The 288,358-nt window shown below is 42.5% G+C and overlaps 1 protein-coding gene and 1 long non-coding RNA gene across 18 annotated transcripts; one reads left to right on the plus strand and one right to left on the minus strand.

Annotated features, from left to right (window-relative positions):
* Window positions 1–2,202: 2,202 nt before the first annotated feature.
* On the minus strand, window positions 2,203–15,592 carry LOC140916766 (uncharacterized). Its single transcript, XR_012160640.1, has 3 exons — window positions 14,830–15,592; window positions 13,651–13,733; window positions 2,203–5,503 (listed from the first exon to the last, which is right to left on the minus strand). It is a non-coding gene; the product is annotated as an uncharacterized lncRNA (long non-coding RNA).
* A 1,941-nt stretch (window positions 15,593–17,533) lies between these two features.
* On the plus strand, window positions 17,534–138,326 carry KLHL13 (kelch like family member 13). 17 transcript variants are annotated; one of them, XM_073358545.1, is made up of 12 exons: window positions 17,535–17,780; window positions 30,771–30,867; window positions 32,674–32,715; window positions 32,844–32,902; window positions 49,452–49,483; window positions 50,525–50,596; window positions 96,558–96,699; window positions 102,357–102,489; window positions 102,776–102,972; window positions 118,191–118,986; window positions 130,587–130,700; window positions 136,722–138,326. In XM_073358545.1, the coding sequence occupies exons 6-12, from the start codon at window positions 50,547–50,549 to the stop codon at window positions 137,207–137,209; spliced, it is 1,920 nt and encodes a 639-aa protein (XP_073214646.1). In that variant the 5' UTR covers window positions 17,535–17,780; window positions 30,771–30,867; window positions 32,674–32,715; window positions 32,844–32,902; window positions 49,452–49,483; window positions 50,525–50,546; the 3' UTR covers window positions 137,210–138,326. The 17 variants fall into 17 exon arrangements, with proteins under 17 accessions (XP_073214645.1, XP_073214652.1, XP_073214655.1 ...); XM_073358542.1 differs by lacking the exon at window positions 49,452–49,483; XM_073358544.1 differs by lacking the exons at window positions 32,674–32,715; window positions 49,452–49,483 and having other exon boundaries at window positions 17,534–17,780; window positions 30,771–30,871.
* The last annotated feature ends 150,032 nt before the right edge of the window (window positions 138,327–288,358 follow it).

Consider the following 288,358-nt stretch of genomic DNA (forward strand, 5'->3'; position numbering starts at 1 on the left):
CTCTTCACACATTCAGAGTGTAGGTGTTTTCCTCTTCTAGCGGAGAGTAACTTTACCAAGGTCAGGCTCAAAGACTAGTGAAAGGTCAGCTTGCAGACAAACAAACCAATATCTCACCCCAGTAGATTAAAGTGGCCACTGCCACCTTGAACTCACTTAAAGTATCGCTGCTATTGATCACAGTTTCTCCTAAACCAAGGTCAGTGTCTGTCTAACACTAACAGTGCATTATTCTTCAGCCACCTTGCTAATGCTGCATTATGGGTCTGCTGCCAAGTACAACAAATTACATGAATAATTTCCAAATACTATGGTACAGCTTCAACCATTTGTACCAAACCAATTTCCATCACGCCATTCTGACCTAGCCAGAGCAAAGGGCTTTGCTCCTTGGCAATGCTCTCCCCCAGTTCAGAAGTGGACTGGATGCCAGTTGTCTGCCTGGAAACTACTGCTACTTCCTCTCCCCCACACAATTTCCTAGAGGCCACTGCACTTCCATGTTATTATTATTGTTTGTATTACAGTTGCACCTAGCGAACCCAACCAAAACCAGGGGCTTTCAGGCTAGGTGATGTATGAACTGATAGTGAGATTCAGGCCTTCCCATACAGAGCTTACAGTCTAAAAAGATACGAGAGACAGCAGATGGGAGGAGAAAGAGTCACAGAGAGGTGGAGTGATTTGCCCAAGGTCATGCAGCAGGTCAGTAGCAGAGCCAGGAATAGAACTGGTCCATTTCACTGCTTTTATGCGGTGGGGGCAGCAGTGAAACAGACAAAAATCACATCCGTTTGAGCTGTCAGGGATCCTGGGGAGCACACATCATTTTGGAAACACCATGTTTCGGTGTTTCCTAACCAAAATATCTTGGGATTTCGATTCTGCAAAAAGTTGCGGTTTTATCTTCATCCCTATTCAGAACAATCCTCCCCTCCTCCTGCCCAAAACTCGAAAGTATTCTCAGAATGGAAATTCAGTTTCCCAGAACCCTAAATAGAACCCAGGTCTCCTGACCACCACTCCAGTGACCAATCTGCTAGACCATGCTGCTTGCATGAAGAGGGGGGTGGGAATTCCTTTGTGCATATGGAGCCCAATCATGTGAGATTCTGAGCACCCTCAACTCCTGCTGATGTCAATGGAAGTTGAGAATGCTCCGCACCTTTCAGGATTGAGCCTATTGTGTACAAAGCCCTTTGAGATGAAAAGTGCTATATAATCAATTAATACAAATGCCATCACTTTGACATGTGGTTTGACTGATGTCCAGGCTATGAGCCCTGTGCGTTTGTTAACCATTTATATTTAATGTAATAGCATTTTTAAAACTATTGTAAAGTTCAGCATGTTTCACCTCTTTCATTTAGGCTCTTTTATGCACAGAAAACAGTCTCTAGTTAATTTAAAATCAGCTGCATATCACTGACTGAGGAGCTGGAAACCAGCAAGAGGAGAGAATCTGTCAGTTCACATCAGAATCCCAGTGTATACGAACGGGCATAGCCATTGATCTCCACTCAAGAGAAAGGTTCTAGGGAAATATTAGCTCTTCATCTCCCAGATGAACAGAAACTTAGGTTTGATTTCCTGCCTTTTATTCTCTTTAGAAATTTTTCTATCACTTTTGGAGACCTCCTGTTCCCAGCTTCCCCAAGCAATGAAGTAGTTTCTGTGCACAGGGCAGCTGTGCTGTCAAGATCACTTCTGAATTCAAATCCTGTATTGGGTCATTCACAGCACACCTCATGAATACAGCCAGCACTGGAGAATGGGAGGAAGAGGGGCATTTGTAATAGAGGGGGAAATGCCATAGCGAGATGTGGAGTAATTTTTTCCTATACAACTGACCTTAAGTGGAAGCATGGTTTAAATCGCTTCTCACCCCTACAGGGATCAGATTTCTGGGTCACAATGGACTCGCTTGTTAGCTAGCTGGTCTAACTGCTGCGAAATGGTCATTAACTTCTAAACCATGGTTGATTTAGATATGTATACATATTTATATTCTAAAACAAGGACACCTCAAGAAACTGGCCTATGAAGTTTTATCAGTTCATATATTCCATGAAGATTAAATTAGTCATGAAATATTATTTTATTTTAATTGGTTATTGCAGAAAGGTGCCGGACTGGCAACCCTGGAGGCTAGGCTGAAGTCTGTTCAAGCTAAGGTGACTCTGGGATACCAAGAAAGATATGTTCTTTAATCTTAGATTGCCTTTACTGCAGTGAATATCAGAAGACCAACACAGTCATGCTCTACCAAAAGGTAGGAATATAGCACACACAAAGACACGTTGCAAATGACCATAAAACAACAGAAATGTTAAATCCCAGATGAATCTCATTCACCTGGCTCCTCCAGCTTATAAATGGAATGACTTCCTCCCTGTATTATAGAATTATCTGCGGGAAGATGGGACAAGTGAAATGAACTGATTGAAAAAATGACCATATGGAAAACTTCTGTAATAGCAATGCAGCAAAAATTGAGCAATTGTTGAACTGCAGGAGTCACTTGTTCAAATAAATGGGATCTGGCCAGGCTCTGACCTTTAATCCTTCTCTTCCCCTTCCTAGCTTGTTGTGTCTGCTCTCCCCTATTGTCTATGTCTGTCCTCCCATCCCTTCTCTGCTCTGTCCACTGCCTTTCCTTTTACTCTCTCACTCCATCCCACAGGGCCTGTGCTCTTCTTTGGTCACTCTGGCTGAAATTTTCAATGCAGCCAGCGTTTCACTCTCTCTTTTCCTATCCACTTTCCCCACCCCCTTCTCTCCCTTTCTCATAGGGCTTGGGGAGATGCCATCCCTTGCCACCTTGCTCCTCCTATCTCTTTTCCACACACACCTCTTCCTCTCCTTCCTAAGGTGTTTGAGAGATCCCAGCCTCCTCCCCCCTGGCAGTGAGTACCTCTCTATCCCCTTTAAAAATAAATGGATAGACACTATTTAAAAGTGAATTGATTTCTCAGGTTTGTATACTCCATTATTTATCAAACCCAAGACACTGGTGGGAAAGGATCAGACATTCATATTTACCGAGTCATGTGCATTTCTATGTGACTAAGATTGTTATATACTTTCCTTGAGTTCAAATTAAAATAGAGTCTTTTCTGCCCCTCTGCCCATCCACCCCTTCTCTCATTCTGATCTTATACACATATTAACTGAGAACAACAGAGCTTGAAGTGAACATGAAATCAAGCATAAACTACTGCTCCATCTCCCAAGTCTTATTAGAGGGCGATAACAGGTGCCGTTGCAATAGCAGTCTGAGTCTGGGTTATGGTTAAATGGTAACTCTGAAGGAGGCAGAAGTCTCCACAAACCACTGGCTTCACAGTGAGCTATTTCAATGTGGTGCAATGCAGAACACATCTGTACCCTTTCCTCCTGTTGTGTACTGACAGGTGTCTAGAGAAGCGCAGAGAATGATGCGTCCTGGCCTCACTGAATCTCTGGGGCGTCTAGGTAATGAAAAATGTTGGGAATGGGGAATATGGCCAATCATCCCTAGAATGTTTTCCTCTCTCTTACATTTCACTTTTATCTTTATAGTTCCTGGAAGGAAAATACATTAGAAAGTGGAAAGATGATGAACTGAGCAGACAAATGCATGTACAGATCAAATATATTTACAGCTGCCACTGGTTTGTCGTTAAGCATTGATTGATTCGCAGTGGTATTAAGAAGGCCCAGGCTCACATGTTGTCATGGTGTAGCCAGCATTATTTAGCTTTCACCCCACGGGACTTGCTTCTAGAAATTGGTTTGAGCCATCTTTGCTAATGGCAATTCCTTCCAAACTGTAGCAGCCACAACAAAGTGCAGACACTGTTTGCCTGTCACTTTATGGTATAGGGGAAGAGTCAGGATTTGCTCTGGGTGGAAGAGAGATGAAGGCATGCAAATATACAGGATGAGATCTACAGGAGTTTGATGAGAGAGATCTAATATCTCGGGGAAAATTCTGTCTTTTGGTTACCCTGTCCTCCCAAACAACCCCCTACCCCCTATTCTATCCACTTGTTGTATCCTATCTGACTGACACCTAGACTGTGAGCTCTCGGGGAGGGGCAGGGGGGAACTACTTTCTTTATTCCATGTCTGTACAGCATCTAGCACAATGGGGCCCTGATCCCTGGCTGCAGTTCTTGGATGTTACTATCATAAATAATAATGACAGGGCAGCGCCTCTCAACTGGGTGAGGTGGACAGGGGTCTTTATTTCTTTCTGGGGAGCAATAAAATGTGGGAAGACCACTCCATGCATGGTTCCCTCATTCTTCCTTTACTCTGCAGACACACCCACTGGAATTCCAGGAGGAGGCTCCCAGGGAGGAAATCTCAATGAGGATGGTGCTACAGAGATATTCCCTGATTGGACATGGGGCAAATCCTCAGAGATCTGTACCCAGCCCAAGGGGATCTGCAGAAGGCCAGAGCAGTGTTGCCAACTCTCATGATATCTACTGTTTTTTCTAAGGCTCCAGCTCCTGGAGTCATGTGAACTCAAATTTCATTTTTTAAAAGGTAAATTTCTGGCCCTCCTGGTTGCAGAGAAGAGCTTGAATAGTGACTCCTAGAGGCTCAGAAACCAGGAGGCATATATAAGAACCCCAATGTTGTTATTTAAAAAAACTCAGTATTTTAAAGCCAATTTCATCAGTTTTGGGGGCCTGACTCATGATTTTTGAACACTTGGGGTTGGCTGTTCTACTGGAGCCAACCAGATTGGGCCCTGCACCTTTGAACTGGTTCTAGTCTGAGCCCCACTGAAGACACAACACTGGAGACAGCCCCTCACCACAGCTGCAGCTAGGAGCACCAGGATGGGTATGAGCGGGAGTGAAGTAGAGGCGAGGGCTCAATGGGGGTCCTGGGATGGAATGTCTTTTCTGACCAAGTGCCCCAGGACCAGAGGGGACTGGCATCATACGGCCACATGGCCTGGTGAGGCTTCTCCCCATCCTCCCCAAGCACATTCCCCCTTGGGACTGGAGGATCTTGGGGGACAATACCATGGATCTCAGGGAGGAAGGGGAGAGACAGGGCCCTGTTGCTAAATAGATATTTCATCTCTGTAGGGCACCTTGATCTGTGAGTCTCTCATGATTAACCTGGTGCTTTAGGACTGGCTGTGGATTGCATCTGCTGGAGTATTCTAAGAGGGGGAAGTTGCTTTTCTAGTGTTCTGCTTGTCTTATAACCCTCTGGGAGAGCTATGTTCCTTCAATATTGGCCCCAAGAGTAAATCATATTAAAACATCAATTGAATAGAAAACGAAAGCACTCTGGCAGTATGAGTACTGGGGGAATAGATTGAGATAGGGAGCATTGAAACCTTGTCTAAGTGTATGTTACTGGCCCATTCAAATGTATCACAACGCAACAATGGGCCCTATTGCTTGCAGGTGGAGAAAGTCATATTATTTGGAGCCAAAATGCCAGCAAAACCTTTCACGTTCCCATTGTCTTCAGGAGAGTATTTGCTGATGATCTGAAAGGAAAACAAAACTGTCACCATATTTAGAGCTGTGTAAACCCAATAGATAAATATATACATTTGCCAGTTTGTAATGAGACAAACTAAAGAGACAGAGCAGTCCATTTGGTATAAAGATATTCAGTTATTTCAGCTAAAATTACTTAGGGACAGCAGCACATAAATGAGATACCAACATTTGATTTTAATGACTTTCCACCTTGCTGCAGGCTAAAATTCAGTTAAAATTCAGATTTGCTATGTTAAAGTGCAATTCTCCCCTCCCCATCCCGCAGGAGCTGCATAATAAAGAGAAAATGGCATCCACAACACCTGCCTAGAATTCTGAAAGTCAACAACAACCTCAAAGTGTGGGAGTTGCAGTTGTGCAACAGGAGTAATTTATCTTTTCAGGCCTCCTTGCCAATAATATGGGACATCAACGCAACATTTTTGCAGAGTCAGAAATTTGTGTTTTTAAACCCTAGGCTTCTTGATGAAAAAACATTGGAAATTTCCCAATTATTTTTCTCCCTCCTAAAAGGACAATTGATTATTTTAAACGTGAGCTGTGAACCACCAAGTGCGGTGGGTCGAAACAGGCTCAGCAATCCTTTGCATTCATAGAACACAGAGGGGTGTGAAAACGACAACAAAAATGGATAATGATAGATACATGTTTGACAAGCTGCAGCCAAGTCTAACAATTCTGTTGCCAGCAGGATCATCATGTCATGTAAAAATCAACACCCAAAACCACAGCTTGCTTACCCCTATAGATTTTACTAGTTTAATTTATGAAGTCACGAGTTACAGCAATTGCATCTGAATTTAGTAATACACAGTACTACCAACCCCAAACATCCAAAAATCATGAGTCAGACCTGCCACCCCCAAATCATGAGATTGGCTCGAATATCATGAGATTAAAAAAACATGGGACTTTTTATTTGCCTTCTGGTTTTTGAGTCTTTAGGTTTCACATTTTCAAACTTTTGTCTGCAACCCTGAGGGCTAGTAACTGATCTTTTCTTTTTAATGAAAGCAGAGATTTTCACAATCATATGATTCCAGGAGTTGGGGCTTTAAGAAAAACACCAAGTATTATGACACTTGTGATAAAATGTCAACAACAGCTGGCAACACTGCATAGCAAACATGGCAAAGAAAAATAAGGTACAATATGCAAGTGATTCCTTAAAATGGTAGCTTTGGTACTACAACTAAGGTGTCTGCCACAGAAATTCAGTGTGTTTGAATGCACTCTGTATAGGTTCAATTCAAATTTGAATACAAACTGCTATAGAAATGACTTGAAAAAATAAGATGAGTCACCCTAACATCAGATCAATAATAACAAGACAAAAATGTAGAGTGCGGTTTGTGCTGGGCAAGCCACAGTTATTAACATGGTGAATTTTTCTTTGCTTTTCTTATAAACAGGTTTATGCTGAGAAGAATAAACGCCGGAGTTCAGATGTCACCATGCATAAGTCTGTGCTGAAAACCCCTCCCCTAGGATTTCCTCCCACCCGTCTGAGCTTTCAGCGCACTTATTACAATGAGAGGGTACCTTCCATCCAGCCTTGTGTGGGCCTATGGGGGAAATGGAGCTAAGAGTTAGGTCAAAGAGGATCCTTCACACTGCTGAGAGCCCCTCTCCTGGGACTAGCTTTCCCGAAGTGGGCAAGAAGGGGACGGGTTCAGGTCCTCTCTGCAGGCTAGAGCAGGTCTAAGGGTCACTCTGACTTGTACCCTGTTGCAAAAGCTACAGAATGGCTGGGGCCTAAGACTGTCCTGGCCACATCTTCCTCCTCTGCCACTGGGCTGCTGTGGAGGTGGCAGAGAGAACACAGCTGCGGGAGGGCTGCATGTGGAGTCTGCAGAGCAGTGCTGCACTGGGCCCAATGTCTTAGTTCCTGCTAGGGCAGTGCATGTGAATGGTTAATTTAAGTCCATGGTAGGACACTGGGCACGGGTCTGGAGAAGGATCTAAGCAGAAGGTGAGCCATGAAGGCCAAGCTCTATGGGTAGAACTGAGTCTCTTTCACTGATAAAGTTCTCCATTTGGTGTTAGCAGAAAGCTGCTCTGTCATGTGACAATCATTTGGAAACACAGAGTAATGTGGGTCTGTAGCTACCTTCAAGGCAATAGGGCTGGGCAAAAAACAGGATGGAATTTCCCTCCAAATGAATTCCTATTTTTTCCCATTGAAATTCAAAAAATGTTACCTACAGCGTCTCTTTTTCTTTCTCTGTCCTACTACTGAGATTAGATTTGTTTCTAAGGTTATATCTACACTATGAGCTAGGGGAGTGATTCCCCTGCTTGTGTACATGTATTTGTGCTATTTCTCATTGAGCTAGTGCTAATATAAATAGCAGTATTGCCATGGTAGCATGGCTAACGGCCGCACAGCTGAGCCACACCAAGTACATTCCCACTACACAACATTGCCTCTGCTAATTCTTATAATTGTGAAGTCTGCTCAGTTCTTTTGAAAAACTAATACAGCTGCAGCACAGCTAGTTGGGCTTTCTCGGCCCCCGTTTCTATTAGTTCTCAAAGGGATTTTAGAAACATTTGTTCCATATTTGAAAACTGCTGTTGTCCAGACAAACTGAAGAACAATCTAATAGGCTCTGGCATACTACCCATTTTACCGCTAATTGCAAATGTCAGGTATTTCTGCATTTCATGTGCCGTAACAACAGGATTTCACTGTGCCACACATCTCATTATTTAAAAACAATATTTTAAAAAGACACCAGGGCACTGCAGCTGCAATCAGTTCTAAGTAATGAGCTTCTAAAGTGATTGACCTGTTCCACCTCAGTGTTTAATGTGTTGTGTATCACTTATAATTACTGTGCTAACAGCGATGGCCAATGCTTTACAACCCTCACCCTGTGCTAATTCATTTTCTCTCTTTCATAGGAGTGTCACAGAGAGCTGGGATTTTCAGCCAAAACTCATAGTATTGTGAATCTTAAAATTCAAGTGTAAATTCATATCTAGAAATGAGACAAGCAAGGATTTTTAGAGGCAAGCTTATACACGGCCATTCCTTGTACCTTCAGACATAGCTAACAAAGTGGTATTCCCAAGAATAACATCTTAATAGTTTTACACATACTGATGCGCATTGGGCACTGCTGTAGTGAAATCCTCAGGGATACAATGCCACCAGCCTTGTCCCCTAAAACTAACATATAGACAAACTGCAAGGCTCACCAGTTTGGGGGCTCCCTGGTAGGTAGGGTATTCAGTGATGGTGTATAGACTTGTCACGTAAGAGTATCTCCCATTTGGAAATTGATCTCCATTACCATATATCCATGTACAGGGCCAGATTGTGATGCCTTTACCTACGTTGAGCAGCATTTTTCCTGACTTCAGTGGAAATGCTTGTGGGGAAAGGTGCTATTCAACATGAGTACAGATTGCACAGCCTAGCCCACAGAAATTTTATATTCAGACATGTTATAATGCAAATCGACATGTCTTATTGGTTTGTGTTACTGTCTTTGTTACAATATATGAACATCTGATGCATTGCTTCAATGACCAGCCATCCCTAACTAAAATATTCCTGGGCTGGTGGGAGCGGGGAGAAAGTAGCATTTTCCTTGCATTGGCTGGTACAACAAGGATGATTTTTTATCATGTTACAGTTTTAAAAATTAGGTGACAGAAGAAAACAAGCACGTAGGATGTCGTGAGAGAGACCATTCAACAAGACACTTGTTTAGAGGGGTGTGTCTTTTTGGTGACTCTTTTATGGTTGCTTCAGTTCACACCATGCTGAGTCTAAGGATTTTAATTATCTTACAAGTGATCACTCTCATTACAGTGTGTATGGTAACACCCATTGTTTCATGTTCTCTGTGTATATAAATCTCCCCACTGTATTTTCCACTGAATGCATCCGATGAAGTGAGCTGTAGCTTATGAAAGCTTATGCTCAAATAAATTTGTTAGTCTCTAAGGTGCCAAAAGTACTCCTTTTCTTTTTTGCAAATACAGACTAACATGGCTGCTACTCTGAAAATTATCTTACTGTAACTTCAGGGAATTTTTGACTGGCTTCCTCATTTTAAAAAAAATCCTTCTTTTAAAAGTTTAGGGGTTTGGTTTTTTTGGTATATCTAATTCTGTCCCTACGGATATTCAATTCAATTCAATTGTTTGTAATTACTGTTACTCAGTGGCTCAAGTATAGTTATTTCTTGAACAAATTCCTGTGTGTTAGGACTATCTCTAGAATATTCCCTCTCCTTTGTGGCTTGGAACAGGGAATCAACATCGAAGGGGTGTATTTCTAATGGGGTCCTGCAGGGATCGGTTCTTGGCCCTATAATATTTAACATTTTTATTAGCAACCTGGAAAAAACATAAAATCATCACTGTTAAAGTTTACAGGGGACACAAAAACTGGAGGAGTGGTACACAGTGAAGAGGACAGGTGACTGATACATAGCAATCTGGTTCACTTGCTAAGCTGGGTGCAAGCAAACAATATGCATTTTAATATTGCTAAATGTAAATGTATACATCTAGGAGCAGAGAATGTAGGCTATGCTTACAGGATGGGGTACTCTATCCTGGGAAGCAGTGATTCTGAACAAGATTTGGGGAGTGTGGGGGGGATCATCAGCTGAACAGGAGATCTCAGTATGGGATCAGCTAATTCTCTGTAACAGGTGCGAATCTGTGAGCTTAATATGTGCTATATTGCTCTTAGGACGATCATGATGAGGTACTGCTTAGTGTCCTGCAGGATGTGCAGATCTTCATACTTTCTGCTAAAGCTTTGCCCTTAGAGCACGCATAATAAATATTCTCATTTTGTCCCCATGATCAGCTGTAAGATTAATTCAATCTAAGGATGCATAAACAGGGGAATCTTGCATAGAAGGAGAGAGATTATTTTACCTCTGTATTTGGCATTAGGGCAATCACTAATGGAATCTATTTAGTTTAACAAAAAGGTTAATGGGCAACTTGATTGCAGTCTGTAAGTACCTATGTGGGGAACAAAAATTTGATAGTGGACTCTTCAATCTAGCAGACAAAGTAATAACAAGATCTAATGGCTGGTAATTGAAGGTAGACAAATTCAGACTGAAAATAAGGTTTAATTTTTTAAGTGAGAATAATTAACCATTGGAATGGCTTAACAAGGGTCTTGATGGATTCTCAATCACTGACAATTTTTAAATCATGATTGGATGTATTTCTAAAAGATTTGCTTTAGGAATTATTTTGGGGGGGGAAGTTCTGTGGCCTGTAGTATACAGGAGGTCAGACTAGATGATCACAGTGGTTCTTTCTGGCCTTGGAATCTATAATGTATTTATAGTCTTATAACTTGGAATTTGTATCCATACAGATTCTACTGTAATGCGCAACTCATTATATTCTACTGATGCAATGTATATATTGCAGTAGCTCAGTGATGACTAAAGCAGGTTTTAGGATAGCTTGTTTATTTATCTCTCAACAAGAAATGACTTACCAAGTAAACACTATACTGATGCTACTGCAATCTAGCCTGACTGTACTCACTGTCTCATTCTCTGTAATGGGTTCCTGCCTCTGACTGTGAGAGAGTCTGTGAGTTTAATATGTGCTATATTGTTCTTAGGATGATCATGATGAAGCACTGCTTAGTATCCTGCAGGAAGTGTGGAACTTCATACCTCCTGCTAAAGCTTTGCCCAGAGCACACATAATGAATATTCTCTTATTGTCCCCATGATCAGGTTTATGAGCGGTATGGGGCATATTAAGGTTCTTCATTATTGGATCAGCCAGAACTGATGGATGGGAAACTCCTAAAGCATTGATATTTACTATATTTGGTTCACTTGGAGCCATCGATCTGTTCTTGTTTGGAGCTGGATTTGGTAACGTATTTCCTGGCAGTAATCAATTATTTTATATTCAGTATGATACTTAATTGTGAGTAAACCAAAAGACAGATTGCTTGGATATAAGAACTATTGATTGCCAGCAGAAGGCACACTTATCAGCTAACTTTCTGAAGAACAGGAATATGAAGCTACTCTTCCGTATTGCTCTGATGACACTGGGAAAATGACAAATAGCTCTTCTACTCAAGCATGAATGGATGGTATTGAAGCAAACTTGCCACATCTTGAGTCAAATTCTACTTGCCTCATTCACATGAGCAGGGACATAGAAATCAATGGGAATACTTGAATAAGGCAAGCAGGGTCTGGTTCTTTATCAGTGCTTTATGATTTTAAAAGTCATAGGTAGCAATATTTTTATCCTGCTTAGATACTATGGTGATAGATGATTTACTAATACTGATAAATAATCTGTTTCCAGTACTCTTAGTGCACAAGGGAAAACAAGAGACCATGCATCACCTCCTTCTGTATGGAAAGAAATGTCCACAAAGAGCTACCAGTGATGCCCAAACTATTCCTGTTACGCCTCCCCACTTACCAGTACTGGAATCTGTCTGTGCCCCCCCTCCATTATGGCACAGTTGGCTCAGCAGAAGAATTTGGGCCGAAGGTGAAGCTGGGGTTGGAACTGGGGATGGAGGAGGAGCTCAGGCTAGAGGTGGAACTGGCCTGGGGGTGGAGAGAGAAGGAGGGCAGAGCTGGGCTGGGGCCAGAGAGAGCTTTGGATGGGGTGGGAGCGGTGTAAGGGCCGGAATGGCGCTGCTACTGGGATCAGAGCTGGACTGGGGGTGGAGTGGAGTGTGGCTGGGAGCAGAGTTGGGAGGTGCTCCCTCCCTGCTCCCCGTGGGGACTGGCTCTGGCTCCCCTCCCCCGAACATTTCTCCATGACACTCTAGGGGGCATGCCCCATAATTTGGGGACCACTGAGCTAGATTGTGGCTTTGCTAAAAGCCCTGAGTAAAGGGCAGTGCAGAACCAGATTTTTGCCTCACTGAGCATTCCTAGTGTCCCCTTACACCAAGGGGAAATTATCTGCACCAGCCCTGTACCTGGCACAGATTCCTCCCTTTCCACTCTAGCTCAGCTGTATTGGTGGGTGCATTGGGGGAGAGGCTCTGCCCTCTTCTTGCCCATCTCTACTCACCTGCACAGAAAGGGCAACAGCAGCCCTATGGAAGGTTCTCCCCCACCCTACACTGCTACTGGCATTATGGATATGCCAAGGAGGTAAGGGATGCACCTTGTGCCCCTGCTCCCCTGAGCAAGTGTCTAGGCAGCATCATGCCTATGCCTATAATACCAGTTTTGTGCTTCAACAGGAAAAAGCCTTTTCAGGCATTTGAGCAACAGGATTAAAAAAAAATTAAATTATATTCCACATTCTCAAAGCTGACCAACAGTGATATGTGAAGGAGGAATATCATTTGTCACAGGGGAACAAAGGCATATAAGCGTGCAAGGCAGCATTGTCTAGCCAGTTGAACACAGAGTTTAGTGAGATGAAAATAGTTTTCTACCAGTGAAAGTAATTTTTTACAGAAGGCATTATAACCAGTCAACTAGAACAATAAGGTCTTCCTCTGAAGATAGCAATTAACTTATTATTTTAGCTGACTATTTGAACTTGTGCTCTGTGATCGAGAATGTGATCAGTTAATGAATCACACAACAGCCAAAACTTTCATTGCCATCAAACCAAAGCTCCGTTCATTCTGAATCTTGCTGTATGGACATTTTAGTAAAAGAGCCATTGATGGGACTGATGTTAAAAGAGCTATTGTAGTAGGATGCATATTTGAAACTGAGTACAGCAGTTAGCTGTTTGCATTGACATTTGTTGGAAGCATTGCCATGCTGTTTGCCATTTGAATAACAAAAACAATTTTTTTGATAATTTTTTTGCCTAAGCGGAAAAAGACAGAGAAGGAGAAAAACATAGGGAAAGGGAGGATGAAGCAGCAAAGTTGACTTATAGTATCACATACAAAAATAAGATTTCCCATCTTCTTAAAATGTTCTTTTGGGAAAGTCTAAGTCTGGATACAAATTGATGCTCTATTAGTTAGTAACATTGCTAATACAGTGTATGGATGGATGCAATAAAGCAGGCTATAACTGAAATTTGTTGTAGGCGGGTAGTGGGGGTGGAGGAAGTGTTTCTAGGATCAGAAATACTTAAAATTAGTAACCTTTTATCAGAAAATATTTTTTTCGGTTTTTACCTGTTGACAAATAAGCAGCTGATTTCTTCCTTTAGAATGGTCTTCCTTTAGTTCAGTTGTTACTATGCCACGAATGTGTCCATCTATTCAACACAGAAGAGGGAGCATTAAGGTCCTGATCTTGTAGGCACTTATTTATATGCTTAACTTTAAACATCTGAGTACTCCCACTGACTGTAGCCATGTCAGTGCTTGTAAGATCAGCAATTTAAATTGTAGTATTCTTAATGAACCCTAAACATAATTATAGGTATCTGAGCTTTAATAAAGCATAGCTTCTCATTTAACAAAGCTTCTCGTTGCGCTTTGTAACAAGTAATATTGTAGTTTGACTTAAATCTGTTAAATTAAACCAGGTTCAGTTTACATCATGTATTGCTTAGGGCCTGGGGTGGTAGCTATGCTTTAATTTTGTTTTCTTGACTAAGTACTTAAATAGGAAATACTGTTATATTGAGAACATCATTGAATGGACCTGGTTCTCTCTCCAGCCCTTTGCATGGTCAATAATACCAGTGCATAGCATGTAATCCATTACCATTCTGATTAGGTCATGTTTTGTGCTCTGTATTCACTTAGCACTGCAGTAAAGGACTACAAAAGCTACAGAGCCACAGAGAATCATGTCCATATGGTAAACAGAGTCTCCTTTGCTGAAAATACACTGATGAGTCTAAAGGTGAAAAAGCAGGTAGAGGGAATGAGCAGTCTTTTGCATCCCTGAGATTGGAATTAAGACATGTAACAAAATGTCTAATTTTGTAGCCATTATGACAGCTGAATTGGTGGGGAAAATGTTAGCATTAAACTAGGTAAGGGACATACAGACTACCTCAGCTGTTATCTTTTCAGATTAATAATCAGGTATACCGGCAATTAAAAGGGGTAGCTCAGAAAGCAGGAGTATATTAGGGTGTGAATATAGTACTAGTGTGGATTCCAGCACATGCTGAAAATATCACATCTTATAATTTACTGGTTTGTGTATTGCAGAAGAACCTTATTGAGGATCCTGGCGTCATTATAATAGGCATTGTATAAACACATGCTTCTTGTAAAGCATCACAGGTATGCATGGCACTTTACAGGACAGTAAAATACAAATGCTTGCACAGACTAGCTTGCACTATAAAGCCTGCCACATGGCCACAAAGAACTTGCTGCAGGATCAAGACTTACAGTTAGAAGTAACATGAGAGATAGAAGATAAGACAGTGAGAGCCTGAGGAGGGTTGCCACAGGTTGAGGTTGTGGTACTCCTTGTAGAATGTGCATCGTAGCGGGCCCTTTTGTGTCACGGAGCGATTTCATTTCCCAACTCTTGGTACCTCACGTGGCTCGGCCCTGCTGCCCCTGGATGTTACTTGGGCACTACGTGCTGCAACAAGCAGATCTGCTGATGCAGACGGTAGGGCAGATGAAAATCCAGGGTGCAGTTAGGCCACATGCATGACCCTACATCCCTCTTCCTCCTTATACAGCCCTCATGTGAGGAAGCAAGTGACTCCCAGACAGGATGAGTCCGTATCACTGTCCCGTTACGAGGTGAACTCTGAGGCCCAGAGTGATCAAGGGCGATTACCTCAACATGGTGACACCAGCATGGGTTTCCCTAGTCTACCAAGGCCTATGTGAGTCATCCCATGGAGTCTGTGACTGAGCTGGGGACCAGCAGTACCAACGCTCTGGGGAGCGGATGCCCCCCCATAGCCCCAAGTCTTGGGAGTCCCACCATGAGGAGACAGAGATGTTGGTACCAGCATGACTGGGGAGGAGGGAGTCGCAAGTGTGACCCCTCTGCCCGGCCAACCCCAGCACTGCACCCATTGTCTCACCATGCATGAGTGCCTAAGGGCCAGCCGGAGGATACATGGCTTTTGGATATTTAGGGTTGGCCAAACAGGTGGGGAATTGCACCTGCCCGCCCCCTCCAGAGCCCCAGGGGCCCCGGCTCAGGCTCGCCCCCCCCACCCCCCGAGCTCCAGCCCAGGGGCCCCGCCTCAGGCTCGCCCCCCCCCCACCCCCCGAGCTCCAGCCCAGGGGCCCCGCCTCAGGCTCGCCCCCCCCCACCCCCCGAGCTCCAGCCCAGGGGCCCCGCCTCAGGCTCGCCCCCCCCCCACCCCCCGAGCTCCAGCCCAGGGGCCCCGCCTCAGGCTCGCCCCCCCGAGCTCCAGCCCAGGGGCCCCGCCTCAGGCTCGCCCCCCCGAGCTCCAGCCCAGGGGCCCCGCCTCAGGCTCGCCCCCCCGAGCTCCAGCCCAGGGGCCCCGCCTCAGGCTCGCCCCCCCGAGCTCCAGCCCAGGGGCCCCGCCTCAGGCTCGCCCCCCCCCCACCCCCCCGAGCTCCAGCCCAGGGGCCCCGCCTCAGGCTCGCCCCCCCGAGCTCCAGCCCAGGGGCCCCGCCTCAGGCTCGCCCCCCCCCCCACCCCCCCGAGCTCCAGCCCAGGGGCCCCGCCTCAGGCTCGCCCCCCCCCCCACCCCCCCGAGCTCCAGCCCAGGGGCCCCGCCTCAGGCTCGCCCCCCCCCCCACCCCCCCGAGCTCCAGCCCAGGGGCCCCGCCTCAGGCTCGCCCCCCCCCCACCCCCCCGAGCTCCAGCCCAGGGGCCCCGCCTCAGGCTCGCCCCCCCCCCCACCCCCCCCGAGCTCCAGCCCAGGGGCCCCGCCTCAGGCTCGCCCCCCCCCCACCCCCCCGAGCTCCAGCCCAGGGGCCCCGCCTCAGGCTCGCCCCCCCCCCCACCCCCCGAGCTCCAGCCCAGGGGCCCCGCCTCAGGCTCGCCCCCCCCCCCCACCCCCCCGAGCTCCAGCCCAGGGGCCCCGCCTCAGGCTCGCCCCCCCCCCCACCCCCCGAGCTCCAGCCCAGGGGCCCCGCCTCAGGCTCGCCCCCCCCCCCCACCCCCCGAGCTCCAGCCCAGGGGCCCCGCCTCAGGCTCGCCCCCCCCCCCCACCCCCCGAGCTCCAGCCCAGGGGCCCCGCCTCAGGCTCGCCCCCCCCCCCACCCCCCGAGCTCCAGCCCAGGGGCCCCGCCTCAGGCTCGCCCCCCCCCCACCCCCCCGAGCTCCAGCCCAGGGGCCCCGCCTCAGGCTCGCCCCCCCCCCACCCCCCGAGCTCCAGCCCAGGGGCCCCGCCTCAGGCTCGCCCCCCCCCCACCCCCCGAGCTCCAGCCCAGGGGCCCCGCCTCAGGCTCGCCCCCCCCCCCACCCCCCGAGCTCCAGCCCAGGGGCCCCGCCTCAGGCTCGCCCCCCCCCCCACCCCCCGAGCTCCAGCCCAGGGGCCCCGCCTCAGGCTCGCCCCCCCCCCACCCCCCGAGCTCCAGCCCAGGGGCCCCGCCTCAGGCTCGCCCCCCCCCCACCCCCCGAGCTCCAGCCCAGGGGCCCCGCCTCAGGCTCGCCCCCCCCCCACCCCCCGAGCTCCAGCCCAGGGGCCCCGCCTCAGACTCGCCCCCCCCCCACCCCCCGAGCTCCAGCCCAGGGGCCCCGCCTCAGGCTCGCCCCCCCCCACCCCCCGAGCTCCAGCCCAGGGGCCCCGCCTCAGGCTCGCCCCCCCCCACCCCCCGAGCTCCAGCCCAGGGGCCCCGCCTCAGGCTCGCCCCCCCCCACCCCCCGAGCTCCAGCCCAGGGGCCCCGCCTCAGGCTCGCCCCCCCCACCCCCCGAGCTCCAGCCCAGGGGCCCCGCCTCAGGCTCGCCCCCCCCCACCCCCCGAGCTCCAGCCCAGGGGCCCCGCCTCAGGCTCGCCCCCCCCCCGAGCTCCAGCCCAGGCTCGCTCCATCCTAGTATCTCTCGCCCCCCCCCTTGCCCGTAACTGAAGCCCGGCGCCACGCGCAGGCGCAATAGCGCGCGCGGCCGCCATCTTGGCGGCGCGCCGTCGGCGGGGGGCGGGGCGAGCGGGTCCGGGCGGGGGGAGCCTCCCAGTCCGGACTCGGGACTTTTGAAAAGCTCCGGAGCCGCGGCGGGGGGGGGGCTGCGGGCTCCGGGGCTGAGCTGCTACCGCCGCCTGCGACCGGGACCGAGCCCGAGCCCACCGGCGCCTGCAGCTCTCCGGCGGCGCGGCTCCGGGGCGTCGGCGTCCAGCGGGTTGGTGCCGGGGGGAGCGGGCGCCCCTCGCCGGGCTTGGGGGCGCTGCGTGCCCCGCCCGCGGTGAGCGGGAGCGGGGGGGGGGCAGGGCCGCTGCGCGCGCGCGGGGGTGTGGAGACGAGGGGCTGCCTGAGGGGGGAAATGGGGGGGGGGTCGCTGCGCGCGCGGGGAGATAGTGGGGGGGTCATTGTGTGTGTGGGGGGGTGCAGAGGGGAGGGGGGACTGGCGGGGTTCAGTTTGAGCGCGCGGGGGGGTGGGGAGAAGAGGGGGTGCCTGAGGGGGGAAATGGGGGGGGGTCGCTGCGCGCGCGGGGAGATAGTGGGGGGGTCATTGTGTGTGGGGGGGGTGCAGAGGGGAGGGGGGACTGGCGGGGTTCAGTTTGAGCGCGCGGGGGGGTGGGGAGAAGAGGGGCTGCCTGAGGGGGGAAATGGGGGGGGGTCGCTGCGCGCGCGGGGAGATAGTGGGGGGGGGTCATTGTGTGTGTGGGGGGGTGCAGAGGGGAGGGGGGACTGGCGGGGTTCAGTTTGAGCGCGCGGGGGGGTGGGGAGAAGAGGGGGTGCCTGAGGGGGGAAATGGGGGGGGGTCGCTGCGCGCGCGGGGAGATAGTGGGGGGGTCATTGTGTGTGTGGGGGGGTGCAGAGGGGAGGGGGGACTGGCGGGGTTCAGTTTGAGCGCGCGGGGGGGTGGGGAGAAGAGGGGGTGCCTGAGGGGGGAAATGGGGGGGGTCGCTGCGCGCGCGGGGAGATAGTGGGGGGGGTCATTGTGTGTGGGGGGGGGTGCAGAGGGGAGGGGGGGACTGGCGGGGTTCAGTTTGAGCGCGCGGGGGGGTGGGGAGAAGAGGGGCTGCCTGAGGGGGGGAATGGGGGGGGGGTCGCTGCGCGCGCGGGGAGATAGTGGGGGGGGTCATTGTGTGTGTGGGGGGGTGCAGAGGGGAGGGGGGACTGGCGGGGTTCAGTTTGAGCGCGCGGGGGGGGTGGGGAGAAGAGGGGGTGCCTGAGGGGGGAAATGGGGGGGTCGCTGCGCGCGCGGGGAGATAGTGGGGGGGGTCATTGTGTGTGTGTGGGGGGGGACTAACGGGGTTCAGTTTGAGCGCGCGGGGGGGTGGAGGGGGTGAATGGGGGGTCGTCACCGGGAGGGGGTGACTGTGGGCGAGGGGGGTCACTGTGTCTCTCCCTTCTCCCTCGGCTCAGGGAGCTGGGTCCCTCTCCCCACTTGGAAGAAGTGCCATGCTGCTCCCCCCCCCCATCCCACCCCACCAGACACTTCAGGGGCCCAGGCCCCCCCGTGGCCCCCCCGCTGCTCTCCGGTCCCGGGTGCTGGGCGCGGGGAGCCTGCCCGGGAGGGACCCGCTGCCGGGGGCGTGGAGGGCAAGAGGTGCCCGCGGCAGGGCTGGGCTTGGCTGCTCTCCCTCGCCGCTCCGCAGTTAGGCCCCGCTCTCTTCCTCCCCGGGCGCTCTTCAGGGCTGTCGATGGCTTTATGAAAATGTGCAGTGCTGACTTGTGGAACCCTCCGAGCTCTTCGCACAGGTCCTTTGCACAACTTCAGAGGCGCACACCTGCGTGTAGTTTACCTTGTTTGCATGGTAAAGGAGAGGGATTTTTTTTTAGAGTAAGCGTGCTGAGTGCTAGCAAGATATTGATACCGGCTTTCTGAGCTGCTGCAGTCCGCCTCGGAAGTATTCGCAAAAAGAAAAGGAGGACTTTTGTGGCACCTTAGAGACTAACCAATTTATTTGAGCATGAGCTTTTGTGAGCTACAGCTCGCTTCTTCGGATGCATGCAGTGAGCTGTAGCTCACCAGAGCTTATGCTCAAATAAATTGGTTAGTCTCTAAGGTGCCACAAGTACTCCTTTTCTTTTTGCGAATACAGACTAACAGGGCTGTTACTCTGAAAACTATCAGAACTATTGTGCTTCAAGTAATCTAGAGGTGTGATTTATGTCTAAATATTGTACAGACTGTTACAGAGAAGTCTCAGTAATTCTCACTTTGTTAGTCTATACATTTAGTAATCCTCATCAGAAACCTTGAGGAACTCTCCCCATTTCTCAACAGAGATTTCATAACAAAGTCAGTTCTGTAATCCTGTTTAATATTACTAAAATGTACTACAGAATATTTTAACACATTAAGTTTGGGTGATAATTAAGACTAATTCACACATTTCAAAATAACTGTCTTTACAAAAAAAAAGTTCTTTTATTCTCTAATATGCAAAATTCAGCAATCTGCAGTGGATCTCTAGCACAAATTAGCACGCTGCTGTGCATTCAAAGCAAGAACACTTACAGGGACGCTGTCAGATTGAACCCACTTTCCAATAATAAGCCCACTGGTTTTTCCTGGAGTTCCAGCCAGTTTTGCTTTTACATTTCCTTATTTAAAAAAGTTTCCCCTACAGTTCTGTAATCAAAGGGGGAAAATAGTAGTGAGTAAGGCCCCAATCATGCAGAAAGATCCATGAATTTGAAACCCTGTACCCTCAAAAAGTGGGTGCAAAGAGCAGCCACTGGAGATCTCCTCTGTAGGAATGAGTGACTACATTGTAGCAACAATGATATTGGTTATACAGGGAGTGCTGTTGCATGTACAAAGTAAAAGTAATTTTCCCATAATCTCTTTAAATAGTAGTAACCAGAGATGTTGCTTGTTACAATAGCAGGTGAAAAAAAAAAAGGTACAAAAGTGATTTAAGTTGGTGGTATCCCATTTGCAAAATCTAAGATTCTCTGCTGTATCTTTCTGAGCGCTTGTACAGCCATCTAAGTCACCTAAGTCAGTATAACATATTTTGCTCAGGGGTGTGAATAAGCCACCGACCTAAGTGCTGGTGTGGACAGCGCTGTCTGCTGGAGAGTCTTCTCCAGATGCGCTATGCCACCACTGTAGTGCTTCTAGTGTAGACTAGCCCTAATGTAACACAAAACCCCTAGGAGGTATTAGGCAGTGGAGGTCAAACCCAGGACCTCTGGTTTTAAAAGCATGAGCCTCTGCTAGCTGAGCTAAAAGTCCCTGTTATGTTACATCAAAGGTTGTATAGATTTGAACCTCTGTGTGGGACAGCCATATTGTTCACGTGTTCTATAAACGAACTGAGAAACTAGAAGTTTTTGTTTTAAGAACTAGCTATGTAAAAGAGGTGATGTCATTAAGTTTTAAGTATCAATGTGTGTCAGTAGTAATATTACATAATTTTTTCACGGCACTTCAATAGCTTAGGGGAATTGACTCAGTTGGGCTCCCTCAGTCTAGGATCCACTGAATAGGTGTCCACTTAATCTCTCATCACCATGTCTGACATCCTCATGAGTCTCAGCAGAGGCACCAAGGATTGAACAGATGTGGTCAATGAGCCCCTTCTACCTCACGATGGCATCTCATCTTGAGAATTTTTAAAAATGATCTCACTGTGCTGTACTGGCGGAAGACTGGTTGCAGATGTTTTTATCATTGAATGTTTTTATTCTAGTATTTGTGACAAAGGATTACTACATCTGAAAGATGGAGTATGGATAAATCTCAGAAGATTTGAGTGTCTCTGCTAAGTATGCTTCTTCTGTCTCTTCATGGGCTATATCTTCACTGAGAAAAGGTGTTTACACTAGCTCTGTCAAACAATTAAATAAATTAATTGTCCTACTATTCACATTGTTAAATATTAGAATACCATTTTGTTAAATATTTTTGGACGTTTTCTACGTCTTCAAATATATTGATTTCAATTACAACACAATACAAATTGTACAGTGCTCACTTCATTTTTTATTACAAATATTTGCACTGTACAAAACAAAAGAAATAGTATTTCAATTCACCTCATACAGGTACTGTAGTACAATCTCTTTATAATGAAAGTTGAACTTACAAATGTAGAATTATGTACAAAAAATAACTGCATTCAAAAATAAAACAATGTAGAACTTTAGAACCTACAAGTCCACTCAGTCCTACTTCTTGTTCAGCCAGTCCCTCAGACAACAAGTTTGTTTACAATTAGCAGGAGATAATGCTGCCCATGTCTTGTTTACAGTGTCACCTGAGTCAGATGCCACCAGCAGAAGGTTTTCTTTTTTGGTTGTTCAGGTTCTGTAGTAATATATTGGAGTGTTGCTCTTTTAAGATATCTGAAAGCATGCTCCACACCCCATCCCTCTCAGATTTTGGAAGGCACTTCAGATTCTTAAACCTTGGGTCGAGTGCTGTATCTATCCTTAAAATCTCACATTTGTACCTTCTTTGCGTTTTGTCAAGTCTGCTGTGAAAGTGTCCTTAAAACGAACATGTGCTGGATCATCCGACACTGCTATAACATGAAATATATGGCAGAATGTGGGTAAAACAGAACTGGAGACATACAATTCTTCCCAAGGAGTTCAGTCACAAATTTAATTAATGCATTAATTTTTAACGAGAGCATCATCAGCATGGAAGCATTTCCTCTGGAATGGTGGCTGAAGCATGAAGGGGCCTATGAATGTTTAGCGTATCTGGCATGTAAATACCTTGCAACGCCGGCTACAAAAGTGCCATGCAAATGCCTGTTCTCACTTTCAGCTGACATTGTAAATAAGCAAAAAGAAAAGGAGTACTTGTGGCACCTTAGAGACTAACCAATTTATTTGAGCATAAGCTTTCGTGAGCTACAGCTCACTTCATCGGATGCGTAACCACTTTTAAACCTGTCATTGTAAATAAGAAGTAGTCAGCAGTATCTCCCGTAAATGTAAACAAACTTGTTTGTCTTAGCGATTGGCTGAACAAGAAGTAGGACTGAGTGGACTTGTAGGCTCTAAAGTTTTGCATTTTTTTTGCGTGCAGTCATGTAGCAAAAAAAACATTTATGTTTGTAAGTTACACTTTCATGATAGAGATTGCACTACAGTACTTGGTATGAGGTGAATTGAAAAATACAATCTTTTGTTATTTTTACAGTGCAAATATTTATAATAAAAATATAAAGTGAGCACTGTACACTTTGTATTATATGTTGTAATAGAAATCAATATATTTGAAAATTGTAGAAAAACATACAAAAATATTTAATAAACTTCAGTTGGTAATCTATTGTTTAACAGTGTGATTAATCACAATTAATTTTTTTGTTAATCGTGTGAGTTAACTGCGATTAGAGCTGTCAATTAGTTTACACATCAAGATAGCTATTTTGATAGAACATCTTAGTGGAGAGAAGGCACAACAGCTTTTACGTATATATAGTTATTCAAGGTGCATGTCAACTGGGATATGTAGATTTGACCATGACTAGCTACAGATAGGTTTAAAAACAACCTGTGCCTTGTCTCATCTAGGACATTGCATTGAGGTACATTGATGTAAAACCACACCTATTTCTTGCAGTGAAGACATAGCTTAAAATACCTTCCTGAAGTTGGACTTGTAGCTGAATTCAGATTTCATGTATCCTGAGGCTATTTACTCCAGTGTGTGAGACTTGATATTGGCAGTGACAAAAGGGCTCTACTGACTTTCAAAGAGCTTTACATAGATGGGCTTATTGGGGAACCATAGAGAGGAAGTAACTGCCCTGTTACTAAGTGGGAGTGTGTTTGGGGTGGTGGGAAGGTCACATTTGAATTTCAGTGGGAAAAGTTTGCAAGATGGACCAAAATTTAGATCTGTGCTATGGTCCAAATTGATTTTCCTATATCTGATGAAAACAAGGTGGAATGGCATCTCAGATAAGGCTTTCCATGCCCATTTCAAGGTGTTGAAATGTCCTACCCTATGGTTATTTATTTGTATTATCTTAGTTCCTAGGAGCCCTAGTCATGGACCAAGGCCCCACTGCGTTAGGCATTCTATGAACAGAACAGAGGCAGTTCTACCCCAAAGAACTTACAATCGAAGTAGAAGACCCGAGACAATAGATGAATACAGATTGGGGAAGTACAAGGAAACCATGAGATAATATTAATCAGCATGATAGGTTGTGATCTAAGCACATCTGCAGCCTCCCTGCCCATTTAGAGAAGCTTACGCCTTTTAAAAAAGCAGATCATGTGCATGAGGTCTCTGGAGGGAGTATAGCAATTGAGTTATGTTCTTAGAGCTTAAGCTTTTTTGCTATAAGCTCAGCTGTAGTTTAGTTTAAACTCAGTTGTAGGAAACAGCACATTTTATTTCCTTTCTCGGAAACAGCAGTGCTTTGTTGTAGATACTAATGACACAGTACAGTCATATGATTTCTTGTGGCTTTTGTTTTAAGTTCTTCTTTGTGAATTATGCAGCAATTATTGGTGTATGCTCTGGTTGTGAAAATCTTTGATGAAAAGTTGAGACTTGTAGGGGAGACTGGATTGGAATTGCATGAGCTGAAATTGTTCAGTTTTGGGCTTTATGGGGAAAGTTGGAACTTTAAAGATACCTAGTCTTTTTTTGGGAAAAGGGGTGAAGAGTCAAAATTAACAGAGTATTTTGTTCTTTCCGTATTCTTGGTGTGAAAAATGAACTGACACTAAAACCAATTTTACCAGCGTACACGATTTAAAGATTGCATCCCAAGGCTAGGACTTGATGATCTGACAGAACAATGAAAAGTTAAAGTTTGGTGAATGCTTCTCCATTTGACCAGCTGCAAATTGGCTTTACAAGAATTGGGGAAAAGTGGATGGGATTTTCTGAATGGTGGGAGGTGGAGGGGAAAGAGTAATATGTAACTTTCACAGACCAGCAAGCCAAGCTGCTATGACTTCAAGCAGGGGTTCTCAAACTTCATTGCACCACGACCCCTTTCTGACGACAAAAATTACTACACAACCCCAAGAGTGGGGACCAAAGCTTGAGCCTGCCTGAGCTCCATTGCCCTCAGTGGAGGGGCCAAAGCCCAAGCCCCACCACCCTGGGGTGGGGGGAGGGGCGGGGGCAGAGCCCAAGGGCTTCAGCCCCAGGCAGGGGGCTTGTAACCTGAGCCCCGCTGCCCTGGGCTGAAGCTCTTGGTCTTCAGCTTCAGCCCTGCTTGGTGGGGCTCAGGCTTCTCAACCAGTTCCTCGTTGTTTGTCAAAATCAAATCTAGAAAAGCCTCTCCCCTAGTAGCTTTCTCCACCTTCTGAAATAAAATATTGTCTCCAATACATTCCAAGAACTTACTGGATAATCTGTGCTCTGCTGTGTTGTTTTCCCAACAGATGTCTGAGTAGCTGAAGTCCCTCGTCACCACCAAGTCCTGTGCTTTGGATGATTTTGTTAGTTTTTTTTTTTTAAAAAAAAACCTCATCCACCTCTTCTTCCTGCTTAGGTGGCCTGCAGTTAGGGTGACCAGAGGTCAAGTGTGAAAAATCGGGATGGGGGTGGGGGGTAATAAGTGCCTATATAAGAAAAAGCCCCCACAATTGGGACTGTCCCTATAAAATTGGGACATCTGGTCACTCTATCTGTAGTAGACCCTACCATGACATCACCCTTGTTTTTTACCCCTTTTATGCTTACCTAGAGACTTTCAACAAGTCTGTCTCCTATTTCCATCTAAACCTCAGTCCAAGTGTATACACTTTTTAATATATAAGGCAACCAACTCCTCGCTTTTTTCCGTGCCTGTCCTTCCTGAGCAAGCTGTACCCTTCTGTACCAAATATTCCAGTCATGTGTATTATCCTACCAAGTCTCTGATACCAATTATGTCATAATTGTGTTTATTTACTAGCATTTTGAGTTCTTCCTGCTTATTCCCCATACTTCTTGCATCAATATACAGACATCTAAGATACTGATTTGATTTCCCCGCCTCCCAGTTCTGTCTTGTCTTTCCTTTATCCCTGCTATAACAGCCAGTGCTCCCCCCAATTCCAACCCTTTTCCCAGGTCTCCATGCCTTTGACTTACTTGCGGACTTTGGTCACCTGCCCCCTTCAAACCTAGTTTAAAGCCCTCCTTACTAGGTTAGCCAGTCTGTATCCAAATATGCTCTTCCCCTTCCTTGATAGGTGCCTCACAGCATTCACCTCCAGGATGCATCTGTTTTTGCCTGGGCCCCTATCCTTGACCATGTCTTGTACCTATTCAGAAAAATGGGAGAGGAGAAGAATGTTTTAAGTAGCAGCAACTGAAGCAAGAACTAGGGAAAATCAGAGCTCACCATGTGTGAATTCAGTGATTTTAACTTTGTATCCGTTTTAGTTCACGAAGACTTTGTATCTGCAGCCTAGCTACCATGGAAAGGTGTGCATTAGAAATGCCTGGAATGAGTGGGACAGTCTTGTCCCACCCTTGCAGCGAGTAAACTGACTTTCCCTCAGGGCTAAGAAGGAGGTTCCACTTTTCCACTCAGAGTGGAGATCAGGCTTAAATAACTGCAGGAGTCCGTAGTTAACTCTGATGGAAACGCTGTACCCTGGAAGTCTTTAAATAACATCTACAGTGAATAATAGCTTACGAGTCTGTGGTGGTATTTTTTTCCTTTCTTCCCTGAGTTTTGTTCTGTGTCAAAATTAACCTGGACTTCTGGGACTGATGAAGCGGAGCTCTGTATCACAGAGGTAGTCCTGGTTGCTGGCATAAGTGCAGCGAGACGGGTGTGAAGTTATGGCCACATACATTTATTTTAGAAAGAGAGTAATGAAGGCACAATGAAATAGTTGATGCTGCATTCTTAACTACTCAGTTTGTTGGCCAGTTACATTAATACAGGTGTACTGTTATCTTTTTACTTAACACTGAGGGATGATGTTGAAAGTTAATAATTCCCAACATGCTTGTTAAGTTAGTGTATGTTAGGAATACTCAAAATGTCTAATGCATTGCACAAGGATTAATTTGTTGGCTGCTAAAGCTATTTTTGTAATCCTCCACAGTTCTCATAAGAAATTTACATGAAGGAGCTAGTGGGCATTTTTAGATGAGGAAATGAAAAATATGCTTATACAGGTGTTTAATTCAGGTAGCATGAGCATGGTGTTCTTATCTTTTTCTGGAATTTATTGACATTTTATACATGACAATTTCTTCCTGGTTTATTGAGTCCGTAGAACTAGCACTTTTGAAGGCATACTGTACTCTTGACAGACTTATGGAACTAAGTGGCAAACTTTCATAAACGGGCTTTGACTATTCTGTTTATGTTGCTGTTGGTGCTGCGATATTCTCAACTTTTGGGCCTTACCGTATGTGTAAAGTATGTAAGAAAATATCTCACCGTGAAATAGAAATTTTTTTCTACAATAGGTATGCACACTGCGTTCCTTGTACATAGTTTTCCTATATATACGGATGTGGAAGTAGGATTCTTCTACTATAGTCATAAACCTCCAATCGCTTAATTTATATTTAAATTAACACTTCCATTTTAGTTTCACCGGCACTGGAAGCAGATATCTCAAGGAATGATTTTTCTTTTTATGATGTATGGGATACTGCATGTGCACCTAGTGATGGACTGAATCTGGGGAAAAAATAAGAATGGAATTTCGGGTTGTTGACACTAAGTGCCAACATTCATGGGGATAGAAGCTAGAATACTTTTTTTTTTTTTTTTTTGTATTCCAGGAAATATTCAGTTGGAAAAAGATAGGTATTGGAAATTTGCATTAGTACACAGATGTTGGAATGATTTGAAAAACGCTTTCTGCCGTGTTACAAAACTGATACATGGTGTTTAAATAACTTCTCCTTCAGGGGTTAAATGCTATTCCTAAAAGGCTTGCCCCATCTACAGCAATTGAGAGAATTGAGTTTGTGTGCAACCTTCAAAAATGTCTTAGTGATTTAGGAGCACAAATCCCACTGAAAGTCAATGGGACTTAGTACTCCTAAATCACTTAACTACTTTTGAAAATTGCACCTTTTCATCTGTAGTTTGTTGCAAAATCTGCTTACTACTCTGAAGTTGTACTGTTAATTGGGAAACGTTGCTTATAGATTGGTTTCTCATGGATTCTTAAATACTTGAGATGAGTTGAAACTTGATGCGGTTAAAGGGGCCTGATTTTCTTCAGAAAGTGCTGAGAACCTGCTTTCTGAAAATCAGATCCTTTAAAGTGTCTTAAATTGGCTAGCCAAAAGTGGAAGCACCCCAATTGCTAATCATGGTCAGTGTGTGGAAATTGTCATGAAAGATCGTTACTTTAGAAGCTATATTAGTGATAGTATCCGTGTGAAAAATGCTAATTCACGGACCAAATGTCTCTCTGGTTAGTAGTGGTGGTGGTCCGCTGTTGGAGTAACAGGGCGGAAAAATAGTTCTTGTACTGTTTCTGTAACTTGTGCCCACATACATATGTGGTGGGGGTGTTAAAGATGTCTCAGTCTCTCTCGTGTATGTATATACAGGTGCGTGCGCGTGCACACACGCAGATTTAGTGTGATTCCCTGAAAAGCATCTCTTAGAAATGAAGTAGTTTAGTAAAATTTAGATTTGCTTTCATAAGGTACAGTAAAAGTAGGCAACCTTTAATCCATTTAACAAAGAGCCTTCAGTTTCTACCACAAGGGAATGTGGAATAATACTTCATAAAGTAACTTAATCTCTAGCCAACTATTTTAAGAAGTTTGCTCTTGTAAGGAGTAGGCCAGGTGAAATGTTTACTTAAGCAGCCTTGTTCCTTTATTCAAGAAAGGTAACTCTACTACTATTTCCAGAAGCACAACCTAGTGTTACTTAACCACTTCAGTTATCCATTTCAGTGCTGGCTAATATACTTGAGATGTTGGACAAACCAACTTTTACCTCTTCTTTATGCTTTTGTAGTGTAGGATTGCAACAGAATGTTGATGAATGTTCCAGGGACATCTTCAGTCTTCTCTTCAGTGAGTTTTAATTTTCATTATTATGGTAAGTACAGCACTGAAAAAGCTCTGACTGGTGGATTTTGATAGGGTATTGATCCAAAAAATGTGTAGTAATCTTCGGTAACTTTCATGTCAGAAAAACTTGGGCTGTGCTATTTCTGTGTTTAGGCAACAAGCATCTAGGTTATCTTGTGGTGTCTCATGGGTCCAGTTCTTACACTGAAATATTTTTGAATAGTATTGAGATAAATCTAATTTTCACCTGTTTACAAATGTATGGGGAATGTAACTCTAGATTCATGGCAAAATATAAATTGGTACACTATAAATAGAAGGTAGCAATGAAATGGCTGATTGTGGTTTCTCTGTGCTTTAGAAAACTGGATCTGTGGTCCTTGAGCCTAGATTTATCAAAGCTAGGGACTTGTTCAGTTGTGCTGCCTTGAGGAAAGTATTCATGCAGTTTAAATGAGGAGCTAAACTCTGGAATCTGGAGTACATACACCTTACTGCTCTTTGTAATCCTCCACTCAAGTGAGCATATCCCACATGATCAATTTTTCTTCAGGTGGACTTGCATTGATAGGCTCTGGCCATTGCCATTATTTAAGCTTGCATATATAGTGAGACTTGTTTTTGATTACTACTGGGTTCCCTTTCTTGACCGTTACAATAACTGTTGGACTACTGTTAACCAAATAACCTTTCAGAGAACAAAAAGAAAAGGAGTACTTGTGGCACCTTAGAGACTAACCAATTTATTAGAGAACAGTCATTAATTTCAAGTCCTGTCCTTTTTTCTTGTGTAGCAGTGAACAAAACCACATTTTTAGGGCATAATTCTCAGCTGTTCCTTGTCCTGAGACTTGGGGTATATCAACACTTAAGATAGTACAGCAGTGCAGCTGTAATGCTCAGTGTAGACACTACCTATGTCAATGGGTGGGGTTCTCCTGTTGGTGTAGGTAATCTACCTCCCTAAGAGGTGGTAGCTAGTTTGATGGAAGAAGTCTTCTGTTGACCTAGAGTTGTCTGCACTGAGGGTTTGGTCGGTATAGCTACTTCTAACAGGGGTGTGGATTTTTCACAAAATCTAACCTGCATATTCAGCATTGATTATTCATTTGCATTTTTCTGATTAAATTCTTCCTCCCAGCTGATTTGGCTCATAATTGTTTTCAGCTTTGTGAAATTGGCTCTTTTTCATATATGTATATATCAACTGTCTGGACTGTATTCTGTTTGCACATTATAAATATGATCAAGTCACGATCACTTGTGTGTAAGCGACCATTAATTTTTAGTTTTGTGATGAGTTCCTTTCTATCTGTGGAAACAAGGTCCAATATAGAATTCCCCTATGTTGGCTGCAGTACTTCTTGAGTTACAAAATTGTTGTCTATAATGTAGAAATTCTATGGCTGTTTTAGTATTAGTAGCATGAGACCTCCAGCATATGTCACTCAATTTTAAGTCACATGTAATCACGCAGCTTTTTCTGCCTAAACGTCATAGATGTGTAAGGAACCAGTCCTACTGTTTCCTAGTGTGATTTATTTGGTGTCTGCTACAGACAATCAACAGCATCTTTTATTTTATCTGTTAAGATATTGATCCATAAGCATTCAAGATGATTTTCTTCCGAGTTTTCAGTTACTTGGAAACAGGTAATGCCAGAGGGCCACACTCCCTTACCTGTTTTGCCCATTCAGTCCTTCCCAAATAGGTTGTAACCATTGATTTTTAGTAGAGCCGCAAACATGGTCTGCAGATATCTGCAGATTTTTAGCATTCCAGTCATAGGAATCTCCATTTGTACCTTGATCCAAAGCTAAGCCAACCTCTGTTTCTCTCCATAATGCCTTGTCAGGCAGCTACTTTTGGGAAGCCTTAGATGTTCAGGTTTAGGAGGGTTCACTATCTCGTTCAGCCACGGATTACAAAACTCAGTCGAGGGTTTTTGCCCTGCCAGATATATTTGGAAACAGCTCTGTGTAGGCCCATAAATGCTACTGGAACAACTAGGGGAATGCATTAGGATGAATAAAGCTGTCAAGCAAAAAACTCCATTCAAATTAGATTAACCTTTCTTGTCCATTATGCAGACAGGACTTCACATCCAGGTTTGTTTTAGGGTTTTAATTGGGAGAGCGGCATTCTGTTGAGTATCTTGCTTTTGGAAAGTGAATTAATGGTTTTGTTTTAGTGGTCAAGATCGATAGAATGTGATCTGTGGCAAGCAACATTTTGCGTGTTCGTTTTTTTTTTTTAAATTTATTTATTTATTTAGTGGACGTCTCCTCTTTGACCTAGGAAACCCTGAAGTTCAGTTAAACTGATAGTATGTCCTGAGGTGCAGAAGCAGAGCACAATTTTGTTCGACTAGCAGCGGCAACAGAAGCGACAGCAGGCAAGTAAGAGGTGGTTAAAGGGTTTCTTTTATATGGTGCCATTTTTGGTAATGCCAGGTTCTAGGTGTTGCTTAGAACACAGTGAATTAGTAAGTAATGCTTTCACTTTATTCATCTGCATGACTTTTAATAAATGTGTATGATTTGACCGTTTCATTTAGCTAAGATTCTGGGTTAGCATTTATCGTGACTTCTCCTCCTGAACAGAAGGGTGCCCCTTAAAGTTTTTCTAGGTGTGTTTTTTAAATTGCTATATGCCAGGGGTGGCCAACCTGTGGCTCCTGGAGCCAAATTCGGCTCTTCCTATACAAGGAGCCGCATGTTAACTTCGGCACTGACTCTGGGGCTGGAGCTCCAGGCGCCAACTTTCCAATGTGCTGGGGGGTGCTCACTGCTCAACCCCTGGCCCTGCACAGACCCTGCACCCACTCCACCCCTTTCCGCCCCCTTCCCTGAGCCTGCAGTGCCCTTGCTCCTCTGCCATCCCCACAGAGCCTCCTGCACACCACGGAACAACTGATCGGGAGGGACAGGGAGGCGCTGATTGGCAGGGCTGCTGGTGGGTGGGAGGTGCTGGGAGCAGGGTGGGGAGCTGATGGGGGGGGTGTGCTGCTGACCTATTACTGTGGTTCTTTGATAATGTACACTAGTAAATTCTGGCTCCTTCTCAGGCTCAGGTTGGTCACCCTGGTATAGGCCCTTATTTGCATGGTGGTATTGATATAGAGAGCTTTATTTGCTGCTGAGGGATTTGCAGAAATTCCTAAATTTATTTATTTATTTTATTTATTTTTTTGTAGGACTGACTTATGAGCTTTGTGGTGTATTTAAAACATTATGCCATTTTATAAACTTTTTATGTGAAATTATTTTCCACTTCCTGCACAGGAATAATACAACTCATTTAACACCTATAAATGCAAACAAGAGAACAACCTGTTCAAAAAGTGTTTTAGGACTATAAAGCTCAGTGTACCATCTTTCATAAAAGTAACCAATATAAAATCCATACAGTAGCTAATATTTGTTGCAATTTCTTTCTTCGTAACACAAAATAGGAAGTTCAGAACTAAAAATAAGAGTAGTTCAACGGTATTACATACTTTGCAGCATGAGTTAGTTCTGTGTTAGTTGCAAATGAAAATAGTGTGCTTTACTAAGTAAAATTGCAGCAGTGTGCCCTTTAGCAAAATCTGTAAATTTTAAATTGAGTTATGATTGAACACTAGAATCAATCTCTAATTATTGTAAAGGTATTTTAAGATTAAACCTTTGAGAATGAAGAATGGGGGGATGGCACTGTAAATATGTGGTAAATGATTGTGGTACATTTAAAAAATATGCCTCATAAAAATTGAGGCCACCTTTTAATGTGCGTATTTTAACACACACTGGTAATTTATGCTGGTTCTCTCCTTCACTCCTAAAATAGAGTCACAGCTTCCATTTTAGTAAACTATTCATGGGATAGATAGGCAGGGTCAGGCACAGCTAGGTTAAACCATGAGATTAATTTGAGAAATCTAGGGCCTGTAGTTTTTCTGCTCACTTGATTAGTTTTCATAATTCATTCTCATTCCCACAGCAGGAGCAGTAGTCCTAGGTGTTGGAAGTAGAGGTGCTAGGGCTGCGGCAGCACTCTCTGGCTTGAAGTGGTTTCTATCATGTACAGGGTTTACAGTTTGGTTCAGTGGCTCTCAGCACCGCCTCCTATACAAATTGTTCCAGCACCCCAGCAATAGTAATGTAATATTTGCCTACAGAAAAACATTTTTTGGTTTCTCTTTCATTCTTTTATCCCTTAGTGTCAGTGGGAACAGTTGGTGGAACGAGGAAGGAGAGAATCAGTTGAGTATGAATGATTTGGACAGATCTTGCCCTGCTTTGCTAAAATCTTTGGGATCTGGGAATCTACATTCTATTTCTTGATGTCAGTCTTACTTTCTGCTCCACTTTTTTTTGTGTTCAACTGCAGGTGCATGAACAGCACAGGAGATAATTTTGCTTTTGAGGGATGATGTGGAGAGACACTTTGTGAGTAATTCTGTGTGTTTAAAAACAAAACTTTACTGTGTAGGAACAGAAATGAAATTGAATGTGAATTTATTTTCCTTATTCCATGTTACATTAAATATGCTTCAAGTCCTCATTAAGCTCAGAAAAAACATGAATTTGGGGTGCATCCCTTGAAAAACAAACAATTTAAGGTGAAGTTTGGATGGTGTCTTAAAATTGTAGAACTGAAAAATAGATTCTCTCTACTGTTTCATACACAGCCATTGATGGCAGCAACCTTTCTATGGTGACTGATGAACTTTAGTGTTAACCATGCAACATAATTTGCTTTATAGATATGAATAATATATAACCTGTGAAGCTTGTTCTGTGGATGATCTTTGGCAGGATTAACAGGATGCTTTTAAGAGTCCCTTCAAATAATCTTCAGTGGCAGTGCTCCACGGTAGAAGGGTTGAATTAGCCACCAAAGGATGAGCTTTCTTCACTTTTGCTAATAGGTCCATGTGAATTTACGAATTAAATCTCCCTAATTCTTGTTGAGGACTGACTTGTACAATGCAAAGCTGGTAGAGTAAAGTTCTATATTACCATTCATTCTGAAAACCAGCTTTTCACCCACCCCCTGAAATGCAGTAGCAGTATGACAGGACACAGACACTACACCACAGTTCAGCACAGGAAGTGAAGCAAAACTGCCAATCTTTTCACCTCTTAGGCAAAAGGAACTAGCCATAAATGTAGCTCCAGTGCTTTGCTCACTTTTCTAAAACATTTATTTTTGTGAAAATTTGATTAATCTTTAATTACCTCATGTGTTCAAAGCCTTGGTCTGGTGCCTTATTTGACACAGTAACTCTCTCAGGATGTTACTTCCTAATGCCACATTGGAATACTGAGTCATCAAGCAACTCTTTCCTTCGAACCAACAATTTCTGCTCGAGACCCTTAGTAGTAATATTACTGTAGCCTAGCGTAATAACTTAAACCTGTATTGTCACGTTACGCTCGGGCTTTGTAGTAGAAGTACTATAAATTTGCTTAATTTTACTTTCAAATAGTATAAACCTAGTGTGTTCCTTAAGGTGGCTTCTGAATATTCCCACTTGGGATGTGAGTTAATCTTTCTTTCTCTCTCCCCCCAACCCCCACTGTGGTGTGGGAAAATGCTGTTGAGTTCTGGGAACGTTCTAGAAAAGCAGTGCCTGTTGAGACTGCTTGAGTGCCCCTTCATGGCACTAAGCATCTAGAGCTGAAGTAATGAGGCCTTGTTAACCCCTGTCACCTCAGTTCCTTCCTTTTTCATGGACTAAGTGCAGTCACAGGAGCCTGGACTTCACACTCAGAATATTACTTTTATCAAAAATTCTTTTGTTATAATTATTCTAAACTTGTATAGCGATTACTGACCCAGTTTTTAATTCGTTTGGATCCCATTTCATGTGATTTTTGAATTCCCATACTGGTTCTGCCTTTTCTAGAATCCAGACTTAAGATTAAAAATAGACTTAAGCAGTGTATTTTGTGCCAAAGTGTTATGGGTCAAGATGCATGAGGGTAAAATAAATGTGGGGCAACTGTGGGTTGGGCTGATTAGACCTGGGAGGTGGGAGCCAGCATATTGGAGCTGTTTTTCCCAATTCTGCTACTGACTTACCAGGTAACCTTGAGTTTAATCTCCGTTGTAGTATCTTTGTAAAATAGTGGTGCTGCTTATGTGGTTTTACAAAGTGCTTGATCTGTGAAAGTGAATGTTATCTGAGTGTTAGTATTACCATTATTTTATTTTGAGAAAATAAAGTTTTTGGTAATATCTAAATTGCAGAAAGCTGGAGACCTCAAAATATTTAGCAGGCATAAGCTTCAAAGACTTACTGAATGTCTGAAGAAATAAAAATGGGTTTATAAATGAATATGTTCACTTTGCAACGTGTACTTGCTACAGTTTGGAATCAATTTTTTAAAAAAATATATAGTTTAAAAATAAAAATCTCGTGGTGATAAATGTCCCATTCAGCAGTCTTATTCAGTTCTTAAATTCACAGCCTTTTTTAATGCTAGATCAAGAGTGAACTAGATGGATGGCGTTGCACAACTTTAGGTTCAAAGAAGACATTTGACATTAAAAAATGCATTAAATTGCATTCTGTTCTTATGGCTCTGGCTCACTCATTGAGCTTGACATCTGAATTAGGGTTCCTCATTCTCCTCCTTAATATCTGCCCATGTCTAATTAGGAGACTCATTTGTGCAATACTATTTGAAGCTTTACTTCAGCTGTGGCTAACAGTAATCAGTAGATAAGGGAGTTTGACAAGTTGGACAGTAAAACTCATAAACTTGTGTTTCTCACAACAGAAGTTGGTCCAATAAAAGATATTATCTCATACTCCTTGTCTCTCCAATATCTCTCTAATTATGCTATGCATAATATAAGCTATTCAATTTGATGACTGGAATAATCGGGTCCTTTGGCTGTTCCTAATATTAGTAACTACCTAAAGAAGAAAAAGTGGGTTTTTTACCCATGAAAGCTTATGCCCAAATAAATCCTAGTCTTTAAAGTGCCCCTGGACTCCTTGTTGCTTTTACCTAAAGATGTATTCTCTTAAAGTAAATTACAGCACCTGGCTCATCAATATTGGTTTGTCTGGCACTCTGGGGAATAAGATAACCCAACTCTGTTACCTTGAATTAGCAGAGATGATTTTTTTTTTCTTTTCTTTTAGCCTTTTACCATTTCTGTGGTTTTGCTGCAGTGTATTTTTTCTAAAAGGGACTATTCAGTTAATCATGTCTTTGTCAGTGGGATCCATTTTAGTGTGGTCTTTGCCTAATATACCTTTATAATTACTTCATCAGATGAAACTACATTCATAAGCATATAGCTGTTGACTTAGATTCATAGATATTAAGGTCAGAAGGGACCATCATGATCATCTAGTCCGACCTCCTGCACAATGCAGGCCACAGAATCTCACCCACCCACTCCTGTGATAAACCTCTCACTGATGTCTGAGCTATTGAAGTCCTCAAATCATTGCTTAAAGACTTCAGGGTGCAGAGAATCCTCCAGCAAGTGACCTGTGGATTCTCTTGCTATAGCTCCTTGACTGATCTAAGCCTATGGTGGGTGAAAAGCAAAGACTCTCTGTAGAGCATTTAAGATGTATGTGTATGTAAGTACCTCATATTCTGTAGCATATTTCCTGTTAAATTTTTTAAAAACATTGTTTCAAATTTATTAGCAGCAGGGCCAACAAAAAAAATCTGCGGGAAAATATTGAGTTTAAGATTTTCATACATCTTGCCACATAAACTTGCTCTACTTTACGAATCAAAAATGTGTAATATTGCTGACCAAAGAATTCATTAATAAGTCATAAGGATCATACTTAATTTTATAAATACACATATGCTCTCGGGAGATTACATCAGATAAAGACAGACAACTAAATATTGACAAATTTTATAAGTACTTGCATACAGATACAAAAAGTTTACATACTAAGGTGGGTGAACTTGAGTGCCTGGTGTTAAATGAGAATATTGATATAATAGGCACCACAGAAACTTGGTGGAATGATGATAATCGGTGAATATGGTAATACCAGGGTACAAAATGTATAGTAGTGACAGAGTAGGTTACACTGATCGGGAAGTGCCACTATATGTGACAGTGTAGAGTCAAATACAGTAAAAATCTTAACTGGATAAAGCAGTACCATAGAGAGACTATGGACAGCAATTCCAATAATAAGAGTATAGGAGTAGGACTGTACTACTGACCACCTGACCAGGATGGTGGTAGTGATTGTGAAATGCTTGGAGCATAGAGAAGATACAAAAACAGAAAACCCAGTAACAGGGGATTACAACTATCTCCATTTTGACTGGGTACATGTCACGTCAGGCTGGGATGCAGACATAAATTTTCTAGGCACCATTAATGACCGCTTCTTAGAAAAGCTAGTCCTGGAACCCACAAGGGAGAGGCACTTCTTAATTTAGGGGGGGAAATGCTGAAGAAACCCCCCAAAGTAGCATTTAAATTAAAAAAGGGAACTAGACAATGAGGAAGCTAGTTCAACAGAAAATAAAATAAACAGTCACAGGAGTGAAATGCCTGCAAGCTGCATGGAAACTTTTAAAAAAAACATCATTAGAGGCTCAAACAATATGTATACTCCCCTTCCCCCAACCAAAAATATGCCACCATGACTAACCTGAATAGAAGAAGCTATTAGAGTCAAAAGGCATCCTTTTAAAAATTGGAAGACAAATCCTTTTGAGGAAAATAGAAAGGAATATAAATTCTGGCCAGTCAGGTATAATTAGGAAGGCCAAAAAGAATTGAAGAGCAACTAGCAAAAGAGACAAAAAAGTAACAGCCAATTTTAAGAACCTCAGAAGCAGAAAGTCTGCCAAAGAATCAGGGCGGCCACTGGAAGATTAAGGTGCTAAAGGAGCACTCAGAGAAGACAAGGCTGTTACGGAGAAGGTAAATGTATTTTTTTGCATCAGCCTTCACTGCAGAGGATGAGGGAGATTCCTGAGCCATTCTTTTTAGGTGACGAATTTGAGGAACTCTCCGAGATTGAGATGTGAATAGAGGAGGCTTTGTAACAAATTGATAAATTACACAGTAGTAAGTCCCCAGGACCAGATGGTATTTACTCAAGAGTTCTGGAGGAACTCATATGAAATTGCAGAACTACTTACTGTGGTATGTAACCTATTCCTTAAATCAGCCTCTCTGGTAGATAATTGGCAGCCCCTGTAATGCTGAGTTAAAAAAAAAAAAAAAAAAAGCACACCTGAAGAGATGATCCTGGCAATTACATGGCCATTAGTCTAACTTCAGTATTAGGTAAATTAGTTAAAACTATAGTGTAAAAAAAAAAAAAAAAGCCAGAATGATCAGACACAGAGATGAACATGATCTGTTGGGGAAGAGTCAACAAGGCTTTTGTAAAGGGAAAGAATGCTTCACCAATATCGGAATTCTTTGAGGGAGTCAACAAACGTGAGCCAAGGTGATCCAGTGGATATTAGTGTACTTGGACTTTCAGAAAGCCTTTGACAGGCTTTTATCCCAAAAGGCTTTTTAGCAGTCCTAGGATAAGGGGGTAGGTCCTCCTATGGATCAGTAATTGGTTAAAAGACAGGAAACAAAGGGTGGGAATAAATGGTCTGTTTTCAGAATGGAGAGAGGTAAATAGTGAGGCCACCAAGGATGTGTATTGGGACTAGTGCTGTTCAATGTATTCTTAAATGATCTGGAAAAAGGGGTAAACAGTGAAGTGGCAAAGTTTGCAGATATACAAAATTACTTAAGGGAGCTAAATCCAAAGCTTACTGTGAAGAGCTACAAAAGAATCTCTCAAAACTGGGTGACTGGGCACCAAAATGGCAGATGAAATTCAGTTTTGATAAATGCAAAGTAATGCACATTGGAAAACATAATCCCAAATATACATATAAAATGATGGGGTCTAAATTAGCAGTTACCACTCAAGAATGAGATCTTGGAGTCCTTGGGGATAGTTATCTAAAAACATCCAGTCAATGTGCAGCAGCAGTCAAAAAGGTGAACAGAATGTTGGAAATCACTAAGAAAGGGACAGCTAATAAGACACAAAATATCGTATTGCCTCTATATAAATCCATGGTACACCCACATCTTGAATACTGTATGCAGATGTGGTTGCCCAATCTCAAAAAATATATATTGGAATTAGAAAAGGTTCAGAAAAGGGCAAGAAAAATTATTTGGGGTATGGAAAGGCTGCCATGTGAGGAGAGATTAATAAGACTGGGACTTTTCAGCTTGGAAAAGAGACGACTAAGGGGGGATATGATAGAGGTCTATAAAATCATGACTGGTGTGGAGAAAAGAAGTGTTGTTTACTCCTTCTCATAATACAAGAACTAGGGGTCACCAAATGAAATTAATAGGCAGCAGGTTTAAAATGAACAATAGGAAGTATTTCTTCACACAATGCACAGTCAACCTGTGGAACTCCTTGCCCAAGGATGTTGTGAAGGCCAAGACTATACCAGGGTTCAAAAAAGAACTAGATAAATTCATGGAGAATAGGTCTGTCAGTAGGAGGCTATTAGCCAAGATGGGAAGGGATGGTGTCCCTAGCCTCTGTTTGCCAGAATTTGGGAATGGGCGACGGGATGGATCCTTGGTGATTACCTGTTCTGTTCATTCCCGCTGGGGCACCTGGCATTGGCCACTGTCAGAGGACAAGATACTGGGCTAGATGTACCTTTGGTCTGACCCAGTATGACTGTCCTTATGTTCAAAGAGTTACAAAGGGATCTCATAAAACTGGGTGATGGCAACAAAATGGTAGATGAAATTCAATTTTGTTAAATGTGAAGTAATGCACATTGGAAAACATAATCCCAACTACATGCAAAATGATGGGATCTAAATTAGTTGTAACCAACCAGAAAGAGATCTTGGAGTTGTTGTGGATATTTTTCTAAAACCATCCACTTAATGGGCAGTGGCAGTCAATAAAGCTAACAATGTTAAGAACCATTGGGAAAGGGACCAGTAATAAGACAAACTATCATGGCCCTATATAAATCCATAGTATGCTCCCACCTTGAAAGTGGGTGCATTTCTGGTCCCCCCCGTGTCAAAAAAGATATATGGGAAATGGAAAAAGTACAGAGAAGGCCAACAATTACTAAGGGTGTGGAACGGGTTCCATGTGAAGAGTGTTTAAAAAGACTCTTCAACTTAGAAGAGAGACAACTACGGGGGATGTGATAGATCTATAAAAACATGAATGATGGGGAGAAAGTGAATGGGGAAGTGTTGTTTACTCCTCATAACATAAGAACTAGAGGTCACTCAATTACATTACTAGGCAGCAGATTTAAAACAAACTGAAGGAATTACTACTTCACACAATGCACAGTCAACCTGTTGAACTTGTTGCCAGGGGACGCTGTGAAGGCCAAACATATCTAATTCTTTTTTTGAACTGATTTAAGCTCATGGAGAGTAGGTTGATCAATGGCTATTAGCTAAGATGGTCAGGGACCCAACACCGTTCTTGGAGTCCCTAAATTGCCAGTTGCCAGAAGCTGGGACTGGATGGATCACTTGATAACTGACCTGTTCCATTCATTCCCTCCAAAGCATCTGGCTCTGGTCACTGTCAGACAGGCTGCGGGGCTAGATGGACCATTGGTCTGACTCAGAATGGCTGTTCTTATGTTCTTACACCACCACACCCAATTGAAAAGTTCATCATACAGTAAAGACTCTGCCTTTTATTACTGCATGGTCCAAGAAGTAGGAGTCCAGGGTTTGTCCCTGCCAGGCAACATATGCAGTAGCTTATAGCAGTAGATATTTCAGTACCATTTCCCCCTATTATAGAAGGGTAGGTGCCAGATTACAAATTTGAAAATTGCCGGGGAGGAAAGGGAGAGGTAAAATGGGATAGGGATGGTCTAGATCAGTGGCTGTGAAACTTTTTACCTGCAAAGGACCCCTTTGGCACCTGATTAAATTTCTCAAACCCCTTTCATTTAATATTTATAAACTTTAATGTTTTTCTTCTATTAGTTAGGTTACTTTATTATTTAAAAAAAAATATAGTTAAAATAAGACTCTCGAACCAAAAGAAAAATGTAGTGCAAAATCATGTTCTGCAAGCGGTAAGTTACAGATTACCATTCTGGTGTGCCCTACTGCAGTACTCCAAACCCCCGCATAACCTTATGAAAACATCCGCTCAGCATGGAGCAGTTGTCGTCAAAGCTAACAGTGTTAGGAATCGTTAGGAAAGGGACAGATAATAGAGTAAATATCACAATGCCACTGTATAGGGTGCAGCCACACCTTGAATATGTGTGCAGTTCTGGTCAGCCCCTCCCCCCAAAAATATATAAGAAATGGAAAAGGTACAGAGAAGGGCAACAAAATTAAGGGAATGAAACGACTTCTGTATGAGGAGAGATTAAAAGGGCTGGGTGTTTTCATCTTAGAAAATAGATGACTAATGGGGGCTGTGATAGAGGTCTTATAAAATCATGAATAGGGAAGTGTTATTTATCCCTTCACATGACACAACAACCAGGGGTCTCAAAGAAATGAATAGGCAGCAGGTATTAAATAAACATGAGGAAGTGCTGCTTCATATAATGCACAGTGAACCTGTGGAACTCATTGCCAGGGGATGTTGTCAAGGCCAAAAATATAATGGGATTAAAAAAAGAACTAGATAAGTTCATGAAGGATAAGTCCATCAATGGGTATTAACCAAGATGGTCAGGGATGCAACCCTGTTCTATGGGTGTACCTAGCCTCTGACTCCCAGAAGCTGGGACTGGATGACAAGGGATGGATAATTGTCCTGTTCGTTCCCTCTGAAACATTTGGCGCTGTCCACTGTTGGAAGACAGGATACCGGGCTAGACGGACCATTGGTCTGACCCAGTATGTCTATTCTTATGTTCATGGTGGACCCCTGGGAGTCTAGGTACCTCACTTTGGGAACCACTAGTTTAGGTATACTTAATCTTGTTCCAGCAGAGGGTGGAAGGACTAGATACCCTCTCAAGTCTCTTCCAGATCCACATTTGTATGATTTTATGACAGCTCAAAGTTTTGTGGCCCAAACAAGGATGACAGAAAAATTGGTGGGCAAAGAAGCTAGGAAAGGGTAAGTTTGTCAGGGATTAATATGGGGTTATGGGTAAATATAAATTCAACTCTAAATCTTGAGAAGCAAGGCCCATATATGTCTTCCAGCGTGTTTCTAGAGGGCCTAGTGCAGCAGTCCCCGCTTTTGATTTGGGCTTCTTGGCAATACTGCTCATAAGGGAAAGCATTACTTAATAAAACCCTTCCTCCGCCCACCCCTTACATCTGCATAAAGTGAATCCGTCTGGTTTGCCTTGGTTTAAAAGGTTAGTAGAATAATGGTCCCAAAAATACTGTCAAGATAATCTCTCCATTTAAAGGGGGATGTTTCATGACTGCTAGTTTTCTGCACTGCCAGTTGAAAACGCTAGTATATTCGGAAAGCAATCTATGTAGTAAAACTGAGTTTAAACTTCACTTCGTACATAAGTACCTGATTTCTTTGCAAGCAATGAGGTATTTTAAAAAAAAGTTGATAAAATCAGGTTCCGAGTATTTCCCACTGGCCCTGATTATATGCCTGAAGCTTATTGATTTATCTGAGTGAAATAGCGCAGTCTGAAACAAAATTCTACTTTTTGTATGGAGTCTGTCTACAGCTCAGTACTTAGTTGTTGTGTGAATAAGCAGGCAGTTTTCATTTTAAATGTCTATTTTGCATAAATCTTTGTTTAAAATTTGTCCAGAGGAGCAGAATTATTTGGTTTGTCTGATGTTTCTTGTTGCCAGACTGTGGCTGTTGTAGAGTTCAAGTTATGCAGTCTGATTCTCAGACACGGTTTGACTTGAAAGCCAAGATCCTTTAGGGTACAGACGCCTACGTACTTAGACAATGAAATAATCCAATTTTTAGCTCGGCAGCCCAGGAGCATGTTGTGTTAGACCAAATGCAAATACTGCATAGCAGCTGGATTTGTCAAGAGCAATATCAAGCTTTTAGTGTTCCATGGCAGCACAAAGTGTGCATTGTTTTTTATTTATTAAACAGTTTTTGAGGCTTATTTTGTTATATGTAAGATGTCTTATTTTGTTTAAATATAAGACTGCTACGTCTACCATGAAATAAAGATTTTTGGGTTACAGAATGTTCATGATACTGTACTGGATGATTTCAAGGCATACAATGAGGAGAGGGGCAGGCAACGGGGGTTACAAAGGTCTGTTATTCACATTGCTATCTTTTGTTTTCAGTGCCAACTTTTGTCCTTGGTATTAATAATTCAACTTTGAACTAAATGAATCGGATGCTTAAATTTGCTTTAACAAAAATGTCTCGCTGTAAAAGCTAGCTTTTAGTGTAATGGCTTATGTAAAACTTTATTTAAAATTATACGTACCATCTAAAAAAAAAGTTTTAGATAACATAGTTCAGTTCAGTGGACTACTCTAGTAGAGTAAAACAAAATTTTAGGTGTTTATTTCCTGAAATATCACTTGTGATCAACAGAATATCTGTTAAGCGTTATATGTTAAGAGGAAATGTGAATTGACTGTACATACGTTGAATGCACTTTAGTGTGGACTGTGAGGTCTGTTGATGATTTTTAGTGAACACCAGACGCTTCCTTAAATTGTAGACCCTGGCTTATCACAGCACAGATGGAAGCGCTCTTCAGTGTTTTGAATCTTGAGGAGAGAAATCCTGAGAAAACGGTTTCAAAAAATCATATCTCTTAATTTCACACACTCCTCTTACTGAAGGAGAAAGTGGTAGTGAAAAACCTCCAAAGATTATAGTAAAATTGGTAAATATAGTAAAACTTGGTAAAATTGTTCTGAAAATGCTTGCTTCTCGTGTCTCCATATTAGTCCTCGATAAGTGACCTGACACAGTAAGTATCATAATACGATGTAGGATTTACATTTGACTTCAGAACAGAATACCCTCTGTAAGAGAAAAGGGTCTAAATCTTTATATACTACTATCATGCTGTCAGAGTGCTCAGCCATCAACTTACAGCTCTTGTCATGTTTTCAATTATTTGTACAGGGTTTTGGAAATATAAAGTGCTGCATTAATAGTTACCAATTGCCCGCGTTTGTGATTCTTGCCTGTGATATGTTAACATGGCTTTCCTGGTTCTGATATAAGAATGAGAAGCTAAAAACAATCTTTTTTGTAAAAGTACTTTGGCTTTACTCTATTTCTGATTTTTAAATCACTGTTACTAATTAAATGACCATTGTAATTGAAGAAGAAAGAGACTTTGAGTTCATCTACTTTTTTAAAGGCAGACTATATAGCAGCTTGAAAAATCTACTAGCTCTGGCAAGTGGGACTCTTGAATCTTCAAACTCTGCAGAATCAAACCTTTCATTAAAAAATAAAAAAATCTAGCCCTTAAATATGAAAAGTGGACGCCAATGCAGCTCAGTATTCTTCAACCTGCAGGGAGCCCCATTGTTCAGTTATTACAGTAGTGTTTGGAGATTTCAGCTGCTGTTTGATCTCACTCTCATGGGCATTGTACAAACAAAATGAAAAGACGGTTTCTGCCTCCAGGAGTTTACAAACCAAGTATAAGATAAGAGAGAACAGGTGGAGGTGGGGGAGGAGGCCATTATAACTATAATAAGCAGCGATAACAGCACACCAGCTGCCAATCCGTTAAGTGTCTTGTAAGCAGGCACCACAGCCTAGGTGACTTATGGTGGGATGTGAAGAAGAATAATGTAATGCATTTATGGAGTTTTAAAGGGAGCTCCTCCCATATATAAGGGGTTGTATGGGTGAAAGCATGACAATGCTTGTTGGACAGTTTGACTAATGGAAAATAAAGGCTGACATCACTGGTGTGGCAGAAGAGGGCGTAGATGACTCCATACCATGTAAGAAATAGGGCAGAGCTAAGCCCTAAGAGACTAAATACAGACTACAAATAGTTCATTCTTCATGTGGTGGAAGAGGAGGCGCCAGTGGAGGGATACACAGAATGAGGCTTATAGTGCATGAGATGACAATCCAGGAAGATGTTTGCACCAGTGTTTAAATGAATTTAAGGGCAGAGCGGCAATGTGACATTTGTCCAGACCAGAAAGGAGTTTTCAGTAGTCAACTGAAATAGATCAAATTTAGCTGTGTGGAAGTCAAAGAAACATGGCTTTTAGGGTTGCCAACTTTCTAATTTCTGAAAACTGGAACCTTGTGCCGCCACTTCCCCCAACACTCCACCGCTGCTTTGCCATCCCCCTCCAAGGCCCTGTCCCTGCTTGCTCCTCTCCCCTCAAGGCCCTGCACTCTGCCCTCTCCTTCCTGGTCACTGCTCTCCCCTATTCTCCTTCCTCATTGCTCAAGAGAGTATGTGACTTAAAAAATGCAAGTTATTTATGATCCAACATGGCTTATGTGAAAGTCGCAATTATTTTTCAGTGACACATGAAGAATTTTGGCATTCGCCAAAACTCAAGAATATCTTAGAGTTGAGAATTAGATACAGGGTTGATATAAGTTTATTTATCTGATTTATCTCATGGTAGCTAAGACACTGATCTTTGAGACTAACTCCTAACAGGTAAGGATGATGGAGAAAATATTCACAGTTCCTTTTGAATACTTTATGGTAAGAAAAGGCTTTGGTGTATTGTTGGCCTCCATTTGAACAGAAGTAGCAGTCTCCTGCGTGCCAGTTGAAATTTTTCTTACAGCCCGAAGGGTATGCCTGCATAGAAGTCCTGGTGTGTAGACCTATCCAAATTAGCTGTATCTAACTAGCTGGGTACCACAATGTGGACTTCAACTCGGGCTGTACAAGTGTGCCTGGACCCCTGGATAATTACATAAGGTAGATGTCTACAGTGCATATTATTGGCAGTGTATAGGGTACATGTAGCTATGTGTTACAGTGAAAAGCAAGTTATGCCCACACTGCGGGGTATAACTACACACATGAATGAAAGGCTTCAGCAGTGAGTAGCTGCTGGAGCCTTTCTTCTGCTAGAGCCTTTCCCTGCATTGGGGAAGGACTGTGGCAGCAGGACGCTACACTGCTAAAAATAGCTGTGTGGACAGAGGAGACATTGCTTGTGCTTGTAGAGAGATGTGTAGGGCACATAACCACAGGGTTCAGGCATGTCTTTACTTGCCTAAACAGTGCCTCACTGTGATGGGTTGGATCACAGAAACCCTCTTGAGAACTGCCAACTGATGTTCCGAGACTACTTCTGCCCCTGCTTTTGCGCCCCGGCAACTTGGGACTTCAGTGCCCTGCCTGGTTTGAGCCAGACCCGCTAGCCTGCTGCAAACCCAGACCCAGGTCTGAACCACATCCCCTTACAGCTGTAGGCTTAATTGAAAGCAGCTTAAGAAGTGTTTCTGTCTTTAACACTCAGATGCCCAACTCCCAATGGGGTCCAAACCCCAAATAAATCCTGTTTATTTTGTGTAAAGCTTATACAGGGTAAACTCATAAACTGTTGGCCCTCTATAACACTGATAGAGAGGTATGCACAGGGTTAATTAATAAGTAAAAAGTGATTTTATTAAGTACAGAAAGTAGGTTTTAAGTGGTTCCAAGTAATAGCAGACAGAACAAAGTGAATTACCAAGTAAAATAAAATAAAACATGCAAGTCTATGCCTAATACAGTAAGAAAACTGAATACAAATAAAACCTCATCCTCAGAGGAGTTCCAGTAAGCTTCCTTTTACAGACTGCTCTCCTTCTATTCTGGGTTCAGCAATCACTCACACCCCCTGTAGTTACTGTCCTTTGTTCCAGTTTCTTTCAGGTATCCTTGGGAGTGGAGAGGCTATCTCTTGAGCCAGCTGAAGACAAAATGGAGGGGTCTCCCATGGCCTTAAATAGACTTTCTCTTGTGGGTGGAGACCCCTCTCTTCCCCTGTGTAGAATTCCAGCTACAAGATGGAGTTTGAGTCACATGGGCAAGTCACATGACTCAGAACTTACAGGTAGCAGCCATGGTTCACATGCTATCTTGAACAGCCACATGTAGACTTCTTATGTGGGTTGGAGCCTTACAAGATCCATTGTCCATTAAGTGCTTCTTGATTGGGCACTTAATTTGCACATTCCTTTCTCAAGAAGCTGATGAAATGCTTTATTAAGGCTACTTAAAAATCAAGCAAGTAAACAGCCAATATTCATAACTTCGAATACAAAAAGGGTACATGCATACAAATAGGATGAATAGATTCAGTAGATCATAACCTTTACAGAGATGTGTTACATGGCATATGTAGCCTCAAACATATTCCAGTTATGTCATATACATTCATTAGCATATTTCCATTAGGCTTTATGGAGTGCACTGTCACGCTCACCATATACACTGCTATTTGTACCTGTGCTAGGCGGACATGGTTTGTATGTAGTCTGCGTGCTGCCGTAAGAGGCTTGCAGTATAGACGTGTAGGCAGCTGGGTTGTGCTGAAGCCCTGGCTTACAACTAGGTGGGATGTGTGTACACGAGCCACAGTCGCATCACGAGGTGCAGGCATACCCTAAGAGTTGGGGAGGGGGAGAAATTAATGCTCTTGTAGTACTAATCACAGAATTGTCCCATCAAGAATTCAGAATAAAGCCTGAACTAATCCCTCCCTCCCCTGCCACCTGGGATTCTCTCATCTCTGCAGCATTTAAGTGTTATCACAAGTTATCTCACTTTAATAAATTGAGCTAACTGGTATTTAAACCTTTCCAAAAATTGAGTTTTTTGCCTCTTGCCAGTAGGGAATTTCACCCAGTTAGCCTTGCACATTAGTAAACATTGATTATTAGTTTAAAGACACAGATTTTTGCCCTATTTATTAGGTCACTTAAATTTTGAGGCATCATTTATTCAATCTAGAGAGTATAAACCATGTTTAATGTTTCACTTACAACATTTTCAACAGAATGCAAAGTGTTTCACAAGCATACATTGAAATATAAGTTTCTCTGAAGTATATAAGCATCTGGATTAAAATTTACAACTTGGGTGTTAGTAAAAGTCAACCATTTATTTAGTTACCTAATTTTCAGAAGTTCTGAGTGTCCAGAATTGCCACTGAAGTTGCAGGGAGGTGACTTTGGGCGCTGACAACCTCTGAACGTTTTTGGTGTTTTACACAATTGCACTCAAGTTTAAAACAAATTTGGCCTATAAACATTTAATATCGGAAAACTGAGGGTACGTTCCTGAAGGCCACACAGTGACTCAATGATAGAGGCAGTTGTAGACCAACTGAGTTGACTTTTAGTCTCCTGCTGTAACCAGTACTATTATTCCTCTGTGGTAAATTGTATTAGGGCTTACTTAGAAAGAAGTTGGTTGTTGGAAAAGTGGCAAAACTAGGTATCTCCATCAATTTTTGGAGGCTTTTTAGCCAGCTGAATTACTTACCTAATGGTATCACATGCATGATTAAATGTAAATTCTGCTGGTTGTTGCAAGAGAGCTAGATACATTTGGGAGGAGAGTGAAGAAAGGCTTTCATTCTGCTGTTTTTACTCATAGCTTGTAGGTTTAAAATGTTATGAATTGAATACTAAAAATCACATTTACATACTAAAATTTTTATTTCCTCTACCCTTAAACCATACAATATCCTGGACTACATGAATTTGTCTAAAAAAAAAAAAAATCCAGTCAACTTTTAATTAGCTGCCAGTTTACTGGCAAATACTTTTTTTTCTAATTTCTGGTCTTCTGCCGTACAGTTGTGCATGCAGTATTTCAAGTTAGTATGGGGAGGTGGTAGATGCTGATTGCATCATACTTCTTATTGCACTGGGAGTAAAGTAACTGGGGGGGAAAATGTGTGGGTTTTTAACAAGTGTATTCAATCTAGGGTATTTTTTAAAAGGTGCAGAGATAAAGGATTTGGCTAAAATCCATACTCTGACACTTTGTTTGGAAATAGACCTCTGCTAACAACCAGATTAAAAATCAGTATTCCTTTTGATATTAAATCTTTAGAAAATTATCTAAACTTTGAGAAATTCTCAATCTTTGATGAAGTGAGCTGTAGCTCACGAAAGCTTATGCTCAAATAAATTTGTTCGTCTCTAAGGTGCCACAAGTATTCCTTTTCTTTCAGTCGTCTACAGTTTATTTGCTTGTCTTGCAAAAAAACAAATCACACAGGTGTCTGATTTATTTGTTAACTTTATATGCTGCTAATTGATTCTGCAAACACCATGTGAGTAGTCCTGGTGAGTTCAGTGGTACTCCTCACATTGTTACTCACATGCATGAGAATCTGTAAGGTCATGGAGTAAGATTAAATTTAGCTCTTCCATTATAAACTTGCATTTCCAAAGTTTAGTTAGTTTTTTGTTTTGAAATAAGCAGTGCAAGATATTAGCTGAAGAGTGATATTTCTTGGCTTGGATAAAAATGTTTGTCCTTTATTGATAAAGTTACCAACTTGTATTCTAAAAAAAGGTATTTAAAATCTACAAGGGGTTGGGTCTTCATTTGTATTCTTGCATTGAAACTTGATGCGGTGAGCTGTATCCCACCCAGGATATTGTACATAATGTGCACGAGAAAGGCACAAATTGTATTGTAAATACAAATAAAGTTAGCACTTGATGATCTGATGTTAAAGTTGCCCAGTAACTTTTTTAGGAACACATTAATATTTAAAGGAGTACTTGTGGCACCTTAGAGACTAACAAATTTATTTGAGCATAAGCTTTCGTGAGCTACAGCTCACTTCATCGGATGCATTCAGTGAATGCATCTGAAAGCTTATGCTCAAATAAATTTGTTAGTCTCTAAGGTGCCACAAGTACTCCTTTTCTTTTTGCGAATACAGACTAACATGGCTGCTACTCTAAAACCTGTCATTAATATTTAAGTATTATGTTCTAGAGATCAGTGTAATTTTAAATACCAAACATATATTTTTGTACATAAAATTCTATACTTTTTTTGTATCCCACAGATCAAGGAAGCTCTAATAATTGAAAAAGTTAGGTAAATATTTAAATGGTACAAAAATAATTGTGGATCTGATTACCAAAACCCTGACTTCAAAGTTACAGCTGACTCACAGCTTAAACTGAAAACATTTTTAAAGTTCCATAACAGTAATAAAGGAGTGACATGGCTCTTTTTTTCTGTTTTGCACAATTTTAATGAAAGCCCTTTCTGCAGCTCAAAGATTCTGTTAGGAGAGAATTCTTAAATGGATATTTAAAAACAATTTCATATAACGTGACTTTGTGCCCCAATTGCAATTTGTACAATGTGGTTTCAATTTTTGTCTTGTTTTTTAAATATTAAGATGAGGCAGTATATCCTTAATGACTTCCAAAAACATTTTTGCTACTTCATAGTTGACAGGGTGGAATGTGACCAAACAGGTTAACTGGTTTCTTAGCAGTCCTTTCTTGTTGCACACACAGGATCTAAATGCAGTACCTTGTAAAAAGTTGTTTGACTTCAGGTTTGCCAGAATGACAGTTATGCAGGCAGAATAGGTGAGGATTTGTGCTAAACTTGCTTAAATATCTTCTATACATTCAAATTTTGTGAATGAGATGAGGAGAACACAGTTCTAAGAAATGTGTCATGGGGGGATGACTATCTCTACTCTGGATTGGCAATTTATTTTTATAGTGTTTAGATATTTATACTTGAGACATTTTAGTTCATGAATAGTAATTTTATAGTTGTTTTGAGATATAGATAAATGGCTTTTTCAACAAGGTACTGAAAATAGTTTGTCAAAGACTGACAATTTCAAAAATATGTTCAAAAATAAAAAGGGAGGGGCAGTATGATGGCAATCAGCAATAAATTAATTATATAATGGACCTATTGTTCAGTCTGTCATTCTATTGTGCTTTTTCTTTCCATTTAAAACAAAAGCCACCTTTTCAAAATAAAACAATAGGTAGGCTTCATGAATTTTCAACAGTGACTGCATTTTTAATTCCCTCATGTTAAATACACTTTAGGGTAGCTGCTCTTTTTTAAAATTGCATGTTATATTTTATCTCATTTGGTCAACAGGGCAGTTACTAACCTTGACGGCATGGATCATTCTGTGCTCAGAGGGGAGATGTCAGCAGTGCTTCATGACAGGTATGTTTTTTATAAGTAGCTAAAATCAGGCAGTGCCTTCAGTGCATATTGTCAGGGTGGCTGCAATTTTTCTTAACCTTGAAAATCTATTCCTTTTTTCTTTCTGGAAAACTTCGAAGAAATCTGAAAAAAAAACCCCAAAACAGAACAACCCCCCCCCACAAAAATCAAATGTTTTGAGAAATAAAACATGCAACACATACTATGCTGCTCACTTCATTAGCTTATTTGTTCTTCAGAAATAGAGCACGTGATTTTTCCAAAATGAAACGCTTGCAGGTCTATAAGTAAAATGCAAGGAAACAGTTTGCCATCCCTCCCCAGTCTATCTAGTTAAGTGTACTGGTCTTTGTGTTCCTGACAAAGAGCAAGAGCAGATCCAAATCAGAATATGCTAAAGACACTTGATTGCTGGGCTGGCTGAAGAGGAATTCTGGTGTTTTTAAACAAAATTCGGGAAGTTAACTGTTACCCAACCTTTCTAGAGAAACCGATTCAGGGTAGGACTTCTGTTTATATACTAGGTTTCAGAGTAGCAGCCGTGTTAGTCTGTATTTGCAAAAAGAAAAGGAGTACTAGTGGCACCTTAGAGACTAACCAATTTATTTGAGCATAAGTTTTCGTGAGCTACAGCTCACTTCATTGGATGCATTCAGTGGAAAATACAGGGAGGAGATGTATATACACACAGAACACGAAAAAATGGGTACACACTGTAAGGAGAGTGATCACTTAAGATGAGCTACCAGCAGGAGAGCGGGGTGCGGAGGGGAAGGAGGAAACCTTTTGTAGTGATAATCAAGGTGGGCCATTTCTAGCAGTTGACAGGAATGTCCGAGAAGCAGTGGGGGGTGGGGGAAATAGTTTTACTTTGTGTAACGACACATCCACTCCCAGTCTCTATTCAAGCCTAAGTTAATTGTATCCAGTTTGCAAATTAATTCCAATTCAGCAGTCTCTCCTTGGATTCTGTTTTTGAAGTTTTTTTATTCTAATATTGCGACCTTCAGGTCTGAAATCGAGTGACCAGAGAGATTGAAGTGTTCTCCGACTGGTTTATGAATGTTACCATAGAATCATAGAATATCAGGGTTGGAAGGGACCCCAGAAGGTCATCTAGTCCAACCCCCTGCTCGAAGCAGGACCAATTCCCAGTTAAATCATCCCAGCCAGGGCTTTGTCAAGCCTGACCTTAAAAACCTCTAAGGAAGGAGATTCTACCACCTCCCTAGGTAACGCATTCCAGTGTTTCACCACCCTCTTAGTGAAAAAGTTTTTCCTAATATCCAATCTAAACCTCCCCCACTGCAACTTGAGACCATTACTCCTCGTTCTGTCATCTGCTACCATTGAGAACAGTCTAGAGCCATCCTCTTTGGAACCCCCTTTCAGGTAGTTGAAAGCAGCTATCAAATCCCCCCTCATTCTTCTCTTCTGCAGGCTAAACAATCCCAGCTCCCTCAGCCTCTCCTCATAACTCATGTGTTCCAGTCCCCTAATCATTTTTGTTGCCCTTCGCTGGACTCTCTCCAATTTATCCACATCCTTCTTGAAGTGTGGGGCCCAAAACTGGACACAGTACTCCAGATGAGGCCTCACCAGTGTCAAATAGAGGGGAACGATCACGTCCCTCGATGTGCAGGCAATGCCCCTACTTATAGATCCCAAAATGCCATTGGCCTTCTTGGCAACAAGGGCACATTGTTGACTCATATCCAGCTTCTCGTCCACTGTAACCCCTAGGTCCTTTTCTGCAGAACTGCTGCCTAGCCATTCGGTCCCTAGTCTACCACTCCTCCCCGTTTAGTATCATCTGCAAATTTTCTGAGAGTGCAATCCACACCATCCTCCAGATCATTTATGAAGATATTGAACAAAACCGGCCCCAGGACCGACCCTTGGGGCACTCCACTTGATACCGGCTGCCAACTAGACATGGAGCCATTGATCACTACCCGTTGAGCCCGACAATCTAGCCAGCTTTCTACCCACCTTATAGTGCATTCATCCAGCCCATACTTCCTTAACTTACTGACAAGAATACTGTGGGAGACCGTGTCAAAAGCTTTGCTAAAGTCAAGAAACAATACATCCACTGCTTTCCCTTCATCCACAGAACCAGTAATCTCATCATAAAAGGCGATTAGATTAGTCAGGCATGACCTTCCCTTGGTGAATCCATGCTGGCTGTTCCTGATCACTTTCCTCTCATGCAAGTGCTTCAGGATTGATTCTTTTGAGGACCTGCTCCATGATTTTTCCAGGGACTGAGGTGAGGCTGACTGGCCTGTAGTTCCCAGGATCCTCCTTCTTCCCTTTTTTAAAGATTGGCACTACATTAGCCTTTTTCCAGTCATCCGGGACTTCCCCGGTTCGCCACGAGTTTTCAAAGATAATGGCCAATGGCTCTGCAATCACAGCCGCCAATTCCTTCAGCACTCTGGGATGCAACTCGTCCGGCCCCATTGGATTGGATGCAATTCATTGGATGCATTGGATTGAATGCATCCAATGAAGTGAGCTGTAGCTCACGAAAGCTTATGCTCAAATAAATTGGTTAGTCTCTAAGGTGCCACTAGTACTCCTTTTCTTTTTGCTTTATATACTAGAAGATGATAAACTCCAGATTGTTTTAGTAGCTGCATTTCAGCCTTTTCTTTCTGTTTTGAACTCTATCATAAACTCTGTTTGGGATCAGTCATGTTTTATATAATTGGAATGGTTCTAGAGTCCCTTATATAAAATCATAGAAATGTAGGCCTGGGAAGGGACTTCGAGAGGTCATCAAGACCATCCTCCTGCACTGAAGCAGAACGAAGTAAACCTTAAAGCATTCCTTAAAAGTGTTTATCCAACCTGTTCTTAATATCTCCAATGATGGGGATTCCACAGCCTCCTTTGGAAGCCTGTTCCAGAACAACTATCCTTGTGATAAGAGTTTTCTCTAATATTTAACCTACATCTCCCTTGGTGCAGATTAAGCACATTACTCCACCTAAGTTCAGTAGACATGGAGAACAACTTTATCATCCTCGTTATAACAGCTCTTAACATATTAAAAGACTTATCAGATTCTACCGCAGTCGTCTTTTCTCAAGACTAAACATACCAAGGTTTTTTTTTTAAAAACCTGATCTACAAGGAAAGGTTTTCTAAACCTTTCATCATTTTTGTTGCTCTCCTCTGGACTCTCTCCAGTTTGTCCACATCTTTCTTAAAGCATGGCACCTGGAATTGGACATAGTGCTCCTGCTTAAGGCCTCACTAGTGCCGAGTAGAGCGGGACAGCTACCTCCTGTGTCTTACATTTGACATTCCTGTTAATACATCACAGAATATTAGCCTTTTTCACAACTGCATCAAATTATTGACTCATATTCAACTTGTGATCCACTATAAACCCCAGATCCTTTTCAGCAGTATTACTGCCTACCAGTTATTCCCCATTTTGTAGTTGTCAGTTTTCCTTCCTAAGTGAAGTACTTCGCACTTGTCTTTATAGAATTTTATCTTGTTGATTTCAGACCAATTCTCAAATTTGCCAAGATAATTTTGAATACTAATCCTGTCCTCCAAAATGCTTGCAACACCTCCCCCAGCATGGTGTCATTCACAGAGTCTTATAAGCATACTCTCTGCTCCATTATCCAAGTCATTAGAAAAAATATTGAATAGTAATGAACCAAGGACAGACATACACCCTCTGAGTTTGACAGCCAGCCATTGATAATTACTCTTTGAGTATGGTCTTTTTACCAGTTGTGTGCCCACCTTATAGTAATTTCATATAGACCACATTTGCCTAATTTGCAGGACTGTGTCAAAGCCCTTACTAAAACCTTACTAAGAGATCTCGCTCCTACTGTTTCCCCCTATCCATTAGGCCAGTAACCCTGTTGGCTATTCCTTATAACCCTGTTATCCTCCATGTGCTTACAAATTGATTGTTTAATAATTTGCTCCAGTATCTTTCCACTTTTGGCTGACTGGTCTGTAATTTTCCAGATTCTCTTTGTTCCCCTTTTTAAAGATAGGTACAATGTTTGCCATTCTCCAGTCCTCTGAAACGTCATTCATCCTCCATGAGTTCTTCAAGATAATTACTAACGGTTTTGATATTGCTTCAGCTAGTTCCTTAAAATGTATGCTGTGTTTTGATCAGTTCTCCACATTGATTAGAAATGTCAATATACTTATTGCAAGTTGGATGCAGTGTAGAGAGAAATCTTCCACTGAGTGTTATTAAGAAGCTAGGACGTGAGTATACCTTTAATTAATCTTACCATGAAGCTGCTGGTAGCTGAAGAAGAAATTTCAAATTTAAGTGTTACTAATTCATCAGCACATTATAAATAGAGTGCAAAATACTCATACGTCAGTGTTCAATTATCAGGTTATGAAACATATACCTGTAAGAAAGGACATGAATAGACTGTTCAGAATGTAATAGTGGCTTCATCCCATTCCAGTATTACTTGGAAATAATCAAATAGATGTTTGTAAGTGACACTTTGTCTGCTTTGTTCTGTCGCTTAATCCTGACTTTTGGACTCTGGAGAAACCACAGTAAGTCAGGAAGTGCAAGCCTGTGCACTAGAGCAGTGCTACTCAAAGTGGTGGTCTGTGGACCGAGCCATCGGCTGCCGGTCTGTGCGCACGTTGGAAAAAAAAAATTGCCGGTCCCCCACATCAGATAGCTTGAGAAGCGCTGCGCTAGAGGGATACTTAACTGAAGAGTGGATGTACCAACCATACAACTGCAACTTTAGACTTGTTGTTAATTTTTTTTCATAACTCATTCTACTTTTTCTAAAAACAACTCATTATGGTGTTTTCAAATATTGACTATTTAGAATTGCATTATCCTTCCTATATTAATGCTTCATTTACCTCACATACTGAACTGTAATTAATCTATGCTTTCAATTTCCTACAGAGATACCTGTGAGGAGTTTTTTTAGTTGTTTCTAAATGTTCCAGTCTTCTTTGTATATCAGCATAACAATATTTCCTTTCAGTTTTCCTAGACTTGAAGTAATTGAGACAACTTGCCAGTCAGAGAGAATTTAGTATGCTTACAGGAATTATAGGTGCACTCTGTTTATATACAAACAAAATTCTCTGTCTTAGAAATATCAGCATGGAGGGATTATTCTAATAGACTGCAACTGTCACCCTTCAAAAAGTGGGATAAGCAGTATTTAAACTAGTTGTGGTTCTGGGAGCCACTACAGGGATCCTCCTATCATTTGTCTTCCATTGGAGGGGAAAAGGATGAGATCTGTTAGATATACTTGGAAAGCTTTACTTTGAAACATCCATTAAAAGGCAATGTATCATATACATGTATGTGGTATTCTAAATGATTTCTAAATGTGGTCTTCCAAGATTTGTAGCTTATAACAGGTACAATCCATTATCAGAAATGCTTAAAATTATTTATATGAGGTACACAACTAGAACAAGGGCATTTATTACATAATAGCCAGGTGAACTGTACCTTCGCGTGTGTGTGTGTGTGTATGTATGTATGTATATGTATAATGTGTGTATGTGTATATATATATAGAGCTGTGTTTTTTTCCTGATATTGGTGTTTCACAACCTGTCTGGAAAGAAAACTTCTATCACAATAACTATTGTGCCTCTTTCCACAGACTTCTTAATAGCAATATGTACAGCTCATTTGTTCAAACTGAAGTCAACTCAAAAAGTAAAGCAAAAAAAAGTCAATATAGTGATCTGATTTTCAATTTGTCGTCTTTTATATTCCAAATTAGGGGGCAAAACTTCTTTAACTAAATTGAAAGAATCAACTCCTTCAGCCAAAAACCTGTCAAAGAGGTGATGTCTTTGTTACAGGTTCCCCCCGGGCTGATGCCTGGAATTGGGGTACCACTGAGCCCTCTGACTCACCAGCCTGGGCTCCCTTTCACACTGTGCTGCTGTGACAAGCTGCAGACACGCTCCCGGTCTTACAGGGCCAACCTTACACTCACTGGGGCCCAGGAAAGAAAGCCGAAGCCCCACTGCATAGGATTGAAGCCCAGGTACCTGCATCCTGCCACCTGGGGCTGAAGCCTGACCAATGTAGCTTCGTGGTGGCCTGTGGCATGGGGCCACAGGCAATTGCCCTACTAATTTATAAAAAGTAGGTGACTGATAAAGGAAGCCAAAGGAATCAACGAAATATCAATGGCCAATAGAGTTAAAGATAAGGCATTTTTAAATAGGAACAAGAAAAATGCCAGATCAGGTATAGGCTCATTGTAAAGAGTGATGTAGGAAAAACAATGTTCAATAAGTGTGTGTTCTGTTGGAACAAAGGAGATTATATCCATCCCATATGAAGTGGATGTAATAAAAAGGTTACCATCTGTAACAAGGGAGGAAGTGGGGCAGCATCTGCTAAAATTAAACCTTTTTAAATGAACAGGCCTGGATAACGAACACCCAAGAGTCCTAAAGAAACTAGGTTAGGAGCCCTCTGATCACTAGTGTTAGTTTGTAACAAATCTTGAGGGAATTCAGAAGGATTGGCAGTCTGCCAGCAGAGTTCCAATAATTAAAAAAAGGTAAAAAATGATGCAGAAGCTACAGACCTGTTAGCTTGAAGTTGGTTGTAGGCAAAGCAATCGAGTGGTTAATCCAGGACTGAACAGAGAATTAGAGGCTAAAATAGATAGGTAATATGAGTCAGTGCAAGTTCATGGAAGGTAGATTTTGTGAAACAAACCTGTTAGTCTTTCTGGACAGAATTACAGATCTGGTAGACAACTACGTTGATTTTAATATACTTAGGTTTCTCCAAGGTATTTGACTCTGTGCTATGTGGCATTTTGATTAGCTAACTTGCATTATAAGGAATTAATAGGGCACAGATTGGATGGATTAAAAACTGTCTCACTGATCTCAAAATATAGTTGTTAATGGGGAGATAGCAATGACTAGGGCTGCTTTGAGCAGTGTCCTCAGTTCTTGGTCTAACACTATTTAAAATTTTTATCTCTGATCTAGGTGGTGAAATGAACTCTGTGCTGGTGAAGTTTGCAGATGACAAAAGATCGGTGGGGTAGTAAATAATGAGGAGGGCAGTAACCTGAAGTACTTGGTTAGATCTCAATCCAACAAAATGTTTTTTTTAAATATAGCCAAACCCAAGAGAGTATATCTGGGAACCAAGAACGCAGTTTAGATCTACAGAATTGGGAAACTGTCTTGGAAAACAGTGACTCAGAAGGATTTCGGGCCATTGTAGATGGCCCATGAACTGTCTGTACAATTCTGTGGCAAAAAAGGCTGATGTGACCCTTGGATGTATAAAAAGGGGAATATCAAATAGCAGAAATAGGGGAGTGATCTTGGCTCTGTACACAGCACTGGTAAGACTGCTACTAAAATTCTGCATCCACTTCTAGTCTCCATGCTTCAAGAAGGATGTGAAAATACCGGGGGGAGTTCAAAGGAGGGCAACAAAAATGATCCCCAGGGCTGGAAAACAAACCTTTATTATGTGAGACTTAAGAAGATCAATTTATTCATAGGCTTGGAAGGATTAGATTTTTATAGTACAACTTGATAAATGTCATTTTCACCATACACAGACAAAAATATTTTCCTGGATGATTTACAGATGGGCAAGGTAAGAAATGCTGCTTGAGAACATAATAGTTTGATTTAAGGTTACTTACTTTGTCAACACCACATGTCAAAATATACAATTTGTGTTTTGTTGGGTTGTAAAACTTTTTTGAATCTCAACAGGTACTGTCATAAAACAATTGTCTGACCCTCTTCTGTAATTTTCTGCAACTGAAAATTTAAATAGATAAAATTGAAAAATGCTTAAACATAAACATCAATATTATTTGTCAAAATTATACAAAAAATTGAAATTTTGCCAAGCCTACTTATTCAGTTTATTGAAGATTGAGAGGTAATTTAACTATTGTGTCTAGATACTTACACATGGAAAAGAGATCTGATAGGGATGTACTCTTGGTGTTGGAGGGGTTCCAACCTTACTGACAAAGGCACGAGAAGACCCAATGGCTGGAAGTGATATAAATTTAGGTTTGAAATAAGATGCAACTTTCCTGCAGTCAGTGTGGTTAAACATTGGAACAGCTTAACCAGGAGTCACTGGGCTCACTGTTGCTTGGAGCGTTAAGAAGAGATTAGATAGCTTTCTGAAATATATGATTTAATTCACTTCCTGGGAAAAATTCTATGGCCTGTGTGTGCAAGGGGTCCTCCCCAGTTGACTGAAAGTATTCTGGGCTTTTTGCCTTCCACTGAAGCTTCAAAGATTGGCTATAGCTGGAGATGGGACACCAGACGCGGTGGACTAGTGCTCTCTGGTGTATAGAGAATCTTTTCTAGATGCCTACTTGGTGTGTCTTGCTCACATTCTCAGAGTCTAGGAATGGGATACCAGATTTGGAGTTGGGAAGGAATTTTGCCCCAGGTCAAATTGGCAGAGATCTTACGGGCTTTTCCCCTTCCTCTGTAGCATGTGTGGTTTGCCTGCTGGGATCATTTCCTTGCCATTGTACAGGCCTTGGGCATTGATGGCACTGTTTTCTGCTATAGCTTGGTTTTGGACTGAAATGTTTTGGTCTGATAAAGTTTTTAGGCTTAATATAGGGGAATCTGGGTGGAATTTAATGGCCTGATATACAAGTATCAGAGGGGTAGCCGTGTTAGTCTGAATCCACAGAAACAAGGAGGAGTCCGGTGGCATCTTAATGATTAACAGATTTATTTGGGCATAAGCTTTCATGGGTAAAAAACTCAGTTTTTCAGATGCATGATATACAGGAGGTCATCCTAGATGATATCATGGTCCCTTCTGGCCTTAAACTCTATGAAACTCTGTTTTTTCAGTGAAGATTAGTGCACATCCTAATTTCTCAAACAATAATTTTGGCCATTTGGAAAGATCCTTCTATTTTGAGGGACTGTATTGTTTTGGTCAGTGTTGCTCATATTTACATATTAGACCCACATTTTCTGTTTCAAAAACAGAAATATGACTGCATGTAATTGAACCTGGAAATTGCTCTAACTGGTTTGGTCCAGTAATGGTATTGTAATCTAATCACATGCAGTTTGTCCTTAGTTTTTCCTTTTGTTCTCCTATCCCGACTATTTTGTCAAACACACATGAATTTGCCTTACCTGTAATTGTTTATATGTGAACTCATATCCATGTATTTACCAGCTAAAATCACTTAATGTTGCAGATAAAAATGTACATTTCAGTTATGTAGACTGTCTCTTCTGCTTGTTCTGGTATCTGCTGAACATACTGCAGCTTTAATCAATATAGTAGTGATCATTTTTAATTTATATTTTAGTCTTTTTATTTATTTATTTATTTATTGCAAAATAAAATCAGTTACCTTTGTTCAAAATGTCAATGCTTTTTGACTGAAAAAACTTCTTGAGATCTGAAATTTAAGTTGAACTTTTTTCACAGAAAACATATACATCTTTAAGTTTGTTTTATCCACATAAATCCCTCAACCCTTATCTCCTAACACTCAATTTGTTCAATAACTAATTTCTCTTAAACCTTATTTTTGAGTACAGGCCGGATTAGTTCTTGTAGAATATAAGCTCAGAAAAATACAGCGCACTCACAATCTTTGTGCCTGCCTTTAAGATGCTTCCTATTATGCCAAAAAAGAATAGTTTTAATGTGCAGCTTAGTCCGCAGTGCATTTAGGCGTTCTCCACATTTTATGAGCTGCAGTTAGAACGCTGCTTTAGCCAGCAGTTGATTTTTCTAAATGAGCACTTCTGAAATACATGCTATTTCTCTTTGACACAGTGTAAAAAGGAAAGGAGGACTTGTGGCACCTTAGAGACTAACAAATTTATTTGAGCATAAGCTTTCGTGAGCTACATGGTATCCTTACTATTCTCAGACAGATTACAGGAAGATTTATCTGTTGATAAATAAGCATTTGTACTCAGGTTTATTATGCCCCCAAAATAGTCTTTTGGTGCTAGCTTTTAATCATGACTTACAGTTCGACATGAAGTTGAGAATGGAACAGTTAAATTGATGCTGATCCATTTGGAATACCCTCTTCTGTAAATGGATCTGTTGCATTTTTTTCCCATTCCTGGCTAGAATCCAATGAACTACTTTTCAAACGCAAGATAACGTTCTGTGTGGTGTTGTTTAAACTACAGACTTTCTCTAAAAGCTAATGAGGGATTTCAATTTAAGTTGCTCCTTTAATAATAATAATAATAATAATAAATAATTTAATAATAATAAAAAAGTACTTGCACCATATGGAATACATTGAGGAATATTTTTCTTCCTGTATGCCTGTATTGTTCTAAGAATATTGAATCCTTTGTTTTTAGACACTTAGGAGATGTCTAGGATTCAGTTTGTAGTTCACTTGAATGCATAGTGCGGCACACTTTAGGATTAGAAGACAACTGTTCAGAGTGGCAGAGACTACAGAATCTAAAATATATGAATCCGTGCTGAAAATGTAGGACAGCGTGTTTCTAAAGTAAGAAATTCTCCTTCGTTGTGCAAATGGACTATTAGGCTTTGCCAATATGGTGTCTATCAGATTAACTCTGACTTGTAGTGAGCTACAGTGCAAACCATAGAGGAAAGGTTTTACATATTTTTGTATTGGTAATTAGTGTAGGTATCTTTCCGGAAGTGTGCTACCCTGGACAGCCTGAACTGTGGCTGTTACAAATAATAATGCTCCGCATTTAGAAACTTAATTTCTTCTTGACTGTAATGTTGCCACCAAAGCATATCTTCAGGTGTTATTTATACTATTCTAATTGTTTTAGTTCCAATCTTTTATGTATTTTTGTCCCTGGCCTGGTGAGACTGCTCCTCAATGGGTATACTGTCAATTTCACTCCATCTTCATATCTAATTTTAAAAGAAAAATTTTAGCTTCCATCTCCATCCCTTTGGACCACTGTTTCCACGTTTCCAAGGCCTACTATTTCATTGTCCTGCTTCAGGATGCCTATTGCAACCTGAGGTCTGTTAGCAGGGGGCCTGGAAAAGAAGTGCATATGAGACGAGTGTATTAAACCTCATATGTTCTCCTTGCCTCTCCTGTATTAACTTTCATCTCAAAGATAGCCTCCTAGAGGTAATATAAAAACAGATTGACAGGTGCCTCAGCACCCCTTTTGGACAAAGATGGCAGAATAGCAACCCTGTTTTAAACCTTATCAATGTCCTCCTTAAATTTGCCAATAAGGACAGAGATGTGGATGGAGTGAAATAGACAACAAGGGAAATGAAGTGGAGAGGAGTTGGGCTGGCTTTATAAAGCTCCACTTCTCTGGCTGTCCTGTCATACTGTGGCTCCTGGCTTGGTTCCTCTTCACCCTCATAGCTTCAGTACATTCATGCCTTGGTTTCCTTCATCTGATAGGACCAGTATAACTGGTCAGCAATAAGACCCAGTCCTGTTGCAGGGCATTAATAAGAACTCGGCCCAGCTAGTAGATTTGGGTAACTTCCTCTGACTTCACTTGGCTTTGCCTTGGTACAGTAGCACAGTCGTTACAGTGTACTGAAAATTCTCTTCAGTGCAACTGTGTTAGGGGCGAGTTCCGAAGTGTGGACTAGTGAGGTTCTCCTGTTCGGTTACTTGCATATGCCATCACCTATATTGGTTTAACTTGAAGCTAGACTAGACCTCCATCTGTTGTGGATGGCTTAGGGGTAATGATATTCATGCTGGATGGAAAAAGCAAAAACCTCATCCTTTCTATCAGTCTAGGAGAACTGTCAGGTTAGATAGAATATGATGGGATGGAGAACTTTGTGAGGGGGAGTTTATTGAACCACTTTGATTTAGTGCTGTTAAAAGAACCAAACATGTAGCTGTGAACATTAAAAAAACAAACAAAAACACCACAAAAACCTAACAAGAAAACCCCCACAATCCTCCCCCCAAAAAACTGGAGAGTAATACTCAGATTTAAAATTACAAATGCACTTTGAAACCTATTCCTGTCCATAGAAGTTCAAGCTGTTTGGGTTCTGTGTTCCTCCTACATTAGATTATATATCGGGGTGGCCAAACCATGCGGCTCTTTTACCGTTAAAGTGTTGCTTGCGGAGTCCCTCCTCATTCTCCACCTACCAGACTGGGGGTAAGAAGAGATTGGGACCTCTGCCTTGCAGCTGGGTGGTGAGGTAGGGGCTTCTGCTCCGTGGAGAGGGAAGTCTCAGGGCTTCTACCTGTGGGGCGCACCCGCCGGGGTTCGGGGCTTCAGCAGGAGCAGGGCTGAAACCCCGAGCCCCGTCAGGTGCCTCCCATGGGACTGAAGCCCAGAGACCGACCTCCCCCCCCTTCCCACAGGGCTGAAGCCCTGAGCCCTGGCAGGCATGCTCTGGCTCTCGATTGTCTGAAGATTGTCGTATGCGGCTTGGAGGGTTTGGCCATCCCTGTTCTATATCATTGTAACCTAAAAGACTATTTGATAAGTTTTTGTGCAGCTTTGTGATGGTGGTGTAGTCTGATATAGAAGAAACAAACTAGAGTAGCTACATTCCAGTTTTTGGAGCTTCTGTTTACTTGATGTTAAAGTATCTGATCTGGTGGTTGTGGTCCTTGAACAATGCATTAATTACTTATGATAGCTAAACAATTATTTTAGCAGTTTGTTTCAGCTCACGTTTAAGTGAGGCTTTGAAGAATTCTTTTTCCTCAGTGAATTAGATTTTTCTGCTTGAATCAGTTACTGCCACTATTCATATATGCAAAAAAGCTCATTCTAGGATCCAGCTTTTTGCCAGCAGTTGTTTTCTATGCCGAATGGTCTTGATAATCTAACTGAATTAGAATATAAACACCTCTCTCTCTCTCTCTCTCTCTGAGCTTTGCCTCCACTCATTATATTCTTTGTATTCCCTCTTGTGCCATGATTCGCTAAACAAACCCACATATATTGATTGTAGAAATGCTGATGTAATGTTAGCTCTTTCTCTAATAATGCTTACGTTTAAACCAGTATAGTCCAGTAACCTATCTTATTTATCTAGTTTAGGAATTCATTTTTTCCCCCCACTCATCTTGCAGTCAGATTCCTGAGACCATACCTACGTCTGATTAAATAAGGATTATAATCTTGGCTAGAAAATAGCTTTAATTTCTACTTCCTTTTGTGTGCTCTCATCTCCACATTCAGTTCCCTAGTGCTCTGTATAGGATTCTATACCTCCTTCTTAATAACTAGTACAAGACATACATTTATCTCAGACTGGTGACTGAATGTTGATGACTAAGTAGTTTCAGAGCCTCTTGCCCTGGGATACAAAGTTGGCTGTTGCTTTATTCTCAAGAGTGGTTCTTCACTGAAAAGTGACTGTAAAGCTGCCATTATTGTTGTATTACATATTTCTCAATTTTTGTATCTGTGATCAGATTACAAGTAAGATTTTTTTTTAAATAAACTGATAGCCCTTCTGATTCAAGCTGACAGTTCCGCTGGACTCTCTTTTTGCCTTGTATCAGTAATAAAAGTTTTGCAGGTCTAATTCTGTCCTCAGTTACACCAGTCCGACTGCACAGGTTCCGGTGGGAGCAGCACAGGTACATCTGTAACAACAAATCTGATGCATAGTGGCAAAGAGCACACTTATGAAGCTTGTGGATGATACCAAGCTGGGAGGGGTTGCAAGTGCTTTGGAGGACAGGATTAAAATTCAGAATGATTTGGACAAACTGGAGAAATGGTCTGAAGTAAACAGGATGAAATTTAAATAAGGACAAATACGAATTACTTCATTTAGGAAGGAACAGTCAGTTGCACACATACAATATGGGAAATGACTGCCTAGGAGGGAGTACTGCGGAGGGATCTGGGGGTCAGAGAGGACCACAAGCTAAATGAGAGTCAACAGTGTAGCGCTGTTGTAAAAAACTGAACATCACTCTGGGCTATGTTAGCAGGAGTGTTGTAAGCAAGACCCAAGAAGTAATTCTTCCACTCTACTCTGTGCTGATTAGGCCTCCTTGTATCATTTGCAAATTTTGCCACCTCACTGTTTACCCTTTTTTCCAGATCATTTATGAATATATTGAATAGGACTGGGCCCAGTACAGATCCCTGGGGGATACCCCTATTTACCTCTCTCCAGTCTGAAATCTGACCATTTATTCCGACCCTTTGTTTTCTATCTTTTAACCAGTTACCAATCCATAAGGACCTTCCCTCTTATCCCATGACAGCTTACTTTGCTTAAGATTAGCCTTCGGTGAGCGACCTTGTCAAAGGCTTTCTGAAAATCTAAGTACACTATATCCACTGGATCCCCTTTGTCCACATGTTTGTTGACCCCCTCAAAGAATTTTAGTATATTGGTGAGGCATGATTTCCCTTTACAAAAAACATATTGACTCTTCCCCAACAAATTATGTTAATCTGTTTGACCATTTTGTTCTTATAGTTTAAAACCAGTTTGCCCGGTACAGAAGCCAGGCTTACAGGCCTGTGATTGCTGGGATCACCTCTGGAGACCTTTTTAAAAATTGGCATCATATTAGCTGTCCTCCAGTCATTTTGGTACAGAAGCTGATTTAAATGATAGGTAACAGACTACAGTTAGTAGTTCTGCAATTTCACATTTGAGTTCCTTGAGAACTCTTGGGTGAAAAGCATCTGGTTCTGATGACTTCTTATTGTTTAGTTTATCAGTTTAACTTCCGCTTTTTAAAGGATGCTTTTTTTGCCTCTCACTGCTTCTCAGGCACACACCATCAAACGTGGACTGATGTGACCAGCCAACTTTAAACTAAAGGCACCCTCTTCTGCATGTTTGTCCTGTTCAGACTGTCTCTCTACTTACTGTGTTTCTTTTTGTACTGGTTTCCCTCCGTTCCTGTCTGCCTTCTTTCCCTGTTTGTTTACATAGACTCTGTTTCTCTCTCTCAGGCTCCCCTCTGCCCCTCAACTGTGTCCCCCCCCACACCCCCCTTTCTCCTCCAGCTGTCAGTCCCCCTCCTTCTGAGGGCAGGGCCATCTCCTCTCACGTTCTCAGAGGGAGGGGCTACCTTCTCTCCATAGAAGAATGACAGCACATTTACTCTGAACACACCCTAAATCATTTATCCCCATACAGGGTAAAATCCCTTTACCATATTTAGATTAGGCAGAAAAGAGTAAATACAGGAGATTTCTTAATGCATTCTAGAAGAACTTCTCAGGTTTGTTTCTTTGCTTACCATTGATGTATATTCACCATAGTTTTGTATTAAATCTATATCTAAAGTTTTAGAGGCCGTGGGCGTGGAGGGTTATATTACCAGTGCTTGCAGTGTCTCAGGGCAAACATTCTTTTATTCTACATCATGAAGGAGTAGGGACTGACCATTTGTTTTCAATGTACAGTACCAAACATATGTTAACAAATGCTGCTTAACAAATGTGTGTGTAACTGGCAATGGCCCTCACAGAGAAGTGTGACGGCTATATCCTGTAGCTTGGAATAGAGTATGTCTGGCTCAGCTGTAAGATTTCATGGATGTCTTCACCACCAACCAGATCCTAGATATAACACCAAATAGCACTTCTGCCATCCTTTCATGCTTACTGTGAATGCCATGTGAAGATGGGCTGGAAGGCTTCAAAGGCTTCAGCCTTCAAGCGATCGCAGAACCTAGACTCATGGAAGTGCTGCATATATCTGAATTTAAGCTTGTCTCTACTGAGTCATTCATTGCCTGAAATTTAGCAGGGCAGTCCCTAATGAATAGCAGATCCTTTGCTAAACTGCAGAAAATCAATTATCAAATCTGAAAACACATAGCTGTACATGCACAATGCAGTGACTTTACAATGGCAACAGATGATTTGTGTCACAAAGCTTGATTATTGTAACACTTTCTAAACAGGATTTACAACAGAACATAGAATCATAGAATATCAGGGTTGGAAGGGACCTCAGGAGGTCATCTAGTCCAACCCCCTGCTCAAAAGCAGGACCCATCCCCAATTAAATCATCCCAGCCAGGGCTTTGTCAAGCCTGACCTTCAAAACTTCTAAGGAAGGAGATTCCACCACCTCCCTAGGTAACGCATTCCAGTGTTTCACCACCCTCCTAGTGAAAAAGTTTTTCCTAATATCCAACTTAAACCTCCCCCACTGCAACTTGAGACCAACATTTCTGCTGACTATAGCTTATTCTGTATGCGACAATGTTTGCTCCCTGATCATGAGTGACAATGGTCATATGATGCCTACCTGTACCTGGCATGGAGCAGGAAAATATATAAACTTGTTCAGATCTACAAAAGAAAAAACTAATTTGGTTACATTAATCTCTTATTTTAAAATCTGATCTGACTTTGTATTGTAGTTTCCCCATTGACATAGGGACTTGTTAAAATGAGTGTTAGGTATGCTGAGACAGGGTGAGAGAGGTAATTTTTATGGGACTAACTTCTTATGCTGGTTAGTTCACATTGTCACCAGAGGGCGGCATAACTGATTTTTGTAAAGACTTTTAAAGAGTGAACAAGAGTTACAGGACAGAAAATACAGTGGATACTAACTAGCATTCAAATATTTGGCATAGCTAAGCATATTCAAATATTTAAAGTTTAGAACTGAAGGAAGTCGTACCAGTTTAGCCTTTATATTTAAGGGACAGATTATAAAGATACATGCCTTCTGCTCAATTCTGAAATGTGATTACTCCATAATAGGACACAGCTTTATTTTTATAACTTATTTGCATTTCTGTTGGAATCTTAAGATGGAAGGAAGGGCATTATTGTCACAAGAACAGGGAATCGGGAGACCTAGATTCTCTCCTGGCTTCTTCTACGTCTTCCCCTCTTACTTTGAGCAAGTCATTTAAACACTTACTATTTTCCAGTCTATAAAATGAAACCAAAATACTTGCCTACAGGCTGTTCTAGTGCCTCTGCTGCTGTCTACGGCTTCCCCAGGAGCTTGTGAAAACCAACCATTTTGTCAGTTTTCAGTGGTGTTCCTGGGAATATGGGAGTGGTGAAATTGATGAAAATTAGGTTAGCTCCACTTTGCTGCAGTTTGGGAACATTACAAGCAATGTAGAGGTTATCACTGGAGCAGCTCACTGAGGAGGGTGAAGCAGAATAGAAGGATAGATTAGTGGATTACCTTCCCATTATTGTCTTCATAGCAAGGAAGAGACTTTTGGGTGGGAGAACAAAATGCTCCTACTTTCTAGCAACCACAGGGACCTGAGGGTTGTGTATGTGCGCGCATGCAGGGATGCCCTCAGGTTTTTCAGATATCAACACACAGACAGAGTTGGAGTGAAGGAGCAATCTGAGATTATATTTGGATTTTCATTCACTTACATCTCACTTTCACACATGTATAATGTTCTTCTTCTCCCTGTCTCCAGACAACTCAGACTACTACTTCAGTTTTGGTAGTAACATTATCTGCTCCTCATCACTATCAGGTGGAGGGGGGTGGTGCCTTTGAACTGGGGCTCCCTGAATGGTATTGTTGGAGGACGGGGTTTGCTTTATTAAACCTGTGTTGATTACCGGGCTTTTCTGGGGACTCGGCAGGATTCCTCTCAGCCTATCTTTGTCAGACATTAAGAGCTGGTTATCCATTCATAAATTGATGACCACGACTGTAGATCTGGTCTGGATTCCTAATAATTTATGCCTAAAATTGGCCCTCAATAGTGTAATGAACATCCTTGTAGACCTCTTAATCCTTCTCAACTGCAAAATCTGTTGGGTACTTAGCAGAAACTATGGATTGGCTACTGCCCTGTTTTGAAGCAGTCTGCCTGTTAGATATCTACAGTGTAACTGTAGCGGTGTCGGTCCCAGAATATTAGCGAGACAAGGTGGGTGAGGTAATACCTTTTATTGGACTAACTTCTGTTGATGAGAGAGACGGGCTCAAGAGCTTGTAAAAGATATTCTCTCATCCACATTGTTTCTCTGTTAAATATTTGTCAATCATAGAATGGACTGCCATAATCCAGGCAGATGCGGCTTCTTCAATCATCTGTAGAAAGTCGCAGAAAGTGCTGTGTGGTGTTATGTTACCATTAGTATCCTAAATGATATAGCCCAGGATGTTATCACATTGGCTGCAGCCACTCTGGCTTGTCTAATTAGACGAGATCAAGATTAGGTTGTGGTTAGTTAATGCATATTTTCCCCAGGATGACCTTGACTAGCTAAATTGAGGTCTTGGGTCTGGTCTGCAGTTAAAACATAGGTTGATATAGCTACAGCACTCAGGGTGAAAAATCCACACCCTTGAGCAATGTAGCTATTCCAAGCTAAGACCTGGTGCAGATTCTTCTGTTGACCTGGCTGCTCTAATTCATATCTAATTTTTGTTTAAGATTGGCCAAAAGCAAATAAGATTTAAGAGGAAAATTTATCATCAATTATAATTTGAGTTCCATTTTAAAAAATAAGGTAAACATAGAAAAGATCCAGAAAAAGAGAATGAAAACTAACAGGTGCAGTACACTATCCCATTTCTAACTGATCAACACTCACCTCTGTCTCCCTCTTAATTATTAAGCTGTTTAATATTTTGGGAATCATTCTGGTATACTGAGTGAATGTGTTTCGGCAAGCTTTAGTTAATACAATTGTTTGGCCAATAGACTATAAAAGCTACAGAGAAGTTGTAACTTTCATAAAATCCTTTGTAGTTCATAGCTAGATCTAATAAAACGAACTGTGCTTTGGACCAATTAGTTGCAGCACTGTCAGTCTGGCTGCCATGCATGTGTATTGAGTGCTCGGAGTTCTTTGGAAACTGTTAAATATATGCATGCTGTTGCTTTGGAAAATGAGCATAGTACTCTGAACATTTAATGCTAATTGAAAGCAAGAGCATTTCTTATTGAGCTGAGGTTCACCAACATATTTGCTAGACTGAGATTAAAAGAGGGTGATTCAAAGAAAGTGATTTATGAAGAAATTATTTTACCTATTGCTCTTCTGTAAGAAGCATTGTGACTAAGTAAAACTGAATTTTGTTTGTACCAGTGATATAAATAGATAAAAATAGCCAGACTGGGTCAAACCAATGGTCCATCTAACCCAGTATCCTGTCTTTTGACAGTGGCTAATGCCAGATGCTTCTGAGGGAATGAATAGAACAGGCAGTCATTGAGTGATCCATCCCCTGTCGCCCATTTCCAGCTTCTGACCCCAAAGTATGGGGTTGCATCCTTGACTGTTGTGGCTAATAGCCACTGATGGATCTATCTTCCATGAACTTACCTAATTCCTTTTTGTGCCCCATTATAGTTTTGCCCTTTACAACATCCCCTGAGTTACACAGGTTGGCTGTGTGTTGTGTGAAGAAGTACTTCCTTTTGTTTATTTAAACCTGCTGCCTATTAATTTCTTTGGGTGACTCCTGGTTTTTGTGTTACTTGAAGGAGTAAATAATGCTTCCTTAATCACTTTGTCCACACCATACGTGTTTTTATAGACGTCGATCATATCCCCCTTTAGTCATCTCTTTTCTAAACTGAAAAGTTCCAGTCTTTTTAATGTGTTCCATTCATGTGCCATTTCCTTAATCATTTTTGTTGGCCTTCTCTGTACCTTTTCTGTTGCCAGGATTGCCTCTGGAGCCTTTTTTTTTTTTTTTTTTTTAATAAAAAGCTGGTGTTGCATTAGCTATCCTCCACTGATCTGGTACAGAGGCTGATTTAAATCTTAAATTACATACCAGTTAGTAGTTCTGCAATTTCATATATGCGTTCCTTCAGAACACTTGGGTGAATATCATCTGGTCCTGGGGACTTACTACTGTGTAACTTATTAATTTGTTCTAAAGCTGCTTCTATTGACACCTCAGTCTGGGACAGTTTTTCAGATTTGTCATCTAAAAAGAATGGCTCAGGTGTGAGAATTTCCCTCACATCCTCTGCATCGGTCTTCACTGCAAAGAATTCATTTAGCTTTTCCACAGTGGCCTTGTCTTCCTTGAGTGCTTTTTTTAACACCTTGATTGTTCAATGGCCCCACTGGTTGTTTGTCAGGCTTCCTGCTTCTGATGGACTTCAAAATTTTTTTTACTGTTAGTTTTTGTGTCTCTTTCTAGCTGTTCAAGTTCTTTTTTGGCCTTCATAATTATACTTTTACACTTGACTTGTCAGAGTTTATGCTCCTTTCAGTTTTCTGCAGTAGGATTTAACGTCCAATTTTTAAAGGATGCCTTTTTGTATCTAAGTGCTTTTTACTTTGTTGTTTAGCTATAGTGGCACTTTTTTAGTCCTCTTATTATGTTTTTAATTTGGGATATACATTTAATTTTAGCCTCTCATCATGTTTTTAAAAAGTTTCCATGTAGCTTGCAGGCATTTCACTTTTGGGACTGTACTTTTTAATATCCATTTAACTAGCTTTCTCATTTTTGTGTAGTTCCCATTTCTGAAGTTAAATGCTTCTGGTGGGCTCTTTGGTATCCCCCCCCCCCCCCCGGAAGGATGTTACAATTAATTATATTATGCTGTTCATCTAGATTGACCAGATCTTATGCTTCACTTAAGACTAAATCAAAAATTGCTTCTCCCCTTGCGAGTTCCAGGACTGGCTGCTCCAAAAAAGTCATTAATGGTGTCTAGAAACTTTACCTTTGTATCCCATTCTCAGGTGACACATAACAAATCAATATAGGGATAGTTGAAATTCCCCCATTATTACTGACTTTTCTATTTTTATAGGGTCTCTAATCTTTTGGCGCATTTCACAATCACCATCCCGGTCAGATGATTGGTAGTCTATCCCTACTGCTATATTCTTATTATTCAAGCATGGAATTGCTATCCATAGAGATTCTATGGTACAGTTTAATTCATTTAAGATTTTTACTATATTTGACTTTGTGTTCTTTCAGATATAGTGCCACTTTCCCACCAGCATGACCTACTCTATCATGCCTATATATTTTGTACCCTATTACTGTGGCCCATTGATTATCATTGTTCCACCAAGTTTCTGAGATGCCTATTATATCCGTATCCTCATTTAATACCAGGCACTCAAGTTCAATCATCTTAGTATTTAGACTTCTAGCATTTGCATACAAGCACTTATGGTATTTATCACTTTTTAGCTGTCATTATGTGATGTAATTGAATAGGACACTTTTTCATTTGACTGTTTCTATTCAATTCCTACCTTTGCTTCTATCCTCTTCTCCTAACTAGAATATAGAAAATCCCTGTTCATAGATTCTTCCCTAAGGGATCATAGAATATCAGGGTTGGAAGGGACCTCAGGAGGTCATCTAGTCCAACCCCCTGCTCAAAGCAGGACCACTCCCCAACTAAATCATCTCTGTCTGAATCGTGTGCTCTCTGTCTCTGTTGGATTTCCCCCAAGTTTAGTTTAAAAACTCCTCTACAGCCTTTTTAATTTTACAAGCCAACCATCTAGTTCTGTTTTGGTTTAGGTGGAGCCCGTCCTTCCTCTATAAGCTCCTTCTTTCCCAAAAGGTTCCCCAGTTCGTAATAAACCTAAAACTGTACCATCGTCTCATCCATTCATTGAGAAGCTGCAATTCTGCCTGTCTAACTGGCCCTGGATGTGGAACTGGAAGCATTTTAGAGAGTGCTGCCATGGAGGTCCTGGACTTCAATCTCTTACCTAGTAACCTAAATTGGGCCTCCAGAACCTTTCTCCTCCACGTACCACAACCACCGGCTCCTCATTTTAGAGAGAAGTGTGTTAAGTTTTTGAAGTTTAAGTTAAAGCTTGCTATAAACTTTCCTTAAAATCTCGGTCATAATTGTGGAAAGATTTTTCTTTTAACCTGATTAAAATTAGATGTGAAAATGGAGAGTCCAAAATCAGATTGTCCTGCTTTTGAACGTTATGTCAAAACAAAACTCAAGTAATAGCAAGAGATTTAAGAAAATAAGGCAGACTTTGACGGTTCAGTAAAATGCTCTCTCAACTGGAAATACTTGTTGGGGGAACATTTACAAAAATAACTTCTCTAATCATTATGCATAGTTATTAAATATCACTGTATTAATACATTTAGAATGCTTGTTCAAATAATTCTTCCAAATGCTGACTGTCTTCTAGAATAACAAACATGCAGTGCTATTTTTTTCACCATTTCTGGTGTCTGGTTACATGACTTGAAAAAATTATTTCGCTTGTTTCTAAAGGTTATATCTCTGACTGTCTTGTATTAAAGGATTTTTACAATCAAGGTGTTGCCGCCTGCAGTGTATTCAGAAATTCCTGGAGCTATCAAAGTGTAAAATGGCCTTATTAACATGCCATTACAATTGAAAGATGTTTTTATTTTGTTTTGTTTTTTGAAAAACACATGTAATCCACATAATACTTACACTGGTAATGCTTCAGCTTATTAGTTAACTTGCAAAAAGAAAAGGAGTACTTGTGGCACCTTAGAGACTAACCAATTTATTTGAGCATAAGCTTTCGTGAGCTACAGCTCACTTCACAGTATGCATCCGATGAATGCTGTAGCTCACGAAAGCTCATGCTCAAATAAATTTAAGAAGTGAGCTGTAGCTCACGAAAGCTCATGCTCAAATAAATTTAACACTTTGGATGGGCTAGCACCAGCAGGAGAGTGAATTTGTGTGGGGGGGTGGAGGGTGAGAAAACCTGGATTTGTGCTGGAAATGGCCCACCTGTTGATCACTTTAGATAAGCTATTACCAGCAGGACAGTGGGGTGGGAGGAGGTATTGTTTCATGATTTCTGTGTGTATATAAAGTCTGCTGCAGTTTCCACGGTAAACATCTGATGAAGTGAGCTGTAGCTCACGAAAGCTCATGCTCAAATAAATTGGTTAGTCTCTAAGGTGCCACAAGTACTCCTTTTCTTTTTGCGAATACAGACTAACACGGCTGTTCCTCTGAAACCTGTCAAATAAATATTCTTTTCCAGTGTGGGGTGTGTTTGTGTTGGGGTGAAGGAGAATGACTTTTTATTCTTTGAAGTAAAATTTCCTTGTCAGATAAAGGGGATCCACTGTATATAAGTGGCTGCAAAGTTGCTTTCTCTAACATGGTGCATTCTAGGCAGGCAAGGTGGGTGAGATAATACCTTCTATTGGATCAACTTCTGTTGGTGAGGGAGACACGGTCCAATGAAAAATATTACCTTACCCACATTGTCTCTCTAATCCTGGGACCAACACGGCCACGACAACAGTGCATAGTGCATCCTAAACTGTTACTGCAGCAAATTCTTCAGCAAGTTTGTAGTTTATGTGGGAAAACTGTTGAAAATGTGGGTGAAATCTGCAGTATTTCATGTTTAAACATGTGATGCATACCCTGAATGGAAGTCTGACTGATACTTCACTTTTAATATTTAAGGATTTGTTTTTTCCTTTTTTTTTTTACCAGTAGCTCTGCTTACATTGCTATAGAGACCGAAGCTTGTCCCATAATAGAATTTTGACAGCACTAAGAGTAGACTACAAATCACTTTTGTATTACTCTCCCCGCTTTCAGCCTACTCTTCTCCACTCTCGATTGTTCTTCATGTTTTTGTTTTTATTTAGGGCAGCCAAGCATATCTGAAAATATTAGTCATCTGTCACAGTAACTTTTGTAGACTTACACTCTTCAGGAAGTGAACAGAAATATGTCATAGTGATCTCTGGACACATTACTGCTTTAATATATTGGCACCTACATTCGGTGTCTTTGAGGGATTATTTATTTATTTTGTAAAAGGTTTTTTTCTGGATAACTTGTGATCTTTTCAGTTCAAAATACAATCAAAATAGCCTTGCTTAATTCTCAGTAATGAACTAAGGCTCCTTTTGCTTTTTATTTCTTCTCTCATTCAGTTTTTAAAACAAAAACACCCTGTTAAATGAAAGATTCTTAGTTCCTAAGGCAGAGCAGAGGCATGTTGATTCACTGACATTTTAAGAGAAGAACTGCCTAGTTCACATACCCACTCTTTCTATAATATTTTAAATGTGTTTTTGCATGTTATTAGCATCATTGCAGTGAAAATACACACATTTCCATTGGCTTCAACAGGACTCGAGTTCATGCTTTAATACCCAGGCAAAACAGTGGGAGTTAATTTGCCTTACTTAGAATTGAACATTATTAACTCTTTCAGCTGTATAGCCTAAAAAAAATGTTTATCAGCTGACCGTAATATAATAAAATATTGTCAAGGTAGTGGGCCAGTTCTTCAAAAAACAAAGATACGTACAGGTAGATGGATTGTAGGAAGGAAGAGGGAGAGGCCTGTGGGAAAGTCTGTGTGTGGGGTGGGGAGATGATGGGTAAGGAAAATGGTATGCTAACTTTTTGTTAAGCTTTTAGGGATCCTGACTAAAAGTGTTATGTAACATTGGTTGGTCTCTTTCAGTGTCTAGGCTTGTGTCTTGAGACCTCAATTTAAAATGCTGGTTGTGAAGTGAAGATCACATTTGAGTTTCATGTCTTTGATGGAAATGCCTTTTGAGCTTTAGTTCTACTTCTTTTTTTTGTTGATTAAAATAGCTTTTCATGATAGTTCATGTCAGTTCAGCATTTTAATAGCTCTAAAACACACAATCCCAATTTTTGTAAAATTTGAAATTGGATTTCTAAATTTAGTTTAAAGCAAAGTGTGTTTTTTTTTCTTCCCATCCTTTTGACTCTGATGGTCTAACGGGTTTAAAATGAAAAATGGGGTTTGAAGTGCACAGTTTTCTTTAGAACAGAGAAAGTGGGTGGAAAAAACAGAAAAACAAGTACAGTAAAAGCTGTTTTATCTGGCACTTCACCAACCTGAAAGCTCTATAAACCGGCATTTCTGATCTTCATTGAAATTCCAGTTTATAGTCTGGTTGGCACAGGGCTGGTTGGGGAGCGGGAAGGGGTGTGGAGTGTGGGCTCTAGGAGGGAGTTTAGGTGTGGGAGGGAGCTTGGGGCAGGGGTTGGGGCGCAGGGTGCTGGATCCAGGGGCTACTCGCCTCAGGCGGCTCCCCACAAGTGGCAACCTGTCCCGGCTGCTCCTAGGTGGAGGCGCGGCAGGCAGCTCTGTGCACGACCCCTACCCTGCCCCGAGCACTGCCTCCGCAGCTCCCATTGGCTGGGAACCGCGGCCAATGGGAGCTGCAAGGGCGGCGCCTGCAGGCAGAGGCAGTGCACAAAGCTGCCTAGAAGCAGCCGGCACAGGTCGCCTCTTCCGGGAAGTTGCCTGAGGTGAGCGCCCACTGGGTCCGGCACCTCCTTCTGCACCCCAGCACACTGCCCCGAGGCTCCCCCCACCCAACTCCCTCCCAGAGCCCATGATCCACATGCCCCAACCCCCAGCCTGCACTCCTCCCCTCGCCCGCACCCACACTCCCTCCCTCTTAATTAACCGGCATTTTTCACTTACCAGCACCCCCATTCCCTCAACATGACTGGATAAAACAGCTTTTATGTAATTCTGGAGTTAGCTTCTCACATGTAATTCTAGCACTGACTGATATTTCCTTGTTCTCATTTGGTTTTTGCTGCAGTACCTGGGACTTTTTATTAGAGATGCATTCTCCTTCTCTCCCCACTTCCCCTTCCCCCCCTTTGAGGAGTAGCTCAATGCTATAGGTCTTTATTTTCATGATTTAAAATATTTAATCTTTGATTGTTATCCAAGTCTCTAGATTATTATAATAGTAGGCATACATCACACAACCAGCATAAAATTAGACACTGATAGTGCCCTGTAGTCAATTGAGGCCCAGGACTAGAATTGCAGGGCTTTTGCAGGTCATGTTGAAAGTGGTTAGGAGAGTTGTTGGGAAGTTCTCAAACTGCATACCTACACTATGCCTATTTCTAGCTAATGCATTGGTAGACTCTTACTGTCTCAAACACGAGATAAGGCACACACGAGCAGGGCGTTAGCACACTTGTTTGAATAGAACAGCAACACCAACTGTGTGGTGAACATTAAGAGAAGATGAGTTCAAATAGAGGATGGAATTGATATGTTTTTAAAAATGCTAATGGCAGTGTATTATAAAACTATTACTAATCGGCACTATTATAATCATATTACCTTTTCATGTACAATAATGGATTAGTCTAAAATACTTCCAAATTAAAGAAACAAAACCCCCCAGTGTAGTTAATCAGGTTCTTAGGTGGTTCTGTTCATTGGCTTACCTTAGGGGTCAGAGCTGATCAGTGACTAATGAATTCTTGCTCTTTGGCAATAGGTTGGTTTCATCACAGAGACTGTAATTTCAAATATTAGTTCAGATACAAGGGACTGGCTGAATTGCTTATGTGTACATTTACACTGGCTGAGCCAGAGTGTGACACAGATGACCTCTTGAGGCCGTTGTTTTTTTAAAATTAGTCTGTTTATTGGCTTTTAGTATGTTCTGTTAATCCATAAACAGAAACTCTTTAGTCCCCTTGCTTTTAGATTTCGCAGGAACAGCCAAACCTTTCTATATTCAGACAGGAAATCCATAATATACATTAAGCGTAAGGTGGGGCTTAAGAAAATTGTATTGTTGTGCTTTAAGCCTGTATACGTTAATTTACATTATTCTTGCTATACAGTTTGTTTTTTTAAAAGTCCCTAGTTTCTTCCATGTGGTTGTGTTAGCAAATATCCAATGACTTTTTTTTTAATTTAAAAGAATGCTAAAACATGGATTCAGGTAGGGCAAGATCTAATCTGTCTAGTTGTATGTATGCAAATCAGTCTTTTCTGTGCATTGCTGGTAAGTGTGTCTGTGTGCATACAAATACATAACTATAGTCTTTAAAAAAAAGTCTTATTTTGACAGACTCCCATCAGCTAAAAATGGATGCTTGCAGTTAGCAAGATTTTAGTTTTTTCCGTAGGATTAAAGAACGTAAATCTCATTCTTCCATATTCAGCAAGTACATCTGGATAACTTTTTTGCCAGTTTCAAACTGTTGCCAGTGTAATTTTTTTCAAAGTACTAAGAGATTAGCCCCTTAATTGCTTGCGGAGTAAGTGCAAACTGTTTTTGAGTAGAATAATGAAATGAACTCCCAAAACCACTTTAGTTTGTCCTGTGTTTATGTTACTGTAACTTTAAACTGCCCAGTGCCATTTTGGGGAAAACTTGTGAAGACATGCAATGCTAAGTTTTAGTTTAGAACAGATTCTTAGAGTAGTTATAAATTTGAAAATAAAGATTTGTAATGGATGTGTTAACAGCCCCCTTATAGTAGTGCTTCCAGACACTGCTAGAATGCGTGTGAAGTGGTGGTGTTGTGTTTTGTGTTTTTAAAGAAATTTACAGAAAAGCCTGTCAGGAATACTAGTGGTAAATGTAAACACTAGCACTGTTTCTGTCTTTTCCCAGTATATCTGAAGAGGCTATTACTGTGCTGGGACAGAATAAAGCCATGCTGGTAACCAGAATAACTAGCTTGGCTTAATAGCATGATGCCACATGTAAAAGAGACTACTTTGAAGTCTGTACTGTCAGTATTCTAAACATATTGGTTTAGCCTACCCTGCCAATATACTAACATTGGTTTAAATAAGGTGTTATGTGGTAGTATCTTTAAAAACAAATATTAAACAATGATTTCAGTGAAATAAGATTTTTTGCTTTTGTGCTTTTTCTAGGTACATAAACTTCTTATGCAAAATAATTTTCATACAGTGCCTAAATGTCTGTTTTTAGCAGCTCACCTTTTAAGCATCCCTGTCAGTCATCAGCCCCTGGAGGGCACCAAACAGACCACAGAGCTGCAGAGTGGTCCCTGATGGACACCTGCATGACCGGCTGCTTCGTCAGTATTTCAGGCAATTTGTGAGCTGTTGGGGGGGGAGGAAGCAAAGGGAGGGGGGCAATGAATTAGACTGTTGATAGCGTCCCTACAAAGACTGCTATTAACAGCATGCTATTCTGTGCTTCTCTACTGCAGAAGACAGAGTGATATTCATGTTCCCACAGCATGTTGTAAAATGCATGAGATTTTGCTCATCCTTCTTGGAAATAAGAATAGAAAAATGAGAGCAACCTGAACCAGAAGCTGTTAGAAGAGCGTGCAGAAATCTGCAGCAATTTATACTTATTCTTACATTTTTGCCTCCCTAACTATGGATTAGAAGGACTGGCATTTTTGCATTGGGCTTTTTCTATAATGGCATTTTTGTATTGTCTGGCCAGAGCTTGCACAAGAGGAAAACAGGCTGCTGAATTTAGTCACTGATCTCTATTAGCCGTGGCCTAAGGCTATGCTGAGGTTCATATCCCATTTGTATTGTTGCAGCTCAAAAGAAGAATGTTCAGAGGATGACAAGTGTATTCTGAGTAGGTAGGTTGTTTCCTTTTCATATGAAACCCATTTTTTTTCCTGCTACCATTGGTCAGAAATCAGGTTAATAGGAACAGAATGAAGCACAGTGCTGCAAGCACAGTACTGCAGTGTCCCTGTTAAGGTAGAACAATAGCATTACAATAGCTTTAAAAAAATCTTCGCTGGTTTAATTAAATAAAGCTGCATTGTGCTGGTTTGCACAGTGCAGTCTTTTCTTTCTTTTTTTTTTTTTTAAAACATATACTGCAGTCAACGCTTCCCTAACGAGGTGGCACTATTGTTGAGTTAGAGCGATAGAATCATCATACTGCTTTAGGGGACAGCAGGATTTAAAAGGAGATGCCTCACAGCCCTATTTTACAGATTGGAAGCATCGGTTTAAGGGCATTGGCAGAATCGCTTGCTTGTTCTTAGCAGCAGCCACTGCTGTGTCAGTAGTGTGTGGAATGGAAGTCCTAGTTGGTAGTCTGTTATGGAAACGCTGTTTACTGTTATTGTAGTACCGTGGTGACAACATGCCATTGAAATGGAAAACGAGCTCTCCTGCTATCTGGAAATTCCCAGTTCCTGTGCTTAAAACATCCAGGTCATCGCCACTTTCTCCAGCATACATGTAAGTGAGAGAAATGAGGATAAATAAGGTGGGATTTCTTTCATGAGACTACCATTTGGCAAAATACCCTGTTATATATTTAATGACATTGGCACTCAGAATTTTACCTTATTTTTTCTTTCTATATATACCGTCTCAAATGTTACCTTCTTATTGTTTTCATGGTAGGTGTTGTCAAGTCTTCCCTTTGTTGAAATGCAGAGAAATTGTGCAGATTTAATCATATTTACAAATATTTTTAACTTTTCATTTGAAAAGTTCAAGTTATCATAGATTTGTAATACAGATCTCGGATCAATAAGTCTAAGCATCTAGGCAGGCTTTTATTTGTGGCATGTATTCTAAAGATAAATAGCTCTCTGATTGTTAGACATTGAATATAGAATCACCTGCTATATTGTGCGCTTTTGTGTGTGTTTAGTTTTGGGATGGTACATCTTGACTTAAGTCTTGCTTTTATCCTTTACAGTCATACTCTTTAAGAATTCAACATCTCACACTTTTAAAAAAATACTTGAAATAAAAGCATGAGGGTTAAAACATTTTTTTATTGTGTGTGATACTTACATGTAAAATGTGTATGCATTTGTTTATGCAGTTTGTTCACTGACAGTAAGTTCTAGATACATGTGCATGCATTTTAATAGATACATAAAATGTATATGCCTGAGTTTCTTGGCAACTCTTAGTAAAGCTTATACTTCAGCTTCTGATTATGGTTGTAAATTTTGTATTGGTGTATACAGGTGGCTTGTTTTGCTTTAGCAATCTGAAATAAAGCTTAATCTTGATTAAGTACACAGTTTTTCCTCTTTAAGTGCTGTTATGGCATTTTTCTTTAAATCAGGAAGATTATTAAAAACAAACAGCTTAAGTACATTTGATATTGCACACAACATATGCTATGAAGAAAATTAATGGAATAAAAAGTTACTTTTAGTAGTATTCCTTAGTATAATAGCTACATTATTAATGCTTTGTGACTTATACTTGTGTAAAATAGGAGATGTCATTACTCAACCTTGTATTACCTAGGTTTTGCTTTCTCTCTTATGAGGACACAGTGTGACATGTAGATGTTTACGGGTTCCATAAATATTTTTCTGTTGAGGGGTCAGTAATTTGTCAGTAAGATTAAAGCAAGATAAGGCACCTCATATGCATAGTCCCTATTTTTGTTGTGAAAAAGCTAATGTTTAAGAAGCTAAAATTCTCAGATCCAATCTACAATATATATGCCCTTCATTTAAATTTAGTTTTCGTAAATGCAATTCAGATCATTTTCTTAGCTAAGCAAGTTCTTAGCTACCAGAAAGTATCAAGGTATTTCTACTAAATGGGAGATATGAACTTATGTAGTAAAATATAAGACAAGGTCAAATATAAAAACAGTAGTATGTCACAGAAGAGTTTGAGGCCTTTGAACCTATTGGGGGAAAAAATGACTAGATATTGTCTGATAAACATTTTTGTGGATTTTAAAAATCACAAGATTTAATGAAGTCAAGATTTAAAAAAAGCTCCATTCCATTCTTGTCTGTCTACAGACATCCCGAGAGATGTAATTTATTTTATGCATCTTCTCTAAATTGTTACCTTTGTTTTCTGTGTGCTCCAGCATCTTTGTTTTGGATGTGGTGTTGACTTATATTGATGTATTCAATGTATGTGGAGCAGTTCAGTGATCACATATTAACTATCTTCTGTTAGGTACGTCTGCAGCATGTGAAATCGTTGAACAGCTGCTTTAATTAAAAAAAAATTAGTGCTACAGTCGGCACTGATTAGTGTCTAAGCAGACATATTTCTTCAGTGATACACACAATCCTGGCATTAGCTGGAATATTATATCTTAAATATCATACTGAAATTATACATGCATTATACATATTAAATGAGAAGAATTACAAAATGGATCCAGTTTTATTAGGCAAAATATATTAAATGCTAAAAATAGCCTTCTGAGCTAGTTTTAAGAGCAAAATAGATGATAGACACTCACTACTTCATTGTTAAGTATGTAATATAGTATATGTTGGTTTTGATCTCCATACATGCATTTTTTTCTTCTACATGAAGTACTTGTGTGTATGTGTTTAATAAAACAAACCACAAATGACCTAAGAACTGACTATTTTTATTGTGTTGCTACAATTTCTTAATACTTTGGAGAATCTGGAATATTTGCACCAGTATCTAGTATTAGAAAATGAATGACAGGAATTAAGGTTAATTCTGACATCTAAATAGTGAATAATAGTAGTTTATACTAACTTCATACATATATTGGCTATACTAGTAAGGTTTTTTTTTTTTTTAATTTCTCTACTTGGTAAAATGCTGTTCCTCATATTTCAGTTGTTCTAATCAGTTAACCTTGACTTTAAATATTGAATCCTGTTTGCTGTTCTAACCACTAGATAGTCATTCAGAAACAAGAGTAGGCGTCAGGATACCTAGGTTTTATTCTTGGCCCATCTACTTACTTGTGGTGTTATGAGAGACACACTGCCTCAGTTTCCATATATGTAAAATGGGTTTACTACACCTTACCCATCTTGTAGCTGAATATTGAGTCTAATGTGTGGGCATTCTGAGCTTCTTTGATGAAAGTTGCCATGTTAAGTGCAAAGTATCATTGTTAAATATTTCTTGCTTCCCAGAATGGACCTGGAAGCTCTTCCGTAAACTGATTCAGTTTACAGAAGATGTTCTTACATAAAGTTTGCTACTAATTGAAAGGCTACAGAAGTATTGTGTAGAGATCAATTTAAAAGAGAGCCCTCTGCTGGAAGAGATCTGTATACATTTGCAAAAAGAAAAGGAGTACTTGTGGCACCTTAGAGACTAACCAATTTATTTGAGCATAAGCTTTTGTGAGCTACGTTCTTGTTAAACCCTGGATTTGTGCTGGAAATGGCCCACCTTGATTATCATACACAATGTAAGGAGAGTTATCATTTTAGATAAGCTATTACCAGCAGGAGAGTGGGGTGGGAGGAGGTATTTTTTCACGCTTTGTGTGTATATAAGATCTTCTAAACTTTCCACAGTATGCATCCGATGAAGTGAGCTGTAGCTCACAAAAGCTTATGCTCAAATAAATTGGTTAGTCTCTAAGGTGCCACAAGTACTCCTTTTCTTTTTGCGAATACAGACTAACACAGCTGTTACTCTGCAACCTGTATACATTTGGTGTGTGAAACAACTTATTTGTTTCACCTGAGCTGATATCATTGTAGACTGTAGAACTCTGGGCTTTTCAGGGAGACTGGTGTTCTAAACTGGCCCTCAGACTGTTTCAGAGGTGAGATTACACTTCCTTGGTAGTGGGAAGGCGAGAGAGCACCATTTTTTCAAACCTCCTACCTGCTGATTAGTGGTAACTGTGACCTTAAAGGAAGCTTCTTGCCCTACTAGTTAAAGCAAAATTGAGTGCAATGATTTACGTAAAAACTTCCAGATCATACTGGAACAGGAAGAGGTAACTGTTTAAAACGGTAGAGAGCAGGGCAAAATTCCCTTGGGTGAAGAGATGAGTGAAACCTATGAACTTTGTTTGAATTGGTCCAAAATAATTTCAGCTTTTTACCTGGTCTGGTGAGAGATCATTTGGCATATCCTAGTTGTGGTTGGGTAAGATGAAAACTGTGGTGTTGGCCCATGAGACATATTTTTTAAGTATCATGCAGCTTTTCTTCATAAATACACAAATTATAAATATATAGGGAATCTGTGTGTGCGCATTTTCAAAAACTATCTTTCACTGCCATCCCTTTAATCTTCCTGTGTTAGCACCAAAGCTGATATTTTAGATTTTTTGTTCTAAAATTTGAGGGTTAGAGCTATTGAAACAAGTAAGTAATCTCACTGGCAAGAATGTACATTCATATTTCAATGATTAGTTGCTGACTGCTGTTGGCAGCACTCATCAGTTAATGTTAGTGTGGCAATGTGTGCCGTTTACCAGTAGGAGTATCCTAGAAAAAGGACAGGCAAAGTTAGACCATTATATGCCTTGCAAAAAGTGCATTTGTTGTAGATATGCATTGAGAAGCACAATAAAAATATTTAAATGAAAGTGGATAAAGGACATCTAAAAATTAATACTTCAGTATGGAAACACCATCCTGGAGGAAGGGTAGGAACAATTCATTTCCAGTTTGGTCATACAAGACACTGCTTTTGGGGTAGTAAGAGGAGATGCACTGTGTCAGTGTTTGCTAACTAAATGGTTTGGTTTGCTGAATGTTTCTTGGGTTCTGCATCATTTATCTGAAGTGGAGAAAAATTCTTCTCTCAGGTCTGTACAGTAGAAACTTGACTTTTATATTCTGCTCTCCCAACATGTGCAGGTCTCCTATTTACATTTATGGATATCTACGCATGTACAATACAAGAGCAAAGTCCTACAATGCCTATCTGAAAGAATGTATTTTTGCATTAAATAAACGCTTTTAGCAGATTTTTTTTTTTTTTTTTTTTTAATGAGAACACCTATATCTTGATTTCTTACTGGAAGAATTTCTCTGAAAATGAACACACTGCTAACTGAATAAATAAGTCTTCAGTATGGCTTTTTTTGAAAAAATTACTAAGATGCAAAATACCCAATTTCTAAATGTTGTGCCGTCTAATTTTTTATGTTGTACAATTATTTGGTTTTATAATTAAAGGAATAAATTTTTAATGACATTGATAGCAGAGTGGCTAATGTTAAGAGAAATAAGCTACTTTAAGTGATTCTACAAATACTTTGTCATCAAATGGTGTATAAAATAGTAGTTATTGTGAGTCACCCTTTTTGTTTGATGGGGTCAAAAAATTGCTGTGTAGTAATGAAAATAATTTACCATGTAGAAAAGTAGAACCAGTGCTAATACCCAAGAGCACTTCAGTGTTAGTTTTCAGCTGGTGATGTGGCATATGTTTTTCTGTTTTCTCCTATTAGGTCTCCTATTGCCCTTTTGTGGACACTGAGGTTAACTGATACTACAAAATATGTGTATATCTTTAGAAGTTATGAGTGGAAATACACTTGTCCTGCTTGCCATTTTGCATGGGTCTGGCATTTCCTTGAAATCAATAAAAGCAGTAATATTCTGTTATGTGGAGTGACTATTTCTTTGCCTCAGCCTTGGAGATCCCACCCAAACAGGTCTGCAGTATTGTCTGTGAAGGAAACGGCACATGCTGTGTTGGACATTCCCTCTTTTGTTGCTACTGCTGAGTCCATGGAAGCTGTTTTTGTGCTGGTTTTGGTCACAGTGTAGAGTGGTCAGATGCTGAAGAACACAAGAGGGAGTGCATGCAGTGTTATGCAGGGACCATCTTGCTCCTCGGTGGCCTCCATCCTCACAAACATTTCTGTTTGAAGCTACAGAAAATCAGATCCTCTTAGTATCCCCCTCCTTTCTCATTTTCTCCATTTCAGCCTAAATCACATGTTGTGCATGACTTCTTGACTACAGATTTTTATACTAGGGCTTTGTTGGTGAGGCCCCACTGGGGATCTAAGCAGACTCAACTTTTCCCCCAGTATGTTAAAGAAACAAATAACCCCTCCCACAATTCTGAATGGCTAGACTCATATTATTTTTAATGGGTTAGTCCCTGAAACTTGTTCCTCTGTTTCTAGGGTAATCTGCCCTGACCCTGACCCTGCTGGCAACAAGGCACCAAACCTGAATCATTCAAATTACTGTCTGAGCATATCATTATTCCTAAACTATCTCTGATTGGTGGGTAGCCTTGAGTATCCCACTGGTAGCCTAGAGATGGTTCCCCAGCTTCCCAAGGCAGCTTGCTTCATTGCTCAACAGTTTCTATTTTGAATCTACTTAAAATATGGCCAAAATGTTGTTAAAATGAGGATAACAATTTTTTTAAAACTACATACGTGTCTTCCCCCAGTGATTCTTCTGTCTTCTAGGGCCAGGTAAATCACTCTTCTCTGAAGAGCTGGCTGTCTCCATTCCTATGTGCCAGCTGTCTTCTCTGTGTGTAGACATTCTCTCTAGCTCCCTCGTCACCTTCTTCCACCATCTGACCTGGCTTGCCGCTGTCAGTTGCTCTCCTACTACCATTTGTGGCAGCAGAGGGGTGTCTGTGTTCAGCTCTGTATAGAGATGCTTGCTGCAAGATGGCTGGGGCAGAGAGGAAGAATGATCTCAAGTTTAATCAATGTTCTTCTTTCTGTACCTGAAACCAGGTTAAGAGAACAGAGTAGTGATCAGTCTACACTATCAGCATTCGATGCTATAATTATTTCTAGGATTTAGGACAGGTAGCGTTTCCTCGCTGGGACAATGGGTTTCATTCTTTCAGTGAGAGAGGGCAGCAAATGCCTGATTAAGCAGATTTTTTTTTAGTCTCTTCAGTATGTCATTTTATATAGATCCATATAAGGTTAGTTTCATAACATTTAGAGTAAAATGCCACCACTGTAACTTAAACCTACTTCTGCTTGTTTTGTCCTCTTTGGGTGAAATAATTGATACAATTCTTCTTTATAGAGACAGCTTTGTCATAAATTTAAAATTATCTTTTTTACTATACTGAATATAGCTATTTTTCTTGAGATTTTCTTGTATAATATAGGCATCAGTTTTTTTTTACCTTTATTGCTTTCCCATGGAAGTGCCAAGAAGAGTGGAATAATTACCTGGTATGTTTTACACAGCGTATGACTATTACTGTAGTTCAATACAGTGTTACCATTGGTATCCCATATTTGGCTTATTCAGTTTAGCATCCACTGTATAAACTAGAGAGCCTTCTCTGTGGTACTAATGCTTAACTACTATTTCTTCTTTGTATATCTCTTCACTTCCTTTCTTTGTAAGCCATTTAAAAAAAAATCTAATTCTGTTTTGTTAAATTATAAAGATTACACTGCACTTATTTTTCCACAATTAGTTGTGGGTTTTCTTAGCATACGAACAATTCAATTATTTGAGTCACTTATGAAAACTTCAGTAAAATTGGATGTCTTCCCTTTTCCTCCCATAAGTATCCTGGGGGTCAGAAAAGAGAAGAGGAACCATGGAAGTGAGCATGCAGCTGAGTTTTTCATGGTGTGAAAAGCAAAGTCTGCATGCACCTACAGTTGGGGCATTTAAAGTTCATTCCAGTTCTACAGTTATTACCCACTTAAAGGGTTCTGTGACATATTTGCTATCTTTAGTGTCTCTATCTCTGTATTAACTGGACAAAACTCAGTGAATTCATAGTTTTATGGAAGTGGTAGCAGTGTTTGGAACAATTCTCTGGTTCTCATTATCTCTAAAAACAAAAAGGCATTATTTTAGTCTAATTGCTGTACCAGTGGTGGATAGCCGGCAGAGGCGAAGTTGGGCCACTTGGGAAGAAAGACTTCTTCCCTGCTTTCTATGGTAGGTTTTGAGAGGTAACCAGAGTTGGCAGCCCGACTGCCAGTGCTGCCTTCATTTCCTTCATCACTCTGTGGCTTGTGGTTGGCCACCCTTCTATGGCAGTTTAGGGATTTTGGAACTCCAGCCCTCTGTTATCTTTCATGTCAGCCTTTTCTATAGCCTTAGGAGAGAGAGAGAGACCCTTTCCCCACAGTAGAATTAGCAGAAAGTGGTACTCCGCTTTTATGCTGCCTGATTACCTCTTTGCTTTTGCTCTGACATCAAAGAGCAATACTCCTTGCCTCTGTTAGGAGGTAGAGTCTGGGAATAGAAAAATTGGTCTCAGTTTAAATTACTTAATTTAACTCACAACTGGATTTTATTTTTGTCCTTTTCCATTTGTGTGGGTTTTTATGTGAACTACACTCAAGGATGCAGTAGTAGCACGCCCAGACAAGTACAGCATTTCTACATTGCTCTTTTGTGACCCTAACACATTCCACAAGCAATTTCTAGTTTAAAAATAAAAATGGGGATCTTCAAAAGTGGTTAAGCACCCAAATCCTATTAAAAAATCAATGGGATTTCTGCACCTAACGCTTCGATAGCTTTGAAAACTCCAGCCAAAGAAGTTAAGCTATAGAGTTCATCTTTTTGTGACTTTGGGATAACTAAAAACTATTCAGAATGCTGCTGATCACTGAGACCCAGCTTAAGAGAACAGCAAGGCTATAATGAGGGAGGAGGTAGAAATTGGACTTCAGTAACTTGGTGAATAAAGGGTCCAGATTATTTCTCCACAAAACTTGCAACTTCTGTTGAAGTCAATGGAACTTGTGTGTGCAGCTGTCAGGATTATTAAGCCCTTATATTTGATAATAGAAGTTAATGTTTCCTTTTAATTTTTCAGCCAGAACTGTGTGTCTGACAAATACAAATGAATAGCTTGTGATTGGACACCTCATCAGAAAAGCATTCCAAGTAGAAATGTATGGTTTAGTTATTTAAAGTGTCAGAGGTCACCTCACTGATCTTTCCTAGTGTGATGCTTTCATGCATCTTGACTCTGGATATTTCATAGCAAAAGAGGACACAGAGCAGAGTACCCTATTATATTGTGAGTCAGCACCTGTGTGCTCTAAGAGAGAAGATGAAAGTTTCAAGTGCTTGTTTGCTAAATATTGCAGTTTAAAGATGAGTTAGACTTGCTGTCAGTGCTCTTCCATGCCATAAAATTAGTTCCCCCCCTCCCCATCTCAGATGAAATCACTCATACATTTGTAGCAGCAAAACTTTTGTTCCTTGTACTAGTGGATAAGAAATTTTCATTATAAATAGGCATTGGCAAATCACACAGCTGACTACTTTACCCTGTAGTTTAAATGCTACAGGAGTTGTTGTTACAAAACTGTAGCTGAGTAATATTAATTAAAGGACAAGACTTCACTATTTAGGAGGAGGACAAGAAGAACAATAACTAATGCATTTAATCTAGTAATTCTTTGCCCAATTAAAGTGTTTCGTTAAATTACACAGATTTACAATGCAGAAGTGTGTATTTAAAAAAAAAAAGTGAAGAACCATGCATTATGTAACTAGATTCATCTGTGTTGCTTATTATAATGTTAAATTCCCTAACAGAATGATAAAATATTCACTTTACAGTGCTGCCCTATCACTGTTCAGCTTACTCAGCTCTTACATGGCCATTTAATTTATTAGAGAATTCCTAAATTCGCTAGTCAAGAAATTAGAACATCTATTCTTAATGAGAAGACATTAAGCGTACTTAATATTTAAAAATAATTTTTGGCAGGCTAAGGACAAGCATTACTGTATTTTCTAATAATACATGAAAGTTTCATTATATTTAAATCAGCCTTTTCGTTAAGTTAATAGTTTAATTAGCTAAACGTATGCTTGGCCACAAACATATATACCAGAGTTTTGGTTAGATCATAGAATAGTAAAAATCTGTCGTGAGATAGGATAATCTTAATATGAAATGGAAATTTAGCTCCTTGCTTGCTGATAAATACCATGGTGCTGGCACATGACAAAGAGTAATTTCAGAAGATGCCACTTACCAGTGACCGGAACACTTGCAGTCATGGTTCATTGGAGAATAATTTGACAAAGAAAATAAGGTTATAATCCTTTAAAAAACAAGCTGCTGAGCTACACAAAGTTATCAATATACTATCTGGACTATGTTGCTTTGGTAGATTTTTAATGTATTCTGTCATGTCATATTTTTAAAAATAACCCATGAAAATATGTACTCTAGTGTGAAGAAAATTATGCTAGAGAAAATTTAGGCCAATTCGGTATTTTGTGTCAAAAGAAGCATACATTATAAAACATTTTAAAACAACTTGGATTTATTTACCTAAATTCATAGATTCACAAAATTATTCATTCTTGTAGCTGTCTTGCTGATATGGGTTTAGAATAAATCCAATTTCATAATGAGAGCAATGCAAAACAAAATAATTGTTTTATTGTTATTTTGACAATAAGTGATAAATATTATAGCCAACAAGACAAAACTCTCAGTACTTCCTACTAAATTTTTAATGGTATACTGTGCGTTGCACGTGCTCACTCAACAGGCCAAGATCTAAAGGGAAGGCAGAGTTTCAGTTCCAAATATTCTACATACTGTTTTTAAAAACTGTTAAAGGAACATTAAAGTTGCAAAGTCAAACACTCAGGTTAAGAAATTCCAGAATTAAGTTTGCTCATGTAACCTTAATTTTGCCCCCTTGTGCATATGCATTATGGTATAGTATTTAATTACATCATCACATACAGTCTTCTCCACCAGAGCCCTACCTCATTCAGGGCATAGGATGGACGATACACTAGGAATAATGAATCAGGATTGGGTAACAAATGAGGCAGTTATCTCTAATACCCCTGATAGTCAGACAGTCTCCAGTCTTCCTGCTTTCAGTTCTGGTGTCCAGCGCCATAGTGGCCATAGGGTCTGCAATTCCAGGAAAGCCTTGCTCAGCCTTGGGATGATCCAGGCTTGGTTGCTCTCCAAAGGTGGTGCATGCACAGTCTGATTGGCAGGTAAGTAGGGCCCTACCAAATTCACAGTCCATTTTGGTCAATTTCATGGTCATAAGATATTAAAAATAGTAAATTTCATTATTTCATCTGTTTAAATATGAAGTTTTACAGTGTTGTAACTGTGGGGGTCCTGACCTAAAAAGGAGTTGTGGGAGGGTCGCAAGGTAATTGTAGAGGGGTTGCGGTACTGCTATCCTTACTTCTGCGCTGCTGCGGGCGCTGGCACTGCCTTCAGAGCTGGGCCGCTGGAGAGCGGCGGCTGCTGGCTGGGAGCCCAGCTCTGAAGGCAGCATCCTGCCAGCAGCAGCGCAGAAGCGCGGGTGGCCCGGTGTGGTGTTGCCACCCTCACTTCTGCGCTGCTGCCTGCAGAGCTGGGCCCTCGGTCAGCAGCCGCCGCTCTCCGGCCGTCCCGCTCTAAAGGCAGCCATGCAGAAATAAGAGTGCAAATACCACAACACTCCTAAAATAACCTTATGACCCCCCTGAAACTCTTTTTGGGTCAGGACATACAATTTGAGAAATGCTGGTCTCACCCGTGAAAACTGTATGATGTAGTATAGGGTAAAAGCACACAAAAGACCGGATTTCACGGCGGGAGACCAGATTTCACAGTCTGTGACATGTTTTTCATGGCCATTAATTTGGTAGGACCCTACACATAAAAGAGCTGTGTGGAATGGACTTTGCTCACTAGAGATGAAATCTTTAGAGCTTTTAGCTTTCAAATTCTAACAAGTCTCTGAGCATGTGCAAACAGATCTTCAGAGGCTTTATAATTTGAACAAATTTGGGCATATGTTCACAGGGATGGCAAGACACAGCCCTAACACTAATCAGCTGTTAAACAACATGCTCTACTCTGGGGCGGGGGAACACATACATTCATCATTGACCATGCACACTTCCATATATATATATATATATATATATACACACATACACACACACACAGTTAGGAATACAGTAGCAAAGAATATCTTTGCTATTTAGGGTGTAGGGTCTGTTGATGATTTTAAGGAAACTGGAGATAGGAAGCTAATTTGCATTTTGATTCTTAAATCTGATGCTCTGATCAGTCAATACACAGGATTAACTAGTTTAGCAGGATGTGCAGCAGGCAATACATAGCTGAGTTGTTTTTTTTCAGACCAGATATTTGGTTGTCATGGATGCCAGACAATGAGATATTTTTAGTCTGATATATTCTGTGTTACCAAAGGAAGGTATGTTGAAACTTCCTGAAGCAATTTAATAAGAATTGTTAGCATTTAGTAAGCATTTCATGAACAATCTGTGTTTGCCTTTGTGTACTCCATGCCTGTAACTAAAACTTCTGCTGTATTTAGCCCTATCAGGTTTGTTCATGAAATGAGGTAAAAATACTGTTGATACACATATATTACCTTGGATATTGAAGTTAGCTGGTTTAGTGCAAGGTTATCCTATATTGTACAAAGTTATTGTACAAAACTTGCAAATCAAAACAATTTGCTTCCTGTTCCAGTCTTAAGTAACTGGTGTATGGAGAAAAGGGTAACATAGTTGTATCAGTTAGACTGTTGTATACTAGTAAAGACAGAGAAAATGCAAGCAGGAAAGAAACATGATGCAAGGATCGGATGATGAGAAATATGAGTAAAAGGCTATATAGTACAGAACAGAGAACTCAGGGAAGGGTGATGGGATACACGATGTATCTACAAACATTTTCTAGGAAACAATATAAACAAAGATTATGTTCAGTCTCAGATGATTGAGATAAGAGCAAGGCCCTGAATATTTTGGGAGGGGGGGGAGCTTAAAATACACATTAGGAGAGTTCTCTACTAGTAAGAGCTGTTGGATAATGGAATTGATAAAGGACAATAGCAAAGATACCTTCACTGCAAATATTCCAGAACAGGTTATGTACAGTGTTAGTGTAAATAATGTAGCTAGCAGTCATGTAAAGCAGTTGGGTCACCCCACTAACTGTTGAGTATTAGGAAGAAATTTCCCTAGTGGGCTGGATAATTTATAGTTGTCCGCTAAATAGCTTTCTGCACCTTTTGCCGAAGCCATGGTACTAACCTCTGAGAGGGATTACTGAAATATGTAGACCATTGGTCTGATCTGGTATGGCAGTTCCTGTGTTCATTTCATGTTTAACTCAGCATTCATTTGACCATAAAGCTATTATAGAAAGCTGGGCTCAGTGTTTCCCCAGACTAACTATTTTTGATTAAAGTAGGGTTAACATTCATGTTTATGTCAACTTGTTGTGAATTCTCATTGTCCATTATAGTCGCTGCTGTAGCTCTTCCTTTGTCAGCCTTTTAAAATTCTGATTAAAAATGCTTGTGCTGCACTTTTTACTTAATGCCTTATTGATCAGAACAATAGAACTAATTAGAAAATGAATTAACTTTCTTCTTTGCAAGTCTGCCTAATTGTGATATACTGTACTTATTATAAAGCACCAATCAATATATTTACATTCATTATTACCCAATTAATTATAGTGCTTGTCAAACCACATTAATAAATGTAAGTAAAATGACTTTGGTAACAGTGCCTATTCTACTTATTTTGTACTACTTTTGTATTCATTAGGAATTAGATATTTGGTTACCTTTTATTCAGTACTGAAAGTCCATTCACCTGCAAAAAACCCCCCAATTAACTAGTACACCCATCCTTTTTTAAAAATGATAAGTTGATAGATGTGCCTGGTCTGTTAAATATGTGTAATGAGAGATTTCACTCCATTTAATAAAATCACTAGAAATGAGATGTCATAAGTGTAAAGGCGTTCGCTCTGTAATATAACCACCTGTTAAATAGAGGGCACTGGCTGTGTTCTGTAATCTCTTTTTAAACAACAGTCAGCTGTTGTAATGATTTTGTTTCTGATCTGTACATGGCAAAGATTTGTAACCCTGTTAATACTTCGTAAAAAAAAACAAAAACAAAAAAAAATTAATCAGATAGAAGATTGAATTAGTCATGTGTTCCCAGAAATGAATAGTAAAGAATCACTTTTATGAAAGTTTGGTTTACAGGCCTAAAAGTGCAAGTTAAATTAAATTTTGAATAAATCTGAATTCTGTTTGCAGGCTTAGGTATTTTTTAAATTAGTCACAAGTATTTCAGGCCTTATATCTGTCTGTTTGCCATTATCTTGCATATTGATAGGGTAACTGAAAATATATAGGGAATACTGCATTTTCCCTTTGTCTTGCAGAGATGAGTTTTTAATGCTATGATAGCATACATGTAGTTTACACAATGTCAGTAACAAAATCAGAACTCTATCATTTTGGGAGGCTCTATCATTTTGTAGTGGCTATGTCAAAAGATTGGGAGTCAGGAGACCAGAACCATACTTCTAGCTCCTACCGCTGACTTGCTATGTGACCTTGGGCAAGTTGCTTAAACTCCTTCTGAACATCACTTTCATTGCCTGAATAATGGAGAGAAAACTTACCCTTTCTAAAGCATTTTGAGATCATGAAAGATGCTGAGTGCCCACTATCTTTTTTTTTCCTTTCTTTTTCTTTTTCTTGTATTGATGGTGATCTTAAATAGAAGTTGAGAGTCCTACTTCTTAAACTTGACTGTCTGGGAGATAGGGCAATCTTGTTATTTTTAATGTGAACATACAAATTGTTGAATGGGTTACAGGTTTGGTACAATGAACTTGACTTGCTTGGCAAGCAGTAAAATCATATCTTATGCTTGCTTGCTTTTGTTTCCTTTAAACTAGATCTAGATATTCAAGAGCTTACTCAGTTACTGCTAGTAGGTCACTAAATTTTATAGTGTAAATGCCAAGGGTACTGTAGCGCTTGCTGAACTATAGTGTAAAGGGTAATACCTATAAATCCATTCTGCACCATACATTTTTAAATGTGCAAATATAGCCAGTTGCAATTAAATGGTTCTAGTTTACAAACGTTGCCATGAGGTGTTATCTTCTAAATACATAAATAGTTCTAATTTTATTGTAAAATGAGAAAACTCTGTACAAACTTACTGTTATTTGTTACATCTGTGTCAGTGACCAGTAAGAACCCATACTTTCCCCCAACTGTTCAGAGATCCATAAGCAGTAACACTCCAGACGAGAATCTTTGCCCCTCTTGGTTGAAGTTACTGGGACAAGATTTGCTTTTCTAATGTCCCAGTGGTACAGCTCCACGAGCAGTGATCGAAGTACTCCTAGAGACATCCACTGGCATTTTAACTACCCTCTTATCAAACCTGCTCAAGAGATCTGGGTGTCCTGGTGCTTAAAATGGTGATGCTCACCAGTAGTCTGACTACAATTGTACTTCCATTATTCTTTCTACCCGATCTAGTGTAGACAAGGCCTTCAGCTTCAGTTCAAATCTTTAAGGCTCATGCTAAGTATATATGAATAGTGTATGGAATTGTCATATATTATGGCTGAAACCTTAAAAGCCCACTGAAAATTTTGGCAAGTAAGTGGGTTTGCCTGTTTTCTAGTTGTTGCATATTAACTATGTGGCAAGTTTTCCTTGGAGTTGAAGAAAGCCTTTTGAAAATTTCTGCTTCGTTGGTTATCTGAGCTGATACTTTTATTAAGTATTCTTTCAGAGAAGTAACCTGTCGATGTAATTTTAAAAGGATCTTTGTAATTCTTTCTCTTGCAACAATACAATTCTTTCCTCCACATCAACACATTTGTTTCAAAAGAAGGACACGTGACATGTAAACGTAAGGAGCAAATATCCCTCAAAATCACATGAGACAATATACTTGATATGAGTACATTCAGATTTTAAAAAAAGAGAGAGCCAGAGCAAACTGACCAAAAACATTCAGGTCATGCACTAGAAACTGCTTTATCTAACCTCTTGTTGAATGTTGTTTTGGCTGTTGTTTTCCAAAGACAAAAGTATGGAGAGTAACTTTCTGATTACAAAATACAGTGTAAAATATTGATTTGTATGTTAAAGAAGAGTTCCAGTGAGATTTAAAACAAACTATTTTAATTGTAAACAAACAGTACCATAGTGCATGCTAAAATATATTCACATTTATTACAGCTTATTCAAATTTGTGTATTAGGTTTTTACATGTGAATTTAAATCTCTGAAGCATACCCTTGTTCCTTTACTGTGTGTTACTGTTATGTCTGTGTACATAAAATCTTACTGTTTCAAACCCATGTGTATTGAGAATTTTTGTTATAGCTGGCATTTAAAAAAAAACAACATGGGTTTGAACATACAAAATATATTAACCCTATCAGAAAAATTCTTAAGTTTCAGAAACTGCTTTTACTAGAAAACTTCAAATGTGTATATTGAGAAAAAATTATTTGTTAAAAGGCAATTCACATTTTAAACTGGGCTTCCTCAATAAAAGAGCAGTGTGAAAAGTTGGAGATCAACGTTGAATTATCTTTTCGCAATTATCTTTAAAGTGATTTCTGAAACTAGTTTGGAGGCCAATGTTTATACCTGCATGTTACAATGTGGATGAGATTTTTTTATTTCTATGTGAGATGTGCAGTAGTTGTATCAACTTGGTTATGTGTTATGAATGCTTTACTCAAATACAGTTTCTCTTATAGATAATTTCAATTCCATATTTGGGTTTATAACATTTGCTAATGCCTTCTATTGAACCATGCCGATATGCATATTGATAACTTACAACATTCAGTAAATCATAAAATACTGTAACTGGTTAATATTGATCATTTTCTGAAGACCTAACACAGATTAAAATCTAATTATTTGTAAAATCTCTATTATTAATTTAATGTTAGCGTACCAAAGCCTAGTATACATGTCTTTTTATTATTTAAATAGACATAAAATAAGTAACATTTACATAAGTATAAGCTCTAGGCATCCCATAAAGTTTAAATGCATTTTACATCACAGGATGAAAGTAGTGAGCCAGCAACATTGTAGCAATTGAAAACATTAGCATTTTGTAAAGTTGCTCTACCATTAGATTTGGGTAATAATTATTTGGAATTAAAAACCCATGTGCAAAGATATCTTTTGTGTTAGCAAACTGTGGCACCTTTTCAGTATTCTTTTCATACTGGAGCAAGACTGCAGTAACCAATACAAATTAAATTATTAAACGTTAAGAACACATTTTGCACTAATAACCTTCAAATGTCACGTGCCAGTCTGAGGTAGTAAGACACTTAATTGTGAAATTAAAAAATGAGAAAATGAAGGCATCTTAAATTGTAAACACAATACAAATATGTTTTAGGGAAGTATCTGTTTTTTTTTAAAAATAAATTTAAAGAAAATGGAATTGACTGACTTTTTTTTTAAGACCACTTATATCAAAACCCTTGCTGGTCTTCTTAATCAAAAATCTAAAATGAAATGATGAATTTTTAAAGTCATGAAATGTTACATGCATAACCTGCATGAACACATAGATGAGCAATAAGGACCCCGTACAACTCCCACTGTTATCAATAAAACAAGCTCACGTTGATGTTGGCTTGGAGCTTAAATCACTATGGGTTGAATGTTTATCAGCAATTAATTTAAACTGTGTGCTTAAGCTTGCTTTTTTTGTTTTTGTTTTCCCCATTTTCTTAGATCTCTAGTGGAAGAGGAAGATCCTCACATGAAAGTATCTCTTGGTAGCAGCGATATGGGCGTGTCTGCCCATCTACAGTCTTCAAAGACAGGGACCACACGATTTTTCACCAGCAACACTCATAGTTCTGTGGTATTACAGGTAATCTAATACAACATATTGTAATATTTATACCAGTCTTTCCTGAAGATTTTCAAGGCTTTGAACTGTATCTGCACCTAAGAAAGTTCTCAAACTTGGAAAAGTGCCTTAGAGACCTTTTATTAAACATTTGTTTGTGTCATGTCAACAATGCCTTTGTTGAATAGGCAGCATGGTTTTGTGTTCTTTATTTTCTCTTTGAGAGCTTATGTTATCTATGAAAATCAGATTTTTTTTTTCAAGTTAAATGTTCAGGTCACATCAACAATTTGAAAAACATGACCTTTCCCTGTAATTATAGACGTGTTCACTATTAACTTCAAATAGGTAAATAAGGCTTGCTAAAGTGAGGGACCGCTGTCTCAGAGAAACTCACCTCTTTAATATAGTCAAGCAACTTTTTCAGGTGAATTTCCTCTTCTCGCCTTTTCTGTGTGAACGCTGTGTTAAAGATGTCATGAGTCTTAACTATTCCTCTTTGTGCCCCTAAAACATGTATCCGTTGGCAATTTCATAATCTGATCTATCCACATACTGTGCTGGAGTCTGAATACTTCCCACAAACAATCTTAGCAGCCATCTGCAGTTTCTACATGGTTTGCGAGCCATAATATGTGACTTACATATGAAATCATTATTAAGAAGCTTGCACTTTCTGCACGTAGAAAAACTGTTACGTTATCCTCTGAAGCTCATAAATATGCCAGCTTTCACTTATTTTTTAATAAACATGCCACCTGTCTTTTACAGACCAACCATGAAATAGCCTTCAGTTTATCTTATCTGTCCCTGTTCAGCTAGGGAAAGATTACCTTTGTTTAATTCATAGCTATCTAATCAAGCAAGTTTCATGTTTTTACAGTGATAGTATACACTATACAAAAAAAAAAGAAAAAAGAGGACGACTTGTGGCACCTTAGAGACTAACAAATTTGTTACACAAACCCCGTCGATAACCTCCTCACCATATATTAGCAGTATGCTTGCCCCTTTGAGTTACTTCTTCCAAACTCAAGAATCAAAATTCAAGTTACATGAAAGTGGGTATACAAACTGAAGAGGAAGAAAATGTTGGAGGGTGGCTCTACTCTGAAAAGTGACTGTAAAAATGACACTTCCATCCCCTATGTTTATTCAGGATCATATCCGTAGACTTCAGTGACAAGAATAAAATTTTAGCACTTCTTACTTCCATGAGCTCTTAAGAGCTAAGGGGAGTTAGACTGTGTTTCATCCTGTACATGCCAGATTTGGTTAGTGTATCTTAACCTATTAATCTGGGCAATCACTTTGAAGGAAATAAGTAAATGTGTAAATGAAGGTGCATAGGGGAGACCGAATATGAAGTACAGAACCTTTATCATTAGTGATGATGCACAAAATGGAGAGAACTCACCTGCGGGGCCTAGCAGGCAGGGGAAAACATATTTTTACTTATAAATTGGGCACATGTGAAATGGAAAGAAATGACAAACTTGGAATTCCATAGTGCTGTTTTTGAAGCATAATTTTTCAAAGCAGAACTGCACTTTAAACATTCACCCATGTGGTTTTCTCATCCTATTGTACTCAGGTGTTAGTCTTATTTTTGATCTGAAACCCTCCACTTGCCCAGCAAAACAGCATCATTGAGCTTTAGCATTCACTTCCAATTTTATTATTTGTCTTTTCCATTTTAATTAAAGTGAACTAAAGTGTGGCCTCACCTTGTCAGTTTCCTATACTTTCTATCTAAAGCAAACAGACTTTGAAAGGTAAGATTATTTTATTGCAAATATTTGTTTGCTTATGTAAACCAATTGGCACATTTACCCTTAAATTTGCTAATTGCTTTATAGAACTATATAAGTACTTGTAATAAGATAACCTCACATCGCTGTTCCAAGACTTTATTTAAAAAATCCCCGAGATTAATAAATCCAAAGAAGAAGAGAGTAGATTAGATATATACTTTATTGGTTTCAAAGGCCTGTTGATAACTATAGCTCAATATGTATAACTTGAAAAATGTTCTTATTACCAGCAGATTTCTGTTTATACCCCTGCAGCACAGAGACATAGCTACAGATAAGAGAATCACACCCCAGTTGTTCCAGCCATTGGAATGGGGGGCCTTGAATACTAGAACCAGCTGGGGTCAGTGAGACTGGGAGTTCCAAGTTTCTGCATGAGAGAGCTAGCAGTGACGGGGTGTGGGGGTGTGTGTGTGTGTGAGTGAATGAGTCAGATGCGATCATTGAGAGAACTGAGGTATTCTAAACCTGACTAAAGAAGGGGTAAAATGTGCTCTGAGTTGCCACTAGCCCCATCTGGGAGATGGTCCTTCCCCTCTGCCCTACCCCACAAAGGTTGATGAAAGACCCATTCCATCCAAAACCCTATTTTTTCCCTTGTTGTTACTATAGCTGTGACATTGCTCACCAGAGAAACTAGGAAGCCTGTAGCTCTCACTTTTTAGGATCTGAGTACGGTGTTTTCATATAGTTCTCTAACAACATTTTGAAACATTTCTTTGTTGTTCAGAATATTAAAAGTTTGTGATATATACCAAACCTGTGCAGATAACTAATTTTTAAGCAGAGGAACATTTTTTAATTTGATCAATTTTTCTCTACAGTCACTATCAGTCCGAAGTAAAGTTTATAGATCTACTAAAAGGTGCAAATGGATTAAACAAAATGTATCTGTTGAGCAACTTCTGGTATATTCTCTGTTGCATCTATTTCTATGAGGGGAAATTGTCTGGTGGGAGCTCTGTATTCTGCTGGTGATAATTTTCTAAAAATGGTCTTCTGGCCCACGCTGAACTAAATTCTCTTTTTCTGTTGGAGCAACCAAACTAAGGCACTGTGGGACGGTGTCACATGGTGTTGCTCTCCTCTGGCAGATAAAAATGTAAGCATCTCGTAGAAGCTTACAAAGCTTTAAAATGTTATAAACTTCAGAAAGTAGTTCCTCTATGTTCTAGTTTCTGCTTGAATTGTGTAGGCATCACTAGAATTCTTCCATATCCTATGGATTCAAGCCTACAACCCATACAATCCCTTGCTTTCTCCAACTAGAACTTTACGCAGAAGTGCTGTGTGTTTCCTTGTATAGGATGAGGATTCCCTAAAGAATTATGACTTATTTTAGGACTTGCTGCCAACATAGCTTAAGTGGATCACAATGGGTTTTCAGACAAAAACAAGCCAGAGCCTTTTCTCTTATTTTAATTTTGGGTTGAAAGCACTAGTAGTGTCTCAGTTTCTAACTCCTGGGCCTCTACTTGGTATTCTTTCATCTTCAAATCTTAGGACAGGTCAAACTTCTCTAATTTTTTCCTACCTCTTACCTTGCTGGGAACTATCACTGAGTCTCTTTTTCTGTATGATTGGAAATGGCCTTTCTCTGGAGCCTTTACAAAGCTGGAGTTAACCTTATGGAAAGATTTACCTCAAGGCCGAACCCAGGTTACTGCATGGGTAAATTGATTACCATCCCACAGGAGAGTATATACTCAAGCTACAAGGATCCCCATGTATATACAGTAGATTCTGTTCTTAAAGGGGCTTTCACAGAAGCAAAAAAATTGGTGGCAGGTTGCTGTTTGTTCAGTTCATAGTTTATTAGAAAGTGACTCCAATCATTAGTACTGCAGCAGAGATATTTTTGCTTCATCTTTCAGTAGAATAGCTAGTCTAGCAACAAATAGCACTGTTTGGAGACCTGGCAACTAGACATATTGAACGCAGCTCATTGCCTTCAGATTCCAATTGTAAAAGAATAATTTTTCTCCAAAGTCTTAATACCTATTCTTGCAATATAAATTGGAGAACTAGTAGGGTGCCTCCTTTTTTGCAAGGACTAGTTTCAGAAGGCCTGGTAAAAATGCGCCAGTTGAGGGTCATTGGATTACTGAAATGCTTCGTTTTGGTACTTGGCTAAAAATTAATAGATGGATTAGTTTATATAATTGTATTAGATCATTGTCAAAATGTTGTTATATCATTGTCAAAAAATTAAACTCCAGTTGGGTGCAAAATATTTTGTGCTGCCCTTAGATCACAGTCTGGTTTGCTTGGATATGATGGGAAGGACAGCAGAGAAGGTGGGAAGACTCTCATATTTCCATGCAGCCCAAAGGCTCAACATAGAGAAATTCACTGCTCTCTTAGGGTCTGTCTACACTACAATTAAAACTCTGTGGCTGGCCGATGCCTGCTGGCACGGGCTGCAGGGCTGTTTAATTGCAGTGTAGACGTCCGGGCTTGGGCTGGAGCCCAAGCTTTAGGGCTGTGCAAGGTGGGATGGTCCCAGAGCTCGGGCTGCAGCCTCAGCCAGAATGTCTACACTGCAATTAAACAGCCCCACAACCAGAGTCCCACGAGCGGAGTCATTTGGCACAGATCAACTGTGGGTGTCTTACAGCAGTGGTCATCAGGTTTGCAGGACACTGACTAGCCACTTTGGTTATGATTGTAGCTGTAAATTTTGGTTCAAAGCAGGAGGTTGTCTTCATATCTTGGGTTATCGTATTGCTGAACTGGGTTCAGAATAGGGCTCTGTCAGTATGTTGAATGTTAGAAGAATGTTATGAAGGATTACACTGAATTTAACTATGCCCATATTTATGCCTTTCCTCTGGTTCTTTTCTGTTTTCCCATTGTGTTCTTTCTTTAGGACAAATCTGAGTTTTCATCTCTGTATTTATGTTCACCACAGCTTTAAAGTCCAGGCTTCTTTTTTAATAAAAATAATAAACAAATTCTGGAATTTGGAGCTGAGACTCTCAAGTGTTATCTGTAAGGCTATTTGCCTCCTTTCCTTCCCCTCACCCCCATCAACCTTATCAATATTGTTGGGTTAGGCGACATATATGACTAAACAAAATTGATCTAAGTCCTTCCCACGTTCTTGTAATGCATGAAAGGGGCCATTATTTCTATTGATCTTTAAGTATTCCCGAAGTAGGTTTTCCCCCTATATGCAAACCTTTCTTTTAAGGTGCCATTGTTATCTGAGACCCAGGTAGTTGTAGTTTGCCCCTCAGACTTGTCTGGAGAAGGAAACAACATGAGAAATACTAATACAACATGAGCCTTCTGGGTGGTTTTACAAAGTTAAAATTGGTAATAAAATTGACAAAAGTTGTAGTTAAGTGACACACTTCCTGTAAGTCCCAATATCATTCAACCTTCCAGGTTGCAGAGTACGTTGAAGGAGTAGTATGGAACATAAATGTATCCTGCACATGTTATATTTTTCTGAGAAGTGATGCTGATCCAAATGGGCAAATGTCAGTTCCTACCTGAAACCATTTACATCTGGAGAATAAGTGGACAAAAACCATGCCCTTTCTGAACAAATCTATCTTTGTTTTATGATTAAGAACACTTACTCAGTCATACTGTACTGTGCACTCCGTAGTCACTCATGGAGACTAATTGAATTGTTCTGTTTGATTTAAGTTTTTGAATGATTTGATTATACTTTAAAGTCTGAGCACATGATGGTTATAGTATGGAAGACCACTAGTCAGACTTCAGTTTCCAGCACTTGTCAAGGAGAGTAGACAATCTTAAAGTAAATAAATAACTTCCCTTAAAGAAATCCAAACAAACTTTTACTTTCCGCTTCAAGATGACTGAATAGTTCAGGTTGTGATCTTGTTTTAGGGTTTTGACCAGCTGCGAGTAGAAGGTTTACTTTGCGATGTGACGCTAGTACCAGGCGATGGTGATGAAGTATTTCCCGTTCACCGAGCTATGATGGCATCAGCTAGTGATTACTTCAAGGCTATGTTCACAGGTAGTGCTTTTGTTTCTGTAATAGATTTGGACTCTGAGCTGTTTTAAACATGTCTTTGGTGTCAGATATTCTAATATGTGTAACATAATACTAGGTCAAACACTTCCTTCCACATAATATTACTATCATAATCATAAAAAAATAAAAATCTTTTCATTTAATTGAAATTAAAGTTCAAATGAATTAAATCAGCTTTTTAATTGTGTAAGAATACGTATATTATTAGAGTGAACTCTTTCAAATGTAATTGAAGAACCCATTTTAATGTATCTAATTTCTTTCTTAGGTGGAATGAAGGAACAAGATTTAATGTGCATAAAGCTTCATGGTGTGAACAAAATAGGTCTAAAGAAGATTATTGATTTCATTTACACTGCAAAACTTTCTCTTAATATGGACAACCTTCAGGACACTCTAGAAGCGGCCAGTTTTTTGCAGATTTTACCTGTTTTGGACTTCTGTAAAGTGTTTCTGATCTCTGGGGTAAGGTATTTTGATTGGACATTAGTTTCAAGTTCTGACTCTTCTTTTTTTTTTTTTTTTTTTTTTTTAAAGCACATTGATTGTGTAATATCCATAGGCGAGGATTTAAGCATGACACTGGATAACTTGGGTTCACATACAGTAAGTTCCTCTAGCTTCAAAGGAACCATAAAATTGAATCTTATTTACTGTACCTAACGCTAATCACACTAAGCTTGTGATTTAAATATCCTGGCACATTAAAAATTGTAAGAACTTGTTGCAATTTCTAATTTTACTGCATGAACTGGAAAATTATATTCCAGTAAACCATAGTCATACTTCATTAGTTGGTTACTGGATTTCTCTCACTGATGCTCATTTTTTATAACATACCATAAGAAAGTAACTTTGTGAATTTATAGTAACGTAGTCATTATTGTACAGTGAATTATTTGTCATATTATCTTTATACGCACGTGTTTTGTATATAACATTTTCTTATGTTGGATATGAAGCACATAATTACAGTGGTTGTCACTGAAATCTTTACGGTGTTATCTTTGAGTTGATGAGGTTACAATAATGTTCTTTAAACAAAGTGCATTGTAGCCGATTACAGGGAATATGTAGGGGATGCTACAGTAATGTTAGTTACGTGAGAAGGTAATTATAAGGATTTTAGTGGTGACCATTGTATATTTCTACAATACACTAAAAGAAAAAACTTTTACCTTGAATATATACTTAAGTGTTTAATCACAGTGACCTCAATAATAGGTTTTGTAAGGGGCAGAACTAGGTGAGTTAATAGTCTCTGTTCTCTCCCCATTAACTAAAGCTTACCTAAAAGAGGAGAGTTTGAATTAGAGGATCATTTGTATAGTTTTTTTAGTATAAAATGTAGATCATATATCTGTATATGCTCTGTAGATGTAGTGCTTAGCAAAGTTATCCCACTGCTCTTATTTGGTTGAACAGTTTTTTAAAATAAAATCACAGCATCGCAAGATGGGGGAGATGTGTGCAAGTATACACAATCATAGATCTGGAGAGACTCAACTTCTGAATCTCTGGAGCTTTTCCCATCACTTAGCTGTGACCTGAAAGAGAGCATAAAAGGGTTTGTCTGCAGTAGGAGTATGGGTGGTGCTTTTACAATCATTGAAAAACTCACGCATTTTACAGCACTACTTAGCACCCAGTGTATGTAGACAAACAATAGCATTTAAAACCCAAGGAGTGGGAAGGATACTAGCATTGACCATGACACGTGACCACAGTTTTAAACACTTTTCTTCTGTGTAGCAATATGTCTACAGGTGGAAAAATGAGGTGTCCTGGAAAATCCATTGGCCATGTCGTCACTAGGAGAAAGTTTGTTTTTAAGCTCACTTGTTAGCTCACACATTAATGTGTGTAAAAACTCCAATGTGGATAAGACAAGTTGTACCTTTTACACACAGCTGGTCAAGGTAGATCCTGTGTTCCCTACTAGGGATTTACCTCAACTAAGGTGTTAAAACTGTAACTTGTCTATGCTAGGATTTTACCGTGTTACCTAACGTGTTAAGAGCAAATTTCTTTTCCTTGTAAATACAAGACTATTGAAAACAAAGGGACTGAAGCTGACATTTCTTTGCGATTAAAGTGATCTCAGCAGACAATCGGCAAGTTCCTCAGGCTGACAACCTTCTGGTTTATAAGAAAGGAGGCTGCAGGAAAAATGTTCTCTGTGAGGGATTCTCACCTCTGGAGCTTACTTCCCCATCCTTACTCAACAGTGTACGGACTTTTTATTTAAATTATTTGTTAAATAATTCTGTCAGAACTCTGAGGACATCGCTTATACAGGAGTTGAGTGAGGGAGTTGGGTTGATAGATTGGGAGTCTTTTTTTTGTACGGTGGACAAGATTTTCTGAGTATATTATTTTGCGTTTTACTACATTTAGATAGGTAATACCTACAAAGCCAAAGGCTGACTTCCACAGGTTCCTTCAGAGTGCTTCTCAATAGTTGCCAACTTCTGAAACGTTAGCTCTTCACAAGACTCTGACAGAAATAGGGTCTAGGGAAATCTAGCTAGAATATTTGATCATATAATTAGATAGTAATAAATTCAGTAAAATAAGCAAGCAATTTAAATGAACATCCTTTTTTTGTGCAGCTGTAGGGTATGGTAGTGCAAATTTTTACTGCATATTAGACAAAGTGGTAATATAGATAAATTCATCAGAATTAGATTTAATTCTCTCTTATAAGGCTTGTGATGGTGTCAGTGTTGCAAATATGATTTTCTCAAGTGACTGGTCACCAAAGGAAAGTGGATGTTTTTGGAGATCAGCAGTCAGTGGATTTGTGAACAAGAGTCCATTATTATTGTTTTACGAAAGGGTTAAGTATGTGCACTTGAGTTTTAACCATATATTTGAGAGTTGTCTGATTAATTTGATTTTTTTCATATTTAAGGAAAGCCCCGAGCAGAACTACCAATATAGGGTTCCGCAAAAGTGTATTGAAATAGTAGAGGCCTCTCATCTATGATGTCTGTTAGTGAGGACTGGGGAAAACATTTTGTTACTCAGGAATCTTGAAAATCTAATGCTCATTTGGAATCCAATCCCCACCTGTTTCATAGATGTTCGTTGCCTATCTTCAGGATTTATAAGCATATACTCTGTATCATGCATCAGATACTGCTTTCAGCTACTTGCTAAGTATTCAATCTTGCTGAAAGACACTAGTATCTCAATCTATCCTTTTGCTTGTGACAACAGACATATTTTTGACACACATTTGCTAGTGGAATTTGTACACGAGAAACTGATTAACTCTGACTTTAGAGTATGTGTTTTCTTCTATATGAATATGAGAACATACATGTTCTGTTAAGGCCCCATCTACCTGGAGCTTGTAAATGTGTTTGAAGCCATTTTCAAGAACTGTTATAGCATAAGTCTTTGTCAGGATTGAATGTGGTACCAATCATGCTACTGATTGCAATATAGCCTATGGTAGTTCATGGTTGTTCCTTAGTGTGGACTGGAAATCAGTTAGTATATGAACCTGGATCTCTGAAGCTGTGGAGGAGATCCGGTGGGGAGAAGGGGTGGGGGTTCGGGTCAGTCCTCCTTTCTGTCCTTTCCCTCTCTCCCAGGGAAGCCAGCCTTGGTAGAGGACTCTCATTTCTGCCTTCAGGCAAGAAGGGAGGACTCACCCATCCCTTCAAATGAAGGAGACATTGCAAAAGCGGGGAGATTTCTTTCACCCTTCCCCTCACCCTGGCTTTGACCGCCTCTTTCTGTCGTAAGGACAGTGACAGCCTGGTGGCCTTTTCCCTTTTCTTCCCGTCCTCCCCTGCTTTGTCTTTAGGAATGGCTGGCTGGCCTGCTCTATCTGTTCAAAAAAAGATTGAACTGTTTTGGCCAAATAAATTGGGGCAACTGATAATTCCTGCAAATACAGTTAAATAAGAAGAATACTGTTCTGTGAAAGGGAGATTTGATGTCTCCTCTGGGAGGACAGGCTACTGCATAATCTACTCTTACTAGGAACCTTTTCTTGCAAAAACTTCCCTTTCTCAGCTTCTTTCCATTGCTTTTGGAATGATTTCTTCTTGAACCATTTACAGCGTTTTTTGATCTCCGTGTGAATTGCCTGTTTGCATTTCTAGAAAGTTATTCTAAAAGTAGTAAGATAGGAGCGTGTTATGTAGGATGTTGAGCACCTTATACTCTTATCTCTGAATTACTAAGATCGGAGGCTGGAGAAATAAAAATCAGATAAAAAGTTGTTTCTTGAGTTGAGGGGTGTAACTATGTATTACACAGAGTCTTACTATGACTTAAGCAAGCAAAAAACTCAGTGTTGTGAGTAATGAAGTATTTATTCTGCAAAGAAAATACTAAAGAAAAGCAGGCAATTAAACAATCTTAGTTCACTTACAATCTTGGCATGTCTTCTAATTTACCAACTTGCTTAAAGAATTTGAGCTAGGCAGATTAATGAAACATCTTAAGTTAAATCCACATAAATTGGTTGAGGTAAATAGATTCTCCTCTCCAAGAATATGCTGTCCAACTCATCATGCTTGAACAAAGAAGCAGTTAATAAACCTTAAGTTGCAATAAGATTTCAATATACAGTTAAATCAATGTCAGAAATAAAGTTAGCCTAATTCTTGGCAATGCTTATGCAGAGTTTCTCTCTAACAGAAACTTGAGTTTTAGTGGTGGCATGTTCTTCCAGTGCAAAGCCAATGAGCTTTTGTACTCATCTGGTCCTTGCTTTGTGTGTGTTTCACTGTGTTCTGTACACTCTCCTTTTGAATACTGCATTGGGCTGTTCATCATACTTTTAGGGAAACAGCTGTTTGTTTATTCTAAATAGGATCAATTTAAAGGAATTTTTTATCCACTTTCTCACAGATTTCATTGAAGGTGGAGATCGCATCTCATAGGTTTGATTAGATGCTGGTATCAGTGTTTCAAGTTTTTCTGTGGGTTCCTCCTGTTTTTGGATGGGCTCAATACTGTGCTAAAGCATTTGTAGTAAAAGTTTAACACTATTGTCTTTTATGGTGTGCTATTCTGGCTGAGAGGGGTCTGAAAAACTTTTGAAGTTTTGCTTTTATTCGCTCCATTTTCAGAAATATTTTTATTCCAAAAATGTCTTGGGGTAGTTTCATAAATTCTAAGGCCAGAAGGGGACCATAGTGATCATCTAGTCTGACCTCCTGTATAGCACAGGGCATAGGATTGCCCCCAAATAATTCCTACAGCATATAGTATCCACCACAACCCTTGATAAATAGTTCCAATGATTAATTACCCTCACTGTAAAAAATATACACCTTATTTTCAGTCTGAATTTTTCTCTCTTTAACTTACAGCCATTGGATCATGTTATGCCTTTCTCTGCTAGATTGAAGAGCTCCTTATCAAATATTTGTTTTTCATGCAGGAGCTTACAGATTGTAATCAAGTGACACCTTAACCGTAGACTCATAAACTTTAAGGCCAGAAGGGACCATCATGATCATCTGGTCTGACCTCCTGCACATCACAGGCCACAGAACCTTACCCACTCATTCCTGTAATAGGCACATAACCTCTGGCTGAGTTATGGAAGTCCTCAAATCTTGTTTTGAAGACTTCAAGTTACAGAGAATCCACCACTTACTCTATTTCAAGCCAGCAAATGACCCAGGCCCCATGCTGCAGAGGAAAGTGAGAACTCCTCAGGGTCCCTGCCAATCTGACCCAGGGAGAAATTCCTGCCTGACCCCAAATAGGCTGATGAGTTAGACCCTGCTCATATGGGCAAGACGCACCAAAAAGACCTGGGAAACAATTCTGTGTAGTAACTCAGAGCCCTCCCCATTTAGTATCTCATCTCTGGCCATTGGGAATATTTGCTAATAGCAGGCATGGATTGGTCATATGTCATTGTAGGCAATCCCATCATAGAATCATAGAATATCAGGGTTGGAAGGGACCTCAGGAGGTCATCTAGTCCAACCCCCTGCTCAAAAGCAGGACCCATCCCCAATTAAATCATCCCAGCCAGGGCTTTGTCAAGCCTGACCTTAAAAACTTCTAAGGAAGGAGATTCCACCACCTCCCTAGGCAATGCATTCCAGTGTTTCACCACCCTCCTAGTGAAAAAGTTTTTCCTAATATCCAACCTAAACCTCCCCCACTGCAACTTGAGACCATTACTCCTTGTCCTGTCCTCTTCCACCACTGAGAATAGTCTAGAACCATTCTCTCTGGAACCACCTCTCAGGTAGTTGAAAGCAGCTATCAAATCCCCCCTCATTCTTCTCTTCCGCAGACTAAACAATCCCAGTTCCCTCAGCCTCTCCTCATAAGTCATGTGTTCCAGACCCCTAATCATTTTTGTTGCCCTTCGCTGGACTCTCTCCAATTTATCCACATCCTTCTTGTAGTGTGGGGCCCAAAACTGGACACAGTACTCCAGATGAGGCCTCACTAATGTCGAATAGAGGGGGACGATCACGTCCCTCGATCTGCTCGCTATGCCCCTACTTATACATCCCAAAATGCCATTGGCCTTCTTGGCAACAAGGGCACACTGCTGACTCATATCCAGCTTTTCATCCACTGTCACCCCTAGGTCCTTTTCCGCAGAACTGCTGCCTAGCCATTCGGTCCCTAGTCTGTAGCTGTGCATTGGGTTCTTCCGTTGTAAGTGCAGGACCCTGCACTTATCTTTATTGAACCTCATCAGATTTCTTTTGGCCCAATCCTCCAATTTGTCTAGGTCCCTCTGTATCCTATCCCTTCCCTCCAGCGTATCTACCACTCCTCCCAGTTTAGTATCATCCGCAAGTTTGCTGAGAGTGCAATCCACACCATCCTCCAGATCATTTATGAAGATATTGAACAAAACTGGCCACAGGACCGACCCCTGACACCGGCTGCCAACTAGACATGGAGCCATTGATCACTACCCGTTGAGCCCGACAATCTAGCCAACTTTCTACCCACCTTATAGTGCATTCATCCAGCCCGTACTTCTTTAACTTGCTGACAAGAATACTTCCATCATACCATCCCCTCCATAAACATATCAAGTTGAGTCTTAAAACAAGTTAGGTTTTTTACTCCCCGTGGAAGGCTGTTCCAGAACTTCACTTCCTCCTGTGGTTAGAAACCTTTATGTAATTTCAAATCTAAACTTATTAATGGCCAGTTTATAGCCATTTGTTCTTGTTCCAACGTTGGCCCTTAATTTAAATAACTCCTCTTCTTCCATGGTGTTTATCCCTCTGATGTATTTATAGAGAGCAATCATATTTCCCCTCAGCCTTCATTGTGTTAGGGTAAACATACCAAGCTTCCCAGGTTAGAGTCCCCCATTGAGTAAATGTGTGGCCTGCTTTCTTTGTAAATGTTTACATTTAGCTATATTAAAATGAATATTGTTTGCTTTCACACAACTTACTTAGCAATCCAGAATGCTTTGTATTAGTGACATATCTTCATTATTTACTACTCCCCCAATTTATTTGTCATATGCAAACTTTATCAGTGATAATTTTATGTTGTCCTTCAAGTGGGTTCTCCCTTTGTATATTACACTGAGCGTATGCATGTGCTCCATGCACCTGGAGCCGGAGAATCCTGGAAGAAGCATCCATTGCTCCACGCATGTGCCCTCACTCTCCTCATGCCTCCAACCAAGGCAGTAAAGAGTGGGGCATTCCAATCACTCTCCAGTTCCTTCTTACTGCCTCATGGCTGGGGTCAGAACCTTCAGTGTCCAAACTTTGTGAGGATTTGCAGGGAGGGGATAAGGAGATTCTCTAGCTTGTGGTTTTCTGTCATGTTAGATTGCGATTCCTACAGAGGACAGCTCATTTACTTACCAGCTCAGTGGTCGTGGGTCACCAGTGTGGTTAGATGTTCAGCTCTGTGTCTGTGTGTTTGTTTCTGGGTGCTGCCTCAGCTCTGTGCCCACAGCAGACCTCGAGCGAACTGCCCAACGACCACAAGATCTGTTAAGGTATGAACACCTGGCCAGGTTTATTGTTAACAAAATATTGTTTATAGCACCTGGTAAACTCTACAAGGATATTAAGACATGTATGCCCCTGACACTGGATGCAGCTCAGTGAGTGGCCAGACTTTCCACTGCTTCCTAGGTTGGCCAAAAATACTCCCTCTGAGATACATCTTTATACCCCAATACAAACACGTTGTTACTGCCCCTTTGACATAGTTAGTTACTGCCCTCTGATGTGCCACAAGTTCTCCTTTTCATTTTGTACATGTTAGTTCAATTAAAACATTTCTATTATGTACTGTCATCCTGACCTTATCTTTTAGGAGGGGTCAATGTGTTCCTGTTATCCTTGGGGAATGTTTTTGTACCATCCTTAATATTGGGATGTTCTGGTACCACTTGATACTGGGATGAATTTGTGTGAGCACTCTGTGACTAGCACTACTTAGGAATGTGTATTTTTGCAGCATTAGCCCTGTTCTGGCCAAATTCTGTATGCAGGTCCTGCCTCATACCAGGCCTTTAATACAAAGGCTTATGTCTCAGGCTCTCTTTCTGCTACAGAGCCCGAGGATGTTGCTGTCAGGGTGATGCTCTACTTCTTCCACGATCAAACCATCTGAATGTATTCCTTCTTTTCCTTACCAGTCCTACCTTGGGTCTTCTGGAAGATTCATTAGAACAGGGCACAAGTTGTCCTCACCGCCCCCATTGGCCCAGACAGTTTTGGTTCCTGAGTAGTCTTCTCATGTTGCCTCAGTCACTGATGACCAGTCAGCCTTTTTCCGATCTCCTGACCCAGGAAAAGGGCAAAATCAAACATTCCAATCACTCCATCTCAGACGGTGGTTTTAGGATGGGTGTTGACTCTAGAATGTTCATACTCTGAAGATGTACAAAACATCCTTACTTACAGTAGAAAGGATTCCACTAGAAAATGCTGCATAGCCAAGAGGAGGCATTTATCTAGGAACAATAAAAATGTATATCCCCTAAGATGTGGATATTCCATTTATTCTGGACTATCTTCTTTCCTTCAGAACAGCAGGTCTTTTTATCAATTCTTTATGGGTCCACTTGGCAGAAGTCAGTGTATACAACCCACCTTCGCAGGGTTACTCAATTTTCACTTACCTACTGGCCAACAGATTCTGGGAAGGTCTAATCAGAACCTTTCCTGCTCTGAGAGAACCTACTTCTCAATGGGATCTGAACCTTGTTCTTTCAGTGCTCACTAAGCCTCCCTTCGAGCGACTGACTTCATGTTACATGTTTCTCCTATCCATGAAGGTTGCATTCCTGGTAGCCATCACCTCATCCAGGAGGCTGGGTGAGTTTGGAGCTCTGATGGTGGATCTGCCTTACACTATATTCCATAGAGACAAGGTCTCATTATGCTTATATCCTAAATTCACCCTCCCAGTAGTTTGAGTTTCATCTGAACTAGTCAATTCACTTACCTGTGTTCTTTCTAAAGCCACGTGCATCTACAGATTAGAGCAGGCTTCATTTCTCGACGTGCAGTGCGCATTAGCCGTATATCTGCAAAGAACAAAAGCATTCAAAAAATCTCCCAGACTGATCATAGCGGAAAGAGTTTGAGGTCAAGCTGTGTCCTTTCAAAGAATGTCCATGTTGTGGATTTTTGTAATGACTTTCAAATGATGGAGGTCTCAGGAAGCTACTTAAGAGCATACCTTCCCATGACAACTAGAAGGCTTGGTGAGGAAGGCCAAAGCTATACAAAGCATGACAAGCATGTTGGGTGGTTTGGTGGGAGTGAGGGATCCAGTTATTGTGCAATTGCTTAAGAAGCTTCACACTAAAAATCCTGGGTTCCTGAGGCTGGTAGCTCAGCGAGAAGTGCCCCTCTAACTTGCCTTCTGGATCTACCCAGCCATAAGTTCTGTGCGGGTGAAGGTGAATCAGTCCAATTCCTGAGCTGGCCTGAACCCCTATTTTGTGAAAAAGGCATTTAAGTTCTGAACTTCTCTATGTGGGAAACCAGGCAAAAAACTGGGAGGAAAAGAGATTTCAAGATTTTGCTCCCAAGTTCAGCAGTGAGGAATTAAGGTTTTCTGTGCAAGTTGCGGCTGCAGAGTCATTATCGTATGATCTCCTCAGAACCCTCAAACTTGTGTTCTGTTGCTCCTTTTCCAATTTCCTATAGTCAGCTAAGTTTTCCATTGGGTTTTGGGGATTGCCATCATCAGTTACTTATTTCTTTGACTCTCTTGTTTTACTTGCAATAATTTTCTCTGGAGCTCTCTACCATCCATTCACTTTCCAAGCCATGAAACTTAGAAAAGAAGAGAGTCCTGTTACTTTAGCGGGGAAAAAGGTGTTTTTTACCACTTTTCTCAATAATACGTTTCAGCTCTCTAGGTCAGGGGTTCTCAACTTTATCTCTGAGGCCCCCCCCAACATACTATAAAAACTCCATGGCCCACCTCTGACACAGCTGTTTTTCTGCATGTAAAACCTAGGGCCGTGATTAAGGGGTGGCAAGCAGGGCAAGTGCCTGGGCCCCATGCCATCAGGGACCCCACAAAGCTCAGTTGCTCAGGCTTCGGCTTCAGTTCCAGGGCCTGCAGCCCCATGCGGTGGCTTCAGCTTTCTGCCTTGGGCCCCAGGAAATCTAATGCTGGCCCTGCTTGGTGGTCCCCCTGAAACCTGCTTGTGGCCCCCCAGGGGACCCCAGACCCGTGGTTGAGAACCACTGCTCTAGCTGGTTGCTCCCTTGATGTGCACCTTCTTAACTAAAAGTTTTAGCTTTTGGGGGTTAGTTTGATGAGCAAATTAACTTGAACTGTTTTGCTATGTAGGCAAAAACATCCAAAGTGTAAAGAATGCTCACTTGGAATGAACTCTCCCTCAGCTCCTTCTGGTAGAGTTATTAGTGTTTGTCCAATTATAGCCCCTCTCTGTCTGTGTATAAAATGTCTTTGCTGTCCAAATATTTCATAATCTTTTTTGTAAGAGAAATCTTACCTTTTGCCTTAGGCTGTTCCTTTAAGTCATTAAGCTTTGCCATTCATTTCATTGGGAGCACTGTTGGGGCCAGTAATAGTGGTTGAGATATTCCAGTGCCTGTTAATGAGCCCTTTTATTCTTGGGTTCCATACAATAGAAGCAGCTTCTGTGTCTACCATTGCTGTTATAAGCCATAAAAGTTAAAAGGAACTTAAATTATCATGTAAATGAAATTCTATAAAGTACGTTGCTCTGTATCTAAGCAGTATTTTGGAGAAGATAGTATCTGCGTACTGTATCTTGTCCAATTTTTCAATATTTCAGTGTGAGTAATTATTAGACACCCTGCTGTTTGTCAGGGTTTTTTCCAGATGAAAACAAAGTATATTTTATATATTGTAAAAAAAGGAATACTGTAAATCAAGCTAGGATTAGTCTATACAATATAATGTAGCCTGGTAGCTGTCAATGCTCGGGGAAAAAAAAATTCTATAAAAAATTACTAATTGGGCTAGTGGAAAGGTAGCTTTCAAGAAAATATTTAACATTTTAATCAAAATTGAAGTTAAAGGAAATTTATTTATTAATCAAGACAAGCACAGAACAGGGCACAACCCCATTAATGCACCTTGGGAATAACTGATCATAATGCTTAAAAGGATTATGCACAATAAAGTTGTAATAGATCAGATTTAGACCAAGTAATCAATTAAACCATTAAAACTATTTAAATTTAAAGAGTAAATATTTTGCAGAATAGATTTGAGATGGTCTGTTTTGAGACCTGCAGATAGTGTTTAGCAGAGTAGCATACAAACAGTAGCAACATACAGAATGGATGATGGAGGAGTCAAACAGGAATTGTAAAGTTCACAACTAAAGGTTACAAGTGCATTATGGATATTAATTAGATCAAACACAAAAACAAGATTTAAATGTTCTAGTTTAAAAACAAATTTATCTTAAAAATCTACATGTTAAAACTTTCTAACAGGTATGCACTCTACTCTGTCTGCATGTTCCAGTGCAACATAAACTTCCAGGATACCTACCTGTACCTCTTTTGCCCTGCATTTGATTTAAAGCAGGGATCTCAAACTCAAATCACCACGAGGGCCACATGAGGGCTAGTACATTGGCCCGAGGGCCACATCACTGAAACCTTTTCAGACAATGATACAAAAGTATAGTCAAAAATGAAAAAAAAAGAATATAGTATGCTATTAAAAGTCAATGTATTCACTTTTTTAAAAACCATAATGCAAAGAGGGATTTTAATAAAATATAAACACTCAGTAGTGCACCTCACTCAAACGACAAAACACGCATGTACTTTTAGAATTATGTCCGTTAAAGCTCCCCCTCTGTCCCCGTCCCTGCCCCCATTCCAACCCCTACCCCAACTCCACCACCTTCCTGCCCCTATTCCAACCCCTTCAACAAATCCCCAGCCCTGCCTCTTCTTCGCCTCCTCCCCTGAGCATGCTGCATCCCCACTCCGATGAAGTGGGCTGTAGCTCACGAAAGCTTATGCTCAAATAAATTGGTTAGTCTCTAAGGTGCCACAAGTACTCCTTTTCTTTTTATATATCAAGGTACATGCTAAAACACAGCTATCCAATGAGAGAACTTGCATGCAAATAGAAAGATGCAGGATTATTTCCAAAGGAGGGCAGGACAGACAGAAAATGGTGTTATGACAGACTGCAGTGCCATTGAGTTGTGGGACACCATGAATTGGCTGCTTTATTAGTATGGTTCTCCCATTTGTTTTTGTTTCATTTTTATTATATAACTTGAAACTTCTCCCAATTACACTAGTGTTAAATTAATGTAGTGTGTTGTGGCAAGGTAGCCAATTTTAGTTTGGTGGGTCCTGCGCTTTTCTTGGTGGGGAGCCAAGATGCTACCTTTTGCTCCTCGCTCTGAGTCCCAGCCCCTCTCAACCCCTGTGGGTTTCTTACCTTCATCCCCCTTAGGTGGGGTTACCCTCAGCCCTTAGATGCTAGGGGGAAGGGAGTCTCCCTGTTCTGCTGGGCAGGGTCCCCCTTATTCCAATTCTCAGGTCTTCCAAATCTCTCAACACACCTCCAAGCTCCAGTCTGTTCTTCTTCCTCCTTCTCCTCTGTCTGCCTGATGCAGGGGGTTTTATTAGGTTCCTAACAGGGCCTTAATTGACTGCAGGTGCTCCAGTTAACCTGCAGCCACCTTCCCTAGTTTACAGGGAACCACACCTTAATAGCCTTGAGCTTATATATCTAGCACTCTCCCACTACTCCCTGGCCCTCCTGTATCACAGTGTATAGTTCCCCTCAATTTGCCACTAATTTAAGTAATTATGAAGCCTATGAGGAAAACGTATAGAAATTGGCTTGATACTGACAAACTTTAAAGGAAAAATAAAATAAAAATGTTTGTCAAGTTTCATAGAATACTCTGTAGGTGATTATTAGTTTATATCAAAAGCTAGATAATGAATTAACAGTTTTGTACTTCTTTCCTAACAACTATAAAGCAAGTTTAATTCAAGTATATAATGTATCAGCATTTTACTGTATAAATCTTGTTAGCCTGCCACCCAGTTAATGTTCTAGTTTAAAAAACAAACAAACCAGAAAACAGTTATAGGGCTTGGTTTTACAGAATATTAACAATGGAATATGGAACCTTTTACCTCTCACTTGTTAGAGGGCATTGCAGGCCATCTGTGAATGAAGATTATCATTTGGTAGCTCTCCAGTGGCCTATGTAAAATGAGTTCTTAGGCCCGGTTTCTGGTGAGGAAAAAACGTCATCACCACTACAGTTTGCTGATTTGTAAATTGGTCAAATGTTGAAGGGGCAGTGCCACACTCAAGAATGACATGCACATGATATTGATAAGATCGTATGTGATGAACCTAAACAAATGGGCCACTTATGTTTCTGACTTCAAACCTTCTGCTATTTCCCTGGACAAAATCTCTGAAAAAACCCAAGTATCCTGGGGTTCTAATGGGCCTTGCAGTACTGCTAATCCCAAGCATTCAACAATCATGAGTCAGGCTCCAAAATATCAAACATGTATGGATTCTTTTTCTGTGTTTTCTGGTCTCTGAGTCTTTAGGCTACGCTCAGGTGATGTTGTCCAGCTTTTTCCCCTGACCATAAAGGTAAAAACTTATTTTAAAAAATACCGACATTCTCATGACTCTGAGCTGGGGCTTTAAGAAAAAAACAAATATAGTGAGATTCCCCTCACCGGGTCCTGGAGCCTGGGCTCCAGCCTGAGCCCAGAAATTTTCACAGCAATGAAACCGCTCCGCAGCCTGTCAGCTGGCATAGTCCAGCCGTAGTCTAATTGCTGTGTAGGTGTATACTAAGTCTTTCAGTACACCACATACTCATTATTGAAACTAAGCTTTAAAATTAACAGTTTTTTATACATTATAATTAGGCTTGGCAGAATTCAATTTTTAGTTTTTGATAATTTTGACAGATATCAGTTTATTTTGAAGAATTTTTTTTTTAGATTTTTATCTTTTTAAATATTCACAGTTGTACAAAATTATGAGGAGTCCTGCAGTGGAGGTCAGACAATTATTTAATGACAGCCGACAGCAGAGATTCAAAAAGCTGAAGCTTTATAACTGTTAAAACACACATTGTCTACATCACGCTTCAAAATATACACAATAAATATCCTTAAATCAAACCCTAATAATTTTTCAAGCAGCATTTTCTTACTTTGCCTCTTTGTAAATTTTGATTGACAAAAATATTTCCCTATACAGTTTTTGTGTGTACGGTAAAATCAACATTTATCAATATGTACCCATAAAAACTGAATCCTTCAGAGCCTGGTTATGGTGCACAAGTAATCTTTTATAAAGAACATACCTAAGGAATTAAAAATTCAGAGTAAAGGCTGACTGAATGAAATGTGTAGCATTGGAGAAACAGGCTGTGTTTCTTTCAAACACTTTCTGGTTTTGTTACTATTAACTTTGATCAGGAGATTTTGAACTGTAGACATTTCTGTGCTTTGGGGCATGTTAACCTGTCTAATCACTAAATTCTTAACTATTATTTTCCTGCTATTGCTTTGTATAGGGTTACCATCGTGTGCAAATGAATGTTTCTTAGGGAACATCTTGCATAGTAAAAATATATGTACTGTGGGTACTGTTTATGGAGGGTGGCTTAGGTGTGGAGGAGAGTAGTCACAAAATAGTACGTCTTATTTTGTGGTAAACAAAAATTAATGAGGGGGGGTGATGGAGTAATTGAATGAGCATGGGCATGTGTTAGGAATTTGAGGCCAAACCCCAGTTCACATGATGATTCACTCTGACAGAGCTATGCATCCCTACTCTTACCACACTTTCCCCATTCCAAACATATAAGGATGTTTGCAGAGCACTTTGAAGATAAAGTGCCTTTATAATTGCTATGTATCATCATTTTATTATATTAGATCTGACGTATAATTAATATATGCCATCTGTTCTCCAGTAGTCTTATTTCTTTCTTCAAAACAACAAATACCTTACTGGATCAATTCTCGCAATCATGAATATACACATCTGACTGAATATTTATTTGCTCATATGCATAAATCACCTTGAGCATTGCAAAATGATGCAAATATTGCTGGCTCCACCGTATTCCTTAAATTGTGTATTATCCTAATATGGCTAAATGAACATCAAATTAGGAAAAAGTGTTTTGATTCCTCTTTCTACTCCCTTAATAGGTTTCTTTGGAAAATTGTGTCGAGGTTGGGCGGATTGCCAATACGTACAATCTTACAGAAGTGGATAAATACGTTAATAATTTCATCCTGAAGAACTTCCCCGCATTATTAAGTACTGGTGAGTTTGTGAAACTCCCCTTTGAACGTCTTGCCTTTGTGCTTTCAAGCAATAGCCTTAAGCACTGCACTGAGCTCGAACTCTTCAAGGCTGCTTGTCGCTGGCTACGGTATGAGGAGCCTCGAATGGAATATGCTGCAAAACTAATGAAGAACATCAGATTTCCACTGATGACACCACAGGATCTTATTAATTATGTACAAACAGTGGATTTCATGAGAACTGACAATACATGTGTGAATTTGCTTTTGGAAGCCAGCAATTACCAAATGATGCCGTACATGCAACCAGTCATGCAGTCAGAGAGAACTGCCATTCGATCAGACAATACTCACTTAGTAACATTGGGGGGAGTGTTAAGGCAGCAACTGGTTGTCAGCAAAGAATTACGGATGTATGATGAAAAGGCACATGAATGGAAATCATTAGCTCCCATGGATGCACCAAGATACCAGCATGGCATTGCTGTGATTGGAAACTTTCTATATGTAGTTGGTGGACAGAGCAATTACGACACAAAAGGAAAAACTGCGGTTGACACGGTCTTCAGATTTGATCCTCGCTATAATAAATGGATGCAAGTTGCATCTTTAAATGAAAAGCGTACCTTCTTCCACCTAAGTGCCCTCAAAGGACATTTGTATGCAGTTGGTGGTCGAAATGCAGCGGGTGAACTAGGTAAGTGTATTTTATCTTGAATGTATGAATTTTTGTCTTTCTTTTCAGGTCTTAAAATTATGCTGTTCTGTGGAAAAGGGAGAGAAAAACAAGTATCCTAATTTGAAAACAAATTAAGTTATTTCTTTCCAGCAGCATCTATAGAGATGCTAATTTGGACACGGTCAGTGAATTTCAGGTACACTTTTGTGAAGGAAGTTCAAAATAAATTTAACTTGTAGAATAAAGTGACATGTTGCTGACTGATTTAGATATGTAATATCCAGTGTTTTCATCTTTAGCATCAAACTATTTAAAAAAAATGCTCACTGCCATTTATTTAAATGTTTGTGTAAGCTTTTACTGAGTTTTGCAAAGTTTCTTTAGAAGGAGCTTTAAATATTTGACTGAAGAAATGTTTGCTTGCAAATAGATTAACCTTTTCTAGTTCTGCCTCTATATAAGTTGCTTTTCAAACACATCATGATTTAGTAACCTCATATATCATGTAAGCCAAAATAATTTAACACATTTTTATTTGGATAAGAATATCTCTTATACTTGAAGGAAATCTGTGCAGTTGCTCTCAAAAGATGTGACTTTTTCTTGCAGTAATTGCAATAGTGATTTTGGAATATCAGTGTTTTAAACATCTTTGTTGCTTAAAGACAAGCCAATAGCTTATCTGTGAGACTAAAAATGTTCTGACACACTCCACTTGTTTGTCACTAAAAATTACTTGTTCTTTTCCATAATCTCTGCACCTCATGGTTAAGTGTCTCACTTCCTATTAATCCTCCTTTCTTCACTCCCTCTTTGCCAAAAATTGTAATTCATTTTACTTGGAGAAAAAAAGGTCTAAATAAAAATTAGAAGGAATAAAAAATGATCAGGCAGTAGCTAGTTACTTTTAATTTAGCATAAACCATCAGAAATGTAAGATTAATCTTTCTCTCCAAAAGCTGGTGGTGTTCAGAGTTGATACATAGATTTGACTATATGTACCCATTTGTAAATTTTGTCTCTGTGCATTAGAAATACAATAATGAGATACAGTATTATACTTCACATTTCTGATTGCATAATAGAATTTCACTTAGTGTGATTTAAGTAAGTGTACACATACAGATGCTTTATTTAAGCTTGCAGTCTCTCTGTCTCATCCCCATTCACAGCAGGTACTTGGCAGCAGACCTGGCTTTGTGGTGAAATCTCCTGTTACAAAAACTTCATTACTTTTATGGATATACTGCAGTGTATTTTATAAATGTACTGTGAAGTATTGTCTTAATTTAAACTAATCAGAAATGTGATGTAGCATCTGATTCTCTCTCCCCTTCCCCCATTTTACTCATCTACAAATCTGCAAAATTCAGATAATCTGCAATGGATTTCCTAGTCATATAATAAACGTCCTGTTTGGGAAGCATGGAGTGCTAAAGTTGTAGACTTGTAATTCTTTCAGCAAAGTTTGAATAGCAGAATTGATTTTTGTGATTTTTTTGGTGTTATAATATGTTAAAAACTGTGTGTTTAACATAACTTGGTTATTTCTTGCAACCATTTCATGATTTATATCTAAATGCATTTCTAGCTAAAATGATCATGATTGGTAACTTTTCACTTCATCTGCCTGGTGGTGCAACATGCAGTAAAAGTTTAGTGTCTTGTGAGTGTACCTATTGTATAATTAATGAATATCTACCATCATTCACTTGTGTGAACTAGTGTCAGAGCACCTGGGCTTCAGTGGAGGACCCATGTTAATGGTTCACCCTAGGAGGATAATCCATTCTGCCTGTTACTTGGCATGGGTGGCACCTTAGTCTCTCCTTTTCTCTGCTTGTGGCGCACAACAGTTAAGTCTCCTGAGAACTGATATGCTTTGGTCTAACTGAAGTGATTGAGCCCAATATAGGGATATCTGGGTGAAACTTAATGGTCTGTGATATACAAGTCAGACTTGATGGTCTCTTCTGGCCTTAAACTCTAATTTTCAGTTCCAGCAGACACTTAAGGAGCTTTAATCAGACTTGCATACATAGATGTTCCTGCAGTACAATATTTTGCTGTCTGCCACCACAGATTAAATAGCTTGTAGATGTCCTTTTCCTTTGGTTTTGTACGATTTGAAAGTTGGTAACCCTAATGCAAACACCTTGCCCCATCCCTTGTCCAAGGCCCCGCCTCCTGTTCACTCCATTCTCCCTCCCTCTATCATTCGCTCACCCCCACCCTCACTCACTTTCACAGGGCTGGGGCAGGAGGTTGAGGTGTGGGAAGGGGTGAGGGCTCTGGCTGTGGGTGCGGACTCTGGTGTGGGGCCGGGGATGAGGGGTTTGGGGTGCAGGAGGGGGCTCCGGGTTGGGGCCAAGGGGTTCAGAGTGTGGGAAAGGGTTCAGGGTTTGGGTGTGGGGGGGTGGGGGGTTACAGGCACTGGCTGGTGGGGTGGGGTGCGGCCGGGGACGAGGGGTTTTGGGTGCAGGAGGGGTCTCAGGGCTGGGGGAGAGGGTTGGGGAGGGGCGGGAAGGTTGTGGGCTCTGGGAGGGAGTTAGGATGCAGGAGGGAGTTCCAACCTGGGGCAGGTGGTTGGAGTGCAGGAGGGGGTTCAGGCTGCGGCTCTGTCTATCCATCGCTTACCTCAAGTTGCTCCCAGAAGCGGACGGCATGTCCAGCTCCTAGGCAGAGGGGCCAGGGACCTCTGCACTCTGCCCACACCCTTAGTGCTGCCCTCACAGTTTCATTGACCACGGTTCCCAGCCAATGGGAGCTGCAGAGTCGGCGCTCAGGGCGGGGGCCACCTAGGAGGCGGACATGATGGCCGCATTGGGAGCCGCACAGAGCTTGGGCAGGCAGAGAGCGTGCCTTTACCCCCACCCCCACCTCCCGTACCATCAACTGGACTTTTAGCAGCCTGGTCAGCGAACCTTGGCGGTGTTGACCAGAGCCACCACGATCCCTTTCAACTGGGAGTTCTGGTCGAAAACCGGACACCTGGCAACCCTAATTTGTATCATCTCCACAGCTCTCTTTGATTTAATTGTGGGTTGTGGGAACTGATGCATTTACAGGTAAGACTTGCGTGCTCGTGGAGAACCCACTTGGAGGCTGATCATCTCCTCATGCATTATGCTAGAAGCCAAAAGTTTTTACCTCTTCCCTGAGCATGTAGGATTTATCCATTGGAACCATTTTGTGTTGGTGATTCCAGCTGACCTCGAGGAGAAATGTTCTTCATTTTTTTTTAAAGTACTTTTTACATGCCCAGGGCCATATCAAGATCTCGCATGTAAAGTGGTTATCTCTACCTAGAGTCTGCTGTATAAATAGCAAAGTCATAAAATCCCAGTCTCATACTTTCCCTGACTCCAATACAGTGGTTTGAGTTGATCTAAGACATTGATTAGATTGATATACATGAGACTGCTCATGTCAGTGTCCATACACAAAGTTGCAGCAATTTAACTAAATCAGTATCAAATCACATCTTCTGTTAAACTGCATGGAGACCAGACTTTGAAGTTATAGAGAGCACTGAACCGATCTCAAGCGATAACATTCTGACCTAAATTTCCTTTGCAGTCTCAGTTTAAGACCGGAAATGAAGAATATTCTGTTTAAACTTTTGTGTAGAAGTACTGTTAAACTGCTGCAGTGATTTACATGTACAGCTGGCAAAGCGATTTTGATCCTTTTGCATGAAAAGCTCTATATAAATGTTAGGTATTCTGGTTGCCTAGGAGTTTGATTTGGGGACTGAAATATTCTGTTTTTCTTCCCATGAATTGCTGTCCAACTCATGTTTCACTTTAATTTTTCCTTCCATAAAAACTGGCAGTCTAAAGATCTGAAATCCAGTTTAGCTCTCTCTTCACCCCAATAAAAAAAAATCCTAACTTTTCATAAATAAGCAGGTTAAATGTGCATTGGAAAACTATTATGGAATTTGCCCTCCTGGATTCAAACTGATTTCAACTTCTTAGTTATTATATGTGATATGAATTTCTGAAAACTTGAATTAAACTTTCCAAGGAGATCAGCTTTAAATATTGGCTCTCTAGATGTTAAACTCTCTCTAGTCAATTCTGTGGTACTGACTAATTTACCGTCCCTTTCAGGCACAGCAGGGTCTAAGGGTCAAAGTTATTAGAATATCTATCCTTTTCAAAAAGTCTCCTTTAATCAATAATAAAAGGGATACATCTATGGGGTCTTTCAGACATGGTACCCAAAACATTTCTCAAATATTTTAAGCTTATTAGAACTGTGTAGTATTACTTTTCACCATAGAAATGTCTGTTTTTCACTAGTAGTAAGATGATGATAATAGTAATTTAACAATGCATACTAGTACCCATTTGAAACCTTCAAAGGGAAGTTACCAGAATTGGAATTTGGCAAAGACCTCAAATACCTAAAATTGTAATGGGTTTCTTTAAGGCCTCATTTTCAAAACAGCAGAAGTGCAGGGCTATGGACAGCTCTACATCTGATTTGAGCATATAATTACCCCAATTGTGCATGGAAATTAGATATGGCTGGTTAAGTGGGGATGTTAATGGATAGAGAAGGGAAGCCAGAATCAAGGGAGAACACTCCAGGAAGTGTATCTGTCGGAACAAACAGAGGAGGTGACCGAGAAAAGGAAGACTCCAAAGGAAAGAAGGTGTGGAAGACAAATTGGGAGGTGTCTTACAGAAAAACCTGAGAGATCAGAGGGTATATAATCTCCAATCATGATAAATGCTGGTAGATTGATAATAGGCTCCCTTTCTTGAAGATAAATAGGGGTAGCCATATCTTGTTGGGAGAAAGAGTGGCTGTATTGTGAGAATCATGTGGCCTGGCTGGGGTGGTGGTACAGGTTTAGATAAGCATCCTGAAGTTTCGATGGTTAATCTCAACATATCCAAAACTCCAGAGATTCTGGGTTCTCCAATAACTAGTTTTATATGCCACCTTGTGAGTGGGATCTAGTGTACTTTCATATGTATTTTTAAGTATACTAATACAAAACATCACCTTGTATTGATATCAAGTCATAATACAATACACAGGGCGCAGAGAATATTGGATTTTCATGAGAGAACATAAAAGAGCAGCATGGAAATTTCAGTTGTGAGGCCTAGTTAATTGAAGAGATACGCAAACAAAACAATTCTCTGGAATGGGAATGGAACACCAGCTATGTGACAGCTGAGAGAGCAGTGGTTTTCAGATTTGTTTATTCAGAGAATTGTCCTTGTAAAATTTATAAATGGTGGTAACAACTGTAAAAACCCTCAGTAGTATCCCAGCTGGGTCACTCTGCGACAGTAACTCGAATCCCAAAGAGAATGCTGTATGAGAGATCCTTTCAGACTGCTAGTAGGAGTATGGTAGTAGGTATGCATCCGATGAAGTGAGCTGTAGCTCACGAAAACTTATGCTCAAATAAATTGGTTAGTCTCTAAGGTGCCACAAGTCCTCCTTTTCTTTTTTCTAGTAGGAGTAGTAACAGTATTTATAAGGGAACCATCACTATGCTATATTTGTGAAAAAGATGCAGCACTTTATAAGAACAGGTCCTACACTCTCCTCTCTGACAGGATGATCAAATGAAAATCCTACAAGTGGGAACAAAGTAGAGTTCAGTTTCCCAGTGCTGGAATACCCATGTACGGGGACAGTAGGCCTCTAAGAGGTATGTCTACAGTGTATCTGGGGGGTGAGCCTCCCAGCCCAGGTCCGCAGACTTGTGCTAGTAGATCAAGTGCTAAAAATGGCCATGTGGGTGTTCTCACTTGGGATGGAGCTTGGAATCTCAGGGTAGGTCTACACTACCCGCTGGATCAGCGGGTAGCAATCGATATATCGGGTCGATTTATCACTTCTAGTCTACACGCGATAAATCGATCCCTGAGCGCTCTCCTGTCGACTCTGGAACTCCAGCACTGCGAGAGGCGCAAGCAGAGTCGACGGGGGAGCTGCGGCAGTCGGCTCACCGCTGTGAAGACGCCACAGTAAATTAATCTAGGTACGTCAACTTCAGCTATGCTATTCTCATAGCTGAAGTTGCGTACCTTACATCGACTCCCTACCCACTAGTGTAGCCCAGGGCTTAGGCTCACCCCAGCCCCCTAGACCTGAGAGTAAGAGCTGTAGCCTGAGCTGCAATGTGTACACTCCCAGATGCTCTGTATACATGCTCTGGGTGCTCCTATAATACAAGTAAACAATGGTAATACATCTCAAGACTCATTAGAGGTTATTGGGACAAAATTGATAAATGTCTGCGTGCTCCACAAACAATAACACAGGTGGCCGTGTGAAAATACAAGCAGAGTTGCATAATTTGGGACTGCTCCAGGTGTGCCTTTCGAAGTATCATGAAAAATAGCTAACTTCTTTTAGTTGTGAGTGTAGCATCCACAAGATTTTCAGTCAGAATTATGATCTTCAGGTTGGTAGTGATCATCTAAAAAAATGAACACTGCAGCTACATAGCTGATGTTCAAAAAGTAAGGATTCTGGAACTGACAATAGTCCGTTCTCAAACGGGCAATTGTTTTATAACTTTGTATGAGCCATAATATTGTACACTAGCTTCTGCATGCTGTATCTGCTGTCCCCTGTCCTAACTTGTCTGTGTCCTCATCTGTAGATCCTCCCTCCAGTTGGTGTGGGATGAACAGCTGTCTGGTGTTTTGGAAATAGTGATGTTGAATTTTTGGTTGCTGCTAAGTCCTCTGTGGCTTTTTTGGGGGGGCTACTTAGTCCATAGTGTGCTTAGTATTTTACTAGAACTGGCTTTGTTTTTTGAAGATTTTTTTTCCCCAGATTCCTAAGAAGTGCCAGAAAAAAACTTTACATATTGTCCATATGTTCACATTGCTGGGCTAATGAAATTGGTGGTGTTGATCCACTACTAGGAAGTAAACAGTCAAACTACCAGGGTGGATTGATTTTAAATCGTTGATTTTAATTACAGTTTTGCATTTGTACTTAGTTATTTTCCTAAAGAAAGATAATTCTCATTGGTTGGTAGCCATTAAAACATGAAGACACGCTATATCTATACACTTTTATTTGAGCCTTTATGTAGCTTAACTCTCATTTAGTCAGATCCTTAATTTTTACATTTTTATTTTGCTAGAAAACCGTGAATAATGCATTTCTTATTTACTAGATGATTAATTTTTTACTTGTGCAATGTGTCAAATCTATTTGGATGGAAATTCGAACAATTTAAAAATGCAAAAAAGCAGCATTTTAAAGTTATTTATTTTTTAATTAGTTAAATAAAACTACCTTAAATGTCCTGGATACATAAGAAAAAAGTTGATCAAAAATTATCAAAACATGTTTTGCATTTAAAACTTATTTATGAAGTAAAGGAACTATTATCTACAGTTAGTGAGTGAATCAACATGATTGTTTCTTGTCATCATGTCCTTCCAGATTTTAGAACTAGTAGAAATCATAGATTGGAAGAAGAAAACAAGCTGTTTTGCTTTTTTCAACTTTAACTTTGAATGAACTAATAATTGAACTGAAATAATTAAATCAACTGAAATGGAAATAGAAAAGGAGTACTTGTGGCACCTTAGAGACTAACCAATTTATTTAGTCTCTAAAGTGCCACAAGTCCTCCTTTTCTTTTTGCGAATACAGACTAACACGGCTGTTACTCTGAAACCTGAAATGGAAATATTCTCCCTGAACCTGCAGACAAGGTTACTGCTCTCAAAAGTGGATTTAGCATATCAGGAAACACTGGATCCATGTGCTTAGCCAGTGGCTTCCACCAGTCCAGTACTTTGATTTTCTTTAAAACTCTGGTTGTAAAAATATACTGTTTTAATTTTTTTTAATGTAAATTAAATTATTTTAATAGGTTTGAGTAAGTTTAGGCCTTAATATATGTTGTCATAACTTCAAATTTAAATTTAAGTAAATCTGTTTTTAAAAATAATCCTGCATTTAATGTAAATAAAATCTGATTTAAATTAAAAAAAAAATTAAAAAAATGATTTTTATCCTCCCTGCAAGATAACTGTTCCTCCATTTGGAGAACAGGCAAAATTGGAACGGAAGGATGTTTATCTAGCAATTGGTAGGGGGTAGAGTTATCTACGTCCGAGCCAAGAAGTTTCAGTATTTCAGTTCCAGACTTGGAACTCCGTAGCAGAAAGTAAATGTAGACATTGAGAACCAAAAATGTTTTGGTTCCAGATATGAACAATTTTTTCACTGACCTCTTTTTAGTGTCATGCATATAAATTTTGTATTGCTGCATCCATTGATAATTGGTAAGTTTTGTTTTTCAAAGACTTGGCTTAACCTACATATTATTTAACCAACCCAAAAGTCACTTAATAATTCTATTGTTTATCACAACTTTAATAAGTTGTGATATGCTAGAGCATAATTGATAATATTTACCTTATTTACCTTAATTTTGTTCCATACTTTTGGTCCATTTAACAGACACAACTGGCAGCATCTACTCAAGAGATTGGTATTAAAACAGCAGATGCATTTCAGGGTCAAGACTATTGGTATTTCCTCAATTTCATAAACACTAAATTAGCTCACAAATTATACCTGTAAATCAAGTGTGCAGCTTGTTGTGAAAGAAATGGGATGGGTTTGGTCTTTTTTATGTCCTGCAGCAATGACTTCTTGTGCTGTGGCCTTGTCTGACCTCACAAAGTATACAGAGCTGACTTGGACAGTACTTGGATGAGAAATGTCCAAGGAAAATCCAGGATGCAACTGGAAACAGGGACTTGTGTGAGTAATTTAGTAGCTGGCACTTTCCTTCTGAGTTCCTGCTGAATCAGTTCAACACACTGTTCAGGGTATTGTCATTGGAAGTATCATTAGTCCTGAGGTAGTGATGAATTTTTGTTTAGGGAGTTACACTCTGTACTGAGCTTACTGGTGGGTAGGTGTATGTGTGTGTGTGTGAGAGATGCCCCTTTTTGCTAGATTCCCCTTGCTAAAGTGCACTTTGGAAGTACTCTCAAATTCAGAATTACTGCCACAGCTATATTTTGTCCTTAGAGATTGTCCCTAAGGATTTTTTCAGACAATTGAAAATATCCTGTGTGCTTGTTTTAAAAATAATAACCAAAAAAATTAAATAGTCCTTTTATAATCCTTGTATCATGGTAATGACGTACCGAGTCACACAATAGATTCCTGCCAGCACTGCAACTGTCATATCTTTAGAATGTCAAGATTCTCAGCCTTTCAATTTTATGTATTTGTGTGTCATGCTGATGGTTTGAGATGACAGACTTTAAAATTAACCCTGGCCCATCACACCAGTTTGGGAGTTTCAGTACTTGTCTAAGACTGAATAAAAGCAAGTCCTATGGTAATATTTAATCTCTGAAAACGGAAGACGTTTATAGTCAGTGTGTATGAAATGTGATTCAGTTCTCTGAAAACAGAGTTTGCTAACCTGACTTGATTATTTAAAATTAAGAGGTTTAATTTGCTTTCAAGACAACAGCAGCTTTAACATTATGGGTTGCTACACCATGCATTGTAGTCAAACTATTATTGCTCCCTCTTAAGTCTCTGGCCACATCTCCTCTTAAGCTACTATTCTGAATACCTCATTCATATCCTTTTCCCAGGACCATGTCTGTGCCTTTCATAAGGCCCCTAAATCTGGAACTCCCTTTCTGACCCCATCCTGTTTCCAAGTACCTCCTCTAACCTCTCCACCAAGGAAACTTAAACTGTGATTTCTTTTTAAATTATTGACTGTTCTCAGTTGCCTGCATTATTTTCACGAGCAACCAAATGTTTGTATTTTCACCCTTGTTCTCTTACAGTTTGACTATTCCCTTAGTCCCCCACAAGGCAGATTGATTTATATCAGTGATTTAATTCAGCAGCAGGAAATCTTGATATCAGTAATCAATTTTAATCTTGTTTTTCATTTGTACTTCTTATTTGTCTAAAGAGAGGTTGATTCTCATTGTTTTTAATTTGGTACTACTTTTTGTTAACCAGGAGGATAAACTATAGCAGTTGTATAACTTGGCATATACTTATTCAGATCCTTAATTTTTGCTCTGTTAGAAAATAGTGAATGATGCATTTCTTATTTCCTAGATGATTAAGTATTTACTTGTGATTTGTGTCAAACTGCATTTGGATGGAAATTAAAATTCAATTAAAATGCACAAAAAGAATAAAGTAGTTTATTAGTTTTAAATAAAATTATCTTAAATATCGTGGATACATAAGGAGAAAAGTGAGTTTATGAAAACATGTTTTGCCTTTAAAACTGATTTATTAAACAAGGAAAGTATTAATAATTAGTGAATTGATGTGATTTGTTTCTGGTCACCATGTCATTAAATATTTTAGATCTAGTAGATCTCATCCTCTCTCACCTCATTTTTATTCATAGATAGTAACAGGAAAATAAGCTTTCATGCTTTTTCAGTTGGTTTCCCAACTCTGAACAAATAATTTAACTGAACTAGTTGAATAAACTGAGATGAGTGAAATATTTTCTCTGCAACTGCGGAAGCTATCAAAAGCTGATTTGTCGCTTCAACAGTCTCTGGTTCCAGGTGTTTGACCATTGACTTCCACCAGTTCAGTGGTTTGAAGTTTCTTTAAAACTTCAGCAGCAAGCATGTACTCCTTGAATATTATTTTTATTTAAATTATCTTACTATATTTTATTAAGTTTAGGCCTTAACACAGGTCATCATTTTAATTACATTTTATTTTTAAAAATAAACCTATTTAAATTTTTAAAAACATCTTAAATCATTGTTTATCTACCTCAGTCCTGCAAACAAAATTGCATGAACAGAGTCCTGTTCCCACACAGAGCTGCCTTTAAGCCAGTACGGCCCTACATAGTTTTCTTTGCAGGCTTGGATCCTGGAAGCAATTTGGGTTAGACCTGTATTCTTTTTTGTGAAGTGTCATGCACTTCTGTGGTGCTGTATAAGTAGTAAATAGCAGTCACTACAAAAGGTGGTATCACATTCCCAAATCAAGAATTCATATGCCAGGTGTCCTTTCAGGCAATCTTTGAGTGAGTGGCATAATGGGATTCTAATGCAGTAGATAGAGCACAAGCTGGGTCTGTATCCATATGTGCCTGGGTGGGACACTTTTAAAGAAATGTGACTAACACAGGTCCTTCTGATTCCCTAATGTTTTCATCCACTTAAACATGTTTAAAGTTTGCTCCATATCAGTTTCACCAGGCACTGGAAAGGTTGTATGAGAAGGAGGATTAGAAAAGCAGAATTACCTAATTTTATTTTCACTTTTTTTGAGCACACCATAGTGTGTGCAGAGCAAGATAAATGAAAGCTGTGGCAGGCTAAGCAGCAACTGTATTGAATGCAAACCAGGGGAAACAATTGGGCAAGAGTTTATTCTTCTGCACCTGTGGGACAAAAAACGTATAGGCTATTCAAGGATATCTTTAACTACACGGAGTAACTGAACATATCTCTGAAACTTTCTTATATTAATAACCTATTTTTCATGGATGTATTGTCTATTTATGAATGTATTAATTTCACTACTACTGCACTCAAAATCAAATTACCATGCTAAATTCAAGCACTCTTTTGTTTGTTTGTTAACAGCCACAGTGGAATGTTACAATCCAAGAATGAATGAATGGAGCTATGTTGCAAAAATGAATGAGCCCCACTATGGTCATGCTGGAACTGTGTATGGGGGATTAATGTATATTTCAGGTAAATCGTTCTTTTAAGTTTATGAACAAAACCCACCACACATGAGGCATATTGGCTACATACTTTTTCTTACTCCAGTGGGTGAAGGAAGAGTAAAAGAATTATTCTTACTTTAGATATAAAACATCTGCATGTTTCAAACAGTGATTCATAGCTTCATACAAAGTTAGTCAAATAACACACACTTACTAAATCTCTAAAAGAACCATTTTAGATAAAAATACCGCTGTTGGTAGATACTTATTTTAAACCTGTCTAATTTGCAATGCTCACTAGTACATCTTAACCTTCGGTGCTGCATTTTTATGAACACAAACACTCATAGTTGTCAAACAGAATTTGTCATTTTGCCCTTAGATAAGTAGTTACCTCACTAAGGATTGGAAAGGTTACATAACACTACAAATACTGAGATAAAAGTATCTACTTATGTAAGACAAAGTTGGAAGGATTTTAAGGTTAACCACAGTATGTGAGTGGTTTCAGAGTAGCAGTCATGTTAGTCTGTATCCGCAAAAAGAACAGGAGTACTTGTGGCACCTTAGAGACTAACAAATTTATTAGAGCATAAGCTTTCGTGAGGTTCAGCTCACTTCATCGGATGCACAGAATGGAACATATGGTAAGATAGATAGATTGTGTATATACACAATCTATATTACTATATGTTCCATTCTATGCATCCAATGAAGTGAGTTGTAGCTCACGAAAGCTTATGCTCTAATAAATTTGTTAGTCTCTAAGGTGCCACAAGTACTCCTGTTCTTTTTTGCAGTATGTGAGTGGTGTCTTTACTTTTCACTGCTTCTGTGTTGCTGTAACTTTTGATTGGTCCTGTGCCTCTGAAAGGCGATAATGTAATGCATGCTGTTCAAATCAGGATCCATAGTTATCCTGAGAAAGAAAGTTCTCTGATCTCCCATATAATTATTCTGCTTTGAGGGGAATTCCATGCCAAGTCAATAAATGGTCCCACCTGATGTACTCTGATTTCACATGCTTTCCCTGGGTAGTGGCATTTAGTAGGCTCCATGCCCACATTTTTGCCTCATGCTTGTTCTAAATAACACTTGGCTCAGAATTTCCACTGACCTCAGACAAGGACACTTCCTTTTTATAGCGATAGTGCAGCTGAAATGAGTGCATTGCACCCAGTGTATATTTTACAACCACTCTAAGAATTCTGTTTGCCCTCCTTTAAGAACTCAAATGCAAATATTCTATGACATTGGTTTATTAGATACAGTTTGAAGCCAGGCATGATAGGGTGGTTTTAGTAGATGGATTTCTCATCAGAAGGGATCTGTATTTTTTTACATGTTACATTTTAGATAAAATCAGGGATTTGTCATGTTGCAAAAGTTGTTTTAAAGTTAGATTCCTCCCTTTCTAATTTATTTTCTATCTACGTATCTTTAAATTATTAGTGAGCTTACAGTCCCTGCTGCAGCTTCTCACCTTGCTCTTTGTATTCCCCACAGGTTTTCTCTGTCTGTCCATATAGACACCCTTACGGGTGCTATTACCTTAGTGATGAAAACAATGTCAATACCTAGACAGTCTCTCAGTAGAATGTTCTCTTGTTCAGGTTTTTATCATCTGACAGACTGCCAAGCACTCATAGTGGTGGCTGCCATTAGGTGGCTTAAGCAGCTCATTAATCCTCTTTTTGTTTCTTTGCTTGCTTCCTTTCCAAAGAGCTCTTAAGGGCTTTTTTAAATGGCTTTTACAGAAGTCAAGGATTCTGCAAATCCTGTGATAATCAAAGCATTACAGTTTTTAGGTCAAATCACTTAGACTTATGCCTGTCTTCTGAAAAAGTCTTGTTTTATAGCGATCTCCTACAGTTAAACAGGTAGTTGTATAATTGTCAGAAACAATGCCATCTTGAACACATCTGTGATGGCTGAAATTAGTGTAGCTGCTTTCTCTAACCTCACCTGAAATCTGCATGCTGTAGGGAGCAACTTGATCTTGGGGTCAGAGTACACTGCTGGGAGACTTGGGCTCTCGTGTCTGCTCTGCCATTTTCTTAATATGGCCTTGGGAAAGCGTGAGAACTGAAGGCCAGTTAGGAGGAGCTGGTCAGGCTTGTAGGTTGACCAACTAGTCGGCACGCAGGCCTCAAAGGTTCTGGGCATATGTTGCTTGTTGAAAGAAATTTGACTTTTTATAAATTTTATTAAAACAAAAATTAAAAAAACCAGATCACCAAAGCTCAACCTACTATTAATATTAAACTTAACTAACAGTAAAGTACTACAACTGTCAAATAAAGGGCAAATCGAACATGTTAGACTCAATATTAAATCATCAAATTAATACGAAAAATAATCAGTCTTTTTACAGATTTTAAGAAGGTGCCTGTCCGTATTGTTATAATTCCCATCTAAGGAATTTTGACCAGAGGGAGTCAAATCTATAATTGCTTAATACTAAAGCCAAATTATTATCTAATGTCTGGACAACCTCAAAGCCAATTATAGAGCTTACTCCTTGGATTTCAGTGTGATGGCTAACCCTTCCTCCCCAGAGATGGTATAATACAGACTGTAACAGGAAGTTCTTGATAAACCATTGTTTAACAACTCTTATTTTCCTGAAAATGTCAGTGACAATCTCAATTCTTTCAGTTCTATTAAACATAGGACACACAACATACCCTAATGAGTGTCTCTGAGACATTTAGAGCTGATTATACCTGGGGAAATTTTCTTTCAGGCTCCGTCCCTGTCTGGCCTTCATGAGTGCAGCCCCGGTTTCACTTCCATGCCCTAAACATAAAAAGGTTAAAAACAAGACAAAAACCCAAAAAGAAAAAATTCTATTTAGAATAGCAAGGGCTATACAGACTCTTCAGCTCTCTGTCTCCTAGAGTTTGGAACTGCAGTCAAGGAGTCAGATGGTGGTGATCTGCTGGCACAGCACTTGTTGCTTGTGGGATTCCTTCAGGTACAGGTGAAGACTAGAGAAGGCTGTAATGGCTTTGTAGTTGATGTGACTTCCTCTCTTCAAGATTATCAATATTGGGGATTTTGGCAGGTCAGTCTTCTCTCAGATGACTTAGTGACCCAAAACGGCAAGGCTTCTTGGCCTTACCCTTGATTCTGAGTCTGTGACCTTAATTCTGAGTCTGTGACCTTAGCTACTCAGCCTTAACTACCTACATGGAGCCATGTAGCTTGGTCCAATCAGGAGCAAATTTGGTCAGGGAAAGCGTCAATATGGAAAAGTCCTACTTAAATCAGCCATTTAAGAACTAGTCAGTGTTTTGCATACCTGAGAAACTGAGTCTGTGATCTCCTCCCCCCACCCTCCAAGTATAAAAAATATCTCGTACATTAAATCTCTTTTTAGGAAGCTGGCATGATCTTATGTGGGTGAAAGGTCTTAAGGTGACATTAAATCCCCAGTTTACAGTAAGTTCAATATGAAATTCTATAAAAATAGCTTATTGGAAAAAATCCTAGTAATAAAACCAGTCCCTCCAAAATCATTCATCAGCAAAATTAAAAATAAATTCAAATTTATTATCAGTTTCATCATCTTTAATTTCTTCTTCCCTCATTCTTTTTGACCTTCCATTCCAGCACTAGGCTATTGGTCAAAGAGCTTACTTTCTGAACTCTTCGTTTTTACATAGAAAAATTACTTTATAGCTTATCAAGAAGAAGCCCATTTGAAATATAAACCCCTATTTTTTATATAAGGGTCTATATTCCCATATAAGCTGTCCCTCATTTAACTCCCTGTTGCTTATTTTCTTTATGGTGCATTTGTTGTTGGAGCCATTGATGGAGATTATCACTAAATAGAGGGAGGAAAAATCTTGCTATCAAGGCATGTTCCTGTAACTCTACAGACATTGATAGCCCTCTCTAATGCCGGTGGTTAAAGAAAAGGTACTATGTTAAAGAGCAGCTATGTCTAAGGAAGCATGAGGTTACGCACTCAGGGTCACTGGCCAACTACTAAAGTTTACAAACTTATGTGACTGTCCCATTTTATGCTTTCGTTTGTAGGAAGCGATCTGAGAAGTAGGTAAGTGGCCTCTGAAATTTGCGCTGTTTGAAGGGATGTCAAAGTTTGCTGTTCAGCATCAGCTGAAGTGGCAGTAGTGACGCGACTTGAAAGTGAGTAAGTGCTGCTTGGAAATGGGTCAAATGGAACAAAAATCCTTCCCCAGGCAGCACTGTTCATTTCACTCAAAGCCACCACTTCTGGTTCCTCAGCTGATGTCAGAGTCCCTCTGATATGCTCTTGACAGAGATGCTCTTCAGAAGTAGCTTACTCACACTTGGACAATTGCCTGTCACTAGAGAGCCGGTAAAAGGGATGCTAAATAGTAGTCTGATTTCATAGTAGCAGCCGTGTTAGTTGGTATCTGCAATAAGAAAAGGAGTTCTTGTGGCACCTTAGAGACTAACAAATTTATTAGAGCATAAGTTTTTGTGGGCTACAGCTCACTTCATCGGATGCATAAAATGGAACATATAATCTCTCTCTCTCTCTCTTACACTCTCTCTCTCTCACTCTCTCTCACACACTCTCTCTCTCTCTCTCTCACACACACACACTTGGAAGTTGCCATACAGACTGTGAGAGGCTAATTAGTTAAGATGAGCTATTATCAGCAGGAGAAAAACATTTGAAGAGGATTAAGAGGAAACTTTTTTTTTTCTCCTGCTGATAATAGCTCATCTTAACTAATTAGCCTCTCAGTTTGTATGGCAACTTCCAACTTATCTGTATGTGTATATATATATATCTTACTATATGTTCCATTCTATGCATCCGATGAGGTGGGCTGTAGCCCACGAAAGCTTATGGTCTAATAAATTTATTAGTCTCTAAGGTGCCACAAGTACCCCTGTTCTTTTTAAACAGTAGTCTGTCAGATTGGGACCATGAGCAGGGACAGTGTGCTCACTTTTCTCAGAACTGTTGCTGGTTCTTTAATTTCAGGCTCTTGAGTTAAATGAAAGTGGGGAAAAGTTTGCCAAATCAGAAAGTTTCAAATGGGAAAGGAGTGCAACTATTTTCTCTTTTTTTAAAAGAGTCATATAAACAATGGAGAATTAGTCAGAGAGCAGAGTTGCCTCTCTCAAATCCACAACTAGAGGGGAACCTTTGCACAAGTATATCTCACCAGTTCAGTTCAGAGGGCGGGCTCAGCTGCTTTCTCAGGAACAGTACTCTCCCCTCTTCAGGACTCAGCAGAATCCTCTTCACATAGTCCAAGTTCTGTGTTGGCAAAGAGGTAGAAACTGGGTAATCTGTAATGAGGAATGGACAGGATGTAGATGGAGCCAAGGGAGATGCACCATCTATGGCTACATGGAGCTTACTCAGAAAAGAGAATACAGCCTGGGACTATGTTATCTTGTTGATTGAGCCATTCCCCAGAATTCCCAGGGGGGGCCACACTCCGAGTTTCCCTACTAATGCAGGTGCCATGGTGTGGAGATGCGTGTGCTCAACACAAACGGTTCTGGTCTCCCGTATCTATATCCTTGAGCAGTGGTTCTCAACCAGGAGTACGTGTACCCCTGGGGGTTCGCAGAGGTCTTCCAGGGGGTACATCAAGTCATCTAGATATTTTTACAACAGGTTACGTAAAAAGCACTAGCTAAGTCAGTACAAACTAAAATTTCATCCAGACAATGACTTGTTTATACTGCTGTATCTAGGATACACTGAAATGTAAGTACAGTATTTATATTCCAATTGATTTATTTTATAAATATATGGTAAAAATGAGAAAGTAAGCAATTTTTCAGTAACTGTGCTGTGACACTTCTGTATTTTTATGTCTGATTTTATAAGCATGTAGTTTGTAAGTGAAGTGAAACTTGGGGTATGCAAGACAAATCAGCCCCCTGAAAGAGGCACAGTAGTGTGGAAAGGTAGAGAGCCACTGTCCTTGGGGATCTTCTAGAATTTGTTGAAATACTGTTACATTTTTGCTATGACTTGTTTATTCCAGGGTCAATATTACTTTGATTTTCTTTCTTTCTATAGGCGGAATTACCCATGATACTTTCCAAAAAGAACTTATGTGCTTTGACCCCGACACAGACAAATGGACTCAGAAAGCTCCAATGACAACAGTTAGAGGTCTGCACTGCATGTGTACTGTTGGAGACAAGCTTTATGTTATTGGCGGAAATCACTTTAGAGGAACAAGTGATTACGATGATGTTCTAAGCTGTGAATATTATTCACCCACCCTAGACCAGTGGACTCCAATTGCTGCTATGTTACGTGGGCAAAGTGATGTTGGGGTTGCTGTCTTTGAAAATAAAATCTACGTTGTTGGAGGGTACTCTTGGAATAATCGTTGTATGGTGGAAATAGTCCAGAAATATGACCCGGAAAAGGATGAGTGGCATAAGGTCTTTGACCTCCCAGAATCACTTGGTGGCATTCGAGCCTGCACTCTTACAGTTTTCCCACCAGAAGACAACACAGGGTCACCTTCTAGAGAGTCACCTCTGTCGGCACCTTAAAAAAATCCTTTGACTTACGGTGTTGTGGTAATACCTTTGCACTGCATCATGGAGTGTCTCATTTTTCTTCAGTAGTATCTGTTAGGCTTAGCCTACAGCAATTGGTACAGTTACTGAGGGAGAAAAAAAAAAGACTTTGACATTACTTGTGCTGTTTGTTTGGCCTAGAATGTTTATCGAGTGGTTAGCAAAGATTATGGAAAAATGTACTCAACAGAGCCAAATCTTTAAAAGTGAGAAACAAGATATTGTCTATAAAATATATGAATTAGGTACGTTTTTAATGTTGTGTATTGGGTGTGAGGTACCTTACAACTTACATTAGGAAGCCCAATAAATCAAATTGGAAGGGGTCATAGTGAACGTGTAATTATGTTCACTAACCTTCATATTTGAAAGTCTTTCTTCCTTTCATCTTTGATTGCAGATTTTAAAGGGAGGCGGCCTGCACCCATGTGAACTATGACAAAAGGTTGCCAGCAGGCCTGAGCTACCTCCCTCTTTTCACAGAGTATTTTTGACACATCTCTTTACCTGCCCAACTGGGTGGGTGCTTTAAGAGCATATGGAGTTTCTTAGGCAGACAGGAGAAATCAAATAATAATTTAAAAAATATTAATATTATGCAACAGGTGGACCCTGTGTAGGCTGGGGTTTTTTTAATAGCATATATTGAGGGGGTTTTCCCTGACTCAATTAAGTGACACTTCAAACAGAAGACTTAAAATGTTTGGGCTTTTTAATTTTTGGTCTCTTTCCCCTCCCCCACACACCCAGTAATCAGCTTCCGTTTGTAAGGGAGCATAAGCTATTAATAAATTGGAATTCAGTACAGTTGTATGACCTGTTGTATGCCTGTATTGAGTTATGTAGATAAGGGCTAGGAATGTTAATTCAAGCCACTAAATTTGTCCAAATTGTTCCTTCAGATCAAATTTAATCTAATTTTTCTCCTTCGCTGTTGAGATAACTTACATATTACATGTCCTTTGTATAGTCTCAGTTAATAAGGTTATTTAGCACAAAGTGCAGCTTCAGCAGGAGAGCTGCTTTTTGCTCAGTGAACTCAGACTACCATGTTTTACCTTCTTTTGTTCAATAAAACTTTTAACTGCAATTATTCAGCCTAAGATACCTCATTAATGTTGCTTTGATTTTCTTCTTCTGCTCACTGTTACCAGGGATACACATTGCATATATATGTGTGGGTAGATTAACTTGCTAGGAAACCAATGCACAAGTGGTCTCAAATGGGTACTTTGACCTACTTTCAAGGCACTATTTTGGCCATACTTGTCTATTGTAATTTTAAGGACTGAAAATGTGGAAATGTCTGAACAGTTGTGCATAGAGTGAGCTAATATGTAAATGTTAAGCAGTACAAATGTACTACACAGTAATCTTTATCGGTTCCAACACAGTAATTTGCTTCTGAATATGTTTTTTTTTTTAAGTTCTGGTTTTAAATCAAATTAAATTTAAAATGCAGGGCAAATAATAACAAATGTTAGTCAGTTTTGATTATCTGAACGCAAAATCCTCATTATTTTTGGCTTTCCATCATAAAAAGCACAAAAATTTGTACTAATTGCTCGCAATCATGGTGGCTTTTGCAGACATCTGGAGATGGGTGTTTACATTATTTGTTATTTTATTATGGTATCTATTACCAGTTACAATATAAATCTTAGTAGCATGCTCTCAGCATAAGTATTCTTTTCCATGTTTTTCCACTATAACAATATTGGGTTTGAACCCCAAATCTTCTAACTGCTGGTGTTTGTTTTTCTCTGATGGAATTTAATTGGTCAAGTGTCCTTCACTCATTTTTCAAATGTACTTTTATCACAGGTTTCATATTTTAACATTATTTTGCTTAAAAGCAAAGTGGTTCTTCCTCAAAACATTTTCTAACTCTGGGCTACTTATGTTGAGTTACCACAAGTTATCCTGTATGGAAATGAAAGATGGAATGTTCTTGGGAAATATTTGACCTATTCAAGATCAAATGAGTATTCTAGGTAAAATATTTTGTTCCACTCATAGGAAACAGAAGATGAGCAAATATTGCTGTCACTAATGCAGGTATTTAACATACACTTTACCTATTTTTAGCTTAAATGCCACCTCTAGTGAACTATTGTGAACATAAAACCCAGAGGCCTGTATCATACTTACTTTATTTTTCAACTAGAAAAGAAATCCTCCTCCTAGAAAGAGAAACAGCAACTCATTTTGGATGATTCAAGTATGGTTTTGGTTTCTGAATCCTTAGGGTCCACTTCTTGAAAGTGGATCTTAGCCCTGATGGTCTGCACTCTGAAGATGCTGATGGTGGAAAGACCCTTTGGAGATACCTTTCTGAAGATTAGAAGAGGAAGTCTAGCAGCTTCCCTGTCGGAGAGCAGGTAACTGGAACATAGCAACTCTTTCAGCTTTAGGGATTCTTTTTAATGACAAACTGTTAGCTATAATCCTTAAATGCAACGTGCTTGTGTTGAATTTCTGCACCAACACTGGATGTATATGGGATAATGGATTAGATTTGTCCTTAAATAAAATGCTTCTCCTTTTGAATTTTTTTCCTGTTATTTTTATGGCTAAAGAATTCTACCACACAATGAAATTATTTCAGATCAGTTCACCAGGACTTAAGAGTAAATCTCAAAGACTCAATAGAGATGGCAAATTGTTTTTCTTTTGTGGTGCGCTGTTGAATAGCTTGACACTGACTGCATCTCTTTTCATGATAGCCTGAGAGAACCTCAGTCTGTGAATCTAGAAGGAATTATGGAAAGCTGCTTCCAGGAGAAGGATATTCACCCTCCACTTTTAACAAGATTGCTTTTGTGGCAAGATTGTGAGCTATCATGGCATTAAATGCTCGCAGTACACAGGTGATGGCCCAAGTCCTTTACATCAATTGTTGATAGTAACATCATCTAGTTGTCGCAGTACCAAAGAGGGAATGGTAATTGAATGCAAAGTTGATGCTTACCCTGAGTTGGATGCAAGGGATGTTAAGGGGACAGCTGGAAGAGCCATGGTAATCTCGAATACCCAAAGGCCAGAGGTGTCCGTCTTCCAACCGTTAAGGCAGTTTGTAATCTCAGGGTTGATCTGGACTCCTGTCTTGGTTCCCAAACAGCATTCCTAGCAGCTGCTGCTTTTGTCCATTTACAGCTGGTCGGGAGACTGTTGCAAGCCTCTCAGAAGCCACATGTTTGAGTTCCAGGCTTGACTGCTTCAATGCAGTATACATTGTCCCAAAGCCATTCCGGATTTCATTTGTTGCTTTGGATAAATTGTGGTGTTGCTGTACTGTCTTTACAGTTTAAAGTTCTTTTTGAAGATGTTTGCTCACTAGTTGTCTTATTGTAGCCCCTCCTTCCCATCTTATTCTAAATAGTCATCCCCTATTCCACTGATGTCTTCTTTGTTCTAGCCTAACGACTGGTTTCATGTGAGAAATGTCCTTTGCTTGGAGAGATTAATCTGTATCCAAACTACTGTCGACCTTGTTTCTGAGTTAAGACTGAACTCACGTATGTTTATAGTTCTCTTAACACTTCTGTTCTCTCGTTTCTGGAAGGTGCACCAAAATTTGTAAAAATGTAATGACTTGCCTAATTTAGGAAGGACTGAAGGGCAAAATGCACCATTACTGATAAGTAACAACTCACTGTTTTCCTAGGAATAAACTTGGAAAGTTAATTAATCTGATCATAGCACAACTTTCAGACACTTGGAAGTTAGCTATGTAAGACAAGTCGTCTTGATTCAACATTGCTGAGAGTGTTTCTGGAAAAGTAGATATATGCTTATCTTACTGCAGGAAAAATACGGAGGCCTGGGCTACACTAGTGGGGGGTTCAAACTAAGATACGCAACTTAGTATCTTAGTTCGACTTACCTGGCCGTCTTCACGGCAGCGAGTCGACCGCAGCGGCTCCCCTGTCGACTCCGCTTATTCCTCCTGCCGAGGTGGAGTCAGGCGTTGATTCAGGGATCGATTTATCGTGTCTATCCCTGATAGATCGAAGACGTACCCTGAGTCTTGTACTCCACTGGCTTGCACCTTGCATAGTCAATCATGCCTATGCAAAGTGAATGTAGTATGCTACCCACTTTGCAGAGGTGTAGCATCCATGCTAGAATCAGACCCGCTGTGTATAGGGCTTTACATTTTCAGAGCACTTTACAGCTGTTCTTTTCTTTTTACTTAAGCACTGTGTAGTTAATCATAGTTTCCACTTAGCCGCAAGAGAATGAAAGTTCTTAAAGTCTACCTGTGGTCAGAAAGTCTATGTAAAAATACAACATTTTTATACTTAAGAGAAAATCTGTGGCGTGAACAGTTATATCCGCTTTGCTTGATGACAAAAATAAGTTTTTGTTTCCTCTTACTCATGTCAGTACTGCAGAACCAGATGGAAAAGTGAGCCTGGTCTGGGAATCAGACCTTTTCTGCTTGGCTGCCACTGACTCATCATGTGACTTTTGGCATTTACCTGGTACATCTTTACCCCTGCTGCAAGTTAGGGATCATGTCAGCCTACTCACTGGGGTCTGGTGAGGCCTAATGGTTGTAAGCTGCCTTGAGTCCTCCAGAGAAGGACACAAAGCAGGTGATTATTTATTGGGGTGATATTTTTGGTTTATTTCATCCATCAACAGGGTGAAGTGAACTTAGTACCTTATTTTGCAGTCCCCATCCTCAGTCTCTTCCCTTTGTCTTCCACTATACTCACTATTTCTGGTGTACCATGGAAAATACCACAGTAGCCTCAAGTTTCCATCTTCAACAAAATGTTTTGCCTAGTTTCTTCTGTTTGTAAAGATGCTCCCTGTTAGATATTAGGAAAGAATTAAGGCAACCAGTGGCACAAGTGCCCTTCTGAAGTGTTTAGATAACTAGGCTGTTTGCATGTTTTCAGGGGATGCAAGTTCATATAGCCTGGGAAAGGTGCTGCTGTAGAGGTTTATCGGTACTTCATCTGGGGGCATGCCTCTCAGCCCTGGAAGACAGACACAGGCTAGCTCTACTTGAGCTAGCATGCTAACAATAACAGTGTGAACTTTTGCAACACTGGGTGGTGACACAGGCTAGCCACCCAAGTATGGACTCTGGTGGGCTTATACTTTTGGATCCTAGCCCAGGCTGCAACATCAACACTGCTGTTTTAGCACGCTAGCTCAAACAGAGCTAGGACATGTCTTTGTACCCGAGCTGAGAGACTCGCTGTCAAACTGCAGTGCAGGTCTGAATGGAATTTGCCCGTTTATTAGAAGTAGGGCTGATCTTGGCTGCTATGGTTCTTGACCATGGGGGGCATATTGAACCTGTTGCTGCCTTTTTGTTTTTTGGATTTCAGCCATGAATTGGGTAATGCCTTTTTTCCATCTGTGGTTGGACTGGAAACTACAACTGGTCCTTCCTGATCCAGAGGTTGCCAGAGCATTCATGTATCTACAAACTCCAAAGACCGGTTTCTGCAGTGTATTCTAGTGATGGTTTCTTTGGTTAAGCACTCTGAAGCACTGAATTTAAACTGTGAAGCCAAGATTGTCTTTGGAAAAGAGTCCTTGCTGAATGTGTATTGTTGATAAAAGGAACGCTTAAGACACTCCAGAAGCATTCCTCTTCAGTTAACAGATGATGATGATGACCATCACGGCCAAGATATTCACAAGCATTAGTGATTTTGGATGCCCAACTTGAGACACCTTAGAGGTGCCTGACATCTCAGAGGGAGGTGTTCCCTTGGGCTTTGTAAACATCAGTCCCTCTTTGAGCTGTCTCAGGTGGGCCACCAAAATCATTAATTACTTCTGAAAAATCTTGGCCAATGAGTGTAGAGTGGGAAAGATGCCTCTTTAAGATGTGGTTATTTAAAATATCCTGTGGGCATGCCATAACCGAGCAGGTTTGATACCGAGTTTGAAGTAATGTTTAGCTAAGTTTAATGCTATGCTGTTTATTACATCAGTTCACATTTTAAAACTGATAACTCATAACTTTTTCTATCTTCAAAATCCCAGTGTGAAAGTTTACTACATATAGAGGCTTACATACATGATCTTATCTATCTAGATCTCTACTAATAGGACTATATTACTGTAGTGATGTATTTTTCCCCATGGCATGGGGAAAGGGAAGTAGTAGTATCCCCATTTGACAGATAGGAAATTCAGACTAGGTGACTTGCCCAAGGTCACCCAGGAAGTCTGTGGCAGAGCAGAGAATTGAACCCAGGTCTCCCAAGTCCCAGCTTGCATTCTTCCTACTTCCTGCTTTACAGTAGAACCTCAGAGTTACGAACATCTCGGGAATGGAGGTTGTTCGTAAATCTGAAAAACAATTACGGTTGTTCTTTCAAAAGTTTACAACTGTACATTGACTTAATATAGCTTTGAAACTTTACTATGCAGAAGAAAAATGCTGCTTTCCCATTTTTTAGTAGTGTCAGTTTAACGCAGTGCTGTATCTGCGTGTGTGTGCGTGCGTGCACGTACTGGTGCCTCCTTATCGTGTACTTCTGGTTCCAAATGAGGTGGGTGGTTGACTGGTCAGTTCATAATTCTGGTGCTCGTAACTCAGAGGTTCTCCTGTATATAGGACTGATAGGTTGTAGTCTGGTTAATAAATCAATGAAATAACTGAGTAACTGCAATGCAAGTCTAGTCAACTTACGTTTTCCATGTGTTATATAATACTAATCCCTCTTAATGGTTTTATTTTTAATTATCCCTCTAGTACACAAATGACACAAGAATCTAGAGCCCAAGACTTCTCTCAGTGTCTGTAACTCTCAAGGCGGTGGGGGGAACAATCTTTGTGGTGTTCTCCATGTGGTATGACATAGTACTGGAAACTGGAGTCCAAGTGGAAATCCAAGTTTTTTTGCATTACACGCACCTGTGGAAGTTTGCCTCTCAAATGTATACTGGCTTTGAAACCTTATCAAACCAGTGTGAGAAAGAAAGATGAGCACACACACACACACTATTTCTTGACCTGTATTTACAGCTGTGTTTCCAGTGGTGCTCAGTGCAGCTGCAGGAAGCTCATGTAACTCTCACTGCCCTCTCATCCTTCACAGTTCTTGCAGGATGGGCTGTGTTTACTGGCAGGGGCCGTTTCCTCTGGGCTCCTGTGAATTTCTACTGAATGAGGTTACACATCTCCTTGTTTCCAGTAATTATTCAAATACTGCATTTCATTTAGTTGTGGTTTTAAAGTGAAATATTTATCTTGTATTCTGCCATTTTAATTTCTATACCTAAGATGCATTTTTTTCTTTCTCGTCTTAGCAACTAGTTACTGTGGCAATGGGCACTATATAAATATCTAAGATTTGTATTTCTGATACAGTACTTTGCTCAGGTTTGGAGTCTGTTGTAGAAGGCGGCACCTTTCCAATTAGCTGTGGAATGTCAGAGGAGGCTGTGTCCCCCTGCTCCCAAATCATCTTGTAGGGAAGGGGCAAATGTTCTAAATCTCTTCAGAAGGCAGCACTTCTCACCTGGTTGCTGCCTCCTGGAATAGCATTGCTTCCTTCTCACAGCTATGCCTGCATGAAAACTTGGAGGAGGAAGCGTTGGTGTTTGGTTTTCCTGCCATTTTGGTTAATCAATCTTGTGTCAAAACATCAGAGGAAAACAAGCTTTTGCACTCTAATCCAGACGTGTGCCGCCTTACCAGATGTAGAGCTGCAGAAATGTTTCATTTATTAAAGCCTTGCTCCAACTTGCTGATCATAGCCATCCTTTTAAAAGCATTTAAAGCCAATCCCACTTCTGGTGCATCATCCCAGATGTAACATACTCGTTATCTGCTGATAAGGTCTTCCATCGTGCCATAGAGATTCCTTAGGCATTTAAACCATTACTAACATTATCCCAGCAAGTATCAAGAAAAAGACATGAAGTGCACTCTCTTCCAACCCCTAAGGTGAAGCCTCCTGTTCCTGAAAAGTCTGTTTCAGGGGCAGGGGGAGCTTAGCTTAACTTGGATGGAAAATCAAAGGGGCACCTTGGTAGCAGCAAAATCAAATCAAATCAACATCTTGATTTGCAGGATTGACCCTATAGAAAGGGTCGGGGGAGTTTGTTTCCCCTACTAGTCTTTGTCTTGAGTGAAGGCTATTCGTAAATTAAATTTGATCATTGCTGTAAATAAAAACATTTTAGCAAATATCTCAGTGCTGGCACAGAGCCTGTAGCTATAAGAGCCAAGGTAGATGACGTCAAGGTCAATACGCCAGACTATTAAATTCCTTGACAAGAATGTAGTCAGAAGCGTCTGACAAGTGCTTGCAGGCAGAAGCAACACCTGTTTTTCCAGTTATATGTTTTGTGTAATTTTATTTGTTCAAGAAGACTCAGCGTAACAAGGCATCATCAGTCAAAGCCATGTGCTCCCTTTGTGATTAAAACTACTGAGAGCCACATTTAAGAATACTTTCTGGACAGTATTTTTAAAGACATGGAGGTTTCTTTCTATTTTTTTCCTTGCCACAGTGAAGTGATGGGGCAGTTTTTAATGTAGCCTTTATCAGTGCATAAATTCTGTCAGCAGTTGGGAAGGTTGGGGCAATTTTATGATGTTTCTACAGCTGTTAAATGTATCTTCTTTAATAACTTAAAGGTCTCTGTTTGGCTGGCAGTAACATAGTGCTGAGAGTGCAAACGCCATCTTTGAATTCCTCCAAGAGCTGTGGCTTGCTGTTGCATGTTTTAGAATAACAGCATTTACCAATGAGGCAGGAAAACTGAAATTCCATCTCCGTACGCCTGCCTCTGGGACAATCTTCCTCTCCATCAGCAAGAAGAACATCCTAATGCCAATGACAGAGTCATGTAACTTTCTATTCCCCAGCTGAGACTCTGGCTGATAGCATCAGGAAGCTGAAGGTCAATGCAGTAAGCGTTTGTGCATTAAACCACACTGCCAGCTGAGGCTGTTTACATTTTCATCTTTGTGTAACTCAGTTCTAAAAGTGGTATGAACAAGGACCATAGTGTAGACACTAAGAAGAGGGAAGAGCTATTAACTTCCTATTACCAGTCAAAATAAAACAAGTTTATTTCATCTACCTGATCTCTCATAGACATAATTTGACTCCTTCCCCAGACAGAGAGTGCCAAATTTGAGCTAGGAATTTTCTTTAAATAAAGAGCAGAAAAGGCGCTTTCCTTGATGGGAGATAAATTCTGAATTTTGACATTTTCCTATCATCAATTTTTGTTTTATTCTTTACCATTCTCTATTACCTCCTTAAACATCTCACTCAAGTAGTTTATATGAATTACTCCAGACACTTCTCTCACACCCTCATTTTTTTTAACCAATTCCAAATTAAGACCAGTTGTTGGTCTTACCCAAGTACTGTATTCGATGAAAGGACATGCAGTCAATACACGTCTTGCATGAGACTACTACAACAGGAAACCCAGCTACCCTTATGGAAATGCATTTGTCTTTTCCCCCAAGTATGCTAGCTATTTGGAGTTTGTCTAACTAGACAAAACTTCCATGAAGCTCCATCACGGATCAGTGATGACACATGCCATATGGCAGCTGAGACAGGCTGCCACTTCATTAACACATGCAATACACCAGTATGGAAGCAGATGAAATGGCAGCTTCAGAGGACTGTAGACAGCCTACTCCATGTTCTCGGAGCCATTCTGCCATACTGACATCACTACCTTCCAACACCTAACCTGGGTGTTGGGGCTTTGCACAGCTGACCCTCATCCAGTGCCTCTTCTCACAGCGTGCTAAACCCAGCAAGGGAGCATCCACACTTAAGGAAAATGGCAATGAAGAGCTTCGATGTTGTTGTTGTAGCCGTGTTGGTTCCAGGATATTAGAGAGACAAAGTGGGTGAAGTAATGTGTTTTATTACTCTAGCCTCCTGCGCACCCACCCCAAAAAGGGCTGAGAGGTGCTATTTTGTACCAAAGGAGCTGAGTTCCTTTTTTCCACACTCAGCACCCAACTCCCTGGTGGAGCAAGCGGGCACTGAAAGGTCTAGATTACAGCATCCCAATGCTACATCGACAGGGAAGGGCTTGAAATGACTTGATCTTCTGGCAAGGAAGGTGTTTACCTCCCCCAAGTCTTCAGTTCTATATCACTAACTACCAAGCTGTGTTAGCAAAATACGATTTCTCTAAGTATTCAAGGATTTTGGGCTTCAAGGACAAACTCTCTTGAGGAAAGAGGCCAATTCCAGGCCCGCACTGAGGAAGGCAAACTAGCGGGCAAAATATTCCTTCAAGCTGTGGTGGATGCAGCTGACACTGCATCTAGATAGTTTGCCACAGGTATAGTCATGAGCTGAGCATCATGGTTGCATTCCTCAGGGTTCCCCAGGAAGATTCAAAATACCACAAGGACTTGCCTTTTGACAAGTCTGATTTATTCAGTGAGAAGAGTATTGAGTGCCTACTCACTGAAAGAAAACCCTCTGCTCCCTGGGAATTTACATCCCGGCCTGAAGAGATAGCAGTATAAACAGATGAATAAGTGAAGGCTGCCTCCTTAACCCTTTTACCACCAGGGCTCATTCGAACTACTGTGCAAATGCCAAAAGGTACAAAGACCCAAATATACAGGTCTTTCTGTATGGCAACTGCTATTACCCAGCCACATACAGGGGCTACTTTTGATGAGATGATCGAGAACCGCCTACCCTGTTGATACCATCCACTACTGCCCCCTACCTTTGGTGGCCTCCTCACCCTCTTCACCCACAATTGGGAGACCATCACAACAGACAAGTGGGTACAAGAAATCATCCATTGTGGCTACTCTATAGAGTTCCTCTCCCTTCCTGGGCACTCTTCCGGGACAACTCGCATGAGGAAATTTTGTCAGGACACAGATCCTCTCTTCCAATGAGGGGCAATAGAAGAAGTGCCATCTCAGTACCAAGGGAAAGGGTTCTACTCCCCGTATTTCATAGTCCTCAAGAAAAAGGGAGATTAGAGACCCATTCTCGACCTTTAATTCCCAAATGATTTTATTCACAAATCAAAATTCTGAATGGTTATGATGACATCAATAATTTCCTCCCTGTGGGAGGAAATATGGCTCGTGATTTTTGACGTGAAAGATGCATATTTTCATGTGAACATTTATCCATCCCACAGAAAGTTTCTAAGGTTTTTGGTAGACTAGGAATACTACTGGTTCAGAGTATTCTGAATTAATCTTTTAAGGATTAATCTCAAAAGAATTGAAGGAGTTTGACATTAAACATTAAAAGTGATTCTTAGGTTTTGGGGGGGTTTTCTACAGAGGCCTTGTTTTTCCTTGATTCTTTGGCAAATACCCAAAAGCATTTATTCTAAAGCTGAAAGTTTATTGATTAAACACCAGAAACAAGACATTACAACAAGCATTTATACTGAAACTGAAAGTGATTGTGCAAAACAAACTTAATCAAAACTTTTAAAGTCTCTCTCAGAGCCTCTTATTTTCAGAACATCTTTTCTTTGATGAAAAGGATGAGTTCTGCTGTGTAAAAGATATTCACTTCTCCTGTTTCTAACAGTCACAAGGCGGAGGAGAGAGAGCATAGAAAAGGCGGGGGAAATACGGCTTGTATTGATGTTTTTGGAACACTGGGTGGCTAGTCAGTCATGAATGGAAGCTTTGGCTGGCAAGTCGATCGTGGCACCTGTTGCTTGAACCCTGGTTCGCATTCCAGTCAGGGATGTGATCTGGTTGGGTCTTTTCACCTTAGACAGGGCAGGCTGTGGTCACCTCATCTCACTGAGCAGATTCCAGGATGTGATGAAAAGCTGAAAGAGTGGGAGACAGGATCTTACATGCCTCTGTGATGCTGGCAATTAGGAATTTCTGCTGAGGGGCTGAGGACTGGCTTTCATGATATGATGATTTTCAGGACTTGCCAATAAAAAACAAAGTTCCTAGGACAAGAGCAAGGCCAAGTGGCATTCCTCTGAGAAAGCAAGTTAGTCTGGTCTGCTCCTTCTATCTGGAGGTCAAGCAGGATGAGACAGGACGAGCCAGGATGCAAAGTGAGACGGGAGATGAAAGCTTTTTTCACTCTCTCTGTTTGAAAAAGAAGGGGCTGGGGGAGTGAGCAGCAAAGTTCATCCCCTCATTTTCCATCCACGAACCAGGCCCACCAGCTGCTACACCAGCCTTGGGGCACTAATCTCCAGTTCCGCATCCTCTGTTTCTACCAACCGTGATTTCCACAGTCCTTGAACCATATCAGTAGCCCCCCGCCTTGTTTGTACCAAACCTTTCATTCTGCCTGCTTCTGTTGCCCTTTTTAATATTTATATATTGAAAACAACTTGACCTGTTTTGGGTTATTTTCCAACTAGACAAAAAGGTACTGTGACATTTTATAAACTTGCACACAGCTTTTACATCAAAGCTCGCTATTAGGATAAGTTTTTAGGTCCAATAATCACAACTCCCCTTCAGGCTATCCACAGCACCAGGGTCTTCACGAAGATCTTTTCAGTGGTGGTGGCCCAAATGAGATGTCCCGGCTGTACAATCTTCTCATACCCGACTGGCTTCTAATAGTGGTTGCAGTCAGGAGGTCCAGTTAGCAACTCTGTTCTTGCTTCATCTTCTGGCAACCGTGAGAATCTGTGTAAATAAAGAAAAGTCCACTTAAATTCCCACAAATACTATAGACTTTATATGAGTGACCCTATATTCGATGGCAGCAAGGCTTGACCTCCTACAGAAAGACTCCAGACCATGAACAATTTGATAAGACAAATAACACTCAGTCCATAAACCCCTGTCAACATCTGCCTTTCCTTACTAGGCCATGTGGACTCATGTAGTTATGTAACACTGTTTGCCAGACTTCCTGTGCACGAAGCCTCGGGTGCAAGGACCCCGCAGGTCCAAGAGGGAGTAGGGGAGCAAGCCACTGGGCCGCCAATAGTTGTGGAGGACCCTACAGCTCCGACATCCTCCTCATCGTCGCCAGTTCCTCTGGATAATGCTAAAGTGCACCAGGAACTACTGAATCATAGAATCATAGAATATCAGGGTTGGAAGGGACCCCAGAAGGTCATCTAGTCCAAACCCCTACTCAAAGCAGGACCAACCCCAGCTAAATCATCCCAGCCAGGGCTTTGTCAAGCCTGACCTTAAAAACTTCTAAGGAAGGAGATTCCACCACCTCCCTAGGTAACGCATTCCAGTGTTTCACCATCCTCCTAGTGAAAAAGTTTTTCCTAATATCCAACTTAAACCTCCCCCACTGCAACTTGAGACCATTACTCCTCGTTGTGTCATCTGCTACCACTGAGAACAGTCTAGATCCATCCTCTTTGGAACCCCCTTTCAGGTAGTTGAAAGCAGCTATCAAATCCCCCCTCATTCTTCTCTTCCTCAGACTAAACAATCCCAGTTCCCTCAGCCTCTCCTCATAAGTCATGTGCTCCAGTCCCCTGATCATTTTTGTTGCCCTCCGCTGGATGCTTTCCAATTTTTCCACATCCTTCTTGTAGTGTGGGGCCCAAAACTAGACACAGTACTCCAGATGAGGCCTCACCAGTGTCAAATAGAGGGGAACGATCACATCCCTCGATGTGCAGGCAATGCCCCTACTTATACATCCCAAAATGCCACTGGCCTTCTTGGCAACAAGGGCACACTGTTGACTCATATCCAGCTTCTCGTCCACTGTAACCCCTAGGTCCTTTTCTGCAGAACTGCTGCCTAGCCATTCGGTCCCTAGTCTGTAGCGGTGCATGGGATTCTTCCTTGCTAAGTGCAGGACTCTGCACTTGTCCTTGTTGAACCTCATCAGATTTCTTTTGGCCCAATCCTCTAATTTGTCTAGGTCCCTCTATATCCTATCCCTACCCTCCAGCGTATCTACCTCTCCTCCCAGTTTAGTGTCATCTGCAAACTTGCTGAGGGTGCAATCCACACCATCCTCCAGATCATTAATGAAGATATTGAACAAAACGAGCCCGAGGATCGACCCTTGGGGCACTCCACTTGATACCAGCTGCCAACTAGACATGGAGCCATTGATCAGTACCCGTTGAGCCCGACAATCTAGCCAGCTTTCTATCCACCTTATAGTCCATTCATCCAGCCCATACTTCTTTAACTTGCTGGCAAGAATACTGTGGGAGACCGTGTCAAAAGCTTTGCTAAAGTCAAGGAAGAACACGTCCATTGCTTTCCCCTCATCCACAGAGCCAGTTATCTCGTCATAGAAGGCAATTAGATTAGTCAGGCATGACTTGCCCTTGGTGAGTCCATGCTGACTGTTCCTGATCACTTTCCTCTCCTCAAAATGCTTCAGAATTGATTCCTTGAGGACCTGCTCCATGATTTTTCCAGGGATTGCGGTGAGGCTGACTGGCCTGTAGTTCCCAGGGTCATCCTCCTTCCCTTTTTTAAAGATGGGCACTACATTAGCCTTTTTCCAGTCGTCCAGGACCTCCCCCGATCACCATGAGTTTTCAAAGATAATGGCCAATGGCTCTGCAATCACATCCGCCAACTCCTTTAGCACTCTCGGATGCAGCGCATCTGGCCCCATGGACTTGTGCTTGTCCAGCTTTTCGAAATAATCCCAAACCACTTCTTTCTCCACCGAGGGCTGGTCACCTCCTCCCCATGCTGTGCTGCCCAGTGCAGCAGTCTGGGAGCTGACCTTGTTCGTGAAGACAGAGGCTAAAAAAGCATTGAGTACATTAGCTTTTTCTACATCCTCTGTCACTAGGTTGCCACCCTCATTCAGTAAGGGGCCCACACGTTCCTTGACTGACTTCTTGTTGCTAACTTACCTGAAGACACCCTTCTTGTTACTCTTAATGTCTCTTGCTAGCTGCACCTCCAGGTGTGATTTGGCCTTCCTGATTTCACTCCTGCATACCCAAGCAATATTTTTATACTCTTCCCTGGTCATTTGTCCAATCTTCCACTTCTTGTAAGCTTCTTTTTTGTGTTTAAGATCAGCAAGGATTTCACTGTTAAGCCAAGCTGATCGCCTGCCATATTTACTATTCTTTCTACACATCAGGATGCTTTGTCCCTGTAACCTCAATAAGGATTTTTTAAAAGCAGGACCAACTGGAGCAGGACTCCTTTCCCCCTCATGTTATTCTCCTAGGGGATCTTGCCCATCAGTTCCCTGAGGTTGTCAAAGTCTGCTTTTCTGAATTCCAGGGTCTGTATTCTGCTGCTCTCCTTTCGTACTTGAAGAGGGTCGACATGGCCAAGTTCGAGGACTCCCTTCCTGAGGCTTCTAGGAAGCAGTTCTGAGCTATTATAGAGGAGGGCACAATTGTGGCCAGGGCGAAGCTTCAAGCGGTGTCAGATATGGCGGACACTGCCGCCCGAACCATGGCCTCAGCCTTCGCCATGCACCGGACATCCTTGCTGCTCCTCTCTGGCTTGTCCACGGAGTCTCAGCAGTCGATGCAAGACCTTCCCTTCGATGGGCAAACCCTGGTTGCGGAACAGACAATCAGCTCCATGGCCTAAAGGACTCCCGCATGACTCTTAAAACGCTGGACTTGTATGTTCACGGCCCTACCTGCAAGCGGTTCAAACCACAGCAGCCTCGGCCAGGGCAGCCCCTTCGCCAGGCACCTCCTCATAAGAAATCCAGAGGCTACCAGTGGCGTCCTGGCCAACAGCCTTTGCAGGCCTCTCAGTCCAGCTCGACCCGCAATAAGCAGGTGGGCAAATGCTCATTTTGAGGGTACGCCTGAGGGTGACCTACCGGACTGTTCCCAGGATCCTTCCTCCCCTATTTTTGCCTACTGCCTTTCTCCTTTCCTCCCTGCGTGGGCATCTGTAACGTTGGGCTGATGGGTCCTCAGTACAGTGGTACGGGGTTACACCCTTCAGTTACTTTCTACCCCTCCTTCCCACCCCCTCCCCGTCCCTCTTCAGGGACCCTTCTCACGAGTCTCCTCGCACAGGAGGTGTAGAGGAGTTACTGCAGCTGGGTGCGGTGGAGATGGTTCCTCCGGAGTACAGGAACAAGAGGTTCTTTCCCCATTACTTTTTAATCCCTAACACCAAGGGCAGTCTGCAACCTATCATAGAATACCAGGGTGGGAAGGGACCCCGGGAGGTCATCTAGTCCAACCCCCTGCTCGAAGCAGGACCCATCCCCAACTAAATCGTCCCAGCCAGGGCTTTGTCAAGCCTGACCTTAAAAACCTCTAAGGAAGGAGATTCCCCCACCTCCCTAGGTAACGCATCCCAGCGTTTCACCACCCTCTTAGTGAAAAAGTTTTTCCTAATATCCAACCTAAACCTCCCCCACTGCAACTTGAGACCATTACTCCTCGTTCTGTCATCTGCTACCACTGAGAACAGTCTAGATCCATCCTCTGTCCTGGACCTGCGAGACTCGAACCCTTTCCTAGCGAAGCTGAAGTTCTGTGTGGTCTCCCTGGGCTCCATCATCCCCTCCCAGGATCTGGGAGACGGGTACGCCGCCCTTAATCTGAAAGATACATACTTCCACATCGCTATCTTTGAGGGACACAGACGCTTCCTCCGGCTTATGGTAGGTCCCAACCGCTATCCGTTTGCGGTCCTCCCATTTGGCCTAGTAACAGCACCACAGGTATTTACCAAGTGCATGTCGGTGGTGTCTGCCTACCTCAGACGTTGGGGTGTCCAGATCCAGCCGTACCTCAACGATCAGGACCCTGTTGCGGTAGGTGCTGTACTCACGCGCTTTTGCTCTTGTCCTGAAGAGCGTGATCTTTGAAAAGGAAAGACTGGTACATCTTGGTCTTCACTCAGTTCATTTCCCCCACGCTATCCTGAATGGTGGGAGGCAGGGGTGGGAAGGTGGAGCATGTCCGCATCTGGGCTGGTAAATGCTGTTGGCACTGCCGGCTATGCACACACTTGCAACACGTGCTGGCTGCCTCCTTTGTGGGTGTGCTGGTGGGTTTGAAAAGGTTTTCTGCCGTCTCTTCTCACTCAGTGTGCAAGAGATGCTGTGTTTGCGCCTTGCACATGAATGTTATAGTCAGTGCAAGTATGGTAATACATGAACGAAGTCCGAGAGCCTCCTACACAATAGTATTTTAAAATCAATGGTGTGAAAATCTAAAATGTCCTGAGTATCCCTGATGGTAAGTCTGTTATCATTTACTACCCTGGTGCAGCACCTAAAGGCCACAACCAGCTTGGGCCCCGTTGTGCGAGGAGTTGCACAGCTGTAATAAATGACCGTTTCTGCCCTAAGGAGCCGTGTATGGACAGTGTAATCTCTTCCCACCTGTAAGCACATTTCAGAGCTGCTGTTGTGATTGCAAAGCTCTGCTAGTGGATTTTGACACCAAGCTCTGCAGCCTTTCTCCCCTTTCCGCACTGGAATGCGGCTAACGTAAATATCGGTGCAACTATCTGATGACTTGATTAATTGGGACCTCCTGGGACAGAGCCTAAAATATAAGGGAATGTAGGTCTCGGAGAGTGCAATCATAATCCATTATGGAGCACGGCAAGAGCAGATTTTGTGATACACACAGCTACTGAGGCTTCTGTGTCTAGCAAAATAGCTCCAGCAGGTGCTGGTTATGCCCGTTGCTGTTCCGCATTCATTGATTGCCGGGAGTTACTATTTTAAACTGTATAAAATCAGTCTGTTTGTTAGGGAACACGTCTAAGATGCAGCTGGTTAATTTAGATTGGCCTATGCTTTTATTCCCCTAACACAGAAATCTGCTGCCGTGCCATTAAAACAATATTCTAGCCCATTTATGGTATCTCTAGGGGGGTCTGTCACATTGGCATTTAAACTCCGGGTTTCATGGGAAGTGGCCAACTGGCCGAGTTTAGACCTGTTCAGTGCAATGGCAGCTGACTGTAGTATCGAGTAGCTGCCGGGGTTTAAACAATAGGATTTGTGTAGGGACAATAGGTAGGCGACAGTGCGGCTACAGAGTGTGTGTTTGCCGCTTACAGAAACGATGCTTGAAACAACACACGTGACCAGGCTGCATACCGGAGTGACTGGATGAAATTCTGGGGTGTCTCTTGCACAGAAGTTCACAGTAATGGATCCTGGTCTAAGTTCCCTGTAAGCTGCGCGGCTGCCTTCTTAGTGGGGCGCAGGTGCTCAGGGAACCTGGCTGGGGGAGGGGCACCCGGACCCCAACCTGCTGCAGCCGGGGAAGCCTGTTCTGGACCTATCTGCAGTCCAGGCGCCCCTCTCCCGGCCCGAACCCAGCCCTGGCCTGGACCTGCTGAGGGAGGGGCTCCTATCCTGTTGCCCCAGCCTAGGTGCTGCTGGGGGGAGCCCGCTCTCCCCGCCATAGCCCTGGAGCACCCTCCTGCACCCCCAACCCATCATCCCCGGGCCCTCCACCCAATCCTCTGCCCCAGCCCTGAGCCCTCTCCCACACTCTGAGCCCCTCGGCCCCACCCCCACCACATGGATTTTATGTGCACCAATATGAAGGTCATGTGTCACACATTGCCTCCATATTGGTGGACATAACAAAATCCATTCCGCACATGGGTGGGCAAAATAGAGGGCATGCTGGTCCTGGCCCAACACTCTATGAATCTGGGTCCCAGTGCAGGGTGAAGGAGGCTGATTGCGTTTCGTGTTAGCACCGTGACTTGTCTGGGCCTTTTGTTTTCTGCTGTGTTTATGCCTCACAGCTGGGTGATGGAGTGACACTGCACGGTGGAGTGATGCATCTTAAGGAGCTGGTGGCATCTCAGCCAGCTGAATTCTCAGCCAAGAGACACTTTTCTTGGCCAGTTTATGCCTCAGCCAAGACTCTGCACATGTCCCTTCTGCATAACATGCACCATCAGCTAGCACGTTGGTCCTATCCAGGACCCTGCACATCTTGTCATTATGGAGTTCTTCGTATCCTCCAACCCCCGTTGCCTGGGGCTGAGGGTTTGCTCTGGAACTGGGGTCTTTGCCAGGTGATCTCATACCCCCCAGCATTTCTAGTGGCTAACGCAGGATGCAGCATTGTCACCTGCGAAGAGCAGGAATGGTTCCTGAGCACAGTGGCTGCTGAGCCCAACCCAAGGGGAGCTGGGATGTCCCTGGCCTCACCCCCAATCCCTGAGGAGCCAACCCGGAGCCTTGCCTGCCAAATCTGCGCCACGCTCACCCCCCACCTTCCAGCCTGGCCTGCCCTGGTGCCGTGTCTCTCCCCATCCCCGAAGTAGCTGCTCTCTCTGGCCCTGCCTCTGCCAGTGATATGCACCATGTGTAACATGCATACAGCTGCAAGAGCCACTGAATGTGGGAAATGTTCTACTTCAATCAGGTGAGGAGGGGCTGGGGGTCAAAGCAGGACAGCCCCATAAAACCTGGGACTGCTGAGGGGGATGGATCTGCCTGGCTTCACGAAGAATAGATAATGGCACTGGTGGCGATACATTCGGGTAGAAACGTTTCAGTGACACCTCCATATATGACCTCGTTTGCCACTGGGCTTGAGGCAAAACATTCAATTGCTTCTTTAAATTCATGTTCGTTTTCACGTATATTAAAATAGCAAACCGTGGGAGCATCCTGCACCAGTGCCAACCCAGTAAAATAACTCTGGCTGCTGCCCCCCACTACGGGCTGTTAAGCTGCTTACCTGGAAATGGTGCTTTGTTTTCCGACTGTTCGATACTGAAGCGACAGGTTTGTAAGTTCTAAATGTCAAGGCCGAGAAGCGACTGCCAGCTAAAGGGAGCACAGGAGCCCTGACCGCGCGATGTCTCGGGAGCATGGAGACCACGCGGGCAATACAAACTCACGGTGAGGTCTCGCCCTTTCCGCAACTTGCTCCTGAATCCTGCCCTTTTGCTAGCAAAGAGATGTGAATTACCACCGAAAAGGTCACATGTCTCCTGCTTGCGTATTCTTCTGAGCCCCTGAGCTCAGTGTGTGAGCACGTCAGCCTGGGTGCCTGCATTGGCTGTAGCCGGGCTTCTGCAGCTAACAGGTAATTGCAGCAACGCTTCGTTGGTACGCAGCAGGCCAAATTTTGATGATATAAATTATTTATCTCCACTACCTGGCTCCTAGGAGCCCCGGTAGTGGGCTAGGTGCTGCTTTGCGTCCGGCAGCTGTCTGTGGACAGAAACCAATTGTTGTCAAGGTGGAGTGGGACATCTGGTAACCAAACCGAACCCCCCCCCCCAAATAACTGAGCAGAATGCGTGTGAAGGGCTAGATGGAAGTGCGTGTCCCGCTCTCGGGGGAGCGCTGGCTCATCCTTCAGGGGAGGGATAATGGGTCAGAGGCCAATATTCCATTTGTAAAACGCGTGTGAAGATGGCAAATATACAATAGCTAGGGCCCTACCAAATTCACGGCCACGAGAAACACCTCACAAACCGTGAAATCTGGTCTCTTGTGCGCTTTTACCCTGTACTACACAGATTTCACAGGGGGAGACCAGAATTTCTCAAACTGCAGGTCCTGACTCCTGACCCAAAAGGGAGTTGCAGGGGGATCACAAGGTTATTTTAGGGGGATAGTGGTATTGCCACCCTTACTTCTGAGCTGCCTTCAGAGCCGGGTGGCTGGAGAGCAACAGCCGGTGGCCGGAACGTGGTGGCTGCTGGCCAGGCACTCGGCTCTGCAGGCAGCATCCCGCCAGCAGTAGCGCCGAAGTGAGCATGACGATACCATGGTCTGACACCCTGACTTCTGCGCCGCTGGCTTCAGAGCCGGGCAGCCGGAGCGCGGCGGCTGCTGCTGGCCGAGGGCCCAGCTCTGCAGGCAGCAGCGCAGAAGTCAGGGTGTCAGACCATGGTATCGTCATGCTCACTTCAGCGCTGCTGCTGGCGGGATGCTGCCTGCAGAGCCGAGTGCCTGGCCAGCAGCCGCCGCTCTCCAGCGGCCCAGCTCTGAAGGCAGAGCCGCGCCGGCAAGCAGTGCGCAAGTCAGGGTAGCAACACCGCAACCCCCCCCCCCGACAATAGCCTTGCGACCCCCTCCCCCTTTTTGGGTCAGGATTTAAATAGCTGAAATCATGAAATGTACGATTTTTAAAATCCTATGACCGTGAAATTGACCAAAATGGACCGTGAATTTGAGAGGGCCTAACTATAGATTTCTGCTCTGACCTCTCCTATTGCTTCTATGACGGGCTTTACCCGGTGTCATGGACACATGTTCCCATCTTTGTTTTCTATCAGCATGATGCCAGAAAGAAGTACAGTGGTTTAACGTGACAAGTAAAATGATGAGTTTTTAGAATGTTGACAATAGCATGTATTCATCCCAGCACTCGAGTCTGCTTTTCCTCTTGAAATTGCCTGACATTTTATTTTATGTGCTTCATTTTCAGGGTTGGTACTGGAGTTCTCCACTGTGCAGTCGGCAATGTTGGCAGGCAACAAGATAGTAGCAAATACATTAAACAGGGAAACAACTTCTCTTAAGCTACCTTATGCTGATCTGTTACCAACCATAACAAGGTCTAGCCCTGTTTAAAATCTAAATGATAGAGGTAATGTACTATGGAAAGCCCCAACCCTGATGGAAATCATATTTCTCAGTTAATCAAAGTTCAGGTCAGATATTCAGATTCCACCCTTGGTGATTCTGTGTTGGGTTTGGTTTGGTTTTTAGCAGGAGGTGGGGAGGAGGGAGACAATATTTCTTTAATATGTGACCTCTCCTATCTTAGGTTGTTTCACACAATTACGGTGGTAAGTCTTCTCATGTCCTACAAACTACTTCAGATAATATGCTGTAGTGCTCTGGACGATCGAGGTCCTAAAGGAGCAGTCAATGTAATTGAGGAGAAGCTAAATGAATTCTTTGCATTGGTCTTCACTGCGGAGGATATGAGCAAGATTCCTACACCCAAGCCATTCTTTTTAGATGAGAAATCTGAGGAACTGTCCTAGACTGAGGAGTCTGTAGAAGAGGTTTTGGAACAAACCGATCATTTAAACAGTAATAAGTCGCCCTTAGCCATCCTCCAGCCAGCGTGTAGATGATGCTTTGGTGGCTTCTGGCATATTTAACACCATGTAATTAAACTGGCTTCAGAGACTAGTTGAGTTGCTGGTAACAATGGGGGAACTTCATTAAAAAGTCCCCGACTGTAGGGAACAGAACCCAGCACCTCTCCTCCATGCTTCTGTAAAGGGGTCTTCTGATACTAGACCCAACAGGCCTATCTGCAAGGATCCTCAATAGCAGTTTTATCTTCTGCTAGTACAGGGGGTGGGTGAGGATGCCTGAGGCTGCTCCATCTAAGGAGCAGATGTGCCACCTGCATGTTGCCTGGTGCCAACCTAGCTCATCTGGAGTGCTTTTCATTAATAGACACATTGCTTGGAAGTGGAAGCTATCCCCTACTTCAGAAAACGTCTCTAAGCCTAGTGGGTGGTGCAGTTACTTTCTGCTCACCCAAAAGCTGTGGCTGAATCATCCGGTCCTCCCTACCCCCAGTCACAACAAGAACTTTGCAGAGTCCGTGGCTCCTTTTTACAATTTCCCTCTTGCCCATGGCTACGCTGGAAAAACTCTCACCTGCCAGTACACTGATTTTTCTTTTACTATGCCAGAGCTAATTAAAAGAGGATGTGGAAGGAAACAAAGGGGAGAAAAAGAAACATGCAGCTATTTTAGACACCACACAAAAGCAAGGCCTAGCCCTGGACAATGAGACCCCCCCAGCAGCCCTCTCTGTGAAAGATGCATTTGGGGGGGTCTAAAAATGCCTAATTGCTGCTCCTAGTTAATACAACAGCTCTTCCGAACTCATGCTTTCCAAGATGAGCCCCTCATGTGGAAAGCTAAGCAAAATTTCAATTTCCACAGGCTACAGTAATTCTACCGGAGTGACACGCAGCTGGAAGAAAAAGAAATGTACAACTTGGAGAAATTCAACTAGCAATTGCTACGTGTTCCTTGAGTTGCATGCATCCAGTGGCCCTAAGGGGACATAGGGGAGGCGCAGGTTAAGAAGCCAAGGAGAACCTGACTGGTAATTAGACCTTAACCTTGGAAGTATCTAGGTTATTTCCAGCTGACACGTAATTGTGCCATCACCAGGCTCCTTAAGAGCTGCTTTGAGGAGTTCCAAGAGGCATTTTAAAGAAAAGGAGGAAATAATTGTCAGTATGATACGTGGTTTGAACATACACAATGCACATTATAATTTATACATGCATATTATTATCACTAGTTTGCAGAGCCAAGATTTTTTGGGGTTTTTTTTGGCTATTACATTGTCAAAGTAAACAATAAAACAGCACATTTTGGCTGTTCCTTCCAATCACTGAGCCATAAACTGATCCTCTAGTTCCTTTCGTTCATTTTCCAGTCACTGCTGCTCTTAGATCAGACTAATCATGATTTTCTAGAGAACTTTACAGTCTTCACAGAGACAAACTAGGAGTATTTAAGCAAGAGCTTAGAGTAACAGGAATGGCCGGACATACACATTTAGGGTACAGACAATGCAAACATAACTGATAGTCATCAATCCAGTAAAAAGAACATGAGTACTTGTGGCACCTTAGAGACTAACCAATTTATTTGAGCATAAGCTTTCGTGAGCTACAGCTCACTTCATTGGATGCATGCAGTGGAAAATACAGTGGGGAGATTTATATATAGAGAGAACATGAAACAATGGGTGTTACCGTACACGCTGTAAGGAGAGTGGTCACTTAAGATGAGCTAATACTAGCAGGAGAGCAGGGGGTGGGGAGGAGAAAACCTTTTGTGGTGATAATCAAGGTGGGCTATTTCCAGCAGTTGACAAGAACATCTGAGGAACAGTGGGGGGAGGGGGGAAATAAACATGGGGAAATAGTTTTACTTTGTGTAATGACCCATCCACTCCCAGTCTCTATTCAAGCCTAAGTTAATTGTATCCAGTTTGCAAATTAATTCCAATTCAGCAGTCTCTCATTGGAGTCTGTTTCTGAAGTTTTTTTGTTGAAGAATTGCCACTTTTAAAGGTCTATAATCGAGTGACCAGAGAGATCACATTGGTAGATGTGCAGGTGAACGAGCCTCTGACAGTGTGGCTGATGCGATTAGGCCCTATGATGGTGTCCCCTGAATAGATATGTGGACACAGTTGGCAATGGGCTTTGTTGCAAGGATAGGTTCCTGGGTTAGTGGTTCTGTTGTGTGGTTACTGATGAGCATTTGCTTCAGGTTGGGGGACTGTCTGTAAGCAAGGACTGGCCTGTCTCCCAAGATCTGTGAGAGTGATGGGTCGTCCTTCAGGATAGGTTGTAGATCCTTGATGGTGCATTGGAGAGGTTTTAGTTGGGGGCTGAAGGTGACGGCTAGTGGCGTTCTGTTATTCTCTTTGTTAGGCCTGTCCTATAGTAGTGACTTCCGGGTACTCTTCTGGCTCTGTCAATCTGTTTCTTCACTTCCGCAGGTGGGTATTGTACTTGTAAGAACGCTTGACAGAGATCTTGTAGGTGTTTGTCTCTGTCTGAGGGGTTGGAGCAAATGCGGTTGTATCTTAGTGCTTGGCTGTAGACAATGGATCGTGTGGTGTGGTCAGGGTGAAAGCTGGAGGCACGTTGCCAACTGTGCCCACATATCTATTCAGGGGACACCATCATAGTGCCTAATCACATCAGCCACACTGTCAGAGGCTCGTTCACCTGCACATCCACCAATGTGATATATGCCATCATGTGCCAGCAATGCCCCTCTGCCATGTACATTGGCCAAACTGGACAGTCTCTACGTAAAAGAATAAATGGACACATCAGATGTCAAGAATTATAACATTCAGAAACCAGTCGGAGAACATTTCAATCTCTCTGGTCACGCGATTACAGACATGAAAGTCGCAATTCTTCAACAAAAAGACTTAAAAAACAGACTCCAAGGAGAGACGAATTGGAATTAATTTGCAAACTGGATACAATTAACTTAGGCTTGAATAGAGACTGGGAGTGGATGAGTCATTACACAAAGTAAAACTATCTCCCCATGTTTATTCCTTCCCCCCCCCCCAGTTCCTCAGACGTTTTTATCAACAGCTGGAAATGGCCCACCTTGATTATCACTACAAAAGGTTTTCTCCCCTGCTCTCCTGCTGGTAATAGCTCATCTTAAGTGATCACTCTCCTTACAGTGTGTATGGTAACACCCATTGTTTCATGTTCTCTGTGTGTATAAATCTCCCCACTGTATTTTCCACTGAATGCATCCGATGAAGTGAGCTGTAGCTCACGAAACCTTATGCTGAAATAAATTGGTTAGTCTCTAAGGTGCCACAAGTACTCCTTTTCTTTTTGTGAATACAGACTAACACGGCTGTTACTCTGAAATTCGCCAATCCAGCGTTCATTTTCCAAGCAGGATAAACAACACTTTCAGATTTTATTTGAGTGGGTGAATATATTTCATGTAATTGCATGTCCTAGACAGTATTAGTAACTGATGGATCATTCATGGAACACATGCTATGATCATACATTCTAGATACAGTATGTTGTCTCTGAGTCTTGGTAAGAGCTGAGAATGACTTTTAGTAAATTCTATTATTTAGTAGGATGAGTTAAGCATAAAGGGAAGTAAATTTACTTTTGCAGCACACATGGGAAAAGCCCATTTTCTGTTCAAATAAACAGACCCGGCTGAAATGTCTAGCAGTGTACACAAATACATTCCCTATTGCATGAGCCCAGCTTCATGTGTAGCTTCCAATGCATGTGAGTAAGCTGGGTTTGCACACCTGCCTAGGACTGTACCTGTGTAACATCAAATGCCGGCATGAGCATTAGAAGTTGGATGCACATGGAAACTGGGCGTGCATGGATGTGGATCGGCAATTTTGAAAATATGGCCTCGTTGCACTGTGGGGGGTGTTTTCTATAAGGAAGAATTGCATCTCCTAAAGCCTGTTAAAATGATTAATCTCTGGTGCCCCATTGACTGTATATTACAATGAAAAGGCCTCTTGCAGCTGATTATTTCATAAGGAGACATTGTGCACGCTCACAACACAAACAGCTAATGAAATAAAAGGACAACATGTAAAATAAAAAATGCACAATGTAATCTGTAACAAGTATGTCCATGCCATTAACTAGTGAATCCCACAGCAAGTGGATACAATTAGTGTTCAAATCTTCCAGCTCTGACTCAGGCAAAACTCCCCTGGAGGGCTTTTGAATGTCTGAGCTAGGTATCAAAAACCTTGTATTCCTTAAAAGCATGGGGGAAGAACCCCTACTTTAACAGGGAGGGGTGAAGTGAGACGGCCACAGATTGTCCGTCTCCTCGGCAGAGACAGTCAAAGCTCTCCAGGCCCTCCCCACGCACTCAGTGGCGATGCGAATGGTAGGACACAGAGAGGGCAGGATAGCTGGAGAGCCATTCTGCAACAGCTCCAGGCAGCTCCCCTGTAGCATGGGACCCAAGCAATGGCCCGCCTCTGTCTTCCTCCCTAACCACTGCGGGTTCTGTGCTGCGCTTCGTCCGGTAAGTGCAGCAAGGGTTTCGGTCCCAGCACGTGCAGCAGCAGGCTCCCGCGTCCCGAGAGGACTTGAGTCAGCCACCGCCGGAAAGTCTTGGGCTGAGCAGACAGGTCCGTCCCGCGGTGTTTCAGCCTCGTCGCTCTGAAGATGCTGGTGTGGACAGGGAGGCGCTACGGCAGACGCTGGGTGGGCGCTCGGTCACATCTGCCCACGCGTCGTCCTCTCCTCCCATCTACGCCCCACGTGCTGATCTCTGTCTCATCCTGCTGCCACCAGAATAGTGCACATCCTGGAACGTCCCCCCTTCCCCAGGGGTGGCGCGGTGGGCTCAGATCTAGACGGAGAGCTTTTAACGAGCTTTTAACGACTCAGAGGGGACAAAAATGTCTTAATTTATGATGCAGCATCTGGCATCTAATGAGCACCAGCTCCTCATTCTTGCTTCTTGTTGTCCAGCTGCTGCTGGGTTTTTTTTGTCCAGCCCAGTCCTATTAAGTGGCTTTCACTGCACAGCCCTACGTGCTAGCAGGGGGATGGAAACCTTTGGTGTCCCTTATTCCCAGCCAGTGAGCTTACTGGGGCCAGTTATAGCTGGGGTGCCCAGCACCAGGTCCTCCCTCCAGAGCTGGCCTTGTGCTAGGCTCTTTGATGAGACTGGATCATTGAGGGAAACTAAGCTATGGCACCTAACTGGATGCCTGAGGAAGAGCTGCCCATGCAGCACCGTAGCAAGAGAGACCGTGGTTAAGTGCCGCCCTTCCTGCAAAGACTCCGTGCGCGCTCCCGTCATACAGTGCCGGCAGAGCTGCCTTTGGCCCTTGCTGGTTTCTGGCATCCCATGTGGCTGCGTGTAGTGGTTCTTGTACGGGCTAACTGCTGAAAAGCACCGACATTTTCCCATCCGCTGACCCTCGTCCACGACCGCCGTCAAGCTGCTGTCGCATTGCTGAAGCCATCACTTGCGGGAGCTAAAAGTGAAATGAGGGGCTCGTGTTCCCTCCGTGTGGGGCGCTCTCTGTGCTGCCACGGGTGGCAAGGCTTCAGTCACAGTCTGGTTCCTGTAATTAGGCTGATGGAGTGAGGAGCTGGGATTGGTGTTCGGTTTTGAGGTAGCTGCTCATGGTTCTCCAGGAGCTTTGATAGACAGCTGCCCGCTCCTGCAGACAGCAAAATACCTCCTCAACACGCAGTTTGTCTGCAATGGGCAACTGTGAAAGAATGATGCAAAGTGCCTCTGAACTGCCTTTTCTTTCAGCCCAGAGCGCTTGGCTCAGTGCAGCGACGGGCGCTGCACCCACGGCTGGTTATGAATGCGGGAGGTGCGCGGTTTGGCTTAGGCTGCGGGGCCTGCATTTCCCAAAGCGCCTTCGTCCGGGGCATGGGCGCGAGGGGGGCTAGGGCTGCCTGACTTGAGACGCTTTGGAAGAACTAGATGACCCTGCGCTCCCAATCAGGCCTTTTTTAAAGCATCTTCAGCAGGACTTGACTGCAGCTCCAATGGGAAGCCAGGGAGCTCCTGGTGCTCTGTACCTCTGGAGAGCGGGCCCCAGATGTCAGCCAGGCTCCAAGCTGAAGCTGTGATAACGGGAGAAACACTTTTCGCCTTTCCCCTTCCCTCTATTCACCAAGTGACCCCTTCTTTTGGGTGCCCCAGCTTTGGGTACAGACCGTGACTCTGGCTGGCGTTGAGGCTGATCAGCACCTTTGCAAAGCAGACATTGGCGGGGCTGGGCCGGGGGTAGGAGGGCTTGATTTGGGCTACCAAAACTAGCTGCCATTTTTGAAAATTGTCACCAAAGCGAATGCCTGTCTCCCCTTGTTGTGTCCCTTGCTCCCAGCCCTGGGGGTCACAAAGTGCTTCCCGCTCTATGGCGGAGCCGCTCTTTCTTTGTCCTGCAGCCCTTGGGTTCAACAGCAACGTCCCTCAGAACTCGAGCCCTCCACCCTGGGGCTGGAACCAGCACAGTGCATGGCCCTGCCTGGGTGCCCCAGGGGGGGAAGGACAAGGCACCGGCTGCCTCAGCCTCGCCCCATGCCAGGGCTTTGTGCTAGGTGAGCTCTTGCAGGAGAGAGACTGCTAGCACCAAGGCCAGTGCCTGCCTCTCCTCGGGGAGCAGAGCAGCCCAGGGGCTGGAGGGTGCGGCTGCTCTCCTATGGCACGCCCCAGAGCTCCGGGAGGTGTTGGCCTGCTGCGGGACTGTTAGTGCCTCTGGAGCCTTGCTGGGGCGGCGCTCCTCTGACCTTCCCCCAGTGCGCTGCTGGGCCTTAACACGGCCACAGAGCCCTGCTATTCAATGGACACCCGGAAACGGCAGCTCGCTTCAAGTGCTCCACTGCTTGCTTCTCCGGCAGGCCTGAAGCTAGGCCACAGGAGGGATCAGAACCTGTATGTCCCCAAGCAGGAGCAGATCGTGCTCCAAATATCCTGAGGTGGAGACAGGTGGTGGTCAGGGATGGGCCTGTTGCTAACTGCGTGCTCAACTTTAACATGCATATTTTGCACTGGTGTGTTTTGTCAGATAAAGAAGACATCCATTCAGAGATCAGGAACTGTACCATCTGACCTATGTAACGAACCCGATGCAAACTGTGAATTTTACAATCCCGTGCAACTTGAAATTTCTGCTCTTTGTGAACAATCAAGGTTTATACTTTCAATGCATTTCCTGTGGGTATTTCCACTAGTAAAACTCAAGCGCTTGAAAGGTCAAGGAAGCAAACATCAAAGGGCTGTGGACAAAGTCGGGTCAAAATTAGCTTCCAAATCTCACAAGCATTCACAAATAGGAAGTTCCACTCAGACACAATGAATGGCTGTTTTTGACTTTCCAGTTTAAGGTCTCACTATCTAATCATCAGGCTGCTAGCTCAAAATGCTAATGCCGAGACAGCGACCGCAGGCTTGCACTTCCTCTCCACAATAGAGAATTTTGGATGCATTCATTATGCATGGAAGCAGAGGTCCTGGAGTCACTTTGGTTGGGGCTTTAAATAACTAATGGTTCCCCGAGGCAAAAGTTTGCTTTTATAATTGCTAATAAATTCCATCACTCAGTGATATTTACTAGCTATGAAAACAAACAGACCATTAGCTGGCATTTGACAGCATGGATTAAATCTGTGGTTTCACTGAAAAAATAACCAGAGAGGCTTTAAAGAACTCAGGACACTGGTGGGCTGGCCTGATACCTGTAAAAGACGTGTTCCCATCAAAGGTGCATCTAAGCAATGGCAGTGGATCATCCAGTGATGGACAACACCTCTCAGAGGTGCAAGTGCCATTCTGGGGCTCAGCCCCACAGACCCATCCTCTCCTGTGCTTATTTGCTGCAGAGCAGAAGGAAACAATCAAACATACAATGCTAGACAGACCTCCAAACCAGATTTCTCCCCTCTTTGTTTCTGAGCCTCTAGGAGAAATACGGTGGGTGCACCTGGGGAGCTAATGCCTGCTGTCACCCTGCTCCTTTTCCAGCCTCTCTCCTGCTTAGGCAAGGGGACTGCATGATGCCATGATCTCATTGGGAGCATTACCTCATGGGTCGGCAGCGCTTCGCACTGAGCTGTCTGAAATATTTTGGCTGGGCAGGGAGGGAAATTTTTCACTCTTAATGAGTGTGTCTGTGATGAGTGAACTTAGAAGGGCTGGTTTGCTAGACTGCGTGTGTAGGAGGCATGGAAGGGAATTATCAGAAGTCTTTTCCCCTTCCCCCAAACCTTTAATACAGCTTTGAAAGGTCACGGTAGGGAGACCGTATGGCCCATGGGACTGGGAGCCAGCTGATCTGGGCTCCCCTCCTGACACCGCTATCACTGTGTACTCTTAGGCAAATCGCTGAGCTATTTTGTGCCTCTGTTTCCCCATCTGCAAAAATGAACTAGTAAAACTTGCCCTCTGTCTGCCGGTGAACAGCCTGCCTAATGAGCCAGGAAAGAGGAAGAGCGGTGAGTTGGCAACACTTGCAGATGACCTCAAATAAAGTAGGTTCGTCAAGATCAGAGAAGACTGAAGAACCTTCAGAGGCTCGTTCACCTGCACATCTACCAGTGTGATATATGCCATCATGTGCCAGCAATGCCCCTCTGCCATGTACATTGGCCAAACCGGACAGTCTCTATGCAAAAGAATAAATGGACACACATCTGACATCAAGAATTATAACATTCAAAAACCAGTCGGAGAACAATTCAGTCTCTTTGGTCACTCGATTACAGACCTAAAAGTTGCAATTCTTCAACAAAAAACCTTCAAAAACAGAAACAGCAGAACTGAAATTAATCTGCAAACTGGACTCCATCAAATTAGACTTGAATAAAGACTGGGAGTGGATGAGTCATTTCACTAACTAAAAACTATTTTCCCATGCTAATTTTTCCCCTACTGTTACTCACACCTTCTTGTCAGCTGTTTGAAATGGGCTGTCCTGATTATCACTACAAACATTTTTTTTTCTCCTGCTGATGATAGCCCACCTTAATTCATTGGTCTCGTTAAGAGTTGGTATGGCAACCCCCATTTTTTCATGGTGTGTGTGTATCTTCCTACTGTATTTTCCACTGAATGCATCCGATGAAGTGAGCTTTAGCCCACAAAAGCTTATGCTCAAATACATTTATTAGCCTCTAAGGTGCCACAAGTACTCCTCATTCTTTCTGTGATTCTTTGGTTCCTGATACAACCTCACTGACATCAATGGACCCTTATAAATCACTTGCAGCTCTACATATGAAAAGTTTTAAGTTTAAATGTTATTTTATAGATAAAATTAGATGTTGGGGGCTTCTAACATTGCTCCATTAGCCCTTTGTGGTCTGAGTCCAGTGCTTGGCACAGGAAGGAAATAGATTATTTATAGTCCCGTTTAAAATATAACCTCTCCTAACAGAGGCCCCTCCTTGTACACCTGGCTCTCATCTGTTTTAGCTGATGCTTTTCTGGCACCACAAAGATGGGCACAGAGTTCCCAGCATTTCTTGGCGGCGCTGGGTCTCAGTCCTTGGATGCTTCCAGTTCTTTAGCATGAATCCAGCTCTGGGGTTCCATTATTCAAAGCTCTGATGGCTCGGACTGTCTACGCTCTGTCTGCGATGTGTGCGCAATGGGCCAAGCAGTGTTCTCCGTCTCACAGGTGTAACTCCATTGGACCAACAAAGCTACTGCACAGCCAGAGTGGTGTAACGGGGAGGAGAGCATAGCCCTGCGTCACGGGATTGTCTCTGCACTGAGCAGCACTTGTGGTCGTTGAGCCTCACAAAACAATTCTGTCATAATTAGCTCATCAGGCAGAGCACAGGGTCACCATTAAAGGAAATTAATGAACTTCCAAATCCATGTCTTAAAAGTGTTTCTCATTATCTTCTCAGAATACAGCACAACACCTGCAGAATTGTAATGTCCAATTTCAGCAAGTGTGACTGGCAGCAAATATGAATTCGTTCAATTATCAAGGCAGGAATTAAGCGTATGTTTAACAAAAATAAAAGGCTACCAAGGAATTGGTAAGAGGGTTACATTAAATGCCATCCTGTACTGGGGGAGAGGGGACACAGCTTCAGCTTGGGAAAACACCCCGCAGTCTAAGTGACTGATAGGTAAAACGCACTTCCACAGTAACTCTTAGAGTCATCAGTTAGCTCTGTTCCCCACCCACCAGTGCAAACAGCCAAGAGGCAAATGCCCCTTTACAGTGTCCTGTCCCCTTTGCCATCTGCTAAACCCCACTCTTGGTTTGGTATCAGTGGGCAGCCCAGCCCCAGAGGCCCAAGGTCACTCAGACAGGCCGGTCTCTTGGGAAGTGCTACCTGGTCATAGCCTGAGACTCCACCACCTAACCCGTGGTTCAAGTTCAGGGCAACTGCATCTGCATTCCCCCTCAGTGGACCAGCCAGGACACCCAACTGCAGCCTTCCTGCTTCCCAGCCATTGCCTTTCTTGGGTGGAGATCCACGTCTCTCTCTCCCTCCTGATGGGGTATTTCCAGCCCGCCCAGTTTTCACTGTTTTTCCCAGCGGAGACGAGCCATCCAAACACACCAGCTTGCTTTCTCTTCAGAGATGGCTAGCACAGGGATTGTCAACCATTAGAAGTCCATGCAGCATTTTCTGTGCAAGATTGCTGTATTCCTGGGGTGAAAAGCATTTCAGAGAAAACATTTAAAAAACAATAGAAGAAGCTACACCCATATGAATAAGCTTATCAGCACTCACCCTAACCCTGACATGGGCTCTGGCAGGAACAGTCCTTCAACACCCCACCCTAGGGGTTTCCTTGTGGTTACGAGTTCAAGCTTCACCTCAGAACAAGGACCCAGCCTTATGAGGCCTCAATAAAATAAGATTCATTTCTTGACTCACTCTGCTCAGGATGGTCGCAGAGAGGGGCTTAGGCCCTAAAGGTCTCAGCAGGATCCTGATAAGGATGCTCTTGTGGTTGGAGGGGGTTCTGGATTGCCTGTTGACTCTGGACCCATCCCGACTCAGAAAGTGTTTTGTAACAACTCCCTGCTCACCTCGCTGTCACTGTGCAACATGGCAGGGCTACCCCAAATGTTAGCATCAGGAGACATGGGACTCAGGTGAGGTCTGTTTGGGGACCTGGCAGCAGGCGGTCAGATCACTAGCTGATGTTCCCGTGAACGAAGGCAATTGGATTACATATACATGCCATATCCCAGTATTCAGACTGGGACAACCAGCCAGGTTTGGAGGGGGCTGGAACAGTGTTACTGGAACCATCATGGGTTGGGTTAGGCTTTACTAATGAGGGAGTCCCATTAGGATGTCCAGTTTCCCCCACAAAGGAAGTGGGACTTGATCCTGCAGGATGCCGACCACTCTGGCCTGGCCCAGCAAAGCGTCTAAGCAAGTACTTAACTGTAAGCACATGAATTAGTCCCATTGAGTTTTATGGGACTGCTTAAAATTAAGCATACGCTTAAGGGCTTTGCTGGATCATGCCCGTGTTCAGCACCTTGCCGCTTTGAGCCCCGGGGGCTGTGGGTGGCTAACAGGAACCACGGGTCAAAGGAATTCATGTTGTTAATAATAGTTGTAGCCAGAGGTCTTAACTCAGAGATGTGGGTGTCGTTGTAGCCTACCGTGGAGTGGCACTCAGGAAACCAACTTCTTGAGGCCCTGTCCCAGGGCTACGTCTGACCCCAATTTGGCTGTGAAAGCCCTAGTTATATCACAGGGAACTGAGTGTTAAGTGTGTGCAGCAAACTGAGAATAAAGCCCTATTCGTAGTAAGGAGATTTTTAAAAGACAATTATTTGAACAAAGCTCATTCCTATAGAGTCTGGTCCATTTCCGTCCATAATTACTGCTTACAATCTGGCAAGCCGTGTCGATAATAAAGGCCTTAAAAAGATGGAAGCAATTGTTATCCGCTGTGTGTGCAAATTCACTCCTTTCTCCAATGTCTTTATAGGGCTGGCATAGAAGACTTCATAGCTCTGGTGTTCAGGAGATAAGGAAGGCAGCAAATTAAAATCTTAGGAATTTCTTCTGGGAGTTTTCTAGGGCAGAAGCAGGTTTTAATTGAATTTTTACCTCCTTCTTTGCTATCATTTGTTGTTATTATTGTCAGTCCATTGTTGTTCTGAACTTCTTTAAACAAATACAAATTTGCCATTTGCTTTTTAGTGTGTGTGGGGGAGAAAATCAAATGACTATTCTGGAGATGCCAAACAACAGAAGGTAAGAAGAGAAGACAAATTGTTAAAAATGAAACCGATTTGATATGCAATATTTTAGTTTGATGGATTAACCACCATATTGTGTCATATATCAAATGAAGTATGAAAGGCTGCTAACTATATTCTTAATTATTAAACACTTCCCCGGTGTTCTGTAGCTGGTCTGGGTTTAAAATTTTCAATTAAAGCCTTTAATTTTTGCTTTAATTCCACATTTAAAAAAATCTTTAGTTCCAAATGTCTTGATTTATATAGATTTGATGTAGCATCAAAAGTTTACTCTGTTAATTGCAGTACATACAGAACTGCAGATGTCTTCCTTATTGATCTCTGAGCCTTTTCTTCTTGTCAGTCAAAGACAGAAGATTGCGTAGGCATGAATCACTCTGCAACCCACTCAGCAACAGGAGTACTGATCTTTAAGTGAACCACATCAAGACAGCAAGGTCTTGTGTGTAATTTAGACAAAAAAATTGGAACAAATCTTCATTTCTTTCAAATGTCACTCTAATTTTCTGCTTAGTGGGTGCACACAATCCACTCGTACGAAAAACCACATTCCAAACTCTTAAGAAGCAAACTAGTAGCTATATATTATTTTTAACAAAAAACATTTGTTTACCCAGCTTCCCCGCGAGAGATGAGATTTTTCAGATCAGCGGTTTCCAGCTTTGTTTCATCAATAACTTCTGCAGTTGATGTACGGGAAAATATGGAGCAATAGACTGGTTCTTTGTTCATTCTCCTTTACTCAGTATTAGTCTTTTCTACCACTTGAAACCAGTGTAGGGACCTGATCTAGACCCGCTGAAGTCAATGGAAAGGCTCCCAGAGGACTTGCATTAAGAATCTCCATGGTGAACTCTGTTTACCTCCACTCATTAGCACTCCAAACACTAGAGCTGTTAAAGCCAGATGGAAAAGTACAGTCAGAGTTGACTTAACAGAGTAACAATCCACTCACGTAAGGGACTAAATTATTTCCTGGACAATTCCTCTGAATTCAGCTGGCATTACACGAAGAATGAATCCAGCCCAATTATACTGAAGCTGATTTGGAAGAAAGAAACCACCAGCTCTCTTCAGGAAAACAACCCAAACCAAAAAATGTCTCGGTAGATATCGGAACACCACCAGAGAGAGTTGTCTGCATTGATTCTCTCTGCTGACTTGCTCTATCGCCAAAGCTGATTTTCTTCCCAAAGTCTGAATTATTTCCAAGCATTCCCATTCTCTCCTGGTGTTCACATTTGAATACTGCTGATGCACGTTGAGGAACAGTGACATGACTCGATAGTTCCCCTCAGCCAAATCGTTGTGAGACTGGGATATTTATTGTGCTGTAACAGAGGTGATTATATGGATAATGACTGTCTAGATTGAATTGCAGGGTACAAATAATCTTTTTATTAGCGTGACCTGCATTGCTACAATATAGCTAAAAAGCCTCATGTCTATGATTCTAGAGTCCGACTGTCCCAGCAGCTGTGGGGCTAAAGAGCTCTGATGGAGCCTCAAGCCAAAATGGAAACACATTTGCCTCAACTCTTTAAGCGTTTGCAGTTAGCATGACCAGGCTGCGCAGGGACCCTGCACTGCAGCTTGGTCCTGACTGGTAGTACGGTACGTGCCCCTCTTGTCTGGCAGACAGGGCCCAATCCTGCCAGGGGCTGAGTGCCCTCCATTCCGACCCCGGTCAGTGCAGGAAGAATGCAGTCCTTATACTGATTGGATTTACTTTGCCAAATGCTGGCAGGGCAGAATATAAAACCCTGTGGCACCAAATCCCCAGCGGGCACGAACTGGTTCCCTCCATTGTAAACAATGCAGCACTGCCAATTTACGCCCCTTGAGGAGCTGGCCCGAGGCTGCCACAAATCTTGTCAGACGTTATACAGAAAACTGTGAATTTACACAGTTAGCCTAAAACCGTGCAGCAGTGACCGGCCGTATATCTGTACAGCCCCAGTGAGATGCACGGCACTTGGCGGACGTGGATGCAGATGAAGCCCTGGGTCCTGAGAGCTTGCAGACTAAGGTCCTGATCCGGCAAATGCTTATGTAAGCACGTGTGTGTGTGTGTGAGTGTGTGAGAGAGAGATTCAGATAACACAAGAACTAGGGATCACACAATAAAATTACTAGGCATCAGATTTAAAACAAACATAAGGAAGTACTACTTCACAATCCATCTACCTGTACGTATCTTTGTTTTTTGAAGAACTGGCCCACTACCTTGACAATATTTTATTATATTACGGTCAGCTGATAAACATATTTTTTTTAGGCTATACAGCTGAAAGAGTTAATAATGGTCAATTCTAAGTAAGGCAAATTAACTCCCACTGTTTTGCCTGGGTATTAAAGCATGAACTCGAGTCCTGTTGACTCCCACTACGACATCACCCTTGTTGCTCACACTTCTAAACTTAATCCAGAGACCCTCAGGTTTTTCTGCAATTTCATACCGGAGCTCTGAGCAGTCATACTGCTCTCTTACATACAATGCAACTCCCCCACCTTTTCTGCCCTGCCTGTCCTTCCTGAACAGTTTATATCCATCCATGACAGTACTCCATTCATGTGAGTTATCCCACCAAGGCTCTGTTATTCCAATCACATCATAATTCCTTGACTGTGCCAGGACTTCCAGTTCTCTCTGCTTGTTTCCCAGCCTTCTTGCATTTGTGTATAGGCACTTGAGATAACTTGCTGTTTGTCCTGCTTTCTTAGTATGAGGCAGGAGCCCTTCCCTTTTGCATTCTCCTGCTCGTGCTTCCTCCCGGTATCCCACGTCCCCACTTACCTCAGGGCTTTGGTCTCCTTCTCCCAGTGAACCTAGTTTAAAGCCCTCCTCACTAGGTGAGCCAGCCTGATTGCGAAGATGCTCTTCCCTCTCTTCGTTAGGTGGAGCCCATCTCTGCCTAGCACTCCTCCTTCATGGAACACCATCCCATGGTCAAAGAATCCAAAGCCTTCTCTCCGACACCACCTGCGTAGCCATTCGCTGACTTCCACGATTCGATGGTCTCTACCCAGGCCTTTTCCTTCCACGGGGAGGATGGACGAGAACACCACTTGCGCCTCAAACTCCTTTATCCTTCTTCCCAGAGCCACGTAGTCCACAGTGATCTGCTCAAGTCATTCTTGGCAGTATCATTGGTGCCCACGTGGAGAAGCAGGAAGGGGTAGCGATCCGAGGGCTTGATGAGTCTCGGCAGTCTCTCCGTCACATCGTGAATCCTAGCCCCTGGCAAGCAGCAGACTTCTCGGTTTTCCCAGTTGGGGCGGCAGATAGATGACTCAGTCCCCCTGAGGAGAGAGTCCCCGACCACCACCACCCACCTCTTTCTGTTGGGAGCGGTGGTCGTGGAACCCCCATCCCTGGGACAGCACATCTCATGCCTTCCAATCGGTGGAGTCTCCTTCTGCTCCCTTCCCTCAGACGTAACATCTGGTCCACTCTCCGCATTGGTACCTGTGGAGAGAACATGAAAATGGTTACTTACCTGTATCTGCGCTGCTGGTACATACACGCTCCCCTTTCTTCTTCTGGAGGTCACATGCTGCCAAATTTCTTCACCGTCCTCCTGTCCCCACGGCGCAGCCTGCTCTGAATCTTCAGAACGTTGTGCCCGTAGAAGCATATCCTGACGTCTGTCCAGGAAATCTTCAGTTTCTCTTTTGCAATGCAGGGTCGATACTTGTTTCTCCAGACCTTGAACCTTCTCTTCCAATATGGAGACCAGCTTGCACTTTGTACAGACAAAGTCGCTTCTGTCCTGTGGAAGAAAGACTAACATGGCACATCCAGTGCAGGTCACAACAGCTGAACGCTCCCCATCCATATTACCTTCCTTCTATGAGCTTCCTCGGGAGTTGTAGTAACTACTCAGAGAAGCTGGCAAGATGTCAGCCTCAGTGGGCTCTCCCCAGGCAAACTCCCTCTGTTAGCCGCTCTGCTGTTCGCAGCTGACTGGCTTTTTATAACAGTCAGGCCCACTCAAGGCTCACCTGGAACTAAGCACTCCCAATTCACACGTTTCAAACAACCAATCAAGCATACAGTCAAACTGTCCCCACAACAGACACTCCGATACTCACCAACACAGCCTCCCTAATGCAGCCCTTAGCCTACCTCCTCTCAGACAGATCCCAGGCAAACTCCCTCTGTTAGCCACTCTGCTGTTTACCGCAGTCAGGGAGCACCCAGCAATGTCAAGTCTTGGTCCTCCTGCATGGGACCTAATATATTTCTATTCCCCAAGAAGCAGGGCTCCGGCAGTGCAAAGCAGGAAGCTAATCCTGACTACAATAAGTCTCTGTTAGTAGAAGGGCTTTATTTCGGGGAAATTCCTCTTGTGGTCAGATCACATTAATTCTGCTAGTTTTTATGCATGAAATAGTTACCAGTAGAATCAACAAGCTTGCTGTAAAAAAGCCTCATTCATATGGAAACATATGCAGCAGTGTCCAGAGTGAGCTCTGCCTCGATGTGGCAGTATGAAAGGGGACAGTTACTGTATATTTAATTAAATACTAGTTGATTATTAAATAGGTAATAGCTGATAACCCTCAATCAACGTAGTAAATAACTGGTGTTTAATCTACTCTCGTGGCTGTGCAGATTTTCCTACTCTCTTTAGCCACTTGCCCCCAGTCCTCCCTGGTGCATTTCCTTTTGACGCCATAGCCTTCTTGAGCAATAGGCGTGGGATGAGGATGCTATATGCATATTAGGAGCCCTGCATGCTCAGCTGGGGATCCGGCAGTAAATGCTGGGTATGAAAATGGACATTACATTTTGTAGGCAAGCTGGATGGAAGAACAAACGCAAACCTGGAACGAGATCTGGCTGGTGCGCAAGGAGGAAAGCTGGACCGTGGCTTTGAATGGTTTTTCGACTTCCTCTGAAGCATCAGGGCATGGCCACAGCTGCAGAAGGGACACCGGATGGAATGGGCCAGCGTGCTGACGAGGTACCAAGAATCTTCTTTCCTAGATGCTTGGCTGGTGAGTTTTGCTCACAGGCTTTGGGTCTAACTGGTTGCCAGATTTGGGATCAGGAAGGAATTTTCCCCGGGTCAGGTGACAGGGACCTTGGGGGTTTTCACCTCCTTCTGCAGCATGGGGTGAGGTTCACCTGCTGGAATCATCTGGGCATCTCAGACCTAATCAATTCCCTGCCATTGCTGGGGCCTCAGGCATGGGTGTCACGTCCATCTCTCCTGTTCTCTGCCAGGGGCACACAACAGCTGAGTCTGAAATGCTTGGGTCTAACTACACTCACTGGGCTCAGCATGGGGGCATCTGGGGGAAATGTAATGGTCTGTGATATACGGGAGCTCAGGCTTAATGACCTAATGGTCCCTTCTGGCTGACCACTCTCTGAAATGTTTGTACAGCACCTGCCACAGTGGGGCTCTGTTCCTGACCAGGGCTTCTGGTCTCCAGGGAGACACAGAACTTCATTAACGAGAAGAGGGAGCAGGAGCGCCCCAATGTCCGTGTTTGTAAGTAGGCGTAGGACTCGTGACAGTGCGTCAGGACTCCCACCGTGCCAAGCTCGGCACAAGGACGGCAAAGTTACAATCCCTGCCCTGAGCCCTGCAGCACCTCCGATGGGACTTTTGATGGAGCTGCCAGGGTCCCTTTTCGACCAGGTGTTCCGGTGGAAAACCGGACACCTGGTCACCCTAGTGTGAGGCTATGTCCTGATCTCCCTTCCTTTTCATATTTAAAACACCAATCAAACCTAACCTAGAAGAGCCGCCAAGACCAGGGTACAGTAAGCAGTGCTCATGATTTTATACCGCTGTTCTTCCTAGCCCCACTCGCTCCTTATCATTTGTCACCCTCTCCCGAGTCACTTCTAAAATGTAGGCCCTGGTCTAATGGGACTACTCATTAGAATAGAATTACTCGGGTTCCTAAGTGTTCATATTAGAGAGAGAAGGTGGGGGAGGTTATATCTTTCATTGGACCAGCTTCTGGCGGTGAGAGAGACAAGCTTTCGAGCCACACACCGCTTGTCTTCAGGTCTGGGAAAGGTACTGCCGGCATCAGAGCAAAGTGTTCAGATGGCCGAGCTCTTAGATTGTAAATTCTTTGGGACAGGTTCTGTTTTCTTTGTGTTCTGTGAAGCACTTAACATGCTTTGGGGTGCCATTAAATAATAATAATAATGACGGAAGGCCTGATGCAATTAAAAAAGAAAGTTGACAGAATCCATCACAGATTGTACCTGGCAAAAGAGCAATGTTTTGTGAAGGAAACGATGACGGTTTATCGAACAACCTTCTCTCCCTTTGTTTGAAGGTGACCTCATTGCACGTCAAAGCCAGCACACCCTAGTAAGGATCTCAGACCACTCACGCTTCAGAGCAGCGTGCTGAATTCACGGTGCTGCCTGCAGCTTGCTTTGTAGCTAGGATAAATTAGTCCCTCTCTCTGGGCTCGAGTTTAGTTTTACAAATCAGGATTTATGGTGGGTGCCGGAACATCTCTGCTTTTAATAAATGCACTGTTTGTCTGAATAAATTTTGTTAGGTAAATGGAGCGAAAAATCATAATGACTCCAACATAAATTGGAGAGCATTACATCAACAAACCACATTCATTTTAATCAGAGGCTAATTAAGGTGAGCGCTCTGCTGGTGCAGCTCACCGCCCTTCCCCCTCACCCCATAACGAGAGTTCACCGGCCCTGCCTGCGCTTTTGAGAGCCAGGCATGGAACCGCCATTGCTGAGTGGAAAGTCAATAGTGCCCCTTTCTCGAAAGGGGAGAGATCTTGCTGCCGGGGAATCCAGTAGGACTTTCCTGTGGGAGCAGGACTGGAACGTAGAGGAACCAGGACTCAGTGCTTTATAGAAACAAGCCTGGAGAAGGACACGATGCGCTGGAGTCTCTCATTCATGAGCCTTCATGCCCCAGAATCCCTGGATGTGATTTCTCAGGTGCCTTTGTTGGGTCGCCCTCAAAGTTATATAAGTACGATAGAATTATTATTATGTAGTAGTAGAAATAAAGATAGACAAAAGAATATATAGGTATTGTAAAAGGGTATGAACATTAGTTCCAGGCTGTTGAATTTCACTCTGTAACAAATGCAAGGCCAAAGTCCTAATTATTTCAGGCCGGTACGGATAAAGAGTCTGTGCTGGAAAGTGATAAGAACTTTGAGAAAACAATGCTGTTCTTTAAAACAACACCCTGATGCTCTTCCCCCGTGGTGGCCCCTTGTCATGCCTATGTAAATCTTTGTATCCAAAGAGGGAAAAATAGATAGTGGGATAAAACTTGTTAAATGAATCAAGAGTCATAGATTGTGTTAAGTAAAAGAATGAATGACGAGTGCATGGAATTGAGAGCCTGAAGCAGGGAAATAATTGGTTAGTAAATGGTGCCAGCCTAATCCCAAGTATTTCAACCTTGGTATCAATGGGCCGAAGAATATGCAAAGTGGAGATAACTGGATGACCCCCCACAAAGGGCGAACCGGAATCCAGCCAAAACGCATCAAGGAAGAACAAGAAGGTAACACCTAGTCATCATGGAGCCATCATGAATGTACCAGCTGCTGATTGATGGTCATCTCAATTGTAAATTCAGCATGATGAAGCAACTTCCATAGACTTGTACTGAACCGGAGACCTATAAAAATTGGATTCAGGGACTGTGTTCTTTGAGTCTGGTTCTACGACCACCCTCCAGGAGCACTGGATGCGCATCTGACAACGACTTGGCTCCACTCTCGTGTCCAGGCCACCTGGCCAGTGACTTGTTACCAGCCTAGACGTTGCTCGTGCCTATAACAACCTTTTTGCAGAACCTGTGTGGATGTCTGTGTGCGTGAATGGATTTCTATAGAAATTGCATATAGTAATATTTTGTTGTATTTACAATAAATGTGGCATTTTGCCTTGTCCCTCTTACAAGATCCTGGTGGTATCATTTTTATTAGTGTAACACCTTGACATGTGCAAAAATCACTGGGCGTGGGGCCTTGGGCAGCGTTTGACTGAGTAGCTATTTCAAACAAGCCGCTTACCCGCAAGTAGTGTTGGAGTCACCGTGCTGTGGTAGGGGAAGGAAGTCTCCACGGCCATCCCTGCACTTAGCTGCTGCTGCTGCTACTTATCTGATTTACAGTCATGCTCTGAGGCCCCGTCCAGACAGGGCTCGACTGAGCACAGTGCAGTCCCCGCCCTGAAAAGCTGGCAATAGAATTCTCTTTCCTGGCTGCGCGGTAGCCTTTGGGGTCTGTGGGAAGACCGACTGTCCACTATGCACTCACGTGGGTCTCCTCCAGCACATCAGGGGTGCATGGGGGGGAAATAGGTGACTTTTGTGACACTCTTCCAAAAAGAACACATGCTTGTCTTTCAGAGAGATCAGCCCATCGGCTTCTGGGGTTTTGAAGTCACTTTTTACTTTTTAATTTAAAAAAAAAATGTAAACACTGGTGTGGGCAGAGAGATGTGATTCCTAGTTTGTTTAGAGATCAGTTTATCACACCCCAGCTGCTCTTACCTCCAGAGTGGTCGGAAGTTCCTCAGGCATACAACAGAATGGCCAAAGAATGGTACCATCCTGAGCAGGGCCTAACCAAAACCAAAACCAAAACACTTTGCCAATCTGTGAATAGCTTGTCAGGCCAATAAGTCTCAGTGAATTGAACTGCTGGGACTAAAGGGATCAGATGAAAAATGGCTTCCAAGAATCCAGTGTGAGATTCCATTGAGGATGACTTAGTCTGGGATGTGTTTAGATTGTCGACATGAACTATCTACTGTCACTTCAGGGCATGACTTAGTAAAGCCTTTTCTGTACTCTGTGGCCACAGTCTAAATCAGTAGTAATGGTTTCACTGTATTGTCTCTAGCTCCTGGCTTTATCATTTCTGCTCTATGCTCTTTAGCTCAGTGGTGCGTGTACAGAGGAATGACTAACTCGATCTATTCTCTTTTTCTAAATATTCAGTTTTCTAGAGTAGCCGGGTCCCAAAGTGCAGTGACATGACACAGCGAAACACAGAACGGCACCAGAGAGGAGGTTTATATAAGTGTGGTGGCTCTTAGAAAAGGCAGCATAGTGCGCTAATGGCAGAATGCACAGACCTCGTCTGGGGAGTGTAGGAACCCAGCCCTGACTATGTAAAGACTGGGTTCTGGAGATGCTTAATCTTGGGTAAGGAGGCCGGGGAATGCATAGCCCTCAGTCCAGGGGTGGGTAGTAAGGGAAGGGTACTGTCGGGACAACTTGGATTCATAGATTCTAAAAAACGGAAGGGACCATTGTAATCATTGACCTCCTGTATAACTCAGGCCATAACTTCCCCCAAATAATTCCTAGAGCAGATCGCTTAGAAAAAAATCTTTTTAAATCTTGACTTTAAAATTGTCAGAAATGGAGAATTCATCACCCTGGGCTAATTACTCACTGTTAAAAATGTATAACTTGTTTCCAGTCTGAATTTGTCAAGCTTCAATTTCCAGCCAGTGGATCCTGTTAGACCTTCCTCTGCTAGACTGAAGAGCCCGTTATTAAATCTTTGTGCTTTGCATAGGTACTTATAGACTGTAATCAAGTCATGCTGTAGCTGTCTCTTCGTTAAGTTGAATAGACAGAGCTCTTTGAATCTATTGCTATAAGGCATGTTTTCTAATCTTTTAATTGTTTTTGTGGCTTCTCTGAACCTGCTCCAGTTTATCAACATCCTTGTTGTATTGTGGGCACCAGAACTGGATACACTATTCCAGCAGTGGTCACACCAGTGTCAAATTTAGAGGTGAAATAACCACTCTACTCCTATTTGAGATTCTCCTGTTTGTGCATCCCAGGATCACATTAGCTTTTTTGGCCACAGCATAATACTACAACTCATGTTTAGCACCAAATCTTTTTCAGAGTCACTGCTTCCCAGGAGAGAGTCCCCCCATCCTGTAAGGATGGCAGACATTCTTCACTCCTAGATTTATACATTTACATTGTATTAAAATGCATATTGTTCCTCATGCCCTAGTCACCAAGTGATCTAGAGAGCACTCTGAATCAGCGACCTGTTCTCTTCTTTATTTACCACTTCCCCAGTGTTGGGGTCATGCTCTTATACACAACTGCACATGAGCATTTGGAAAAGTGTGGGGGAAAAATGACCAAGGAAATTCTGACATCTTCAAATCAGGATGCCTTTCTGGAAAGTATGCATTAGTCATGCCAATTACTGGGCTCAATCCAGCAGTAACTTGGTGAAATGTAATGGCCTGACATATACAGGAGGTCAGACTTGGTGATCTAGTGGTTCCTTCTGGTGTTAAAATCCACAAATAAACAGGAAAGACAAATGTTGGGAGAAAGGAAGCGTTAGCCTCATGTTACATCAGGGGAGCAGAGAGGGGAAGTGACGTGCCTGGGGCATCTTCCATGTGCCTCCCACAGACTGCATCACAAGACCATTCTCCTGCTTTCTTTGGACCATATCATTAAAGGAGCAGCACAAGTCATGACACGGACAGGACAACTTTAACACTGTTCTGCAGCAAAGAAATAGCCACTGTAGAAGTGATCCATGGAAATGCATCCCTCTTCTCTGCTCTGGGACAGAATTCCTGATTAGATCTGGACAAATGCTGCCAAAACCACTTTCTGGAACATTCTTCTGAATTGTTACATGGCACTGCCCTCTAATGATGCAAGGTGGGATTTTTCAAAGCACCTTGGAGGCGGGAATGCCCATGTGAAATCAGTGCTCAGCTCCTCTTAGGAGCTTGGGGGAAATCTCACCCACTGTTCCAGAAGAGGAGCGTGCAAGCTCACGTTGTCCCTCAATGGCTTAAGCTCTCCATACAGGGTGAGGATGAGACGTAACCCACTCCCCAGTGATCACATTGCACTACTCTTACTGTCTCATCAGTGAGGGCTTTATCACAATGGCTCCCCTGGTACGTTACACTCTTAAGTTACACTTCCCTGTATTGGAATTCCTGCCATGACTACAAGTTGTCCTGCATGACATAAATACTTCCCTTGTCTTTAGATTTTGTTAAATTCATGCTCCCATTTAATGCTTCTTATAAAATAACTAGTCCTGTTTTCACAGTCACACGTTCCCCAGTCTTCATATTTTATTAAAATTATAGCCTCTAGTTGTTGTTTCACATAACATGATTGCTTTTCGCTGATTTTCTGTTAGACAGTAAATCTTCTGGGTCTCTTAAATGGCTAGCTGTTAGGTGTGTGTGCGGGCATGTATGTTACTGATTTCCATAAATGAACATTAGCATATATCTAGGGTTGACTTAAAAAAACATCGTGGCTTTTCGCTGAAAACTGAATTTTAAACATGCTTGAAAAGCCATTTTCCTCAAACAAAAATTCCCCCCGCCCCAGCTCTCAGCATACATTTAGAGCGTTACATTTGTGCTGCGGGGAAAATGACAAAGGTTTGGGATTGTCAGGCTTCTCTGCTCTCTGAGTTATTTCTCCTCTTCGGGACTGAGACTGATTCTTCTTCATCTCCCGTCTTCTTGACCCGTCACCAAGAGCAGCTGCAGCTTTTGTTAATGGAGCCTTTATAGCAGAGGCCTTTTAGACATCATCTGGAGCGGACGAGATGCAACTTCTTTTCTCCCACCCTTTGCCGGTCTTGTCTGTTTAGATGCGCTCTTCAGGGAAGTGACTGTTTCTATGTGCTTGTACGGCTCCTAGCACAATGGGGTCCAAATATTGGTTGGAACCTCCAGGTGCTACTGTGAAACAAATATTTATCTCAGTGGGGTGCTGAGCTGGGCTGGTGACGTTAGGCAAATACTTAAGAACAGTCACATATTTTGAGCATTCTTAAATTGCTGTCTTAGAGCAGCTTAAAGAAGGGTTATATTGCTGGCTTAGCTTTTGAATTCGTCCTGGGACATATGCTTTCCTGCCAATGCTCACCCTTCTGACCTGGAATAAAAGTGGTTACACGTGGCACTGTTTCCAAGCAGTAGAATTTAGAAAGTCTAGCTCTAGATCTAAACTTAAAAATGTCTTTTGCCACCTCTTTGATTACATTTTTCTGGTCACTGTTCTAAAGAGATACGAAAGGTGCTTATGTTTTCTTTATCATGGGTCTGCTCCAGTGAGGAGGGTGATTACTGCCAGAGAGGCGGAGGGACACGGGCATTATCAGGTACATTGGATACATGGAAGACTTCAGATAATTTGTCATTAATGTCTCCATCTCTTCATAGGCTCAGATAGTGATCATTTCAAGACAGACAATGCTCCCATCTACAAGCACTCATCCAAGCATGGGCTGGATGCTACATGTTATCAACATAAGGCAGCTGTTTCTTTGAACATAAAAGACTCGCTGTCTTCAGTGTTGCAAAGGATTTTTGTAATCAGCACAGATTTATGACCTGGATATGTCCGAACATTTCTAATCTCTCGTGCAGGAGTGATATCCTCCCTAACATGGTCAGAGCAGAAAGATTAGCTTGTTGTTTTGATACTTGGTTCTATAGGAAACAATAGTGCAAAGAATTATTTGCTCCTAGCAAGTGGAGCAATAAACGTGGCTCATCCCCTGAATCTGTAATGCCTTCCATATTGCTGAACCGCATGGCGGGTAGGTAACAGAGACCACGTTTTTCACTGAGCTCATTTAGAAAGAAATTTACTGTTCTGTTCCACTGCCATCATATGGAGCTGACAGCGTACCCCAGAATAGAGTTAGCAATGATGACATGGAAGAAAACACCCTTAGGTTGCTGTGACTGAAGAAGGGAGAGCATGGCTTTATAATGTGAAAGGAGTAAGTCTTTAACATTTAATGTGTGTGGTGGAAGCGGTCTGGTCTCATACTACATTGGCTACTCTGTTTTAATGATCAGTTAGGCTGACGAATAATATATGCTCCTTGAAGGTTTATGACTGGAAAAGGCTAACGTTAGGTCATGAAAAAGTGTCATTTTGAAACAAACAGCCCCTCTAGATATGTCAGGGGTGCCAAATGGTCAGTTTCGAATTCGGACGTTTCCTCTATTAGAAGTTTAGGATTTGGTTGCAAACTACATGTTAAACCCACTGGAAACAATAGTAATTTCCAGGTAGCCTGCTGCAGTAAAATTACTGCATTTACTCATGGTAACAGGGTAAAGCCTTGACCCTGCCAGGTGCGGAGTGCTCTGTTCCCAGTGCAATGAAGCTCTCCGCACCTGGTTTACTTTTAAGCTGTATAAGCGTGTAAAGTCCCTGGAACTACTCAGTTTAGCACTTGAGTCACCACTTGGTTGGTTCAGGGCCCACGTGCTCCGCACCTGGCGCTGGGTGACGTGGTTCAGCAAAAAAAGGCAGATTCAGTGACTCTGACACGTTTTATAAACTCGTGCCACTTTCTCTGAATTGTTCATGTCAGGGAAAAATCCCCCCAAAAGTCAACGTTTTGGTTTTTCAATTTGAAATGACTCTTCGTTGAGAAATGACCTTCAGTTGCATTTATTTTTTTAAATGCTCAAAATCAAACATTTTTGTTCAACCCAAAACAACTTTTTCCAACTTTTTGATTTGCTGAAAATTTGAAAAAAATTGTGTTCAGGTCAACATGAAACTATCCCCCCTCCACCCCAGAATGACCAGGGAACTGAAAAATCAGTGTGAATGCATGCGCCTCTCCCTACTGGGAATGTGGCCCTGTGTCTGTGGTGTGTTCAGTTCCCTTGCTTTGGTCTGTGTGATTTGTACATACACCTGATAATCAGCATTAAAAGGAATATTGTCGATCAAAAGGTATTTGGATTAGCTAGCCAGCTATGCCCCAAATCAATCAATAGCACAGATGGATGGCTCACCACAGAGACAATTAAGGCACATGCTAGGCAATACATGCACGTACAGGACTCCTTGCTGAATACTAGATCTCTCATTGCCTGGCTGCAGTGGTCCCTCGCCCTCGAGTGCGGAGGGAAGCCACGCTGCCTCACCATGGCAGGCAAAAATAGTCAGGCTGGGGACACTCTGGGGAGGGGGGGTAGAGCAACAAGCAGCCTAAAATTAACAAAAAGAAAAGGAGGACTTGTGGCACCTTAGAGACTAACCAATTTATTTGAGCATAAGCTTTCGTGAGCTACAGCTCACTTCATCGGATGCATGTAGTGGAAAGTACAGAAGATCTTTTATACACACAAAGCATGAAAAAATGGGTGTTTACCACTACAAAAGGTTTTCTCTCCCCCCACCCCACTCTCCTGCTGGTAATAGCTTATCTAAAGTGATCACTCTCCTTACAATAAGAAAAGGAGGACTTGTGGCACCTTAGAGACTAACCAATTTATTTGAGCATAAGCTTTCGTGAGCTACAGCTCACTTCATCGGATGCATACCGTGGAAACTGCAGCAGACTTTATATACACACAGAGAATATGAAACAATACCTCCTCCCACCCCACTGTCCTGCTGGTAATAGCTATTCTCTGTGTGTGGTAATTCATATTCTCTGTGTGTATATAAAGTCTGCTGCAGTTTCCACGGTATGCATCCGATGAAGTGAGCTGTAGCTCACGAAAGCTCATGCTCAAATAAATTGTTTAGTCTCTAAGGTGCCACAAGTACTCCTTTTCTTTTTGCGAGTACAGACTAACACGGCTGTTACTCTGAAACCTCTCCTTACAGTGTGTGTGATAATCAAGGTGGGCCATTTCCAGCACAAATCCAAGGTTTAACAAGAACGTCTGAGAAGGGAGGGGGTAGGAAAAAACAAGGGGAAATAGGTTACCTTGCATAATGACTTAGCCACTCCCAGTCTCTATTCAAGCCTAAGTTAATTGTATCCAGTTTGCAAATTAATTCCAATTCAGCAGTCTCTCGTTGGAGTCTGGTTTTGAAGTTTTTTTGTTGTAATATTGCAACTTTCATATCTGTAATCGCGTGACCAGAGAGATTGAAGTGTTCCTGGGATATTCTATCTACTACCCAAGATCCATAAACCTGGAAATCCTGGGTGCCCCATCATCTCAGGCATTGGCACCCTGACAGCAGGATTGTCTGGCTATGTAGACTCCCTCCTCAGGTCCTACGCCACCAGTACTCCCAGCTACTGACTTCCTGAGGAAACTACAATCCATCAGTGATCTTCCTGATAACACCATCCTGGCCACTATGGATGTAGAAGCCCTCTACACCAACATTCCACACAAAGATGGACTACAAGCCGTCAAGAACACTATCCCCGATAATGTCATGGCTAACCTGGTGGCTGAACTTTGTGACTTTGTCCTTACCCATAACTATTTCACATTTGGGGACAATGTATACCTTCAAGTCAGCGGCACTGCTATGGGTACCCGCATGGCCCCACAGTATGCCAACATTTTTATGGCTGACTTAGAACAACGCTTCCTCAGCTCTCGTCCCCTAACGCCCCTACTCTACTTGCGCTACATCGATGACATCTTCATCATCTGGACCCATGGAAAAGAAGCCCTTGAGGAATTCCACAATGATTTCAACAATTTCCATCCCACCATCAACCTCAGCCTGGTCCAGTCCACACAAGAGATCCACTTCCTGGACACTACAGTGCTAATAAGCGATGGTCACATAAACACCACCCTATACCGGAAACCTACTGACCGCTATTCCTACCTACAAGCCTCCAGCTTTCACCCTGACCACACCACACGATCCATCGTCTACAGCCAAGCTCTGCGATACAACCGCATTTGCTCCAACCCCTCAGACAGAGACAAACACCTACAAGATCTCTATCAAGCATTCTTACAACTACAATACCCACCTGCGGAAGTGAAGAAACAGATTGATAGAGCCAGAAGAGTTCCCAGAAGTCACCTACTACAGGACAGGCCTAACAAAGAAAATAACAGAACGCCACTAGCCATCAGCTTCAGCCCCCAGCTAAAACCTCTCCAACGCATCATCAAGGATCTACAACCTATCCTGAAGGATGACCCAACACTCTCACAAATCTTGGGAGACAGGCCAGTCCTTGCCTACTGACAGCCCCCCAACCTGAAGCAAATACTCACCAGCAACCACATACCACGCAACAGAACCACTAACCCAGGAACCTATCCTTGCAACAAAGCCCGTTGCCAACTGTGTCCACATATCTCTTCAGGGGACACCATCACAGGGCCTAATAACATCAGCCACACTATCAGAGGCTCGTTCACCTGCACATCCACCAATGTGATAGATGCCATCATGTGCCACCAATGCTCCTCTGCCATGTACATTGGTCAAACTGGACAGTCTCTACGTAAAAGAATAAATGGACACAAATCAGATGTCAAGAATTATAACATTCATAAACCAGTCGGAGAACACTTCAATCTCTGGTCACACGATTACAGACATGAAAGTTGTAATATTAGAATAAAAAAACTTCAAATCCAGACTCCCGCGAGAGACTGTTGAATTGGAATTAATTTGCAAACTGGATACAATTAACTTAGGCTTGAATAGAGACTGGGAGTGGCTAAGTCATTATGCAAGGTAACCTATTTCCCCTTGTTTTTTCCTACCCCCCCCACCCCTCAGACGTTCTTGTTAAACCTTGGATTTGTGCTGGAAATGGCCCACCTTGATTATCATACATATTGTAAGGAGGGTGATCACTTTAGATAAGCTATTACCAGCAGGAGAGTGGGGTGGGGGGAGAGAAAACCTTTTGTAGTGGTAAACACCCATTTTTTCATGCTTTGCGTGTATAAAAGATCTTCTATACTTTCCACAGTATGCATCCGATGAAGTGAGCTGTAGCTCACGAAAGCTTATGCTCAAATAAATTGGTTAGTCTCTAAGGTGCCACAAGTCCTCCTTTTCTTTTTGCGAATACAGACTAACATGGCTGTTACTCTGAAACCTAAAATTAACAGTCTGTGGGAAGCTCTGGCCCTCTGGTTGAGCAGAGCAGTCTGGAGTGTTTAGCCCTGAGCCTCCTGGCTGGGGCAGACAGCGATTTAACAGTCTGTGGCAAGGCCTTCTGGTGAGTAGGCAGCCAGCCCACATGTGTGGGGGAGTGGCGGCAGGTAGGGGTAGGGGGGCCCAGGCCCTCCCTACTCCACCGGGTCCCAGCCCAGGGTCCAACGGTGATGGGTGGGCCTGCCTCTGGGTCAGCAGGGAATCCACTGGAACATGCTGCCTCACTTCCCAACAGCACAACCAGATCAAGGACTGGTTCCCTGTGGCTACTTCTTACCCCACTCAGGCGGCGTTGCTCCATTGACACCAAGCTCAGTTTGGCTGCTTCAGAGTCAGGCAGCATCCACTCTGCTGCCTTCTTGTGGCCTTCCACCTCCTTGGTCAGCAGGACGCTGCTCTGCTCAGGGCTGGCCCGGTATCCTGCAGAGGGCTCAGCTCCCTGGAAGAGACGTCCACTCCGTCCCTTGGTCCAGCACCAACTGAGCTCCAGGGCTCTCCTTTTATACTTCTTGTTCTGCCCTGGTACTTCGGTGAGGAGGGGTGGGGCGGGTTTGGCTCCACACACGGGGAGAATGGCGTGGTTCCTCACTCTCGAGCCCGGAGGGAGGCCACTCCGCCTCCCTATGCTGACTCATGATCGGCCCAGTGGAAGTTGGGCAAATACTCCCAGGGTTAGAAACAATTTAGGGATGAAATCCTGACCCACTGAAATCATAAGAGTTTTGCCATTGACTTCAGTGAGTACAAGACTCACACCTCCTCCAGTACCTGTTTTTCTTTACCTTGTAAATCTAAAATGGTCATTGGACTCCCCCTTCCCCCCCCAAGTTTAACCTTATTTGTCCTGAGTTTGCTAGTAATAGACTCTTTATGAATGCGACACCGTAAGGGAGTTTCTATTAGATTAAAGCAACAGTGTATCTTCTTGATGCTTTTTACAATGGGCTATTTTGCTCTGAGAGAACAACATGGCTTCTCTCCTGCAGTGAGATTTACCACAAATGTCCAGTCTCAAGTACTGATGATCAGAAAATGTGTGTTTGAGAAGTTTTTTGCCCAATAAAATAAATTTTAAAAAAAGTAATAGTGATTAACAAAACTGCAACAATTTATGGATAAATCCGAACCTGTCAAATATGGGATTTCTCACAGTAAACAGACTAATGAAATCGGGGTTAGTCTGAGTACAGATTCATGATCATCGTGACAACAAATCACTTTTTACAAGATTGTGCAGCTGAAAACCAAGTCTTTTGCTAGAAGGCTGATATGACCAAATGCCAGGGAGAAATAATTGAACCAAGTATTTAAGAGCCCGCTGCTCTCTCATGGTAGTGCATAATAATTACCTTCAGTGGGGCAGACCTGTCAATACCTGCATACATATTTTGTTTATATTGCCTGGCATTTATCTAATTTTATATGTGCCTCTTTAAAGTGCATTTGTTGGTTCTTTGCACTGTAGTTGGGAACAATAAAAATAGTCTTTATTAGCAGTTTTTATTGATTCTTGCATCAGGCAGTAACCAGGTTGATGGCATGGCATATTCGTCAGCCATTACTATCAATGAGAAGCCAATAAAAGCTTTTACATGAAGAGTTATGGACTAATATTAGAAAAGGAGATGCATTGGGGACAACTAACATAAAGGGATGGGTTAACACTTCTTTTCTGAACACACACAGAATTGGCTTTTTCTGAATACTAGATCCAAAGACCACAACCACTAGGATGTTTCAGAACCAGACCTGGAGTCATGCTTTTGGCTGGTTTTCCCCTCTTCCCTAATGGACTAACCCAGACCCCCAGCTCCAATCATCCCTGAACTTTAAAAAGAAAAAAAAAAAAGTTGGTCTGAGCCCATCTTTAGGTAGAATTTGCTGCTATTATGCATTTCTTCTTCTTAAATGTGTTTGTGGGTCACACCACTGGTCTTCTGATCGCTTAGGGCATTTCAGAGTGAACGATTTCCTCAGTCATTTACTAATATAGTAAGCTTAGAGAATCCATACATGTTGCAAATGTTCTTGTTTGGGCAAAGGCTAAGAAGGTTATTTCTGATTTCAGCTAATCCTTAATAGTTTTTTTTTGCCTTGTTTCATTCTCTAACAGTTGGTAAGAAACTGGGTTATTATTGTTTTAGGCTCATGTTAGAAACTATCAGTTCCATTACTAATTATGTATAAAGCAAGACTGTTTTTTTAAACCACTTTGAAGTTTTTATAACCATGTCTTAGAGTGAGAATAATAATAGCCTAATATTTCCCCTTACTTTGAAGTTATTAAAACCACATCTAATTATGAAACGATTAAGACTATGAGTCACCATTTTGTCTCCCTTCACAATGTATCTTTCAAGCAATATAAATATGTAGAAAATATGTAAATTATAAAGTTAGACATTTGGTGTAGTCTGACCTTTGTGAGGAACTATAGGTTGTTTTTCAGTGAGTGATCCAGTCATGTGAAACATCCGAACCAAATGCTGTGCAATGTAGAGAGCAAAGGTCTGTCTGCTTACAAGGAAAAATCAGTGACGAAAGGGCCTCAGTTTAATTGTTTTTATCTAAAACTTTTCCTTTCCATGTTATTAGTCATTAATTTATATTTTGTAGGCTTAATAGATATGCTGGTTTTAAAATATGCTTCCAGGGACTGACCAAAGTCAATAATTCCATTTTTATTTTCATAATGATTCTTCAGTTATTAAAAGTCATAGCAGTTAATGACTACTCAGAATGATAGATAATGTAATAGATTTAATGAAGACTTGATTTTAAAATGCTTGCTTTGAATGACAATTGCTCATCCTTACCATATAAACATTGATAAATAAACAATAGATGGATTATGTGAAATTAAACATAACTCTAATCTGCTTTATATAATATAAACTACTTTAGTATAATTCTAAAAATGTCTGAGTGTTATAGACCAGGAGCAAATGAAGACCAGTTTGGAGTTTTGTTTCCATCTATTAGAGCTCAGTCTGTGTTCCAGCTAGAGTAGGTGCCACTGTGCAAGGTGAAGTCAAGTCTTCAGTGCCTGATGGTAACTGGAGGGGAGAATGTACTTGTTCTTGCCATCTGGTAATGGCCCCTTACTGCACTAAGGTAGCTCGTAAGAATCTGGATTAACAGACAGCTCTCAGCTTGAGTTGGATTTTAGAGTGTAGCCGAAGCTCTTATATTGCAGCATTTGTGTTTCTTTGTAATGACCACGAAGGAAACTGCTGGGCAAAACTTTTGTAGGAATCCTCGACGTTCCAACCCGCTTGCTGAGGCAGCCCCAGGAGATGGGCTGTTAAGTCCCTGCTGGGGGAGGGGGAGGGCTAGGACCCAGGAGTCGGGTACTTATGGCAAGAGACACCACTCAATAAGCCAGTCACATATGCCGCACCAGCTTCAGTTTCCGTACTGGTTTAAGACACACCCTATGTACAGCACGCGGCAGTAACTGAGTCTTGACGTAGCAACGATGTGGATCACAGCAGCACCCAGAAGGAAGGACCACAGTTTCTAAACCAGGCAAAGATGAGAAAGGCCATCCCGGATAGTACCACTATATTATAATCCAGTAGCATCTGGGGATCCAGCAAAGCCTTGGACTGCAGACTCGATTAACAAATGGTGGGAATTCAGCCCCAACAAGGCTGTGGCTACGCTCGGGAGGGCTGATGGGTGTTCCTATCCCAGCGCACTCTACCAGCTGTAGCCTTTCGGAGGATGGGAGTGACTCCACCACAAAGCGCCCCTCGTGCGGAGGACTCAGCTGAACTGCCGGCTCCGCTAGGTCAGCCACACGTCACGCCTCTTCGGCTGCCTGACCCTGCTGTGGTGGCAGAAGTCTGTGGTGTAGACCTGGCCCAAGGATGACCGATGTAAACCAGGCCACATTTTCTGATGGCTGCCCCCAGTCTAGCAGCTTGGTGTCACCCGAGTCTTGTTCGGAATCCGCTTCAGCCAGCACACCCAATCTCCCCTTGGGGTGGGGTATACGAACCTGCACGAGCTCTGCCCCGCTGCACCTGCGAACCATGTTGGGCTCGGAGGAGGAGTATTAATAGAGAGAAGCCCAGCTCAGTGAGCGCCGGAGCGGAGGGGGGACAGACCTCTCCTTGTCAGCTCCCCGAGAGCCAAGCTGCCTGAGGTTGCCTGGGGACGTGGAGCAGTCGGGTGGATGGCTGAAGGACCCTTGTGTGATAACAGGGCTGGTGCTGCTCTTTATTTCTGGTCGCTTCATTTTCTTTCCTCTGTTCCGGTGGGAACTGGGATGTGGGGTGTGACCCTAGGGCAGACCCCTGCCGACAGTGTGAGTCCCCTGAGGAGAAGGCTGTGTTACAAGACTAAGGGGACCACCAGTGCGTCTATATGGCAGGTCAACAAGGCTATGGAGAGTGAGAATCCGGCAATGCTGCATCCAGCCACAAGACGGCAAATTGGCTGGTGAGATATCTTGTCACACACCCTGTATTAGACCAGGGGTTTGACTGCATTGGCTGTGTCAGATAAGAGTGTGTGTGTGTGTGGGGGGGGGGTGTGTCATCAGCCCGATGAGAGTGCAGCAGGCTGGCTAAGTGTCATGTCTCCATTTTCTGGCAAGTCCAGAGAAAGTGGATCAGAGTCCAGGGTGGGTCTCTGTCGTTGGCATTTCCTGGCTTAGGGCAGTGGTCCAGGGATGATGCAGGAGGCAAGGGAAGCGTTTGACTCCTATTTGGAGGAAAATATCATGTTAATTACAATAGTTAAATGCCATCTCGATACTGAGGTGATGGTGCCCTATAGAGAAATTATCCTTCTTTACGGGAGTTAGGCATAAAACCAGGCTCTCATACTGAACTTCTGACCTCTAGAGTTTTTCCAATCTAGTTGCTGATGCCTCTCTCTCTCGCTCTGTAAATGTGGGTGGCTTCTGGCTGCCAGCACACAGTTGTATGCGGTGTATGTGTAATACAGAGCATATGCCAGATTTATTTATTATACGATTCTTCAAGATGCAGTGTCCTTTTTTTGTTCTTTCTTTTCTTTTTGATGGTCACCTTCCCCCCACCCCCCAAAAAATCTGCAAACTCTAATAGGTCAATTTTGAAGCTTAAATGCTGTTTCAATATTTGCCTTTTCAAAAATCTCTTAATTTCTGGGGAAGGCAAATCCTCCAACCAAGGGAAAACACCCCATTTTCCCCTCTGTTCGGTAGTTTTCCTGTTCAGTAAAACAGGGATGGTCATACATTACTTTCATAGCAAGTGTATTTTTTCTGTTTTTTTCTGATCCCCTTGTTATGAATTCTGTTCAGAGCCATGTTGCTTCTGCACAGAATCATCAAGATCAAGAAAAGAGCTGTTTTCAGCCGCCAGACAGGAATGATAAACAAGTCTCATCAGTTGCTTTTCAGGGTCATGGGTTAATAGGATCATAAATCTAGGAGTTATTTCTCAGAAAGCCACAGCCTTCAGTTTAATATGTCAGCTTTATGGTGAATCTACTGCCTGTCTGAGAAACAGAGTTGTAGGTAATTTGTGAATTGTGCAGAAATGTTAGGTCATGCATAATCGCATGTATTAAGCTTGTGTATGTCTTTTTTGCATAATTACTAAAGCATATGATCCAAGTTATTCTCAGATACAGCTCTGTTTTGGCTGATTGACATTGCTTCAATGACACTGCCAAGAACTATATTGGGTAATGTCTTCTGATAGATTTAGTGCACGATATCTCAGCATGGTAGTAGGATCCTTACATTTATGACAAAAAGATGGAGGCAATCATAAACAGTAATATCTGTTGGAAACTAAGGTTGTGATTCCAACACTGGCATTTACTCAGTGTTATACACATGTAAGTGTCGTCGTCTGTGCCAGTTACATAACGGCTGACACTGAATGATTGATTTTATGACAGCCATTAGGCTGTGTCCTCTAATTCTATGTGTAAACTACATAATTTTATTGAAATTAAATACTGTTGGCTGGACAACCAGTAGCAGTATGCACTCCTAGACTGAATAGTATTAAAATCTTTCATATCCATTTCTGACACTTTCTTACTGAAAAAACAGTTTTATTGGGTTTTTGTTCATTTACTTTGACTTGACTTTACAATATTTAGCTACATTAAAAATAGAAGTAAACCTCATTTAACATCTTGCTATACAATTTATTGTTCCATATAGAAAAGCCAAAATTGTTTATTTAATGCAAATATTACGGCTGATAAAAGGACTTACTAATTAGTAATGGGTGAACGTTGGCATTCTTCAGTTTTCACAGTCTCACAGGCCAGCTGGCGAAGGGATCACTGTTCTGTATCAGCAACGCCTCTCTGGCTTGACAAAGCTCCTACACCTAACCTGCCACTTTCATGGTATTTATCCATAAATAGTGCCTTGCAAGGTATCAAATGAAAGCTGGTGTCATGCTGGTCATAAATATCATTGTAAAATGCATGTGCTGATGGTGTGTAAAATTTGCGTATATACAGAAAATATATCTTGAGAGTCTGTATCAAGTTCTGAGGCACCAGCATAGACCAGCTTTCTCTCAGAGAAGGTATGTGTATTCACCCATCCCAGTCTCTGACGTAAATTAAGTAGCGTAAAGCCAACACAATGGAAGCCCTATTTACATGTGGACCCAGCCCTCCAGGAAGGGAACCGGAGAGTCACCCTGTCTTTGTGGACAAAACAATGCGTTTTGGAAAATATAAGGAGGAACCAAAAGATGCTGTAGCAGCCATGACTGGGGAAGTAAAAAGGATGATGATTTTTATATTCATGAAAGTTGGATCCTGGCCACTGGGGCTAATGACTCTGGGGAGGACGAGGTTGCTTTGGGTGAGATACTCCCAAAGATTTTACCTGTTAAAGTTAAATTTAGACTCTAAGAAGCACATGATAGCTTTTTGTTTTATTTGTAACCGGTTATCAGCCTTGCTCACTATCTCGTAAATCTTAACCTTTGTTAATAAACTTACATTTGTTTTTGCTATAAATAGATTGCAGTGCTGGAGTGCTATTCTGCACCTTATCCTGCGCTGTACAGTCAAGCTGTGTGACACTGGTCCTTTGGGGACAGCTCCCCTGCTAATTACTCTGTGTCCACTGACAGGGGCTGGATACTACAGGGGGACACTTCTGAGGAGTTCAGGGATTGGGGTGCACCAAGAGTCAGCCTGCAAGGCAAAGTGGGGGATGGCAGAGCTCTGCAGATAGTGGCTGAAGGGCTGGCAGGGCCAGGGAGCTGGCAGCCAACGACCACAGGAAAGACTTCCTCTAGCTGGAGGCAGGGGGGTTACAAAGTGATTTACAATCCTGGGCACCCCAAGTCAGCATTACATGCACGCACACCCCAGTAATGATTTCTGCAGATGCACTCATCAATATCGGAGGAATAGTTTGTGAACCGATTTCAGCATATGGATTATTTGTAAACTGTTCATCTCAGCTGTTCTCACTTCATTAATTGTGATGTGTAATTTATCCCCTAATGAGGTTGTTTCTACTCCCTGATTGGATTTATGAAACTTTGAAACAGGAGAATAAGTAGTGTGTGTGGATGGAATGAATAACATGGATGAATAACATACTCTCTGTTATAACTTTTCAGATGAATAATCATTTCTGTTCACAGAGTCCATCTCCCATGATGCATCACATCAGTTCAGCCAGAAGGGAGACCAAAGTGCATCATGAGAGATGGAGCCTGGCCCGTAGAGGAGAATGGGGGCCTGAGGCACCCAAACTTCATCTCCTCTGAGGCACTGTGCTGAACATAGATTAATGCCTCACTGATCTGAAATAAAACATTTCCATTTGGGATGACAAACTGAAATGTTTCTACTCAGAACAACCCAACCCCAAACAAAATCTGTAGTTTCAATTTTCCTGATTGAAATTTTTCAGGGAAAGCTAATTTTCCTTTGGAAAATTGTTGGAAGGAAAATTCGCAACATCCACAGCTAGTGACAAGGGAAAGCGAAGCAGCAAAACTGATTCAAAATGACTAGCCAGTAACAGAGAGATTCAGTGACAATGTGTAATTGCTAGACTAATGCGTCTGATGAAGTGGGTTCTAGCCCATGAAAGCTTATGCCCAAATACTTTTGTTAGTCTCTAAGGTGCCACAAGGAATCCTTGTTTTAACCTGTAATGACATTTCAAAGGAGCACACAAGCATGCTTATGGTCTGCTAGTTCACATTCCCTTTTGTTGTTGATTTAATGTCATGCATTTAAAAACATCAAACCAGCATGATGGATTTCTTTGGGAATGTATCCCTGGCCTGCTTTTCTTATTTAAAATAAGGGGGGAGGGAAAGACCTGGACACCTCTGCTTTTAACTACCCATTATGGTTTGTGGAGGGAGGACATTCCTTCACTCCATACACCTTATTAGCAAGCTGAGGAGCCTGCTTAGACAATGTCTTTGTAGATACACCCCTCTTCCATCCACCTCCTCTCTCTTTGATGCTCTGCACTCACCCTGAGTGAGGGCTGGGTTAACAAGCAGCTGAGAAATATTTCCACCCAGTTAGAGGACTGTGCCTGGTGTTCCACTGTACCAGGGTCAATGCAAAGCTTCCGACCACACTTCCACTGGAGAGCTCACCACAAACAGGCTAGAGGGTCAAGGACAAAATGTAAGCTTGCTTATCGTGTGTGTGGCTGTAGATATGTATTTAGACACAGGTGCGTTAGTATAAAACCTGACTTCATTATGTACATAGAAAATGTTTCCATGAGGCGTCTGAGAATAGTGGAGTAATCTGGTCTAAACGAGCGCACGTATGGAAAACAAACGGAGGCTCACAGAGCCCTGCGGGTCTTTCCCCTTGAAAAACTCCCTGTTGTCTTATCACTACAAATGGAAAGGCATAAAGCAAAAAAGAAAAGAAAAAAAGAAAAGAAAAAAAACCCCTGCTGCTTGCAGTTTTCTCCAGACAGCTAAGTTCATATCTCAGCCTGACAAGAAGACTAGCTCTGCGGATGTGAAAATAATTTTATTTATTTATTTAAGTATATTTTTTCTCCTCCCTTGGAGATGTGTTCCTCCATCATCACTGTAACCTGTGAATCCGACTCTTTTAGCTTTTTTAGCCATAGTTGCTTGTGTTTACGTAGCACACACAAAACACAACAACAAATCGTTGGTTCCTTCATTTTAAGGGACTCTGGTTTTAATCCTTATACATATTGTGTAAGGAGCTCTCCGGTGCCATAGTCTCCTCACGTGTGCTTCTCAGTTCCACTAAGTACCCAATTCTACAGTGGGAATGCTGGCAAAGGGCCCGGGGCATCCTAGATAAAGGCCCAGGCCTGTTCCACCTCCTCTGTATTCCTGCCCTTTCTGTACATTCTTTTTTCCATTTATTCTCTCCCTAGTTGATCTCCCTTAATCTGAAGCTCTAACTTTAAAGCCCATACTGTAATTTAAGGCACAACCTCTATTACTCCTAACTTGGCATCATAGCTATTCTGCAAATCCTTCAAAGTCTCCCAGTTCAGTTACCCATAAATCTCAATTCCTTTCTCTTCTTGCTTATCCCTATGGCCATATAAGGACCCAGATCTGCTTGCCTTAATCACCCCTGTTGTCCCATTGACGTCAATGGAACTGCTTGAATAAGGCGAGTAGGATTTGATCCCAGATCTTGACCTGTTTAGCCCTCCTTCCCTTTATCTTCCCAGGCATGTTTTGTTGGAGTCACAGTGTTCTGACCATCTCCTGTGTGGATAACTTTCTATTTCCGCTATTACCTTCATACTGGTTCTTCATATACTGTTTGACACCTTGATTCTTCCATCTTTACCTTGCTCTACTAAACTGAGCCGTGCCTCCAGCATCTGTTACCTGACCACTCCCTTGAAAGTGAGGTTCTTTAGCACCTGCGTGACGGATGCATTCGTCCTCTTCCTCCTCTTATGCAGCCACCCAGCTCCTACATCCATCCCAACAAAACTCGCCTGCTCTTGTGTCACCTTCATCCTTCTCATTCTTGAACGTTGACGCTTCGCTCAGATGGAAGCCAAAATACTTATTTACCCCCTAAGTAGTCCATGGCTCTGGCTGAGGATCTGAGCTGGGTTTCGGCTCAGTCAGTGGTTGAAGGATAGTTATTTCCCTTGTAATCTCTCCGGGGAGAGGATGAGAGAGAATGAACCGACTTCATGTGACAGGTCTTAGTGGAAGGATCTCAGAGACCATGATGATGAGGAGTAATGGTCTAGGAGTAATGGTCTCAAGTTGCAGTGGGGGAGGTTTAGATTGGATATTAGGAAAAACTTTTTCACTAAGAGGGTGGTGAAACAGTGGAATGGGTTACCTAGGGAGGTGGTAGAATCTCCTTCCTTAGAGGTTTTTAAGGTCAGGCTTGACAAAGCCCTGGCTGGGATGATTTAACTGGGAATTGGTCCTGCTTCGAGCAGGGGGTTGGACTCGATGACCTTCTGGGGTCCCTTCCAACCCTGAGATTCTATGATTCTATGAGGTGGTATTGGAACCTGTATCGATAGAACAAAATTCTCCTCTGCTTGGCATGGGTCACAGCAACTCCAACGGAGTTTAAATAAACCAAACTTTAGTCACTACAGAAAAACAGAGACCCAAAGTAAACTAAAGTAATTTGCCAAGTTTGGTTAAGCGCCATGGGGTTCCCTCACCACTTGCTGGCTGGAAGACAGCAGGTAAAGCTTAAGCAGAAAATCCCAGAGTCAGCCATTTTCCTGATTGTCTATTTTGCTTGTCTACCTAACTCCCAGCTCAGATATTTGCTTGTTATCATCTGTTACATTCTCCTTTTGTTAATGCCAGTCAGACCCCTTTCTTTCTTATTAGGTGCCTTCTAGGCTATCTCAAATTGACCTTTGAATAAAGCAACACCCTCTTTCCAAATTGGAGGGTAACTGTATTTCTCTTCCAATCCCCCTCTCATATGGTTGTATCGTAATTCAATAGTTCTTTGTATATCTGTTCCTTGACACTGCCCTGGCATTTTCAATAATGATTGTTCATTAGCACAGTTGGACTAGTTTTTTATGCTGTAATAAAAAGCCCATTACATAGTTAACAAATGACTTCTGTGCAGACACTGTATCAACTTTAACCAGGCTGTGCGTGTGTTTAAAAAAACCAAAAAAACCCCACAAAACCAAAAGTATCTCAAATACATAAATATGGAGAAATCCTGTCTCTCCAGTAAATATAATTCTTTGCTGGCAGTAACTCAGCCCTTTGCATCTTGGCACATAAATAATTCATAAAGAAGTAGGAACCTTTCACCTCTGCAGTTTTCTGATCCCACTGAATAATATTGGTATCATGATGGAATATCTGCAGAACAAAACCACTCTTGGCCAAATCCTGCAATTATGTTTCATACCGTGCTCTTGCTCAGTGAAGATATATTAAACCCACGATGGACATTCCCTGGCATTTCTGCTTAATCTGTACTGTCAATGTCTTATTAGTTCTATACAATGCTGTGTCTGGTGTTTCAGAAGGATAGTGTTAGAAGCCTGTAACTTCTAAAAGTCTCAGGAAAGTAAGTGTAACAGCAGCTATTTTCAAGATTTCCCTGGATGCTCAAATGGCAAAGCAAAAGAACTGAGGAACAAGCCATTCTTTAAACTGGGAAAATGACAACCTCAGAACCCATACATACTTAATCAGCCGTCAGTCCACAGACGTTTTCCCCTACAGCTGTGCCATTTATCAAGCTAATGAGGTCATAATAGGTAATGGATTATTGTGGATGGCAAATCTTCCTGTACCTTACTTGGCCACAACACGATCCAAATGGGAATTAAGCACCTTGTACCAAATTAATGTCAATGCCAACATAGTCTGTCATTTTCAGAATCTGATTAGCATCTTCTGTATCTTTTTAAAGTGGCTTTACATTATAATATACTCTGTGTATGAGTGTGTATGCACCTTGTATCTGTAGTATATGCTGGGTATTGCCTTGTTTCATTTAATGATTTTATGTTTATTAGATTAAATGTAAATGAACTGGCTAAAACTATTCTATTGTGATAATTTATTATTTTTCCTCTATCAAAAAATGAAACTATTGGGGTTGAGAGAATATTGGGGAGAAAACGTTCCACGCACATTCATTAAAATTCAAAAATCTGCTCTGACTTGACAGTGTTAATGGACCTTTTTGAATTCACTTTCAATCAGCATTTGTGTGTTAGGCTTAGCATGTGTTTGTGTGAGTATTCAGGGTAGCAGAGCCCAAACTGTTTACCAAAAATGACTTTGGAATTGTGTATTTCTTTGTAAAATTGAGTTGTTGAGTTACATAAGACATCCAGAGAACAGAAATAATACCCCGTGACTTCTGTAACATCCAAAGCACAACATGAAAACATTTGTAGTTCACCATATGTGGACGCTCAGAATACCAAGAAATATTTTTCAAAATTTGTTGCTGGGCAATTTAGGGATTTGTAAACAGGAAACATATTAGACAGTAAAAACAGAGAAAATTGTCAAATAATTTCTTTTTGTTGCAAGTTATTTTTCTCAGCTCTTAAAAATACCACTGCCACCAAAGTGCTGAGATATTACCTTGAACAATAGCATTAGGAGGATCATTGTGTCATTCATATTTATACACGAAAGGTAGCTATTCAGTTAGCAACTGGATGGAAGAATGTACCTCATGCAGATGCAGCATGGAGTCTTTGGCTGTTTAACACTCGGGGCAAGATTTTGTCATTAAGATGCAGTTCAATTAGGGATGTTGCATTACTATTGTTCATCGATTGAGAATTGCATTATTTTCTTTATTTACATGTAGTAGGAAGACACAAGATCATGCCCTGAACAATTTACAATCTATATTGTAACTGATCTTCAGATATCTCTGGGAGAAGGTTTTGGAGCAGGGCAGGTTCCTCGTGCACCCCATGAAGAACATGTGTAGCAACAGTTGATCCTTTATTAGTTTCTCATTCTTGTGTACACCTTTGGAACAGACGGGATCTCACTTGGTCACAAAAATTGATCTCTGCTGTTCCTTTTTTTTTAACCGTCACTTTATTCCTTGCAAAATCTGCATTGCTTCTCCGCAGCTCAGTATTTCAGCCAGGAGACACTAAGCCATTCCTTTGTGGCTGTTTATTGCCTCAGATGTTTTTCTTTTATTGCACAATTCAGATTCAATCAAAGAAAAATGAAGGCTATAATACACAACCTTGGCGCACAGCTGTACAAGTTTGGTTGATAAAGAAAGCTGTGTTGACATAACAGACTTCTGAAAGGCATTTAATTTAGTCCCACGTGGCATTCTGATTTAAAAAAAAAAACCCTGCAAAATCAGTGTGACCCATGTTAATTGGATTAAAAACTGATTAATAGATTGCAAAATGAGAAATTGTCATCTAGTAGAGGTGTTTCTAGTGTTCGGTGATGTCCACAGGGATCTGTTCTTGGCCAAATGCTGTTTAATATCTTTACTAATGATATGGAAGAAAATATAAAATCATTACTGGTGAAGTGTGCAGATAACTACAAACCTGATGGAGCTGTGAATAATGGCAAGGATAGGTTATTTATACAGATTTACCTAGTAGGATGAGCTTCTTTGAACAAAATGTGGGTTTTTTAATACAGCCAAATGTTAGGTCCTACATCTACCTGTAGGTCACACGAGAGGGGAGACTGATTTCTACAGTGCAGTGACTCTTGAAAGGCCTTGCAGGTCACGGCACCCAACTGGTTTAGCCACAGCATCACATGGGCTCAGAGGTTGAATGCAATCCTTGAATCTATGGACAGAGAAATACCAAGTCGGAGCAGGGTGGTGGTATTACCTCTGTACACGGCTTTAGTGAAACCATTATGGAAATTCAGTGTTCAGTTCAAAAGGACACATGCTGCGTGGGGCTCAGGATCGGGGTTATAATGAGCATGGTAGTTCCCTCTCCCAGAAGGCTACCCATACAATAATGCTAACACAGGCTTTATGTGAGTAGCTTGGCCACATCCCTTTCCCAAAGGTCAATGTGCCCATGTATTATTTTTTATCAAGCACAGCCCTATATAGCATTAAGCTCCTTCACGGACACATCTCTGTATTGGTGCTTAGAAGGGTCAATGGAGACTTAATTTATCTTTTAACTCGAACAGATCATTGGTGTCCTGGAGCTTCAGGTTTGCCCCAATCCAAATAATAATTAATGTATTCGGTAGATAGAAGGAAAGATAAAATCCTTCAAGCTTATTTTGATCTATCCCTGGAATAGGGAGGTGTCTGCAAATGCTAAAGAATTTTCTGTGTGATAATCTATATAGCAGCCCTCCAGGAAAAAACACATGCAGCTTTCAAGCACATTATGGCCATTCCAGTGTAATATTGCTGTATGAGAACAGTCGATAGAAACAAAGTTTTAGTTCATTAAAAGCTGAGGGTTGCTGTGTAGGAAATATTTATGCAGACCTTGCCTTGTGTATCTGATCTACTGTGTATAAGAAAGACCAGGGCATGGGAGAAGTCATGTCCATTGCTATTCCTGTTCTCCTTTGCTCCACATGGTACCCCCAGCTTGTCTATAGGTTATAGTTTTTTTTCTAAAAGTCAAGGAAAATACGATGTACTGATTTTCAGCTGTGTTTGTCTACAGGAGGTTGCAGCCTCTTGTTGACTTTTTAGTGTTCTGTGAAGTCAGCTAGAAATGGTATTTTTTTTCCAAATCTATATTTTGTTGTGAGGACCAGTGGCATAGGCAGTCCCCATTGCCTGTGTATGGACCCACTGCCTTGTAGAGCCTGTAGGTCAATGATGCGATCGATAATATATCAAAATATATTTGTAGAACACAACTATGCTGTTCACTTCATAAAATGCCCCAGGGAATGGTCTAGAGACTTTAGGGAACTCAAAACACTGCAGGCTCTCTCTCGGATGCACTGTGATGGTTGATGGAGAAATTAAAAGGAATAAGTGAATATTGAGGAATGATAAAACTATGGGAGGTGCAGCTTGCTCTGCTAGCTGCTATATAGAATCACAGAACTGGATGGGACCTCGAGAGGTCGTCTAGTCCAGTCCCCTGCACTCATGGCAGGACTGAGTATTATCTAGACCATCCCTGACAGGCGTTTGTCTAACCTGCTCTTAAAAACCTCCAGTGACAGAGATTCCACAACCTCCCTAGGCAATTTATTCCAGTGCTTAACCACCCTGACAGTTAGGAAGTTTTTCCTAATGTCCAACCTAAACTGCCCTTGCTGCAATTTAAGCCCACTGCTTCTTGTCCTATTCTCAGAGGTAAAGGAGAGAATTTTTTCCTCCCTCTTTCTTGTAACAATCTTTTATGTACTTGAAAACTGTTATCACGTACCCTCTCAGTCTTCTCTTCCCAAAACTAAACAAACTCAATTTTTTCAATCTTCTGTCATGGGTCACGTTTTCTAGACTTTTGTTGCTCTTCTCTGGACTTCCTCTAATTTGTCCACATCTTTCCTGAAATGTGGTGCCCTAAACGGGACACGATACTCCAGTTAAGGCCTAATCAGGGTGGCGTAGAGCAGAAGAATGACTTCTCATGTCTTTCTTACAACACTCCTGCTAATACAGCCCAGAATGACGTTTGCTTCTTTTGCAACAGTGTTACTCTGTTGACTCTTATTTAACTTGTGATCCACTGTGATCCCCAGATTCCTTTCTGCAGTCCTCCTTCATAGGTAGTCATTTCCCATTTTGTAGGTGTGCAACTGATTGTTCCTTCCTAAGTGGAGCACTTTGCATTGGTCCTTATTGAATTTCATCTTATTTTCTTCAGACCATTTCTCCATATCATTTTGAATTCCATGAAAGATATTAAAAGTTGGTGTGACACAATTGTTATCCAATTATGAAGCACCATGTGACCAGGTTTATTTATGAAAGTGCTGAGTAGGTGTATTCAGAGGCCTCTGGCTGCATGCTCCCTGCTGACCACTATGGTCTCCTGAGGGCTGTGGTAGTCATCAGGAAGCCACCAGCCTCCCCTCAGTATAGAAAAATAAAACAATGGGCAGCAAGAGGCTGGTCCTGTGGCTAAAATACACCACTGGGACTCAAGAAATCTGAGTTCTAATCCCAGCTCTGCCACATACTTCCTGTGGGACCTTGGACAAGTCCCTTTTCCTCTCACTTCCGGCATTGTAAAATGGGGACAATACGTCTCCTGCGGTTGGAGATGTGAATTCAGGGGGTAAGCCCCTGAAGGCCAAGTTTCTCACTAGGGGGCCTTAGAACACTGCCCACCCTGGGTCCCTGATGGCAGTTGGGGCCTGTGGGTGCTACTATCATACAGACAATAATAAGAAAGGAAGAAAGGCCAGGTGCTGCCTGGCCCCTGCAGATGTCCTGGCAACATCCTATGGGTTGCAGCAAAGCTGATTTCTACAACTCAAGATGCTTTTATTTCCAAAAATTGAAGAGAATAATTTCTGGAAGAGAGAAGCCATCTAACCCCATGGTCCACACATGTTTCTCCACAATCTTTAATCTTTGATATTTCTCTCAGCTCTTTATTGTTTTATTATTTATTTTTGTGATTTGCTAGAAATCTAATTTCATCCCAACACATCTTGCTGGGTGATTCCAAAATCATTAGATGCTCATTAAAATGGAGTCTGAGTTTACAGGCAAAAAATCAATCTTAATGTCATCCCTCTTGCAACTGATGTGAGGCATAGTAAAATATCTACACACTTTAAATAGAGATTTCCTATTGATGATAAAAGAAGCACTCTCCTAGAGCATCTTTTGAATGCTCAACAACATAAATAAATAAATGAGCATCTACCGTATACAGTGGGAGAAGTTTCAGTTTAGCTTCCTATTGATAGGTCTCATTTGTTTTCCTTTAAACATCTTAAAAATTTAAAACACTTTTTATTACTCCAGTGACCATCACCATCGTACCCAGGTGCTTCATAATGCTTAAGGTGATAGTCATGATCTTAATAAGAAACACCAAATATGCTGCTTTAAGAAAAACAGAAAAAAACCCCAAGGAAACCAAAACTTTAGGAAGACATGTTTTTTAAAAACATGCCATAATGGTTTACTAGTTATGTAATTGGATAAAACTCAGCCTCCGGATCTGAGATCTACCTGAGCTAGACCCAGGAAGAAGGCGTACCCTGGGAGGTTTTAAAGAAACCCCTGGTTTCTGTCCTGATTTCATTAGTCAGTGAAAGCTTGGCTACCGAGTTCAGTAGAAACTGGATCAAGTATCATGACTATGGCAAAACAAGTCTTACTTTGCTCAATTCCTTTTATGATTTAAGTGCCCTTTGTCAGGGAGGTCTGTCAGATCGTAGAGAACGGGATAGCGGCACTGCGATCCTTAGTACTATGGACATACTAAGCCACTTTCCTTTTCCTGCTTTTCAGTGCAGTTTTCCCTCACACCTCTCCATGGTTCATACATTTTTAATGCTTAGTTGTCATGCATTTTCTAATGAGCTGAGTTATGAGACAATCCAGTGGCATGTCATGTGCCATGTCTGTCCTATGGGTTTGCTTCATCTCTGACTTGAGGTGGCAGCCAGGTTCACACGGAAATATTGTGGAGAAACATGTACCCTCAGGGGCTGCCAGGGCTTTTAAAGGCAGCTGAGCATTTTAGTGTGTGGGTGTGTTTGGTCAAAGGTACTTGGATTAAATGGAGGGAGGAGGGGACTGCTCACTTCAGCACAGTCCTTAGAATAGTAACAAATTCTCACATGGGGGCCTTCCACTGCTCCCCCTGACATCAGGGCTAAAACTATCACGGACTTCAATGGGGGCAAGATAGGGTGTCAGTTTGTTTTTAGTGTTTTCCATGAATCAGAATTACAGCCATCCTCCTTTTTTCCCTTCTAGAAAGGTTAATATTTTCTTCTTCTCCTTAACTTAGTGTAGTTCTTGAAGCCACCTACATTCTATACAATTATCTTGAAATTATGCATTTTAAAATGTTGTTCGTTCATTCTGACAAGCTTAAATCTTTTCCAATGGCATTAAGTGCTCCTACATCTTCCTTTCACAGATTGTTTCTTCTCTTTTTCTTTGGCACTGCCCTTATAAAAGTTTCTGATAGGTGATGTTCACCATAAAAGAACCTATTTGTTATGTGTAGGATAGCATGAAACAGAAATATGCATAAATCTTCTGCTCTTACAAGTAACTGCAGCCTAAGGATTTATCTCCAAATCTCTGCTCCTCACTGGCAGTCTATTAATGGACCAAAAAAATGCAAGATTGAAGCCTTGATTGTAAATAATATTGCCACTTCATAAAAAGCATTTGTGTGGTGGTGGTGTGTTTTGTTTTTTTTAAACCACCACCTCCCTCTTTTCTTCTCTCCAGAATGGAGCCTGGCTGCTTCTAAAAGCAGCCAAGCTGCAGTACTATTAAAAAAAAAAAAAGAGGTAATGACTGTTTTGGCACCTTTACTTAGCGGCAACACAGGCTGTGCCCCTCTGTTAATAAACAGTATATTGTCGGCTCAGTGGAAGAGTAATAAAACCCACAGCAAGGCAGAGCTGATACCACAGGCTTCCGCTCAATAGAGGTTGATAGTAAGCTTGATGGAAAGGCAATTCTTTTGTGATTCCTAATGAACCCACCAACTAATGAATAGATATTAAAAATGACACATCTGCATGCAGATTCTGATAGCCCCTTCTGCATCACGTATGTATGAAATACTGTCTATTTAGATGATACTGTCTGTACCTAATGTGGGGGTCCAATACAGGAAATCATTACTACCAGGGGTAGTGCTTTCTAGAGGGAGCACTTCCATTCCTTTCAAGGAGAATTTTTATCTAAGTAAAATGACATGCTTATTTGCAGAATCTTAAACTATACAGTTATTCGCACAATAGTGCATATTCTAATAAGTTTTCGCAGCACCAAACACTATTGATTTTCCATAAATAATTATAATAAAACTAGTCAAATTGTTTTGAACCCCCTCCCCTTTTTTTTAAAGCCAATAATTCACAGAAAATAGGGGACATTATTGAAAGGTTTCATGAAAGTTTTTGGTTGAAATGGTTATTTGAATTATTTGTTTACCAAGAACCCAGTTTTCAGTAAATGACATTTTTTACAACCATTTGGCTAAAAATAGATTTAAAATAATCACGTTGTGAAAAATGAAAGGTTCCATTTTGAACCCTACACAATGAAAACTTCAATTTTTTTCAGAAATTCTCTCTTCATTTTTGACCAATTCTAAATGAAAATCCTCTCTCTGCTCATTTAAAAATACACCATACAGAATAAATTAATTTAAATCAAATTGGGATTGCACAAGAATCTCCGTTCCATAATATGCTGTCAAGAGGAGTCGGATGCTTCCCGCAGTCCCAGTGATCATTCGGAAAGGGTGGTAACAAATTCAACATAGTGATCAGGGTCACATGCTCCCTCACTTCCACCGTGTAATTTCTTGATAACAAGGCCTCTAATACACAGGGGTCCTTTCAGTGTTCCTAGAAGCAGAACTTTGGCTCTTTCCTAGGGCTGACTGAAGAAGCAGCTTGAATACAAGTAGAATGTGTTTGCTCACAATGAAATCATCATACCCCATCTCATCATGTTACAAACTCACTAATGTACATACTGATAAGAATACTTGAGAGCACGGGGCCCCTCCTGAGAGGCCCAAAGACTCCTTGAATAAAATGCTTTACCTTGGATAACTAAGTGCCTTTTGAATGACTGAGTCTCAGAAAACGGATTTCTGGTTGGATTGAAAAGCTCAGTTTTCTACTCAAGCAAAATAGGAGCTCCTTGGAGCTCATTAGTCGTACCACTGACTCCTTGCCCTTCTTATGCAGGTTCAAGCACCAGGTGTTGTAGGCCATGACATGCTCTGGGGTGTTGGGGTCTAGAAGATGGCCCCAGTGCTAACAGCAGGATATCTCACCCAGGCATGGCCTTACTGAGATGGCTGGCCAGGCACCAGTTGCTGCTGCAGCCACCGAGTGCGTCTTTACAATCAGGTCACTGGCGCCTTCTGTTGGTGGTTTTTTGTGGGTTTTGTTACTTTGCTTGTGTGAGTATGGCGGCGGCAGGAGCAGTGAGTCTTGTACCTTCCATCAGGCTCCCGGGTCTTCCCCAGTACACCCGTCCTGTCTGCTTATATAGGTCTGCTGTGAGTCCCAGCTGCTGGGGTTGCTGCCCCCTCCCTTAGCCCCTCAGCTGCAGCTCTGTTCAATTAATTCACACCCTGGGTCAACTCCCTGGCTTCCAATGAGGTACCAAATACTACAGCCTGGTGGGGGTTTGAGTGGCAGGGTGCAAAGTTAGCTCTGGATTCGACACACCCCATTACACAAGCCCAGAGCAGTTTCCATACACACTGGATCTCCATGATGGGGATGCATAGAGCAGCCAAGCAGCCTGCCTGTACACAGCTGGGTCAGGTGCCACCTCATTGGGCTGTCTTGCAGTGAGCTGACTTAACTGAATGATAGTGAATGGCAATGATTGCTGGCTTACTTGGGACAACATTAATGATGGTTCTACCTAACAAGGATTCATTCAGCCAAGGCCAAATCATTAAGGAGTATTTAACCATGTGTTAAATAGGCCTGAAATTCTAAGCTTCCACCACTTAGCACGGATGTTGCTAAACACTGTAAAGATGTCAAGACGGGATAAAGATCAAGGAGAGATGAAATATGGTGAGTATCATTATCAAGGTTCCTTCCCCACTCTGAACTCTAGGGTACAGATGTGGGGACTTGCATGAAAAACCCCCTAAGCTTATTCTTACCAGCTTAGGTTAAAACTTCCCCAAGGTACAAACTATTTTACGTTTTGCCCTTGGACTTTATTGCTGCCACCACCAAGAGCCTAATAAATATATAACAGGGAAAGAGCCTGCTTGGAAATGTCTTTCCCCCCACAAAATCCTCCCAAACCCTACACCCCCTTTCCTGGGGAAGGCTTGATAAAAATCCTCACCAATTTGCATAGGTGACCACAGACCCAAACCCTTGGATCTTAAGAACAATGAAAAAGTAATCAGGTTCTTAAAAGAAGAATTTTAATTGAAGAAAAAAAGTAAAAGAATCACCTCTGTAAAATCAGGATGGTAAATACCTTACAGGGTAATCAGATTCAAAACATAGAGATTCCCTCTAGGCTAAACCTTAAGTTACAAAAAGACACAAACACAGGAATATACGTTCCATTCAGCACAGCTTATTTTATCAGCCATTTAAACAAAACAGAATCTAACACATATCTAGCTAGATTACTTACTAAGTTCTAAGACTCCATTCCTTTCTGTTCCCAGCAAAAGCATCACACAGACAGGGAGAGCCTCTTTGTTTTCCCCCCGCCCCCCAGCTTTGAAAGTATCTTGTCTCCTCATTGGTCATTTTGGTCAGATGCCAGCGAGGTTATCTTAGCTTCTTAACCCTTTACAGGTGAAAGGGTTTTTCCTCTGGCCAGGAGGGATTTTAAAGGTGTTTACCCCTCCCTTTATATTTATGACAATCATTTTCATGCTGGTGTCTTTATTTGAGGCTGTGTGTTATTGTAAAGACTTAGCAGGACAGTCTTTGTTTTCCAATGACTCCTCGTCTCAATTAGGCAGCTAGTGAGCTGTTCTTGGGTGTGCCAGGTGATGCCTTTTTCCGTCTGTTAGGCAACTGTTTGAGGAGAGCACAAGCCCTCCTGAAGGCAGAGGCATTGTGCTCTCAGGAGCTATGCTGGAGAATACTCCATTGCAGTAATGGAGCAATAATCTTTAGAAGAGCTGGATGAAGCACCGTAGCTGGGTCCAGACTGCCCTCCCAGGGAGAAACCTGCTGGAGGGACACAAGTAAGTGGAAAACTCCAAGGGTTTGATGTCACAGATATTCTACTGCATTGCATGTGAAAACCACAGCATGGGCAACCTAATCTGTCTCGAGATCCACTGGGAAACTTGTAGCTCCTAGACATCTGCACACAGCCCCAGCCCTGGATTTCCTCCTCTGCCCCCAGGGCTTCATCTAGCCAGCCATTTATGTCCACCAGCGAAAAGTCATCTCCATGCAAGTAACTTTAGCATAGTGCAGAGCATTAGGTGAATGCCACCAGAGGCAGGAAATTCACCACAACTTCCCTGTATTTGGTGGCAGATTTTTAACATGGTAGCGCTTATCACCTGCCACCCAGCACAGCAGTGGGGTGGGGGAGTGCCGGCCTGGTCAGTCACGATTTGTGTGTGTCTCTGAGAAGGTTCAGTAGGTGAAAACACACTGGCCAATGATCGTTTTCAGAGTGACAGAAAGGGAGGGACTCAAACAAAATGCTTTTGGCAGTTCTATTCCAGCTTCCTGTGCAGATGGCTGTGCTGTCCAGGGAGACAGGTTACATTCCCTACTCATTGATTGAGTTTGTGCCATTTAAACTCAGGGTCATGAATGTTTTGTTCACTAACCCTCCCCCAACCTGTTCATCTCTTGTAAGGGGATAGACTCTCAGTGCTGCACTCTCTTTCCTGGTCTTGCTATCTGTTCCCCTTGTCTGTTCTTTCGTTAGCACATTATATCATCTGACACTTCATCAGAATGAGGGCCTGTTTACTGTATGCAAATAATACCTGAGTCATGCATGAATAATTATGAATTTGCACATCAGATTCCTGAGCTGGCATATTGCCGTGTAGAATTAGCTTCACTTGAATGGGAGCGCACAGAAACAAGCAGGCGCAGTCAAAGACTAAAGCCAAGGAAGTCTGAGATGTACAAAGGCATCAAACCGCCACTAGGAACAGGGGGAGTGCAGTGGAAGTGGTCTGACAGGCTAAGATCAGCACAGGATAAGTGTCATGGAAGAGTTTAGGGATCTCTACACAAGGACATTTCTGTCTCTCTCCCTCACCCCCTTCCAGGCACTATTCTTCATATGTTCTATCGACACACACAAATAGATGGTGGGCCAGATCTTGCTGGCATCTCTGTAACTTAAGGTGACTGTGCGTTAACTACATGATAAACCATGGGCTGGATAATTGCAGAACCAAAGGATGGTGCTGCTTTAGTGGACAGAGGCTTTTCAAAATTGAAATTTAAGTATTTAAATTCTGCTTCTCTGCCATTACACTGGTCTGCAAAATCTAATTCTAAAGAACCAATCTCTCCTTGAACAGATAAATCAACAGGTATAAAATATTTCAAAAGCAGAAAGCTTCAGGTTTTTTTCTATAAGTAGCTGGAAAATACTTCATACAGAGACACCAAACTTCAGTTCTGACATTACTGTGTAAGAAACATCACTGCTGAGAAACCTTTACCAGACTCGCTTACCGTAAAGAGACAAGGAGGGAAGGGTATATTTTTGCAGACCCTGCACATGATAGAGTACAAGAACTGAAGTTTTTCTTTACATTTCTCCCAATACATCATAGAATATGTTTTGAGGGAGTTTGAAGACACTGATATTCAGTCTTTCTGGCTGTTGCTCATGCAACCCTTTGGAGAAAACAAGCAGTTCTCCACTGGCAATATGTGCTAATTTAGGTCTGAACATCCGCTGTCCCTTCTGGTAAACTCTTAGCTGGTTCTGCATTTAGTAGTTTCAGGCTCATGTGTCACTGTATAAATGTTCCAGTTACCGTTTTCTCTCTGAGTTTCCTTCAAGGCCAAAGCTATTGATGGAAAATGCACATAAGCAAATGTTTAAACATCTTTTGACGCTGCTGTGTCATATTGACTTCTCCTGTTCTGTAGCTGAGTTACTGGATAAAAAGATTGAATGTGGTTGTAATACTTTGCATATATTGAAATCCCAGTACAGTACTTCAGTGGATCTGGATATGCTTTCAACCTTCATTATAAAACTCTTTGGCCACTGTCTGAGCTTTGTTGTTCATCACCAAACCAGAATGAGCTTTATCGTGGGGAGTCACTTTAGGATGTAGATCCTCGACGTAGTGATCAAAAGGATGATGTTTTCACGAGTTTCAGTTGGTAAACAAATGACATATCCCTTTTCTTTAAAATCAATTCAATCTTGTCATCACACACACATTATTATCCTAATGAGCTTGTCAGTCATTGAGAATAGACTTCAGTATAGTCAGCTTCATTAAAAAAGAGAGAGACCAATAGTAAATTGATGATATAGTTTTATTACTTTTGATGTGAATCCAGTTTCTCAGCAAACGGAGATGTTATGTTTGCTTCATCTCCCTTGCATACTGAAACACCATTTCATCAAGAGCAATAAAGTCAATGATATCTGTAAAAGAGTTATTGTTCATTGCTGTACCCAGCAAGTAGCAAAGATAACTTTAAAAGGATCTGAATTAATCCAAATCAATGGTGAAAGTGACAGGGAAGTTTATCCATGAAACTTGCAGGATCAGCCCAGATATACCTCATATATGGCCTTTCCTTTTCCTACATTAATTAAAACTGGTGGGAGAATAATCAGGATATTTTGGATGGATGACTACTTTTTCCTTTATTCATAATCTTCTCCTCCCATCAGACTCCCTCTACTTAGAGTGCAAGTACCTTGGCCCAGGGACCATCTTTTTGTTCAGTGTTTGCACAGTGCCAAGAACAATGGGGTCCTTGTCTAGGACCCGGGCTCCTTGGTGCTGCTGCAATACAAATAATACGTGATAAAGTCAGTGATGCCATCGTCCACATGACCTCAAAACCACACACCTACTGTGCTTCAAGTGAACCTACTTGATGTGTATAAAAAAAATCCCTGTTGATTCCTGCTTTTTCTTAACCTCTGTCTACTTCTCTGTCTGTCCCTCTTTAGACTGTGAGCACCTCTGGGTGCAGGCCACCTCCCTTCTCTGAAGTGTTTAGCACATCAAGGGTGCTACAATCAACAGTTTGACTCCACAGTTACCTTCAGGAGGTACCTTCATGATGGTAACTATAGTTACCTTCATAAGGATAAACCGCTGTGAGTCTCTCATGCTATATTTTGACCCCGCTTAATGAGTCGGGTAGAAATAATGGGCTGGTTGGGAAGGATGAAATAGAACTGAAGGCAGTATTTTGGCTCACAGAGCACAGCCCCAGAGATGGAAAGAGCCAGTGATTGCAAGGAAGAAAAGGAAAACATGACATTGAATTGGATGACTCTGGCAAACAGCAATGGGACGGGGAGTCTTTTGCAGTTAGGTCACCGGTTTGAATCTCACTCAGGTCAATGGTGACCAAAGGTTCTTTGACTCCCATTTGATAGCTAATTGGTATCTATGTAGAAAGAGTTGGCTGCCTCCGTTGTTCCCCAAGTATCTACACCTGTTAGCAGCATGTGGTACTCAGAGGGGCAAGCTCAGCTAAGAGACCGGTGGTTGAATGGGCTTGCATTCCTGGACACATGGCCAGAGGCTGATCTCTATCGCACTGGTGGTGTTCTGCAATAACTCCACTGAAGACCAAGATGGCAGCATTACATTAGATTTACAGCAGTGTAGCTGTAAATCCAAACTGGCACCTCAACCCTTCACTGCAGAGTATAAGCGGGCTGGTGCGACATGTAGGGATGTACAGCTGCCTATGTTGCATTTCTGCTGTGCATGGCTAGAGGGATCCCTTCGTCTTTGGGGACCTCACTCTGGCATCCTTCTCCAGCACGACATTCACCAAACAGAAAAAAACCCCAGAGTAGTACAGAGCGCTTGTGATCAAACGGATGTTTGAAGTTTACCACCATAGAGTGGTGGCTGCTTTTTAAAATTGTTCAGGACTACAGTACTGCCTCATTAGCAAAGGGGGACATTAATAGAGAAACTAAAGGGCACATTTGCATAAAGTCTCAATCTGCCTTTATTATGATGCATTCAGTGATTTCTTGGTTCAGGTGCAGGACATGATTATGGTGCACTGCACAGTTTGCATCTCCAGCCTGTCTTTTCTCATGTGCAATTTACTGACTCTGAACAAAGTCTGTGACATGGACTCCGAAGGAATTGGAGATACCCAACACCCTCAAGTAGATTCCCATCTGGTCTCTAGTCAGACAAGTGATCAAACAATTCCCATCCTTCTCCGTTCTTAATTCCTCTTCAATAATGCTCTGCCTTTGCTGGAACCAGTTTTGTCTTTTGTCTGTAAAAGTTTGTAAAGATTCCATTAAGAGATCTATGACAATTGCCTGGAACATGGACGTGCACACGCTTTGTTCTAGGAAGCTCAGATGTAGAAGCAGAAGCCTCTGGCAATAAATTGAACAGCAAAGTCTAGTAGGATGGAGGATAGACAGATAAAAGGAGGAGGGAAGTTTTTTTTTTTTTTTGCCCCCCAGGCTTCTGTATCGTGCTCTGGTTTGAACTCTTTCAAGGATAATCCTGAGCAGTGACTCTAGGCCAGGGGTCCCCAATGCGGTGCCGTTTCTTGGCGGCATTTCGGCGGCGGGGTGTGTGGTGCCCGCAACAGCCTTCTGGGAATAGGAATATGCTATTCCCGCAGAAAGGTTGGGGATCACTGCTCCAGGCTATGTCTTCACTGACAAAAAAGGTGTGTTTGTATGTCCTTTCCTATGGAATAACCCTCTCACGCTAGCTGTCCTGTTGTAAGAACATAGTGGAGACAAAGCACCTGAATTTTACCACAAGACCAAACACAGACAGGTGGGCTGACCCTGCCTGGCTACTTAAGGGTTAACACTACAAGTGCCTTGTCTCCACTGGGGACTTTGTTCCAAGATCACTACCGTGCCTTTGTTTCCTGGCTGTAAAAACCCTCCAGCGCCTTCAACTGGAGAAGGCAAGGCCCAGGAAGTCTCAGATCTGATTCTGAGAGGTTGGTGAGGTTTAACACTGTTGCAGCTTCATGGATTTCAGTGGCGTTACCCCTGACTCTCGGTGGCGTAAGTGACATCTTAATTACACTATCGCCTTCTAGGGCCTGCTGGGTTTGTGATGCTGACTCTGACGCAGTCCATTTGACTGCTCCTGTGTTGGCAGGAAGGTGGGTCCAGTGGCTACAGCACTAGGCCAGGAGCTGGGTTCAGGTCCCTGCTCTATCACTGACGGCCTGTGTCTCCTTTGGCAAGTCATTTGGGTGCCTTAGTCCCCGTTGTAGGCACTACTAGCATCCACAAACTCCCGCTTGGCGGCCGCCTAACCCTGTAGAGCCCTAAACTCCCTCAGCACCTAGGATTTTTCAGTAGAAGTTCCCTAGGGGTCTGCGTTTCTGCCTCTGGGCATGCAGGCAGCCGCCTCCCTCAAGGCATCTAGCTCCTGTCTGAGCCCCAGAGCAACCTGCAAACCAGGCTGACAGGGGTTTGTCTGCCTGACTCACGGGCAGGGCCTGATTTGGGAGCGGTGCTCAGAGGCCACCTACTGGATCAGGTCCCCGGCCAGCGAGAGACCTGGGGTCCAGTCCCCACACCTCCAATGACTGTTCCTTTGTTTATCCAAAGTGGAACAGCTTCCCCAGGAAAGACTGAGAGTGCCCCACATCACACTGTCCTAGAGCTCAGCGCTTACCGCACTCACCTGGGAGGTGGAAGGATTTGAACGGGGCTTTCTCCCCTGCAGGCAGAGGGGGGAATTGAACCCAGGTCGCTCATGTCCCAGGTGTGTGCACTAACCCCTGGGCTAAAAGGGAGAAGGTGGGCCGCTGCCTCTCTTCCCCTCCCATCACCCGTTGTGCAGAGTGCAGCAGGATCTAACTCATTCTCACAAGAAACACCTTAGTCACCTCAGCCATCTGACTCCAGCCGAGGGTTCTCAGCTGTGGATTGCCAGCGAAGCTAGGCAGCTGTCTCTGCAAGAGGGGTGGGATTTACCAGATCTCGCCCCTCGCCATCTCCCACTGGCTAGCTTAGGCAGCTCCCTGCCTATCGGGCTGGCTTTGTGGCTTGCATTGGGAGGTGCCTCATGCATTGTCCAGGGAGCCCATGGGCCTAACCCAGGCTTGGAGGATTGCAGTTCTTTCTGTGCATTGCAGCAATGAAGTGTATTGTAATGAAAATTAGCACACAAGATGCTACATCTTTTTCTTTTCTTTTCCTGAAAGCAAGCGGTAATTTGAGCTTTGCCGAAAGCCGAAATGGTTTTTCAAAACAAAAATATTCAGCCTATTCTGCTACTTCTTCATCTCTCTCCATTTTCTAGAATTTTTTCATAGACTGTCTGTTCGTCTCATTGTGACAATAAAAGCATGGCAGCCATGGAGCTGCAGATAAAATCGCAAAGCGCATGCAAATGAAATACCATAATCATTTAGGAGCCACCACTTCCATTGAATATAAGTACTTTCCACCGCAGCTTTAAAATGTGGAGGGATTCTGTGAAATTTAATTATATTCCCAGGAGGATTGCAAAGCGAAGGCACATGGTAAATGTGCAGTTTATAAATGAGGGTAGCTTCTTAAAATTGCTAGGAAGAAGTGCAGTTGCTGACTGTATGTATGAGAAAGGCACACTGCTGGTATTGCCTCAGTCTTTTATTTCCTCTTTGAACATGTGCTTCTCTGAAACTGGCTTTTCTCCAGTTTCCAGGTCCTCCCAGTTGCCAAAAAATGTTTCAGAAATAATGGTAGGGGTTATATTAAGGTCATTTGCTAATTCATGCTCTTCACACCCCAGGGAACATCTGTACCTCCCGCCTGTTGGCCCAATCCAGATCTCACTGAAATTGAGCATTCCCATTGATTTCAGTGGGAGTTTGATCAGGCACTAGGTGAACATTTCCTAAGTCCACTTCTCCAAGCATCTCAACCACTTCTGAGTCACTAATTTCCTCTCCTCCTCCTCACCTGTTAGAGGTTTTATTTCCTAGGCTGCTTTCCCTGGGAATGTCTATAAAAGCCCTGCTTCTTCTCCTGACCTTTTTAGTTAGCATTAACTCATTCTTCTCTAGTTCCTTCCCCTTCCTCCCGCTCACCATCTGCAAGCCTCAGCTAACTCCCTGTTCTTGTTTGGCTACCTGACCCTCTTCGTTGCCAGTAGATCTCCTCTTTATGTCCATATTGACCAAGCACTGGTCTCTGCATTTTTGTTTTTCAGATGGATTACAAGAGCCTGGGCCATTATGGTATCTTGAAGGGTTGCTAGTCGTCTTATGCATGACTGGGTTTAACTCTCGTCACTAAACTTAATAATTTCTCAGCATACTGGATTGCAGAAAAACATGTTTCTACCGAGGTGTATGTGATTGTGAACCCATTCTACACTAGGGTGAATTCAACTCGCTCGCAGAGTTAAACTCTTGGGCAGATTTCAACATAAAATAATATCCATACACAGTTGTAATTGCTACCAGTCGGGCTGAATTTTATAATCCGATTGAGCACACTATAAAGAGTTACATGTATAGTGACCTAGCCAGATCCAGTAGTTATTAACTCAGTTTTCAGAGTAGCAGCCGTGTTAGTCTGTATTCGCAAAAAGAAAAGGAGGACTTGTGGCACCTTAGAGACTAACCAGTTTTGTGTCAGTCAAGCTGGTTGCCATTTTTATGGGGAAGCCATTGTAAACGTAACCTCATTCACTGGTGCATATAATAAAACCAGGATAACATTCACTCTGTGACTCGGTATACACTGCGCTCTTAATGGAAAGATGTGCTCTAGAAGACACAGATATGAAATAATTGGAAAAATCTCTGTCCGCCATGGTTACCATCAAACTATGTCCTACCGGTCAAAATATCAAAGCTAAAACTTATTTTTAGCCTTAGTTTTAGGTTATTTGTTAGCAATTCAAGCCACATTTTGTATGGGTTTTAAAATATGACTCAGACACCAGGGTTACTGGAATAGTAGAGCGAATTCTCAGCGCTTCCCAGCACACACCACAGCGCTAGGGCTGGTTCAAGCATTTCAGAGGAACATGGGTGTGGCAGAAGGTCCCAGAGAGAGCAGCAGTCGTGCTAGGTTGTTTAGGGCTGTGTAGATGGTGACAGACACTGTGAGCATCATCTGTAATGGTGCTGACCGCTGGTGCTGTGTGGAGAGGAGGTGCCGTATCCTGCTGCTAGCCTTCAGCTACATTTAGGACATGCAGCAAAAGGCAGCGTTGCACAGTCTTCCCATTTGCTGTGGGCCCTGGACTCCCTGGCCATTAGCCACCTGGCTGTGCTGCTATCCAGTTGTGTTGGGGGTTCTTGTATCACACCCATCACCCTGGCATCTGAATGCTTTTCTCCTCCTCTCTGGTCCCTCATAACTCACTGCGCTGCAGGGGTGGTATGTGGTGGCTATGTCTGGAAAATACTAAATTCTTCTCAGCGAGGCAAAGTCTTGGGCCACAATAATCTAAAATGGCTAGTGATTTTGAGTGCTCAACTTGAGACACCCTAAAGAGGCCTGGTTTTTGGTGGGAGTGTGCTAAGCACTTTGTGTGAAGATCCAGCCCCTGGCAGGCATCTCACATTGGGCACCTAACATCACTAGTCACTGCTGAAAATCTTGGACCTTTTTCTCATGGTCACGAGTACGGGCGTGGGTGAGCGGAGACTCAGTCCCTCTTACCTTACAAAGCACTTGTAAAGCACTTAAGAGAACTGAAGGAATTTCCACTGTTTGATGGTGAAAACAGAGTGGGGAACCATGGATTTTCAAGGCACGATAACGGGCATCCATCTGTGTATATGAAGACTTGAGAATAGCTCGGTGGTTCTTTCAAGGTTAACATAACTGATCTTATTTTGCTGCGTGAATAAGTGATTATTTCTAAGGGCATTAGTTCTAATCTAGAAAGTAACACTTCATCTTATCCTTGATGGTGTCTGCACATATGTCTTTTTTTTTGGCAGTTTGTCGTGCTAGCTCAATGCATTTTACTGGGGGATTTGCTGCAATTTAAACTGTTGTCTATATAGTCTTCGTATTAAGCAAAACCAAGGCAAACCAGAATGATTTCAGAAGAAGTTTGTAAACTGTTTTGCCCAAACAGTAGTACCTGGTTGTTTCCTAGAAGACCGCACCATACAAATGAACTTTTACTCACTGGTTTGCCCCAGTAATGACTGCAAGATGATTTTGCCTTTACAAGGAAAGGGTACGAGCTAACCCCTATGGGGATAATTAAACTGGGTTAGTCAGTGCCTCACACAGGGCCATCCCGAGGGGCATGCAGGGCCCGGGACCAATCAGCCTCCCCACTAGTCTCCTCGCCGGTGCGCTGGCCCACCCAGTCGCCGCTCGCCTCCTCCGCCCCCTTGCCCCCTGCTGCTCTCCTCCTCGTTGTCTGTTCGGCATGCTCCCCGCCCCCCCACCCTCCGCCTCTCTCCTCCTTGCCATCCGCCTGCCTCCTCACCCCCCTCCCGCCTGCCGCTCGCCTTCCTGATCGCCGCCTCGCCTCGCCTCCCTTCCCTGCCCGCCACCTCACCTGAATATTGGGTCAAATGATGTCTTGATCGTACATCAGTTGGGATGCGGGACAAAGGGCTAAACAGCGGGACAGTCCCGATTTTATCAAAATGCGGGGCCTGGGGCAGTTGCTCCTATTCGCCCTACCCCAGGGATGGCTCTGGCCTCGTGTACTAACTGTTCTTGATCTCCAACATGGTACTCCATGTATCAAAAGATAATTCATGGCAGAAATACCCATTTCAGTAGCTTTTAATTTTCAGCATTGACAAAACCTTTCTTCTGGGATGCGGCTCAGTAAATGTAACAGTGCAGCCCTTTGAAATACGTGCCGTACATATTAAAGGGTTAATTCTGCACCCCTTACACTGAGTGATACTTATGCAAGTGTATTGAGTTCAATGGGACTACATGCATAAGTGCTACTTAATGGGTAGAATTGCAGAACTGGGGCTAAGGCAAAAGAAGAGTAAAAGAAAAGCATTTTGGTACAAGAAGGCTATGTAAGAGGTATCCTGTTGTATTAGCAGCTTAATCTACAATACTGTTCGGGCTTTGGATCAACTGCAGCTATGCTTAGGTGGGCCCGGAGAACCCGCTCTGAGTACAGCACAATGTCTTTCTGAGTATAATCAGCCCAAGTATTTTGTTAATGTCCAGCTGTCAAGCTTGCTCAGCCTTGTCAGCTTAATTGGCACTGTTAAGCTTCCAAGGATGAGGAGGCCTACACAGTAATGCAGATATCGAGATATAAACATCCTCCAAATATTTAGAAGTACATCAATTTGCCTGTGAATGAGATGTGTTAGTAAAGCATATGGCCCACATAATGTAAGCTCTCATTACTTTCGATAGATAGCGCCGGAGGAATTGCGTGCATTAGAGATATGAATTGCTTTTGCTTAATGGTATTGCTTTTTTTGTCTCTAGAAACATCACAATGTTTTAATTTTAAATATATAAAGGTAACCTTACTTTAAAGCTAGTGATCTCTTTGTTTAGGCATTGCAATGAGCGTACCAGATATTTATAGCTGTTCTGTGTTCCTCTGGCTCTTACAGCTATGTTGACAAATGTGAGAGCATATCATTTTGCCTGCATAATAAGAACAATCAGAGCTGTGTCTATGTGTAAGATACTTTTCTATCAGCAGTTGTATTAGCATAGCTATATATAACCATGCAGCAGGTCAAAGAGTGTTCACATGTACCTTCCTGCATGAACTCTCACCTCTTCTATGACACACTTCGCTCATACTGGGACCTGAAGACCACAACACATGTATGGCTGACTGGAGTAATAAAGACAGGTTTCAGAGGAACAGCCGTGTTAGTCTGTATTCGCAAAAAGAAAAGGAGTACTTGTGGCACCTTAGAGACTAACCAATTTATTTGAGCATGAGCTTTCGTGAGCTACAGCTCACTTCATCAGATGTTTACCGTGGAAACTGCAGCAGACTTTATATACACACAGAAATCATGAAACAATACCTCCTCCCACCCCACTGTCCTGCTGGTTACCAGCAGGACAGTGGGGTGGGAGGAGGTATTGTTTCATGATTTCTGTGTGTATATAAAGTCTGCTGCAGTTTCCACGGTAAACATCTGATGAAGTGAGCTGTAGCTCACGAAAGCTCATGCTCAAATAAATTGGTTAGTCTCTAAGGTGCCACAAGTACTCCTTTTCTTTTTGGAGTAATAAAGCAAGGGAGGGTGGAGAGTGGTTACACAACACTCACGGCTATTATTAAAACAAACACTGAGAACGCTGATGCTTGGCAAATATTCTCAGCTTTTTTTTCTGGTGAGCTACAATATTTTCTATTGGAAATTGGGCGGCCATGTCCCCTTGGTGCCTTTGAAAAATCTCAGCCTGTGTGACTAAAATATTGTATGACCAGGAGAAGAAGCCAAAAGTGGAACCAAGATGCCCTCAGGGAAGATGGTGAAACTTGTGCTGTCAAGAGATAGAGTAGCATTGTGAAGACCAGTTGAATAGAGGAGGTTGCCATCTTTGATAAAGGCAGCCTGGGCTTCCATCTCATTGAGTACAAGAGGAGATGCAACCATTTTGAAAGAGGGCAATTCTTTGTGAGGCTTTCTAAAGGAAAACATTCTTCAGTTTCTGCTTTATAGATCAACTTTCAGTTAGAGGGGAATTATAGAAGAAACAACTATTAATCCTAACATTTCTTTTGACAATTTATTCATTCCAGCAGATCTCCTCAATATTCACCGGTCTACCAATTATTATGTTCATAGGCACAGGAGATTCATCTGGGACCAAAATGCTAAATTGCTTAATAGATCCGTTTTAAATTAATTTTTTTATATCAGAAACTAATAGATTTACTTGTAAATTCCCAGACAATTAATTCAGCCCTAATGAGTAAGTGCTGCAATTTTGAGAGAGAATATGCTCTGTTTCGTGAATGAGTTTAAATCGTAGGTGCTGGAACTAGAGGTGCTGGGGGGGCTGCCGCACCCCCTGGGTTGAAGTGGTTTCCATCATACCCAGGGTTTACAGTTTGGTTCAATCGCTCTCAGCACCGCCCCCCATACACATTGTTTCAGCCCCCCCTGGATTGAATCCAATCTTTAAGTACAAATCTTGACTCTCACACAGCTATGTAGTCATGACTGGAACCTCCATAAAAACAGCATCATAATATTTTCATTATTATTCACCATCTCCTTCCTACGCATCCGAAACTTTTTTTTTGCTTTTTTTTTTTAAACTACTGCTTCGCTTTGCTCCGAAATTTCATGAGAAAACAAAATGTCAGGGACATCACATTACCAAAAATAATTTATCGTTTCATGTAATGTAAATAGTCCTTGCTTATGTAAATCTAGATATGCAAAAGTATCTACATTTTCAGAAGATTATTAATATAGTTAATAATATGCATTCATATGTTTCCTCATTTGGCTTATATATTATTATGCAGTTTTTCCTACAGTAAAAACCATTCTAACTCCACACTGTAATAAATTAACTTTTTTGTTTTTCCTTGTGCTTCAATAAGGACGCAGAACTGTTCTTGATCTGGGTCTGTGAGTTCACCTAACTATACATCTAAACCTTTCAGAGAGTTGATAAACAAGAGTGACATCTATAATTTCCTTAAGGAAATTTACTACTTTACAAAGAACAAACCACGTGCAGGGATATGTCCTTTGTGCAGAATTAAGGGATCTAACTTTAATGCCATTGTATTCCCAGAATTAAGCTGAGTAGGAAAATTGCTACTTGTGAGATAATACTCATCACGATGTCTGTACAATTAATGCACTGCAGACAGATTTCAGGTCCATCTTGCTCTGCTTTGGAGTGGTGGTTTAATTTTAATGTGAGCACTATCTTGCAATGTATTTACTAAGGATGAAATAAGCTCAGGCTTGACAAAGCCCTGGCTGGGATGCTTTAGTTGGGGATTGGTCCTGCTTTGAGCACGGTTTTGGACTAGATGACCTCCTAAGGTCCCTTCCAACCCTAACAGTCTATGATTCTATGATTCTACAATTAAAGGCAGAAATATTTAGGCCAAATTGATTGTAGAATCCATAACACAAGGCTCCAGCTATTGCAAATGAGTATTTTTTAAATAAGTGTCTTAGCATATGAATAATAAAACTATAACACATACCATACTATACACTACATTATAATATAATTTGTATATTAATTTTTAACCTTTATCTTTAGACATTTGTTTTTTTTGCTACACCAGGCCTCTGGGCAACATATAGAAGTGGTGTGAGAGTATTTACTGAATACAAAACTAAGAAATTTTGGCTTTTGGGTTTTTTGTTTTTGTTTGTTTCTCTGTGTTTTTAAATGAGATCCGTTATTCATTACTGTACTGGCTGTTTGAAAACATTCTAAGGACAGTGGGAGTGAGCCCATGCTATATGACAGATTATTTACAAGACATTCAGTGTTGGTATTTTGTATTCAAATTTCAAAATGGGACACCCAAGAAATGTAGTGGGCCACATACAGGAATGCTAAATCTGATGTGTGCATTAACATCTGAATAATGACTTTGGCTTCAGATATATTTTGTCAACAAAACCATGCCGACCAGTTTTGAAGCATCATGAATTCACAATTGCTAACAGGCTTCAATATGATCCCATCAAACAGAAGCTTTTAATAGTCACAAAATGGTCTTGATACCCAGTATTCCACTGGCTAGAGTAGCTGGTGGTTTGAATTAATTTCCCATATTCAGTATCTCATACAAAGTATGATCAGTATCAGTCTACAAATGTGGGGACTTTTCTGACCCATTTTTCTCCCTTGGTCTGCTCATAGTGGAGGGAGCATGCAGCCCCTACAGATTTGGTGCCAGACTGGAGAGGTCACTTTATGCTGCTCTAATTTGTGTCTGGCTTTCCACAGCCCCGAGAGACTGTTCCAGCAGCTAGGCTACAGAAGTGCACTGATCATATCTTTTTCCTGGGAACATGCTGTATGCCAGGGCTGGGAGGGAGATGGGATGGAGCCACTAATGTGCAGGCAAACAATGCTTCCCACCCGGCCCCAGCATAGGGGATTCTACTGGCATAGGGAAGATCCAGAGGTGACCCGTTAAGTCATCTTGGCATCCCTTTTGTGTTAGAATGGTACAGGGTTGATGGAGGCACACTGGGGACTGAATCGGTAACCTCCCGAGATGAAAGCATGAGTCTCTACTGCTTGAGCTAGGCTCTGGAACTGGGGGCTGTAACATACTTGCATCCTCAGTGGTTTGGGTACAAAAGGGAATATGTAACACTCACATCAGTAGGTTACACAAGGGGTCTATCTTCCCTCCAGTCTCCTCATGCTGTTAGTTTGGCAACATCAGTGCTGCTTCTCTAATCTCATTCTATTGAATGCACTTTTTTTAAAAACATAACAGGAGGATTTTGCAGTGGGTCTAAAAGAGCAATACAAAGAGCACTGCCATTTGTTAACGATGAAATGCAGTGAACAAAGAAATGTGGCTTTAGGCTTCTCTGACTATTCTGGTGGGAAAGGAATTACCTATGTGTAAATGACAGAACAATGTGAGCTAATTTTATAGGCTATTGTATGTCTAGGAAAGCTGTGAAATTCGTATGGTATCTCTTACTTTGCTACTCGAGCTAGGAGTAAATGTAAGTCTTGTGAAATGAGGTACAGTGGCATTCTCCAATACCCTGTTAACCCATTTACAAGAAGATACAGTATGTAAGACACTGTGTATGTGCAGGGAATTAAAATTCTGCCTAAATGTGGCTCAGTAGGTATTTGTTTAGTCTTTAATCATGGTTAAATTGCTTAGTTGGATAATTGTTCTGTCATCTGATAATATGAACTGTATTGAAGAACAATGAGCTAAAACAACTTCTGCAAAAAGCATCAATAGAAATCCATTTTGAATCCCCTTGGGTACACCACCTATGCTTCCATGCACCAGCTTGTATATTTCATTAATGAGTTTTAGACTATTGCGTTAATTTCTTCTAAACCCCCCCCAACACATATTTTTGAGACTTTACTTCAGTTGCTTGTGACAGTTAATCCTCAGAAGCCAAAAATCATTATAACCAAACGCCTTGAGAGAGTCCAGTGAATAAGCCATTCCCAACATTCCCAGAGAGTCCAGTGAATAAGCCCTACCATCGTTTCACGACATGATCTTAAACAAACCTGTTAATATTGTTGCGCCTTGATTTCCCGTCTCTTAAATGGGTGTTAGTTCTTACATTGTTATAAAAGTGCTTTAAGATCTAAGCTGAGTAGCACTAGGTATTATAACATCATGAATATTCCTTTACTATGATTTTAAAAATACCAGCATATCTTGGTTGTAGTGTGTTAGTAATATATATATTAGCTGGCTATAATGCCAAAACATTCAAGCAATGTCATTATACTGTAGCCCCTTTAATTTATTGCATTATTTATTTTGATTAATGCAGTCTGCCCTGCCAACTCCTTTAGAGCACATGGTCCCTTTGTATTAGGATGGATGTCATTCTTTATGACATATTCTGTTATATTGCATTGTTAGCATCCAAACTTCAGGTGGCTAGTGAGAGGCAAATGGTACTATTGTTACATGGTACAGTATTTAGGATTCATAAAGGTGCATATACAGGTGGCCTGTGTTAAAGCGTGCAGAGAATCATACTGAAAACACTAACCAGTTTGTGACCAAATGGAGAAATTCTTGTTTCAATCTGTTTCCATGCAAGGCCACGTGCAAAATGCTAACGCGAGGAGAAATCCGTGTGCAAAGATTAGGACAAGATTGCTTTAAGCGCTTTGTGTTGCTAGGGAAACCTTCATTTTTATCCATATGTCTCATGTGCCTTCCTTATTTTGAGCCTGGCTTTCAGAGCGGGGGGAAGTCTTGGGAAAAGAGTCTTGGATTATTTAAAACCTTTGCCCAGCACCCCTACCTGTCGGGGACCAGTACTCTCCCCAGGCCTGCTCTTCCATGGAACTTGGATTGTCCACTGAATCTGGGAGAGAGACTTGACCTTAGGACAGATGCAGCAGGGAGAAGGAAAATGCAATAAAAGGAAAATGGGGAAATTAAGGAGGTGATTAAAGTTCTTTTTTTTCTTTTTTTCTTTTACATGCCTCTGTGAGGAAATATGGAGACTCCAGATTCATTCTGTGGCGTTGATGGTGGTGGCAAAGAGCATTGTGTCCTCAGAATATCGGCGGTTGGTTAAGAGGTGTCCACCAATAGAAATTCCAGCTCCTTCCACTTTATCAAAACCTTCCAGGGCTTGTCTCAGAATAAATTCTGCACACATGTTGAAAAGACGTGGGGACAAACTGTACCCTTGGCTCACATCTTACCCAGTGCAAAAACCACTTGCTATCACGCTCTGCTGTTTGAACTGTGATCTGTTGTTGACCGTTTAGGCCTGCGATGAGCTCCATGAAATGCTCTGGAATCCCTGTGTCTGCCAGTCCCCTCTAGAGATGGTCGTGTCACGCAGTATCAAATGCTCTGAAACGTCACTGAAACCACCCCACCAATGGGGGGTGATGATGCTTCCTGCATTTTTCAACGATATGCTCAGTATTGGCAGTTTGACGGCACGTGCCTCATGCCTCTCGGGAATGAGCTTGTGGTTTTGGTAGTTATGCTTCTGTCGTTCACTCTGTGTGACCCTGAGTTACGCAGACCAGCACTTTACTTGGGGGCGATCTCGGGGAGATGGTATGATAGTTAACAAACCCTGTTTTACCCCCTTTCTTTTGTCAGATAAAAGTGTGCAGTGCTTGTTTTGGGGGTTAATGCCTGCTCCCCTCCCCCAAAACTCTGAAAGGGAACCAACTAACCTGGGTCAAGCAGGAGGCAAGTAGGGTGGTCTCCAGTACATGGCTTGGGATTTGGGACCTATTTAACAAACCTGGGGGGTCCCTGACTCCGTGGGATTGCATGGGACAAGCACGCCTGTCAACAGGACAGGAAGCCACAAAAGTAAGCCTCTGAGAACCCCTCCTCACCCATTAACATCCTTAATGATGAGATACCCCCCTTTTCTTTTTCACTGTGAGCGCCATATCCTCTGCGAGGGACCCCATTAGCTTCCACTGTGGATCCAGCTCCGCTGCATTAAGGGCCTCGGTGGCCGGAATAGCGAGAGCAGCACAAGCTCCTTTGTTCGGACGCTGTGACCTAGTCAGGTAAATGGTGGCACTTGGGCCCAAAGTTGTTTAGGCATCTACATTTCTAAATGTGATTTCAATGAGAGATGGGCACCGAGCGACCTTTGAAGATCTGAGAGACACAAGATGAGCTAGGGAATATCTTTTATTGGACCAGCGTCTGTTGGTGAGGGAGACGAGCTTTTGAACCACACACAGATCTTCTTCAGGTCTTGGGAAGGCACTCTGAGCACCACAGCTAAGTGCCAGGTGGAGCAGAGTGTTGAGCATAAGTAGTTAACATACACTACAAGGGACCATTCAAGGTGAAGTGACCTATTAACACATGTCCAGTCACAGGCTGGAAAGGAATGGAGAGAAGAAAAACAAAAGGCAGCTCAGGGGGGTGGGTCTGGGCTTTTTTGCTTTGTTGAAGAGGTCAGTTTCACAGCAAAAAGTCCAGTCCTGCTGTCCATGAAATCAACCCACTGACTTCAAGAGATGCAGAATCTAGTCCAAAGTTTACTATTAGGTCACATCTTAAACAAATTTGAAAATGTAAACACTTATTTATATCTCCTGGTTCATGTATCTTTATAGAGACCAAACTCCAAGTCCGGTTCCCCTTTTCACAAGAACTTCTTCTGGCCTGGCTTTCAAAGGGGCCTAGTAGCTGCAGCTCTCATCAATTTGTGAGTACTCCACACGTTTCAAAATTAGCACATGCATTTGTTTTGTTTTGCCTATAGGCTACCTAACTGGACACAAAATGTCTCAAAGCCTTGTGACAATCATGCATTTCCCCCTGCTTTATCACCCAGTAATGTCAAAACCCATTTAAAAACACAGCTTGGAAGGTAAAAATCCAATTGGGCTGGTAGTGTGTTTGCCAGTCTGAATTTTCATTCCAGTCTGACTTCAAATGGCTGCGATAATACTGCCCCAGATGGAACTGCTAATGGAAATGTCTGAATTGAGCTAATGCAGTGCTGCACTAGTAAAATAATAATAATAAAAACATATACATGAATTCCAGATCATCTTAAAGTCAAATATCCTCAAAACCCTGGCGTTTGAATTCCATCTCTCCTGTGCAAAGCAAGCTGTTGTGAATACATACGCAGAGTGTTTATCAGGATGGATTGGCAGTCTGAAGCGAGGTATAATTATAGGTCAACCATGAGATACCTGAGTGCACCTATATATTCTTCTCTGTGATCATGATGTAGCCTTTATTGCATTTTTGATCTGCACTCAAGGCAGCCAAGAGAGAGAGAATTTTAAAAAGGAGTATGGAGCAAATCATGAGTCTGGTAATGAACATAAGATTACTAATTGCCTATGCTTGTGTAAGCTAATTTCAAGCTGTCTGCAGTTGTGATTCTTCAACAAAACTTTTTTTTTTTACCACCCTGGCAAATAAAACTGTGTGATGCATGACTTTACGATAAAATGAAGTGCTCTCATTAGGTAAGCAGTTAATTTTCCATGTTGGCTCTTACAGTACAGCACATTCAATTAAACACAGAATTCATTAGGTTTTGAGTGGATTCAGTAGGCCTTACAGAGAAAGGAGCCTAAGCAGGTATAACTTACACTTTCTTCTGGCTCTCTGCAACAGGCTGATAGGAATAGTGAACCCTCTAAAGGATGCTTGTGCATCATTGACACACCCCAGTTAGCAGAAGTCAGAGATGTACCTAAAACGGCTGAGTTTCGGCAACTGACCTCCATTGGGCACGCTCCTGGCTCCACTGAAGTTGATGGGAATGTTGCTGTTGACTTTATTAGGGTCAGGATTTCACCTACAAGGGAAGACCCAGCTTGTCTCCACCAAGGTAGTAGAGAAAAGTGGGAGTGACTGTTCTCTGGTCAGAAGAACTAGGGGAAGAGGTAGGTGGGGTTGTGCAGGGAACCTTAAGAACATCCAACCATAAGGAAACTGCTAAGACTGAGGTTCATGTTTTCTTGCTATTGAAAGCCACACCACATAAAGGGGATAGAATCATAGGACTGGAAGGGACCTCAAGAAGTCACCTAGTCCAGTCCCCTGCACTCATGGCAGGACTAAGTATTATCTAGATCAGTGGTGGGCCACCTGTGGGCTGCACATGGCCCATCAGGGTAATCTGCTGGTGGGCCATGAGACAATTTATTTACATTGACTACCCACAGGCATGGCCACCCGCAGCTCCCAGTGGCCGCAGTTCTCCATTCCCAGACAATGGGAGCGGTGGGAAACGGTGGCCAGCATGTCCCTGCCGCCCACGCCACTTCCTGAACCATGGCCACTGGGACCTGCGGGCAGCGGTGACTGCAGATGTTCAATGTAAACAAATTGTCTCGTGGCCCACCAGAAGATTACCCTGATGGGCCGCTTGTGGGCTGTAGGTTGCCTGCCACTGATCTAGACCATTCCTGACAGGTGTTTGTCCAACCTGCTCTTAAAAATCTCCAATGATGGAGATTCCACAACCTCCCTAGGCAATTTATTCCAGTGCTTAACTACCCTGACAGTTAAGAAGTTTTTCCTAATGTCGAACCTCAACCTCCCTTTCTGCAATTTAAGCCCACTGCTTCTTGTTAGGGTGACCAGATGTCCCGCCTATTAACCCCCATCCCGTTTTTTCACAGTTGCTATCTGGTCACCCTTCTTCTTGTCCTATCCTCCGAGGTTAAGACGAACAATTCTTCTCCCTCATCCTTGTAACAACCTTCATGTACTTGAAAACTGTTATCACGTCCCCTCTGTCTTCTCTTTTCCAGACTAAACAAACCCAATTTTTTCAATCTTCCCTCATAGGTCATGTTTCTAGACCCTTAATCATTTTTGTTGCTCTTCTCTGGACTTTCTCCAACTTGTCCACATCTTTCCTGAAATGTGGCGCCCAGAAATGGACACCATACTCCAGCTGAGGCCTAATCAGCATGGAGTAGAGCGGAAGAATTACTTCTCATGTCTTGCTTACAACACTCCTGCTAATACAGCCCAGAATGATGTCTGCTTTTTTTGCAACAGTGTTACACTGTTGACTCCTATTTAGCTTGTGATCCACTAAAATGCCCAGATCCCTTTCTGCAGTACTCCTTCCTAGACAGTCATTTCCCATTTTGCTTTCCCCTTAAGCAGTACATATAGATTTTGGAACAGAGTGGGAATGCTTGGCTGCTCACACACCCTTACTGTGTATGGGAGAACCAGGTAAAACTCCTTTGACACTAACTTAGACTCTCTTGCCCTTATTCTGGTCTCTCTTCAGCCAGTGTAAAGGAGGAGTACCGTGATTCCACTGCAGTCAGAGGAAGTAGTTACGTGTAAGTGACGCAGAATCTGACCTCTTAGATCAAGGCCCTGCCCACGCTATCACTTTTAACTAAGTTTGTAATCATGACTTTTGTCCATTCAGAACATGGTTAATAGTTGGTTACTAATTAAGTTGGGTGATTTTTTTTCCCCAGTAAATTGCATTTTCACCAAAAAATGCATTTTTCACAGTTCAAAACTATTCCTGTTTTTTATCAAGGAAAAATTTTATCTCGGGCCCTTCCAAATTCATGGCCATGAAAAACGTGTCACGGACCGTGAAATCTGGTAAGCTGACCTCAAAAAGGATTTTGGTGAATTAGAGGGGATTTAAGAAAGTGATGAAAGAGTTAGGGGCCTGGAAAATCTTGGACCCAAAGAGAGCTTGAAGAAAGGGAGTTTCCCCAAAAAAGAAATAAGAGGGGACATTATAAAAGTGTGTAAAATAATCAATTCTGCACAGAATCTAGATTGGGAGTTTCTCTTCTTCCTCTCTCCTAACACAAGAATGAGGGGCCATTCAATGAAATTCAACAGAACCAGACTACCATTGACCTGTGGGAGCTGACTTCACTGAAACAGGACCTCTATCAGTAGCAGGCCTGGTAGAGTCCACTTCATTGTACCAGGTCCTGGCAGCTGCAGATCCAGTAGAGCTGCTCTCCGGGAACCCAACCTGGCAGCTTCAAATCAGAACCGGATTTGGTGACATGGATTTCATGGGACAAGAGCAGGCAGACTGACCAGAGCTGCCTTCTGGTATCCACGTGGTCTTGCAAATAATTACACACATACTTAAATTTCTGCATGTGAGTAAACTCATCAATTACGTGTGTGTGTAAAGTTAAGTAAGTGTGGTCTGGGTCTTAGTCTAGGAGGGAAATAGGCCTGAGAAATACCTGTCTCTGTACTAGGGGTAAATGAATGTCAAATCCAGCATGATCTATGTCTGCACAGCATGTTTTTGAAAAATTTTCTTTTCAGCCTTTCCCTTGATTTTCCTGTGTTGCATTTTTAACCCATTCCCCCCCCCTTTTTTTCTTTTTCTCTTTGTGAATTTTAAACACTTTCCATTTCCAGGTTTTTAAAAATTTAAATGATTTTTTTTTTCAAAACACAAAGTGAGAGCTGGCTTTTAACTATTAAATAAAACAGACTGGTACATCAGACAGCAAGTATGTATCACACCCGTGAGGCCCTGAAAGGGAAAATTACTTCTGTTGCATATGATGACTGACTTGATTAAAATATTTAGTAGCTTTTTCATTTGTGTTGTATGAATATTTACATAATCATCAAGGTAAGGAGAAGGAAGTTCAGATTTCTTTCGTTTGTTTTGTTGTTGCAGCAGAAAGTTTGAATTAGCCCCATTAAAAGCTTAGCTATTTTTGCTTTTGAGAAGTAGCATGTGCCACCCTGGCAGACTGGAAATTTGTACAGCTGCTGGAACACAGGTGTGATCTGCTTCATGCAAAAAATATTGTTAATACAGCTGCCTCTGGCTGTCTGCTTCAGCTCTAGCAGCAGTTTCTGAGTATTCCTTGGAGAGTAACAGGTTTCAGAGGGGCAGCCATGTTAGTCTGTATCAACAAAAACAACGAGGAGTCCTTGTGGCACCTTAGAGACGAACACATTTATTTGGGCATAAGCTTTAATTGGGCATAAGCGACCCATGGGTCACTACAAAAACTGATTTTCCTCTGCTGATACTCACACCTTCTTGTCAACTGTTTGAAATGGGCCACCTTGATTCCATTGGCCTCATTAGCACTACAAAAGTGATTTCCACCCCTTCTTGTCAACTGTTGAGAATAGCCCATTTCCACCTTAATTGAATTGGCTCGTTAGCACTGATCCCCGGCTTGGTAAGGCAACTCCCATCTTTTCATATGCTGTGTATTTATACCTCCCTACTGTATTTTCCACTCCATGCATCTGATGAAGTGGGCTCTAGCCCACAAGAGCTGATGCCCAAAATAAATCTGTTAGCCTCTAAGGCGCCACAAGAGCTCCTTGTTTTTTCTCTGAGAGTAAGTCGCCTTTTGGAATAATGTAATCTAGAGAGGAGCTCCATCTAAAAGCAAATGAGCAAATGGTAAGTATGTGTCCAACCAGTTTCATGCAAGGTGCAAGAGTTCTGCTAAGAACTCTACCTGCTGCAGTCTAGTTTGTATTGTGTAGCCCTATCTACGCCTAGTATTATGGGTGAGGCTGTTTGCCAGAAGCTGGGAATGGGTGATGGGATGGATCACTTGATGATTACCTGTTCTGTTCATTCCCTCTGGGGCGCCTGGCATTGGCCACTGCTGGCAGACAGGATACTGGGCTAGATGGACCTTTGGTCTGACCCAGTCTGGCCGTTCTTATATTCTTATGACCTTGATCTCTGTGCAGAGGACCAACACAAGTGCTATGCACTACCTGGGCCGTGTTTATTTAGTCTGAGTTTATTAATTACAAGCCAGTTCTTTCACGGTTGGCATGAGGGTCTGGAAGCACAGCTGTCAAGGTTCCTTCCCCACTCTGAACTCTAGGGTACAGATGTGGGGACCTGCATGAAAACCCCCCAAGCTTACTTTTACCAGCTTAGGTTAAAACTTCCCCAAGGTACAAACTATTTTACCCTTTGCCCTTGGACTTCCACTGCCACCACCAAATATTTATCTGGGTTTATTGGAAAAACGTTGTTTGGAAACGTCTTTCCCCCCAAAATCCTCCCAACCCTTGCACCCCACTTCCTGGGGAAGGTTTGGTAAAAATCCTCACCAATTTGCATAGGTGACCACAGACCCAAACCCTTGGATCTTAGAACAATGAAAAAAGCATTCAGTTCTTGAAAAGAAACATTTTAATAGAAGAAACAGTAAAAAGAATCACCTCAGTAAAATCAGGATGGTGAATACCTTACAGAGTAATTAGATTCAAAACATAGAGAATCCCTCTAGGCAAAACCTTAAGTTACAAAAAAGACACACGGACAGGAATATTCATTCTATTCAGCAAAGCTTATTTTCTCAGCCATTTAAAGAAATCATAATCTCTAGCATATCTAGCTAGATTACTTACTAAGTTCTCAAAAAGAAAAGGAGTACTTGTGGCACCTTAGAGACTAACCAATTTATTTGAGCATAAGCTTTCGTGAGCTACAGCTCACTTCAATCTGAAACCTGTTACTAAGTTCTAAGACTCCATTCCTGTTCTGTCCCTGGCAAAAGCATCACACAGACAGACACAGAGCCTTTGTTTTTCTCCCTCCTCCCAGCTTTTGAAAGTATCTTGTCTCCCCATTGGTCATTTTGGTCAGGTTCCAGCGAGGTTATCCTAGCTTCTTAACCCTTTACCGGTGAAAGGATTTTTCCTCTGGCCAGGAGGGATTTTAAAGGTATTTACCCTTCCTTTTATATTTATGACAGCAGCCAAGGGTGGAGGGAGAAGTGCCATGTCTGTATCTGAGAGAGTGTACGAAGGGCCAGACGTGTGGCTGGTAAGACGAAGGCAGCTTGGAGGCTAAGGGAGTTAGCTAGCAGAGTTCGCCAGTGAGGTGGGCCCCCCTTAACTTGCAGGTACTCTACAAGGAAGAATTTGCAACAGGAGGAAAAGGAGTGTTGCCAACATCACTGCTCGCTCTCCCTTGGCCTGCACCTATAGGCCTCTCACCAGGCAGGCATCCTGACCCTGGAGGCTTTCACCCAGGCCCTTGTTTTGTCTTGGCCTGCATGTCCCTGCTGAAGAAATCAGGCAGAGGGAACCAACCAGTGTGAGAGGTGGCTGTGAAGAAGTCCCTCAGGAAGCAGGTGAGAGAGCTGGAGGAGGAAGTGGCTCATCTGCGTAGCTTCTGGGAGCGTAAAGACGTTGGCAGGCTGCACAGGGAGATATCCAGGATGGGGGATGGTAGCCAACGAAAGGAGGCAGGAGAACTGGCCGCTCTATGCGGAGGAGACTGGCTGCTGGCCACTTCAGGCAGTGCTGCACCCCACCTTCCCCAAGTCCCCTGGTCCACTGCAGTCAAGACCTGCTATGCTGTATTGGCAACAGCAGGTGAGGAGCAGACCCCTATGGCTGAGGAGTAGGAACCTGAAGGCTGGGAGGTTCATGGCCACAGCACCCAAGAGGAAGAGATGTAGGGTGCTGGTGGTTGGGGACCCCTTCTGAGAGGGATGGAGGCATCGCTCAGCCGACCTGACATGATGTCCTGGAAGATGTGCTGGCCCGCATCTGAGACATTACAGAAAAGTGGTTGAGGCTCGTCCATTCCTCTGACCCTGGCCCGTACCACTCATCCACATGGGCATTAATGATACTGAGAGGTATGGCCCTGAGCAGATTCGTGACTATGGGCTCTGGGAGTGAGGGTGAAGGGGTTGGGGGTGCAGATTGTTTTCTTTCGTCCTCCCGGTTGAGCGTAAGGGTCCAGACAGGGACATGCGCATCCTGCAGATGAATGCAGGGCTGAGCAGATGGTGTTGATGGGAGGGCTTTGGCTTCCTTGGCCATGGGATGCTGGTCTGGGAAGAAAGTGTCCTGGGAAGAGAGGGGTTTGATTGACCCCAGGAAGGGGCAGAACATCTTTGCACACCGATTCACCAAACTAGTGAGGAGGGTTTAAACTAGGTTCAAAGGGGGCAGATGACAAAATCCCACAGGTGAGCATAAAAAAGGGTGACCTTAACAGAAGACTAGATGTTGTGGAGTGCGGGGGCAGGGGACGTGAAAAATTACAATAGGCACCACCAGAGTGAAATCAGTGGGGGATTCTGCTCAACATCTTGTGTCTATACACAATGCAAGGAGTATGGGAAATAGAACTGGAAGTGTTAGTGTATGAGCTAAATTACGACTTAATTGGCATCGCTGAGACATGGAGGGATAAATCTCAGAACAGGAATATTGGTATAGAGGGGCATGGCCGATTCAGTAGAAACAGGCTTGGAAAAAAGGGAGGAGGTGTTTCATAATACTTCAAGGGACATGCCTAGTTTGAAAGGTTAATGGTGACCAGATACTAAACATAATTAGTATTAACAAAAAGGGGGAAGGAACACAAGCCAAAATGGGGTAAGAATATTAAAGAATAAAGGTTAAGAATACTTAGATAAGTTATTCAAGTTGCAGAGCCTGATGAAATTTATCCTCGGATACTTAAGGAACTAGCTAAAGCACTGACACAATCATTGGTAATTATCTTAGAGAACTCATGGAGGATGGGTGAGGTCTCAGAATACTGGAGAAGGCCAAAGTACCTACCTATCTTTTAAAAAAGGGGACAAAGAGGACCTAGGGAATTACAGTCCAGTCAATCTAACTTTCATGTGCAGAAAGATTCTGGAACAAATATTATATAATCAAATTGTCAGCACCTAGAGGATAATAGTGATAAGAAATAGCCTGCATGGATTTGTCAAGAACAAATCATACCAAACCAACCCAATTTCCTCCTATGACAGGGTTACTGGTCTAGTGGCTAGGGAAGAAGCAGTAGATATGATATATTTTAAATTTAGTAAGACTTTTGATAGTCTCTCATGACATTCTCATAAACAAATTAAGGATATGTGGTCTTGATTCAATTACTATAAGTATCAGCAAGCACACACCACACAACAGAACCACTAACCCAGGAACTTATCCTTGCAACAAAGCCCGTTGCCAACTGTGTCCACATATCTATTCAGGGGACACCATCATAGGGCCTAATCGCATCAACCACACTATCAGAGGCTCGTTCACCTGCACATCTACCAATGTGATAGATGCCAGCGATGCCCCTCTGCCATGTACATTGGTCAAACTGGACAGTCTCTACGTAAAAGAATAAATGGACACAAATCAGATGTCAAGAATTATAACATTCAAAAACCAGTTGGAGAACACTTTAATCTCTCTGGTCACTCGATTACAGACCTAAAAGTCACAATATTACAACAAAAAGACTTCAAAAACAGACTCCAAGGAGAGACTGCTGAATTGGAATTAATTTGCAAACTGGATACAATTAACTTTAGGCTTGAATAAAGACTGGGAGTGGATGGTCATTACACAAAGTAAAACTATTTCCCCATGTTTATTCCCCCCGCCCCGTTCCTCAGACATTCTTGTCAACTGCTGGAAATGGCCCACCTTGATTATCACTACAAAAGGTCCCCTCCCACCCCCGCTCTCCTGCTGATAATAGCTCACCTTACCTGATCACTCTCGTTACAGTGTGTACAGTAACACCCATTGTTTCATGTTCTCTGTGTATATAAATCTCCCCACTGTATTTTCCACTGAATGCATCTGATGAAGTGAGCTGTAGCTCATGAAAGCTTATGCTCAAATAAATTTGTTAGTCTCTAAGGTGCCACAAGTACTCCTTTTCATTCTGGGGTGTATTAACAGGAGTGTCGTACATAAGACATGGGAGGTAACTGTCCCGCTCTATTCATAAGCCTCAGCTGGAGTACTGTGCCCAGTTCTGGGCACTACACTTAGGAAAGATGTGGCTGAATTGGAGAAAGTCCAGAGGAGAGCAACAAAAATGATTAAAGATCTAAAAAAACCTGACCTATGAGGAGACAGTGAAAAAATTGGGTTTGTTTAGTCTGGAGAAGGGGACATAGCAGCCTTCAGGTATGTGAAAGGTTGTTAGAAAGAGGAGGGTGATAAATTGTTCTTTTTATTCACTGAGGATAGGACAAGAAGCAATGGGCTTAAATTGCAGCAAGGGAGATTTAGATTGGACATTAGGAAAAATTTCCTAACTGATAGTTAAGCCCTGGAATAAATTGCCTACGGAGGTTGTGGAATCTCTATCATTGCAGGTTTTTAAGAGCAGGATAGACACATACCTGTCAGGGACGGTCTGATAATACTTAGTCCTGCCTTAGTGAAGGAGAGTGCACCTACTGAGATCCCTTCCAGTCCTACATTTCTATAATTTTCTTTGTTGGGCTTCATGAGGACTGTCATAAATATAAAGGGAAGGGTAAACCCCTTTGAAATCCCTCCTGGCCAGGGGAAAGCTCCTCTCACCTGTAAAGGGTTAAGAAGCTAAAGGTAACCTCGCTGGCACCTGACCAAAATGACCAATGAGGAGACAAGATACTTTCAAAAGCTGGGAGGAGGGAGAGAAACAAAGGGTCTGTGCCTGTCTGTATGCTGGGTCTTTGCCGGGGATAGACCAGGAATGGAGTCTTAGAACTTTTAGTAAGTAATCTAGCTAGGTATGTGTTAGATTATGATTTCTTTAAATGGCTGAGAAAAGAATTGTGCTGAATAGAATAACTATTTCTGTCTGTGTATCTTTTTTGTAACTTAAGGTTTTGCCTAGAGGGGTTCTCTATGTTTTTGAATCTAATTACCCTGTAAGATATCTACCATCCTGATTTTACAGGGGGGATTTCTTTATTTCTATTTACTTCTATTTTTTATTAAAAGTCTTCTTGTAAAAAACTGAATGCTTTTTCATTGTTCTCAGATCCAAGGGTTTGGGTCGGTGGTCACCTATGCAAATTGGTGAGGCTTTTTATCCAACATTTCCCAGGAAAGGGGGGGTGCAAGTGTTGGGAGGATTGTTCATTGTTCTTAAGATCCAAGGGTCTGGGTCTGTAGTCACCTAGGCAAATTGGTGAGGCTTTTTACCAAACCTTGTCCAGGAAGTGGGGTGCAAGGTTTTGGGAAGTATTTTGGGGGGAAGGACGCGTCCAAACAGCTCTTCCCCAGTAACCAGTATTAGTTTGGTGGTGGTAGCGGCCAGTCCAAGGACAACGGGGGGAATATTTTGTACCTTGGGGAAGTTTTGACCTAAGCTGGTAAAGATAAGCTTAGGAGGTTTTTCATGCAGGTCCCCACATCTGTACCCTAGAGTTCAGAGTGGGGGAGGAACCTTGACAAGGACAAATAGCTTTAAGTATCACCTGGGATGCTCTGCTTTTAGAGTGATTAGCTCTGAAAATGTGAACTTCTCAGAAGTCAATCGGTGACGTGAAAAGTTTAAATGCCCTTACGAATTTTTGCTGCAGATGCTTCGTTACAAAACTTCACCAGGAGATGCACTGGCTTTGGCAGAGTTTTCGGCCAGCACTGCACAGACCTGAGTTATGCTGAACTATGGATTTTATTAACTAGGCTAGTTACGTGGGTTTTCACCAGCCACTCTGATGGACTCCCTCCCCCCGCCCCCTTTTACCTTCCTGGGAAGATAATAGACAAATCAGAGATGTCAGAATACATAGAATCATAGAATATCAAGGTTGGAAGGGACCTCAGGAGGTCATCTAGTCCAACCCCCTGCTCAAAGCGGGACCAATCCCCAATTTTTGCCCCAGATCCCTAAATGGCCCCCTCAAGGATTGAACTCGCAACCCTGGGTTTAGCAGGCAAATACTCAAACCACTGAGCTATCCCTCCCCCCCGAACAAGTGGAAGGTGCGATTCCCAGCTCTCTTAACCCTGCATAGACTAGTTTGGCTGGAGCTAACACTGACTATAATGACCTGGGTGGCAGCCTGGGATGGCTTCGAGAGTCCGTACCCCGGGGATTGGGTGAGATTGTGCTTGGGTACCTAGCCTGAACCCCCGTCAATGCCACTGCAGCTACACTGCTACCTTTAGTATGCCAGTGTGAGCAGAGCTGGCCCATGTATGCCCACCCTGGCTGGGGATCACACTCCAGCTGCTGGGTATACTTACCCCGAAAGGGCTGGATTTGGAGAATGGGAAAGGGCTGCTTCACGGGTGCTGTATTCAAATCCAAATCTGACTTCTATTCCCCCCCTCCCCCGCATGTTTGTTCTTTTGGGGGACTCGTTTGGGGACCTCTGAAGCCTGAAGAGGGGAGACAGCAAAGCAAAGAGAAATGGCATGAGGATACGGAGTAGCTAAGTGCAGCCAGCCACTGGGGAGTAAAAGCCAGGTCTGGGCAGCGTTAGAAGTATCGTTGCCAGATTAACTCACATAAGGAAGAGCTGGTCGGGCATGAACAGAAGATGTCTGGAGCACAGGATGCAGAAATCGGCCGGCCAGCCAGCCAGCCTGCCCAATAGCAGGAGTCCAGAAGCAATGTATATAAGTGAAGGACAATATGGCAAGCAAGGTGGCTGGCCTGGCAAGGCGAAGTGGGAGAATCAGCCGTTTGGCACGCAGGCTGCAGCTAGCATTATTGCGTGGTAGGAGAGCGGAAGCAGTGCCGGTCCGACACACGCTCTGGAGAGCAGTGCTGCTGTTCGGCAATGCCATTGTTACAGCATGCGGATTCCCCAGGGTTCGTCTGAGATGTTACATTCACATCTGTTCTGAGTGGGCGACTTTCCTTTCTAGCCCCTGTTTTCTTTCCTCCTTCAGGCAGATGTAGGGGCTAAAGAGGGATCTGTCGAGCTGTTTAAAGAAAATAGCAGCAGCACCAGCTTGATAAATCTTCTCGGAAAGTATAATGTTGTCACAAGCTCTGCAGCTGACGGGCGCGTCTACTGGGGGTTGGTCGTAAGGCTTGTTGCCCAGACATCGTTCACATGGAGCTGCGTGCTGGGTTGCTGCACACTAGGCTTAGGAGCATGGTCACTGATGAGGGATGGCTGTTGCTAGGTGATGCATGGGGCTAGATATGCACACACCACACTGCAACAAATCTGTGAACGCTTAGGACTTCAAGGCCAAGGCTGCTCTGGACTCTAAAACTCTGACCTGCTCTGAACTCTGAAACGGGAGGAATAGAGCACGGCTCCTCAAGCTCCCAAACTACGTGCTTTTGTTAGGTGAAGAGCTTCCAACTGTCCGTCTGCTCTGAGAGGGCGTCGTCTTGTGGTGGATAAGGCACTGGACTAGAACGCAGGAGATGTGGGTTCACATGCCCCCTCTCTGTTACCTTAGGTCAGTGTTTCCCAAACTTGGGACACCGCTTGTGCAGGGAAAGCCCCTGGCGGGCCGGGCCGGTTTGTTTACCTGCCACGTTCCCAGGTTTGGCTGATTGTGGCTCCCACTGGCCGTGGTTCGCTGTGCCCGGCCAATGGGGGCTGCGGGAAGCAGCGGCCAGCACATCCCTTGGCCCGCGCCGCTTCCCGCAGCCCCCATTGGCCTGGAGCAGCGAACGGCGGCCACTGGGAGCCGCGATCGGCCGAACCTGCGGACGCGGCGGGTAAACAAACATGGGCACAAAGTCGCTGCAGATAGTAGATCGCTGGAGCATGCACGTGCTTGGCTCCTTGCATCCGTGCTGTGCATCCTCGCCAGGAGTGCTTGGGTTGATGCACCGGGCGGTGCCCCTTGAGTTGGGATCCCAGTGTGCTGCCGGCCACCGTCCAGCACACTGTCTTTGTGGGAAGTTTTGGTGATGCATGGTCGGGTAGAGAAATGAGTCGCACACAGGTGATTGGGAGCCGGGGGTTGACTTCCCAGCATGCAACTCTCTCCATCCCATATGGTGTGCTGTGTCGTTCCCAGGATATTAGCGAGACAAGCTGGGGGAGGTAATATCTTTTATTGGACCAACTTCTGTGGTGAAAGATGCCAGCTTTTGAGCCACACACAGCTCTTCTTGAGGCCTGGGAAAGGAACGCCCAGATCACAACAAAATGGGAGGTGGAACAGAGTGTTTAGCATAAGCAGTTAGCACATATTGTAAGGGACCATTCAAGGTAGAGTGGCAGTCAGAGGGCAGAAAGAGGGGGTTAGTGGGTTGCAGATTGTTGTAATAGGTCGGAAATGCAGCGTTCCTGTTCAGTCCATGATTTCTGTGTCTAGCAGAGTAACCAATTTAAGCTCCCAGGCTAGTCTTTTGAAAGTGTTGTGCGGGTTTCCTGTGAGGATGAGGACTGATCACATCACTCTCTCTGACCTATCTGTCTGATACAGAAGGAAGAAATAAGGCTGCCGTCCCTAGACATGTGCCCGTGTGGCCCGTCGGGGCAAGACCCATCCACCGCAGGTCGCCTTTCGTAGATCCAGTGCTGGTGCCGTGGTGCCTCTGGCTATGGCCACACAGCTCTTACCCTTGCCGGGCTTTGTGGTCCCATCCACCAAATGGCCTGTCCATGTAGCAGGGCTGGAACCGGGCTCCCCTTCTCAAGGAAGCAGCATAACTTTGCTCTTCTCCTGGGTCACCCCCCTCTTTGCTCGTGTGGTGCCAATCTGCCTCGTCACCTTTCCATGTTCTCAACGCCCTGGCCCCTTTTTGATGTGCGTGTGTTTGAGAGCGAGTGTCCGAGGTTTTTATGAGCATTTGCTTAACTAAAATACTGAATGTGCTTTGACTGCGTTTTCCCCCTTTTGTGTTCATTTTCCATTCGGAAGCCAGCTTGCTGGCTGGATCAGTCCACCAGTACCTCGTCACTGAATGGTGGAGCTGATCTGCAGAAAGTGAATTCTGAAATCCTACACAGGCGTATTTGCCGCACAGACTGTGCTTTGCCGAGTGACATCCATGCAGCTAAGGAGCAGCAGCAGTGTCCTGTCACTGGTCACAGCTCATTTACACAACTCACATTTTCAGACTGGAATTCTTGAGGCAAAGAGCTGCTCACGCTCTCCAGGCCAGTGATTACTCCCGGAAAGCTGGGGTGACCGCTGTGAATAGTGTGAACAATCTAAGCTGCTCATGGACAATTCATGAACAGAAGGAGGTGAAACTCACCGCGATAATTGGCCGTGAATTATTCTCTCAACTTTAGCTTTTGCACATGACTTTGGTTCTGTTCTTTCTTCACTCCTCTTTTTTTTATCTTCTGAACAGAACTCTTCTGTTTCTGACTTGTTCTGTCTTTTGAACTCAAACCTAGTTCTTTTTGTGTCTACATTTGCCCCTCCGAGGCTGTCTATCATCTCTTTCTCTTTCTCTCTCTCTCTCCTGCTACATGCTCTTTACTTTGCAGAAGCACTTGAGACTGGACCAAGCTGCAAAATTCTGGTTCATGGATTCAGGCCCAGAGTTCAGTCCCCACAATCCCCACCAAATGCAGGAGTGTCTGAATTCTGCTTTTCAGTTTGATCCATCCCACAGAGAGGGGCTAATAATGAAATTCACTCCTGGGCTCCAACCCTGATTTCAAACCCCATCGACAGGCAGGTGTGTTTCAGTTCTACTGCCGGTAGCTGTGGTAAGGGTGCCAGGGGAGATGGGGGCCTTGGAGGCCATGGGCAAATTAACTCTAGCCCCTCTATGAGCATGTGCATTGGCAATGCCAGCTTAACACACACGGTGTATAGGTCCAGGCCTAGTGCTCCACACTGAGGTGAGGCAAATGTCAGAAAACAAAGACAAACAACAGTGATCTTTTCCTTCCCGTTTGAGGGGGCACCTCCCCCAGTCTAAATACAGAGGCTGTATTTTTCTTTCGGCTGAATGAGACAGATTATTCCTCTTGTTTGAATTAATTAACTATCTGAAAAAATGACCCTGTGAATCACCCTCCTGTCTATCCATGATCAAAACAACCCAGCCTCTGTTTCAGTGTAGCGCATCCTTGCTCGGTATCTGGGGCCCATCTTCTCATGGGGGCTGGGAGTCCTAAGATGACTCCTGAGTAGTGTGGTCAGAAGTTGTTCTGATCAGGATTAGTTTGGTTTTTTTTTTATTAACTCAGCAGCTGGTTGCTAAGAAGAACGAAGGTCTACTCCAGCCAGCTCATGACACAGTATTCCTGAGGGAGTACAATATTTTAAAATTTTGCAAATTTTATTTGTCAAAATAACATTACATAATCACACCAGTTTCAATTATTTTGGTAATGTATTTCAAAATACCTGTCAGCAAGTGTGTCTGTAACAATACAGACCCACACAAAAATTCCCCCAGGAGTAGAGTGTTAAAGAAACCCCTGTGACAACCTTTTTGGTGCAGAATGCCCCCAGGAGCAACATGGTGCTGACCAGAAAGCAACTCCCTTTCCCCGTGAAAGGAGAAGGGGAAAAAAAGTTGTCTTTGCTGGAGAGTGCCTGCTCTCATACAAAGGGAAGGAAGGCAAGCGTTCCAGCTGAACCATCCGCGTCTGAGTTTGGCTGCTAATCTCATCCTCAGACTAGCTCCCTGATGAGTCAGTCGATTGGCTGGAATCCTCTTCTACACTGCAAAGTGCCAAATAACCATTGCATTAAAAGGAAGCAGATCTGCTGTGGCAGTGCAATGGAAGACCTAGATCTTGAGCAGCACCGAGTCATCTTGTGACTTGGGTACGAGTTTTATCGTCGGGATTGTTCTACAAATTCCAGTTTAGTCCCAGGATGCTCAGTCTCTAGTTTGTTGAAGTGTGTCAGGAATTTTGCAGTCCCATCAGCATTTCATCACTTTCTGCAATGGGTTTGGTGCAGAGCTAGGACACCCATTTCAGCAGTGGTCAGAACAAACTGATGTACGTTTGATTGCACAGGATCATTCTCCCTGTTTTTGTTTTCTATATACATCTGCAAAAGTTGCTTGGAGTCAGAGTGGCAGCTTCTTCAGGGGCCAACACTGTGCAAATGTAACCTACACACCTCCTGGGTGTGGCGTTCTGTCCCCTCTAGTGGCACCGAGACCGCTTAGAGACTAATGAGTCTGCTCTACAGCCTTAGCTAAGAGGCAGTTGGTTTTTAGCTCATGCAGTAGAGGCTCATGCTTTAAGCTCCAGAGGTCTCTGGTTTGATCCTGCCCGCCGACAATGGGGTCTGTTAGCATTACACAAACACTAGAAGGAAAGACCGGAATAGTAAATGACCCTTTCTGATCTCAGGGAGATAACCTTTAAGGGCCTACTTTTGTAGGTGCTCAGGTTCTTGAGCCTTGCAGGAGCAGGGCCTTGCAGGCCTTGCAGGAGCAGGGCCTAAGGAAGCAAAAGGAAATGTCACTGTTAAGGGGGTGGAGGAAGGTGTTTCTTTTCTTTGGCTGCCACATGAAGGCAAGAGGATGAGAATAGAGCAGCTGGAAAAAGATGAAAGTTTTGGCAGAGGGACAGCAGTCTCTCTGCTGTACTCTGCTAGCATGAGGCTTTGGCACCAAAGCAAAATATTAGAGGGCACAAACTTTTCAACAGTCTGATGTGGGGGAGAGAAGAAAATAGGCAGCATAAATGTCTCTGAAGGAGTAAATTCTGGTTAGCTTTGTGCAGCAGGCTTTGAAAATCAGTGCTGACAGTTGCAAGGCAATGCGCCTGGGAAGGAGTCCTTTGAACTGCACATACACATTGGACTCTACATTAATTGTACAGATCTGGGCATCCTTTCAGGCCGCTCACTGAAAACCTTGACTCAAGGTGCAGCCGCTGACACAATGATACAAGATACGTACCGAGGGACAGAAACTTTTGAAAACTGTATAATAATGTAATTATATATGCAGAGCCTGTGGCCTGAAGCTCCAGAGCTTCAGGAGCTCTCTGCTCCCATCTGTTGGTGAACAGGGGTAAGGATGGCCACAGAGCTGATTCATCTGCATAAGCTATTTACCCAGAAGCCCAGATGGACAGACACTCCAGAGGGGAAGGAACTCTCTGTCTCCATCTACTGGGGGTTGGGGGATGTATGGCTAAAGGGGGAGCTTCCTCTGCATCAGCCTCCCATCCAGAGTTCCTCCACTCATGCTTTGGGAGTCGCCATAACTGTTCACAAACTCAGAATTGACTGGGGAAATGAGCTCCCAGCTTGTAGCAAGGAGTGCTTATATGGTGGGAGGAAGTTTGCCCAAGGGCTCCAGATTCTACTGGATCCCCTATGGAGGATCCTGTGCTGTTGAAAGGTCTCTTCTCTGAACCTGTAGAGAACAGAAGAAGACCTGAGTGAACTTGGGGAGGTACCTCCTAACCAGCTCCTTAATGAAGCTGCAATCACTATAGCCGTGTTAGGTCAGGGCTCGTTTTAGGAATGGGCAAGAAGGGATTGTGCCACACGACTCTGCTGCTTGGCTGGTATTTTTTTTAAGGGGGGGGGATAGTGGTTATTTTGTTTGTTTTTTGGCTCTGCTGGTTGGTTGGTCTTTTTATTTTATTGCTCAGGAGAAGGGGGCACTGAAAACATTTTCTGCCCTCACCGGCCAAACACCTAGGGCTGGCACTGGGTTAGCTGGCAGAACCCCAGGACAGGATCAGGTAGCACTTCCCAAGGGACAGGAGACAGGCCTGTCTGAGTGACTTCCAGACTCTGGAACTGTGCTACCCACTGACGCCAAACCGTGAGTGAGGTTCAGTGAATGGGGGAGGGGAACTGACCCATTAGACAGACATTCCCCTATTGGATGTTCACACAGGTGGGACTTGAGCTGAAGGACTTCGGCCAAAGTGACCATGCGGGAGCGTTTCACGTATCGTTCCTACCGGTCGACTGTTGCTGTGTTTTCCCAGCTAGGTGCTGTATTCCTGTCCTTTGTAATAAAGACGTCCATGTTTGTATAATTATGGAGTTCTTGTGAGAAGGGGAGCTCTGCCTGTTCAGGCTACCCAGGGAGGGTACATTCAGTTTTCCCAGGTTTCGGGGTGAGGGGAGCTTGAGCAGTTTAGTTATTTGTCAAGAAGGACAGAGGTTTATTGAACAGAACCCTTCTTGCTGCTGTTTACTACCTGGCAGAAGGGTTATGGATAATTTGATGGTAGTGATGGCTGAATCTCTCCTTCCAAACACAGCCTGAGAGCGTAGACCATATGCTAGGGAGCCCTACTGGTGTGTGTGGGGGGGGTGAGAAATCTTCTGCCCAAGCCACAGAATGGGGCACAGCTGCTCTGTTACTGCTACACGCTCACTGAGGTTGGTAAAGCTTGCCCTAGCCGCGTAATTCTTCAGTTTGCAAATAATCCCAGCAGTGGTTCCTGGTGCCTCTCGTTCACTGAGTGCAAGGATGTGTGGCGTGTTCGTTTGCACTGGTAATGTCACGACATGTTAACAGGGATTGCAAACATTGGGTGTCATAACCTATAACACAAAGACTTTGAGACTGGCAGATGGAAAAGCATCACATAAGTGCAAAGTATTGGTAGAGAGTTTTCCAAAACAATTGGCAATAAAATACCAATGTAGTGTGAAACCTGGTAATTGTGAACTCTGATCTACTATAATTCAGTTATTGGATTGTGTCTGGATTGAGAAATGGCTTCTGTAGAAGAGAAGCTTATACAGGAGCCTGTTTAGAATAAAATAGAAGATCCGAATTAGAAGGATGAGTTCATACTAACACTGCTCACTGGAAGGAGAAAATGTCAGTGCAGAGGAGGCCTGATTTTTGTACAGCTGCCTTGTACAACTGAACTGGAGAGCATGTCTATCCAATCAGCAATAGAGAAAATGATTCCTTACATCTCCATTGATTTGGTGTTTGGTTTTTATATGATATTATGGGAACATAACAGTACTTATATTCAATAGTTCACAAAAATTGCTGATGTCTCTTGCACTTATAACTCCCATGAAATCAGGAGCATTTTTCATTTAATCCCCCCTCCCCCGCACATGGCATTTTTGTAGAAAAGTTCCAGTTTTTAATTGCATATTTGGAAGCTCTTGTATAGCCATTCACAGAATCACAGGGTTGGAAGGGACCTCAGGAGGTAAAAAGTAAAAACTGAATCTTTTTGGTGTCTGGTTTCCACCACTTTCTCTCTTTCTTTCCTCTTTCTAGTAGAAAATGGGGGCACAATGGGCACAAGGGAGAGAAAGTGAGAGAAGCTTTTGGGCTAAAACTAAAACATTCAATGACGAAATTGAAACAAAACAAACAAAAATGCAGAGTGTTGTCCAGTTCTAGTCAGAACCCATTGAGTTAGGTAGGGCTGGGATTTCAGCCCTTGTATTTAGACTGTTGTACAAGCAAGTGATGTCTTGAAGTGTTTAATTAACCCATTCAAGCTGCCCTAATGCCTATCTTGGAGGGTGTTGCTGGGGTTCTGCTGGCTTTGCCTCTGATTTCTGTGTTGCAATGTTCAGAGAAGTGAAGTTGTTGGCTGGACTGTGGGAAGAACAGGCTCTACAAGAAGTAAACACAAGAACAAAATTGCTTACGGCCACTGGAACCAACTATTCTATGCGCCTCCTGACTGTTCTGAGCTGGCCCTGCCTGGTGGATGACAGAGGCTGTGCATTAATAGCCAGAGACCAGAAAAGGATCAGTGGTGACAGCTTTGTGGTTATCAATCAACAGAGGGACTGATTTTAAGTGGCAGCCTGCTGGGAAGAGCAGGTGTCGACCCTGTGGGAGGGACCCAAATGGGGAGGTGAGGCCTTCATGTTCTGTGCACAGTGAAGGAATGAGTTATTCTCACCAACAGAAGTCTCTGGCCCAGCTGAGAAGAGTCAAAGCAGCACAAAGAGCAGGGTTGCTGTATGTTGCTGTTACCTGTGAACTGGGTGGGGAGGCTGCAGGTTGTTTGGAACTGGTTGGCTACTGGGGATTTGGCAAGGAAGGAAAGCTTGAGCTCTGGGCTGGGGCTGACCCATTTCCAGCAGTGTTATAGCTGTCAGTCCCAGGATACCAGAGACACAAGATGGGTGAGGTAATATCTTTTATTCGACAAACTTCTGTTGGTGAGAGAGACACGTTTTTGAGCCACACAGAGTTTTTCTTCATTTCCAGCATCTTTCTAAATAGAGCTGGGTGAAAAATGCAATTTTCGGCAGCCGAAACTATTCATGAATACTGGTTTAATTTGACCAAGAGTTTTGGCAGGGAAAAATGACTTCCGCCACTCCCAGAAGAGTTGGGATGGTTTGAAATGGTTTGTTTTGACATTTTTGAAACTGTTTCAATGTTTTGTCTTAAATCAATATTCGTTTTTTTTTCTGTTTTGGTGAGAAAAATCAAAAGAATTCAGTTTCAGTTAGAAAGTAACTGAATTTTGTTTGGATGTTTCATTGTGGCCTGTAAACTGAAAAATCAATTATTTGCTCAGCTCTGTTCCTAAATACACAACCCAAGGCCACATGCCAAAATAGGTGTGCAATTGGATGCCTAATTTTTGCTTAAACAAATGCCATATTTACAAGTACAAATTGCTAGTTCGAATCCTAACTCGCTGTTTGTGACTGCTGCCACTCAATTTACACATAAAGCTCTGATGACTGCAAGCGTATTAAGTATGCAAATGCACGTTTGTATTTACCCAGAGTGTTGCACTTCTGAGACTTTGAAAACAAAGGCCATCAGGGGCTGACATTTCCCCTTGAAACTTCCTGTAAGGCCCAGTAGGTCTCAAACCCATGTCCCACTGTGGGCACAGATCACAGGAAGTCCCACCTCAAGGGGTTCAATAGACAGCAGCTTCATGGCACCTGATTGGCTCCCTGCCCAATGTAAACCCAAGGGGTGGTCCAGCAACATGGATCATTAGCTAGCTGCCCCAACCATCCTGCATTCTCTGTTCCTGACCTCCTGGTATTGACCTTGGCTCTGAATTGGACCTTGAGTCTTGCTCAAACCCCGGAACACCCACACAGGCCCTGATACAGCTACAGCTCTCACGAAAGCTCATGCTCAAATAAATTGGTTAGTCTCTAAGGTGCCACAAGTACTCCTTTTCTTTTTTAGAGGATTTTTTGTCATGGAAATATTCCCAGTAGCACCATGAAAGATCCAATGTGAAGGCAGTCAACCAATCATTTTCATTTACACAGGGCTTTTAATGCCAACCCCCTCAGACTGCTTTAAAATAATAAAAATGAAATGTCAAGCAAATAAAAAGCTAATTAAAAGCACAATCAAAGACACTTAATTTGGTCCTTACAACAGCCAAGGATTCTGCAGCATACATTCAGCAGGGCAAAGAATTCCCCTAACTTACAGCATAAAACACTGGTTTCAGAGTAGCAGCCGTGTTAGTCTGTATCCGCAAAAAGAACAGGCGTACTTGTGGCGCCTTAGAGACTAACAAATTTATTAGAGCATAAGCTTTTGTGGGCTACAGCTCACTTCATCGGATGCATAGAATGGAACATATAGTAAGAATATATATATATATATATACACATACAGATAAGTTGGAAGTTGCCATACAAACTGTGAGAGGCTAATTAGTTAAGATGAGCTATTATCGGCAGGAGAAAAAAACTTTTGTCGTGATAATCATAAAACACTAACCACCAAGTGCCCAAAAGTTAATGCCTGCACCTGAGGTGTATTCAGCACCCCAGCCAAAGCCAAACGTAGAGGATATTGTATGCCAAGAATTTGGGGAAATAGCAAGGCAGTGAACATAGAAAGAGGCTCTGAAATGTTGTAAAGTTAAGACACTTTAAAATCAGCATGTCTTTGTATAGAGAGAGAGAGAACTGAGCTATTCCAAGGTTAATGTAATATGGGAATTAAAGGCCAGATCCCATGCCTACAGAAGTGGATGGAAAGACTTTCATTTGCTTTAATGGGAGTTGTTCCCATTTTCACATAAGCTGTAGAAGAGGCTGAAGGCAATGTGGAGAGCTAGCAGAGTGACCGGGCGAAACCAAACGACAAATAATCTAGTGCAGAAGAGGCCGAAGCATAGAACAGTGCCTACATTACCCTACTGCATAAGTATTTGTTCTGGCTTTGGAACAACAGTTTTCCATAGGAATTCCTGTTTCTTCCACTGAGTTTCTTACTGAGGATAATAAAATGCTTCTCAATTATCATAACCAAATCAAAGAGGAGGAACAGGATGATCTTATAATGCAAGAACTTATACTTTCACTGCTGGGGATAAGGGACAAGAAGGAAAGTGAAGGATCCAAGTGAAACTGTAGGCCAACCAAAACTAATACTATCTGTTAGGATATAGATATTCAGGCCTATCTGTAAAGGCCTGTACTTTAAGAATTTAGGAGTATTCTTATCACTTGGCTAGTTAGAGGTATAAAAGAAAGAATCAAAATCACTGTCTGCCGGTGTAAGGTCCTTCTCTTACTGTGTCAGTCTGAGGCCCTGTTCTTACGCTAAGGCCTTTGGCTAAGCGACAGAGGCAGTCATAAGCTGGGAAGCGACCGGTCACATCCTCGCATTCCAAAGTAGTCACATTGAAAGAAGGTGCTATTGGGCTGTTAGGTTACAATCCTGTCCTGATAATGCCTGTCACCTCCAGAGAAAGGGAAGTGCCTAGAAGATGTAAAAGGAAATTGAGGTTGATAGTTTTCTGTCTGGTAAGAACTCACTTATCAATAGACACAGCTGGGAAACTCTTATGTCTTTATAGATGTAGTTGTGAAATCCTCACTTCTGTATTGTTTTGTCATTATAGTTCCCACTTTGCTGTTGTTTATTGGCATGGTCTCTGGTTCTGTGATTGTTTCTGTCTGCTGTATAATTAAGTTTGCTGGGTGTAAACTAATTAAGGTGGCGGGATATAATTGGTTAGCTAATCATGTTACAATATGTTAGGATTAGTTAGTTAAATTTCAGTAGAATGATTGGTTAAGGTATAGCTAAGAATATTACTATATAAATTAGGGGCAAACAGGAAGTAAGTTGGGATTCGAAAATAAGGAAAAAGGAACTTGTACTTAAGCTTGCTGGAAGTTCACCCCAATAAACATCAAAATGTTTGCACCTTCAGACTTCGGGTATTGTTGCTCTCTGTTCATGCGAGAAGGACCAGGGAAGTGGGAGAGTGAAGGAATAAGCTCTCTTACACTATCCTATGGGAATTCAATTTTAAGAAGACAGCAGTCATCCAAAGGGAGTGCTCAGTGAGATAGGAAGTTGATAGACTGCCTCAGTGGGATCCACTGGAAGCAACATATCAATGAAAAGATCAAATCTCAATCTGTGAATGATACTGCTGAGAGGGAATAGTTCTGGTTAAAAGAGCTGCACGAGGAGTTGTTCTGAGGCAGGTCTCTGGCCTGTGCTGTGCAGGGGGAAGGTCATGTTAGATGATCACAATGGTCCTTTCTGGCCTTGGAATCTAGGAATGTGATGTCCACCCTCTGTGCTGAGAAGACCTGGGGCCAAGTAGAACCCAGAAAGATGCAGCAATTTACAGAACCATAGTTTCTGCTGAGCAAATACCAAAGAACTCATTCCCAAAGCGCCCCTTCACACCAGTGCTGTGGATGGATTTATGTCCATGATCAGCTGCAGAGAGAGATGCTTAGGGGATAGGATGCACAAAAGCACCATATGGAAGAGTGGACGCTATGTGGTAGCTATGTGGTAGCTCTAAACTGAGGCCCACCTTTTTGGAGGAGATAGGGAAACAGGAGAGAAAAAGAGGGGAACTAAGTGAGGTAAGACATGGAGCGTGGAACTATGAGCAGATCTTCCACTCCCCGGGCTCCCACAGCTCCTTATGAAGTCAAATACAAGAAAATTTAATAAGAAAACATTAAGTACAAATGGATGCCAGTCTGAAGTGTGACAAGACAATGACCTTCATATTTACTGGTAGAATTTCGTCCTTCTGTCATTTAATAGCTGGTCTACACATAGGCACCGACTCTGTGGGTGCTCTAGCAGGTGCTTAGCACCTACTGACAGCCAGCTCTTTCCATCCCCTCACCGCCTCCTGCCCACCAGCGGCCCTGCCCAATCAACTCCTCTCCCTCCCTCTCAGTGCCTCCCACCCACTGCAATCAGCTGTTCTGCGGCGTGTAGGAGGTGCTGGACGGGAGGAGGAAGAGTGGGGACGGGGCATGCTCGGGGAGGGGCAGAACTGGGTTGGAGGAGGTGGGGCGGGTGCTTGGGAGAAGGGGTGTGGTGAGGGTGGGGGCAGGGCCTTGGGCGGAGTGGATGTGGGAAGAGTTTGGGGGAAGGGGGTGGAGTAGGGGGTCGAGCACCCCCGGTGCCCAGAGGAAGCCAGCACCTGTAGGTCTACATACAAGTCGCACAAGTTTAACTTAAGTTGGGTTGAAAATCAAATTAGTTAAACTGGCACGAATCGCTGTGTGGCCACTCTCCGTTAGTATACAGTGTGACAGGGTCAGGCCAGGTGGCTACAGGAGAGTGATAGAAGGCAGATATATTAGCCCCAGGTTAAGTGGGTCCCTTTTCCCTGGGTAAGGTAACAGGGAAGGTTCCAGAACAATCAGGAACTTTCTGGAAACAATTAAGGCAGACAGGCTGATTAGAACACCTACAGCCAATCAAGAAGCTGCCAGAATCAATTAAGGCAGGCTAATCAGGGCACCTGGATTTAAAAAGGAGCTCACTTCAGTTTGTGGTGCATGTGAGGAGCTGAGAGCGAGAGGCGAACGCAGCTGAGAGTGAGAAGGCGTATGCCTGGAAGACTGAGAAGTACAAGCATTATCAGACATCAGGAGGGAGGTCCTGTCGTGAGAATAAAGAAGGTGTTGGGAGGAGGCCATGGGGAAGTAGCCCAGGGAGTTGTAGCTGTCGCACAGCTGATTGTAGACAGCTGCAATCCACAGGGCCCTGGGCTGGAACCCGGAATAGAGGATGGGCCCTCCCCATCCCTCCATCCCCAGATCTCCCTACTTGATACTGGAGGAGTTGACCTGGACTGTGAGTTCCTCCAGAAGGGAAGGTCTCTAGCCTGTTCCCCGATCCACTAGGTGGATCAGCAGAGACTGTGGGGATTGTTCTTCTTCCTTTCCCCATGCTGGCCAGTGATGAGGTTATCTGAGTGAACGGCAGATTTGAGCCACAAAAGTGGCCAAACTGAGGGCTGCTGTGAACCTGTGAGACAAGAAAATCCGCTAATAAGCGCAGGACCCACCAAGGCAGAGGAGGAACTTTGTCACAACAGCTATCTTATATCAGTTTAGCTTCGTGCCTGGAAACTGCAAGTAAGAAGCTAAACTGCTATAATCTAGGTTTACAATCTGCTTAGATTCTCATTTCCTCCCTGGTTGGCAGCCCCCTGTTCAATGTATGTGCCATGGCAATTCTCTTCCCATCTGGGCATGTTGTCGATTCCAGACAAAATTATCCTGACGTCTTTGGAGTGACAGTACCTCTAGGTGTGCAAAGCTGGAATGCCTGGATGACATTTCCTTTTGACTTGACTGAGTTTCTCAGAACTGATGTAAGTACGATCTCATATACACACGTTCACTTTGATGTTTGTTGTTTGTGTGCAGACTTTGCATGGAGTACAGAGTGGGACAGCTTATGGGTGTATCCGTGTATTTCATTGAAACTGATAGAAATCAGGTGGTCATGCTTCTTCCATTCCATCTGAGCCTATCAGGATTGGTTCTGGAGCGAGTCTTCTGTAATCCTGATTAAAACAATGGCGAAGGTACAATATGATGAATAGGGAGTGGGGCATTCTCATGTCTCTGCCTGGGACTCTTCGAAAGGCAGATGGAAGAGTGGGTGTTCCTCTTTTCAATACAACTGCAGGAAAAAGAACAAGTGCTACAAAAATTGGACAGACAATCTTATACTAAAGCAAAATTATACTAGTCTGAGCCTCGCAATGACAAGGACCTTCAGAAGCTCACTGTGCCTAGATAGCTTGGGGTCTCCAGTGAGTTACAAACCATCTTCCCTTACTTTTAGAATTAAATATCTTCCATTGTTGTTTGCAGTGGTGTTGTAGCCATATTGGTCCCAGGGTATGAGCAAGATGTAAGCGCATGAGGTAAGATCTTTTATGTCAGACACTTACAAATATCTCAGTGCTGCTTTGGGTAATATAATATAAGTTTGCTTAGAAGCTTTGGTTGGCAGTCTCATGCTTGTGGTTTTATTCATCTTACAAATGATATTAACAAGTACACGACTTAATGCGACTGCTGCTTATTATGTAAAATGTGTTTTGTTTTCTGTTCTTTTGTCCTTCCCCTCTCCCATATTAATCTATTCTAGCCTCTATTGTGTCCTGTCACAAAACTAGCTTGCGGGGCAGGTGTTGGTGTTTGCGACTTGTTGTCCAAAACCTACCACAATGGCAACACAATCCATGATCTGTCCCCCTAGGTCTGACTGTGACAAAAATAAATAATAATAATAATGAAGATGATTTACATTCCAGTTATTTTATGCTAAATGAGTGAATCTAACATCTTTAAAAAGAGATGAATTAATAGCGGAAGCCATAAAATCCAGCTACATTTTAATTTGATGTACATAAGCTCTTCTTCATCTTTGACCTATTAAAGTTGGAGTGCATCAATATTACACTTTTTGTGTGTTTACTGGATTTCCGAGTGTCTGGAATAAGGTCAGTTCACACCATCAACAGCAGTAAAATGTCAGTGTTTTCCAAGGTGACAGAAATCTCTCTGGCTTGTTCTTTACAGTCCTGCATCTCTAGCTGTTTCTGATTAGAACTGGCTACGACCAGGACATGTCCTGAGGTTGGCATTGCTAGAAACCTTCTAATTTTAGGCTTTGATAATATAATGGCTGTGTTAAAAGCTGTAACAGATTAAATTAAATGCTCCATCTCTGAGGTGACCTACTTTGGGGGTTCAAATGATGCAGCAGAGGCTGAAGGAAACCCTGCCTCTGCCACACTCAGAGGCACGAAAGAAAGGAAATCAGTATCGCCAAGAAAGGAGACTCCATCTTGTCAGGAGACTTTGTTTTCAGAAGTAATTACACGACCAAAATAGCGGCATGGAAGATCCTTAAGGAAAACCAATTGTAGCTAAATTGAGCCCACAGAATGTGTCACTGCGGGAAGCATTGTTTTCCAATTTGTGACTGGTGGTGGCATCACCTTTCACTCAGATAAAAATGGGACAAAGGCTGAAATTAGGGGTAGGCCAGAAAACATGCTGCATAATCCCATATTTGATTGACCTGAGTGCTTTGCCCTTGCATTTCCCCTGGTCTGAAAGTTAACTGTCGATGGTGAATCACAAGTGTGCTGATAACACCAAGGACATGGTGCTAATGAGCACACCAGGGAGTCTCACCACAGGAAGTGAGCTTTTCCTGTCCCACAGAAAGAAAAGGCACATGCTTCACCCTGCAGGGGCCTCTTTCATTCTGCGTATATGCTTGGGGAAAGGGAATTCTGATTCCTCCTAAGATAATGGATTCTCTGAGACCTTCCATTCATTGCGGGTTTCTCTGCTGGCCTGTCAGCCTGTGGAAGGAACAAGGTCAATTTGCAGAGTAGTTTATTTTTGTGCAGTATGATCTGAAGTGTTGAAATGTCCCCTTCTCTTTGAGTCTGGCTTGGCAATGCTGCACCAATGTGAATATTTACAGGGGTTGGGGGGCTGTTTAGCAGTGAGTGTGGCAACTCACTCCCATCCAGTTCCTTTCTGGTTTCCCAAATACCAGTGGAGCAGAGACCCGGGGGAATGGAGAAGACCTAACTGTCCATTGTGATGAGGAAGCATCTTTGACCAACAGCAAGCCTGTAGTCAAACGTCTACCACAAGGTCAAATTCTGCACTGATGTACACCCTGTGAACCCCAGTGAAGAAGACAGAGTGTGTGAATCAAGGCAGACTTTCACCTGTCTTGTCTGTGCCATTCACTGGGGGTTTCTGATGATGCTTTTACTAGGGAAACCAGACGTTACTTTGTGAGTTTTCCAGTAAGCAAAAAGGAACACTGAGGTCTAAGCAGGAATCTGGGAGGCAGGAGCTTCTGAGTTCTGTTGGTGTTCAGTGTTTGTTACATGCAGACAGGGTGCTTTCCAACCTGGTCCCTAACACTGATTCCCTCTCTGGCCTTGAGCAAGTCTCTTGACTTCTCTGGCTCAGAGTCTGCATCTGTAAAATGGAGATAATCATGAAACCCTGCTTCGCCATAGTGTGCAAGGGCTAATTAGTTATTATTTATAAAGCCCTTTGAGAAGAGAAGAGGTCCTAAACTCATAGACTTTTTAAGGCCCGAAGGGACCACTGGGGTCATCTAGTCTGACTTCCTGTATATCACAGGTCATGGAATTTCACCCACTTACCCCAACATAAGTGGTAAGAATTATCAGGCCAATTGTACCTGATGCCTCTGTGGAATGACCCAAGAGATTCCACAGCCCAAACCTACAAGCCCACCAACACCTCTGAAGAGTCCCCTCACTGCCACAGTGCTGTGTACCTCTCTATCTTCCTAGCTACTTCTGCCCGGGGCCTCCTGGGTCCCACGGCTATTGTCCCTTATGAAGGATCTTCATCTGATGGGAGCCATGTTCTAGGGAATCCCCTCAGCCGTAGCTTCCCTTTAAGCTCTCCCATTTCATAAGGGAAGGGGGAGAGATCCACAGTGAAACTGGTCACAACAATTTTAGAAAAAAAAATAATTTTCTTAGTTTTTGTCTAAGGGCTTGTCTACACTTACCTGGGGATTGACGCATGGCGATCGATGCATCAGCTGTCAATTTAGCGGGTCTAGTGAAGACCCGTTAAATTGACCACAGATCGCTCTCCCGTCAACTCCTGTACTCCACTGGATCGAGAAGAGTAAGGGGAGTCAATGGGAGACCGTCTCCTGTCGACATAGTGAAGTGTGGACCCCGCAGTAAGTAGATCTAAGCTATGTCAGTTTGAGTTACGCTATTCATGTAACTCAAATTGTGTAGCTTAGATCAAATTTCCCCTGTAGTGTAGACAAGGCCTTAGTCTCCAGCAAAAAGATTGGGGGTTTCCCCTAGACAAGTGATGTATTAAACGTGTGATGATGTATGAATAGCCCAAAGGGGAATGTTTCCAAATGCAGAATTGTTATGTGGGACACTTCTGCCAGTTGCACATTTCTCAGGTACCCTGGAAATGAATAATTTGTTTTTAGGAACTCGTTACGAGACAGAATATGGCAAAACATACTAAACTGCCGGCTGGCAAAATTGGCATCTGTTCTCGTCTCTGTTCTAATTATCTCTCTTCTGTCTCCCTTGACTGATCAAGAGCATTGCGTCATCCCGCTTCGGGGCAGGATGGCTGTGTCATCCGAAGGATGTGCACGGTGGTACTCACTCAGCCAGGGGGCATCTTTCCTGGCTACTGAACAATCATAAAAAGGGCATTTTGAAGTAGTGTCTGATTCCACTGTATTTTTATAGGGGTCAATTAAGTTGTTTGTTTTGATCTTTCCCACCTGGAGTACTCTCATCTACCCAGCCTTTACTCTTTTCAGGACTTGTCACTAGTACCTTTGTCAATGCTGTCTCTTGTCCTGGGCTCCCAGGTGAACATCAAAAGCTCTGGATGCTGACTGCGATTTGTGCTGCTTCCAGATTTATCAGTGCAATTTGCATATGGTTAATATTTGTTCCTCACTGATGTTATATTTCAATTATGACTGGCCTTTATTAGCATTTTTGTGGAGGCCATTAGATTGCTTTATGGAGGTCTTTAAAATTTGCAGAACTTGATGTGGATGCTTTCATTGCATGCATAAAACTTGTAGGAGATACCGCAGTAAAGCGTATTGAGTAGATAGTAAATATCCTCCTGCTCTAAGGATACTTGATGTGTGGTGCATTTGCTGATGGGCTTCATGTTTTAAGGAGCAATTTTGGACTAATCACCATGTGGCTCAATTGCGAGCCAGCCTACATGCCTGTGCGGTGGAGTTACTCATCTTGCTGGGGTGCCATGACATGCTGGTGGACATGAAGCCGGCAGGCCAGCATGTGGCGTGAGTGGAGTCATGCACAGCTGATCCGGCATGGATGGGGGAAGTAAACTGAGCCAGGAAAAGGGCTAATGTAGGTTACTTGCCTCCTGCTAGCACTCCGAGTCAAGATTCAGCCCCCGCTCTGCTTCTTCAATAGAACAGTTACCTGCTGCTCCTTACTCAGGGCTGATTGCAAAGTGCCAGGCTAGTCTCATAAAAGTAGGGGTATAACTAAATAAATTCCAACAGTGTTCCCCTCCCTGCAACTTTCTGCCCACCCCTGGTCTAGCTTCAACTTCAGCCATTCGATCCCATTATAAATTTTTTGTTCCCCATGTAGGCACTTATAAACTGTGATCAAGTCACCTCTTAACCTTCTCTTTGGTAAACTAAATAGGTCGAGCTCCTGGAGTCTGTCATTATCAGGTGTGTTTTCCTGACCATATTTCTTATACTAGATGTATAAGACCTTAGTTCTTAGGGACCTAATTTTCAGTTTCCATGATCTGAATGAATGAGGGGAATGAATAGCACACAATAAATGAACGTATTGATCATTTACTAAATTATTGATATCTGATTTGAGTTATATAGAGAAAAATGAAGCAGATTACTGTTATGTATTTTCTCAACTGAGCTAAAAGTGATGATTTACAGCAGGCTGAATAATACAGAAAGAATTTCCAATATTTTTGTGAATAAATGTAGTGACTTCAGTTTGCTACTGTTGGGGGGTGGTGGTGTCACATTATTCATTATTCATGGGCATTCAGACATGCACCAGGTAATCAAGAGTGTTCACAAATCTGGAAAGTTTCATGAATTTTAACATTGGTTATGGTTCATGTCAGACTTGCAACATGCATTATTTGTTAATCATAATTCATCATGCTGAAAAATCATTTTTTAATTCATGTAATTTAAAAACCTGCCAACCAACCAGGGAGCTGAAACAATGCCATGTAACTTAGCCCTGGCACCTAAAGTTCCACTAGGGTGGCCGCTCTCTGTCGGACAGGTGAAAACTTTAGAACTGCAGGTCTATGGAGGAGAATCACACAAATTATCCCGTAGGCTGAAATTTGTTGGGAAAATAGATACATACTCATTACTAGAAATCAGGATCCCTTGCAATCAATTTGGAAATAGCCCAAAAGCGAAACTGACACTGGCTGTTAGTGACAATGAATAACTGGGCTATCTCTAATAAGGTTAGACAAGTTAAGATCCATTTGCAACTGATTTTGTCCACTGGAAATCTGTATGAAGATTTCTAAAAGAAAATGGTCTGACTTTTAAATTCAGGAATTTTTTTGTTTTTAGTCTTGAAATTGATGATCTAAATTAGCAATACTTCTTTCTCTTCCAAGTGTTGATTACAGGTTCAGAGCAGTGTTAGAACAATTCAAAGAAAAAGACTACTGCCTTGAAATCCAATAGAGTAAGTTGCCTTGCAGATCTGCTTCTGTCCTTCATTTGGGCTGAATACAGCACTCCTCTGATCTGGTGTGACAATCCCCATGTTTATCAGTAAATCTCAATGTATTTTACAATGGAAGGTCAGAACCATTATCTCCATTTTACAGGTGGAGAAACTGAGGCACACTGAGGGGAAGTGACATGTCCAAGATTGCACAGCAAGTCAGCAGCAGAGCCAGGAACAGACCCTTTGCTCTCCAGATTACAGTATCCTACCACTGGACAGTACTGCCATCATTCCCAGTGTCATGTTCCTGTGTATCCGTTGACTCATGCTCCCTTCCTGTTTCAATGACCACCCAATGGGGAAGAAATCTGGAGATCTCTGTAGGGTTAGTGGAACTGTTCGCACTACTGCAGTACTTAAGAGCTGCAAAAGAAAGAACTCAGGTCCTGCCTTATCAAGTCCCATCCTATCTCCTCATTCCTCTAGGCTTTCAAGATGGACCCTGTCAGCTATTCATCTGCCTTTGCATGGAGCCTGTGGACCTGATGCAAAGCCCAACTGAGATTAATGGAAAGACTTCCATTGACTTGAATAGGTTTCGAAGCAGCCTCTAAATGCATGTCTGATCTGTGTGGAGTAAAGCCGTGCTTATTAGTGAAAAGTAAAACCAGTGGGGAAAGTAAAGACTGGAGTGGAAGGAGTCAGCAGCTTTGCTGACATGAAAGATAAAATTCAAGAGCCACTCCTCTTGGGAACGCGGCTGAGGGGACGAGTATTACGGAGCTGGCTAATGGGCTGTTGTTTCTACTTTATTCCTGAGTGATTTTGCTGCATTCACCGCTCCTGAAAGTGAAACACTGACGAGAGCCAGGCAGATTGTGGGAAAGCTTCCCCGTAGGCACCAGCCAGCACACCGCCATCCTGCAATGGCTCTGGTATTCCATCCCCGAGTTTCTCCTCAGAAGAGGCTGCCAACTGGGCTAAGCCTTGTGCCAAGTTCTGTAGCGTGTCTGTGCGAGCGAGTTACCCACTGAGAATACGCAATGGCATAGCTAATACGTGTTCGGAATGTATTTTCAGCAAATTATTTGTAAAACCTACCATGCAGATGTTCCACATTAGTCTGTTCTTCCTTGCGAAGCTGGCTCAACACAAGGCCATTCCTCACTTTTGTGGAGCTGGGTACAGAAGAACGGTGAAAGATCTCAGCCACTGGAGAGGGGAGGGAGTGTAGGCAGCTACTCTGCATCCCCTAGCACTATGAAAAGTTTGGGGATAGATGGAGGGCAATCTACTGATCGTGCCCTGCCAGCCTGTCTAGGGGAAGTACAACAGTAGGGCGCCATAACCTGGGGGAGAGGATTCTTTCCTGCTTGATTCACACAGAGCACAGGAATGAAGATTTAGCCCTTAATCTGTATGTGTCTGGCTATCCTGTGAAGTCCTTTTTTAATAAATCAGGATGGGAACAATCATAAACACAATGGGCCAATCCCATTTGATTTTCAGTGGCCTGCGCCGTAACTCACAACAAGAAAGCAATGGAATATTCTGACTGTTTCATGTTTCCTTAAAGCTTGATTACTGCTATGTAATTCAGCACCAGGGGAATGGGTATCTTGCTTTCATGTTTTAATCATTGAAATGTGAAGCATTTACAGTTAATGTTCATTGATTCCAAGGCGAGTAGGGACCACTGTAATCATCTAGTCTGACGTTCTGTAGAACAGGCCAGAGAACATCCCAAAAATAATTCCTAGAGCAGAGCTTTTAGAAAAACATCCAGTCTTGATTTAAACATGGTCAGTGATGGAAAAGCCACCACGGCCCTTGGTAAATTGTTCCAATGGTTACTTACTTTCAAGATAAAAAATGTGTACATTATTTTAAAATCCTCTTTAGGCAAGTAAAGAATAGCACACACATTTACTGTCCATGTATCTGGCGTGTCATGGAGTCAAGTAATCCAGGGCATCTTTGCCACCCAAAAAAATGATCAGTCACTTTAACCCGAGCATACACATTGTTAATGGGTAATATTTTTCTGATCTCAATGTAATTGCCTTCTTGAGAATAGTGTAACAGTAATGGGATGTCTCATGTGTGCTGTTATATTCTTGAGTGTGTTCTCACTACACTGGTCCATTAAAATATTAACTATTTTACTTGAATTCACTATTAACACAAGAGAAACTGATGCAAATGTATGAACATCAAGCCTAATTTTTGATGCAAAATGACTTTGGGCATAAAAGATGCACTTTCTTTTCCCTTTTTAAGTCCAGTTACTCTGAATCACATCAGAACCTGTGCTACAGTGACATTTTTCAGAGCATCATTTGCTTTGTCAGCCAGCTCTATTTTCCCTTGTTAACAGGTTTGGAAACAACTGAAAGCTGAGGGAGAATGGGCAGTCACGCAAAGCACGGACTCTAGTAAATGTCAAGAGTACAGTTTGGTATATGTCGACAATTTCATGATGAAGAGTTTAATAAGAATGGGTATTTGCCAAATATCTATAGTATTATTCTTACTACAATTTTAAAACTGAGTTCTTGTGATCCCTCTTTCACGGGTTCTACACTAATAAATGTAGCGACATGTTGGTAGCATCGGCACTGAGGTTTGGGTATGTTACCTATTAGAAAATGGTTTGGATCACTAGTTTTTTACAACTAGTCCTAAAAATTCAATTTACATTTACTCCACTCTGTAGCCTTAATGCTGTCATGTATTCCAAAAGGGATATTTTCCTCTTCATTGAACCTTGTTGGTGTCTAAGATGAGGTGCCCTTGTGACATTTAGCCAGAAATATGTTACAATGATATTTAAAGTCTAGACAAGCAGTTTTCAGGCTGAAATGCTCTGGGAGCCACGTATAGTCAATAAAAATACATTAGGACTGGGGAGGGGACAATATGCCTGAGCCAACCTCAGATCTATGGGTTCAAATGTGCTTGCAGAACTGAAGCATTTCAGTTGGGAAGAGTGTTTAACATAGTCTTACATCATGTATTTAGCTGTGAAAACACTGCACAATAAAGGCTAATTTTCACTGGTACAAGCTCTCCAGAAACAGAGAGGCAGGTGTGGTGCAGAAAGAGAGGAAACATGAGGAGAATTGAAAAGAAGGTCGAGATGGAGCTAGAAATGTACAGAGAGAATGGTGTAGGCTGCACAGACAGACATTAAGTGAGAGAGAGAGAGTTGATGGAGGCAGGAAAACCTAGAGCCATGACAAGTGAGTGAGGCAGGGACAGAGAAACACCTGGCATTGGAAGTATAATAAAATGTGACTATAGGAAGGTCAAAGTATCTCTATGGGATCTAGTTCTTGGGCTGAAATCCTAGCTGCAATGGGAGTTTTGCCATTGACTTCAATTTCAGATCTGTCTTCTAAGTTGTCCTATGTTTTAATTGTAAGTGAGACACTTTTCTTCTACCTCAGCACAGCTCAAAGTAGTTAGCTGTAGGTAGCATATTATTCATCAGTGTTTTTCCTCTCGGTGATGGGATGTACTAGGCTTGGAGGTCCCCTGCTAGAGGCCTAGCGGTCCTACCCTACCCCACCCCAGAAAAAGTGCCGTACAGGTGACTCCTCCAGACTGGCTGCTCCCTGAAGCCTCTCTCTGATTGGCTGCATCCTTGCAGCCAACCTAGTCAATCAGAATCCAGCAGGCTCATATAAAAAGAGTTGGACAGAGCAGAGTCAGTTGCTGGCTGGAGCTAGAGGAACAAGGCTGGTGTTCCTGGCTGGTTGCAGTACCTTGACAGAACAGTTGCTGGCAGGGACCAGTGGAGCAAGGAAGGTGCTCCTGGCTGACTGCAGAGACTCAAGCAAGACTTCAGCACTGAGCTCAGGGTGAAGGTGAAGGGGCTGCGGGGAAGTGGCCCAGGGAACAGTACCTGCAGATTTAAAAGGGATGCTGCAAGTGGCTTCTATTTGTAGGGTCCCTGGGTTAGGACCTGGAGTAGTGGGCGGGCCTGGGTCCCCCTCTGGCCTCAGGTGGAGTGACCAAAAGCCCCAAAAAAGGGGAGCTTAATCAGGCCCAAGGAGTGCGCTGAAGACCCTGAGGAGGGTCAGCATTTGTGGACTTTGATACCACCCCCCAGCAGGTACTGAACTGAACCAGTGGCCCAGCTGGAGAGCTGGGGCCAGGGAGGCTTGCGACTGAGCAAAGAGTCTCCAGGGAGGAAGCCATGGGGGCACTGCTCCATTCCAGAGCAGGGATCATTTGAGAGGGAGCCCAGAAAGGGCTGAGAGACCGTTTGAACCAGGGTACTGTGATATGCCCTTTGGACCAGGGCCAGGGCTACAGATCAAGAGACTGTACTGAGGGCCCTGAGACCAGCCCAGTCGAACTAGTACCCTGGAAGGGGTCTGTTTTGTTTCACACACACAGACAGTGTGTGACTGGCTGGAGGGCTGAGTCACTGAAAACCCACCAGAGAAGTTAACTGCCAGCAGGGATCACCGCAAGCAGTGCAACGCAGGGAGAGTGCAAGTGCAGACATGCCCGACGGGTTGGCGGGCTCACATGAGGTCTGCCACCCTCCCTCATCCTTAAAAACAAAGGGCTAATGTCTGCTCTAATCTGTTACAGGACATTCCGATTTATGCCGAAGTTACGAATGGAATTCCACAGTATCTACATGGAATACGCTTGGATACCTTGGGACCAGCTACTCACTGGGTGTTAATCATCTGATCCCGTGTTTTATAAGCATTAGATAAATACGATGGTTAAACACGGTGCTTGAATGGTGACATGTGTTGGGCAAGTGCCTAGGATAGATCTAGAGCATTTGCTTGTTTAGAATGTTGTATTTTTCTTCTAGAGCTGAGCTATGTTTTGCAAAGGGCTTTTAATCAGAAAATGGCCTTTTTTAGAATAAACTGTTGCTATTGACATCTACAATTGTTCATGAAAATTGTAGATATCAAAGTTTTATGTTTGTTTAATATATCATGCTATTTCCATTGAAAATCTTAGTGAAATAATATGAAAGTTTTCTATAACAAATTTAGAAAAAATCGTGGAAAATATCAATGACAAATTGGCCTATATTGAGCTATTCAAAACAACTTTGGAAATTCAAAATGTTTCATTTTTCAACCAGCTCTAGTTACTGCTAAACAACCAGTGGGGCCACTGGACGATCAAGATGCTAAAGGAGCACTCAAGGGTGATAAGGCCATTGCAGAGAAACTAAATGAATTCTTTGCATTGGTCTTCACGGCTTTAGCATGAGAGGGAGATTCTCAAACCTAAGCCATTCTTTTTAGGTGACAAATCTGAGGAACTCTCCCAGATTGAGGTGTCATTAGATGAGGTTTTGGAACAAATTGATAAACTAAACAGTAATAAGTCACCAGGACCAGATGGTATCCACCCAAGAGTTCTGAAGGAACTCAAATGTGAAATTGCAGAACTACTAACTGTAGTCTGTAACCTATCATTTAAATCAGTTTCTGTACCAGATGGCTGGAGCATAGCTAATGTGACGCCAATTTTTAAGAAGGGCTCCAGAGGTGATCCCAGCAATTACAGGTCTGTAAACCTGACTTCAGTACCAGGCAAACTAGTTGAAGCTATAATAAAGAACAATATTGTCAGACACATAGATGAACATAATTGGTTGGGGAAGAGTCAACACTGTTTTTCTAAAGGGAATCATGCCTCACCGATCTACTAGAATTCTTTGAGGGGGTCAACAAGCATGTGGACAAGGGGGATCCAGTGGACACAGTGTACTTAGATTTTCAGAAAGCCTTTGACAAGGTCCCTCACCAAAGGCTCTTAAGCAAAGTAAGCTGTCATGGGATAAGAGGGAAGATCCTCTCATGGATTGGTAACTGGTTAAAAGATAGGAAACAAAGGGTAGGAATAAATGGTCAATTTTCAGAATGGAGAGGGGTAAATAGTGGTGTCCCCCAGCAGTCTGTGCTGGGCTCAGTCCTATCCAACATATTTATAAATGGTCTGGAAAAAGGGGTAAACAGTGAGGTGACAAAATTTGCAGATGATACGAAGTTGCTCAATATAGTTAAGTCTGAGACAGACTGCAAAGAGCTACAAAAGGATCTCTTGAAATTGGGTGACTGGGCAACCAAATGGTAGATGAAATTCAGTGTTGATAAACGCAAAGTAGTGCACATTGGAAAACATCATCCCAACTATACATATAAAATGATGGGATCTAAATGAGCTGTTACCACTCAAGAAAGAGCTCTTAGAGTCGTTGAGGGTGGTTCTCTGAAAACATCCACTCAATGTGCAGCGGCAGTCAAAAAAGTGAACAGAATGTTGGGAATCATTAAGACAGGGATAAATAATATGACAGAAAATATCACATTGCCTCTATATAAATCCATGGTACTTCCACATCTTGAATACTGCATGCAGATGTGGTTGCCCCATCTCAAAAAAGATATATTGGAATTGGAAAAGGGTCAGAAAAGGGCAACAAAAATGATTAGGGGTATAGAACGGCTTCTGTATGAGGAGAGATTATTAAGACTGGGACTTTTCAGCTTGGAAAAGAGACGACTAAGGGGTGATATGATAGAGGTCTATAAAATCATGACTGGTGTGGAGAAAGTAAATAAGGAAGTGTTATTTACTCCTTCTCATAATGCAAGAACTAGGGTCACCAAATGAAATTAATAGGCAGCAGGTTTAAAACAAACAAAAGGAAGTATTTTTTCACACAACGCACAGTCAACCTGTGGAACTCCTTGCCAGAGGATGTTGTGAAGGCCATGACTATAACAGCGTTCAAAAAAAGAACTAGAAAAGTTAATGGAGGATAGGTCCATGAATGGCTATTAGCCAGGATGGACAGTGATGGTGTCCCTAGCCTCTGTTTGCCAGAACCTGGGAATGGGCGACAAGGAATGGACCACTTGGTGATTACCTGTTCTGTTCATTCCCTCTGGGGCACTTGGCATTGGCCACTGTTGGAAGACAGGATACTGGGCTAGATGGACCTTTGGTCTGACCCAGTATGGCTGTTCTTATGTTCTTATGTTTTCACTCTTTCTGAATATATTTTTCTCTATGAAACATTTGCACAATATGGGGTTGGGCCTGAACGTTGTTGAAAAAAGAAGACAGGAATAGCTAGAAATAAAGGAGGGGTGTCTCTCTCTGCTTTGATCATGAAATATAGAACGTGCCTAGGCAGATGGCTTTTGGTGACCCTAATTGGGCTTACTAGCTCACCGTGGAGATCTGGTTTCATTTGCAAAATTAACCTTTAGGCTACATTTCTTTCCAAAGAAGAGCAATGTATCTGTGCACCAATAGGTCCTACTGAAATCAATGGCAGGTTTGGGAGTATAAGATTGACAAGTATTTAGGAATAGTGAGTGTGTATTAGGTATATAAGTAAAGCATGATTGTAATGCAAGGCCTACAGGTGGAGACTTGTAAGATTTCAGCTTAGTCACACTAGGTTTAAGGAAGCTTGACATAAGTGGGTGAACTAAGAATAACCCTATGCCAGTCAAGTCAAAAGATTACTGGAAAGAGTGTGTCAATAGGTGATGTGCCAGAAATACGTTGTAATGTACCCACCTATATTGTCTAGGCCGCAAGACCCCTGATTGTAACATCATAGGAAGTTCTGCTTTTACTGCAGGTTACCATGGGAACATGTGTATGTAAATGTTAATAAGGCGCTAATAAGAAAAAGGGGAATAAGAGAACAACCTATTAAAAGTGGGGTGCCCTGAAACTTAAGGGGTGTAGAAGTACAGATAAGGAAAAGGAGGTTAGAAACCTCATGCATATGTATAGGGCATTAGGTGTGGTCAGAAGAAGAAGACGGAAGAGGTGCTCTGGTTGGGTTCAAGTGGGAAGACTCTGAGGTAAGACCTCACTGGGAAGACCCCCACAGGAACCACCCTTTTCTCGCTGACCACCTGTTGAGAGATTCCCCAGGCTCTGTACTATCTTTGGGTAGGTGAGGATGAATACAGCGTTGACTGTTGCTTGGCCTCTCTCAAGGTGTGTAGATGGGTGTGGGAGTATAACTTGTAATACAAGATTTTTTTACTTGTAACTGTGTTTGTGGTCACTGTATTCGTACTTTGCATGCTCCTAGAAGTCTGCCAATCTAAGAGATTCTTAAAGGGTAACTTTCACCCTATTGATCTAAAACTATGTCCACATAGGAGTCAAGCTCACTCCCTGGGGACACTGTAGGTTCACAAAGGGCTATCAATCAATTCAAATTTTAAAAAAGGCTACCAGGGGTTAGGGATTCCCAATATGTGCTCCTGGCAAATCTGACCAGATGTAAATCCGTGCCCATAAGTTAGTTTGGGTTTCCCTTTGAAAAAAATGAGCTCCCATGAGCGTTGTTCACCTGTCCTGCAGGTGACAAGCTCCCTAGCGGAGCTGCATTGGTTGTCCACCTGTTCAAGAAAAAAAAATTGGGGATTGGAAAAGCTTTTGAAATTTTTAGTGAGCCAAGAAGTCAAATAAAAAATCCATCTTTGGTTCAATAAAACGTTAGGGTTCATTCTGAGCTTTATTTAAAACATAATTGTTTTGAATTGAAAAATCAAAATCTTTTATTAAAAAAATAGGGTTTTTCCCCCAACCAAAACAATCTGGCAAATTTGACATGCACTTGCAAAATGTTTTAGTTGAACTGAACCTGCATTCTTCAGCCCCTCCCTTCCCCCCACCCAAAAAAAAAAAGTTCTGGTGAAATATTTCAGCCAGATCTACTTCCTATTCATTTCTTTCCTGGAGACACTGGCAGAGTTAGCAAGATTAGAATTATGTGAAAAATTCAAAATCTTTTGCTGAAATTACAAGCCCCAAAGCCACCACAGACATAGAATGAGCAAAAAATATATGATACCTTTTAGAAACTTCACATATGCTACATATCTTATTTAAAGCTCTTTTAATTACAAATGGCGTATAGCTCAGCAGTACTATATAGCCAGTCAACATGGATTGCACCATTTCATAGTCAGGCCTGAATCATTTAGAGGCATGTGGTGTGCCTTGCTGTTAAACTAAGGACATTTCCCAGGCTGGGTTTTTGGCTGTGACATTCTACTGGGGCTGCAGCATGCCTCACTGGACAAACCAGAATGTGAAATGCTTTTAATTTCGGTTAGAGAGGTCACAGAATGCTGCAACTTCCACTCAGTGAGGTTCCCTCATATCTATCCCTCAATAGGTCAATAAAAAGGAATAATTTATTTAACCTGTATTAGTAATTTGCATGAATTATACTGGGTTTATTTATCAAACTATCAAACGACCATAATTCCTTCATGGCCTCTGTCCCAGCTGTAAAATCTCTTGGAAGGAGAGTAACCCATTCTTTGCTTTGTACAATGTGACGGGCGTGACAAAACCAGACGGGAGCCCTGTGTGCTGCACCTGGCAAACAGAGCGCTGAGTCAGATGAAATCTGTGACGAATTGGAAGCAGTCAGAGCTCTTACCCAGCGGATGGTCTCAAGAGCTAGTTAGGTGCTGTTTATTCTAGAAAGTGAATGCAACAGCTGGCACTCCTGAAAAGGGTGTCAACTTCCCTTGTATTTGGTGGGGGTACCCCCAAAATTGATGGTTAGAGCCAAAACTTCCATCCTTCTCTTTGGACAAAGATGCATCGGGCACATGTAGGTGCTTTAACACTACGGCTGCGGAAAGCCAGCACGTATTTGTCTGTATGCCTTTAGCAAACTCTCTTTGCCTGCTATGTCAGTGATTAATAGCTGCATACATGGCCAGAGCTAGTTACTAGATCAGGTGCCAGTGTACAAGAACATGCAGCGTTGTCCTGGGTTTTGCAGGACAATAAGCTTGCTGTCCACATCATCTCATCATAACCCACTGGCGCAGCATGGGACTGACTCCTCCCATCCCTTTGCAACTCCTCGCAAAGGGCTGGCCACAGCTGCAGGCCTTGGGCAAGTTTGTGTGCAAAGATTGCTCCTAGCCAGTGCAGCTATCAGAGCTACTAACCCCAAAAGGGGATCGGAGAGGGCCGGGAAGGGAACCCATCGTCAATGGGACTTGCTTAAGTACTTTAAAGTTAAGCACATGCCGAAGTGTTGTCCTGCACAGGGGCCCAGTTCTGAAGCAGCAAAAGCAGAAGAGAGTCTCACGGCAGGTACCTTTTGTTCAAACGCACGGGTTGTTTCATTGTGCGGGAGTGCAAGTCTTAGTTTGTGGTTGAATTTTTCATGTGAGCCAATTATCCTGATTATATAGTCACGAATATTTCTCTTTCTGAAGGAGAGATTGGAATTGTCTCCGCAGATTTTTTCTAAGCTACACCTTTCTCGAAGTTCAAGCAGAGCAATATTTCTTTACACAACATGGAAGTAATTTCTCTTTGACACAAGTTTATCCTAACATAAAGGCTAATAGATAGCTCACAGGGCACTTGTGTTTTCCAGGCTGTTGTTTTTGCTCCGAGCAAAAATTTACTCCGCTGATGAGAATATTTTGACAAGTCTTCCTTTGTGTGTTCAGGAACTGCAGTTTGGTGTGAATTTTCTGGGTGCACTGACCCACTTTTAAAACCTAAATGGACATGCTCCAAATTAATATGACAATAGTGTACTCGGTAAAATAAAACAGAGATAAGGTAAATAAACAAATATACATTACAGAAACAGGTAGCAGAGTTTGCTAATCAGGTGCTAAATTATGTTTGTCCTCATACTTTTATCCTCTCATTATTCCAGGAACTACAATTGGTTTTCTTTTTTGTAAGGTTCAGTTTGGGTTGCAGAAATTAATATTTTGACCCAGTTGAATCTGCCTCAATCCTATAGTTTTTCAGCAAATTACCTTAGTTGTAAACAAACACACACAAAAATGAATGTGCCAAATCAAATAGAATTACTTTTCAAGAGAGGAAATATGCTGCTTCATTTTTCCTTTGTGTTCTTGGAAGTAATAAATGCCTCATTTAGAATTCTCTCTCATTCATATTTACAGTTTGTGGTGTTTATTGGTGTATGCTTTTCTAGGCTTATTTGTCAGTAAATCAGTGACTGTATTTTAGGAGTAAAAAATTGCTGTTTCTTGGTGTTAAAATATTACTTTCCTTAGGTTTATAACATAAATTAGCTTTTTCCAAAGTCTCATGCTCCTGCGATTGAGCTCCCAGAAAGCACAGGAGAGCTCTAAAATTTGTTACCAGAGTTCTGTACAACACAGTGTCTGTACAGGTGATATGTCTGTAGCTAGGGTTTGCTGGTTAAACTGTGCTACATAGGACTCTCCTCACAGTCTTCCACGTTGTCCAAAACCACTCTCTAACACTACAAACGTTGTTCCTGTTGGTGTCTATTTTTTTACATTACACACACAGGGAACTGGTGAAGGGATTCAAAGAGGTCCGTGACACTGGTCATATCAATGGGCATGGGAGAATTTATTACTGTTACCCATAACAACATAGTGAAGTGCTCTCTGTCTCTGTTTCATATTCGTGCTCCACTATTTGACTGTAAATAAAAGTGCTCTTGCCTAATTGGAAACCTATTCTTCAGCCCTGCCATTTACCCTGGAAGTAAAACCAGCTGGGCTGGTAAGCCATGAAAACCTAGCTACAAAGGAAAACAAGCAAAACCACAGTGGAGTGCTGTGCTCCCCCAGGAAAGCTTGCTTCACAGCCTCCTCTGTCGCACTGCCTTGATTGGATGTTATGTTGGGGGTGCCTGTACCCTAGTATTGTCACTGAATGCGAATTGATCCTAATAATTCTTTACTCAATATCTGGAGAGGGAGAAAACGAATGTGAGCCTCTATTTATTAGAGCCTGAGTATTGCACAACTCTACTAAATGCATAATCTCTAAGAAAAATTCTCGTTCTCAGAGCAATGAGCTAAAGCTAGAAGCCTGGCTGTTGTATTGGCTTCGGGATGACCATGCTGTATACAGATAAGCTGCTATTGGTTGGAACAGACACTTCTAATGGTGAATAACACTGAGAAAGTTGCTTTCTTACCTACTAGTTAATCGTTACAGCGTGTACTGTATTACAATGCTGTAAATAGTAACCCCTGTATTACTCCGACACTATTCCGTCTGCGTTAGAAATGGCTGTGCTCAAGCCATAAGCCTCAAATCTGCATGGGACTTCCCCTAGCATAAACTCTGGGGTTCCGGATCTGGCCTGTCTGTCAGTGTTTATTTCTGGTGAGGCACAGGTCCTATATTGACATGCTGAACGGCGCTCACACAAACTGCTTGCCAGACTTTTCCATTCCAGTGAATAACCCTCTTATGATTTAAATTTGGCCTGACAGGTTGGCTGTTAATCCCATTATTTTTCACAATGGAGAGGAAAGGCAAAGGGAAAAAAGAATCCCATTGGCAGCTGCAAGCTGCATGATCATGCAAACTGCACCAAGTGTGGGCCTCAGCAGCGCTCCTGAAAATAACAGGAATATTCAGAAGCCGATTACTGAGTCACGAGCATGTTTCCAATGTGATTACAAGGAGAAAGACAGAGTTAGTCTTTGGTTTCCATAAGAGTTTAATGAAGGAGATGGACAGGGACAGACAAATTGAGGAGCTCACTTGGTAAATGTTCTAGCCAGAAGCTATTGTAAACATTCCTCTTGTTTAGCAAAGAGAGATACTAAATCTATACTGGTTATGCTGGCCAGGAAAAACTATTAGTGTGCTATAGGTGTACCTGGGGGTGGACTGTGTCAGGAAAATAAAGTAACAACATGCTCATTTTGGGCCATTTTGATGCATCTCCAGTAGCAGAGTCAATTAAACACGCCGTTAGAGAAACGTGGTTTTCATCTGGTGCGTTGCCAGGGCAGCAGCCCTTCCTGACAGTGGATGCGAAGAGCGGACTGATTTCCGCTCTTGTAAGTTATCAGTCCGGTTTTGTTTTTAAAGTACGGTAATCAAGCTATTCTCCATTATCGGCAAGTCAGGTGTCTTCAGCATTCACTGCAACATATGTGGTGACCACAAAACTCCATTAGATCTTGGCACCTCTTCTCTTCATAGCAGCAGTTCTGTGTGGTAATGAAAGCAGATCTAGAACTGTGACCCCAGATCTCTTGGGATTTCAAGGCAGGAGATGTTTGGGTTTGGGCTCCAGATTCTGTTCCTATCTCCCTAGTTTCCCTTTAAGGTATAAGTCAAAACTAGCAGGGCCTAATTTACTGGTTCTGGTTCATATTCAGCCAATATCTTGTGTGAACCATGCCCATAGAATTTCAAACCTAAGACCATACAAATGTCCTGAAAGCAGATGCTCTTGGGAAATTTCCACCATTCACACTGGCAGAACTTTTATTTTAGTCTGAAATCTCATGAGAATTGCTGGAGAGATTTCAACACTGTCATACTCCAATCTGAATCTGACTCTAATTTGGTCTCACACTCCTCAACTCAAATCTTACGCTAAATGAATATGCTGCTGGACATGCATGTGATCCAGCCCTGATCTCAAACGTTCCCTATTTCAGTTTGGATCCAAATTGTCATCAGTAATTGACTCTGGGTGGAAAAGTAAAACTTCTTAAAATATGATCAGGACTGAAATATCTACTTTGTAGATGGCAGAATTTCCAGTATGTAGACTATTTGGAATTGTATTAAACAATAACACTGAGTCATATTCTGCCGTCTGTATTCAAGCACAACTCCCATCAAACAAACAGAAGTTGTACTACCATACCTCTCCGCCCCCAGCAGTAGAGCTAGTCAGAAAGTGCTTTTTCCACAGAAAATTATTATGAAAATGACGTTTGTTTGTTTGTTTGTTACGTACACTTTTATTGAAAGTTTTGACTTTTTGTTGAAAAACCAAAATCTGAAAATATTTGTCTAATTACCAAAATTTTCAGGTTTTGGTTAGAAACTTTTAAACAAAAATGGCATTTTCTACAGGAAGCAGACACTCTGCAAAACATTTAGTCTGCCAGAAACCCATTTCCTATTGAAAACCAGTTTGGACAGAGTCACAGGGGTGGACTGAGCCCTGCGAACCCGAGTCAGCTGGCAGGGCCAGCTCCGGGTGTCTAATTTCAGTGCAGACAGACCTGTTGGGGCGGACAGAGGGCAGCTAGTCTCTACAAAGAGCAAGAAGGGAACAGTAAATGGGGAGAGGAAGCTGGAGCAGAGACTGCAGAAGAGCTGCAGTGAGCAGGAACCTCTGGCAGGAGACCCTTGATTTGAGACAGGGTTTGGGTCTGGGTACAGAGCACTGTTCCCTCTAAGCTGTGCGTGTGCACACACATCCTAAACCCTGCGCACATGGCGAAACATGCGTGCACAAAAATTTGCACAGAAGCACAGCAATTTGCACAGAAGACATTTTTTGAGCACATGGCTTGTCAAAAATTAGAGGCAACATTGGTACAGAGGGCTGAGGGCCAAGGAGAGCAGCCTCTAGGGTAGAAGAAAAGAACATTCCAGCTAGGAAGGGCTGGGCTGGACTTGCTAAAAGCAGGGAAATGAGTTGAACTTTGTAGACTTTGAGTTTTGTGTTCAACTTTGATGTTAATTAGCCCAGACCCAAAGGGGGAGTGTTCAACCAGAGAGAAGGCTGCGTGTGGAGTTTATTGAGGAGATCTGAAGAGGGGAAACTGGACCAAGGTGACACAGAGCCACGCCTGAGCATGAGGCAGTACTTGGGGGGTGACTGACTTCCTGTAAAGTTTTTCATCTTACCTTATTCATTAGATTAATCCTTAAATTTACTCAACTAACCAGTGGCTCAAAGTCGGTGCTGAAAATATTTAGGATGCTGGACGTTATGTATCCTAATCAATCACTTGACGTTAGCATAGAAAAAGTCATGCTAACTGGAAAAAAAACTAGTTTATTGTACTAAACAAGGGAAATATTTCTTTAGACTTGTTACAGAACTGTTGACATTTAAGCCACATTTAGATTTTGCTTTTGTTTTCTATTCTGAGTAGTCTTTACGTCAGTACCTCTGTACTAGAGCCCACCCATAAATAATTCATGTATAATTTAAATAAATGCAGATTGCTTTCCAGTTGGCATAGAAGCAGCTGTTCTTTTCTATATCACTGTGTACAGTTGTAGTAGCTTCTTGTTTCAGATGTGTTTATGATTCATTCAGAACACACCAGTAAATCAAATTACAATAAATGTAACAGCCGGAAGTTTAATTAGATGATAAACAATGATAGTTCTGCATTTTGCTAAACCAAAGTATCTTATTTGTATCTGCATCTGATTCCAATGTGCTTGAGAGAAAGTGACATCATAAAAATAGTTATAGATTGGCCTTATTGACTGTAATTACTCCATGGGAACCATCCTGAGCCAGCTAGACCACTGGGTAACTCAGCTTTAACGTGGCAGCAGTGAAGAACTAGAAAGGTAACCGTTCAGATTCATGTTCACAGATTCCAGAGATGTTAAGACCAGAAGGGTTCCTTGTGATGTGTGACCTCACAGTATCAATGGTTACTCCCGCTGCTCCATCCTGCATAGGAGAGGCTCTGGAACTTCTTTCGGCCACTCCAGCGTTCAGCCCCACAAATGGTGGATGCACAAAGACATCCAGTCTTGATTTAAAGACTCCGAGTTATGGAGTGTTTACCTTATCCCTTGGTAATCCATTTCAATGGTTCGTTACCCTCATTTTTTAAAAACCATCTCCTTTCCTGTTTGAACTTTGCTGACTTCAACTTCTCTTATTTCCATGAATACAGTTTAACCTGCTTTCCTGTTGTTGATTTTCTAGTATTTTTAACATTATAATAAACGTGGCAGAGACAGCTCATCCTTCTCCTTCTCTCTATTCACAGAGAGACACCATCCTTCCAGCAAGCACAGGTTGAGCTGTGGAGCAGTGGAAAATCAGTGTAATCCCATTGAACCCTCATGGAACCGTACCCTAGAAAGGGGAAGAAGCCAAAAATCAGAACCTCTTGTAAAATCTCATGCAGTTGAGGAGCACGAGGGAGGGTGAAAAGATTTATAATGTCATAGACTTGAGTCTGCCTAGAGCTCAGTGTGGCCAACTCTCTAATGTTGGTCTGAATGTACAAGGGGATGTGACTAGAAGAAACACAATGTCCGAGCCAAGTGTGAGGAAATACCGTAGGGAAAGCTTGGTTTGAAATCTTCAACTCCTTCTGGCTGCTCTGAAGCGCTCTGAATGAGGCAACATTCTGGTTTTCGTTCACTTCAACTTTATATTTAGTGGAGCTGGTTGAAATATTTTAATGAAAAGTGTGTGTGGTGGGGGGGTGAGGGGCGGGGGGAGCAGGGGAGGGGTTGTCCAAAACTTCCTCTTTCGTGTTAGGGACAAGGACTGTGTTTGTTTGTAGGACACCTAGCACCGTAGGGGCCTGTCCCAGGACTGGGGCTGCTGCAATACAAACAACGATTTTCAAAAATGACACATTTTGTGGAAAAACTCTTGACTTTGTTTTGCTTTTAGTGACGTTTTTCAAAGTTAGTCATTGACGTTTGCATGGAAAAAGTTATCAGAGCGGTTACTGAAATATTTTGTTGATAGGAAACGTCCTTGCCTCTGTCTGCCAATGACACCGCCTCTCCTTCGTGAGGCACTTTGTGATCCGTGGATGAGAAATGTGATGTAAAAGCTAAGTATTGGTTTGGCTTTGTGTGGCTCTGCTGTCATCAGAATCTCCCACAAACAAATTTCCTAGCTCAAGAGGCAGAGGGGAAATGCGGAGAAAGACGAAGGTGTTCGCAAAACAGTCTTTGAGCTGTGAAGATGGACGTGGTATTTCAGTTATGAAGTCATGCACCAACACTCCTCCTTCGAGTGACTTCAGAATCTATTCAGATAGTTCCTCTGTTACTCTCCATCCCCATTTCCTTCCCAGGACAGAGTACGGGTAACGAGAGAGGAAGTGGCACAGTTCCCAAAGGGGAAGAAGGCCCAAGAGGTTCTCTGCACTACAACCCTGGGCATATTTGGGGTTGCAGCCATTTCCTCCAGCACCTAGGACTTAGTGTTTCCAGGCTGCATTCTTCCCCCCTCACATGAGGTTAGAGATTCCTCTCTCTTGAGAAGGGAATGGGAAAGAAACTCTCTGAGGGGAAGAGTGAGGAGATTCCAGTGTGTGCTTTCCCTGCAAGCTGGACCTGCTATTGTTTGTATTTGGCCAATACAGGGCACACCCTGCACTCTGGAGAAATCACACCACTTCTGTGCAGCACCGTGGGACGTGACTCACCCCTCTCTAACTTACATGGGGCACCAGTTCGCTCTCCCTGTTTCAGAGCTTTCAGGCATCCAAGGGATAAAGTAGCTTGCATAGTTTTGCAAAAGGAAAATGAAAATTGTTTCTGAGGCAAAAACACTGTGTTGGCACCGGGAAGAAGTGGGAAGAATTTAGTAGAACATGAACCAGTTGCTAGAATGCCACATGAGAGAATATGCTTCAAGGTCAGCAAGTACAGTCTGGAGGAAGGAGCAGCCTAGCCAGATGAAGACTCCTCGGGGATGCATGAAGACAAACAGTAATTGCAAGTGAATGCAATTTGGGATGGAAGCAGGTAACCTGAATGCTGCAATTTAGGATCAGTGGTTGGTTGGCTCTTGTTCACACTGACTTGGAAAAAGGAGTGTGCAGCAAGGTTAAAAATGTGCAGATGATGCAAAACTGAGGGTAATAATACTCAGAACAATAGGCACATCGGCAGATAAAAGGATCAGACAACTCCGATTTGAGAAACGTGCGGTGGTAAGGACACACAGTAAAAAATGAGAGGAACATGTACTCCAAGCTCATACTGCAAAGCATACATCCCATAAGAACATAAGAACGGCCCTACCGGGTCAGACCAAAGGTCCATCTAGCCCAGTATCCTGTCTTCCGACAGTGGCCAGTGCCCGGTGCCCCAGAGGGAATGAACAGAACAGATAGTCAAGTGATCCATCCCCTAGCACCCTTCCCAGCTTCCGACAAACAGAGGCTAGGTTTTGTCTTGTCTAGGTGCCTGTTACCCCTCGCCTCCATCCTGATTTTTCACACTTGCTTCCTGGTCACCCTACTGCCTCCTGACCACTAGGCAGTGCTATGGGCCTGGCACAAACGAGAGATGCTGCTCCCTACCCCAGGCAGCTTTCCAGCAAGGTCTCTCCATACAAAAGGGGAATGAAGTCTTCTGAGCCAGTATGCAACTGTTCACTTCCAGAAGTTTATCAGAGAGTTTAAGGCCGGAAAGGAGCACCGTTTAGTCTGGCCTCCTGTCATTCACAGGCCACCTCTGCACCAAGCCCATAAAGGAGGACAGCCTGCAGGCAAAGGACAGGAGGGACCTAGGCGTCACCAGTGCACCAAAATTTTCTACATGGGGCCCAGTCCTGCATTCCGTGTGGTCCCCAGACACCCACTGAGGTCATTCAGTTACACGTACACAATGCAGATTTGGGACTGAGCAGAGGTGAATTCAAACCATCTCATTTGAAAATGGACTTTAAGCACCCCAAGCCGAGAGGGGGTAGGACCTGGGATTTGGGTCGAGTCCAATATAAAGATGGAGACATTTGCAAAATCTGAACTGATGGCTGGGCTTGGCTGTTGAATCCCCTCATTATACCAGGCGGGATGCTTTGATGGGGCCAGCCACACACTACACGTTGTGTTACCCATGTGCTAAACCCTTGTCTTAGGGGACTGAAAGCATAATGACGAAGTTCAAAGAGAGAAACGTATTGTGTCATCTGGGACCAGGGCTTTTCTGCAGTTTGATTTGTTTGGTAGAGAATGTGCAGTCTGCTGACAGAAGGATTCCGTCCGTCTCTGGCTTTGGGAAGCTAACAGTGATTTATTTTTTATGTATTTTTAAATTATTTTTGAGGGAGTTGTAACGTTTGCTTTCATTTTAAACAGTTATTTCACTTGATTCATTTCAGCGGGGGAAACACTATGGCTTTTGACTGTCTCATCTCTGCCAGGACATCGCTGCTGACAGAGTGTTTTTGCAATGCTGGGCTTGTTTTTCGGACTGTGAGCTCAGCAGTTGCTCTCTTGCTAAGTGCCCCAGATTTGCCTGTCCGGGGGTTGGTGACAGGCAGTTCTCAGTGGAGGGCCCCAAATCCGGAGCTCACAGCTGTGGTGTAAGTAGCTGTACCGCTGTCTTGTGGGGTTTTGTGTACTACACCTTTACATTCCTAGCTGTTGGCGAGAGGCAGTTGCCATTTTGTGTTCTGTCCAGAAAGGGCCCATTTTGCGAGTGCCCCATGGCCACTACATGCCAGCTCAGAGGTAAAGCCAGCACAGGCCGAGAGATGGCATAGCCACCCTTCCACTGGGCCCTACTGCAAAAGCTGCTGCCAATGGAGGAGTTGCACGGGCATTCCCTGCCGGATGAAGGCATGGAAAGGTGTTCCCATGTGCTAGCTATTCCTGGGGGTCAGAATGGCCCATATTGGCAGCTGGGCACCAGCTGGGACAAGGGGTGAATTTGTCCCTGCAGGTCTGGATTCCAGCTCCTTTGATTTACAGGGCAGAATCCTTCTGCTTCTCCTCTCCTGGAGATGGGGGAGCCTTTCCTACTTTGTTGCACTCCTCAATTTAAAATATGTCGTTTAGTCTGCACCTCTGTGCCCTTCGTGTATGGAAAAAATAACAGTTTCCCTCACTTGTGTGACACAGCCTGAGTTTAACCTTTGGGGCACAGCACACAGATCATCTGTTTATTCCTGATTTGCCTCAGGGCTGAGATGTATATTTCTGTTTCTGGGAGTCCATCTCATTTAGCTGACAATTTGTTAACTTTTTTTGTACATGTTTTTACGTATGTTCATGCATCAAAAATAGTTTACAAGTAAAGAAATGCCCAGACCCTCCTTTCCCCACCTCACCATCATCACTGCCAGATCATTACTGGGCAAAAAATTTTGGAGACCTTAAAATCACCAGAGGTTTCAAAGCAAGTGCTGCGGAGCTGGAAGCCTTTTAATTCAGTAATGTTTGCAGATGGCATAATTAGAGAGGTGAAAAATAGAAACCTGGTTGTTCTTAAGCAGCCATTTACTGACTGTGGAGAAGCTGCTGTCATTATGGAGGGCTGGACGGTGCGGCTTCCGTGTTGGAAGACCAGGGGCAGCACAATGCATGGCCGGGTGCTGTGTACATAGGGCCAGCTCTCACTGCTGTGTGATATTATCTTTCACTGAAGGGCTAATGTAATTGTTAAATAAAAGATTTCTTTGCAGCACAGTGACCAAGAACAACACAGTGGCAAGGTGGATGAAACTACAAGGGGAAAGGAGCTGCAGGGAAATGGCCAGATTAAAAAGCATAGACCGAACAAATGCATCAACAGTGAGCTCTGTGGGTCCCCCACGTGGATCAGCATGCTAGTACTAGACCAAAACTAGCATCTCGGTCGTAACTTTCTTTACCTGTGGAAGAACACCTCTTAAGTTACTAATCGGGAGAGGGTTTTAGAAATTGTATTCCCCTTTTTGTTTCCTGGCCTTGGATTTCTGAGTTTGGATCATGTAAATGGACCAGTCTATTTCTCATCCCTTTTGTTTGCTTGTTCTCATACGCTGCAACACTTGAGTTACAGAGTCTTCAGAGACATGTTTTCTAAAAAAACCTGTTTCCTATGGAATTTGCTTTCAAAATTAATGGAAACGTTTGTGTTGTGGTAAGCGGTTTTTAAAAGACTTTATTGCATTCAAAGTCTTCTTTAAATAAAACTTAAATTAGCAGCTAAACTTGAACTGACAGCATTTCATTAAATCCTCCTAAATAAAAATTCAAATAAGTGTCTTTCTCTAAGCATTCACCTAGCAGCGGGAGCCTATTATCTCGTGTGACAATGTTCTCTTTCAGTGACTTTATTTCTGGATTGAATTAAAGGTGGGTCAACTCAAATCTAAAGGATGCTGAGGAGTTAGTGAACCTCCTGAAAGCTAACAACCTGCTGAAAAGAGTGCCGCTGTTCACAAAATAATGTAAACTATTCAAATGTTCCTGTTCATTGTTAAGTATTTGTATTACAGAAATGAAATCGAGGCCTCAGTGTGCAAGGTGCTGTACATACAAATAGCGAGAGAATGTCCCTCTTCCTGAAGAGCTTACAATTTAAATAAAAAGAGGAAAGGTATGAGAGAGGAAATATTATCATGCCTTTTTTTTTACAGCTAGGAAACTGAGTCATAGAGAGATTAGGTGTCTTGCCCGAGATCACACAGGCGGTCTGAGTAGAGTTGGGAATTGAATCCAGATCTCCTGAGTCCCAGCCAAGTGCTTGAAGCACAAATCCTCTTTTCTCTTGTAGACCATCTTTCCTGTAGCCATCCAGCAGCTGTCCCTGCTAAAGTCTCATTGGCTGAATTGTGGTGAGTGTGGCTGCTTAGCTGGTTGGGAGTTTGTTATTCTTTCCCCTTAAAAAAAAAATAGTCACATACTGAAAACAAGCTTGTGGCTAAATGTTCCGCTCCCTTGGTGGGGATGTTGAGGAGAAAGGCTAAGGTTCAGAAGAAGCCCATGCGCTCAGCTAAATATGCCCTGCCCCACCCATGGAAACCATGAGTGGCATGATCTGCTCTGACAGCTTCCTTCCAAATGAATCCCATTGCCTGGGAACCTGTTCATGCTTTCCTATTGAAAGAGAGCTTTTTCTGAAAATCCCAAAGCAATCTGCAGAATAAATTCCATTTCCTTTCCTTTCATGCATATGATCTGCAGGGTGACATTGTCAGGGGTCTACTTCCGTGTTGCTGAGGGGTGGTGTCTTTGAGCTGGGTAGATTTTTCTCCTAGGGTGACAAGTGAGTGTGTGTGTGTGGGGGCGGTCTGGCAAGGTATCCTCTGAGCCTTTTACCACTGCTCTCAAACCCCCCACCCCTTGTCTCCTGATGTTGACCAGAGAATGATGTATGGTTTGACCCCAGCCTGCTGCCTCCGTAACACTCCCAGCCCTGGCTGGCCTGGGAACAGGGGACGCAGCTTGGGTCCTTAATGCGGATGCTGTTTGTCAGTTCAGCGCACTGCCAGGCGCTGGGCTGCGTGGCTGGCCTGCACAGCTTACAGTGAATTATCACAGGAGGGGGCTTAATGGGAGCTGCTGCTGCTACGGCACCTAAAAAGCACCAAGAATCAGGAAAAGCACCCAGAGGAGAAGTGCCCTTGCTGGCAAGGCCCCAAGAATGTTTGCAAGTGGATTTTGTGGGGTGCATTTTCTCCTTTAGCGACTGAGTGTGGTTATGCTGCGGCTGGTGCTGGCCATGTGAGCCTTCAGGGCGGTGTTCTCTTGCTGCCCTCCCACAGCTTGCACCCAGGCCTCGCTCACTCCGAGGCCCCGCTTCCTTCCAGGGCAGCAGCTCTGGGACACATTTCTCAGGCTTGCTGGAGACTTCCACTTACGGAACAAGCTGTAGCCCCTCAGCCATAGCCAAACAGGAGTTAAAGCCTCCTAAATCCTCGTATGCTGGGGGATTAACATCTCCTGGAAACAGGGCCCTGCTACGTGTGCAGCTCATTGGGGAGCCTGAGGGGTGTTCACCCCTGAAGGGATTAAAATGGCTCCGAAGGGGCTACCAGACAGGACGGGCTGCACCTGAGTGAGGAGGGCTGGATAGACAGCCCTAACTGAAGCTGAAGCCTGGCTCGGCTTGTATAAAGCCAGGGAGAGGAGAGCAGAAACCGGCTGCCACAGAGGGAGGGAATTGACCGTTGCTGTCAGCACTGAGAGAAAGGAGTAGCAAGGAGACTCTGGAAAACAGCAGCCAGGGAGAGCCTGCATGGACCTCAGCTGCTGAATGTAGGGTCCCTAGCTGGAACCCAGAGTAGGGGAAGCAGGCCTGGGGGCTGGAAGGTGGGCAGGGGTGGTCACATATAGTGCAGTGGACTTTGAAGACTGCCTGAGGTAGTTTGGCTACAGAGACTTTTTTACCCGGAGGTGGGGAAACCTGGCCGGAGGGCCCAGCCACGAAGAGGAAGTGCTGCAGTTCGTGGAACGTAAGAGAGGCAGCGGAGCGAGAGATCGGGACAAGGGGCAGAGAAACCGCAAGAGGAGGTGTCACACCAGTGGTGCGCTAATCCCCAGATGAGTCACAAGGAGGCACCACAGCGGTGCATGGAGCAAAGCCCCTGACAGGGAGAAAAAAAATAGCCCCTGGGAATCACCCACCCCCATGGAGATGATGGTCATGCACAATGGAGATGGCTACCCCACAGCCCCTGGAGGTTAGAGAAAGGCCTGTGGAAGGGAATTTACTGCAGGTCCCTGTACCATTGTGATGGGGACAGAAAGGACTCCTAGGTCCTCCTGTCACAGTTCTCTTGCGCTGTCCTGAAACTGAGGCATGATATGTGCACTCCAAGGATGACCATATGCAAACATATCTCTATAGGGCTCCTGGCCCTGAACTCTTTGGGTTCAGACAGATCACAGGCTTCCCAGCGCAGTAGCACACACAGGAGTCTGCTCAACCTATGCAGGAGGCTATTTGAACTAGTGTCAGATTCAAGAACAAGGGGTTGTGGTCCTGCTTTGCCCCTGGCCCCATAGGTAGCACGTAGGACACATCTATAAGTAGACAGACTCCCTGAGGCTGATTATCTTTCTGCGTGCTGGGAGCTGGTTATGGCTCCGATTCTCTGCTCCTCGGGGCTGCTCTTTCATAGGCTCCAAGGCCACTAGGGACCAGGTGTGATCATCCAGTTGACCTCCTGTAGAGTACAGGCCATGGAACCTGCCCGAAGATTATTCCGAGAGCAGAGCTTTTAGAAAAACATCCAGTCTTGATTTAAACATTGTCAGTGATGGAGAATCCACCACAACCTTTTATGAGCAGTTCCAATAGTTAATTATTCTCATGATTAAAAATGTATACCTCATTTCCAGTCTGAATTTGTCTAGCTTCAACTTCCAGCCATTGGATCGTATTATAACTTTCTCTGATAGATTGAAGAGCCCATTATTATCCGTGTAGCTACTTACAGACTGTAATCAAGTCTGCCCCTTAATCTTCTCATTGCTAAGATAAAAAGATAGACTCAGGGAGCCCAGTCACTATCAGATATGTTTTCTAATCCTTCAGTCATTCTCATGGCTCTTCTTTGAACAACTGTCTCCAATCTATCAACATCCTTCTTGAATTGTGGGCACCAGACTAGACACAGGCTTCCAGCAGTGGTCACACCAGTGCCAAATATAGTGGTAAAATAACCTCTCTATTCCTACTTGAGATTCCCTGTTTCTGCATCCCAGGATGGCATGAGGTCTTTTGGCCACACTGTCATGTTCAGCTGATTATCTACCACCACCCCCCCAACCCCCCACATCTCCTTCAGGGTCCCTGCTTCCCAGGATACAGTCCCCTGTCCTGTAAGCATGGCCTACATTCTTTGTTCCTTGATGTATACATTTACATTTAGCCTTGTTAAAATGCATAGTATTTGCTTGTGGCCAGTTTATCAAGAGATCCTGATCACTCTGAATCTGTCCTCTTCATTATTTACCCCCTGCCCATTTGGAAACACACCCCCTTGATGATGATTCCCCGTTTCAACCATATTTTGAGGCCTATCAGTTAGCTATTTTTAAAATCCGTTTAAAGTGTGCCATGTTAATTTTATATTGTAGCTTTTTAATCAGAATGTTGGGCGGTACCACGTCAAATGCCTTACAGATGTCTAAGTACATTACATCAGCACAATTACTGTACCTTTATTTTAACAAATTTATAATCTCATAAAAAAAATCTAGTTAGTTTGACAGGATCTATTTTCCGGAAACCAAGGTCAATTTGCATTAATTACATTACCCGCCTTTAATTCTTTGTTCACTGTGTCTCATATGAGCCACTCCATTACCTTGCCTGGGGTCAGTGTCAGGTTGACGGGCCTATAATTACCCTGGTCATCCCATTTATTCTTTTTAAAAATTGGCACAACATTAGCTTTCGTCAAGGCTTCTGGAACTTTCCCAGGGCTCCAAGACTTATTGAATACCAACATTAATGGTCCAGACAGCTCTTTTGAAACTTATGGTTGCAAGGTATCTGGACCAGCTGATTTAAAAATGTCTAACTTTAGTAGCTTCTGTTTAACAGGTATAATGAGACTGCATCATCTGTTATTCCCCCCTTCAAATACAGAACAGAAGTGCTCAGTAAATATTTCTGACTGTTCTGTATTATTATTGACGATTCTTCCCTTTCCATCTAGTAATGGACCAATATCATTGTCAGGAATCTTTTTGTTCCTAATATATTTTAAAAGCTTTCTTATTGTCCTTACTTCTGCTGGCCATAGAACTTGCCTTGTGTCCCTTGGCTTCCCTTATCACTTTTCTACAATTCCTAACTTCTGATTTATATTAATTACTATCTCTTCAAACTGCACCAGTTGGATATGTTCCTTTAGAGCCAGAGCCAGATGAGGATTTCCAGGGTATATTATGCACACACACTTCCCTCTCTGCCTCTAACATGTCCCTGGCAGGGAGGGAAGCAATGGTGCTGACTTTGCTCCTCCACACCAAGGTATTCTCTGCAGCAGAATGTCAGGAGGTTTCCAAATCCTTTTCTCTGCCTGAGCAGCACAAAAGGAGGGGACCAAGGCAGAGAATTTGCCTCCCTGATCTCCCTTCCATTCAAAGTAAGTTTTTTGGCACCGTTCACAAAACACACAGCTAAGCCAATACTAAAAATGCTACATACTGTGAGTCGGCTTCCAACTTCAATTAAAATACCGCACTCCTTGAGGTGTACTTTATTGCTCTGTATACATTTAAATATCACTCAACAGGGTGAAAGCTTATCCTCATTAATTATAAAGGTTTATGTTGGCAAGCACTTAGTTCCTATGGTTACATCTCTAAGAAATTATAAAATAGGCACTTCAAGGCTCTGGGCAGAGGAACAAATTGGCTATTATAGAATCCATGAATGCTAATAACTCATTTACTTATAATGCTAATAAATAATTGGTCTAAAATAATCTGCTGCAGCCTTAAAATGGACAGGGTATTAAAAGGTCAGTGCTGCTCTTAACTCTCTGTCACAGCCCTAATATGAAAATAATGCTTCCTTGATATCAATTCAAAATACATCAGATAATTCTCTTAGCAAATCTATGTTAAGCCACGTGTTTGCTCTCTAGCCCCCAGAGTTCACTTGCTCCATCATGTGCTGGCAAGTTACTGAAAAACCCTGATTTCTGTGAATCGTATGGCTGTACCAGTAGGAACACCAGGCAGTGCTGCACTGCATCAGACTGCATTCCACTACGCCCAGGGGTCAGTGCCAGATGTTTCAGAGGATGATGCTCTGGTCACTGCTCTAGGTATGTACTTAATAACCGGTCCCAAGGGAACAGCTTGTTCCTAATCCCTGTGTGAGGGTTTGGGGCCTCTGTAGGTACAATTTATGAGTTCTGTTTGATATCAGAGGACTCCCGATAGGTACCTGTGTCAGGCTGCAGACTCCATTTTGGATGTGGGGTTTTTCACCATCTGTGTTCTGATGCCTTGATGTTGGACTGAAATTCCAACAGGTCATGATACAGGGCTGTGGAGAGAGGGTCACTGGACTTAAGCACTCACCCATTGATGTGGAATCCCTCTAAACAAGAAGCTGGCTCCTCCCCAGGAGAATGGTGTATCAGGGGAGTGGTCACTAAGCAATGCCAGTCACCTGGTAAGGATCTGGGATCGCTGGAAGAGGCTGATCTGAGAGTCAGCTAACCAAGGGGCTGAAGGGTTATCAAAGGCCTGTCGAGAAGACAAAGAGAGCCACATCGGCATGTTGGGCAGGAGAGGGGACGGGGACAGCTGAGCTGTGTGTGGGGAGAAGGCACTATGCTTCAGAACCCAAGCCGCGCACTGCAGCAGAATGACCCGACATGGCCCAGAGGACCCGGACCCCAGCCAAAGAATGCTCTGGAGTGGTGAAGAAATGAAGGCAGAAAAGTGCAAGTAGCATTTATTATTTTCATCTAGCTCTGTATATTTCTCATGCTGTCAAAGAAAGGGCAATAGTGTGTTAGAATCCTGTGCACTGTGTCACTACCTGCCATGTGGTCACACCTACCACATGCCCCTTAAAGAGGTAACCCAGGAGGCTTGCACCTTTGGGTGGAGTTCTGGGAGAGGGGGTGTTTAAACACTTGGGGGAGCCTGAGGGCCAGCACTGGTTCTAGGGGCTGGGCAGTGGCTGCTCACAGGTGTAGGTGCTGGGTAGAAGAGCCGCACCCCAAGAGTGTGCCCAGAGGCCCTAAGACAGTTGCAGTGCCTGGACTTTGTTCAGATTCTAGGGGCTGAATGTAGGGGTTCAATGGCTGATTTGGTGAGTGGCCAGGAGAGGGTGCTCAGTGAGTAGGTGGCATAGAGCCTGAATCCTTCACCCGCCCTTATAGTTTTTAATTCTGTCTAATGTAATGGTGAATATTCTTATTATCACTATAAAAGTCTCATCCTTTTTAAAATACCACTGCGTCCTTGAGTATCTTGTGGCAGTGAGTTCCACAAGTATTTCATTTATTATGGAATTTTTTTTCTGTTTTATCAGTTTGCAGTGTGCTACCTCTCCATTTCATTGGCCAGCCTCCTCCTCTTGTGTTATGAGGAAGGGTGAATCGACATGCACAATTTTCCTTCTCAAGGCCATTTACTATTTGTATGCCTTTGTCATGTGTAGTAGGAAGAGAGCCTGAGACATAAGTCCTTGTATCAGAGGCCTGGTATGAGGCCTGAACTCAAGTAGTGGTCAAAACTTTGCCAATATGAAGCAAAGTCAGCTTATGAGCAAGAGGCAGGCCCTGCTTACAGAATTTGGCAAGCACAGAGCTGACATTGCAAGAGCAAATATTCCTAAGAGGTGCTGGGCACAGAGCATTCATGCAAGGACATTACAGAAGGGTGGTACCAGAACACCTCGATGCCAGCACGTTCCCCAAAGAGAACAGGGACACACTGACCCATCCTTAAGGATAAGGCTGGGATGACAGCATGATGGATAGAGATGTTTTGATCAAACCAACAGGGCAATGGGTGGTACCCAGATACGTCAGGGGTAATACGCAACTTGTATGTATTGGTGTATAAAGATTAGGGCTGTCAAGTAATTAAAAAAATTAATTGTGATTAATCGCACGATTAAAAATATTAATCACACTGTTAAACAATAATAGAATACCATTTATTTAAATATTATTGGCTGTTTTCTACATTTTCAAATATATTGATTTCAATTACAACACAGAATACAAAATGTACAGCGCTCACTTTATATTTATTTCTGATTACAAATATTTGCACTGTAAAAAACAAAAGAAAAAGTATTTTTCTATTCACCTGATACAAGTACTGTAGTGCAAGCTCTTTATCATGAAAGTTGAACTTACAAATGTACAATTATGTACACCCTCCCCCCCATTCAAAAATAAAACAATGTAAAACTTTTGAGCTTGCAAGTCCTCTTAGTTCTATTTCTTGTTCAGCCAATCGCTCAGACAAACAAGTTTGGTTACAATTCGCAGGAGATAATGCTGCCCACTTCTTGTTTGCAATGTCACCTGAAAGTGAGAACAGGCATTCGCATGGCGCTGTTGTAGCTGGTGTTGCAAGATATTTACGTGCCAGATGCGCTAAAGATTCATATGTCCCTTGATGCTTCAACCACCCTTCCAGAGGACATGCGTCCATGCTGATGACGGGTTCTGCTTCATAACAATCCAAAGCAGTGCAGACCAACGCATGTTCATTTTCATCATCGGAGCCAGATGCCACCAGCAGAAGGTTGATTTTCTTTTTTGGTGATTTGGGGGTTCTGTAGTTTCCGCATCAGGGTGTTGCTCTTTTGAGACTTCTGAAAGCATGCTCCACACCCATCCTCTCAGATGTGAAAGGCACTTCAGATTCTTAAACCTTGGGTCGAGTGCTGTAGCTGTCTTTAGAAATCTCACATTGGTACCTTCTTTGCATTTTGTCAAATCTGCAGGGAAAATGTTCTTAAAACAAACAACATGTGCTGAGTCATCATCCGAGACTGCTTTAACATGAAATATATGGCAGAATGCGAGTAGAACAGA

Source organism: Lepidochelys kempii, chromosome 9 (assembly GCF_965140265.1).
Source record: "Lepidochelys kempii isolate rLepKem1 chromosome 9, rLepKem1.hap2, whole genome shotgun sequence".
NCBI lineage: Eukaryota > Metazoa > Chordata > Testudines > Cheloniidae > Lepidochelys > Lepidochelys kempii.

Excerpts from the sequence above, each read along its gene's own strand:
- KLHL13 (XM_073358538.1), top strand. The coding sequence starts at position 79,425 with ATGCCATTGAAATGGAAAACGAGCTCTCCTGCTATCTGGAAATTCCCA. Across the intron at positions 118,987-130,586 it reads AAATGCAGCGGGTGAACTAG|CCACAGTGGAATGTTACAAT; the intron begins GTAAGTGTATTT and ends GTTTGTTAACAG. Across the intron at positions 130,701-136,721 it reads GGGATTAATGTATATTTCAG|GCGGAATTACCCATGATACT; the intron begins GTAAATCGTTCT and ends TTCTTTCTATAG.